Below are 288358 nucleotides of genomic sequence, written 5' to 3'. Positions count from 1 at the left end.
CACCAGGTACTGTGGTTTCTAGGGAGATATAAGCGTTTGAAGAGTAAAAGTGGGTAACTAAAAAAGGATGATAAATGGTATTAAAAGGTTTAACTAACAGCTGCATCCTGCAGTATTTGGTAGTCTTTATGTTTAAAATTCTATTGCAAAGCTGAAGTAAACATGAAAATTACAGTGCATATTATAAAAAGCATGGACGGCACAATGGTAAAGTACAAAAATAACACATAGCATAGCTGGAATGAAAACTGTCACAAAAATCTGACTCTGTGCAAATCTTGCCCAGGAGGAAATAAGGAAACTGAAATCACTGTTACTATGCAGAGTGTTGCCTTATCACATACAGCAGTAGGTAGCATTGACTGTTGTGATTTTGCATATCTTCATATCTTGTTTCCAATTGACTTTGGTCACTCAGACCAGACAGCATTAAATGGCAGCTTAGTTTTCTACTGGGTGAGGATTTGCCTCCCTGAGCATTAGTTTACACTTACAACTTCCACAGAAAGTAAAACGAAAGGGGATATATCAAGAGTTGACTTACTTTCTAAGAATAAGAGTGAAATATCCACAGATCTGGTCATAATACCAGGGCAGGAAAGTAAGTGAAAGAGCTGTAAATCTTTTGGCACTCATGTCTTCACTGTGTAATTACTGTGACTTGCTGTATATTCAGCATATTTAGAGGAAATGGATAAGGTGGCAAGTGTTGGGGGTTAGGTATTTAAGTATTAGCCAAGGAGAGCTTTGATCTTTCCTTGAAAAAGAGTTCTTTTGGACTACACTGGCAGCTGTAGAAAGATTTATGGTGAATCCTCTGAGTGAAAGCTAAATACACATGCATGATGTAGACGTTTACCTTGACCACTTCTTAATCCTTTCATTAATTAAATGATACAATATCGTAGTACCTGGCTGGTAGCGGTGCATTTAACATGGCAGTCAGATAGGATTCCAGCAATGGCAAGAAGCTAATCAGGCACGTCAAAATACTGCTTAATGGATATCAGCAGGATGACTTATCCACTGGGATTTTGTCTCCTATCTTTTGCACCTCCATAGCTTTCTGCATATAAGTGTAAAAACTCTTCAGGGAAAAGATGTGGACATTTTTATAGAACAATATGCTATTCGCTTTTGAAACAAGCATAGATGACTCTACAAGGTACAGCCACGCCTTGCTTGATCAACCCAGTAATATGATTGATTACTGAAGCTGATGTCATTATACTGGTGTACATGGGAGAATTACCAGTTTTTAAAGTAATACTAGAAATGAGTGTCACTGGATTAAAGTCTAATTTGGGAGCTAAAACATTGATAACTTGCGGTAAAACTATTGAGAGAACTACAGAACTGGTTTTCTGTGAAGGGTTTTATGATGTGTTATCTTGACTAAAATATGAACAATTCTATTTACTAGAAAGATTTATTTTTTTTTTTATCCCAGGGTGGAATAATTTAAAAGCTTTAATATAATTGGGAATAGGGGAAAATTCCTCTATCTAACAGCAAAACTTCATAGCAAAGGAGTTTCCTTGATTTTAATTTTGGCAAGTGAGGTGTGTCTCATTTACTCAAAGCCCTTTCTTTTGCTGACTGTTCTTGTATATACATTAAATCCTGAAGATCATTAAACATTGGAGATATTGGAGATTATTCTTGATGCCTGTTGAAGCTGTTTAAACTATTCCACATATCTAGGTGCTACAAGTAGGATCCCATTTGTTCTAAACTGTATATGACACTTAATTCTTCCAGTAAGGTTTAATTATAAAACCAAAACTGATGGAAGTGACCTGCACAAATTGGTTCTCTTTTCCTAGGCCACTTTTTTTTTTTAGTTCAGAGGAGAGGAAGCTTTTTTGTGGGTCATATTCTGGGATGAATTCTAATAATAAACACATATATTAAGGAAATGTAAATTCTGAGTATACTATATATAAATAGATGTACGGCTTGATGTCAAGTTCTGATCAAGCTTCACTGTGGCCAAGAGGGACCATAAAATACTCTAACTAGACACTTGTAATGTCTTTCTCTCCACAACCCTCTTTCACCTAATGCTATGCAAGTTCAGGAGAAGGCGTAAGAACAGAGAAAGGAAAAGCAGAGTTTTGAAAGTGAGATGGAGCAGGAAGCATTGCTGGAATTTTGCTTTACCTTGATAAGAGTCAGATTTGGCAGTGCAAAGGAGTCCTGAAAATGCTCCAGTTTGAAGGGAAACAGTTGTTTATCTGTGCAAGCTTAATGTCAAAATGTGGTCCCATATGGCGCATGCAAATCAGAAGTTGACCTCTGATGAGGCTTGTGTCTTGATTTATCTCTGACTGGCAACTCAGCCCCACACAGCCACTCACTCACTCCCCCTGTGTTGGGATGGGGGAGAGAATTGGAAGGTTAAAAGTGAGAAAACTCTTGGGTTGAAATAAAGACAGTTTAATAGGTAAAGCAAAAGCTGTGCATGCAAGCAAAGCAAAAGAAGGAAGTCGTTCACCGCTTCCCATGGGCAGGCAGGTGTTCAGCCATCCCCAGGACAGCAGGGCTCCATAATGTATAACAGTGACTTGGGAAGACAAATGCCATAACGACAGATGTCCCTCCCTTCCTTCTTTTTCCCCCACTTTATACACTAAGCATGACATCACGTGTTACGGGATATCCCTTTGGTCAGCTGGGGCCAGCTATCCCAGCTGTGTCTCCTCCCAGCTCCCTGTGCCTTCCAGCCTCATGGCTGGGGCGGGGAGCAGAAAAGGCCTTGGGTCTGTGTAAGCACTGCTCAGCAGTAAGGAAAAAATCTCTGCATTATCAAGGCTGCTTTCAGTACAATTCCAAAACATATCCACATACTAGACACTAGGAAGAAAATTAACTCTATCCCAGCCAAAACCAACACAGCTTGTGTGTCTAGCCTCAGGCTAACTTCAAGTGACTGTCCAATTTTTATTTGTTATGAAGTGCTCAAAATTAACTCCCCCTCCTCCCCATTCTGTAGCTGTGTCATACTCAAAGTCTGAAAAAGTCTTAACTCCTCTGGCGTGGAAGAGCTATTTCAGTGCTTTGTTCTGTTTACTGTAGTTTGAAAGGATGCTGTAAAAGGGGTGCTACCCAGTACTTTGAGGCAGGAAAGAAGCGTAAACCATGTAGTGGATGTTTTCTTACCACATGAGTAGGCAGTACCAAGTAGTACAACCCCAGTTCTAACTATGGCCTTGTGCTTTCAGAACTTAGATTCATCAGAATTTACCTGTTAGCAGTGTCATGTTTACAACTAATTTCTACTTGCCCTTTAACAGCAATAGAGAAGTGCTAACACTTTGCCTCATGTTAGATTTGGCCCCAAGACACTTGTGTAAGATGTGAGAATCTATTGCAGATTTTGCTCTTGGTTGGTTTTGCTGTAGTGGCATAAGCAGACCTCTGTTCAGGAAAGTACTTATACATTGTGCACAGCTCTAAGTGTGCAGCTGGGAAGTGTTAATGAAGATACTTAAAAACATGTCTGAACTACTTTCCTGAAAGAAGATGCTAAACAACCCTGTTTAGGGTGTAAAAAGTATATACAGGGAACAGTAATATAGGTAGCTCTGTACCCATTTACTTCTAAGGGATATTAGAGTGAATTATTCCAGTACTGTTTTAGTGATATAGTCAGTTCTGATGTCCAAACTTACATTACAGCACTGAAGCAAAAGGTAATATGATCTACATACACATTTACAAACATTAAGTACAGAGCTAAACCAAACAGATACATACTTGTCACAGCATACTTGGGTTTTTTCTTAACAGGCATAGATATATTTTTAAGTACTAGCTGAACACTATGTGCAACTATTGCAATGATACTTCATCCTTAAAAGCAATAACAAAGCGAGGGGATAAACTAAGTGAAGTCACAGCATACAAATTAATTTTGTGCATTTCTTTCAAAGAATAATTGAATTTTAAGAAAGTAATAAGGTTTACTTACTGAATAGTCTTAGAGGACAGCCAGCCAAAAATCAAAGTATCAGCTGTTCTGACGTTTTTGCTGGAACAAAATCCCAATTAATTAGATAGTGTTACAGCTGTGACTCAGTAGTGTTCCCTTAAAGGAAATTGATTTTATTAAGACAGTTGAGATTTCATTTTTGCAATGGTATACCTAAGTGGAGATCCATGAACTTGAGAGTTTACTAAAGAGATGTATTAGTAGAGCTTTCCATTTGTTCAGGGCCTTGGAACAGAAATACAGTGAGTTTTTGCATTGTTCACTATATGTCAGATTAGCTGACTAACTTCAAAAATACCGCAACAAAATAAATGTGGCTGAGCAATTTCACGTGCTTTGAATTTCACTTGTATTACCAATTCCTGACTCTGACAAATGGCAACAAATTTGAATTACATTCCACCCCCTCAAAAAAAAAATAATTGTTTTTTGAATGTTAGTTTCTTGTCTCTGTTCAAAAAAAAATGGAGTGGTGGGTATTGAACATGCTTGAAATGACTGAATGAATAGCCATTACCAGGTTTTTCAGACTTCTGGATCTCCCATTAAGACATTAGTGTGTTGTACTGCTTCAGAGGAGCCTTACATGACAGTGAATCTGTCCCACAAGGGTAGGAGAACATCTCCCTTGAGTTCTGTCAGAGCCCCAGTCAAGCATTTCCACCATATTTTTCAGTAACCTGCAGCCTGACACTCATATAGACACTGTGAAAATGAAGCTGTATTGTCTCTAGTTGATAAGTATATAGCTGAAAGGCACAAAAGTGACTTTTCAGGCCATTTTTGATTCCTATGATCCTGAACAGAGCTGATCTGCAGTGACCCTTTGTCACTGATCCCAGGCTGCTTTGAGCTATGCACCATTGTCTGAAGCACAAAAAAGTGATCACAGATAATTAAGGCATAAAGTTATGCTGCCTACATCACCTGCAGCAATAATGTCTTTGAAAGACTATTCTGTGCCAGTTTACGTGGTTTTAGAGCAGTGTCTCTAACTTGTCTATTCTCCCTCTGTGCTCATTCTTAGTTTTGTTGTAGTATGGATTAAGCTGTAGTGGTACAGGAGAATTATTTTGAGTTAATTTGTAAGGAGATGTGTGGTTTTGTCCTTAAACCATTTATGCAGCACACAAGTTGTTGTCACAGATCACTTTCACTGCATTTCCTGAAACAGGTATCATTAAGAGTCAGGTCTTGATGGCTGCTTTCTGTCAAGACACAAAAGCATATTCAAGTCTGCACCAGCTTTGTTCTGACCTGCCTGAAGATCTGCAACAATTTGGTCTTTTTATGTGCTGCATACCTTTGGTCAGGCCCATAACTAAATATACAGTGGCTAAGCTTGGAAGCTGTTAAGAGAAAAGGGCTGCAAAAGCCAAACTCCCCAGCATCCCCCTTGGAAATTAATCTTGAAACAATGTTGCTCCACCATCTGCCAAAGTCCTGGATGGAGATTTAATATCTTCCCTAAGGGATACAAATTTAACATAGCTGAACCACCCACTACCTTTGAAAACATCAACTACTTTTCCAGGAATTATGCGGTTCCTCAATCATGCAAAACAAGTACAACAGATATTCCTTTTCCTATCCTGCTCCTCCAATTCAGCTTGAATTGTAGCACTGTGTATCCACAGTATGAGAATCCAACTACAAGGAAATAGTCCTCTATCTGTATTAAGGGCTTTTGGCCAGACATTGGCGGATTATCTTGGGATCTGTGACATGTTTTGATCAGCAGTTTACTAAAACATAAATGATGAATTTACCCACTTCAATAAGTGTTTGTAGCATAGCATATTGAAACAATTATTCTTATCTAGGAGTGGGCAACGGTAGTTTTGCAGGATTAGCAGGGGATTCTTGAGCAGCGAGAGTACAGCTGCCTAGCATAGTCTTTCATTATGGTGTGAAGTCCAGAGTATCCTTTTAAGTGATAAGGATTTCCATAGTAGTGTAATAAACCAAAAACCTTCATTTCTGGGGACAACAGAGCTCTTGAGTGCCAATTCAAAAACTGTGTGATCAGTTTGGAAAATCTGTTTATTGTTATAGATTAATCAAATGGAATCAGACTTTCTCCTGAAATGTTCCTCATTATAACTCTTACAGAATTAGACTCTCTGGCAGTCTGGGAGGATTCCTACCTGGAAGTGCTTAACATTCTTAACATTACTAAAAATCTGGCTACTAAACCAAATAAGATACTTTCTCACTAGTGACAGCAGAATTTATCAGTTATCAATTGCATGGCACAAAAGCCACAGATTTGGCTTTGGGGCTTTTCTTTTGCATCTTTTTTTGTGAATCCTTGTCCAGTGAATGAACTTTAAAGTTTGTGTTATTTCAAATTTCCAAATCCAGCTGGCAGTATTTACAGTAACACAGTAAGAAAGAAAATACCACTATTAATCATTCCTGTAAAAACGGAGCTTTCTGAATGTTTGGTCCATTTCTTGTCTAAAAGTCAGAGTTGCTCTTGCTAATAGCAAATTAGTTTTGTCATTCTTAGTTTTTATTTTTTGTTTGTCTTGGTTTATAAGGTTAATTAGAGAACTGATTCTCTTATCTATATGGATTACTTTGGTCTGCTAGATTGTTCTAGCTCATGCTGTGAGTAATACTTACACTCTCTTTCTTCTAGAGCTAGAGCATGACCTTGGGAGTGTTCAAATGTTCTGGTTTTACCAAAATTCTGAAGGAAGAGGATAGAGTTGCATGTTTTTTTGAAACCCTGTCTGCCTGGAAAACTAGTGGACTAGCAAGTTGCAATAATTAATGTTGTAAAATTGGAATGTTTTCTCATTTAGATGGTTTCCAACTGGGACCACCTGGCAGTAATTCAACTGCGTACATCCCATCAGAGCATGTGGCAGAGATCCTTTGGCCAAGATGACAGGTTTCTGCTGTACCTCTTAAGTCCTCTGGAAACGACCACTTTTATAGCTGCCCCCAAGCACATCTTCCTCCATGTACTGAGAACTGTAATTGAATTGTGAGTGTGTTTGGTATTCAATTGATATATGCCCTTAGAATTCCTTAAGTAATAACTAAGATGCTTAAACTTCTATTCTTCCTGCTGAATAAAGATCTTGGAAACTTGCTATTTTATTAATAAATTCAGCTTTCACCTATTTCTGCACTATAATAAGTAGCCTGGGTAGAAATAAATATTCTTCATTTGAACTCTCATTGAGTAATTTACTGTTTGAAAATGACAGAGATCTGCCACATAACTCCAAAATCTGGGGTTTTGCTAATTATTAGCCAAAAATCTCTTAAAGGGAAAATGCCTGCTAACAAATTGGCCAGCATTAGTGTCTGCTCAAACTGTGCATACAGCATATTCTGAAATGCTGTTGCCTCATGGGAGCTGTAACAATGTTCCTATTGTGTTCTGCTCAAATATAAAATTTCTTTCCATTCCCAGGCTCTGTGCTGAAGAGCTGAGCAGGAAAGGTCGTGCAGCTGTGGAAGGGACAGCAGCCAAACTTCATACTATGCCTGTGCTTGAGCTGATTAAACTGATACTGCCTTCAGAGTACTTGCCCCCTGGCTCAGAGACCTATTTGTTCAAGTGATGGGTTTTGGAGACCTTTTAAAGGCCTTTTAGTTGTGTGAATGGAAAAGAAGTATTAGGAAAGTAATGTATCAGAACAACTGGAAGCTAACCAGCTAAAGTAAGCCTCCTTTGGCCCTGCCAGTTCTCCACAAAACCACAGCAAAGTAAAAAGCTGCTCTTTGGTAATCTCTGATATAGGCCAGCGATAGAGTAAAAAAAAGGAAAAATGGCAACTAAACTTGTATTTCTTTTCAGATTCCTCATGTCTCTGGAATTTGACAAGGAAGCCAATACAAATCTTGATCTACTGAGATCATGTGCCCAGCTTGGTAGTAGCTTCTTCCACATGCAAATACCTTTCTCCATTTTTACTAAACATCAAGGAGTCTCTTTAACTGGCCTGCAGATTATAGCATGTTACTGTTCAGTTCTAGATTATAGCTGTTACAGTCCAACTATAGTTGTTATAATTCAACATTTTTCCAAAGCGGAAACTTTGGGAGAGAGATAAACAAGAAAAGAACTGACTTCTATATCTTTTCATTAGAAGCACCTTGAAGAATCTTTCTCTTCTGATAGTGCATAAAATCTTTTTGCCTGAACTTCCTGAAAGTGGTTCAGTGAGGGACATAGTCTTACAGAAATTATTAAATGCAGGCATGATGCAAAATTTAGATTCAGTACTAAGAAAGGCTATGGTCCCACCATTTTCCATGGAGAGAATCAGTTTTGTATACACATTGTTAAATGCAGACTTGCTGACAGGCAGGTGGGGACAGCAGTTGACAGAGCAAAATCTTTTTTTCCTTGTTGTCTTAACAGCTGGTAACTTTGGCTGAGTTATCAAGCAGATTGGAAACTGGGCAACTAACCTTTAGAGACCTTAAAAAGAAACATCTTAGCATGGTGTTTCAACTAGCAAATTTTTCCTTAGCAACTGATAAATTCAGTTGTCTCTGTACTACTTGTATTCTTCTCTAAAAGTTGTTTTCATTTAATTCCAGACCCTTGTTCACAACTGTTATGGTTGTTCATATAACATATCCCAGTGCACACAGTACAGCAAGGCTGGATAATCATCTGCATGAGAGAGCCAAGGTTTCTCTACTCCAAGGGCTGGAGTAGACTGTCTTGGAAATAATCCTGAACAACGGTGCATGGTAAAAGACCTGCATATAGTAAAATGAACCATATATATAAGTCGTCTTTACATGCCTGCTTGGTTTGTCTTCATGATCCTTTAAAATCATGCCTTTAATTCAACTTGCAATCAGGAAGAAATTTTTTCCCAGATTGAAGTTGGAGGGTCTCTCCTATAAAGATGCAAGGACGCTAACTTGCTGGAAAGATATGGACTTTCTTATGTAGACTTTGCTCTGTGTAGTGTCCAACCTTGGCCTCTCCTGCTCTCTCCTTGTGGTAGAAACTTGGTACTCTACTGAAGACTGGCTGGATGTATTGAATACCTACACTGAAGACAAAGACAGGAATGCATGGAGGAAACTGAATGACCTGTGCTTCAGCAGGCAGTTAGATTTATTGGCTCATGTTGACCTGAAAACCTATGAAACTATCACATGTGTCTTTGACTAAAAACTCTGCATGAAAATGTTATCTGACACTGTCTTCTCAGTTGTGTTCATTTATGACTTCCAGAGTCAAGCTGCCTCTCAATGAAGGCAAAAAAATTAATCTTTTGTTATCATTAGGCTGTATCTGCTGCTACTACCTTTTCTGGAGGAGCAGGAGTACCTTCCAGAGTACCATTAATTATCATCTTTCCTTAGGAACTGTTCAATCCTAGCTATGCAAAAGAGAAATTAGAAATTGAAGTTTAAATTTTATGATATGTAAGCTTCTGACTCAGACAACAGAGCAGCATGTATTTTTAAGTAAAAGTTATTTCCCAAATGTACCACATCCCTGTTGACTTCTGTCAGTTTTAAAGAGAGATTGGCAAGAAACAATAAAACAGCGCTAACTTTTCTGAAGTCTCTGTTGTAAGGTTTCAAAAACAGAGAACTCAGGGCTGCTGCATATTGTGACTTCTGTCAACTTGATTATGAACATGATGCCAAGAACGGCCCTTCTTGTTCCCTGGTGGCATCTGGGAGTTTGGCAGGTACAGAAAAACAGCCTGAACCACAAGGACCAAGTTTAGCGAAGTGACTTTACTCCATTATGGCTGCTTTGGGAAGCCACCAGAGGGTTTTACAGAGAGAGGTGGCAGTCTAGAAAATGACCTGGTGAAGTAGCATCAGGTTCCACAACTATCTTGCTGTGTTCTTCCATGCAGTTCAGCCCTGCTGGAAAACCTTTCTCTGTACAAAAAGCTGAGCTGTCATAAAGGTTCTAGCTATCCTTTAAATAATGAAAAAGCAGCTTATAGTGTAGATCTGGGCTGGCATGAGGTAGAGAGAATGAACGTTATGTGCTGATTACTGCTTGGCTCAAAAGTGTATAGCACATTTCTTTGAAGAAGACTGCAGATAAACAGCTAAGCTTGCATGAGTTTCTTCTGCACATCAAGTGTATGAAAATTAGCTCATTAAAATAGATTGAAGTTCAGGTAGGATATGAAGCTGTATATAAACTTAGATAATTCTCTCAATGCTGAGCTTTTTTCCTTTAGAGAAGATGAATACCCTAAAAGTAGGGAAGGAAAAACCTGGTACTGTGTGCTTTGTGGAAGGGGAACTGAGGCAGAAACCTAGGGATAAACTTACACCATGACTGGGATCAAATCTCAGTGGTGCAAGAGACTGGCTTATGTAGGGTCGTCTTAAGCATGCTGAATGTGTCTGTGGTGGCAGTTCTTAGGCAGCAGACCTTGTAAAGCCTCTGCTGATATGAGACACACAATTGCAAGTGCAATTGAAAGTTGATTTGGCCCATGTAAACAAAGCTGTGCATGCAGTCTGCAATCAAGTGAGCACATGTGCACAGCTGTGTTTATCTGACACTTTGCAAATCAGGATTTTATTTCTAAATACCATGCTGACAAGAACAAGGTCATGGAAATCTTCCTATTAGCACTTAGAAGGAAATATGTATTTTTAGAATGTCACCTTAAAAGCTTGGAAATTAGGATTCTGATTTCTCACAAAGGACTGGCTTTTTTCAATGTTTAAAACTTCACTTAGTTGTATCCAACTACAGGACCACAAAGAATATAGCTAGAAAAAGCCTTATTTAGATAATGAATTGACTTTTAGTGAATAAAATCTTGCCTAACACTCACCTTAGACTTTCAAACAAAGCATAACCAGCAAAATAAATGGGCTTGTTTATGACATGTCCAATTCATTGCAGAGGGCTTCTATTTCCCAGTGACTTCACTGGAATTGAAAGGATACAGTCCCTATTGAAGTTGAAAACTTTGAACACTGAATTTCATTCATGGCAGTAGTGGGTATGTATGAGTGTCTTGAGGGTTCTGTTGTGAAGCTAGTCCTTAATTAAATGTTCTGAATCACCTTTGGAATGAAAGATGGGCCATGGACTTTCAGTAGTTGGTTTAAAAAAATGCACTCAATGACAACATATCAGCAATACAGCCACTGGGTGACAAGTATAAGGGCTGCTGACAACGTGAAAGATTTTTAGAAGCTTATTCACGATACTACTCATAGAAGGCTAGAGCATCATTGAATCATAGAATACCAGGTTGGAAGAGACCTCAGGGAACATCTGCTCCAACCTTTCTTGGCAAAAATATGGTCTATGCAAGATGGCCCAGCACCCTGCCCAGCTGAATCTTAAAAGTGTCTAATGTTGGGGAGATTATTCTGATGGCTGATTGTTCTCATTGTGAACAATTTTCCTTTTGTGTCCAGTCAGAATCTCCCCAGGAGTAACTTGTACCCATTATGTGGGTGTGTTGCATCCATGTGACTCCTTGTAAAAGAGGGAGTTCTCACCTTTGTAGCCATCCTTTAATACTAGTACATGGTAAAAAGGTCTCCCCTAAGCTTCCCAGTCCTTTGATCATCTTTGTGGCCCTTTTCTGGACCCTCTCCAGCCCGTCCACATCTTTTTTGCATAGCAGGGACCAAAACTGAACACAGTATTTCAGCTGTGGCCTGACAAGCATTGAGTAGAGTGGGATAATGACTTCTTTATCTCTGCTGGTGATGCCCTTGTTGATGCAACTCAGCATCCTGCTAGCTGTTTCTGCCACAGCAACAGCACACTGTTCACTCATACCGAGCTTGTTGTCCACCAGCACCCCGAGGTTCCTTTCCACAGAGCTGCTCCCTAGCTGGGTAGATCCCAGCCTTTGCTGCAGTACAGGGTTATGTTTTCCCAGGTGCAAGACCTTAACACTTGTCCTTGCTGAACTTCATAAGTTTCTAGTTAACCTGCTCTTCCAGCCTATCCAAGTCTTCCCTGCAAGGTGGCTCTCCCTTCCAAAGTATCTGCTTCCCCACTCAGTTTGGTATCATCATCAAACTTCACCAGGGTACACTTGATCCCATCATCCAGATGGGATCATATCTGAGTCACATTTTAGATACAACTTGGGGTGCCTTATGAAACTGGAGACAGCCAAAAGTCAGAACAATTGGGAAGCAATTTACATAAAGTGGATTTCATCTGCTGTGGTATCCATCTCTCTGGATGAGTCTCTAATAGATTTTTATGGATGGGAAAATCACTGCTTAGAATCAGGCAAAGTTTATAACCCTAAAATAATCTTATTTGGATAGTATTACCTACTACTATTGTCTGTGCCTTGCAGAGGAATTCTTCTGTATGGAAGGAAGATTACGCTGCCTGTGTAATCCTGAGTTGCTACAGTGGTACTGCTTCTTTAGTATTGCTACTGAGGTTAAGGGTTCACAGCATGGCAAATGCAGACAAGCATAGATTTTTCACCTCTGTTCAGTGTAGCTTCTGGGAATGCAGAAAATAATCTGATCAAGTAATGGAAAAGCTGAGGAAGAGCCGCAGGCTGTTGTGTTTGGGTTTTTTATTCCCTGGTGTTGTGCTATTAAGTAGCCAGCAGCCCTGATTTATGGTATGGCTGGTATGGTATGCAAATTTGCCTCCGTAACTGCTACACATAGGGCACACTCATCAATAATCAGGAAAATTTGGAAAAGCTGTGCTGACATATAACACACTTAAATGCTTTTCAGAAGTATTATAGGATTATACTACCTGAAAAAGTTGTTTGTAAAGCAGCTAGGAAAAGTGTAAATATTTATTATGAACTCATGGTTTTGGAAAATGTGGCTGGGGAGACCACCCAGACAGAATGAGAACCAGGAGGGCTCGCAAGGGGCTCTTCTGATCAGACCACACCCAAGACACTGGATAATCATAACTGCCTTATATGGAATGTAAAAGAAACAAATCTGGACTTTTAAAATAAAACAAATGGTCTGTATGGCTCAATAAATTCTTCTGCCTCCCTTACACATACTGGTTATGTGATGTCTTCATACCTGTGCTATAAAAAGTTCTAGTTCAGCTCATTTAGGTGTTCACGTAACAGGGCAGAGAAGGTCCTTTAGACTGAAGAAGGAGATGAAAACCATATGGAATGGCTGGTTGCCACTTCACTACATAGTACAATTCCCAAAAGACAGGAAGATTACCCAAGCTCTTCTACTTGCAGAGAAGTGGGTTACCAAGCAGAAAAAAAGAAGGCGGTGTTAGTGAGCAAACATAACCTGTGCATAAATACTCTATTCTTGAAATGGGATACCATTTGCCTAGAGGTATTGAAAATTATGCATTATGTACAGATTCTGACATAATAAACAAATGTTTGCATCCACCTCTCCTGGGAAACTAACTATGAAGAAGACTTTTTTTTTTTTTTTTTTTTTTTTATCAAGTAGAGAATCTTCGGTAGAGAACTATCCCAGGTAATTCTATGCAATGAAATAACTAAATTTGCTGTCCACCTGTGCTTGAGAAAAGGGAAGAGTGAACATTTGTTTCCTATTTCAACCTACTGTTGTGCTACAGATTAATTTTCCAGTCACTTCCTTTCCCCAGAATTTCTTGCTGAATTAGAATTAAAAAAAAAAAAAAAAAGACTCAAGAAAAGGTATTTAATTTATTTTTTGTCACAATTTTAAGTCTCCAAGCTGGGAAACAGCACATTTAGTACATTCCTAGTATATTAGAGGTCACATTGTTCAAGAGGGCTGTGCCTACCTTCTTGTGCTGGAAAAGACTGTGCTGAAATTGAGGTTCTGTTCTTTCTCCTGATTCTTTCCCCAGCCAGTGGAACCTAATGTAGTTTCAAAGGGTGATTTACTGAGCCAAGTCCAGGGAACTAGCCTTGGAAGTTACAGCTGGTCTTGGGTGAGAAAGCGTTAACCAAGGTACTAAATTTACATATGTAACCCCTCAAAGAAAACTTAATCTTTCAAGGTTCCATACTTTAGAAGCAGTGATTTCATGCATGCTCCCAGTGATTCTATTCAGTGTAAGGCATTTGCTAGTAATCTAGGATTTTAGAAAACTTGAGAACAATCTGCAAAACATCCTGGGTTGAACTTATATTACATTCCTCACATGAAATGAAATGCATGTACAGACTTCTTAGGGCACTTCTTCAGACCATGTTTCCCTTTGCATCTGTAATGGAATGCTGATGTAGGTTGGATCCTGAGATGGTGTAACTTATCCCACTTTAGTATGATGAGTTTAGGTTCATCTGTGCTAGGCTTACAGGAAGAAAAAGTAAATTAACTTCAGGACTAGAAATATTAATGATGGCATTTGCCCTTCTAAAGTAGCTATTTTAGATCGCTTTCTAAAAGTTCAGTTTCTCATTTTTTTCAGGTTGAGCACAGTGTAGTACGTCATGCTGAGGAACTGTGAATCTTCCCACGTTTTGATATTGAAGTATCTAGCCCTGCAGGTTACGAACTACTGGCAATTAAATTGGATTTTAAAATATCTGTCCCACATGCATATTTTCAGCTTGATTAAATACTTGAAGTTTGTTGCATTTAAAATAGCAGTACTCTCAGTAACTGCTGGAGAGGGCTGCTCACTGTTTCAGACTGGATTCCAGCAAGTAAAGTTGACCCTGCAATGTCAGTGATGTGAAATGGAAAAGTGAAATTCCTGACTTGGAGAACATGCTGAGCTGTTTGTGTGAAGCAAAGTGATATTCTTTAATACACTGTAGAATTTTTCTGGAAGGTAGAAGGCCAGTGTGGGTCCTCTAGCTATAAGCCTGAGAAAACTCTTGTGACCTTTGTTTGTATCTCTTAGTTCCATATCCTTGGCCAAAGTTCCTTTATTCTGATCCAGCTTCTCTGCTCTTTCTCTTTTCTGCACTTTTTGCAGTTGTGATGGTGGAGGCCAGCCACACAAGAGACCCCTGCAAAGGAGCAGTGGCTCACCCTTGCTCTTCAGATGATTTATAAACTTCCACCTCCCTCACAGCAAGTTTTCAGTCATGTAGACAACAGCATGTCGGTTTTCTGCTGCCACAGTTTTGTGGCTTAATCCCTCTGAGTAGGACTACGACCAAGGATGAACAGGCCTACTCACCCCAGCTCCATGCACTGCTGACCTTAGGAGAGGGTCATGCATGTACGGATGGATTTGTGACGTCTGCCTTGAATGGTCCCTGGATAAGAGTTTAACAATTTCAAAAGAAAACCCCCAAAACTATGAAGGAGGCCCTTCAGACTGCAGGGTCTATGCAAAAGGCATGTATTTACATTTATGAGCATGGGAGAATTCTCTTTGGTTCAGAGCCCCTGCTCTAAGACAGAGATCTATGCCTTTCTTGGGGTAGAATAGTTAAGTATTTAATACTAGAGACAGTACCAGCTTGGTCTTGAAAAACAGCTCAACCCAATTTTAAAAATAATTCAGGTCTAGCAGATTAGCAAAAAACCCCAACACCCAACAACCAAACTAGAGAGGGGAAAAATAACTAGCTAGAAAACTTCAGCTATACTGTTTAAAGTCTAGCTAAATTTTATAAGGAAGAGAATAGCTCTGCAGTGCAAAGGTTTGAGCAAATTATTCTAAGTGTCTGTTCTATAATTGAGAAATCCCCACTGTGTCACCTGGAAACTTAAAATGCTGTTATTGGTATCTTCCCTACTTTGCAGCTGTGCAACAGACCTGTCGGTAAAGAATCAGCACTCTAATTGCACTTACGTAAAAGTCTTAATGTTTGAGCTACAAGGTTTATTACCACTTTTGCAGGTTAATACACAAAAGCAGAAAGCAAAGTAATTTTTGCAACAGATTGGGCAGAAATTTAATGGCATGCTGAATATACAGGCAGAGAGAACCTTAGACTGTTATAGAGTGTATGTTGGTTATAGGAGCAGGGAGAAATGTTTTTGTATAGGCCATACATTCCTTTAAACTAGCTGTGTCAAGCTGGATGAATGCAGTAAGGATAGAATAACTGCCCTGTCCCTGCTTTGACTGTGAATTCATGCAATTTTCATACCTGTTTAATGAAGTTTGTTCCTCCTTGCCTGACCCTATATTGTCAAGTGTATGAGAAATGCCAGAGTGAACTTTGAAGGTACATAGTTAATAGAAAAAAGGATTTATGTAGTCCACAAAGACGTCTTTAACATATACTGTAAAAACACAGTAAATATCACAAGTTACCCTTATTTAATGTTTTTTTAAAAAATAGATTCAAAGCTTTAATGTTTTGAATAGCCTACTCTGTTCTCTTGTAGCTGATTAACAGCATTGAATTTTAGTAAATCAATAATGTTTGGCAAACATGTAGAAGTACAGGTCAAATACAGGCTAAAATATCAGCCATAAGAAAAAAATGAAATGTTCTTAAAATACCATTTTCCCCTTACTTATTCTGCAACTGTGGCTTTATTTAGTAGTAATCCAGCACATCTTGCATATGGTGAATGATATTTTGATCCAATTTCTTTCCAATTTAGAGACCAATGGGCCATTCCTGTATCCCCCATTCTGATGCTTCCCAACACCTGAATTACAGATATTGTTTTATGGTAAAGTAATTAACCTGTAAAATTAGAAACTCTAGAATCTGCATTTCTTATGAAGAGCAGCAAGTAGAAAAATATGCCTGGTGCTTTACTAAGAGCTTCATTTTCATGCCTTTCCAAGTTTGTTATGAGAATCAAAATCAGTAAACTCAAGGGAGCTGAATTACAGATAAGCCACAAACCAAACCCTTCTGCTGCTTCAGAAACCACAGAAGGCTCTCCCACAACTTCATACTGCAACTCAACCCAAAATATTATACAAAGAAACTTAAGCATCTTTTAATGCATGTATCCTTGAAGCAGAGATTTTTATAAACAATGCCCAGGAAATTAGGCATAACTGACTCAATGAAGTAAATGTAACTACTTTCTTCAGTGTTTATTCTCCTGTATACCTTAGGAGGCTGAACTCGTTATGAGAAAAAAATCTGGTGATATATAAAAAAAATGGAGAGAAGGACAATTCAGGAGATGTAAAAGGAGGAGCCTGGAAGTTTGGGAAGATACATGTGTGCTCTGTAGTTGCTGTATGAAAGAACAGAAAGGCAAATATCAGAACATCTTTAGTGGAGACCCCCTAAAAAGGGTAGAGGGTCACAAATGATTGGTGCCATGGCTTCAAGAAGGAGAGCAGGAGTTCAAGTAAATAGAGGTTCATAAAGTCAAAAGAATCTTCTGGAGAAAGTACTTAAACATTGTCTTCAAATACAGTTCCCGAGTTACTTTCAAAAAAGTGTCTCACATTCTAAAGAAAATTTAAATCATATTTAACTAACTGACACAGTACATATTTTCATAGTTTCATGGAAGTAACTGAATCATCATTCACAACACTTGGATTGATGGAGAGCTTTTTAAAGGTGTTTCAATTCAGTTTTTCAGTCCTTTCAGTTCAGCTCACCTGGGGCTTCCTCTGCCCTAGAGAGCACAATAAAATCTTGGTGACCAGAAAAATCCTGTAATGTTTTCCAGGCTGCTTGTGCAATTAAAAGTAAAGTAAAATGATAAAAATTAAATCACTTATTGTTGAGGCAGATGTCAAAACTATGTTACAGATGTTTCCAAACAAACCAACCCTGCTTCCCTTCATTTTGGTGGGACTGCCCATAGGAACTGGATTAATATGCACATTTGTGTAGGGCTGAAGCTGAATGAAAAAGCAAAATGGCTACATTGATCGGTATTTGGCAGTTTAGCCCAGAGAGAACAGTAGATGAGGAATTCAGTTCAGCAAGTGTCCAAAAGGGGTTAAAGCATGCAGAGTGCTACACACAAAAAACGCTGTGAAAAATGCCAAATTTTCTTATCTGTAAATCCCAGAATTTAATAAAAAGTGACTCTGACATGAATTAAAATCAAAAATCTCCATGAAAATAAGGCAGGCAGGAAAGGAAAGATTATGCCAAACTGTCAGTCATGTGGCACTGAAAGATGTCTGGTACCAGTAGTAATATTTACTGTCTAATCCTTAACTCCATATTCTCTTAAAAACCATGAAGGTGGTTTATTACAATACAGAACTGTATATGCTGCCACAAACTGAAGAAGTTGCTGAGAATACTGATAAGCAAAACCTATCAAGAAGCAATAAATTAAACTTTAGTCCAACTTTCTTGTGTAATATTAACTTTCCTGGTACCAGGGCCTTGTTAAAAATGGGGGAAAGTTTTTTTGAGAAAGCTTTGGTGGAGAAGAATAGTGAAGAGAAGGAATTATGTAGGAGTTGGGCACCTGAATGCTTCTTCCCAAAGCCTCAGGTGGCACAGGTAGGTAGCAAGTTATCACAAATAATCTGTGTTTGTGTGTCTTGTGCTACAGGATTCACTGTTTGCCAGTACCTGCCTGACTGTATGTTTTCATCTTGCAGTCAATGCAAAGTAATCTCCTATTAAAATGTGTATGTAAGGATAGTTAAGTACTAGGGTGGATTTATAGATTCTTTTTCCTGATTGAGAACCTAGATATTTAAAAATTAAGGCAGTTTCTTAGCTACTGATGTGGTTTTCTACAAACACATTCCTTGTACTTTTCCTTATAGGACACAACAGTTGTTAAACCTACCACTCTTCTAAGCAATGCGGGAAAACATCTCAGAACAACATTTTTCTTAATAACAATATCCCAGAATGGACAGAGTATTTTAGTTCACTTCTCCCCACTGTGAACAGAATAATTATGCTCTCTGCCTTTTATGATTTATTATGTTATTATTGCTTAGAAATGTTGCCTTCTATTGTAATTTGCGGTTTAAGCAAAAAGGGTACCTTTAGGGTCCATTCTAGGCATCATCCCTTAATACGTATCTAGTGTACGAATTTCTCAAATAACTGGTTAAAAATGCATTTGTTTGACTGCTGAAGTCTGAATGATACTGCATATTGCTTTTTGCTGAAAACTTCTAGTTCAGCAAGCTGTCAGCAATTTCTATAACCTACTTGCCTGAGAAAATGGCCTGAACTGCTTGTTTTCTTGGTTACTGTTAAAGAACATAAGGAAGGTTTCCAGTTAGAAGTCCACCTGTTTAAGGGGAAGTGTTTCATATGTTTCTGGCCTAAAGAAACAAGGTGTCATGGTTTAACCCCAGCCAGTGACTAAGCACCATGCAGCCGCTCACTCACTCTCCCCCACAGTGGGATGGGGGAGAGGATCGGAAGACTAAAAGTGAGAAAACTCATGAATTGAGATAGATAGTTTAACAGGTAGAGCAAAATGCATATGCAAAGAAAGCAAAATAAGAAATTAATTTATTACTTTCCATTGACAGGCAGGTGTTCAGCCATCCCCAGGATAGCAGGGCTTCATCACACGTAACACTTACTTGGGAAGACAAACGCCATAATGCTGAATGTCCCTCCCTTCCTTCCTTCTTGTTCCCCTAGCTTACATACTCACCATGACATCATATGGTATGGAATGCCTCTTTAGCTAGTTCAGATCAGCTGTCCTGGCTGTGTCCCTTCACAATTTCCCATGTCATTCCAGTCCACTGGCTGGCAGGGCCCAAGAAACTGAACAGTCCTTGACTTGGTTTAAACGTTACCCAGCAACAACCAAAACCATTGGTGTGCTATCAACATTGTTCTCACACCAAATCCAAGACACAGCACTGTACCAGCTACTAAGAAAAGAATTAACTCTATCCCAGCTGAACCCAGGAAACAAGGCATGCCAAAAAGAATTATTTCAGCAGAAATTATGTTTCTTACCAAGGGGGAAAGGGAAAAACAACATTGTTGATTAACATTAAACACTTTTCTGACCATAAATAGTCCTGTCTTTTTTCCTGCCCCTCCTTTGGCCTGTCATCTGTTCTTTGTCTGATCAGTGGAAGTGCCAAAACCCAGCAGTGATTTGTGAACTGTGAAATGGCTTTAAAAGCCTGATCATGAAGGAAGATACCTGTTGGAGTCTGTTTCCATAATCAGTACCCATGTCAGTGCTGTCCTGTACTGATTCTTTCCATTATATATAAATTCTATTTCCTAATAAGAAAGTTAATGAGAGCAATGCAAGTTGTTGGTTTTTTTAAAACCATTTGTTCAGTACCATTCTTCAGCAAGTTATAGATACTGTTTGCTTTAGAGCAAATATACCAGGACTGTTCTCCAGCCAGCCAAAGATTCTTGTGATGGAAGTATGTTTTATCTAATACAATCTCATTAGGCAGTATGCTGCTGCTAAATGGGAAAATTAAACATTACACAGTACTGCAGTAGTATAGCAGCAGGCTACCCTTCCCCTTGCAGTGGCAAATTTTAGCAGTGAGATAGGCAAGCGGTCTCTAAATCACGATTTAGCTGTATTGTCAAAGTACTGTTTCTGCCAGATATAGTCTGTCTCCACTGGGGGCGTTGCCATTGTAATCCTACCAGACTTTCCTCAGATATGCCGTTTGCTTTTTCTCAGGGAAAGCACCCAGACAGACCTCTAACTTTCTAGTAGCAAGGACTCCATGCAGTAGGTAATGGTGATCAGACGCTGGGAAGCAGTGGTTCTTTTGTTTTCCTCCTGTAGCAGTTTCTGCCCCTGCATACTGGCCAATGGAAAGTGAATTTCATGTAATAATGTTGTCTTACTTGGCCGAATGCTGGTATTGCCTCATGAGTACAAGGATGTCAACAAAGTCAGTGTTAGTAAGTTAAGGAATACAAGGACTTCATCATGTCTGCCTAGAAAGCTGGAATTGCCTCTCATAACTTTCCTGGACCTATGTGTGATTAGGGAGGAACATGCAGACAGTGTGTGAATTTGACCACTGAATTGCTATTCATGTATGGGATAGGGGTTGTTTACATACAGTGTCACAGCATGTGTCTTGCAGTGGTTTGTGTGAGCACATCTGTTTTGAATTTTCTTGGAGCTAAACTGTTTCTAGCATAGTATGGTTCTGGAAGCCACTTCCATAGTACAAAATATGTTTTGGGGCATGGATGTAGCTGAATCAGTCAGTGGCAACCTGCAAGAAAGATCAGCCCACAGATGGAAAGTCCCAACCTGTGTAACTGGTGCTAGGCACTGTAGATGTTCTCCATTTCCACAGTCACTGTGTTGGTAAAAAGAAGGGTCCTGACCCTGGGTTTGCTGAAACAAAATCAGCTTCACTCACATGTAACATCGCAGCAGAATTGGGTAGGTTAAGGAATCACAAGTCACAGTACCCCTCAAATGCAGACTTCAGAAATGTGCTAGTTTTGCGTGGAGGGCTTCTTATGCCTTAGTTCTGTTTTAACATTAGCAAGACCAAACTATGACCTAACACCTTAACAGAAGGAGCTGCTTTCAGTGAGCTTTATTCTTTGCAAGAACTATGGTAGTAGAAAAACCCACCCTGCAGTACTTCTCTTGTCAAAATTTCCTCTGAAATATGGTAAACAATCACTGTTCCAGGAACTTACAGGGAGGATCTGTGTACTAGTGGTATGATTAAGTGGAATATTTTAGATGGGTGGAGTTTGTTAACAGGGCCAACATGTCAAACTTTAAATCCATTAATAGCATTCATTTTATCTTTGTATTTCTACCAAATGGCAGATAGAATCCAATTTATCTGCTTTTATGTCACTTTCTTTTCTTCATAAAAACTGGAGTGCTGCCATCATTCATAAACAATGCTGGAAAAATCAGAACAAACTGCCGAATGCCATCAGATGCTTGGTTCCAATTCATTTTGGCGAATACGAAACTCCAAGTCATCTGCCAGTACTGACTAAAATTGTGCTTTGTTTTTAGCTGAAAATATGAAGTAGGTCCATCTAAACTAATTTCTAAAACCATTGCAGCTTCTAGTCTATACATAACTGTTAACAGATAAGCCTGTGTCATTTCATTTTGTTCTGAGGAGAACTGATAGCAAAACTCCATTAGTTTAGCAAATTTTCCTGTTTTCAATTCTTATCCTCTAGTGGCTGCATTGTACCACTGTTTCCAACTAATAGGGGAAAAATGTTAGTGCTTGGAGATATTGTACTGAGGAAACTTAACAGTACTAGTAAAGAGACAATTGTTATGCATTTCCAGACCTGGAAATTTATTGTAGGTCATAAGGTATCAATGTCTGTGTAGCCTTGGGCTTCTTTTCTCACTTCAGTCCCAATCACTGCTACAGGTTTTGCATGCTTAAGAAGTACATTTTAGCAACAGATGACAAATGGCATCAGCATCAAGATTCTAAACGTGAGTTGTTAGATGGTAGCCAAATTAAAAGATACTACAGTGATCACAGAATGGTTTGATATCTGAGTTGTGCCTGCACTGCCTTGTGTGATCGTACCTCCCTGCCTTGCTCAGAAGCTGTAAAAGTGGTCTGCACTGGCAGTGTTATGGGACACAGCAGGGTTAGAAATTTTAACCCCCTTCCTGCTGGTGGCATTCATCTTTCCAGCCCAATTCAAGTGCAAAACTGCTGTTTGTGAAGTCAGTGCAAATCTTATAGTGCTGCTGGGGTTTTCTCAGGTTACAGAAACCTGTTCTTATAGGAGAATATGGGAAAAGGTAGGGGGTCAATATTCCCTTTCCATCATAAGGTCACATCTGCAAGGAACAGCTTCTGTATCACATGGACAACCAGAAAGCTGGCATTGGACAAACTTTCTCTTTTCCCAAGAAAGAATCCTAAAGTATTAAATAAAGTCATTGTTTCAGAATACTATGATCTGGGGGGGATGGGGTGGATGGTGTTAAGTGGTTTTGGTCCTTATTTTACTTTGGGATAATAAATAATACTATCTTGACTGGATTCTTTGGAGGTTTTGCATTTATCTTATCTTGTTTCCCTTCTTTTGCCCTAGGCATTTCCATTCAGGATGGCATTTCATTGCACTTCACTCAAACAAGCAGCAGAAGCATTTTGATGTGAAGTTAGTAGTTTAGCTATTTAGGAATAAATCACTTATGAAATGAGATACTATTAGGGTAAGCAAATTCAGAACGGTTCTTTAGGTCACGATCTACACAGTGCTGAGACTCAGTTCTCCTATAAATGCATTAATCTGACTTCTTTTCATAAATATGAAGATGCTTGATAACCCTATTTGATAACATTGTAGTTTGGGTTCTGGGGATAGACAAATCATCACTCAGGAGTAAGGCTTTCCTGCCCAAGAACTTCAGAAAATTTTGTCTTTTATTTCTCCTTATTATTGGTCAACAAGACTGAAGTTAGGGACCAAGAGACTGTTGTGGTTATGCCTTCCAGAACCTGAGGTATGGTTTGTGGGATAGGGATGGAATGAAAGGTGTCACATCTTGTTTGATTTAATGGTGGCCAGCACTGAAATCTGACTTTATACCCTGGAACACAGTGCAAACTTAAAAATGTGAAGATGATTTTATTGCAGCTGTACTGAATGTGTAGCCTTTAAATAAAATTTCAGTAAACTAATAAAGATTAAATGGTTTGATTAGTTACATCTTGCCAGAATGCACAGGTCTTTCTCCTCGTCAGACACTTCAACTAAGTTCTGATGTTACTAAATATTTTCATGGGGTTTATCACAATGGTATTAGACTGCTTGTGCACTTGCTTGAATATACATACAATTTTGGGTAGGGTTTTTCTTTTCAAGTTCAATCAGCTTTGTAATTTTTTTTAAATACAATGCTGGAGAGAATAATTGCTGTCTACATGCATGTTGCACTACCATGACTTGACATGTGATTCCATATGCAAGCAATACTCAGCTGAGGTGTCATGTCAACACTGCATGCAAGGTAAAATATGCTAAGCAAATAAAAATGTCATTAAAGAATAAGCTTCTCCAAAGAATAAACTAGCTGCATATTGAAGTTAAGTGTTTAGGAGTTCCTTAGTGTAGTGCTATTAATGTACCTAGATTGGGGGTGGGAAGGGGGAGAAGGCTCTCTGATAACCCACAGGCAGTATTGTAACATCACTTGTGTGTTTAATTATATCCTGTTAACCATCAAGCTGTTTTCATTTCTGATTCTACAAAGTGCCTCCAGCATTCCTAAAACAGCTTTGAAGATTTCTCCCTGTCCAATAATCCATCAGTTTAATTAGTACACAAGATAGCTGATGAGATGATCAAATACCTTCCCAAATAACTGATGTGCCAGTTTTGCAGCAATAAAATCCTCATAGTCATCCTTCTCCCCACTATTTACTGTAAATCAGAAAAATCTGAAATTTGTTTCTCAATCTAAAGGAGTAGGAAAAAGCAAACAAAACCAATAACTGTTCTACTACAAGACTCTTTCAGGACATAAATGAAATAATGAAATCAAATATAGTCATTTAGAACTTGATGGAAAGTTGGTCTTGATTATATATGACCAGTTCATTGCCTGAATAGCTTCAGAAACTCTGGCCTCGGTTCAGTCTGGACATTTGCAATGTCTTAGACTTGCATCAACTGTATTTTCTTTTCCTTTCATTGAAATATAATCTTGCATATACACACAACTGATTACAACTTAGTTGTCTGGCTTTCAGCATCACTCTTGCCAACCAACTGCACAGTAATTAAATCATTTTGCAAACTGCACACATATTACTTTTGCCTTTGGTAAAATTTCAAGATGTCTTTCACGCCTAGAGGACAGTTCAACAGCAACATCTGAAGTATGTAAACAAAGCAAGATAGCTAAGTAGAATTGAACAGTGTACATGATTCTCCAGGTATTTGGTCTGCCTTTTAGAAAAAAGCTCTTGGCAATAAACTTTGGGCTTTTAGGACACCTCATTCTCATATTAAGATTGTTTTTTTTTCACTTTGTGTTCTGTTACACGTAGTTTGTGTCTCAGAATTTATCTCAGCTATGTGCAATATTCCACATCTCTTGGTAACCAACCTACTTGTGAACTGAAGATCAGACTAAGCACATGGGACACATATCATCTTCATCAAAAATGTCTATAATGCCACCTTCTGAATTGAAGTCAATGATAGTATTGAAAAGATCAGATTAATATTATGGTGAGGTAAACTTAATTCCTAGCTCTTGATTTGTGAACACTTTTATATTTTAATCGGGAATATCTAATGGCTTCTTTCGGTTTAAGTACTACAATATTTGTTGGCATAAATTAGATGTTGAAACGTTGTGCTTGTGTAGACCTGGAAAAACCACAGGTAAACATGTTCCTCTATGCCATTCTTCATTGTTTGTCAGTGCTTCTCACACCTGCACTTCGCAGGCTTTCTGGCTTTACCCATTTTCATGTGTGAAACAGCAAAATTTTGGCTTGTAGGAAATAACTTTTCTAGGGTAAAAGTGATAGCTTAAGGAATTAATGCAAAATTATTTAAAAAAAAAAAATGGTTGCAATTATGTCCCAGCCTAAGTTACTATAGAACTGCATTTCAGGATGCTCATGACCATGTCCAACTACCCCTTTCTTGATGTATCCTACCACTAATGTAGGAGCTGGTTTTTATCATAGTTTTTTTCTGTTTCTGTAGTATAAAAATGGAATATCATTATAAAATAATGTCAATAACATTTTCAACCACTCCTGAAATTGTTTCATAAGGCAGAAATCCCTTGCCCACTGTTTTATGTCTTCAATCATTGCTCAGTTTCTTACGAATTTGCAGAGATTTTTGTCATAGAGGATCCTGCTTCAGGTGCCTGGAGTAGATAATCTGATTCTGATACCTGAACCATTATAACATCTTGCAGTACTCCATCAGGCTGAAAGAGATTGCCACAGAATCCCACTTATTGCTCTGTTGTCCTTCTATCAGCCCTCTGCTCACTGCTTCCTCACCTCCCTCCCAATCCACCAAAATGTTTGGATAGTTGGAAGGTGAAGTTCACTTGCTGTTTCTTTGGATGGGATGAGAACTCTACAGAAGTGTCCAAAAAAGTTTTGTGACACAGTAATAAGAAAAGGGAACAGCACGCAATGGTGTTGCTTGCAACTCCATAGACAGAAAACAAAATTGATGAATTCTCAAGGGCACTAGCCAGTTTTTTTTCCCCCCCTCAATCTGTCAGGAACAAGTGCAACAGTATTAGACCTGTCAAGGAATGGCCAGGCAAACAAGGAGATCACTCATCAGTGTCAGTGACAAGATTCTGAATTTGACAGCAAAGCAACAAGAGAAATAAGGATGACTTGATAATGGAACTGCATAAGTAGCACTTCAGGTGATCAGAAAAGCACATGGGAATGAGAATGAGCTGCTGTCACTGTATCTCCTTCATGGTGATGAGAGGGAGGGAGTGAAACTTGGAGTTTCATAATGACAAGCTTGAGAAAGTGTTCCAGGCAATAAGCTGCAGAGAGTCAAATCCCCTGGAATTACAAACACCATGAAATCACTTAGATGGTACCTGCATGCTAAAAAATATCTGGAATAGTTTCTGGAAGAAGAAAAAATGCATGGATCACAGGGCACCACATCAGCAGCAGTGGGGGCTTTCAAGGTACAACTAATCTTTTAAATTCCAGGAGCAAATTCACCAACTTTTACAGACCCTGTCTTTAATATTAATCTTACCTGGCCAACAAATGTATAAGTGTAATAAACTCATTTTAGCATCAGAGAATTTTCTTAAAATGAAGACACATCAATTTAAAGATCTACAGTTCAGTGCAACACATTCAGCTAAATAAGTTCAACAGAAGTGCTGCTGTCCCATCAAAATGAAAACCCACTTCACAGAATATTTTTAAAAGAAATCATGATAGTATTGTAATGATCTGAAGAGACTATCTGGTATATAGAAAATGCAGATTTCAGAGCTTCTTTAGCTGACCTAGCCACAACCTGATAGACAACAAACTCCAGTCCAGAGCAGGGACTCAAATTTTTTTATATTATTTTTTTTTCTTTCTCATTTTTTCCTTTTTTCCCTCCTTTTTTCCTGACTTTCCTCTCCTTTTTTCTCCCCTTTCCCTCTTCCATTTTCTTCCTCTTTTCCTCTTTTTTCCTTTTTTTTTTCTTTTTTTTTTTGCTATAGAGAATGCTGCTTCCCACAAAACTATACTTGCATATACCTAAGCCATACCACAACATCAACAACAAGATTCACATTTGAATATGCAAGATCAGACCACTCAGAATGAACAAGTTCATTACAACCCCGAAGTCTATAGGGAAAAAGTGATTTACTGCAGGATTATGAATAATTACTGTCAACACATTTTTCATCAGTCTGTGGAAATCATTTTGGAACATAAGGCCACACCCAGTATATAAATCTTTCCATAGGCTCAACACTTCTATAACTTCTTTATTTTGTAACTGCAGACTGATGGAGGCATGCCTCAATGTTAACTTTATTAAGATTTTTATATCTCTTGCAGTGACCACATCTTAATACCATTTAATTGCAAATAATATAACTTTATATGCAATTACATTTTTGGCAATGTTTCCATCCAATGTCCTAGATATAAGTGCCAGAATTTGTGATTTTAGTCTTAGAGCTACATGTGTAATTCTGGAGATAACCTTCTGTTATAGCTGAGTCTTGTGGCAAAGCATTTCTGCAAGCAGACTCTCAACCAAATATCCCTGAAAGGTGAGTGACAGGAGGAGCCGATGCTGCCAGGAAATGCGCAAGTGGGAATGTTGACAAAAACTAACACTAATCATTGCATTTCATTCTAAGATCAAGTGAATTTGTTTAACTTCTGGGTAGTTGTGTTATGTAGTCTTGAATGTTGAATCTGATGTTGAACAGTGCAGACATTTGCATACCAATACAATGTATAAAAAAAGAAGTTGCAATTAAGAGCAAGACTGATGTTGCATTAATAAGCCCAGTCCTGGCAGATTACCCAGCTAATGCTATACTGCTGACAATGAGGCTTGGTCACAAGAATGTTTATGGCTGAAAAATTAATTTGTTCTATGAATTGCATATTTTTGCAAGCAATTACAAAGCAGAATTACCCTAAGGATCATGTTATCTTATTACCCTTACAAACTGTAAATTGGCATTAAAGGTTGCAAGGCTTTTGGATATGGATGAGCATCTTGGCTTTTTGCATCCAAGTTCTGGAACTTTTTTATCATAGTTAAATTGATGACTCATTTGTGCTATAGTCCTCAGAGTCACTGCTGATATTTGCCACAATTTGAAATCCATATGGTTCAGGATTGTTTTACCCTATGAAGCAATGACTGAGAGGACTGGCTTTACCTTTTTTTCATCTAAGGTAATGTACAGGCACCATGCCTGTCTACAGGGAAAAAAACGTTATCTCATAATGAGTCAGTTACAGCCTTTTTGTTCCATCTCTTTTAGAATGAGTCATGATGCTTGGATCCCTCCAGTGTGTGTGTGTCAGTTTGCCTGGCACTCTGAGAAAATTTTAAGGGAAGAGTGGAAAGTCTTCTGTTGAAATTGATGGCAGGAGAGAGCATGGCTCTGTAGTCAGAAAACAAGAGAAAATGTACAGTTTTACCTGTGAATGATAAAGGACCTTAGATAATTCCCTGTTAATCTGTGTCCATATTCCCATCTATAAAATGAGAATAACAGCATATTTTTTAACCATGTTAAATCAGATTAAGAAATACATAAAGTTCTATCTCAATAATTCCTCCCCAATTCTAGCAGCAACTCTTGGAAATCTGCAAAATGTAGCCCAGAGAGTACCTGTCCTTTACAGCTGTATGGAGTTACAACTCCTGTTTATCCTTTTGATTTCTTTTAAGTTGGGGCATTTGAAAAAAGCGACAGGTAAAGAAGCCAGAAAGTGGGGCATGTCTCACATAAACTCTGCCTTTGGTCTTAACCATGTTCCTCTCCAGTGACTTGAATGTCCTGGGTGGTTCTCTGTATTACACTAGAAATAGGTAGATTGCATCTATCCCTTGTGGATTAATAATGTGACTTCTAGTTGCAGGTGGCTTCCTGCAGTGACAGTGAAGACTTTGAGATGCTGATACTGAGAGTGGTATCTTAAAAGATCAGAATGAAGAACTGAATCAGATTTCATATAGGCTGCTGGAAAGGAAGGAGGAATTGTCATAATCTTTTCAGGGTGCCATAAATGTCCAAGTTTGCGGTGTGTTTTCACTAGGACTGAGCCTGACTGTTTAATGAAAAAGCTGGTATGCTTCTAACATGGACTCTATAGGAAGGGAGGAAGTGACGAGGGATTGGAATTAACTGTGTGGATAATGCAGTGCAAAAGCAAAGTGAGTGAGCTCAAAGAAAAACTGCCATACTGTCTTCCCACTCCCTTTTCTCTTAATGTACTTGTAAAACACCTACAGTGTTTTCTCATGGCTAAAAGGAAAATGTCATTTATCATATTCAAGTTCTGTGTGCATTACTAGTCTGTCTTGTTTCTGCCTATGCTCCCCTTGGAAACTACTTAAGCATCTGTAGTAACAGCTACAAGAGAGCTTTACTGGTAACAACCTGTGCGTGCGTGCGTGTGTGTGTCTGTGTGTGTGTGCGCGCATGCACGTGTGTGTAATAGGAGATCCATTGCAGATACCTGATGCATGTCTATCTACCTCCCACAGCTCCCTAGATCTTGGCTGGCTAAATCAGTTGCTGTTTTGAAGATGAGATCATGTTTTGTGTTTCCCAGTTTCCGGTTCCTTGCTGATTCTTCAGTTAAGCTCTCTCTTAGCAGTCAATGCCTTGCAGTACTTCCAAAGTTTTGTTTCATTTTCTGGGTCTTTTGTCTTCTGTTTTCTAAAGTGGAAATTAAGAGAGCTGTGTATTTTTTTTATTGCAAGTAACTCATTAAACTCTTGAAAAATATAGACGTCGGCATATGAAGTTGAAAAATGGTGTGATGGGAGGTGTAAAGGAAGGTCAACTATCTTATTCTATGATTATTTCATAAATTGCCTAGAAATATTCCTATTGTGGATGGCTCTGAATAGCAGCTATTCTAGCTATGACGGAGTCCCACACAGGAAATGCGGGCTGCATCCATTCCACAGGTAATAAAGCTATGCTGTCACAGCAGGCAGCAAAGATACCTTGATGAGAGGGTTCTTTTTTGACAAAGGTCTTCTGTTGACACCTGGAATTTTGCTAAACACTGCAATGTCAGCTAGAGGTATGTGTAATTTTCATGTTAGGCCACCACTGTTAGACTGGCAAAACTTTATAGTATTGACTTATTGCAGTGCAGTGATGCTATTGTCATGGGTCATTAGTTGCCACTGTAGTATTGCCTTTTTCCTAAACTAGGACATTTGGGAAGTTAGTGAAGCTGGGAACCCTCTGGCCACTTCTAAACTTCTCTTCTGTGTAAATATTTCAGGTATAGTTATTACAAAGTACCATGGCTTGCCTCTGCTTGGAAAAGAAAGTTTCTGACAGCAAGTAAATGAACAGCATATAAACTTAAATATAACCCATTTTTCCACCATAGCTTTGTTTCAGAAAGCACATTAAGTCACTTCCAAGGGTATAACACACAGAGAACCATTGTTATTTAGTTAGTTAGATTAATTCCATTTTAATATTTCCATTAGCCATTTTAAACTTGGCACTGCAAAGTAATAAAATCCTCCAAATATTGACAGATAGAAAAGTAAATGCCACCCAGCCCCGACAAGCTGTTTTTCAGCCAACCTCCTAGAGATAGAAAGGCTGCTATCATAATTTATTTATATATTAATAAGGCACATATTTTTATTGCTAGTTATTCCCTTCTAGCAATTAAGGCAAAGCTGATAAAATCTTCACTAAGTCAACAATTTTGTTTGTTAACTTTTGAAAATTCGTAGCTAAAAATCTTTCTGGCCTGCACACTGGGAAGACATGGATAAAGCTTCTTTTGTAGAGTGTAACACTGAGTCAGACAGGAATGGAAGAAAAGGGCAGGGTCAGCAGGATGTATAGGCACCAGAACTGGCACTGGTGGGTTACTGGAAGTGCACAGTTGATGGCATGCTGAGCTGTCCTTCTACCTATGGTCAGCGGTACCACTGGAGCATCAGCGGTGAATATCTGAATTAATTACATAGTGAAACAGTTTGGTCTTTCCTTTTAATTGGGTTTTATATCTTTAACGTAAGCTTGACAGCTAACCTATTCAGGACTTGAGAATCTAGTTCAGTCCATGTGCAGGAGGAGGGCCAAAAGGCTGGATGAAACCTGAGAGATTTAATGCACTCAGGTAGTGATCTTACATGTTCTGCTCAGTAACTTCTAGCCACAGAAAAAAATTGACTTTTGCATATGCCAATGTCAAGGGCAAATTACCACTTACCTTGCACTGAAAGACAAAATCCTTCATTTTTCAAGACAAGGTCCTTACAGTTATTAATTATGGACCCCACCCTTGGCCGCTTGACTTGAAGTAGACTTAGAATATTTAAATAATGAATATTCATGAAGTTTATACACACTAAGGTAATATTTTCTGAATTGTAAATATTTGAAAGGTAGAACACATCTGTATAAAGGCATTTCGTGTTTTTCCAGATTTGTCTCTCTCTGGATTCAAGGCTAGAACTTCAGCTGATGACAACACAGTTCCACAGAGTCTTTATCAGATGAGAAATTGCTCTCTTTGGTTGTAGTGTTTGCCTGAGAATCATAATAATTACCATTTACTGTAAAGTATCAATGCTTTCTACTTTATGATTGCATAAGGAGTCAACTAACCCTTGGGGAGGGCACACTTGGAGAAAGGGTCTGTATAGCATACATGGGGAGAACACAGTTCCTGGCCTTTGGACAGTGACATTCATTCCTTCAGCAACACTAGGGAAGTAGCTAATAATTCCAATTTTGAGTAGTGTGTACAGTGTTTTGCCACATGTCCAGTGTGCTCTAAGAAAACATGTCATTCTGGTTAATATGATTACCTAGACACAAACATAGCAGTATCTGTGTATTAGAAAAATGTTTTAGCAAATATTTTTTTTTAAACTTTCTTGTTACTTGAAATAAATAAACCCATATACTGCAGTGTCTCCCAAGATGTACCTTTGTCACTTGACAACAAAACTGGTGACTAAAATAAGGTGAAGATTCTAAACATAATTGGAAATTCCGGGATAAATCTTGCAATATATTACACACTTTTCAGCTGAGCAAACCCCCTAGTAGCAGCTAACACTGGTTGCGTGTGAAATGCCTATGGATGCAAAAAGAACACCTTCTTTAAGTGCTTCTTCACTGCTAGGCTGTGAGTTTCATAGTAGAACTGAGATACTACTAAAACAGAAGTTGGTCTAGCTGTGGAGAGTTCTATGGTTGTTGGTGGTTTTAATCAGTTAATACAGCCTTTAAAGCATTGTGACTAGTAAAAAAATGTGCCAAATACATTTTTAACATATTTAGCACTATTATAACTCCTAATTATAATTATTGTTCCTAATTATACTTTTCCCAAATTTTGCATTTGATTCTATTCACTGTATTTTTAGGTTTTAATCAATATTAAGGTAAGCTATAAAGGATCCAATGGTTTCATGTACAAAGGGAAGGAAAGGCATAAAAGTGCCATGTCACTGCTCCAGAAACAACTTCAGAAATCTGTTCTCTACCCATTGAATCCTTAAATTATCTCAACAGGCCCTGCTGAGTTCATACACTGAATTAATGAAACTCTGTTTAACCTGCAAATCTTATAGCTAGCAAATCCGAGTTGTATTTTCTTAGCCAAAATAGAACTTTGCAAAACTACTGTTTTGTAATTTACTCCTAAGCCGCAGTAGCTCAAGTCACTGTAGAACTGTAAAATATGGTATGGCTTAGGTTCAATAAAATGAAGTGAATGAAGTGTTAATTTGATAATTCTGTGGTTCATCCGAGTACTAAAACACAATAGGGCATGCCTTATTCCATCATAATAGGCTACCTCAGGGGTGTTATGATGGTCTCATGCCTTCAACCACCCAAGAAGCACAGTAATGTGCAATAAACTGTGCCCAAAGGGCTTTGCTGCAACTGTAATGTAGGTTTCTGTCAGAGCTGTTTTCATTTGAAGAGATGGACTGTTTTGTTTTAACCATGCTTTGAAAAATATTTTCAGTAGACACAAATTTTATTTAATATAGCTATATATAGGGACAGAGTATGTATGAGGGAAGTAGAAACTACACTTGGTTTTTGTTAACTGCCTTTTCTAAAGGTTCTGACCTTCTTCAGTTATTTAAAAAAAAATAATGAAAAGAGAGGTTCAGGAATAAAGCCTTTATTAACTGAATTATTAATAATCATAAAAAGGTAACTGCATTAATTGTCATAAGAAGAAGACAGTAGAGACTTTTCATTAGTTTTACAGAAAAGGCCCATACGCCAGGAGTTCAGTCAAATACTGAAGTTTTGGTACTACATTTAAGAATGGTGGTAGCACAAGAGTGTTATTTCCATAGTCTTAAAATCTTGATTTTTCAGTGTTAAATGAGCAGCACCTGTCAAATGGCTGAATACACTGATACCTTTGGGACTTTGTATAAAACACATATCAGGTTTGTAGCCCAAGAGTCATTGATTTAGATAGTACTTCCCTGCTGCAAACTATTGAAAGTGTGTCCTGATGATCTAAATGTGTAAGTAATCTTTTTTGCTCTTCTTGCCCATCTTCAATCTGCTTTTATCATTCTTTGGTTTTGCTCTTTAGAATTTACTGTTCTTTCCACATTCCTACAAAAGCCTCTTTCTGTTTACCACTACTACAATCATCTGTCGGACCAAAGTCTTAGTTTCTGCCTGCAGAGGCAACCTAGCACCCTTCATTTCTGTTCCTATGAATAGGTAAGTTGGTAGCAGGGAGCTGTGACAACATCCCTCTGCTCGCAACAGTTCTGAGGATCATGTCTTGCTTCATGATGCCATTCACAAAAGTGGAAAGCTGGGGCCCAGCACTTTGTCTCTTGAAAAGACTCTAAGACATAAGACAGTTGGAACTGATAGATACTAAAAGACTGAATGGTGGGTCTCTTGTCTGAAGACCTGTATATTCTTTAAAGAAACATTTTATTTTATTGCATTTTAGGATTGCATCCTTGGGAAGTCTTTTGGGCAACTTCCCTAGCACAAGAAAACTGCTTGAAATCCTTAACTGGAAGCCACAGAATATTTTCTGCAGTGAATCAGGGAAAGGGTAGATGCTGTTAGGGATGATAATATTTCTTTCTCCTTATGTTAGTGTCCTCTTTAGGATTAGAAAGGATATTCCATGTCTAATGTTATCACATGACACCTTTCTTGTATGGTGTTATAGAGACTGAGAAAGTTGTACCAGACAGTATCTTCAACTGTTTGGAATGCAACCTTACATAGCTCCTGCTGTAAATGAGTCATTGGCCTCAAAACCAAATTGGAGTCTGAAACGTAGCACTGCTGCTACTAGCTGACCAAAACCAAATTTTAATTACAGTACTAAATTTGAAGCTTGGCCTATTACATTCTATGATTACTAAACCATAATTGCATGACTTACTCACCATCAGCCTGACCTGTTGCTCAGTGTATGAAATGGGATCTTCTAATTGAATAACATGGCACAACAAGGCAAAGTATGTGCTGGCAAACTATAAAAGCTATGATCTCATGGCTGCTATGACGCCAAGATGAATATTCTTTGAGGTTGTCTTGATGTTGTTGTTAAAAGGTATCACCATGAGGAGTCTGGCAAGAGGAATTTAGTTTATGCTGTTAAGCAATGAAGTCAACATTCAACTTAATATTTTAGACTCTTGAACAAGTTTTTTCCTGTCAATATTTCATGGAGGCTGCTAGTGTCTCTTTTGTAAGGCAAATAACTTGTTCTAAGGTTCCCATCTCTGGAGAGCTGCTTCAAAAGTTCAGAAGAATAGCTCAGTTTTCAGAAGACTGTTAATCCCAGTATGTGATGTCTTCACTGCACTTTTGACAAAATTAGCATCTGATTCTGCAACTGCTTTTATACTAATGGATCTCTACTATTCATGAAACCCCATCAACTGTATAATTTATTTTACTGTTATATCTAGGATCTTGACTGTGGACAAGTTTATTGTGTCAAGCACTCTGCAAACAAAAGGATTGTTTGTGTTCACATGATTCACATTGGCCCTTGGGAAACAGCAACTTGATTTACTGTTATTGCAATGGGAATTTCTCCAGTCACAGGCCAGTTCCATACAGACATAAGGAAATAATTTCCTGTTATCTCTTTACACAGATAAAAAGAGGCAACATACAAGGAGGGGCAGCTCAAGATACTTAGCCCCTTTTATGATGCTGTTTACCTGTGCCATCCTCTTGCTTTCTTTCTCATTCTTCTCTTTGTATTAGCAAACCACCATTCCTTTTGCCATGCCCAGCCTTGCCAGCTTCCTGTGTTCACACTGGTTTCATACTCAGCTCATTGCAGCTTCTTAATACAAATGCTAACTCAGATTCGTAATTCCATAGAGACTAGGCTGCTTCTGTTCCTCACTGGAAGTGAAACCAAAACAGCATAGATCACAACACCTTGTGATGGACCATGAAAAATTACAAAAAAAACTTGCTAGCAGGCAAATTTGCATTCAGGTTGTTGAAGTTTGACCCTTACTTCTGAAAACAGGTGATGAAAAGGTCCTACCACCGTATTGTCCACTGGAATTGCTCTTGTTGCATCTCACTCTCTGGTATAACATAAGGCCTTAACTATTCTAGGGTATGAATGTGTGCAACCCAAATGACTTTGTACTCCCTAATACTGCAGAAGGCAAGTGTCTATTCTGGCATGAAGAAAAAATGCTGGTCAAAGTGAGACTGGTATAGTAGGCAGGGAAATGTCAAAAGAGGGGTTTAACTGTGGAAAATCTTCCTCCAGAAAGAAAGGATAAGGTCTTTGTCCATACCATAAGCTCTGGAATTAATCATCATCAAGCACAAGGTGAGAAGCAGTTCATTTAACAGACATGTGACTGGCATAACTAGTTGATTTTTCACTGAGATAAAATCTGAGATAAGTCATCCATTGCTTTACCTATCAGTGGAAATCTGGCTTTTTCCATATCCTGACAGACAGCTACAGAAACAATGTATTTGACCACCCTGAAATGCTCTACCAAGGAATTTGCTAAAAACACATTGCATCAGCTAACCACAAGCTTAAACCATATGCTAGATTCTCCCTTTTCCTCCTTTTTGAAAGAGAAAAGAACCAAATGGAAAGGTCCACAGATATAACTCTCTGTGGCCATTTTAAACTACTGAACTAGTTTAATGTTTCATTGCTGCAAAGGGCCTTTCTTGGCTGTGAAAAGATCAAGAAGACCTAGGGTGAATAGTGTATCTGAACTAGAAAGAATTGTTATTGCACACCCAACACGTCAGGGAAGGCAGTGATAATACAAATACTGTGTGTAGTTTCCAGTATTTATGGGAGGCTGTGCAGCCACACTGAATGACTGTTTCCTTGCTGATGAGATCCTTGCAAGCCAAATGCAACTTACATGCTACTGTATTAAAATGACTGGCATGAAACTGTATTTTCAGAGTAATGAAGTGATTCGCTTGTCATATACCCATGTCTTCAACTAGAGATTTACATTCATACTGAAATACCCTAGGGATGTAACTGTCACCAGGAATTCTAGTTGCAAATAATTTTGGCAACAAGTGTTCAAGATTTAAACTCCCAAGTGGCAACAAAACCTATGGTTTTGTCATCAGAACTTCTACCAGTCACTGAAGTACCAACAACATCTGTTTCCTGATATATAGCATTGTATCCATGGTCACTAGCTAATGCCTGTAAATTTCCTATGCCTCTAATAAAGATTGTGTCAAAATCAGTCTAATGCAATGACTTAAAGGAAGGTGGGGTGGGGTGAAGCACCAGTTTGACTTTAAAAGGAAATGATCTGGTTCTTTTAAGGTGCTGGAAAAAAGAGACACCTAGATGAAATAGAAATTATTTCCAGGTCATCTGCAAAACAAGCAAACTCTTTCCACTCCCACCAGTCTGTCCTCAGCATTAACCTTGAAGAAGGTATTCTTTCCAGTTACATCATTTATAGGACCCTAGCACAGTGAGGCAGAGATGGCAGTCATAATGTACCATTTCTAGCAAGCAGTGTGTCTGCTAAAGTTTATGGCTATTCCAGGTAGGTATGAGTTAAACTCATGTTCTAGGCAAACAATGGTAATGAGTAGAAAATACCTGAACTTTTTTATTAGTGCTGGAAGCGTGTTTCTGATATTTCTTACTGGCTGGCACACATTGGTATCAGACATAATTAAGAAATAGTTTTGAGTAGCATTTTGGAATATGTGCACATAAACATTGATCTATTGAACCTTTCAAAAAGGGGAGGAAGTTGCATTTAAATTGTACATCAAAGACATGAAAAATAAAAGGAATTAGTTGGATGTTGGCCAACCTATTTCCTCTTACCAACATCCACTTTTCATTCTCCTGCAAGAAGCAAGGAGAGAGGCACAAAGCACTCCTATTTTCCTCCTTTAAGGCAGCTCTTCTCAGGCTTTGCCAACAAGCAAGGTCAGTTTTCTCGGGCTGCAGCCTCTTTCACATCTGAATTATGTTGGCAGATAGCCCTGGACAGAATCATTTGTAACAGAGCTCCTCAAATTATAAGGCCTTTGTCCAAAGTGTATTAAAGAAAGTGTGAAAGTTTTCACTAAGTCTATGGATTTGGTGTTGGGGTCTCAATGGGGAGTTTTTCCTTAAATGCATGGTTTTTTAGATGCTTAAACCAGGATGAAGCCCATGGCACTAGCGCAACACTTGAATTTTTAAGTCAGCTAAAAATTACTTGACATTTAAATTTAAAAGTGGAGCAAAACTATTAGTTCTCTAATTGCTTTGTTAACATTGGAAGTTTGATCTAAAGCTTATTGACATTAGTGTGACTTTATGTCAAATAATGAGTTTCTGATTGGGAGTTAGAAGTATTTAAGCACAACTAAAATGGAAGTAAAAGACAAAAGAATGGCAGGAAAGATTTAGATGCTCATGCTTTATCGTTTACAGCAGCTTGGAGGGTGAGGTGGTGGTGGTGTTTAAGAAAAATCAGCATAGCTAGTGAGAACAGGAATATATATTCAGCCAAAACCAGATTATGAAATTATTCCTTTTTGTCATTTGTTTTTTATACGTTGGTAAGAAAACTGTTCTGTAGATTCCAGGTATAAGGAACAAAAAGGATGCTAGGGAGGTAGGATATTACTACTAGTATTGCAAGCTTGCACCAGATTTTATAAATAACTTGTGAAACTGGTTTCTAAATGTGTTGTGAATTTGAAGGCAGACAGCAGAGGCAGCATGTAATTTGTCACTCTCTTTGTGGTCAATGGGAGTTGCAGCAGAATAAGAGCACAGTGGTCTGGAAAGTAATTCACACCCTTTGATACTTTCGTTAATATGCCTCTCCTTTTCCAAAACAGATTGAGGTGTAATTGCTTTAAGAAGAATCATTAGTTTTATACAGCCTTTTAGAATTACTAGATTCAGTATTTCATTAGAAAATCTGAGTGGTACTTCCTTGCAGTTTCCCTTCTTTTCCAGGATTCAATGGCAATAAACCAATAATTTTGATTCAGATAGAAATACAGGAAAGAAACTGTTGCATGGAAGTAATATGTAGTTGCATACCTGGCTTTACTGCCACCTAGGCTGTAAAAGAGTATGTCAATGAATAGTCCCATTGCATCGAACAACTCAGTTTCTGCTGTAATGTATCACTATGTCATTAACTTTTTAACATCTTACAAGAAAACATTTTTGAAGGCAATCAAAGTAGGTGCATCTTGGATTCTAAGTCACATCAGATGTTACAGTTATTTCTTCTACTTGGAATTGGTGGTGCTGATTCACACAATACCATTTCTGTCTCATTTTATTTCTGTATTGTTTCAGGTACTTTTCTTGGCTCTTCCTGTGTGCAAAGAGTCTAATATTCATTCTAATGCCTAGGCAAGCCAAATGGAAAATTGTGAGAACCAGCACTCCAATTCAGTGCACAAGTTGTTTGTTGAACGGAGCATTGATATATGTAGCCTTAAGCTGGTGCAAGGTACTAATTCATAATTATATGTTCTACTTTGGGTTTTTTGTACGAAGTGCTGCTTGTAATGAATTGCAGCTAGAGGCAAACGTTGAATAATCTCAACTATTTGTAAAAGCATTAGTTTTCAAACCGTTTTACTCTGCTATTGTATTAGATTCCCAAGACAACACTTGCTCTAGACTGTACAATTTGAGATCCAAATATTTAACAGGACAGCCTGAAAATGCATTTGCATTAAATTTTCTGCATATGTAGAGATCCAGCTGTACCACTTCAGGAATGTGCGCTGTGTTGCTTGCTTTCCTGTTCGTCATGCTTAACAGTACAATAACTTATCCTTTCAACTTTGTGTTAGTATTTGGATGAAATAACTGTATGAAATAATGCAAGTGTCATTTCCTTGTGAAAGGAGAGCATGTCAACTTTATACATGTAGTAAGTGGAGACAAAATTCAACTTCCAACACTGACATGCAGCTGGCATATATCCCATTCTAGCTTATTGTGGAAAAGCATTTGCTGTTCTTTTATACTTCATGTGTCATCTCCCCTCACACAAACCTGAGAAATGCCTGGCTACCTAAACATCTAAAACTATCTCACCATGCCAGTGGAGATACTTCAGAGCTTCTGTTGCAGAGCAAACTTCACATTAGCCTTTCCTTACCACACCATGAGACCCAGGCCTTCTAAAAACTGCATGCAGTATTAGAAGAATGGAAGTCCATCCATTCCTCAGTCTTCAACACGGCCAGCTTTTAGGATGCTGTACTTGTAAGAATCAGTAAAAAATAAAAATTTTGTAATGAACCTGGATGAAATTAAATAGTTTTTCCTCATTTTATAACTTTTTAAACATTATACCAGTTGGAACTTATCAGTGAATTGGTTATAGTATTTAAATAAAGTGAGAAATAAGTCAGAGTGATCTCTACTCAAATCATGAAAATAATCTTTACAGCATACAATATGACATCTCACAATAATATTTCAAGACCTTGTTTTAGGGCTGAGTGACCAGATTGCTGAGTAAAAGATTTTGAAAAGACAACACAGGCAGGCAAGACTTTTAATTCATGCAGAAGACTGAATTACTGTCATGTCAGAAAAATAAATGTAAATACTTTGAGATACGTAAATTTACTTTTAATTAGCATTGCAAACTGCTGATATGACAAAATGTAGAATAGATGGTCAAGTGAGTGATAGGTCTACAATGCAATTGTTGTGGTGAGAGCTGAGATTCCAGATGTACAGTAGGGCTATGGAATGTAGTGCTTGAAAGCACTTTGAATCAGGTGTTTTTACAGTAGAAAGAGCTGAAACAAGTATAATTTTTATGTATATGTTGACTGCAGAAACATTATTGACAAAGCCCTAGTGTTTTCAAAAGGCTACCCTTCACCTAAGTCTTGCATTTCTTGGAAATCTCTTGCAAAAATTCTGAGATTGTTTTAAAAGTTCAGGATTCCAAATGGGGGATTTATTTGCTTGACTTTTAAATTATACTGCATGCAAACAATTTCAAGCTTTTCTCCAAAACTACAAATGCTAGAAATGTATATAATTTAAAATGGAATCTGATTATGCCCCAGCTCTTGGCATCAAGGAATATCTCCCAAATATTTCAAGAATCAGTATAGAACTGGGAGGTTACAGTGCTAATCTAATTCTTTTTCCCATCTCTATAAGCATAAAAAGCCTAGGTGCAGTGAAGGTTCTGGAAGTGTGTAATGTAGACAACGGAAGGAGTGTTTAAGGACTCATGCTTTTGTTGCCCATGCTCCTGAATGTCAGACATGGGTTTGTGATGTATGGACAGCTCAGGGGTGATTTTGAATAACATGTTTTTTCTCTGTGATGATAAAAGATAAAGATGCAATCAAAACAATTTTGAACTAGTTATTTGCTAAATTGTGAAATAGATGTAAACTATTTCTTGTCAGAGTTCAGGCTGATCATGAATCCATTGTTCTGGGTCACTTAATAGGAAGAAGAGAGTACACTGGAGGCTGTGCATGTTGAAGTGTGAATGCCTACACAAAATAATGGGAGACACTGGTAAGTTAAAAATTTAATTTGAACCACATACAGTAGGTATTGTGTTTTCCTCTTAATAGTTGCATATCATCCTATGAAACTCAAACTATTGTATGCAGGAAAAGAATAGTAGTTCTAAAGAGCAAGCCTGGAAAGAGCTTCTAGAAACTAAAACTTGAGTATAGATCAAGGTCTTTGCAGAAACGCAAAAGGTAAAATCTTGTGACCTAGTCCTAAGAGCACTTAGCATGAGTATAATTCAGCCCTTCTGTGTAATCCCTTTGAATGTCACTCTGAAATTGCTGAACGGGAATACAGCTTTTTAGGCTACTAAATACCCCTTTTCAAGAGAATTAGAACTTGCATGTGTTCTAGGTTGGTAACTCCAGTTTTCAGGCAGGTATCCTTCATGTTTTGATTGCATGGCTACTAAATGTGCTAGATAATTTTCCGTTGTAAATATGTTGTTGCATTTACTATAAGTAAAGCTCTCCTGTTAACTATCTTGTAGGTATTTTTAAGTTTCCTGTCAATGATTTTCAGAATACATCAAGAATAAATTTTCAGAAAGAAACACATCAATGTGACAATCCCTTGGACAAAGGAATTTATATAAACTAGGTTAGGAAAATGAATTTAACATCTTGACAATTTGTGGAAGTGATTAAAGAAAACAAAGCACACCCGTTAAGAAGTAATAAGCTAGATCACATGAACTAAGAGCTGTTAAAGTTAAGAGTTAAAGAGTTAAAACATGCTATGGGAAATTGTAAGCCACTTCTGCAGAATGGTTTGCAGTTCTTGTCCTTGTACCATTCACAATAATGCTCTCCTGGGTAAGGAGCACAAGTTTAATTATATGTGTACACACACTCCTCAGTGGATGTTTTACTACAAGATAAGTTTGTGCTTTTTTTATAAAGAACAGTTTTGTGTTTCTGTCCACATTCCTGTTATCTCTAAGTTTCCAGCCATTACTGTGTCTTGTTTTCTCAGTCTTACTCTGTCCAATTACCACGATCCTACCACTCCAGTAACATTCAGTCCCTTTAGGGCTGTGGTGAGTGGCCTGCTGGAGTACATGAAACAACAAATCCTCTTTTGTGTTAGCAGAGGTAGAAACACAGTACACACCACCCAGCCTCAGTGTGGAGTTCCTGTTGATGAAACCTCTCTCAAATAGACTGACAGAAAAAGCTTTATCTTCCCTTTCACAAGAACCTTTAAACCCCTCTTTTAAATAAAAGATTATCTGCTAATTGGCTTGACCCCTGATTTGCCTGTTCATTAAAGGAGTTCATCACTTTGCCCAGTCTGATGGCTAAAAAGTCATGGTAACTCTCACCTGGGAGTGTGAATGAGGTTCTTTATTCCTGGGCAACACGCTGTTACATTTACTGTGAAACCCCTACAATACCATTAGTAAAGAGATTTTTAATCCTCATAAATCAAACACTGCCTGTATTTGTTATTTAAGGGCAAGTCAAGGATATTAAAGTATCACTGAAGATAGAAATGAAAAAAGAAAAGCAGCTGTGCTAGATAATCCATTTAAAGATTTGCAGAAAGGATTGATAATTATCCTGGCATTATAATAGCTTGGTTTCTACAGGTTTTGCATTTCTTAACTTTATATTGCTTTTGCATCTATGATTTTAGAGGTATTATTTTTAGGTTAATTTTTTACAAGATTTCAGTGTCTCATGCTTGATGACAAGTCTCTGCAAGTCTAAATGGGGTTGCAGTTCCCAAGGGGAGACTTGTTAGAAAAGAATTTGTGATACTATCTTAACTAGAATATTCACCTCATCTGCATCTTGCAGAAAACTCTAGAGGCTGTCATGCATGAGCCTCACTCTTATCAGTTCATGAGAATGATGCATTACAGAATTAACCCTTTGATGTTGGATCTTCTCAAAAGAAGACAATTTATGCTGGCTATGATGGCAGATCAACAAAGAGAGTAAACCTGCAAAAGCAGACCTTGGATACAATCAAAGGTCAGTGTCTTGCAACACTGGATTGTGACAGTTGGATAAAGAGACAGTCTGTATGCGTGTGTGTGAGGGTGTGTAGGCTCACAAAATGGAATCAAAATGAAAAATGGGTTAAGTGGCCTGGAAACAAAATAAACCAAACTTTTTTTTCATTTCCCATTGTCCTGTAGAAGTCCAGCTCTGTAGAGAAAGTATATAGTATTTCGTGCAGGGATAAGTAGTGTTTTTCACCTATATCTTACCCAAGTCAGAACTGGAGACCAACACAGCTGGAGATATATTTGTGTGTAATCAGAAAAAAACCAGCCTGCAATATCAAAGTTTTGACAAGTCTGGAGGAAATCAGTAGAGATTCAGATGGTGGGATGGATAGTTTTGCACAGCTTTTCAGAGTAATGTTCATGTTGTTTGACCATTGCTAAAGCTACTCAAGGTAGCTTCTCAATGCCTCAGCTACTGTTCATTAGTCAGAGCTTTCCAGCCACTCTGAAGTATATTTGGCCTCTTACTTAAAGTTGGTCCCAATTCTTTACCCTGTATTACATCTATGGGCAATGGTCAGTGTAGAAGGACGATAAATGAAGCAAGATCTTCCACGGTAATTCTTCAGATTATTCCTGAAAAGTCTTGCCCATTAATTAAAAATCTTGCCTTAGTCAATCCTAGCAGTTAAACCATGTTGGGAACCTACAGTGAAAGGTGATACAGAAACACAGAGTAGGGCCGGCCCTCCAGAGTAGTACAGAAAAACTTACTTCTTCATCTGTTACGTTAAATAGTAAATGAACATATTCATTTACATAGCTCTAAGTCCAGCTATCGGAGCAGTAAGAGCTCATGCTAATGGCAGATACCATGCTCTGTAACGCATGGCATAAACTCACAACGCTGTGTAAGGAAGTACAATTACTAATTTAACAGCAGCAATGTTCCAGATCCTAATGTCATTTATATCCTTTGTGGTGTCTTTCCATTATGTCAACTGCTGCCAAAGCTGATGTAAGAAAAGCACATTTCCCATAAACATAATTATTCAGGAGCTTGGAGGCAACCAGTCAGGTAAAATGCACCTCCCTAGTTCTTCCATACTTGTGTCTTCATTTTTGTGCTTTTGGAATGAAAGGATTTGTTCCCCTGGTTCTCCAAGCACCTACTGAACCCCAAAGCAGGTGGAAGGCTGGACAAGTGACCCTTCCTGGCCTTGTAGCTAGAAACACAATGGGCACGAGCCCACTCCATGTCAGGGTGTGGATGAGAGCTGCAGACACAGCGGCCCTGTGCGTCCTCCGACAGTGAGGGCGGCTCAGAAGCATGCGCTTTGGGGTGGCAGGCATTATGGGTTGCTGAGCAGCTACAGCGAGGAAGAAGTGATTCAACTACCTTGTCAGAGCAGGACGGTGAATGGTTTCCCCAAGCAAAAAATAAAAGGACTAGAAATGTGCTGAGGAGCCAAACCAGGGGAACGCGGGCAAGTCCCAGCGTTAGGGGGGCGCCCTGAAGCTGTCCCTGCAGCACGGGCCGTGCGGGTGGAGCTCGCTGCAGCGCTGAGATGACTTCCGTGCAGCGTGGCTGTTGTAGCGTTGAAGGAGCTACTTTTTGTCTAATTGCCTGCACTGTTCTGGCATGCTCCAAGGCTTTTTGCTTCCGGAAGGAGCCTGCTAGTCCTGGTTGTTCCTATACTTCGTCTCTTGCCGGATAAAAAAAAATCAGGGAAGAGCCTTGGGATCCTTCCAGAGGTCAACGCTGATGCCTTTAAAGCCCGTTGCTGAGGCGAGGCTTTTTTCAGATCCTTTTAAGATCGTTTCCCCTGTTGGCTTTACATTCAGGAGGCACCGAGACCTTCGCAGCGCGACCCCAGAGCGAGGCGGGGCTGGCGCGGGGCTGGCGCGGGGCTCTGCGGGGCTCAGCGGGGCTCAGCGGGGCTCAGCGGGGTGCGGAGCGGCTCCCGGCCGCGCGCTCTGCTGCCACCTCTCGGCCCGCCGCGGCACCCGCCGCCCGCCCTGCCCTGGCCGGTGGCACTGGGCTGGCACCGAAATGTGAGTCTTGAGAATCCTAGGAGAGAACTGGAACGAGGATACTGAATTTCTGCTGACCTTACTTAAGAGGCAATAACCAACAAAGCTGTTTTAATGTACCTGAACCAAAAAGGGAACTTAGGCTGTTCTCCAGTATCCCCTCAAGTTACCCTGCTGGAAGTGTAATTTCCACCCGTCCCTGCAGCTATAGCTACACATGACAGCACAAGGAGATGGTAAAGTAAGAGAAATTGTCACATTTCCACTGCCTGGAGTCCGACCTGCTGGTTTTTGCCACAGGCTAAGGGACTTCGGTCCATGCTAGCAGCAAGACCTCAGTGGAGCACACACGAGATAAGCATATTGAAAGAGGTATCGCTACCAGTATATTCACTGGAGCATGTAAGGAAACAGAAACAGGACTGTTCCAAGAATACTACAAGAATATAGCAGGGTTATGCAAACATACAATACAAATATTTTGTTACCAGATCACCCAATAATATCAGGGGTGTAACTCTAAATTGTGTTTATGTACACTTGCATACTGACCCAGCGTCAGAGGTTTACAGCATTACTATAGGTACTGAAGAAGGTTATTGTTTCCTGTGTTGTTGGGAAAGAAGCCAGAATCACTTCCCTCCCTCATCCCCTCAGTGTAGAGTTCCTAGAGATTTGAGTCCTCTGTATTGCTAACATTGACCAAATTGGTTGTATTCAGGGAAGGTTTTTGTGTTCCAGCCTTAGGAGAAAACTTTTTTACCATCAAACTACTTTGCAAAGCAGAGGTAGGCAGCTGAAGAGAAGTGGAAAACAGAAAAGCAACAGCAAAAGACTGCTGTGAGAAAGAGTTTAACAGCAAGGAATGAGGAATGTCAAACAGCATGAGAACCATGAAGTAAAATGAGTGTGGGAGTGTGGGCGTCCAGCAGCAGTGCAACAAGAAACAGTTACAGACAGAGAGAGTAGGTAGGAGAAAAGATCGGGTAGTCTACCTGAAAAGATAAGTTTGCCCTTGAATCCCTCTCTCTTCACTGAGGGTGGATGAAGGATTAGGATGACTTTCAGTCTGTTAAAAGAAGCTACAGTTCTTGTTCCATGGCTGAGTCTTATCTTTAAAATAGGCATTAGTTGGCTAAAATGGAGTGAGCAGAGCTAATACAAAGGACCTATGACAGCAATATTTATCCTTTTAGCATGGCATATAGGATATATTTATCAGTATAGGCAACCTTTAGTCACCTATCTTCGGTTAGGTATTTGGGAGTCCTATCCTATCCTAGCTGAGCTGTGAGGAGTTCATTGTACCCATTAGAAGCATACTTGTGAGCTTTACTGTACTCAAACACATGTTTTGTTTTCTGTGTGCAATTATTTTGTGACTTTTGTCACTGAAAGCATTCTGGGCATAAGCATGATTTGGTAAGCATAACTAAATGTGCTTTGTAAGTTTGGTCATGTGTTTTGTGACATGATGGTTTCAAATCTTATTCATAGTGGATAATTGTACAAAAGTACTCCGTCTAAAGTCCTTCTGTTATGATTTATGCTCTTAGTGCTAAACATGGGGCAGAAATCATAGGAGCTGAAATAACTTCAGTGTAGTAGAGGAATACAAAAACAATCAGGGAAGTAGCAAATGGACTTTTGGGAATTAAAAACATATTTCTTGCATGTTCCTCTGGTAACAGAGGAGAATAGACAAACTGAAATAGCAGAAGATCTCCCCAGAATGTTGGTTCTTCATGTACTTTTGTAAATCAGAAGTCTGTTTAACCATAGGCACATGGTTAGATTTGTTCAACAGTATAGCCCTTGTCCAGCGCAGGAGTCAGCATTGACCCTGTTGTTGGCAGATCTCCAGCATGGAAACTGCTAATGGATGGCATGTCTGGACCTTGCTAAGGATGCTTGCATCCTAAATTAATCAGTAAACAAAATGGTAACTCAGTCCAAACTAGTAAATAAAGGTAATGAATGACTGAGACCCTGTGAAAGATGATACAATCTGGAGTGTCTGTTGTGTATGTTAGTAACGTGAAACCTATCAAACCTAATGACTTGCATTTCTGGTGTAAAGGCCTGAGCTTTTTGAAAACTCAATTATCAGCATCCTAGAAATGGTTTTCTTATGGTGTAAAATTGTTGAAGATCATCAAATCTATTCTAGTGAAGGGTCTAGAGAACCAATCCTATGAGGAGCAGCCAAGGAAACTAGGGGTGTTTAGCTTTGACAAAAGGAGGCTCAGGGGAGACCTTATCGCTCTCTACAACTGCCTGACAGGAGGTTCTAGGGAGGTGGGGGGTCAGTCTCTTCTCCCAAGTAACAAGCAAGAAAGGACAAGAGGAAATGGCTGAAAGTTGTGCCAGGGGAGGTTTAGATCGGGTATTAGGAAAAAGTTCTTCACCAAAAGGGTTGTCAAGCATTGGAACAGGCTGCCCAGGGAGGTGGTGGAGTCACCATCCCTGGAGGTATTTAAACGACGTGTAGGTGTGGCACTCCAGGACATGGTTTAGTGGTGAACTTGGCAGTGTTAGATTTATGGTTGGGCTTGACAATCTTAATGGTCCTTTCCAACCTAAATGATTCTATGATTCTATTCAACAGCAGTTGAAGAGTTTTAAGCAAGTAAAGTTACTCTGAAATTTTCAGAATATGTGTCTGGGAGAGACTCAGCTAACCTTAATGGTGTATGGGTTACAAAGGAATACCCTGGTCGTAGTTTGAGATTACTTTCAGGTTCCTCAAAATTGTCATGTTTTGGCAAGGCAAGAAGAAAGAAAAGTCAGGACCATTAGAATTTAATAGGATTAATATTTACTGTATTTTTCTCTTGCTGTACCTGATTGCTGAGGGCAGAGTTTGGCTTTTTGATGGCATATGGGAATCTACCTTTGCATCTGAAGTTGAAGCAAATTTTGCCCAGCTGGTAATCAAATTTAAAACTAAGATCTGTAGGCATATGATCTGGAGGTGCAATTAGAAACTGTTATATCAGAAAATCTTCAAAATATTATAATATTTTCTTACTCAGGAAAGCTTGCAGTGCTAACTGGATCATATTCCTGTCAGATTTAAGCAATTGCATTTTGTTTGTGCTTTCTGATCATTGCCATTGGAGGTTTTAGTTACGAAGATAGGCTAGACAATCTGGTTTATTCAAGCACTGAGTTTGGGAGTTTGGTAGTCAGTAGATTATAATGATTCAACCCTAGGAGGAGATACCATCCATAAAATGTGCCATTCCAGTGTGCTGCACTGCCTCACAGAATCTTAAATAAAGATGTGATTAGCACGATAAGGTTTGCTGATGATAGGGTTTGATGATCAAGTCCTGCTAGTTGCATTCACCCTCCTCTGACCTTCTTCCTCAATCTTTGGGATATTGGCTTTGAATTTAAAGTATTATTTGTAGCAAAACATAGCCTGTATATGGAAAACACAACAATTTTTCCTCAGTCAGCTGTAATTTTCTCTCCTCTTTTACTTTCTCTTTCCTCCCATTTCTTTTTGTTGCCTTTCCTTTCTTGTTGGCACGTAAAATTCCTCCAGTTACTTAATGAAGGGATGCCATTTCACTAGGGCAACCAAACACCTCTGCCAGGACACCACTAACGGGCATGCTGTAAGTCAGCCAGCCTTTCAAGCTCTAGGCAGATGCTTTCAAAATCAAGTGAAAATTTGTTCCAAAAAAGAGGCACAGAGGCACAGTGTTAGTAGAAATGCAGCATTAAGTACAATGTAATATCTCAGACCTTTAGCTCAGCCGAGAGTTGGTCGCTGCAGTAATGGACTTAGAACTGGAAATGAGATTCATGATGATTTAGTGATTGAAGAAGTGAAATAAAAGGAAGGCTGGGCTGGCAAGAGCCTCAGGAAATACTCCGATGTGAAGTATAAAATGGGCACAATTAGAAGCATATTTTCATTGTCTTGGGAAAAAAAAAAAAAGCCTCCTCTGACGTGTTCAGCCACTCTTTACTGGGAGCAAATAAAAAGTTTTACCAGGAGGCATCGTGCCACCTGATTTCAGTAAAGTTGTGTTTTTTGCGGTTTTCATCCCTTACTGTATCTCTTCATTCTCAGTATGAGGAGTGCACTTCAAGTTGGGCACAAACCTTCAGTCAGAATATTTCCAGTTTACCAGAAAGTGTTGCACAAATTATTAAGGTAAATTATCACCTTGCTGAAAAAAGTTTCTGCTCAGTTTGCCTTAGCCTAGCAAGAAGCACAGTTAGGCTTCACCCCTGGTCCTACTTGTCCAAGCTGGCACCTGTATTTGTTATTAGCCTGAGAGTGCCTTGCCTTCAGATCAGCATCCTTTTATAAATTTCTGGTTTTCCATTTTCCTCACTTTAGCAGGGGTGTAATCTGGTGATGCTACTCTTGTTGGAATACCAATTAAACTTGCTACATTTTTCATTAGAGCACAGAGGTGAAAGGGTTAGTGTAGCAGCTGAGGCTGTAGCTACCTCTAGGGAACAGCACTTGCTAGTCCCTGGGAAGGGAGAGCTTTCCTCACCTGGAAGCTAACCAGGGCAGCAAAGCCGTTCAGCTCTGACTGAGGGAGGACAGCAAGCTGGGCAGGACTTAGGGCCAAGCAATCCTGCTTTTCCCAAAGTTTCCCCTCCACCCCCCCCAAACAGGGCTGTCAGGAAATGATTGACTGGTGTGATGGCCATCAGCTACTTCAGAGTTGCTGGCAACAGGGTTCCACCTCCTTTTTTGACACTTTGTAATTCCAGTGAGGGTAAAAATGCCTGTCAAGGCCAGAACGCAGGATGGGCAGAATATACATGTCTTGGTCTTTATTCTGGGCCTTTAGTACCATCTTCTTAAAATGACAGAAAGTCTGTTACCTCAGCAGAGGATTTTGTCAACTCAGCACAGAATGGTTTAGAGCCTGAACTGAGTAAGGGGGAAACTGAGGCAGAAGCAATGGCAGGCTGCATTGCTGGAGAAAGAAATCAAGGACAGCTGTTTTTCTTTCCACAAAACTTACTTTTTCCACTCCTGAAGAAAGAAAATGGACCACTGAAAACTAGTCCTTTTGGAGCAGCATAGCTCGAAGTCCCTTTCTTTTTCTCCATTCTGTTAAATTAACACTTGAGGAAATGCTGGCAGTGACTTTCTGCCTCCCTTCTCTCAAGCAGTAAGATTGCAGGAAACTCCTCTCTTACTGAGGCACAGGTAAAAGCAGAAATGCCAAGCAGGATTGTGAACCTATATAGAAAAACAGTAAGGAAGAGATAAAGAAAGGTATATGAAAGCTCCGAATAATAAAAAAAAACCCACAACTTCTTCCCCACCTTGCAGGTTCCACTGCAGTGTTCTCATCTCTGCATCCAACAGTCAGTGTCGCTGATGTTTTGTGAAGCTGTTGTAGTGTTTATTTTGCTTTGCTCTCCCAAGGTTTCCAGCATACCCTGCCCCACAACCAATACAGCATCTCCCTCAGAAGAGCTCTCCAGACTTGCTGTGAAATCTTGCTCTACTGTGATGAATGGAACAGGATGTTTCCCCAAGTATTTTACAGACCTCAGACTTTTCCAGACTCTTAAATACTTGGTTTGGAATGCATTTCCCCCACATCCTTATGGAAATTCAGCATACCCCTGTGACGGCATGAAAGACCTGCTTATTTCTCTGCTGAGTACCGTGCTAAAGTGCATAATAACAGTAGAACTTATGGCAATGTGTCAGAAACAGCAAGAGCTGAGATGTTGCTTTCACTGAGCAAGAAAAGAGCCTTAACACAGCCTCTTTGCTGTCTGCCACTGTACTGTGCTACAACCTCCCTTTTCCATTTTGAAGGGATTTGATTGGAATACTTGTCCCCAGCTTTGATTACCTGACAAGTTTAGATTCACGTAGGTGGTGCAGAGAGCCATGCAGGTGGAGGAAGAGATAATATAAAACTACAAGTCAAGCTTGTTAACGAGAATCTATTTATCATGAATACGGCATCACAGTAAAGATGCCTTTCTGTTTCTTTCTTGCTTACCTCAGGTCATTCCTTTTCTCCTTTATTTTCTTTTTCCATCTGGTCTCAATGAAGCAATAAGAAGGGTGAGTGCAGGCCCCAGCGTCCTTAGTGGACTGATGAAGTAAGCATCTCTAAACTAAAGGGATTGCTTCTTTGAAGTAGTGCAACAGCAATAGTTTCAGCAAAGCTACACTGACACACATGAGGAAATAATTCATCTCAGTCATTTCCCTAGTAGGCAGGGAAGAAGGAAATACGAAGTAGTTCAGTTTCCCTTTACTGCACAGACCTTATTGTACCAGGTATGAAGACTAGGTTGGCTCTTACTATACATACTGTCATATGGATTTACTATTAATGTACTTCTTCACTCTCCTCAGTAGTGGGCTAAGATATTTGCAAGCATGCAAGCATGGCATGCTGAGTTAATAGGAATCCTTTGGAATTACTTTAAAGAAAAAATTTCTTTCTCTTGTAAAATTAAAAGTCCCCTCTAAGGTCACTTCTATGAGTGGATGGCATCAATTCCTAACAAATTCAGCTGCTGGGTTACAGACAGGTCAAGGCAAAAGTGGATGGTGCGCTCATGTTATTTGTACTGCGGATGAGGCTGCCAGTGGTTTCAAATTACAGCAATTTCTAAATTTACTGTGAAATACACTAAAAGCCATCATCTCTAAGAGGTTTTTTATTGCTAATTGCAACATTTCCCTGTGCAAGGTCTCCTTCAGCCTCTGAGACTTGGGATTGTAAGCCAGGGAGTGAGGCTGGGCTGAGAACTCCTTCGTGGTCTGTGTTGGGAGTTAGAGTCCCACAGAGAAGGTGGTGGATGCTTTTTAGCTTTTGACCACTAAAGCCATTAGCCTGGATGAAGGGTTTGTTTTTGTTGTTTAGCTGCCAAATGTGGTAGCCAAGAGAAGTCAAAGGACGCCAAGTTTGGGAATATCTTTAACCACACATCCATCACTGGTCTTTTAAATTGGATTATTGTTTTTTCATAGAAAAACCTCTCGTAAATCACCTACCCCTTCCATTCAGTAGCAGTTTTACTTTTGCATTGCAGCAGCATGAGGCTGAATGGCTGGCAGAAACACTACTCTTTGTAGAGATAGAAAGGATGATTTTGCATAGGAAAAATGTGTGGGGCATGATGTGGTCATTTCATTGCTGCTAAATTTGCTGGCTGCAAAGATTCTGCCTGCAGTGGAAGGATTTTCTGTAAGCAGATCTCGTATATTCATTGCCATGGCGGAGGGACCTGTCCTGTACTTTCAGTCATTTGAAAATGGGAGGGCTATATTGCAAGTGCAGAGGGTACTTTTCAGCACCGCCTCTTCCAATTTGGTATTCCTTGGGCTGCACAACATCCAAGAGTGTTGTAGTATTTTCATATCCATCCTCTCTCAAGATATTGCAAAGAATATGCAGTAGGTGAGAGATCGGGCCGGCTGCTCCTATTCAGTGTGTGGCATCACAGAGAAGAGACCACCACGGTGAGCTGCATGTGTCTGTGCTGAATGAGATTTGACAAGTTGTGGTGGAATGCACATGCATATTTGAGGTTTTGCAAGTGTCTGTCTCGAGCATCTCATTTGCTAGTCTGAGGCTACAGTCAGAAGTGTCAGGAGAAGTTTGAGATACTGGAGAAGTCCAGAAGAACTTGAGAGTAGCTCTGATTATGTTCTCAGAGCAAAATGTAGGCATCAAAAGTTGTGTGATGCTCTTCCTTTTCACCACCGGGAGGAGCTGATAGAATAGGCTCCCCAAATGCCCCAGGTGCCTTGACTCCAGATATTTTTTGATCCAGTAGAAACAGAGATGCCTGTGAAATGCGCTGGGGTGGCTGTGTGTTCAGGATAAAGAGCAGTTCCCTGCATGTATATTTCCCACTCACACTGCTCTCGGTACAGAGAGGGCAGAAACTCCTTTCAGCTCAAGGTCATACATTTAAATAGCGCACTGCACTGGACTAGGTGCAGCAGAACAGCCAGAAACCAATCTACACGGAGCAATTTGTAAATATCAGAGACATGTCAAAGCCATCCAAAAGCAAAATTCTGCCTTCAGCCAAGAGGGAAATGTATGAACAGGCCTCCAGGCTGTTCAGATGCTTCAGGCAGTCTCCCTGCTTCAGCTAGCAGGCCCCATCACTCACTCTGTACAGCAGTACTTGTCTGAGTGGTCAAGAGTGCTGGGGAGAAGGAAGCCAGAATTTTTAGACCTTTTCCAAAATGCCATGGTCCAGTTGTCCCATGTTTCTCAGCTAAGATGAGGGTAGTGAAGAGTTTCTGAGAATATGAATTTACAAAGCAAAGATGATGTTGGAAGAGTGATAAATGTGCACTCTTCCCTCAAGACAGTAACTGACAATAACAGTGGGCTTGTCTGTGACAGTATTAAATCAGTTCAGTGATTCTTTCTAGCTTATTTCTTTGTAAGTAAGCAGAATTATTTTCTCTGCAATATAAATGAAGTAGTGCCTTTGATCTTTGGCTCAGAGCACAGGTGGCAAACATTGTGTGAACCCTCACAAGGTCACTTTGGGGAAGTCAAGTCTTTTAAAAGCTGCTTGAGGATGGGGTGGTCTAGGCGGCTGTACCACACACCAGTGCGGTATCGTGAAACAGGCGAAGGAACGTGGATACCTTGAGCTGTGGGAAGGGGAATGGAAGAGTTCCAAGTGCATCCATTATGATATTATAGCATCTTTTGGGTACTTTCAATAACCACAAATGGTCACAGTGCTTCAGAGCAGGGAGAGAGCACAGGGCCATTACTGAACAAAGAAAGGGAGAGTTTCCTACCAAAATTCCGGTACCGCTTCCTGAAGGCTTCATCAGGCTCTTGAGCACTTTGCTGTTGCCCACAGCCATTTGCCCTCAAGATGTGCAGACTGCACAGAGTAGCTACTCTCCAGGTAACAGCTATAGCAAGCAGATTTATTCAAGTTTTATTAACCTATGCTATAACTTTAAAAAGACTAGAACAGTTTATGAACTTCCATCTCTATGTAGATACTGAGAGAATATTTGCAGAAGTCGATTTAAAGAGACCACATAAGCCACACAGTCTGGCAGTTACCAGGACATTTCAAACATACTGTGTCATGTATGGTCAGCTTATTGAGTGATATGGTTTGGTGAGCACCACTCGGGCTCAACAGCAAATACAAGAGCTATTTGAGTAGTGAAAGAGCATGCAAGCAATTTGAATGTTTTCCCTCCTAGATGCTGGATTTGGGACTTCTAGCTAATCATTTACACTGCAGAGCATCCAAACTCCCTGACAGTCTTTAAGATAAGGAGGGGTGGAAGAACAGGTAGCTATGAAACATTTATTTTCTTGGCTCCTCAGACATTGCCTGCCGCCAATTTTCACTGCTCTGCACACACAAAGCTATTTGTTTCTTAATGCTAAATCCCATATTGGGAGTTACAAATGCTTCTTCCATGTGTCTGTAGGGATCAGGCAGATGTACAGAATTGCCATCAAAGAAGTTATGTGCTTTGGAGGGAGAGAGAATAGGACCAAATGCTTGGTGTTGGTATTCCATGTTCAGCTATGGAAGGTAATCCCGGTATTAGGACAGAAGTAGATCTGCATATATAAGCTGCAGTTCAGTGTTATGCCTACCCCAGAAAACCTCAGAACTCAGCAGTGAGGCAATCTCATGGATGAAAATAGCTTAAAAGCCCAGATTGTCCCTGTGAGAAAGCAAGTACTGCTCCATAGAAGCTGTCTGGAGGTTCAAGGCTGCAGAACTAGGCCAAGAACATTTATTCTATATACTTATCTAACTTTTGCAATCTGGTAACTTATAACAGCCCTTTGAGGTAAAGTTCATACCACATCTCACAAAACTGAACCCTTTGGCAGACCAAAGGCATTTTCCCAAGGGTAATGTAAGCAAAGTTTCAAACATCATCCAGGAATTCCTCAGCACCTGTAATCCTACAGTTTACTGACCCCATGAGGATTTGGGACAGTGACTTTCGGTTCTATTTGCACTAGCTGCTATGTTTTCTATTTGGGTTTTGTTGTTAATTGCTTTTTCAATAATGAAGTTGTATATTTCTCTGCTGCACACATGAAATTTGAACATGTAATATAGATTAACAATCAGCAGCCAAGACTTACTTGAATGTTCACAAAGTGAAAGGAGATGTACATAAACCAAAATGAGCCTTAGCTGCTGATATATTGAGAAATTCTTTGTAAGTGGTTCACATCCAAATTCCTCTCTAAGGATTGTTAGTAAATAAAACTTAAGAAGCAAGCTAGATTTAGCAAAATTGCAAGACACATCTCACACACACCCCCAAATATTTGCAAGTAGAGACATCAGTTATTGAAACTCATGCCTCCCTTTGTTCTTCCACATGTTTACAAAAATATTACCACTTCTGTATTCTGCTACTCCTTTTACATCTCCCATAAATATCCAAAGGAGTAATGATATTCTTGTTTCAACCTGAAACAGAAAATATTTAATAATGATGATGTGCAAAAGCACACCAGTACATCAGAGCATCACAAGTTCCTTATGTTCAATGAAGTCTTTACTGCAGAGGTTGTAGTTACTGTTAAGCCTCTCAAGCCCCTCTAGAAGTGGTTGAAGGTATACAGCAGCAAACTTAGCACGCTAAAATATTTAATATGTTCACCTCAGGCTATATTTTCAGTTCTGGTTAAAATCCTTTCAACAAACGCCACCTCTTACATTCTGGAAACCAGGATGAGAAAAGTATAGTATGACCAAGGGATATACCTCAAATATAATGTGACACCATTCTAAGAGGTGAGCCAAAAGGAAAAAATATTTAAGCTTAGAAATAATTAAAGCTTGAGTTTACATATAAATAGCATTTTTAAAAGTATCCCAGAAGTGGTTTTATTCCGTTTTGGCTTTTGCCATTTCAGTGACACTTTTGCAAAAAGTGAAGTCTGGAAGAGCACTAGAGCTACACTGTAAAGCAGCAGGACTTGCACGACAATTATCCAAATTTGAAAAACAGTGCCTGCCTGCCTGAGCTCCCCTTATAGAAATAAGATAGCAACAGTCTTCTGTTTTGCCCCTATGCTTTTATGTCTAAATATTCACAATCACCACCCAAATAAGAGTGTCTTGCAACTGGGGGACAAACTGTATGACAGAGGAAGAATGCTTCCATGTAAGTTTAAAATCATTCAAGCAAACTGTTATTAGGAAGGAATGTGTCCTCTGTTGCCTTTAAATTTGGACAACCTAAGAGGCCAAGAGAAGTTTTTCATGCCAATGTTCTGTGTCAGCATTTTCTGATTGTATTGTGTTGATTAGGCGTTTAGGTTACTTAGACACTTTAGATCTAGGTCTAGGTTAGAAGAGGACAAGCAGGTTTCGTGTGTCTACTTTCTGTTCTGTGTTTGGTGGAAGGAGCAATGAAATGTCTTTGTTTCATTGGAGAATACTTTATTTATTGAACACACATTGCAGTACTACCATTACCCTTAAGCAGCAACCCATTATGTGACTGTTTTCTTTCAGTCAAAATAGCTTCCATTTTTCTCCATGATCAGTGGAAAATTTAAATCTTCAAATTTAAATCTTAAATCTTTAAATCTTAAATCTAATCCAACTAGATCAGAAAAATGTTAATGTTTCCTGTTTCTTCTTTTTTCCACTGTGCTCCTTCTCCCTCATTTTCTGTGAGCTTACCATCCTAAGTTATTTGCAACAGCCAGGAATGCTGCTTTTACTTGGCCATGTTCTTTCCCTTTTTTTCAGGGCTGCATGCCCTGCAAAAATTGAAGAAGCATTGGTCCAAAGAATATTTGCCCATAGTGCAAGTAGTGCCAGTATACTCAAAGTACTCGTTAAGCATATTTTTAATTCAATGCTGTCTCACTTTTCTTCCACATAAGAAAAGCGATGATAAAGAAAACTGCTTGTAGTGGTCACAAGTGATTCTCGGTAGTGATCAAGAATGTGGTTTGGAGATATTTTTTTCAGAAAAACAAAGTTAAAAGGAAAAAAATACAGTGGCATACATAGGGAGATGATCTAGAAAGTCTAAACTGGTAGCTTTAGGGATACATTACACAGAAGCAGAATGAATAAATGCTAGTCAAAAGGGGTAAAGGGAATAAGGACCCTTGTCTATAATCACAAGCTAATACTTAGTCTTGAGAATTGTTCAAGCTTGCTAAGTGGCAGTTATGTAAGTATATCACTCGCAAAACCTAGGAACATAGAAGAAACAACCAAGGGCATCAAAAATCTAAGCTTCCCATGTAACAAACGTTTCTTAATACAGATAGGAAGAAAGGTCTTTCGTCACAGCATAAGCAGTGGTACATAAAGCTCAAACAAAATGGTAATTAAAAAGTATTTTTATTCAAAAAAAATCTTATATTGCCAAATGTGAAATCTGAGAACTCTCTTCCTTCATTGCATAGGTGAATATGTGACATGGAGGTGATACCCTGATTTACTGTAGTTGAGCATGTGAGTCCAGCTTTTTGAGGGAATCAGTTTAAAGTATTAGCTATGCAAAAAGTACCAGCTTTTCATTACATGTGAGAGTTATTCGTATTAACTTACGGAGAAAATACAGGGTAAAAACCTGATCCGTGACAAGGGCAGAGAGCTGATGTAATGGGTAGCTTCTAGTTGCTCCTTCATGTAGCAGCCTAAGGATTTTGGATGTCTAAGGATCTCAGTTGTACCAGTATAACAACCTGAGTTCTTCAGGTTAAAGGAAATATTAGTGCCAGATATCCAGGTAACGGCACATAGCATTTATGGCCCAGTGATAGGGAGCAGCTGCAACATCATCTTCTAACAGACTCGTTTGTCTGGATTCGTGTCTGGTTTGAGCCCATAACAGCTGAATAAACCAGCTATGATACATGTGTATCTATAGCATGCTTTTTGACATTAGACTGCTTCTTTTTGCCTCTGTTGGCTTCCTTGCAATTTCAATTAACTTTTATAGATGAGTGGTATTTCCAAAGACATGAAGTTCCTACAAGTTTTGTGACAAATCTTTAGCTGTATATAGGAAAGAGACAAGCTACCACAAGAAAGCTAGGTAGGCTGAATTCTACCATTCTGATATATGCAGATTCTTAAATAGAATATTAAATATTCTGATACATACAGTTATATAGAGATACACACACACATATTCTTATCTATTCTGAAATATATAGTAGTTAGAGTTGATGAGTCATCCCTGGTATAGCTTGAATGTTGTATAACTGCAGACGGAGGATGTGAGGGAGGCAGTTAACATTGGAAGCATGGTAAAAACGTAGGAGTTATGTGGAGCAGGGGGTGAATTCAGGAACATAGTGTACAAATTTGTACATAGGCTTTGTTAGTTTTTCTGTTCACAGACCAAAAAAGTGTTATTTGTCCAGAGAAACTGTTGACATAGCGTAGGTGTACATACAAACTGTGAGTGGAATAGCACTAAGCATTAGTTCCTGGTGATAAAATTTAAAAGCAAATCATTTTTTTAGTCTTCATCATTACTAGACACTTTTTCAGATCAGGCAGTTATTGTGAATCCATGGCAACTTTTCCATTAGACTGTTAGGTTAGTATTTAGGCAAGCGATTAAAGGGACAAATGAGACTGCATTAAGCAGTACAGGTTCAACAAGATTGCACAAAGGTCAGATATAATAAGGGAGTATTTTCTTAAGCCGTGCCTAGGTTTTTCTTATTCTTTTGTAAGGCAACTAAAGATGGCAAAGGTTTTCATGCTTGAGAAATAGAATGAATAAAGACTTTTATTTTCACAGTTCATAGTTGAATCATCGGTGATAACTTACAGTCTTGTTCCCTGCTTTTGCAAGTCAGTGGCAAGATTATAGTCAAATTCATTCATGCCACATCAAGTTAACTGGCCAAGAAGAAAAAACAGAAAAAAGAAAACCTTTCATACAGATTCCCTCCTAATCGTTTTCTAATCAGTTTAGGTTCCATTTGTAATCAGCCAAATCAATATTCAGCTATGCAAATGTGCTATGGAGGCAATGTTTCCTGATGCCAAATATGAAAATAATGCCAACTTGCAGTGTTGTGACCTTTCAAATCTCACTATATTAACAATGCTGAATCTTCAATTTCATGATTGCCTGGTTGTCACAGCACCCCTCACTGTGAGGATGTTTTACTATACACTGACAGTACCTTAACCTACCTCAACAACTGTGATAAAATTTCTTCTTGATAATGCTTGCAGCATGTTTTTGAAGGGAGCTATTCCTATTTTACCAATAGGAAAACTAAGAAGGGAGAGAGGTTAAATTACTTGCTCAAGGCAGAAATGTAGCCAAGTTGCAGAATTCCTATGCCTTTGCCGTACAAAGAATTACAAGTATGCACCTCTTTTTTTATTACATTAATTTATTGATTATTTCAAGGACAGTGGGAATATTTTCCCCACAAATACTTTTCTATAATTCTGCTCATCTGAATAAAAGCACTTAGAAATCTTTGTCAGTTATTTTTTAATAGTATTTACATCTTTAATAACATGTCCAAAATCAAAATACTAATACTAAGATATTTGGTATTTCTTTAAGACTTGCAATGTATTAAAACATCCAGATCCTCTCAAGTTTTCCTAGTAATCCAAATAATAATAAAATCTGTCTGGCATCCCAGAACTGATGAGCTGCAGGTGCAAAACTCTCCATTCTTTATTTGCATTTTTTATTTAACAAATCTCTGTGATATATTTTTAGGTCCAGAAGATGTATTGTTTCAAGCATTTTTTTAGCAGCAGTGCAATATTGGTAATTGCTAAACTCACAAACCTACACCAAGTAGAACTTACATGGGACACATTTACAACTAATAGTATGGAGTATGGATAGTTTTGGTTTGTGGGTTAAACTTCCATCTTATGTTGTTGAATAGATACTAATTCTCTAATATCAAAAACATTCAGAGAAAGAAAGTATGACCCTCTGAATTTATAGCCTTAGATGGATTTGGCATGCTAACCTCATCTTGTATTCTTCTAGTGTTTAAAACATATTGGAAACATTTTCCTGTAGTACTCCAAGTGTGAGGGGCCTCGGATTTAGTGAGATCACTGACCTCTGCCTGTCCTGAAGGCAGAACATTACATCTGGGTTCCTGATCTGGATTCATGACTTGCATGCTGCTAGATGGCTGAGTCATAATCTGTGGTAATAGTAAAGAGAGTTTTTTCCTGTGGCCCTTGCACTTGGATGTCATTTATCTCATACTTTGCTCAAGCATATTCATTTTCATCTTCTGAGGTAGCTGTTGACCTGGAGTGTCATTTATAAGGAAGCTAAGGCCAATGATTTTAAGAAGCATCCTTGCAAAGTTCTCACTGTAAGAAAGAAATTCTTACAGGTCATACTCAAGAGGTAACAGATGGCCAACGTTATTGGTGCTCTTTTACCAATGCTGTTGACGTTATTGATACTCTTAACAACTGCTAATCAGGGCCTGGGCCACGAAGCCCACAAATCCATAGAAGATATTCAGCACAGGAGGCTGACCATTGTAAACAACTGCATGAGTCTACACAGCCATTGAGAAATTTAGTTGTTGGGGTTTTTTTACCTAGACCCTTGAGGCTAGATTTGTTTACTCTTCAGGCAGCAAAACCTGAGGTATGACCAATGAACAGTGGTGTGCTAGGGGCCTCTAGGACCCAGGGTCGCTGAAGGTACTCAGTAATTCAGCTAGGAGCTCACCTAGGAACCAGATTGTGACAGTCAAGAATGATGGCCAGACAAGGCTGAGTGGACTGTGCATCAGAAATAAATCACTCACATGATTGTTCCCAGACAACCCCTTAATGGTAATATAAACACAGGCGTTAGTTGCACAGTATGTTTTGAGAGTTATTTTCTTATGGACTAATATTGCATGAAGCCTTTGCATAGTGCTTCAAGACATGGAGTCCCATATCCATTTTCATAGCGGCTGCAGTTTCCTAAGAGAAGAGATACATTCTAATTCTGATGGAAAGTAAAATAACAGCAAAGTTAATTTGGAACCTTTGAATGAGAACACCACAAACATTTTGCACTGAGGACTCTGGATATTATTTCACAATTTTTTCTGGATAGTGGATGTTTGGTAGCATCATGTAATCTGTCAACAAGACATCTTCTGTCGTGCTATGCACATGCACAATTAAAAATATTAGTAAGGTTGAGAAGTCAAACACTTCAGTGTTAGAAACTGCACAAATCATCGCTTGACCTAGTCCTTTAGGTAATAACTAAATGTACATTCCACTCTTTCTAGGCAGGTAACAGATTTTGAGGCCTAATTAAAGAACTGTTGTTAAGCCTTGACGATTGTACTATTATTACTAGCAAAGATATTTGTAATGCATAAATGATCCTAAATATAGGTCATTGTTGTAACAAATTGGACATTTAATATTAGGTGATGTGGTTTTACCTTAACCTGGATGTTTCTGAGATCCTTTCTGTAATGTTAAGTAATATCCCCAGTCATCTCAGATGGACATGCAAAGCTATATTTTGTTCATGTATAGAAATGCTTTTATTATTTAAAAATAAGAAATAGCAGAAATTTCAAAGTGCATTTTTATTTTTCTCTTCAGCTCGAAATGGGAGCAATGTTCAGTAAATAAGTTCCTTCACCATAACAATGAGGATAAAAACTATTAGAGATTTAGAGATATTTGTTCCATAGGCATTGTCCGTTCCGTGTACTGGATAAAATGTGGTTCTGTGGTAGAAAGTGTGTGTGTAATGATGTAATTCAATATTGTATCCTTCATAGCAAAAAAGGGCCAAGCTGAGATTACACAAGCAACCTTTACTTCTGGTGTTTTTGAAGTTTCAGATGTTTGACTTTGTAAACATAAGATTCTTTTCTTTTTTAAACACCATTTTAAATGGGGAAATTACTGGATTTACAAAATAGTAAAGTGACCCCTTGTCCTGTCCTTCCTCAAATTCCATTATCTGAGTGTTGACATAATCAACAAGCACCATCCAAAAGTTTATCACTTGAGCTAGTACTTTACGGTAGCATTCCCTACGTAGCCAGACAGTATAGGAGAGGAAGGGGTTTTGTCTTACCTCTAGAAATTTTTGCTTTCAGAAAAGAAATGACAGTTTAAGAAAATACCAGGTTTTGTTCCAGACTCTGGAATTGTGTGTCTGCTTTCATGAGCACAGACACCTCCTAAGCTGCAGCAACTTCTTCGTCTTCTCAAACTGGTTGTTGTCATCCAGTTTCCAGTCTGTCTCAGTCACTGTTGTCACTAGGCATCAAGCTTGTGCTGCTCTGCTGCCTTGCCCCTCAGCCTGTCTTTTTCTGAGAGGATGGCCCTTGAGTCAGATCAGTACACGGAGCTGAGACTGGTTTGAGCATGATCAGGGAAGAAGGAATCATCAAGAACTGTATCTGCTAAAATCTGACTCTCCACTGACACCTGTGTGTTGTGACTTTCACTCATTTCTGTGTTTTCTTTCATTCTCCAACAAGAACGTGGTAATTTTAGGGGACAGGCAAGTGGATTATTCTCCATAAACTAGCGAGCATAAGTATGTAGTGGTCACAATTAAGAACTGACCTTTGCTAAATTGTCATGCCTTTGAATAAGGGTAGTTAGCACAGGGGTAGAGGCGCTTTTCTAAAGAGATTTACAAAGCCACAATCAAGTGTAAACTCTGATAAATCAAAAGGTAACCTAGCTTTTAAGCTTCCCTCTTGCTACAAAGGTCTAGTTAAAAGTCAAAAGTATTTCCTTCTTAACTGAAGGGGTTTACATGTACTAGGAAAGACACTTCCTAAAACTCCAGGGCACTCTTATTCAAAATTCATTAAATGATCATGATAAAAATAGTGTATTTTTCCCTGCACCACAGCAAACTACTCATATGTAAAGAATGCTCTACTTGCCTTCTTTCTTGTCTTCCACCAAAATTCCAGTTCCATTTTTTTAAATTATCTTCCAGTGTTAGCACTCAGTAGGATAACTCCAAATCCCAAGTGCTAAAATGCAGTGTAGCAAACCACAATGCTGTGAGCTGGTCCAAATTAATGCAAACATACCAGCTGTTGCCAAACAGTTAGCTTGGCACTGGAGCCCAGTTAAGTATTTATGCCCATGTAAAACACTTCCCAGAGCTCTGGCTTATATGTACAAAAAAGCCTTTGATTTAAACCAAAAATAAGCTTGTGAGGCAGGGGTGGGGGTGAGGAAGAAACCTTGCATGTAAACGGTGGTTTAAGGAAATTCTATGCTTTTAAAGCTGCCATTAAATCAACAAAACTCCCATGAATGAAGAATTTTACCACCTTCTTTACAGCAACAATATTTAATATTAAAGCCCGTGCCAGGTATGAAGGAGATGTTTCTGCCTCAGAAGAAAAGGTTCTGTGTTGTGATTTTCATTTTTCAGCAGGCATGTCTTCTGGGAATAGGAAACAGGAAAAGTTACCGGAGAAAGTAGGAAGGAACCAAAAATTTGATGGCAACAGCAGGGTATCCTTACTAGGAGGAGCACATCTCTGTGCCTTGGTTCCTCAGTTAGAGAGTACAACTAGAATTTGCTTTGTGCTTTTTTTCCAGAAAGTCCGCAAGCACACTGTGCCAATACCTATCCCTAGGTATCCATCTGCTGCATAGCACGCTGCAGCACCACTCTAAGGCTTTTCCTCTAAATGATACTGTTATGGTAACACTAAGCGGGGAAGACTGATATAAAACATATTCAAGAGCAGTTTTAGGAATAGGGTGAGTTAGAGGAGGAGAAGAATAGAAGAAGGGAATCACAACAGATGAAATTAGTGTGGATTTATCAAGAGAAGTGTTTCAGTGTTGTGGACTACTCTTCAGGGGTCAGAGGCAGCCCATAGAAGTGGGGCACTACAGCCAAAGAGTATGTTGCTGTGCATTAACTGTTTCATCTGTGGAAATGTAATAAAAAGGAACAACAAAAATTTTATTTTACTTATTACTTAAGAAGATCATGGCCATGCCTTTAAGTATCTTGTGTTTCCTGAAGGGCCTTTGCCATGTTCCATGTAAGGGGGCTTGGGTTATAGGTGTGCTTCAGGTTATGTCAGGTAAAATTTTAAACTGATGGTGTTATAAATGTAGTCTGTAATGTATGGGGCAAAGGTGGAGTATTTTTCTCATCTGCTTTAGGCTATTGAAGTATCTCAGCGGCAGCTCACAGCATCTACGTCCAGACACCTAAGTTTATTATATAGTCAGACTCCAGAGGCTGATGCAGCATGCCTAAACTGGATAACTAGAGAGACTAAATCTCTCCCACTCCAGTATATTTTAGTTGAAAACACTTCTAAAAGACAGGCAATTAAGAAAAAAAATATACCTGTCTTCATGGTGGGTTTATATTATTTTAACAATAGAACCATATCATTTAGGCTGGAAGGGATCTCTGGATGTCATCCACTTCAACGTCCTGCCCAAAGCAGGGCCAACCTCCATTAGGTCTGTTTGTTTAAGGTCAGTCCAGTCAAGTTTTGAGTACCACCAAGGATGGAGATTCCACAACCATTAGCCTATTCTAGTATTTCCCCACACTCTTTTCCATTTTTGATATTATTATTCATATATTATTATATATTTATAATATAATTGGATTTCCCGTGTTGCAACTTTCTTTCATCAGTAGATATGCCTCAGCTTCACTCATAGCTGTCGTGCTACAGTATACCTGCAGTATAGATATATCAGAGTTTGCTTTAAATGAGCTGGTTTTGATATCAGAGCAGCTGGTTACAGCAGTGTGGAGCTATGAAGAGCCTGTAAAATCCACCTGAGAACCATGGAGTGAACAGGCAAGGAAAAAGCTGCATAATGTCTTTATCAAGAGGTCATAATGGGACTAAGCGGACACAATTCAATAATAGGAAGCAGTAGAACAATATCAGGTATTTCAAACACTGTGTTAATACACTATGTTAAGTCACAGCTAATTTGCATTTTATTGCCAAGTTTTCAGCATCTCAAACTGCTGCAGCCTAAACTGCATTGTGCAAAATGCAAGTCATACTCCATTCATCAAAACACTGCTAAAAGGCGAGCGAGCCTCAAACCGATTCCCTTTCAAAGTGAGCAAGGAACAACTGAGGCTGAACTAAAGCAGCCAGATGCAAGAACGGAGGGAATACAACATGGAGGAGGATGGAGCTTGGTAAATTGACAATATCCAAGCAAGGCTGAATTATCTGGGTATTGTAACCATAAAGAACTGGAATCGAAACAATCACTCGCAGATACAGCAAGTCTGTGCAGAGGGGAGGGATGTACAAGTCATATATTCATGGTGAAAAGTACTGTTTGATTAGCAAAAGCTCAAAAAAACTGGTGGCATTGGGAAAAGGAGGAGTTTCCATTACTGAGAGGAGACACAATGCTCAGCAGGGCCATGACTTTTCAAAGCTGGGAATACTGAAGAGCGGGAAGGAAGTACCTGTGTGTGAATGAATGCAAGCAGCCAGTGACGTTAGGTATACAGATTTAACTAAGTGAATGTGCTGGTATTGCGGAGCCCCTTCAAATACTGCGTGCCCTTTTGCTTTGGTGATGACCATATGTTCCCAAAGAGGTTGACAGAAAATCTTAAATGCTCACAGGGTTAGAGCCCTGGGAAATGGATTTCTGAAGCTGCTTGCGAGTACCAGAGCACCAGCTAGGCAGCTGGTTCCTGCTTCTGTGAAGGTAAGGGAAAGAGTTGTGCCCAGGATGCTCAACAGAGTGTTTAAAGAAGAAGCTAGTGACACAACCTTAGCAACTGAGGAACAGCATAAGGGCCCAGGGATCCAATGTGATGAGTCCATGACACAAGTAGCTTGCTAAGTGTTCACCTTTCCCAATGATACATAATATTTTGAAACAATGAAGTCGATACTTACAGTATCAGCAGGGCATCTTTATTTGAGGTCTGTGGCAGGAGCACTTATAATTTTAATGAAATTCAAAATGCATTAACAATAGGCAACACATAAAAACTCGCTATCAGTGATTTAGACCACTCTCTAAAGTCAGATGAGCTGCTAAGAAAATACTAAGAATTTTCAGATAGAATATTAATTGATTCATAATCTCAGCTTAATATATCAGCAGGATGCACTGTTAGAAATGAGTAGTGATACAAAACTCCAGATAACAAAAAAGAACTCTGTTCTTTTAAGAGATAGAATTGAAGAGAATTTAAAACAAGATCAAAAGATGATGATGTTTTAAGGAGTGAAGCATATGCTACTTATAAAGCAAGAATAATAAAAAATAAATCTCCTAAAACTGTATGATTGCCAAGCTGCTTAACAGAAACATGTTTGTTTCATTTTTTTTCAGTGAGTTACATTAGTTGCCAACTCAAAAGATGGGATGAGCTCAAATTTGAGTGGACTGGATAGTCTGATGGTTTTTTACTACAGTAACAGCTTTGGGTTTTTAGTGGTCGTTGTTTGCAGGGAAACAATGAATACTAACTAACCTTTCGTTTATTCTCTCCCAAGACAGTCTTTGTAAGAAGACAAAAGTAAATTTGAGTAAAATGTGGTCAAAACTGGATATTCAAGTGTCTAAAGCTAAGCCATGTCTGCGTATACATGTCTGCATTTTCCATCCACACAGCTGCAATAGCGTAGGGAGCAAGGGCTTGTGCTTTGTGTAGGACTAGGGCAAGACGGCACTAATTCTGGGACAGTTGTTTGGTCTAAACATTATAGGTAAAGATCATGCCTCATGGCCTGAAGTTCATAAAATTTACCCTGAGTTAGTAAACTCAAGATCACAAGGTCTAGTGATTATCAAACATGCCACCGTGTGAAAAAGGGAGTCATACAGGATATGGCAGTACACTATGATATGGCTTTAGTTCAAATATTTTTCTGAATGTGATACTTTCTCAAAGCTTCCCTGTCTGTTACTGTGATTATCATTCTTTAGCCAAGGTCATAAGCCACTGATAATAGATTTCAGTTCTCAGGAGCTGGAAGAGGAAAAAAACAACTTGTTTTTCTAAACCTATTTCAGAAAAAAGGTGTTCTGATCACTTATCAGTGGTTGCACACTCTCATATCAATGCATTTAAAGTGTTCCTATATGCATGTTACACAAGTTGCAGTATTTAAAAAGCATAGTATGAAGTTTACTGCTGAGAATTGTTAGTATGTGGATCTACAGCAAGATCTTTTTATGGTTTAATGTGTAGCTATCTGCCTCAGAAGTATTGTGAGAAGGGAAATGTGTTGCAGAGCATCAATATCCTCATCTTGGTCTGCAGACAGAATGGCACAGAACAGGCACGAGTTCTTCTCATGGAGGCTAGTGTCCAGGACCAAGATCCTGTTTCTTCCTCTCCACAGATTATCTGAAATGAGAGGAAGGTGCTTGTTTTCCTTCCCACCTCTTTTCTCCAGCATGCCACAAAAGTTGGGTCTGAAATTCTTTTTCCCTAGAGACAAATGACCGTACTTTTTAGGCTTGTCTTTGGGGGCTATAATTCTTTGGGGGTGGCTTGCCTAGGGAGATATCTGGTAATTTCTACTCTCAGCTTACCCACATTATCTTTTCTGCAGAGGTTCCTGCTCCACCCCAGTGCAGGAAGGCTCAGTTATTTGAAGAGCTCTCAAACCGTTGCAAATTATAGCCGACATAATAGAGAAAGTTAAAATCAATGCCCGTTTACCATTCTGTAAGTTATTACAATCAGCTCATACCTCTTAAAAAATCTAAAGGAACAGTGAGGCATACGGAGACCATAACAGCTATTCAGACTGGTCAGTTATGTGTGTTTCTCGCACCAGACCCTTTCCCTGAATGGCAGTCATTTCCAGAAAATAGTCTTGAGGGACCTAATAGGGGAGATAATGAAAGAATATTTTGCTTTTCATATTTTGACCTTCTCTGCCACAGCATAGTGCAGTTCAGCAGTGCACAGAAAATAGTACATCTTCCTTTTGTGTCTACTGCCAGAGAACGTTGCTGGTCAATATGCACATATGCTGCCCTCTGACTACTGCTGGGCCAATCTTGTCTGAGAACTAGCTTTCCACAGCTGTTTTCATTACAACTGCTATAAAATCTGCTCTGAGCATTGCTGTCAAGCCAGAGACACTCACCTGCTCAGGTTCCCACTGTGCCTGCACGAATGCTAGTAAAGGTAGAATTTTTGTGGTATAACCAATATTGTTAGCAAACAGACCACATCCATTTTGTTGATATCCAGTTGCTGTTGTTGGTCTGTTACTAGAATACGTGTACCTTTAGCTACATTTTGTAGAGCTGAGCATCTTTGTCAGAGGTTCTATTGGCAAAAGACATCAGGCATTGTCAGTCCAGGGCTTACAGCTGCTGACATGGCTGTGCTGCTGGAGCGCATCCACTTTGGCACTTCATTGGTAACTGTGTGTCAACTGTGACCTTGCATGCTTCATGCAGGTGATGGAAGGCTGGACTGTACCAAGTTACTTCACTGATTTTTTTTGCCTGACTGCATAAAAAGCTGTGGTAACAAAACACCACAGACTTTTCATTCTCTGCTGATCAGAATTTGTTATATATCCAAACCAAAGTGGTCTGCTGACCAGCTTGATGCATATCCATTTCTCGTATGGTTTCTAAAATTTCACGTATGGAATTGTTGACTCTCTTGAACTTATCTAAAGGAATTCTCGCCAGTTCAGTGACAACACACATTATACAGAGGCTTGACCTTATCAGCAGGCAATTGTTTGCTCCTTGAAGCTATGAAGAGTAAAGTGCTAACCACAATTTGCTCAAGTTTCTGCAAAACCAGCACAAAACTTTCTCCAGGAATGATGTGGAATTTTTTCTAGTATGTTTTCCTGGATTATTATCTGAAGAACAATAATGAAGTACTTACAACCTATTTCAGTTTCTGCTTCACTGAGGACATTCAGATTCTTTTCATAGGTGGCAGCAGCAGTTATCAGCAAGATTCATGTATTCCTCCAGGGGATGCCGTGGACAAGTGCACTTGTACTACCTTGTTAGAGCTTTTGCTTCAATACATTTTTCCAGTATCCAATTCTCTATCATGGACAAAGTTTAAACACCTTCCTTCCTATACCTTCTTCCTTCAAGAAAAAGTCCACTGTTAACCTGGCAAGCCAGCAGCAGGACAGGGGAAGCTCTGAATTACAATGCTCCAATACATTACCTTTACCCAACTTGGCTTTTGCTTTTCGACAGCCCTAATTTTGCCTGTTGTTTTGCATTTCAATGTTCAATAATGCAAATATCCAGTCAACTGTCAGTCTCTTTTCTGAACTGATGCAATGGTTTAACAATGATACAAAGCTCCAGACTCTGGGCTATACTCCTTAAAACAGAAGATGTGTCACTCATAAAGTGGTTCTCCCTCAAAATAAAGCACTTCTATAATCGCTTCCACAAGCTAACAGCATGTCTGCTGGGTAGTAAATGACCACAGCAAGAATTGCAGAAGAGTTCTCTGTAAGGACACTGCTCTAGAAAAATAGCTTGGGGAGGAGGGGAGGCTTATACCAAAACAACCAACTGTGCATTTGAAGCAAACTGATTATTCCAAAATAAATAATTTTTATTATAGAAGAGTGTCCACACTGGGACCTATTATAATACATTTCACTATACTGCAAAGCAAAAACTAGAAAGAATAATACTTTCATTTTAAACAATATCCAGCCTCTGTGAACTCATTTCATTTCAGGCTATTTCCATTGTAAGAATAGTATTAGCTTGTTTCTGTTCAGAGATTGTTATCTCTCTGTTCTCAAAAGCTGTTTTCCAAGAGGTTACCAAAATGACAGATATGTGGAAAACTTTAATACTCTGGCTGAAAAGAGAAATTTTTCTTCCATTTCTTAGCATACCTCTCCCTTAAGTTTGTTTGGTCCACAACAGAATCTTATGTACTGTTAGGAAGTGTTCAAACCCTATCTTGTCCAGTTCCTATGGAAAACACAGCTGTGTTTCTGATAAATAGCTACTTTTATCTGTTTCAACCATTGTCAGAGAAAATGATCTCTCGCCTCTGGCTTCAGTAGCCTTTTCATGAAAATTCTCATTGAATCTAGGAAACTAAGTTTGAAACAGTCATTGTTCTTTAAAACAATGTTCCATGTTTCCATAAATTCAGCCCTTTCCATTTTTACCTAAGAATATTCCTGTAATGCTTTTCCAAACCAGAAGAAAGCACTTCTTTTCACTACAAATTAATACTCTTTTAATTAAGGATAGCAACATTAGAGCTAAGTTTTCATCACAGAGCACAGTATATGCACATCAGCTCCACCTGAGAAAATGGCAGGGACAAGCATCTTGCATTATTACAGCAGCATGCAGAAGCCCGTATCATCTGTATGGGCCCATTGTACTGCCTGTAACAAAGCCTTGGCAAGGTACCTTCTGTTGCAAATGTTTTAGTCCTCCCTGCAGAGTAAGGAAGTTAATCAGTGATAAACAGAACTTTACCAACTTGGAGGAAAAAAGAAGAGACTAACTAAAAAGGCTAACTAAAAGAAAAGGCCTTAGTCATATTAAAACTCCAATTGTTTTAATAACTATACAATAAATATATCAGAGCGAGAGATTAAAATTCATTAAATTAGCAGAAAGTTGTTATCTATGCATTCACTCTTTCCTTGTCTCTGATATATATTTGACTGGAAATAGGTTGTTGGACTTTCTCTGTGTTTTTCTTTAAAACATGCACAAATTGGCAGAACTGGCTGGTCTTGCTTAGGTCCCATTTTACTGTCAGTGATGAGGAAGTGTTGGAATTTCTCCTGTTTCCATCCAGCATCATCCAGCAGTTAGAAAGTGTACAATAAAGAAGGTAGCACTGCTTCCTGTCAGGGAATGTTGTGGAATTCTCTCTGGTTCTGGCTGCAAACAGTTGTGACCGTAAACTTTCTTCCTCCTGATAAAGGAGAATGAGGCAGTAATTTTTTATTTTTGTTTTTATTGCAGCAAGCATTTTTTAAATGGAGATACAGAGCTGGATTAATTGTAGTGACAGAGGGAGGAATGAGTTAACTGTAATTGTCAGTGTCTAGGAGTCAAATTTAGGAAAAGATTCAGCATAAGTGTAAGTGTTGCTTTTTTTGCCCATACAGAGTCTCATGCTTACCTAGTTTGTGAGACTCAGTGAAAGGATAGTTGGGACTTCTGTGTTTCCACTAAAATTAAATGATACATTTCTATGTTTTATAGTTTAATTCTCTATTTCTGCTATGTATAGACTAGCAGGCTCAAATTTATTTTGTTCTTTCTCTTATTGTTCTTATGATCCTTGAACCCAACCAACAGTAATACCAGTGTACCGCATTTGTATGTATCAAGTTTATTTCTGGGACTGTATGTAAAAATTGAAGAGGCAGAAAACTCTGTGCCACCAGCTATCACTGATGCTCAGTGTACAAATAAAAAAAAAAAAAAGAATTAAGAGACTGATATACTATGGATAATGCCTTAAGTAGATCAAGCTCAAAATACATAAGCCCTCATTTCAGAGACTGTGCTGGGTCTACAGTTATTTCCCCTATGTGCCTGTATCAGGCTTAACTGATGATCCCTCTGGAGCTGGTCACTCCTTCAGCTAATGCAATTTTAAGTGGCCACTATCAGGTACATCACTGCTTTTATCTCTCTGGTAAGTTACCCTGCAGCAAGGTTCATAAAGGGATTGGAGTGCCACCTAGGAATGAAGAGCCCAGAAAAATGAACTCGAAATTCAGTCCAGGGTAGCAGTCTCACACTACAGCCCTAGCACTCTACGTGGGCCCCACTGTTTTCATTCGAACCAAGAACTTGTTTGCCTGATGGCATTTCAGTCTTTTCTCCCAGTTTTCTTGTTGCTGTGGCCTAAAAATGCTTGACACACAAGAGCTCCTTTTACAGTAGCTTTTCTTTAATTGTAAATGTTTTGGACACAATTTTGGTCTTCTAATCTTAATGAAATTTCTCTTCCTTATGCTCTCAAGTGTTGACTTGGTATCCTTTGTAAGGACTGTTTTGATAAGATGCTGACAATCAGTCTTTGTGATAAAACCAACTGTGGAAAATCTCTTTGGTTTGCAGCATCAACAGGTCTGGGAGTGCCTGGATCCACAGCTGAGCGCACTGCTGTATGTGGGGCACCCGCCCTGCCCCGTGCCTGCGCAGCAGTGCGGGAAAGCCCTTCATCTCCTGGTTCTCGGACATGCAGCTCCTACTACACAGAGGCAGCTGGAATGCAAACTTCTTCCCATTTCCTTTACCACTGACCTAATTTTATGGTGCGCCAAATATTGTGAAGTGGAACGGGGAGTTATTTCTGCACTTTTTTTCACATTAGGGGATTTTTAAACCAGCCACTTGTATTTGTTCAGAAAGTATTCAGACTTTTGTGGGCCAAGTCTACAGCTCTTATGCTACATTGCTTGTAGAAGCAGCATAATTGAAAGAGCTGATCCTGTGAATGCAAGACAGAGGCTGTGATTATCCACAGCTTGGCTTTGCCAGTCAATTTCTTTTTTTTTTTTTTTTAATCCATTAAGCAGTACACTTCAAATTCCTCACACTTTTCAGGTGGTTGGCTTCTGTCTAAAAGCCTTCAAACAACTGAATTGCGCACATTTCCAGTTTAACTGCACATCTCTAAGCGTATGATTGCTATATAGCCAGTTTATAGCTTTCAGTTTATTCACTTCATTACATAACTTCTTAATTTCGGGCCTAAAGGGGAAATTGATTAGTTACTTTTGTGTGCTTATCTCGGTTCACACAAACTTTAGCATTCGTGTGTTGTCTGTTCACCATTTGTTACAACATCAGCAAGGAAGGATGAATGCCTGTTCTAATTAGTTCTTTTCCTGGAGGATGACCCAGAGATCTCAAGTCAAAATCCCATAAGCACATTTGCTTTAGAATGTAATTTCTAAACTGAGTTGTCAGTTTTTTGATCAACATCAAGAAAACATTAAGAAACAGTGAATGCGTTAAGAGGACGTTTATATGTTTATGTAAGTCCCAATGGCAAAGAGACAAGGATCTTCTTCATGCATTGTAGTGTTTCCTGAAAAGCGTAAAAATAAAACAAAATCATATTTCCAATAATATTTAGATTAATATGTATGATACAAAAAATCCATGCCAGCACACCTGGCCATAAGCCAATCTTAAGCTTCAGGTCACTGCAGAAAGTTACTATGCTGTTCATCCAGAAATTATTCCAGCACCATTTTCTGACTGTCTAGATATCTGCTATGGGTGTCAATAGTCAACATGCAGAAACTCTGGGGGTTGCACTGACTTCCTTCCACAATGAGACCACCCTACCAACAGCCCTGTGTTTGTGTCCCGTTTGTGTTCTGAGGAGTTTTACAGAGCAAGGCTGAAAGGGTTACACTTGTTCCCTGCTAACAGGCATGTCACAGTGGACAGCTGCTGCATAAGAGAGTCAGGGGGAAGTAAAATCTTGTAGAACCCAAGCTCCCCTTACGTTTATTTAATCCCCATGAACGAATGGGTAATAATGCTAATAATATGCCACCAACAAATAGGCCTGTCCTTTCCATCAAGCCCGGACAGCATCATCTTGCAGCTGCTGCAGTGCAAGTAGGAAAAAAAGAACTTGAATAAGGAGCAGCTGGCACCTTGTGCCTTCTCCTGTGGATGTACAGACTCCTGCCTTACATGGATTAATACCTTGGAGACTGTATCTGCTTCAGCTGCAGTCCCAACTCCCTGCTTAAACTTTTAAGCATTTATATATTTTGAGAGATCAGCTAAGGTCTTTCCAATGTTTCAAGATCCTGACAGACATTCGGGCCTGCCATCTGCCGTTATTATACAGCAGCATGTACACGTGGCTTTGGTAAGTTCAACTTTTGCTTCTGTCTGGCCACGGGAGGTCTCAAAGCAGTGAGCTGCCAATGGAGGCTCGAGGGGTGGATCTACTTCAACGATCTTCCCTTTGCAGAAGAGAAAAGATTATCGTTAGGTAACTAGCTCTGTCTTACCAGTCATATGCTGATCTCCTGCCATGATACAGCTGTTCAGATCCACAGCATCCACGTGAGAAGAGGGAATGGATAATATCACAACCACGTGGTCTGTGAAGGTAGTTTCAAAACTCAGATTTGGTCTCTGTAGCTGCTGAAGTTAGGCTTTACTTTGTTTAGGACTGCTGTTAGTGGCTTCACTGTTTTGATTCCTGCCAAGGTTTTTAAGACTGACTTTGGTACCTTTCCAACAGCAGACCTTTCTCGTGGCCCTAAAAAAGTAGCGCAAGAGCCTGAAATCAGAACTGGACTGATGGGTTTGATAGATTTTATCAGCATTCAGCACCTTCTTCCCTATCTGAAAGGGAACTGTGCTGTACTTGAGGAACAGTGGTCACATTGCTGGCTGTAAGAGCTCTCTGGTGGTGTGGCTATCCTACAGCATTAGTACTGAAGCCATAGCGTCTTTACACCAGTGCTTCCAAATTGCTATGGGTCTCCAACTAGAAGTACAGTTACTGTAGGAAAACAGTGTGTGAGTGCTGCCACTCTGTGCAAATGTGTATGGCTGAGAGCTGCTACTGATGCTGCAACAGCAGTGGATAAGCAAAATAAGTTTAGAAACCCCTGTTCTAAGCTTTGCTGTAGGCCTGAGCATTGATATTACAGGCCAATGGCTAAATACTATGATTTGTGACCCCTCACCATTCACTTGGTATGTGGTACACACACATGTCACCAAAGCAAATGAGAGTATTACGTCCCCACTCTTCCTAAGGGAGCAGGAAAAAAAAAACAACCTAGATTGGAATGAACAAGGTAAGTGGTTTGTTTCGACCTATTTGGGGTAACAGGGGGCTTATCCTTGGGAAACACAGTATATACACTCTTTTTTCTTTCTGGTGAGTGGTAGAACTTTTTTTAAGGTGCCTTTATTGAGATATTTTTTGGGGGTTGCAAGTGTTTAAAGAGGATTTTTTTACTGCTTTGCTTACCTAAGTTATACTAGTTCACAGCAAACTAGTTTAACTTCTGTGCTGAGAAGCCTTTAGGCTCCCCTTGCCTAATAAAGCTACTATTTATTTATTAGGTTTTGAGGTAAGTGTTTCATTGAGGTTTTGGTGGCAGAGGTAGTATGTGGTTTACATGTTTCCTACTGCTGTTTTCGCACAAGAGGCTTTCTATAATAAGCTGTACTCTCACTATATCTGAGTTTGTCCTCACTTCAGTATTAACTCAGATGTTGCTGTTCATCTGATTTCTAACTGCAAATACATAAACCTTGAGCTCATGTGTGTGTTAGTAATTTACATGCAAGCCCTGTTTGGGACCCATCCCATCACGCAGGTCTAAGAGCTAAGCCCAAGTGCTGCTTGCTCTCACTGTTGGTAACTGTGTGGATGCAAGCTAAAGTATCTGAAGGCTTAGTCCTAGTGCCTGCATTCTGCAATTACTTGGAAATTAATTGGAAATTAATTACTTGGAGTCTGGAAGGGACAGGCTGCCCTTCTGGGAAGCAAAGTGAGGCCCTCAGAAGTCCCAGGTGAACACAGAGTTCTTGCAGCTTTTGGTATGATTTTAAAATGGTTACCCAAACTGCTTGTGATGAGTAACTATGTCGTTGAGGTAACCTCCTTTGTGCTGGACATGAAGGTGCTATGAATTCGGAGGTTGAGTATCGCTATCTGAGGCTTGGTTGTGGAACAAGGGAGGCCTGGCAGGCTGCAGTATGAGAGTTTCCATGTGATGTACTGGGGCTTGTACAAACAGGGCAGAGATGGCGGATCCCAGCACACACTTGAATGACTGCAAGTTAAGCCATTAGGCAACTGAGGGCAGGCTTTATGCCAGGAAGGGACTGCAAATTTCATTTTTCCAAACTGGGATGCAAAGCACAGACACCAAAGTGTCAACAAACTTTTTCAGTGGGCTAAGGGGGATCTTTTCTTTGCATTTGCCCAGAAGAATGCAGAGAGGAAATCTGAAACCTATCTCCCCTAGTCCACAGGTTAGAGATAAAAATACAATTTATTTTTTTCTCTCTAAGATGCTTTCATTCTACACAAACATGTAGTTTTTAGGCATCCCAGTGATAGCAGTTTGTCACTGCCTCACAGGAAAGAGAAGAGTTCTGCTCCTAGCCTTAGTCCTCCTGTGAGGAACCCCAGACGAGGTGTAGGAAAGCCTAGGGAGAGGCTGGCTTAAGAGTTGAAGATTCAGCTTGCAAGGATGGTTAATGGCTAAATGCACGGTCCAGATGAGGTCAGAGAATAAACAGGCAGTAACAGGAGGTAACAGGAGGTAGCAGTAACAACTTGCATTTTTTGGATTTGTCACCTCTTTCTACTGTTATTTTCAATGCAAGAGCCAGGGAAAGTGTAGATCTTGCTATTTGAACTCCACTCACTCTTCTCTGATGCAAGAAACATGCTGATCTAAACTAGCTCTGATGCAGCACTTGATGTTTAACTCCCCATGCAGCAAAGAAATACTCTACCATTGTCTTCCGTGGAATTTTATGCTGAGTATAAATAGGGATTGATTTAAGTATTTGCTTAAGTGATCATCTCAGGTGAGTCATACCTGTAAGCACCTTTGAAATACAAGCATTTCAGAGCAGCATATAGAATTTCCAGGGAAGGATTCCACAGTTTCAGTAAAAATAAAAGCGTTGATCCCAGAGCTTTGGTTTTGCAGTGTCTCCAAGGCAGGATGTTGTGTACTTGTGTGGGTGGGTGCAGGTCGGAAGGGCACACGCCTTCCCTACTTCCACCATGTTTGCTGACCCCCACTTCTAGACGGAGGGTGCTGCACTAACGAAAACAGCACATTTTTAGCTATAACTCTGTATTTTCCTTTGTGGTCTGTTTACCTTTCATGGATCATATTTTACTATGTTCTTCCACAAACTAACAGGCTCTATACTTACCACAAATATAAATCAGTAATGAAATTCACTGGAGTATCTCCATGTAACTGAAGAAAAAGGCCAAAATATATCTTACAATTAAAACAATTAATTAACTATAAATAGCTCATGTAACTAGAATTAACTTAATGGTTGATTTCTTCATAGGTCTGTCATTTCTAAATATTTATACTTTTATAACTGCAGGCACACACACTGCAATCCTTAAATCTGCCCTGTGTTTTTTATGCTGCAGTGTATAGTCCAACCACATATGTAAACCTCACATATATGCCTGTATTTTACAGACCGTAATACCGATTTCAAAACTTCAAATTGGGTTTATACTATGCTTCTGGATGTAGCTGAACTTTGTGTATAAGAATGACATCATTGTTTCTGGAGTAACCAGCCTACACGAAAAGAGGAAAATCAGAAGCAGACTTTTAAAAGAAAAATTTCAAACAAAATAAATGGTTTGAACACAACATATGATGCTTTTGGGTGCTATAAAGATTTTATTGTTACTTGTTTGGGAAGAACTGCATAACTCACTGGGGCTCCACAACTTGTGAATAATGCAGCCATCTCAAAATCTAGCAGATTTATCAGTCACGGTGTTTGAATGAAAATCTGGGATCTCATTTCCTCCTAAGCCCTTATAAATTTGACCCAGTGTTTAACAATGGCTTATCTGCATGCATTCCCTTATACTTGCGTAAAACACAACTTGGATTAAAAAGTGTAGTCTGAGGGGAATATTTTAGTGCTGGATCACTGAAATCTAGTCATAACTTCTATTTGAAAGAGCACCAGAAACTGAAGAAAACTGTCACCAATAGCAATACTTGCAGGAGACATGGTATTTCAGTTAGAGATTTTTGACTAGAAATTAACAATTGTTCATATTATTAATTCTGCATAGACGGTAATTCATGTCTATCGGAAGCGCCAGCATGACTGCCGTTACCCTGCACCTTGCTGTGCTTTCTGACACGGGGCCATGTTTCATTGCCCATTTACATGCACCAGACGGTGATGTTCTGGGGTTGCCGCGTCGCCCCGTGGCAGTGAACCCCACCGGCCTCCCGGCACCGGCGAAGGACCCGCGCCAGGACCCTTCCTGCACCTGCCGGAAAGGCCTCTGCTCCGGGAAGGTGATGAAGCCCAGCCTTAAGCTCAGCGGCCAGCCTCTGTAGGTCCTTACCGTACTGTTCCTGGATCTCGACCTGCTAACTACTGCCCTACAGAGGACATCGGTGTAAGCCAGCGACGGACCCGGCAGCTCCTGGGTCTTCCAATGTTTTGCTTTACTTGCCAGACCACTCTATAGCAAATGAATTCTGCAGCAGCACCGCTGCCGGGTGGAAGGCTGCCTGGCACACCAGCAGAGCGCTTTTCGCTGGCAAAGTTTTCTGTAAATAACACCTCTGTTGATCTTTGCCTCAACTTCACCTATTATTATTCTCAAATTACATGGCTGCTGGTGGGCACAGGCCATCCATCCTGCTCGCAGCCATCCTCCTCCTCTGTGTGACCAGAGCATTCTCCTGTTGCATCCAGTTGCGACACTGCAACTACAGGCTTGTGGTGTCCCATGTGGCGGCCGCGGCGGGAGCAGACATGTGAGAAGACCTACTGCTATTTCCATGCAAATTTTCTCATTCCTAATAATTGTCGTTTCAAACAGGGAGTAGAAACCTAGCCCCCGAGGAGCACCGGGGCTCGCCTTACGGCACGAATTTTACAGTGGCAGGGAACGCCTGCCCCAAAAGCGGGGGAAGCCTCGGGGCGCCGCAGCCACCTCGCAGCCCACCCGGCTCCGCGGCGCGAGTGATCCCAGCGGCCGCCCCGCGGGTGGCCGGGGCGCCGGGGTCTGAGGCCCCAAGCGGCTGCGGGCTGCGCCGCCAGCCCGAGCCGGGCGCAGCGCGGGCCCGCTGTGTGCCCGCAGCCGGGCGTGCCGGGGCGGCTGCAGCCGGAGCCGCAGCCCGAGCCGGGGCCCGGTGCGTGCCCGCAGCCGGTGCCGCAGCCCGATCTGGGGGCCCGGTGTGTACCCGCAGCTAGGCGGGCCGGGGCGGCTGCAGGCGGAACCGCAGCCCCAGCCGGGGCCCGGTGTGTGACCCCAGCCGGGCAGGCCGGGAGCAGGCAGAGCCGCCGGCCCGAGCCGGGGCGCGGTGCGTGCCCGCAGCCGGGCGGGCCGGGGCGGCGCGGCGGCGCTGTGCATGCCGGGCGCGGGGCGGCGCGGGCAGGAAGCGTTCGCTCCCGGCCGAGCCGAGTCCGTGTGCAGCCGGCGGCGGGGGCGGGCGCTGCCGCGCCGGTGCCGCTGGGGCTGGGGCACGGCGGAGCGCCGCGGCGGAGGCAGCGGCGGGATGGGGTTGGCTTCCTGAAGCGGGGGGAGGGCGGGAGGGGGCTGGTGTTGCATTTCGGTCCCTCTCCGCCCCCCTCCTGCTCCGCTCTTCCAAGTTCGCCGCGCTGCCGCGGCCCCTCCGGAGCGGCTGGCTGCGGGCTGCCCCTGCCCCGCTCCCGGCGCTGCCCGCGGCGGGGCGGGCGGGGACAGCGGGGAGCCGAGACGAGCCGGGGAGCGGCCCGCCGCCCCCGGGGAAAGCTCTGCTCCGGGGAGCAGCGGGGGGAGGCGGCTGGCACAGGCGCCGGGCTCTGCCGCCCGCCCCCCGACACCGCCGCCGTCTGCCCAGCGCTGGCAGCCCCGGGAGATGGTGACACATGAAGCGTGCGGGAAGGACCATGGTTGAGAGGACCAGCAAGTTCTTGCTGATCGTGGCCGTCTCGGTGTGCTTCATGCTTATCCTGTACCAGTACGTGGGGCCGGGGCTCAGCCTAGGTTCCCCCAGCGGCCGCTCCTACTCGGAGGAGCTGGACCTCTTTCCCACACCGGACCCGCACTACGTGAAGAAGTACTACTTCCCCGTGCGGGAGCTGGAGCGGGAGCTCGCCTTCGACATGAAGGGCGAGGACGTGATCGTCTTCCTGCACATCCAGAAGACCGGCGGCACCACCTTCGGCCGCCACCTGGTGCAGAACGTGCGGCTGGAGGTGCCCTGCGACTGCCGGCCCGGGCAGAAGAAGTGCACCTGCTACCGCCCCAACCGCCGGGAGACCTGGCTCTTCTCCCGCTTCTCCACGGGCTGGAGCTGCGGGCTGCACGCCGACTGGACCGAGCTCACCAACTGCGTGCCCGGAGTGCTGGACCGCCGGGAGAGCGCCACCGCCAAGACGCCCAGGTACCGGCCCGCCGCCGGCTGCCCCTTCCCCGCTGCCCCCCGGGCCGCCCGCCCCCCGCCTGCCACCCCGGCGGAGCCCCCCGCCCTGTGCGGCGCAGCGTGCTGCTAACGCGCTGTGTCCCAGCCTGCCCTGAGCCCTTCCTCCGCCGCTTCACCTGTTCTCCCCTCCCGTCCTCCAGGCTGTGCCCTGCACCGTCCCTCCGCATTCCCAGGCAAATACACCGCTCTGTCCCTCCCACGTACCCAGCGTACTGCACCCTCAGCCCCTGCTCTCCTGCTCCGGCAGCCTCTGTGGATCCTCTAGCAAGCCTATGTATTTGTGCCACTTGCTCTCTTCTGGAAACGTTTGGTCTTTTATCTCGGACCTCGCTTGCCAGCTTTTAGTATCCATTACACCATACTTTAGCCTCAAGCATCCCTTTGTAAATCGGCTTTGCCCTAACCTGTGCACCCCTTTTGCTCCAGCTCAAATTGTTCTCCAGCGCAACTGAGGAGAGGCACAGCAGCCTGCCAGGCTTCATGCTCACCTCCTGGTTTTACTCCCCTAGTCTGCCTGATAGTTCTTTTGCACGTTGCAGAAAACATTCCTTAAACACCCTTTCATATGTTCCTTGCGGTTTACCTTGATGGGAGACCTGAGGTGAAATCTTTTGGGAAAGGAGCTATCTTGTTCCTTGTTCCATGCATCTCCCTTGCCTGTGCACCAGGAGAGGGAGAGCCATCCTAAAGCACCTCTTGGTGCATCCCGGTTGAACACCCTGTGTATTTCTGCCCTCTTATGCCATGATTTCTCTGCCTTGGTCTCTTTATAAATTATAAGCTTCAGAGCAATTTTCTGTTTGAAGTACTCTGGTAAAGGCTTGTATTAAGATCTCACAGATCATGTTCTTCTAGCTCAGCACAGGGGTTTTTTTGGTTAGTTGCTATTTTTTTAAACATCATGCACGCCTTCCTTGACATACCAGTGTTTTTATTACGAACTTTGTAATCTCTTTGCCTTAAAAGTTTCATTCTTAAAGGTGTTCAAGACCTTATGGTAACTTCTGCTTATGCCATATGCTTTATTTATATGCGTACTGTTAATACTATACATAATCCCGTTTGTGAAAGTGGCCTTTTAAGAAAGTATATTTTAGCATCATAGTTCTTTTTTTTTTCTCTGTGTTTTTTAAAAGCGATTTTTAATAATTTTTCTTTCATTAGAGCTGTGTGCAATTGCCAGGGTTCTTTATTGTCTCTGTCATGATTGCTGCTGTTTTCAGCCTGTTTCAGTGTTAGTCATCCAAGTACTATGCTCAGATTGCTGTCATGCTGCCTGACCCAGGAGCAGCAACCTCAAGTGCGTATCTAAAGGGCTGAGTATTCAGGCTTTCCTGTGGTCTCTTATTAATAAGGTGCTTGAAACACCTAAAAGTAAAACATCCTCAGCTTCTGGTTGTTGAGATTTTAGTGAAGTGTTGTTAAAGAAAAATGCATAAAGTTCAAATTTGATTTAAAAAAAAATACCCGTTTTGTGAACCTTGGCACTTGGCTAGCAAACCATTAACCTTATATAAAGACTTGTGTGGTTTTGTGAATTGTCTCAGAGCCTTGTGAGCTTCTGTTGGTAATTTTGCATTAAAATCTGCTATGTGTTCAGTATTTATCTATCTCATCCTGTTTAGCAGTTGGTTTTTTGTATAGGTACCTGAGAGCAGGGCACTTCAGCTGAGAAGTAGCAGTGAAATTCCTTACTGCAACTCATAGGAAGTTGAGAACCAGAAGCCTATTGCCTCATCTCAGGTGCTTGTAAATGAGAATTTCTTTGCCATTTGTTTTGGGACATCAGGAACTATATGCTTCTATATGCTACTTCACTATCTTGAATTTTGGATATGTAGGAAAAATAATTAATCCTGTCCCACTCCCTCATGTCTGTGCATATCCAGAGATAGTTCAGCTTAATGTGGTCTCAGTACTTTCCATTAAATCTAAATCAGAACTTTGTGTTCAGCAGTGTAAGAGAAATGATGTGTAATTTTAGATAATATAAGGTTTACCATCTTGGTCTGTTTAACAAAAAACAGAGTTCACTGTTGATTGTATCCTGGGGATGGTTTTGGTGCAATGAAGATCTGCTGGTTATTTTAGTAATACTGTCCTAGGATCCTGCTCTGTTGTACTGCAGTCCAGTTTAGTACGCACCGTCGCCAAACTGTTATTTCATGGCTAAGAAAATTGGGAATAAGAGACAAGCCATGCTTGTTTAAAATAAAAATATGATGTATTTTCTTTGTTAGAAAAAGGATAGTCTTGTTATGTCCATTACAATAAGAGCAATATAACTTTATTTCACCATTGTGAATGTTGGATTTCTTATGTTGAAACAGAACATGGTTTTACATAAGGCATATGCTAGAGAGGCTACTGTTTTATAATGCAGCTGAACTATGAAAACTTACCTCCTTTTGGAAAAGAAAAAAAAAATAAGAAAAAGGAGTGGCAAACAACTATTGCAACAGGGTTAACTCAGAGTCTAATAGTATCTACTCAGGGTTTTGGAGTGTGGTCTTCAAATTCAGCTTTTAAACCTAATGTACTGGCCTCTGCATTTGCCACTTAATGCGAAGTTTAAATCGTTGTGCTTCCAACTATATGTTTATCCTCCAAAACAAAACAGCTATCTTGTGATTACAGATAAATCTGCCTTCTAGTGAATGTTGGAAAGCATGAAGGTCATTCGGTATTGCCCACATGTACAAATCATGAGCTTAAAGCTGTTAACTTTGTAAGGAATGCAGTTTTGTCACTGCACAGTGCCCTATTGCACTACATTCCATAACCTGTGCATGGTACATAAATTTACAATGCGATTGCTCTTTTTATTGTTCTGCTGTTCTGTGTTAGACTTAATGATTAGGAGCCCTACATTGCCCAAGACTGCAATTTTTTTTTCTTCTTTCTTTTGCATTGTTGTAGTAAGCAGTTAGAGATGGGTGTTTTAGCTGTAATGGGTCAGCACTCTACCAAAAAAAAAAAAAAATCAAATTACTGTTTCTCATCCCCCTCCTGCCCCCCCAACTAGTGACTTTCTCTGTTTTGTATTCAGAAGACTTCTGGACAGGCACTTCTTGAAGCAAATGTTATGTTTTATACACAGCCAGTAAAAGAAAGAGATTGATTTGTTTGGGGGCTGTAAAACTTGGGACTCCAAGGAACTCTGAAGCTGGCTATGTTTATCAGTTAAAGTGCTTGGCTGCAGTTTTCTTCATGGCTGTAGTAGAGGGTGGATTCCAAGATTTTGGGATTGGAGGCCTATTTATTCCTTGTACTGTTAGGCATAAATAACCACTGCAAAATACTTTAAAAGCAGTAATACTAGGATGCGTGCTTTGAGTCATCATGATGGTATTTCAGAAAGCAGTTTCTGTGAACTGCTCCCTTAAATTTGTCTCACCTAAAACTGCAGGAGAACTAATCTCTTAAGTTGATTCTGAAAAAAAGCCAAACTCAATTCTTTAATTTGACTTCCAGAATTAGAAAAATCTGTGCAGTGCTCCACTAGTAACTTGTCTGTCACCTCTGTTAAAGGATTGAATGAGAGCCCTTGGAAGTGTTGGAAAGGTTCCCTTGTTAGCCTCTGGAGGAAATGTGATTCAGTGCCCTTCTGGCTGCATCCTTCTTCCATGCTCCTAACATAAGAGCAGAGCTAGATGTTCTGAAGTTGTCCTTGTAGGACACTTCATGCATGAGCTTAACTCTGATGTAATATGCTGCAGAAACAATAAAACAAATAAATCACACTGAAGGAATCAGACGTGTTTCCTCTCAAAAAAAACCAACCAACCCACCAACAAAACCAACAACTCAAACCCAAACAACCCAGGCTTTGTTGTTATCCTACTGGTTTCTTCTGCCTCATGAAAACAAGAGCATTTAAGAAGGCATTTTCCTGAAGATACATAATTCATGTGCGAAGGATTTTAAGGCTCCTTTAAAACTACATTTTGTGCAAGCTCCCTGTTGCTGTGGAGAACCCATGTACTTGGTGGAGTGCTGGAAGGGCATTGCTGGCTCTGTGCTCCCGCCGCTCACATGCGTGCTCTGCATTCTGTTATGCTGTTTCAAGCACTGGGTAGATTTTTATTTTTTTTAATTTTTTTTTAATGCAGCACCTCAAGACACTGGCTTAATCTTGGCTTTGTGTATGTGTTTCGATGCTAGTCTGTCATAGAAGTTTGGTTTCTGAGTTCATCTATGGACAAAAAAAGTGACAGTAGTATTTCTTGGTGATTGTGAAAGTATGTGTATGCTTCCAATTTCAATACTCTTTTTTTTTGTTTTTTGTTTTTTTCCTTTTTTCCCTCTCAAGATTTCATATGCTTTAGAAATAAAAAAATCGATACTTTTATGTAAGAAATCTATGGCAGGTTAGTAAAACCTGCCGTTAAACAGATCAGCCCAAGTTTTAGAATCTTTCTGGTAAGCTATTTAAAGCTTATGTTTTGGGTTAGGTTTGTTTTTTGGTTTTGGGTTTTTTTTTAAGAAACCATTAACAGGGCTCAGCAGTTTGTTAGTTTGATTTTTTTGAAGTGTGAACTTTCACAGCTTCCAACCACATATCTGTCCCTTTGCAGGGATCTGTTCTTGATGAGGATTTTATTATATGTGTGCTTAGGAGCTGCAGAGACACATTGTCAAGAGACCAACTGTTTGAGAATGAAAGGCTTTACCAAATCATTTTTATAATATTAGGACTTTTTAAAAGCTTAGGCTTATCATTCTTTGTGGATCTGTGTGTATGCTGGGGGTTGTGAAATACCTGTCTGCAGAGCAAGGGGCATTTTATCCACTCACTAGTTCGACTCAGACTTATTTCCCCACTAATCTTTAAGAGAAACATCAATATATAAGGCTATTTTCGGTAGCCTGAGTCTTCTCTCAAATCCTTAGCATGTGGAGTATTTTAAAGCCTACTCTCTGACATGAGACCTTTTGCATCTGGTTGTGCTCACCCATAAAGCCAGGTTGGTCTTTCAGAGCCAAACAATTCTGAAGGGCCCGATAGTTTTGTAGTGACAATCTTCGAATGTGACATAAGTGACTCAAAGTCACTCAAAGTTGGAACTCTTCAAGTAGCTGCTTTAAGTTTAAGGTACTGTATGTCTCTGAGCTTAAGAGTTTTGGCTAGTATACTAGGTTTAATTACTCTGCCAACAAAAGTAAAAAATAGGAAAAGCGAAAGGATGTGTCCTTAGATATGTTCCTGCTTGAGTGTATTCTTACACTAACCTGGCTTTGCAAACGATGCATTTGGCTGTTTTTCATTAATCTTTAAACAAAAGTTGCATCATAACATAGTAATTTTGGTTTTTCTGCTTAGAAGTTTGCAAACACTCTTTAGATAGACCTCAGAATTTGCCTTTTTGCCCTTATCATATCCCACTCTACAAACAAAAATGTATGCTATTCTGAGTAAAACCTGTGCTATCACTTTTTTAAAAAAAAACAAACAACAATTCAGAAATAATTATTTTAAAAGAGAAGTTTTGAATTTTATTAATAGCTGAACTGGGTGCTTTCATATATACTCCCAGTATAATGACAGTTTTTAAGAAACAATCCTCTGCAGATGCACAGCTGATGTATTCCACCACACTAGTGCATGCCAATTTTTTGGGGTTAATTACTTGGAGATTACAGTTTGTAATATTTTATGTGAAACGTCTTGGCCAAAGCAATGCCATGCTCTGTTTTCAGGGCTCTGCTGAATGGTCCTATTTTGTCAGTTTGAAATGGCAAATAGAGGGCCTGTATCACTCACTGAATAATTTTTGTGTGTATGTGTGCATCTCTTCCAAACTAATGTGACCCTGAGCAATTTCACCTTGTGAACTTTGTGTTGCATCTTGAAAGAAATCTGTGATTTAAGAAAATTGATGTGATTTAAGAAAATTGGAGTTTATTAGTACTGTAGGGGCTTTAGGTGAAAAATAACCTGTGATGTGCAAGTGTGTGAATTTGATGTTGTCTGATAGAATAGCTGCAGATTTACCTGGTGTGACTGAGTAGGGCATGCCTGAGTGTGTGTGCTGAGGCCTCTTCCCTGCAGAAAACTGAAGATCTGTAGTTGGATATTAGGATGTGAACTCGAAGAGGTCATACTGCCTCTTAAGAAAGCATTGCTAGAGGAGATTATGTTATAACTTGGAGCTTATTACAATACTACCATCCCTCTGGGCCATCTGTTCCTTCTAGGAAGGAGGAAGAGATTAGCCTCCTCTTGTGGCCTCTTCCTTCATTGATTTGCAGGGTTAGATTTAATGGGTGTTTTCAGCAGTCAGCAGAAGCTTTTGGCAGCCTGTTGTAGAAATTGGAGGAGCGTAACCTGGGACCCGTTTTCTAGAAAGTAATTCAGGATATGCGAGCCCAGAGTTATTTAAGAAAACTTCATTTCATAGGTTAAATTGATGTGCCTTACCTGAGTCATATTTGGATGCAATGCTCATCAGAGTCCTGCATGACTCCTTGCCAACATGTTCCTGACCCAAATGTTAGTCACAACAGTGACAAGCAAAGCCACAGAAGAATCATGACAGACATTAGTCAAAGGGGTTGTGGCTGTGGTATTCTTGTTACTGTGACCTGGAAGCAAAGAGTAACTGTACGGAGAGAACACGCTGATTTAAAATTCATTTAGGCATATCTGGCTTATTGAATGTATCACACGCATTCTGAGTCTCCCTACTGTACACTGTGCTGTCTTTTACAGTTTATGTCTTTTGTACATCTCAAAAAGTGGGAAAGCAGCATGGGCAGTTGCCTTCAGTCATTCATGGAACCAAGGTCACTGATTCATGTCTCTTTATTTTAAACTTCCAGTTATTTGGCAGCAGCTTTACCAAATTGTGGTAGTAATGCTTTAAATAGGTAACATTTTGTCAGTGAATACTTGGGCTCATGCATGCTTTAGAAAGGCAAAGTGACATAGTCTTAACTCCACAAAGCTCATCTTTGTATTTCCAGAAAGTATTAAAGCAGGGAGAAGTTTTCCATTATTGGCTGAAACTGTGCTTTGTCAAGCAAAGCTGAAGCATGGTCTTTAATTCCTAATAATCACAAATGTGATAGCTGCCAAGTCAAGATTTTTTGATGGAGTCGTGCTTGATGTGAATGGAAGGGAAGGATGCTTAAATATTGGAAGCAAATGTCATCCTAAACAAAGATGTTAGTGTGTTTAAAGAGTATATGAAGTACAGGAGGAACACAGAGCTGAAGTCATCCATTACAAATTCTCTTGTTTCTGAAATAGTGGTTTACCTTAAAAATAAAAAAACAATTTCTACTTTAGAAAAAGTAATTAAAATAGAATTGATGAGGAAAAAACCACTAGCGTAGATTCAAGGCGACACAGTTTCTGTAATCACTATTTGGTGTATTTTTGTTCACCCTTCTATTTCCGTAACAGAGCACTCTGCTAAGAATCCAATCTTTAGAATCTCTCTGAAGAGTCCTTTGGAGATTATTGCCACAAAGACACAAAGTGTGTTAAACACCTTTGTACTGTAGCACGTCAAGCTTCAGATCTGAAGAGGATGCTTCAGGCAGTCTTGTATGTTACTGCCAAAGGAGGAGCTATTTACCGATGCAAGGCTATTGGAGCCTGAGATGTCTCGTGACTGGAAAAAGTGTTTTCAGGAAAGGTGCATGCAGAGAGACGTCAGATGAAAAGCAAATAATATGCTTAATGGGATTTAGTTGTTTCTAGTTGTATTAAATAGCACACATCCATTCATTTCTGTGTTTAGCCTCAGAAGTATGATGTACTATACTGAATGCTGCCTCATCCACAAACTGCTCAGTAGACCTAAGGATATGAAATATTCTTGGGCATCTCTGTTCTGATGACGCATCCAGAGAGGATTAAGAATCTCCTGTTGTCCACCTCTAACTGTAACCGGAACTTCTTAGCAGTACTAATTCTATAGCTCTTTCCCCTGTATAACTCAAAGCCTCTTACAAAGTATACGGTAAATAGCACCCGGTGTTCCATACATTCACAACCTAAAACAACTCTTACTGATCAGTCTTAGAGCTGGCTTTGACCGTAAATCTCAGAATTTTATATTAATGTACAGACTTTTCCTGTCCAGTGACTTTGTCTCTTTCAGAAGCAACTGGTTTCTTAGCATGTTATTACTACTTTGCTCTGTACTTCCTTCCACCTTATTAATGGTAAATTCTACATAATAGCTCACCTATGTTTTTATAGAGGAAATATTTCACAATTTCCTGCCAATTTAAACAAGAAAACAGCGATTTGCAATTAACTTTTTATGGCCTGACTCTGTGTTTTGCTTCATAACTAATCTCCAGCCTATTAAGCAGAGATTCTTTGATTACACCTCACTGTAGACTGAAATATTATCATTTCTTTTATGGAGCTCTTCTATGCGAGTGGGGAGACCTCTGAGCTTCCTGAGCTGCCTTTGCATTTTTGTTTTTAAATTATACCAAATTTCCTTTTTGGATAACATTACTCTTGAAGTACTAACAAGATGATTTAAGATTTTCTGGCCAAATAAGCACTGCTTAGAGTTTCAAAATGCCTGGTGACTTTTCATTGTCTGATTTCAGATACCTTGAAAGGGGCCTGGTTTCTGGACAAGTGTTAGAGAAGTAGAAGTGCTGCCTTTTAAAAACTCCTTCCATGTATTGGAGTTACCCTATTTTAGCTTTGGTTCTTGAGTTAATTAGTTGTACACATGTATAAGATACCTGATTACAGAGAAATAGTGACTTTTGAAGGAAGAATTTGTGAAGTGCATGCATTGTTCTTTCCTTTCTATTTTAAACAGCTAAAAGAAAAAAGTCTTTTTTGTATTTTTTCCTCTCAGGTCTCTCAGAAAGTTTAAATGTCCAAATAAATACTGTAAAAATAGAATTGACTTTTTTGTTTAAACTAACAGCTCTTGCTGCCGTGACCCCCTTGCTCTCAGTAAAGATTTTAGTTAGGATACCTGTGACCCTGTATCAAAGCGTTGGGGAAAAAATCAATGCCTCATAGCTAAGACAAACAGCAGCAGCATGCTGACTCACCAGTTTCCTGACAGGTTTTGCTTTCCTAGTGGAGATGGAAAAGAACAAGGAGCATAAGAATTGCAGAGTATAATCATAATCAGCCAACCATCCCTTCTGTTAACATGCCTTAAATCATAAAAGACAGGATTACCTTCTGTTCTTTGCCTCTTTCTTTTCTTTTTCTTGCCACCTGTACCTTTTTTTAGGTCTTTGAAAGAGAAAATACATATGTGACTTGGGTAGTTTTGCAAGGAGGAAGTCTGAACGGTTTTGTCCTGGCTGTTGACGCAAGTACAGTAGGGGTCATTTAGATTAAAACCCCCATTAAGGGAAATATTCATCCATTGTGTACTGTACATGACAGCTGGTACATATGCATGGGAGCTCTTTAAGATAAGGAAGTGCCTTAGCATCTTTTCTAGGGAACAAAACTGGAACTTCTTGTCCCAAGCATCTGAGTGGAGTTTCCATCACTGACTATAGTGTTGTGGTTGCTGTCATTATTTGCAACACATCCAATATAAATAACCTTGAGCCTTTTTTTGATCCGAAGTTTTCCTTTGATTGATTTGACCAGATTTTCATATATGTTTAAAATAGCATCTTTCAAGTGTATACATAGCCTGACTCCAGTAGAGCCTTAGACCTGGGCAAAGACTTCACCACTATTTTCACCATTATTGTGGTAAGGGCATGTATTTTTAACAGACATAATGTGTTATTGTATCAGAATTCCTACTGTTGCTACTGGTAGCTTTGATTTTGAAATGTAATATTGTGCTGAAGACTAATGACTCAGTATTGCCCTTTTTAATTCAAACCATTATTCAGGCACAGCATTTAATCCTGCTCTTTCTCCTGTACTTTGCAAACAGGCTTTGTCTGAGCAGTGTGTTATTTCTTCATAATATCTGAACAGCCTTTATTTTCTGTTCTGTGAACTGACACTTCCCTCCAGGCTGGCATCTTCTGGCGTCTTGATGACTTCAATACTACCTTCCTGAACCTGATAACTGAAATCTTGCTCTTTCACTTTAGAGATTTTTTTGCTGCCTAACCCTTCTCACTCTCACAATTTACTAGAAGTAGGACTTGAACTCTGAATCAGCCGTTAGTCCCCTCTTCCATCACATCTTGAATTTTCAGGCAGGTAGTCACACTTTTGAATATGCCCAATGTGTTTATCAAGGGAGAGGTCTCCTGTCTTGAAATGCAGTTCCTTGGTGGTTGCTCATGACTGAGAGCTCATGAACCTGTACTATTCTACACACGATGAATGCTATTACCAATTAAAAAGGTTAGCATTGGTATTTTGATTAGACAGCCTCAGAAATGTTTGGTGCTGAAGCAGGAGCTGAAATGCTAGGGTGATTTTCCATCGTATGCTTAGTTTACCTGAAGGCTGTGTCATCTTTGCTTAGATGCCCATGACTTGACTCTTCATTCTGTGGTGTACCAGCCATGGTCAAAGTAGTCCTCTATGCCTAGAAAGTCCTTCAATGTGCTGCAAACCCTCTGGTCGCTTTTTGGGTGCTTCTAAACTAATCACTTAATAAAGAAGCTAAATCTGCTATATTTTTGTAGGGAAAATGTGTTTAGTAGGATGTATTACTCTCTGAATGCTTTATACTCTTGCAAGACATCAGGTGCTTTGTTGAATTAGGGTCAGTCAGAAGAGGGTGAAATAATTTACTTAAACCTCATGCTTGGTTTTTAGCGTGCTTTTTTTTTTAACCAAAATTTCATCTCATAACTGTGTGTGATCACCTTCATCCACCTTTCTTAGTCATGATGTGAATGTTGTCCATTTACCATTTGCATGCATTTAAGAGTTTCTGACACTGAGTAGACTAGCAGCTTGAGGCCTAACATGGCGGGAAGTAGCTACAAAAATGTCCTGTGTTTTTTTTTTCTATACTTAATTTGCAGACTTCTGACAGAGAAGATGGTCGTACTCCAGCACTGTGAACCCTGCACATTCCAGAATATGAAAAGAAAATCCATGTATCTGTTTTCAAATGCTGGTTGTGTCCTGAGTTTTTTGCTTGGAGTTTCTTTTTGTTCCAATTCTTGAATAGCCCCTTTTGTAATAGGTCAGAAAGTTTTAGGTTTACAAAACATAACTATGCCAACATCAGAAACAACTGGTAATCTCAACAGTCAAATTTAATACAGTCAATAAACTTAAATCTTTTGAGTGAGGTATTACCATCTTAGGATGAGCTTCTTAACACTACTCAGAAAGGGCTGTTTTCATGACATCTACTAAATTGGATGAAGCTGACACCTGTTTATGCAGCCAGTCATACATAGCAAACACATGTAGTACAGAAGCTCAAAAATAGCCAATTACTATTTTCAGCAGTTACACTTTAATAGCCAGTTACCAATTTTCAACCAAAGTGTTCAGAAGTCAGTGAGGCTCCAAGCAGACAAGTGCACTAGCAGTTGATATCAGAGCATCTTTTTTTTTTTTTTAAAGAAAATGCCAGCTCCAAACATTGAAATGATAAAACAAAATTCACTAAATGATACGCAAGTTTTGAAAAAAACTTTTTTAAAACCAACCCTGTTGTTGACTGTTTCTAGTAAGAGAGGGCTAGCTGTAGTTCATCTCTTACTTGTGACACGGGGGTGCTAATAACAGACTGAAAACCAGCTGCCAGATTTCTAGTAGTATGAACTTGGATTTGGTAAAATGTCATGAGGACTGATGCGCCCCCTGCCAAAAACGGAATATTAGGAAGTTGGTTGATGGTGGGAAGAGTTTACTTAACTTCTGGTTGTAAAAGGAGCATCTGAGGTTTGGGACATAATTAAAATGAAATAACCGGTCCATAACTGGGGGTGAGGAAGAAAGAAGAAGCCCTAGGCACCTTGTGTTGACTAGGATTTTCAGCTATTAGATGGCTTGTTAGTTACAATAAAGCTTTTTGTTAAATAACCATAAATTCTTTGAACTTAGTGAAGATGTAGTTTGAATTTCTTGCCTTTCTTCCCACCAAATTGCTTTACCTTGGGAGTTCGGTAGGATTTGATGCTGAAACTGTGTAATTCTTTAAAGGAATAATACTGGACTATGACGTGCAAGAAAAATACTTGAAAAGTCTTGTCTGAATAAAATCAGTATGTAAGACAACTAGCTTAGTAAATTTTAAAGGCATTTGTCCCTGACTTCTAAAACATATTTAGATGTTTAACTGGCAACTTCTGAGAATATATTTTTATAATTTGGGTAATTCCTTGGAAAAATAAATTGGCAAGTTCTGTGTAACTTTTTAACTTTTTTCTCAGTTGTTAGCTGCCTTGAGACAACTGAGAAGGTCATGGATTTGCCTTCAGCTAGCCTGAAGGTTTTCCATGCTGTAACATGCTGCTTATAGCAGCTTCTGTGATGTGGTGATGCAGTGAAGAAGGTGTCTCTCCCTGAAACCCTAATCAAAGCTCAAGGGAGGTCTCAAAAATCAGTATTAGTGCTTTGAAATGGATTAACTTGTGGTGGCTGTGATACAGAGGTTTTACACTGTCCTTTCAGTTTTCTCAGTTTGGGGTACAGGTTCCTGTGGGATAAGGTAGTGGTGTGGTAAATGAGTGGTTTGGTGTGGCCGAACAGGGTGTTGCATGAGGGAAAGGTATTGTGTGTCCGTGCTGCCTGGAGGTGGCTGACATTGCGTGTCCTGGAGTATCCTGCTTGCTCAAGCAGGGGTGAAGCAGTATCGCTTTCAGGGCCTGCTAGTCAGTTGTATCTGTCAGGTCTTCCTTGAACTTTCTCTTGTCAGAAACATTACTGAAGATTTCTCTGGATTCTGCTCATGCCAGCAGTTCTCACCTAGGTGTTAACCTGCTTCTGACAGCAGTTCCTGGGAAGAAACATTCCTGTAGTTAGCTGAAATGTTTCCACTGTGCTTGTAACCATAGCTGTCAGCAGGAGAAATACGCTTGTTTTGTCTAAACCTTTGAAATTGGTCGATGAAAACAGTTTTGTTTACCCCAATAGGATTTCACCAACTGGAAAGCAGTAGGAAACTGTCCATCCCATTTCCATCCCAGCAAAAGGCCCAGCCAGGGCTGTGGAAGTTGTGTATTACAAAAGCTGGATTGTCGCCCATATTATTAGGTACTTCAGGGAAACTAGTAGAAATTGTTCTTATCCTGGCTGCCTGTCCCAGCTTGCTCAGGCAAGTTTTCATGTTTGTTTGACAATGCTAAGGCTGGGTTATGCACACTATTTGCACAGCCAGCTTTCATGTTGCTAAACTGTAAGGTGATATGTGCATGCGTGTGTGTGTGTGTACTGGATTTTGCAACTGTTCCACACAGGTTTTATATTCCTCCCAGACAGTTGAGCGCTCAAGTGCAAGGGTTGCTTCTCTCATGATGTCTGGGGGAACCAGGCATTATTCCCCACCCCGTCACCAAAGTTGTTAAGAGAGCTTTTGCTTTGTGACTGGCCCAGCACAGCAGCATGTGAAGGAAGCAGCACCAGCAGCAAACTCTCTTGGTGCACAAAAAGGGAAGATTCTTGCTAATACTGGGATGTCAGTTTGTATTTTTGACTAGCCCAGGCATCATCCGTAGAAGGCAGCAGAGAACTTTGCCTATTTTTCATATCCAGGGCAAGTACTGCTTTCTACCTGACCTGAAGTATTTTAACAGTAGTTATCTTTTATTGTATTATCTGTTGTATGTTGTACCATGGAGCTCTTTTGAAATAGGTTACCTGCACAAAAATGAAAAAATGTATCTCATTAGTTTCCCAGTCTTGAAACCACCGATGACGAAGCTGTTACCTATCAAAGGTATAAAGGGCTGCTGTTCTTGAAGAGCATATACACGGGATGTGCATGTGTGCATATATCTCTTCAAATTCCTCTGCAGTATAACTGTTAATTCCTGTGCCATGCTAGGCTGGGATATTATGTGTTCTTTTTATAAATGCAGAGAGAGGTGAAGGTTAAACCACTCGCCATGGGATACAGCAAGGCACCAGATCTAGAATTACAGTATGTGCATGTTGAGGGCTCATTCATGTGCTTACTGTAGTAGGTTATGCCTCACCATGAGGAGGGTTGTATGGTCTTCCCTGTCTCAGGATCTGTGGAAGGAGTGAGCTTGGACTGGACTGCGTAGCAAGGTAGCTGTGAGAGATCCTGTCACACAATCAGATGCTATAAGTAAAGATCTTCTAAATCATTTTTCTAAATATCCTGAAACAAATGAAGAAGTGAATCTTCTTGCAGGCTGTCCATAGCATGACTGCTTCCATTTGGAAAGAGCTTTCCCCTGAGGCTTTCTCTTGAAAGGCCTTCTTGATGAAAGCATTTTCTTCCTTGTGCTCTAACTAATGTTGGAGGGGGAGGACTTGATGCTTGAGGTGTAGTTGGACTGTAATGACAATATAAATTACAATAGGAAGGGTGCAACTGCAATTTCTGAAACTTGCTGGATGATAAATAGTTTCTCTTACATGCTACATAGATAGTGGTTAGCTATGATAAAGCACTGGTTATATGTGTAACACCCAGCTGGAAATCTTGCAGAAATTGAAGGATGGATTCTTTGAACATTTGGGAGATGTGGGCTGCTTGGTCTGCCAGATACTTCAGGCAGGATGAGTCCACCGCTTTCCTAACTGCTGTATTTCCTGACTTCTGAAGTTATTTGGGGGCCGTCATGAAAAGTCTGTTTTCTGGATTGAAGCCTGACCAATCCTAAATCTGGAAATAACTGCTCATGAGAACAAAAAGAACAGTTATATTTGTCAACTATAGTATTGTGGGTAAGTGAGATTTAGAGACGCTTGCCTGATGCGGAAAGGATCTTATTTCTCTTAAGGAAATCAGTAGAATTAATTACATACAGAGGAATTCATATGGCTCTTTACCCCTTCTTTTCATGGGAATGTACATTTGTGTTGAGATGTTTGTGAAAGTTTAAACCAAGTTAAAATAGATGCATTAAACTCAAGCAGGATGCTATATCTGTCTGAACCATGACATCTTGAATTATTCTGAAAATAATTTTGGAATCAGTGCAATAAAAACCCCTAGTATAGATGAGAACCAGAGCTAGTGAATTCCAAAGGTGTCAGCTATTAAGTTCTTGGATACTTCAGGATTTACTGTATAGTGCATACTGCTATAATATCCCCGTCTCAAAAAGAAAAACTGTTTTATGTGAATTGGTGTCTGGGGTCAGTGAGGAGAGAATACAGGGGGGAAATGACTGGGCGTTAGCAACTTCCCACAGGATAAAATAGAAACAGTCCTCCCTCCAAACAAATCCAGTTACTGGGTTTGTACAGAGCATGATACGAAGCAGGAACTCTGAATCTTAGTGGATTTCTGCAATTAAGAATATGGGTCTCATGTTCCAGAAAATAATTAAGCAAGTGTTTAATATTGGCAAGGGAATTTGGAGTAGGAGCTGGTTATACCAATTTATTCTGGTTATTGGGCCTTTCTTCCCCCTTCCTATTTATAACTAATTTAAACGTGACTAATAGCTAAAGCTAGAACTACACTACATGTCACATAATCTTTTTTTTCCCCCACCCTGTTTGATGATGCCAGTTGAAACAAAAGCCTAGTTGTTTAAGCTCCCTTTAGACTCTATAAAAGTTTACATGCTTCTAAGCCATGTTTTTAAATCATGCTTCCGAGCCTCTATGCAAAACCTACAGGTAGGTTTTGAGAAATTCATTCTTTATTCTCTCAGCACACAGCTGATGGTGTCACAGAAGAACAAGGAGCGTAAGCATGAGAATGGTGCTTGTAAGTGCTCTACTTGGTTAAGATGGAGGCGGGACCAGTGCCTTGATGTCATGTAAGGAGATATCTGGAGCTTTTTGCCCCAGGTCACTAGATCAATGGAGAGCATGCTTAATGTGCTAAAAGCTCATATCCATCTGGTGGGTACTTTCAATGCTCTTAGGTGACAGATGTCCTCTCTACAAATGCCACTCTCTATATGGCACTAAATAGACCCTTATTTCGTTGAATGGCCAAGTCATTCATGATGTCTAAGGCTTCCTCTGATGACTTCTGATTTCATCAGCTAGCCTTTCATGCCAGAGTGCTCTTTTGCTCTTTGTAAATAAAAGTGTTGGTAGAATGGGACACAGGTACAGAGTATGTCAGTGCTGTTGGAGCACATCTAGAGTAGCATCAGAACTGCAAACCTGACCTTCATGAATCGTCTCTCTTTAGTTCTGTAATACGAGGAGTATCCAAACTTGTATCCAACTGGACGCCAGGACCAAAAATGTTTAACTTCAACTTAGGTTAGAAAAGTTGCCTCAGAGGCACATAAAATGGGGAGTAAGAGAAACCCAGCCTTTGAAATGAGACATTTGGATATAGTCACAGAGAGAGTCAATTCAGTAGCTTGGGCAGGTACTGGATGCTCTTATTTTTCCTTTCCTATGGAACAGCATCATATTGATCTGAAGAAGTTTTAATAAATGTAGTGAATTGTAAGCTAGCCCAGGAGACAGGAGCAGATTTCTGATACCAGTTTGCAGGGAGACAGAAAGAGACACTGCATTAACACCAGAAATAAACATGGATCTCGGCTTTAAATATTGAGTTCAGCTTTCTCAACATTCATGTAGTTTTGGTTCCTGTTTGTATCTAGAGTTCTCCTTGTTTGGGAGAAGGGAGGTGTCTGACGTACAGGCTGTCAGGGGTATGACTCCACTAACAAGTCGGTGCAAGGTGAGGGTATGGATTGCTGGCAGGTCATTGTTCTGCTCAGCCTGCCGGGTGCTTGCTCTCCTCCCATGGTAAGGCGCAGTTTTTCAGCGTCAGCGGAAACAAGTAAGCTGCTTCATGCCTGCTGTGCAACAGAAACATGCCCACAGGTTTCATGGCGTAAGTGGCACGCTATACATTTAGATGATAAAATACCTTCAAATTCTACGATGTAAAACTTTCTGTGTTTGGATTGAGAGGAACTATAGTGCTACAGCTGGTTGCCTGTAGAGGGGAAGGTTAGTGAACATCTCTGACACATTCTTGAGTCAAAAGTATTTGCTGTTTCTTTTGCTTGCTACAGCAGTCTTTACCAGAGGTAGGAATTGTGCCATCACAGTGTCAGGAAGAGGGTACAAATGTTGTACATACCCTCCATGCATTAACTCTGGTTTTCACATGCTGGAGCAAACATCCTTTTACAATTTTTTAAATTTTATTTTAACCTTTTGGTGTCACTTCCCCTTCCCTCTTCATCTCTATTCCTCTATATCAGCCAAAAAAGAATTGCAAATGCAGGCACTCAGCTAACTCTCAACCTGAGAAAGATGGAATTGGTTTATTTGGTGGGAAGCCACAGAACTAAGTGAATCTGTCATAGGATTCTTAGCCACTTAGGAAAAAAGTCTGGGTTTAGTTTCAACAATTTAGTCATGAAATTCAGGCATGGATCACAGTTGTGGTTGATGGCCTCAGGAGAGGTACACTAAAGGACTTCGTTTCCAGCTCTCTCCTCGGAGCTCTTGCGGCAGTGGGAGAGCTCAGAGCAGGGCTGTGGCGCATCCAGCTGTCAGCAGATCAGGTGTCATGCTGAAGTGCTGTAGTATAGATCTTATGTGGAGTGCATGAAAGAGGACTCACGTCCCTGACAGAAAAAAGGTTTGGCTGTCATGCAAACTTGTAGCTCAGAGCAAGCAGTGGGTTTCACCAACAAGACAGAGACTCTGGTGCAATTAATCTTTGTTTGGCCTTGTCTGGTAGCACTGCTTGGGTTTAGGTGCCGCATCTGACTGCATCCTGGTAGGAAAGGAAGGCAGTAAGAAGACACTAGAAGGTACCCTGGTTCACTGGCCAAGAATCTCTGTTTGCTTTCAGGCTTTTTCTGGCGCCTTTTTTTTTTTTTTTTTTTTTTTTTTTGCATGGCTTCAGTGAAGTTGCATTGCTTAAATTTGTAGGATGCAGTCTCTAACAGGCTGTTTGGTTGTTTCCTGGGTTGTCCTGGGTCTTAGTTCACATCCACCTTCCTCTTTCCATGGGCAGAGAGCTGTGGGAGGTTTAGATTGTGGGAAGCTTTCACAGGCGCCATGCACGTGTCAGAGGTTCAATGGCCTTGAGGAAAAACCTTCTTATCACTGGTTGATCTTCATGAGAATTGCTGTACATGAGCAGACTGCTGCCCAACTTCTAAGCTTTTTAGCCCTGTTATTTTATGGTATATAGGCATAAAGTTTATCATGATCAGGTTCAGTAGCTCTGATACCAACTTAGCTGTGCAACCAATCCTCGGCAAGAAACAACAAAGGTGTCCTTCAGACGTTTGGAGGATGGTTTTCTGTTCATTGGTTTTTTGAGTAAAGGAAGAGATAGTGATGCTCTAAGCAGTGAGAAGGATTCCTGCTTTTTTCATTTGAGAAATTTGAAGGGGTTAAGTAAAAGAGCATGCTTTATTCTTTTGTTTCATTTTCCTCTCCTTCAGAGAACAGATGTTGGAGTTATGTTTATGTCATTCCAGTGCTAAACACTTGCCTTGACTTAAGCAGCGGCATTGCTACAAAAAGAGGAATAGAATGAGAAGTTTTATGCCATGCCACAAAGCACGTAGGAATTACTGCAGAATGTTGACTTGCATTTCTAAGTTTTGGCAGGAAATGCTTTATTAGAAGCCTTGTCCAAAGAATCTGTAATGGCACAATTTAATTATCTTGGCAAGGGACTCTGGAAGTGTGCTCGAGCTTCCGTCAAGCGGTGACAGTGTATCTCTAAGTTTTGCCAATTGTTGCCTCTTGCCCCACACACTGACATTTCAAGAGAACAGTCAGTGTTTGCTGAATGGGAGCATGGAGGTGGAAACAAAATAGAGCAATGTTTTCAACTCCAGCACAGTCTACTTTGGCATGCGGCGCACTGCCTTTTCCACAGGGATTTGTGTGTTCTGTGGAGTGTACTGGACTGGATTGAAATTAAGCATTTGCAACATTAATTGTAGTGTCCACTGTATGAGTCTGTTTATCTGTATAGATATGCGTGTAATGACTCATATTGTTCTGAAGCTTTTCTGCATGCTCTCGCCTATCCACAGTTCAAACTATGCACAGAAAGCATCACCAGTGCTGTGATAACAGTCACATTCTTCTGCTGAACTCTCTTCTGGTGTCAGTCGTCCTTTCAGAACCCAAGGGCCCAAACTGTTTCAAAGGTACCTCAAATTAAATTGGCAGGAATCATAAATTTCAGTCTGGTCCCTGACTGCTCCTCAGTTATAAACATTTATCTCTGTTGATGCTATGCTGTTAACAAGAAATGCAGACCTGGGGTTCAGTTTGAGTAAATGCCATTTGAACCTTACATATAAACAGCACAAACAGACCTACCAGGGTAAACAGAAATCAGACATGTGATTCCTTCTGAGGTGTCCTGATGCCTTGATATCTTTTCTGCAGGTAACCTGCCAGTCAAGAGTTAAGAGTTGTTGCTCCCTGTTTCTCTTGAGGGTTGTTTCTCTCCTTAAGCTGTATTACACGATTTCAATTTTCAGTAGCAGCAATGCTACTCTCCTACTTTCAAATGTTTCTCTTGCTACTGGTTGTAACTTCACCCACAAAAAGGGATCATTCTGCATGAGACTTGAGGGACATCACTGTAGACCAGACCTGATCTCTGTGCTGCTTTTCCCATTTGACATGAGTTAAGGTCCTCAGAGCTCATCTAAACCAGTCATGGTCTAGAGATGGAGACTTGGTCAGGCTGTTAAGGATAGGTATCTAACAGTGAATTACAAGTTTCCAGATCTTTCTTTTGCCCTATAGTAACTTGACACAACCCAGCCCAAGTCTGTCATGTTCAGCTCTTGCCACCCTTCACAACAGGGTGACTGCATGCAGACTGGCTGTCAGCGGTGGTTGCAGGCCCCTGCTCATTCCTGAGCTAAGCCCTAAATTAGTTTGTGAGATCATTGACTGGCTTGGACCAAAACCGTACCAAGGACCAGCAATTTACAATGCAATAGAAGAATGTTCTTCAGGTGGCATAATCTTGTGTTGTTTTTTTCACCTCTTCTTCCTCCCTGCTTTATAGTGTCTGTTATCTGCGGTGCCTAAATCTAAGGGATTTAGGAGGGAAGTGCTCTATTATCTTCTCTGTATCCCACACTGCTGTGTGACTATCCTGTACCTAACCGAGAATCTGCAAAGACGCTAGTCAACGAAGGAAGCAACCATCTGTTGGAAACTGGAGACAAGTAACTGAAGTGGAAGCTGGGATTGTATTACTTCTCTTTTTATGGCTCTGCCTTTCCTCAGAAGGAAAAAAAAAATGTAGCAATTCTAGAAAACTCTGATAGTGGGGTTTGGGGTTTGATTGTATAGGAAGCAAATGCTGCACAAAGGGGCAAAGTTAGTGTTAGCTCTTGCAGTCCAGCGCCATTTCTGAGGTTGGGAATGAATTTATTTTCCCTGACTTTGAATGACTCCTTGCTACCCTTCCTTATCCCTGTAAAGGAGGGGCAGACACCGGGCCTTCTCTGTGTCCAAAGCACAAACAAATTGAGCAGTCTTGATTTTTTTGGAATACAGCACAGTGATACAGTCTCCAAGTGAAATGATGATAGGGTGTGAGAACTCAGGATAATGACAGAGTTGCTTGATCACTTCTTCCCTCTTAACTTTCCAGCAGGCATGCCCACTTCTTCCTTTTCTGAAATGTCTCTGATTTTGGAACAAAGGAAGAGGAACTGGAAGTTGTTTGCAACACTCAAGAATAGGAAACTGGCCTGTGGTTTCCTTAGTTGTTGTTTATTTTCTCATCTTAAGGAGGAACATTTTATGTCCTGCTCTGTATGGCGGGTACACAAGAGTCCACAGTGGAGATCAGACCCCGAAGGCACTGCGCACGCCCAGAGGAGCCCTGTACCACCTGCAGGGCAGCCTGCCCCTTCCTGCTCCGTCCTTTGGCCTCCTGGGAGGCACAAACAAACATCATGTCGTCATCCCAGAATGGGAGCTCTAGCACGAGGAAGGATAATGTTACCCCTACCTTTTTCTCACTATTTTAATACACGTATGTTGATATTCTGGGGGGAAGTAACATTTCATGCAGGCCTGCCCAAGCAGCATTGATGCATCAGTAACTGAAGAGCCACGTCTCTCACAAGCGTTTTCATGAGATACAGCACAGCATGTTTGTGAGGGTTGCAAACCGTTTGGCATGAGTTCTGTGTCTGCTTGGACTTCTTTGGGACACTAGTATTTAGAGTTGGTTTGATTCAACCTCACCTTCAACTGGCCCAAACTGGGTATGTTTTAACTGAAGCCTGTGACGTTAACTTTGCTGCAAATAAGGAAAGAATATAAAAGGAGTTAATTTTTCTGGGACGCTTGATTATACTAAATTCTAGCATGATCTAGTTCCAGTGTCAGTTTCATGGACTTCAATTCTGCAGCCGTCCTTTTTTGCTCCTCTAGTTTAAGAGGCAATAAGGAGCATGACTGCCTGGCACCATGGAGCTGCACAGCTGGCATCTGCCTAGTTATTGATTTTCCCAAAGTGTGCCTAACAAAATATTTTATGACATCCAATGATCAGTGCAAGTACACAGTAAAAATCCACTACATTTATTTTTATTTCCAAGTCATAAAACAAAAAATATTGCATTATTTTCTATGCACATATATAATATATATCAAATTGTGTTTAAATGGGAACGAGCAGCTTTCATCTTCTTCTGTAGTGTATTATGGTTGTTCACTCTTCACTTGCAAAAGACTGAAGGTCCTGAAACAAGTGAGGAGGGGGCAGGAGGAAAAGCTTTCCTAATAGAAGCAGCAGCGTCTGGTGCCTTGCAGCCATGTCTGTTTTACAATACAATCTACTCATTTGTTGTCACTGGAACAAAATTATCATATCACCCTTGGCTAATACTTCAATAACCAAATGAGTGAATATATGCAGGCAATGAAATGAGCTAAGACATCTACAAGTTGCCTCCTGGAGAGAACAGAAGCAAGAAGCCTAACTGAAAGTCTTGAACAGACTATGCAGGAGCTGACCCAAACCATGAGCGCTTTGATGGGATTCACCTGAGAGTGGTAAGCTGCATCTGTAAGGCAGAACTAAATCTTCTCCCGTGGATGTTGTCACCTTCTGTGTGGTCTACTGGGGAGTTTTTCATAGTATTTGTAGGCAGAAGCTGCCGTCTGTCTGGGGGCAAGTATTTTCCAAGACTGTGTCAGGTTTAAACCGTTAGTGGCTCCATTTTAAACAGTGTCTTTGCTTCAGTTTATTAAAAATTTGGTGCTTCCTTTCTCATCTATCAAAACAAGGTGGTAGTGATCAAAATGAAAGTAATTGTGTATTTCCTACCTAATTTTGAAAGTCTGAGTCAAGAATTGTTGCTCTCAAAGTGATCCGAGACTACATGCTGGGTCCCGGTCTGTAGCTCCGTGCTGCAGAGCTCCATTTGTCTGCTCTCACAAGTGGCAAAGCAAGGCTCCTGGGGGCTTGAGTGTTCATTTTGTGATATTGCAAGGAATGCTATTTTGTTCCTGAAGATTAATAAAAAGCATTCTGCCTATCAGAAATGGAAGTGATGTCTCAAAGATTTTATGACAATATTTAGATTGTTAAATGAGGTCAAAATAATCTTTCTGTTGTATGATACGACAAACGGTATCATGGAGAATAGTACTGACAGAGGCTCAGGCTGATCTTTAATCTTAAAGAAATGAAGTCTGGGCCTATTTCACTTTTTTTAAGCTTTGCATAAAGTATTAAAAATTAATGTGTTTCATCTTCGTTTCTTAAAAAGTACACAAGTCTAATGTAGAAAAATAAATCGGTAGTGTTAAGAAGTACTATTTTGTAATGGCAATGAAGTGACAATTTCTTGGAAAGAGGCATAAGAGGGATGATTGCTTAGTGGGAAGGTTTTCAGGTTAATAACTGGGCACAGTGGGTTAAAATTCTTCTAAACTTCTATCCTTATTGTTCTGTGGCATCCTGGAGGATTTTCAGTTTGGAAACATACATTTGCAGTGAATTGCAAGGAGTAATTTAATTTGTTTCTTTACTACATTTTTCCTTCCTATTCATAGAATATCATAAAATATGTGGTTTAACTTGGTGATATGTATTTAGGCAGAATTATTACTGAGAATAGGCTTGGACTTACGCCACTGAAATCACAGTAAGCTTATGTTTTTTCTTGTCTTGGAAGACTGCTGAATGACTCACAGGGCCTTAATAATTGAAAATCCTGGATGCATAGGTCAATTTTTTTTTTTTCTTGCTTTAATTTCCTTTTCCTTTTTGCTATCTGAAGTTGCCACTTCTTATTGCCTGTTCTATCTTTTGTCAATCAAATTTACATATGAAGGTGGAAAATAGCACTTTTTTTTTGACGTGGAATACTCAAAAGGGAACAGGACCAATGTCTTCCCTATTCCAATAAAGCCCTGGGTTAACCCTTTAGGTTTTTCACAGGTGCGCTCTAAGTAGTGGGAAATGCTAATAGGAGCTCTTGTATGAAAGGACAGGATAGGTAACTCACAGGTGATTCTTATTTGCTTGCTGCATCTTCCCTACAGGCCTTTGTTCTTAAGACATTTGATTTTCTAGAGCTAAAAGATCAAGGACAAAGGTGTTTTCTAGATTTTCATTGGAGTTCCCAAGCTGCTGTGGGGAAGATGGGGAGAAAAGGTAGGCGTTATTTCCTCTTTTTAATTAGGTCACTGATTCCACTATCTTTGTACAAAAAGTGTTTTGTACTGTAGCTGAGTCAGGGATTTTTAAAGGCACCTTTGTTTTATTTTGCTTAAGTTTGCTGGCTGGACAGATGCATTAGCTGCTAGGAGACAGAAAAATTAAAGTTCTTTAAAATTAAGTTTGATTTCTGTGCAGTTTGGTGATCTTGGCCCTCTATGTCCTAAGAAAACCTTTGTGCTTGGTAGTGTTGAATGGTCCTGTGAAGATTTGTGTTATGCGTTGATGCTTACAGTTTAGCAACGGTCACTGTAAGGCAGTTGAGTACAGATTGTCAACTGTGAATGTGGTCCTTTTGAAATAAGAGTTTCAAGAATTAAATATGGAATGGGTTGACGTAAGAAATCGGAGGAAGTAAAGAGAAAAAGGCAGGCAGAGAAAGCAGAATAATTGAAAGTGGATACCTTGCGGTTCATAACCAAAAGCTGCCTGTCTTCATCTGTCAATGGCAGCTGCTTCTGTCTGATATCCCCTCTACCAGTAGTGACTGGGGAGCTATTTGTTATGAGGAGAAATCACCCAGAAACTCTAAAGCAAATTGTTTTGAAGAAATGGATGACGTGTATGTGTGTGTGCATGTATGGGGTGTGTGTGTGCGGGATGTGCATGGACATCTAGTCAAAACACTTTGATTCCTGGTTATTTCTGAGGATGTTGGGGAGGAACAGTAAAGTGAGAGAGGTAAAGAAAGCATTTATGAGGGATGTTCTTTATTCCTCACTGATTCACTACCTAAAAAGACCTGCAAAATGTGAGTGTGCCATACAGCTGCATTAAGAAAGCCTCAGTGATTCATTTTGTTTGTTTTAATTGAACAGTAGTAGGGGAAACAACTTATTATCTTAATAAGCTAGTTCAATGTTGTATAGTAAACCCTTTACAAATACCATTATGTTTCCTCACACAGAGTTACAAAACCTGATTTTTATATTGGTGGAACATTGGCAGGCACTGGTTTGAAGATTGTCAGGTTGATATATGAAAAATCAGAAGCATTTAACAATTCTTTTAAGTATGTTTTTAATAATATATTGGAAATGTCATGTCTGAAGTTTTGGTTGGGTTGCATTAGCAATTGTATGTCATACAGCCACACTGACATGACTGGTGTCACCTCTCAGATGTGCAGGGAGAAGGCATAGAAGCAGGACATGCTGAGGTCTTTAGAGGTCTGTTTTATTTCATCAGGGCTTTTTTCACAAGCAGAAGGTAGTCAGAGCATGTTATTTTGTTGACCATGGCCTTTTCTAGGCTGAAACCATGTGCAAAGGAAGTGGAAATTTCATGTTGGTTTTTCAGTACTTGGCTGTTGTCAGCTTCCTTTAAAAGCTGTTGTTTGCATGGGAAACTGTGTGATACAGCCGCCAGTTTGTGTGGTTGTTTTAAAGGGAATCTACTGCAGGTTGTGCTTCGCTGTTGTGTGTTTCATGTTGTTAAATATGTTATACTTTTAAAGTGATTTTAAAAAAGAAATAATGGACTTCCAAGTCATTGCTTTTAAGATCGATGAGCAGAAGTAAGTGACCAGATGTTTGGGATTGGAACTAAGGGATAGAGCCTTGTTTTGCTCTGTATTAGGTGTGGTTGCTCTAATGAGAAAGGCGGTCTAAAATCACCTAACGAAAAATACATAGTTAAAATGATTTACTGATAGTTGAAAAAGACACCATAACCTTCTCTTTCTGGCAGTTTTTCTGAAATGAAATGTAAGACATGGCATGATTTAGTGGCAAGTCAATATAGAAAACAGTTGTTATTGCAATTATCAGTACCTTTTCAAAGATGCTGGTGTTTGTCAAAAATCCTGCCTGTGAAGGGCTGGGGTTTTGGTAGTGGTATTAGACTGTCGTGAGGTCTGTTACAACAGCATGTTCAGAGTAACCTTCAGTTACTCTTGCATTCAGAGACATTCTATATGAAGGTTTCAGATTAAAAGTAGTAGGGAAAAAACAGAAATATAGCTATAGAAATATACTGTGCTTCTGTTACTACAGAAAAAAAACTATAGTGGAGACTCATAAATCAAAAGAAAATGAAGTATGCCTTGTGTATGTTAAATCAGTTATATGGCCTGAGCTTGTCTGTCAAACGTAATGAAATACATATTTCTGCTGAAACTACTGTATTTTGCTTCTGGAAGGAACACAGACGATTTCACAAGTTCATGAAATACCATGAGCTGTAAATACATGGGAATTCTGTGACTGCAAAAAAAAATATTACTAAGGCAGTACAAGCTAAAGTTCATCATATTCTTTTAATATGGGGAATAGCATCATGGAACTTGGCAGACACTTATTTACTATGGCGTTTTCCTAACATTTGATGTGCCACCAATGGTAATCCAGATGTAGGAGAGAAAAACAATGGTCAGGGGAAGAGGTGGCATGTCATAATGATAGTAAAGGATTGTTGTCAATTTTGGTTTTGAACCAAAAAACATGTGGAAGAAAGGGAAAATTCTTTGTAGTGTCATTGTCATCTTGGAGGCGGGGGGAATGAAAAAACTGGGTGGGATGATAGGTTGATGAAGCACGGTAGAAATGGCTGAGATTTCTTACTAAGAAAACATCTCTTTGCAAAGTTATTAATACTGACAGCCACTTTACTGAAGAAAGGAAGACTTCTGTGATTCGGGAGATTATGCAAGAAAAGATAACTTTGTTTTAGCCCCATAAGTGTGTTGGGTTTTCTGTTAACTGCAGTGCATGGTATTAAGCCAGTTCTTAGACATGAGCTGGTAGACATGTCTGAACAAGAAAGTTTGCATTGTTTTTGTGTTATTCAGCATTGCAGAAGTTTCCCAAGACTCAGTTGAATATATATGAATTTTTCATGCATGGTAATTTATTTTTGACTGTCCAAAAATGGGTGCACTTGGTATACAGAAGCGTCTATAGCCTTGCAAATATTTATAACAAATGTTGGCACTAAACATACAAGAGCTAATGCACTTATTCTGGACCCACAAGTTACCTGCGTAGAAAATGCACTTTGCTTTGGGGGAGCTGCATCAGTTAACTTCCTGCGTGGGAACACAGGCATTTTCCAGCGGTGCAATAACAGGTGTACACTCAGGGAGCTTGGAAATAGCAACCAGCCAGTAGCAAGTTTACCACATTCTTTTACCCTCCCAGGAACTATGGTTCATCTTTAAAAACCACAGAGCTGCAAAAGACTTGAGGGAGTGGGCAGAAAAGACAGGAATCCAAGCACCCATTTGGCCTAACGTTTTCTGCACAGTACGTATTTCCTAAATGTAATAAAAACTGAGCAGCTGCTGAAGAAACTGAAATCTCCACTGTCCAACCTGCTTTTTTGCTCTGTTCCTATATGTGTGTCAGAGCAAACTAAAATGAGTCCTGACTAAGTTTTGGGTTGCATTAGAATGTTGCAATGAAACTGAATAAGATGTGCCCAAGTTTATAACTGCCTTCTTTTTTAACAACCAGTTTCATTAACAAAGAAATGTCTTATTTCAGAGACTTCTTGCAAAATGCTTTAGTTTTGAAGAGAAGTTCAGCAGGTTTGCCAGTAAAAGCCTATAGAAAGTGTGTGTGCATGACTGTGGAGGCAACTGTCTTTTGACTTGAATTCTCCAGCTGCTGTAACCTAATATAGCTTTAACCTGCTCCTGTGACTGTTTTTTTCTTGTTTATGAGCACTGGAAGATAAGCGAGAGACAAGAATGTTTAGTCATGGATTTGCAGAACGTAGCATAGCACCGACCATTTGTAACACTGCTTTAAATATGAGGCTGGAGTCTATTGATGCATTCAGAGCTGAGGTTTTGTTTACAGTGTTAGAAGTTGTAAGTTCCACAGCTGAAGTGTCCCTTTCAACAAATGGTCTCAACAGCTCTGCTGGACCCAACTAACCCTAAGAGGGAAGAGATGCTGGCTGAGCAGTGGGCTGGTTTTTCCAGAGGAAAAGTCAGGCTCCTGCCTAGGTCAAAAAAGAAATGGGGGCAGAAATGCATATGCCATAGACAACTGAGGTGCTGGTCCTGTTCGTGACACCTAGGCTGTCTGTTACATAATATTAATATTATTTTTCATGCAGAACCTGCCTGTTGTTACTGGGTTCTTCTCCTTCGCAAATGTCAAGGGACCTCATTTCCATTAAACTGGAATTTCTCTTCTTCTACCCCTGTGGTATTAAGTAACTGTGTGTGACCAGTGAGTTACTTCTCTGTCCGACGTGAACTGCCAGTGTGACCGGGAGGCAGTCTTTTCAAAAGTACCTAGCAGCTGCTTTGTCAGGCAAAATCCATGATTGTTTTCAGCTTGGTTGAAACTCTCTGGCAGTTTCAGAGTGCTTATTCTCTCAGCTCTGTCGTATGGTGGAAATGCAGGGAGAGGATGAGTAGGAGCCCTCTTAGCGCAATGGTATGTACCTTTTTGAAATGAGCGTTGGACCTGTAGACCTGTCGTTTGCAGGGTTTTGTCTGAAGTTGGAGGAAGGGCAAAAAATAACCAGCCTAAGTAGAAATGCAAACAAACCGTCATACTTTAATCTCAGAGGCAGTGTGGGAATCGTAAATCAGGTAGACAGCTAACAGGGCGGTTATGGGAAGCACGGCTGAGTAGGAAAGGTGAGACTTTTCTTTAAAGATACTCTAGCTGCTCGCTGACCCTGCATCCGCTAAATCTTTGTGTAGTGAGTATGACAAATAGAAAACAAAATTAATCAGAAAGAAATCAGCATTATGTAGATTTTCTCATGCACCCTTTTAACTGCATTTTCTATACTCTGAAATACATATGCAGCTGTTAACTACACACAGCAGCAAAACATTACCGCGCTCTGATTGCATGTACAATATACGTGCACACAGGGTGCTCCTCTGTTCCTTTCCTCGTGTTTCTTTACCTTGCTGCCTCTCAGGATTGAAGAAAGGTTGTAATATGATGGAGTTCTTTTTCCAGAAAAGAAACCAATGAAGTTTGAAGACAGAAGAACATCATAAAGTAGCTTTTATGTTCATGTAGATACAGTTGAGATACCTCTTCATTTCTTACTTGGGCAAGCAAGGACAAAACTGGAAAGCTCATGGTTGTATTTCTAGATGTATTGCTTTAGGCACAGTTTTGAGCTTGGAACCACAGCAATGAGAATTTAATAGTCAGGAAATGTATCACAAAAATGTTTGTATTTCAGAGATCTTATATGCTCACTAACTTAATATTTTTCTGCGCTCTATCAGCTATTTTAATCATAGATATTTAATTTCTTTAAAAATGTATTTCCTACTTTCGCTTTGATGACACTTTCTTAAGACTTATAATAATCTTTACCTTTCCTTATTGTAAAGTAATCCAAAATTGACCTGCTACTATAATAGCACCTCAGGATTAAGGATTTCTAGGACCTATTTTCTGATCTATTTTAGTTTTGTGAAGCCTTGAGCTTCTGGCACAAGCCTTATATCTTCAAAAGCATGCTTATTTTTAATATAGCTATAATATAGGGCCCAGACTGAGACACCTTTGGCCTGATTTTGAGAAGTTCCCAAGCTTCCAGCAGATGCTTTGCAAGCGATGCCTGTCCAGAGATTTCAGGTTTTCAGTTTCATCATATTGAACTTGCTAAATGTTTTCCTTAAAAGTTTCTCTTTCTCACTTTCCAGTTTTGCAAATGGTATCAGTAATACCACTGCTGTCCTGCACTTCAAGGTTCTCATCATAAGCTTTCTGAGCTTTTTTTGTAACTACACAATGATAGTAGCACTGTATTTGTTATGCTTTTGATGTGCAAGAATATTCTACTTGTGTACCTATTTGTAATTTTCTCCAGATCAGGCAGTCTCATTTCTCAGCTTTTAATCTTGTAACACCCCAAAGTTTGAGGGATTTTTCCAGTTAGAGAGAGAATGCAAAGCTCCTTGAACTCTGCATAATGTGCCTTGGGCAACCAAAGGTTCTGGACAGTGCAAGCTGCAGGCCCTCACCCTGTGTACCAAGTCTGTGTGTCACCTCCTTGGTCCAGCACAGCTGAGAAGTTGAGGGAGGGAAGCATGCAAGAGGGATCTGTTGCGGTCATGCATGCAGAAACAGTGTAAGAGAGGGCTTTGATAGATGTAAGTAAGTGTTATGGACTTAAATCTGCCCTGCAGGGCAAGAGTGGGCAGTAGGGTCGGTGCAAGTCCACTGAGAGCTGAAGTTATTTGCACCAGGTAAAGACAGAATTTACTGAGAATATCAGAGAATTAGATTTCAGTCCTGAAAACCTTAATACATCTTTGTTTTCACAATCTGACTTGACCTGTGATACACGGTTGCTTGCCTGCACACTCAGGATTTAACTTTTTGGGGGGCAAACCGATACTGTGGAATCGTGTTGATTAGCAGTTGCAGCAGGAGAATTATACTCTGGTGAGAGCCCAGTTGCTGTTGCAAAGTTCCTTCAGTCTTCTTACTGTGTTTGCTGGGTTAACGGTCTGTAAGTGATAATTGGGTGAAGGGTTTGTTCTCTTATTTTCTTTAAAACTCTTTGATTTGCTTTATTTCTAGTTTCAGGGCTCTACCTTATTGCTGGTGGGTGACCAGTTAATATTCTGGAAACTGGAGGGATTTTTTTAAAAAGGATTGATGCCTTCAACATTAAAAAAAATAATTCCTTTGCATTAGTCCATTTTAACAGCCAAGGCAATTTTCCGCATGGTGGCTTTATGGAAATGGGTTGCAGCTCTTGCCAACCATGACCAGAACATTACAGGAAATGTATTTTCATGGAAGATTTGCTGCAATTGCCAACTGGAGAAAGGGAGGGGGACAGGGGTTTGTTCTGTTAATGGACAACTGCGTGCCATGATGTGAATCCCTTCTGTTAATTTAAATTGGTTTGCACTTTCCACTATTGCTTGTTCCATGCTGAAAGAAATAGTCACTGATATGCCATTTCCCTCTGTGAGGACTGAAGTGTTTTGGCATAGCATGACACCTTACGTTGAAATGGGGTGAACCACAAATGCTTTTAGGTGTCTGACAGAGATAATTTAAACGGTACAAACAATTGGAATATTTCTGTGGAGTGGCTTGGTCAGAACCAGAACTAATATAAATTGGCTTTGCAGCATCAGTGCTTATAGGTGGTAGTCTCTTACATGATTTACAGCAGTACTGAATGAGTTTTTACATCTGCAGATATTTGTGCACAAGCATGACTTTAAGCATGTGAAAAGTCTCTTTAACTTAAAAACTTTAGCCTGAAAGCCTGAAGGTTTCGGTGGGTTTTGGTGCACTGCGTGTGTATTTTATTATTTTTTTTTCATAGCTGCTACAGCTGAAAGTGTGATACTTTCCAAGTACAAGCAGCAATGATATGTGGCCTTATTTATACGCGAAAATGTTATCTATGCTGGGAATATATGATTGCTTGCAGGAAAAAGCACTGCATGACTGATTCCGCTATGGTAAATATTTGAATTCCAGTAGGTCAATTATCAATTCCATATGAATATTTTCCGGTTCTTACTGCATACATAGGAGATGAGAACAAAAGAGAAACAGAAAAGAACAGAGGATGAGCAGAGAACATAGATGCTATCCTCTAAGCTAAACTCCTTGTTCCTGTCAAAGTAGATTGGAACTGCAGGGCAGGGATACCTCTTACACACTCCTGTGGGGTCTGGCCAGCGTTTTCTTAGTCTTTCTGCAGCTTGATTTCAGCCTTCTCTTGCAAGAAGTTTAAAGTTGAGCTCTGTAAGTTTGTATTGACCCTGACACTGGATAGGCAACTTAGTTGAAACAGAGTTTAATAGACATTTTACTTGAAATTGGCAAATGTCATTCTAAAAAAACGGATGAGGTAGGATTTTCTTTTAAGAGTAGAGTTAATGCCGAACTGGGGTGGGGGTGGTAAGCCCATCCAGATGGTAGAAATACTGTTTGTAAGAACAGTTTTGGAGGGGTTGAGGTTTTTGTAGTCATGTATGGAATTTATAGAATTTTCAATGGTTGTGTTGGTTTTGCTTTGAATTTACTCTAATGTCTACTGTGTCATGTTTGTAATTATATGAGTAGGGAAAGAGGAAATGGTGAAGTAAGACTAATTTGATAAAATTACCCTGAACATACAATAGATGTATTATTTCTTGACAAGTTGCCAATCTGTGTGTTAGAAAAAAAACATTGTTAGTCCTTTAATTTCCCATTCCCAACAAGGATGAATTGGTTTAGCTATGTTTGCTTGCTGAGCAGAAAAAATTTGACTGATCAATTGAAGCTCACCCTTTTGAGGAGGTACCAGTTTATAGTAAGAGCATGTATTGGATTAATATAGTTGATATAGTTTGTGGCATATGATAAATTTAAAGTCTGTTTTTAATTTTGATCTTGTCAGCGCATCATAATAATGTTGCACAGTTTATTCTGCTATACCTGTCATGTTTTCACATTAAGTGTGTGTTACGCAGAGAGAAGTACTGCAGTAAGCTGGAAGAAATCGGGAAGAGTGAGCATGGTGGAGAGGTAGGACCTTGGAAGAGATGACACTGTCTTGCTTCCTCTTTGTGAGTACTCTGAGGGAGTACGAGATACAGTGCTTATGTCCTTGTAGAGCTTGGTGACAGTAGTGAGAGAGTACAAAGGGTGAATGGTTTCCAAAGATTTCTGTAGTACCTTGAATGTGAGACTTTGAAAAACATGCATAAAACTCTTGACACTGGAAAAGGAATTTTATTCAGAGGTGAGGTGGGGGAATCAGTCATACAGTGCCTTATCCTGCAAGGGGACAAGGCAACCTTTCTGTACTGGCCTTATTTACTGCTTGTCTTCTGGACAAAGGTATATGCAATGAACAGCCTTCACTAAATGTGGTACTTTGAAACAGTGAGGAAGGGAAAAGGGGGGAGGGAGGAGAGTAAAAATAAAACCTTAAGTCCTGTCTGTACAGTTATATACAAACAGGGAGCGAAGCCTATGCATGCACTGCATGACTCCTGCTTTCTCTTTGCCTTTTATTGATCGGTAGCCATTCTTCTTAGTGTAGATAATTGAAGTCTGGGCTACTTGGTGGAAGACTTGAAGTTCAATAAAGCAGTCAAATGAGGCACAGTGCAATAGTGCAGTCATTTTGCAAATCCACATTCCTATCAATGCCTGTTTCCACCTGACTGAAGTGGCTTCTGTGGTAGATTGGATATGACATGCCATCTTGTATCCCAAAGACAGAGTTATTAAACCAATGTACCATGCGTGACTTCTGAACATAGTATCACCACAGGATTGTTAAACATTCACTAGGACAGGAAGAAATTCAGGCTTTATGAAGAAAATCAAACTTTCCTGTGCCAACTGATTATTAAAAACTTGATGAAAAATTACAGTTCAGGATGATTGTGCCACACTGTGCACTTGGAGAGCTATACATAGCTTGTTTCCTTTCTGAGTCCTGTCAGCAAGGCAGCTTCTGAAAGAGAAAAGGACGCAGCGTAACTGAATGAAACAATGGATTTTTTTTGCCTATTGGTAGATGGATATGGTGCTTGGAAGAAAAGTAGCTTTAATCGTTCGTGTGATCAGTGCTCAGCTTGGAATAACTCTGAGACAAATGAGCCACATGCACCTGGTGCTTGGTGCAGAGCAGTAGAAGCTTCCAGTCAGTCAACAGGTTATTTAGCTGATGGATGCTAGTAGATACGTGTTGGCATGGATGAATGTAGTAATGATTTTTGGGGAAGAAACAGTATATTTACAATGCCTGTTTCAGGAATAAACATTAGATACTTGAACTAGAAGTGACATTAAAAGCTTGATATCAACTCATAAAAGTTGAGAAATGCAGAGTTAAAGCTTAAGAGTCCTTAAGGTCTTGTTTGCCTTGGCCATTACAGCATCTAAAAAGACAATATTTTGATTCTGTGTCTCTTACAAACATGTAAGAGACGGATACGTCTCTCATGTCTGAGGAGCCATACAAGTTGGAGTAAATGACAGAGGGTCCATCTCTGATTTCTTTATTCATTGCAGTACTTCAAAGGATGGAGCAGTCTGTCAGTTTGCTTATGCAGGAAGTTTTCTTTTCAGCATCTGATTATCCTACTGACCTTTTTGTTTGGAATTGATTTTTTTTTTTCCTTTTCTTTTTGGTCATGATAAAGAGTAGTGATGATCTCAGTGTCTTGAAATTTTCTGTGTTTTGTTTTTTGCCCTGGTTGGGTATCTGGCTCCAAGCACTGAATTAACATATTTTGGTAATCCACTTGCTGCTGTAGTTCTGCAGTGAATCTTCCTCACTGGACTGGGAATGGCTTTATCTAGGAAGTGAAAAAACAATAGGCTGAAGGCAAAGTTTTAGAAAGTTTTTTTTATAATTGCTTTACGAATAGACTCAAGCTCATACGAGACCTGCAGTGATTCAGAAAAATCCCAGCTGGCTCCTTGCCACACAAATTATAAGAAACAGTTTAACAGGCAGATGTTTTAGTTATGAAACAGCCCGCCCTTATGATCAGTAGCTGTTCTGAAAGGAATCATATCCTCAAACACACCTGAAGTGGCTGCTGGGAGGAGCAATGGTACTTGTGACTTGAACGCAGAGTCTGCGTGTCATTATTAACAGATGTGGCTGGTTTATCTTGAGCATATCCTTTTGGTCGTGTTATGCAATTCCATTCATTGATAAGGTGTCCTGCTAAGCACCCAGTGAAGGGTGTCTCAAGAGGAGAAAATTTGTATGGTGATCTTTGAAACCGCAATCCACAAAAGCCTATTGTTTGTATTACTGCTGTTCATTCTTTTTACAGGTTAGAGAATACCTGAAAAGAAGCAAAGTTGATTATTTTTTTGCAGTCTAAACCAAATACTTCCCCTCTCTTGAATATAGAGAAAGGTCCTCTGCTGCTAGAGGTTATGGTTGGGGGACACTGTAGAAATGTATAGTCAGCCTCATCACAAAATGGAACTGAAGACACAGAAGAATTTACACCGTTCATTCCTGTCTGATTAATTGCTTCATCACAGATTGTCCTATCTGTTGTTAATGTAAAGAGAGAAGTTGGCTTTTCTGAGACAGCTGAGTGTCTTTGGAAGTTGGGCTTAAACTGGCTGTTTTACAGGTCAGTTGGTTTTCCGCTTTCTCTTAAACACTTTGCTGGCTGGGTGTTTGTATTTGCAGCTGAATAGCTGATGCTTCAAAAGAGAAAAGGATAAGAAAAGAAAAATTGCTATTTTTTCAGTTGCTATGAATTGATGTCAGTATCCCATCATCAACCAGTTACTCTGTCTTACTGCTGAGCTGCAGACTTGCAGCTGAAGTCTGAGCTTTCCTATAGCAAAGGTCGAGTGCTCCCCTGCCACATGCCCAGTGCCAGCATGCTGCTGTGTTGCATGAAAGCGGATTTGGCACAGTTTAGCTGGCAGTGGTGATAATTTGTTTGCCTAGTATTGTTAGTGAAAGGGTGAGCAGTGAGGCTCACTGAGTCTTGTATCCTGTAAGTTAATAGGAAGTAGTAACACTGCAGTGCATGGGATCTGAGGCTCTCCTGTGTTTCGTTTTTTGTTTTGTTGCGGTTTTTTTTTTTAAGAAAGAAGAAGTAAGAAGCTTTCATCGTTATCTAACAAAATATTGTGTAACTTTACTGCTTTTTGACTGCTGTATGCTAATAAAAATAAAATAGTGAGAGAGTGCTTCTTGCAGCTGCATTTCTCGCGTGAAGCAAGCAAGTATTACAAGTCCATGATGCAGTGTTGGTACTTGATATCCCAGAGCCAGGGTCTTACCAGATTGGGGGGAAAAAAAAAATAAAAAATCCCAGCTTCTATTTCAGTACATAATTAGTGCACTTAGCCTCCAGCAACTAGAAAGACAGAGGTCCGGTGCTAAGAAGAGCTGTGGAGGTGCTGATGAAGGGAAAGACAGATTCACCATTTTGAGCTATTTCCTTTGCCCTTAACATCACTGTTAAGCTCTGGATTTCTGATCAAAGATACCTTTTCTACCCAGGGCAATGCTGAGACCATTAAAATCAAAACTTGACAGTAAGATTTGGTATTTGGGGTTATAAACTAACTCCATTGAAAAATGCTTTCAATATCACTGGAGCAAGGCAGCGTGCAGCCTGGAAAATGTGGAGGAGGCTTCTGTGTTACATGGGTAAGATCTGGGGCAATAATGTCTGCAATAAAAAGAGGAATTTCATGGATGTTCTACCAGAGCTGGGTACCTTTCTTAAATGGAGTAGGAAGACGCAAATGGATCATTCATCCTTTCTGCAAACAGCAAATGAAATAAAAAGCTTCATTGGGTTTTGTTTTCCTTCCTTCAGGCAGCAGCTGAATTGCAATTATACTTTGATTTTTTTTTTTTTCCCCACATTATTAGAAGGAGAAAAAAAGCTATTTCTTATTACAGCATTACCAATTCAGGGATGAAAGTGAAAATGTTTATTTACTTCTGTTACGGAGGTTGCATGCATCATTCCACTTGCATTGCCATTGGTGGCAAAGCTCTTACTGTATTCAATGAGAATTGGGTTGTCCTCTTGCTGGGAACAGGAGATGCTGTGATCAGCTTGATTAGTGACAATGAAGAGAGTGTTCGGAGCAAAGGGATTGAAAAACAACTCACAAAAATGTGGAAAAATGTCTTACAAAAACATCCAGCTATCATATCTGTGGGCCTCATAATAATTTTAGGGAAATTAAACAATGCCAGTGGACTCTGAAAACATGAGGTGATCAGTAAAAAATACCCGATTGTTGGAAAGTTCTTCCCTGAGGGAAGAAGTCTCTCTTTGGAAAATAATTCTTTCAAAACCGATACAGCAAAGATGTTAAAATTAACGTTTCCAAAGCATAACATGAGAGGCGTGTGGCTTTGGTGTGGTTTCGTTTGTCTCTAGGCAGCCTCTGTGGGTGCCCCAGCTTGGCAAGGCTCGATACCTGCACGCGCACGAGGGGGGCCAGGGGCGTCCCTGCAGCGCTCTCCAGATGTGGAGGAGGCCCAGGTACTGGGTTCCCAGTCTACGCAACCGACCTATGCTGCTCTGTGCTCAGGGCTTTTAAATGGGGTTAGTTATCTGAAGACTTGCTTGTGCAGAGTAGGAGATGGAGAGTAGCTAGTGTATTTTAAATTTGTGCTTCTCGTGCTGGCAGGCATGGAGCAGAGCTAATTCTGTTGGAGTTTTACAGTGTCTGAGCCAAAGTTTATGTAGTCCGTGTCTCTTCTGTTTGGTGAATGATCCTCAAACAGAAAGTAATCAGTCTGTCTTTTTTGTTAAAGACCAAAAAAAAGCACCCTTGAAATTGAAGACAGGAGAACGTGTGTTCAGAAAGGAACACAAATGACTTTTTAAAATTGTTAATGCCTTGCTCCAAGTAGAAAGGTTTTAAATTTAAACAACAGTTTTAAAGTGATGAAAAATGACTTAAATATGTCCTTTGTTCTAAATCTTTTGATGCATTTGCTTTCTCTTGAGAATAAACTTGAGCAGAGCAGCGATAATTCTCTAATGGTGCTAACTTTTAATTCTTTACTGGCATTTATATTTAGAAACCCAAACCTTCAGTACTTATTCAGGACTGGGTTAATGCAACCCTGGGTTTGTTCTGCCACTACCTGAGCACACGGAGGGAACGGGTTCTGGCCAGGCTTTGCACAGGCACATACCTGAAGCACCAGCTGCCATAGCTCTTGGGAGAGCTCCTTGCACCCAGGAGGAGCTTAATGGTCCCACAGGCCAATTACCGTTTCAGCGGGCTGAAGCCACCCTGGGACTTTGCTTGCCTTAGATCTGAAAACTTTCTACTCTTCCAAGAAGAATAGAGAGGGGGAAACAACTCTGTTAGACACACACGAGTTACTGGGCTGTGAACTGGGAGTTGGTGGTTCTTGGAGAGCTGAGAGGAAACTAATTGATGGAAGTCCCAGCTCCACACCCTTGTTTTACTGCAAGAGTCAGTATCCCCTGGCTTCAGCAGCTGCTCTTCCTTTTCCTTGGGTGCAGCCAGGATTCATGTTACTCCTTATTATAAGAAGCTTGATACTTCGTAGTTCAGTCTGTCTTCTCCATGCTCATCCTATGCAGGTGGGAATGCAGTTACTCCCTGCTTCTTGGGTGTTCGGAGGTGATGGAAAAAAGCATGAAGCAGATGTTGGTAAAAATGGGCAGATTAATTGGTTTGGGTTGGATTCGTGGGGTTTGTTTTTTTTTAGTTTTGGTGGGGTTTTTTGTTTTGTTTTGTTGGGTTTGGTTTTTTTCAGCACTGCTTTTTCTGAAGAATAGCATTTCACAGAGGGGGTATGTCATTATTGCAGATTTCAGACTGGGTAGCTTAATTGATCGCTACCCAAATGGCACATCCTTGTCTTTAATAATTATTTATCCTGCTAGATTAAACACCATGCATTTTAACTGGTTTTGGGGAGGAGGGGAGAGAGAGGAGGAATTGTCAGCAAACACTGAAATGACTATTCCTGATCCTCCTTATATCTCCAGTTGCTGCAGGAATTCTAATGCTGCAATTTCAGATTCTTTCTCAGCTTCTTGGTCTTGGAAGTTTAAGCAGGCGTGTACAGTGGTAGGCAGCCTGCAGGATTGGGCTTTTTGGGTTTTAAAGATTTGCTGCTTATACTGTGCTTCCTATTTTCAAATCAATTAATGAACTTCTGGTGACTGAACTTCCCTTTCAATGTTTGTGAGGGTGATCCCAGGCTTAAGAGCACCTTCTATTTTATCAACTCTTTTTTTTTTTTTTTTTAATATAGTTTTGGTTGTAGTTCTGTCTGTCTCGCTTTGAAGTGCTGTTGTTGGCAAGTTTTGATTCTTTCCATGGCCACTTTTCCCCTCTACAGAGGAAGGTGTGTCTGTAAGACAGAAATGTGTATCATCCTATGAAACCTCAGTCTCAATGAAAAAGAGTAGTGCCAGAAGATGAGGCAATGACATTCTGACCAGCTGAAAAACTTTGCACCTCTGTAATGCATCATCGTGGGCTTTCCCCACCCTTGGCCAAATTTCCGCAGGCCTTGCCCTAGATGAGGGATGACCGTGGCTACGAAGACTACAGAGCTCTCAGACTGAGAAGTCGTTCACAGTAAAACATACCAGTTTCCACGGTAAGGTGTACCAAACCTGGGCTGATAATATTTTTTTTTTTTCCCTTTTGCCCATTATCAGCTTGTAAATTTGTGGTATGGTTCTAGAAATCTGTGTCTCTTCGGGAGAAAATCTGATTTGAGGAATTTGGAAGCAAACCCTGTTTGGCACGGAGTTTCTTTAGGAAGGCTTTTGTCTTGCAGCCCTGTTGTTTCCCAATTGATTGAAATGGTTTGGAGAGGAGGAGGAGCATGAACACTATGGTCTTTACTTTCAGCTTAGAAAACAAGTATTTGCATTACTTAAATTTTCTTTTCACTGGATTTTTCTCAAAAAACTCAGATCTATAAAGACCTCTCAGTGTTTCTGAGACATCGGAAAAAAGTCATCCAGGCATGACATCTTTAATTGAGTTTACAAAGCTGGGGAGATTTCAGGCCCCATGCCCCTCCGTTTAGCACTGGGGTAGTTTTTAAAAAATGTGCATTGCTCACTTTACTCCACTGAATCTATGGCACTACCTGGGATGAATGTTGGATTCTTTTCTTCATTCATTTACTTTCTCTTTCTGATTATGTGTTTTCACATTGCTTTCAGTTAGAGTAAGTATCAGGGTGTGTTAGTCTTTAGCATGTGAACAATAACCAATTTCTACCATCAAAGGTGAGGCAGTAAAAGCTGCAAAATATGCAGGTTCTGGACTGGCATTCAGTATTCCTTCTCCTTTTCTGGACTCTTTCCACCGACAGCCCTTCAGGTGAGTGGGGTGAGGTGAATTGCTCTGGTCAGAGACACAGGCTGTGGGTACCTCAGTGCTGTAGCCACCATGAGCACAGCTGCTCCATCCAAAGCTGTGCTGCCTCTATGTAATACCTGATTTTTGGCGCTGGTAGTACCTCATGTTGCCTGGTACAAAGTACCTGCATATTGTCTAGTAGTCTGGATAGATTTTACAGCTCACACTGAAGTCTCTGCAGTCAGAATTATGCTGTTATCAATAACCTCTACTTTCCAGTTCACAGTTTGCTTTAACTACAGACCAAGTGATGTTACGTATATTCTTTGGTTGACTTATGTAGTTTCTTCTTGATTGTACTTGTGCAACTGTTTGGGGGCCAGACTTCAAAACAATATTCCTGAAAGAAGCTGATTTAAATAGATTTTTCTCTAATCCACATCACTTTGACTTACACAAGGTTCCACAAATGTCTGCCTCAACACAGCTGAGAGAAGGACCAAAGCATGATGTTAAAGCATGGATGAAATCTTGATTTAGTTTTTCCTCATCCTATGTCCAGTGTTTTCAGTTGCTGTAGCATTATATCCCAAGACCACTAACACTGCTGTTACTCAAAAACAGTGTTAACAGGAGTTAGTGCAATGCAGCAGGAACATTAAGTTCTGCAATGCTGCTACAGTGTGCACAAGCCAAACAACCTGTGGGGCTCCCTGGATGTGGTCTTTGCACTGTTACCAGCCTGCACAGGAAATTTAAAGTTTGCTTTGCCTATTTCACCTGCACACAGCCACTTACCATAGCAAAACAAGCCCAGTGATGATGCCTGTAAGGCTCTTGACTTTGTCAACGTGTATTTTTGTTACCTTTCCTGCCTCTGTTTAATCTACTTTTATGATGGTAGGCAGTGCTGTGGTAGATGGCTGTCATTCCTGTAAGTGCTGCCCTTTTTTGCCTTATTCCTTTGCCCATGCAATTTGAAATGTATACACCCTCTGGCCGTTGTGTCGTTCCCCTCACCTGCAGTGTACCCAGAGCCTCCCAAGCTGGCCTGCCGCTGCACGCAGTATTGTCGTTAGTGCAGCAGGTAAAACTGGAGGGTTATTTCTAGGCATGCGTTAATGTAAAGGAGCTGATGAATGTCATCACAAGCCTGTGGTGTACCTTAAGGAGTTCTAACCTTCAGGATTGCTGAAGGATGCTTGTTCACAGTGTAGGCAGATTTTTATCTACAGTTCAGATTTCTAGTCTAAACGCCTGTGAATGCTTTCTTATTTCTTACTGTTGCATTTGAAAAATTTCTTCTCAGTCATAGTTGTTGAAACCTTATTTCCTTGTGTGTGGATAGTTTTTATATAGTTGGTTTTATTTTATATATAAAGCACTGAAAGAATAATGATCATTGTATTCCACAGTTGATATTCTGCAGTTTTAAGTGATAAATTGTCTAAAAAAGTTTTTTGAAAGAAGGAGGGTTTTTTCTGCTGACTCTGTAATCTTTTTGGTTTTCCACAGATTCTGTAGCATGAGCGCCATTTGTTTGTAGTTTAGTATTTAAAATCCTGCAGATTTGGGCATGTGGAATTGTTCTTTAGGTGCTTTAATTATATTTTTTTTATTATTATTTCCCAGATTATCTTTGTTGGTAATCTATATATAAATAGTCTATTATAATGCCTAATCCTTTGTTAAAGGACCTGGAAGGATCAATGGTTCTGTAAAAGAATAATTAGCTGCTTTTTCCCCGTTACACTGAATTGAATTTTCAGTCTGCATTGTATTGACTTTTAACAGTTTATTGAAAATGAGATTTGAGAAAGTCTGACTCTCACCTGACAGGCTAATCAGTCAATTGCTAATAGACCTGTGATGCTCCACAGCCACTAGCTAATAGATTTTCTATTGTTCCATCCTTGCTGATCAGATAATCTGTTTCAGTAGTTGAGCTAAGGTATGCCCAAATGGCACTTCTCAGAGCATGAAGACCCTAAAATTTCCTTATACAAAGTTTCCATTGATTCCACTTTGTAATTTGCACGCTTCTTACCTGCTTTTCTCCCCTTCCTCTTCCAACTCTGCTGTTTATTTAGTCTAGAGATCCTGAAAGGTAGGAGACTCATGGTTCTGCAAACTTCATTCTCTTAACATCCATGCAGCAGCTAGCACATAGAAGGCAGGAGCACGCTTCCTTACCCTTGGTGTAGCTGTGGTGAGTGGTGGCTGCTCTGTCAGCACTACCCTCCGTGGCTGTGGCTGCATTCACGAGACTTCTGGGTGTCATGGCTGCTCCTTTCTGGTTGGGACACACAGATGCAGAGTAGTGTCACGTGCTGCAGCTTCACTTGTCAGAATGCAAGTAATGTCAGAGTGTGGGTAAAACTTTTCTCTGTAAGGAAGCTAAAGTTTAGAGAGCTCCCTAAAAGCCTGTAATCTGCCGTGAAATTTATGAGGATAAAAATGGACCATCACAGATGGACATTATTAACAAATGAGTTAATGCCAATGAAGCATGAAAGGGAAGTGAAAACGTAGTGGATGATATTGTTTCTCTGTAAGAATTAGACTCTAAAAATAAGCCTTTGAGTTCATCTTGTGTACTGCTGCACAGTGTGGATTCATCCAGGAAAGCATGTCTCCTTGCCTCTGCTAGGACTACTCTTGAAATTAAACCAGTGTGAAAGATACTGCCAAAATACTACATGGAAAAAAGAAGTCTGACTGTGAGGAGCATGTCTGGGCTCTGTAGGTCTAAATATGAGCAAGCGAAGGTGCTTGGAGTTCTGTCAGTAACTCTGCAGTGAGCAGCCACCTCTGTTTCTGCACAGAAACAGACAACTGGTTTTAACCAGGATCAGAAGTTAGCAGCTCCTCCTTTTTTATCTATAAGCTTAATAGGACAATCCATTAAATTATTTATCTTCAGGGGAGGGGAAGAACAGTAAATAGGCAAAAAATTCTATTTGAGTCTCTGCATTGTTTTGTGTACTGCACATCCCCACCCATCTCCTGGTCCTGACAGTTTTCATTTTCAGAAATTTTAGCTTAATGAATGTTGGGATGTGGGAACGGATGGATGGACGCACCCACACACCCACACCACACCCCTTTCATAATAATTTATTGATGTGTGGACAAATCACTTATTCCTAAAAATAACAAGAAATGGTTTTAAGGGTAGTTCCCAAGCAATGTATTTAAAAGAAGAAAACTACCACCTTTATGATCAATTTCCACTTCTTTACTAGAACTGTAAAAATAATCTTCAAAGAAAGTATTCCATGTGTTAGACATGGAAGTGTTGATGCAGCGATACATCCAGCTTTGAATACAGAAATTATTTATGGAAAGATGGTTGTGCCATGAACCTGAGTTTTAAAAACTCAGAATGTTTTAGAGACTCCAAATGTAGTTTCATGTTGTTGTTGTTGCTGTGTTTATGTGACTTTGAGCCCTGGAAATCAGGGCTTGTTAGACCTCTTAGGCTTTGGTCTAGTTTCGCAGTCTTTGCTGTCTAGCCTGCACTGCAGTAATGGTAACTTTTTTACGCTGCCCTTGATTTGAGTGGTGAGCTTTTAAAGTCAAATGAAAATGGTACTGATTTGCTTAAACTGTTTCTATTTAATATCAATGCCTGAAGCGCGATGGCTCATTCGCAGCTCTGAGTTGTGAGTTTGAGCCACATGGTGCTGTCAGGTGTGAGGTGAGAGCTACTCCATAGCCAGTGTCTTGAATCGAAAGGGAGAGAAAAGAAACTTATACCAGTAGGTTTGCCTGGAGGGTGGTTGATAAATTAAAAGTAAGTAGCAAATACTTCTAGGGATATAGGGGGGGGAGGAAAGAGTTTTCTGGTTAAGTGATACTTTAAATAAGGTCACAAATGCATTTCTTTTCTTGAAGTTCGCCGTTGCTGCTGGCTTAAGCGCTAAGTGCATAATGAGACAGAGATCTTTAGCTGATAATGTTGTTCATCAGACTCTGTGAAGCAGCCAGCCAAAATATTTAAATTGTTTTGAAAGATGAAGGACTGGACAACAGAAACCAGAAACTGCCCTGAGGGAATGACCCTGATTTCACAATTCCTTTTTTAACTCATTATCCTGTTTTAAAGTCACAATTTTCATGATACGGACTTTTAGAAGAGCTCTTGGGCCTAACCTTTTCTTGAGTTTTGATCATTATTTTGGTACTTTGCTGGGAGATTTAACCCTTTGAGACCCTGCCCAGATATATTCCATGGGTGTAAGGTAGGATCCTTAACTTCTTTAGATGGCAGTGTTCCCCGAGTAATGCTTAAAGCGGTTACAGACCTTTTGGGAAAACACATTTCATTTTTTTGTTCAAATATTGTCAACATCTTTCTTGAGAATAGACACTGTTTTACACGAATGGGGAAATGATCTAATTCTACTCATGCTGGCAGTGATTTTTTCCCAGGTAAACAACTCTAGTGCTGTCCCTGTGTTCCCTGCTATGCACCGGGAGTGCGGTGCCTGCCCTTCTAATTGCTGACAGTTAGCTATTTTTCCACGTAGAGACTCCAAGGAGCTGGCACAATCCATGATCTTTTGAGTCATCGTATCTAAGGATCCTGGTGCTAACACAGGCTGTGCCATGTAGTTTTAGGTCCTAGCTGCAGAGAGCCATTTGCAAGTGTAGAGCCAAAGTAACTCCAAGAGCCAAAGTAATTCCAAGACAGTAGCACCTTGAGAACCTGAAAACCTCTGATTTGAGCTTGCAGTAGCTCTGTCCCTGCCCAAGCCCGCTAGCTTGGCTGTGCTCCATATTATATTTCAAAATGTCATGTTATTGGACAAATACAGACATACACCTTTGTATATGTGCATAAATAAAAGAAATTGGTGTGGAGAGAGAAATTCAAATCAAATACAGTGGAAAAGATTCCAAAAGCTAGAAAGCAGTGCAATTCATTACCATTTCTTTTCACAGATTTTGTGGTTTACATCATTCATCATAATTTTCTTGAGAATTTTCTGCCAGAAAATTTATTGGATAAGTTTGAGTTTAGATCTAGTGTTAAGTACTATTTCAGTCTGTAGAAGAGCCCCAGACAGCAATGGAGATGCCTTCTAAGATCTCAGGCAGGAATGAGTTTGGATCCTTGATACTATGGTGTCAGCTGCTAAAGACAGGAGATTTCATCATTCTTTACCACAGCCAGGAATTACTTGATGCTGAGTTTTATATTTTTTTAAATGTCTAAGATTCTATTTGAAGTTAAAGAGAAAAAAAGAGAAAAGGAGTGGGTTTGGGAAGGAAGGGGAAAAAGGGGGGGGGGGGGGGGGGAAGAGAAAGCATTGGAACAGGAGCACTGGAGCATCACATTGTCTGTGGAAGGGCCTGAAAGATATTTTTGTCTTGAGGAGCACACTCTCAGCATCCCTAGACATGGGAAACAGCACACCAACTTTTTCACTCCTTTCAGTGATTCTTTACCTCCTTCCCTTCCAGAGGTCAGCCAGCCTCGTTGGTTTGCTTACTCACAGGATAACCAAGTGAGAATAAGCATGCCCTGTTTCAAAGAGCAAAAAAGGCAGCAGTGGAGGTAGGAGTTTGGTGAGTGCATCTAAGCCTCCAGCTGAGGATTTGGGCCAGAGATGTCTCATGAAAGGGAGCAGTTAACCCCCAGGGCCCTTCAGCACACCCCTCTTGGTAGCCACCATGAGCTGAGCCCGTCCCTCTGCCTCTCTGAGGAACTCCAGCACTTGTACTTGGTAGTGATTTAAAGAAAAATCAAACCCCTGATTGGATAGCAATTATTTGAACTGTGTCCTGGTGGGAAAGTGTATGTATGTGTGAAATAAAAAGGATTAGTGGCAACACTCTGCAGAAAAAGATCATGGACCTAAACCAGGCAGGCTGTGTGTGACCTGCTCGAAGGCAGGAAGACGAACTCCCCTTCCCCTTTGAGGGGGGCAGGTGCAATCTGCCCTTCTGTGGTTTGAGTTGGTAACAGTTGGCAATTTGTAATAGTCGGGTTTTTTGAGAGGATAATCCCAGGTTAAAAACAAACAAAAGCTGGAAGGAGGCCTGTATTTTGTGACAGCTTTCCCAGCAGAGAGCAACTTTGTAAAAGAGGAACTGCATATGCTATCCTCTTATATTTTAAATGGTTTTTTTTTCAGGCACTTGTCTTACCTTTACCTGATTTGGTGATTTCTGAGCACCTTTGAATGCTGGAATGGTTTAATTCTTAATTCATTTTGAAAACTAGATCAAAGTGTGTTTTGTAGAACAGTATGGATTCTGACAACATTGAGTGCCCTTTCTAATTAAAGAATATTGAAACTTAGTAAGGGATTCTCAAAAGACAGTGTATGTTTTCAATCTGGAAGTTGCCCTGATGACAAGCCAAGTGATGGGACAAGAGGAAACAGCCTCAAGTTGTGCCAGAGGAGGTTTAGGTTGGGTATTAGGACACATTTCATCACTGAAAGGGTGGTCAGGCATTGCACAGGCTGTGCAGAGAAATGGTGGAGTCACCATCCCTGGAGGTGTTAAAGACATGTAGATGTGGCACGTAGGGACATGGTTTAGTGGTGGACTTGGCAGTGCTGGCTTGACAGTTGGACTTGTTCTTAAAGGTCTTTTCCATCCTAAACGATTCTATGTCATATGGATACTTCCAAAAATGCCCAGTTGCCATTTTTCTCTCATTTTTCCTAGCCAGTGTCTTAGCACCCACCTGACTTTTTCTCTATACAAAAAGCTAGATATTGCAAGGCTGACTGGAATTCCTGGCTTACTCTTTGGGAGCTTGATATTTCAGAAACCATTATGAATTTCTAAGGAATTCTTTGTCAAAATCTGTCCATGGTAAGCTTCCACAAGATACAGTACCGCTGAGGTAAACTGCAGAGGAAATATTCTTTGGATCTCTTTGGAGGTCTCCAAATATGAGAGTGAAATGGGAAAGATTTACGTTCTCTGGACCACACATAAGCAGCTTCAGATGAAATCATGGCTCTTCCTAACAGGCATTTAAAAGAAGAGGTCAGTGCAGCTGTGCGTGGCGCTCAGGAGCGCGGGGCTCCGTGGGCTGGGTGCGCTTGGAGTGCAGCTCCTCCGGGGAGCTGAGAAAGAGGTACCTCTTGGAAGGCCGCCGTTTAGGTTTCATCTCTCAGGCTGGGAAACCAGGAAACTATTATGTCATTAATCATCTATCCAAATATGCCTGCATATTATATAGACTCCATTGTTTATAAAAGGAAATTATCCATTTAATGAGTAATAGCAAAAGAAGGGGAGAGGGGAGAGAAACCCACTCCTGTATCCATTAAGACAAATTTCCTTGCAGGGAAAAGCCTTCTGTTTCCCATAATGAATTCCTCTGCAAATAGAAACATAAACTAAGCGCTCCTGCTATGCTAGTGATAGAAGACAGGGCATATGTATACTTTATGTATATTAAAATAATTGTGCAATAGGTGTAGAATAGAATTAGATGCCACTGTGACATAAATGCGTAGGCTTTGTAAAAATGTGGGGCAAGTTTAGCATGGCATACGTTAGCTTGAATTTCTTGAACTCTGTTAATTGTTAAATATTTTTTATTAACATTTAACAATAAATGTTAAAATGTTAATTAAAAAAAGATGCCTAAGGAGTCCCTTTGTTCCTGTGACATTCTTCCTTCTGTTCCTGCTACCCATTTCTTTAATGTAATTATTTCTGAAATATGTTAATACAAAGCTAGCTATGAACACCCTAGACCTTTAACAGTGTAAGGTACCAAGATATGAAAAAGCAAATCATGTAAAGGGCTGTGTTATCTTCCAAGGGGGAGAGGATGTCAGGCTGTTGGTGAAAGTAGTGTTTGCTTGTGACAGCAGCAGGTTTGTTGATTACTGTAATAGGAAAGGACAACAGCGCTAAATGGATAGGCAAAAAGAAATTTTAGACCAGAATACAGACTTCAGCTCTCATAGACAAATTAGCTGCAGAAAAGGGAGACCACCTTTCTTAGACACAAGGTCACTGATTCAAACGGTAGACTGGAGCCATTGCATTGACTCCTACACATGCTTTGAAAATGTAAAGCTGAAGCAATCAATTAACACATCTGACTGTTGTTGATCAGGAAAATATACTGTTTGCTGGCTGGCTGTATCTGTTACAGTTCCTTTGAAAAGTCACTAACAGCAGGATCCAAAATCCTCGTTGGAGAAAGATGGAGTGGAAAGATAAAAGATCTAAGTAAGAAAAACTGGAAAGGTAGAACTGGTGTGAACAACAGCTGCACTTATATCTGTGTATGATTTGTCATCTTTCTAAAATTATTTCATTGCATTTGCCTGTTTGCAGGGTACCAACTGTTTTCTTCCGAAGCCTCAGTGTTGCAGAAGCCAAGTATTGTCAGTAAGATCTCTCGAAATTTGATGTGGCCTATTGAAGCTAGATGGCATGTTCACATGGGGTTAAAAAAGAAACAGAGAATAAATTTATGTTGTATCATCCTAATGTATCATTTGGTGGCCCTGTGAGCTCCACAGCTGTATTAGTATGAAAATAAAGAGACTTTGCCATGGTTGTGGAATACATTTTCAGGTTATTTAACCCAATTCCCAACTTTTGCACTTTAGAATATAGTTCCTTCACTCCTAAATGACAGAGACTTTGGGAAACTTCATTTTCAGTAAGAGTTTCATTTTCAGTCAGAATTTCTAAGCTAAAATTTAGTGGAAGGACAAGATAAACTTAGTAATTCCAATTGCCGCCTTGAATTTGTGTTAAAATGTAGCACTCTGGTTTTTTCACATTATTTTTTTTTTTGTGCTGTTACACTGTGCTCTAGTAATGGAGGGTAGAATGAGTAGCTTTACAGGAGGAGGAGGAGACATCTGCGCTTTCACAGGCGCTTAGTCACTTGTGCTTTTTAGAATTGCCATATAGCCCTGGTCCAGGGAGAGAATGACCTGAGGAGCATCAGTGTGCAGCAGCTGGGTTGTTAATTGCCTCCCCTACACGCTGACTGAGATGCGAAAGGCTTTTGGTGTAAACAAGGTACCTAGTGTGTTCGCAGAACTTACAAGCCATTCACCTGCATGGACAACCCATCTTGGTTAAGATTAAATGACACATCGTAACTTTTGCTGTTTCTTTCCATTTCTACAAAAGGTATTACATAAAAGTTTAGATGTATTTAGGGGAGATATAAAAGAGAGTGATGACATTTGTATGTGAAACTAAAAGAGTTAACTTTTTTTTTTAACTTAATTTGGTCTAGCAAAAGAGAAGATGGCATTTTGATTACAAACATCACAATGGGAATGATCTAACAAGCATTTTTATGCCGACTTTACCCTTTTCTATGCATTTATTGCAGTTGATTTCTTTGCACTCAGATCAGTGTTTGCTGTCATTACCACACGTGCACTGCAACTTAACCTTGCACTTCATTACTGACCAAAAACAATCACTACAAGTACAACCCAAACATTCTAACTTGAAAATAAAAATATGATGGTTTTTATAACCCATAAATATACTTTTTGAGTAATAGGATAGCATCTGTAAATCAGCATTCATTTCCCTTAAGTCAAGGAATTCTTCTGAGCCTAAATTGACTGAAGTTTGAAACAAAATGTAGTAGTACCCAAATGATGAAATGCCACAGAAATCTACGACAATTGATCTGTGGTTTATTAAAAGTATTAAAATTTTCTTTAAAGCAATATAAACTTGTTCAGGGGAACTTTTTCTACTGTATCCCGAAGGCTGTCACTAGGACTTCAGTTAAGATTGTTTAAAATGACAACATAAGTTTACAGTGTGGCACGTAACATCTTATTCCAGCTCTCCTCTCCTGACTTGTCTCGTGGCGCTGGGTAAGCCACTTCACCCTCGTCCCATGTTTTTCTCACTAGCATGCATGTTCTCACTTACCTTCTGTTTCTTTTGTTTTTTAGTAAGTATTGTAGGTGCCTTGGGCCAGGAACAGTGTTTCTGCTTTGTGTATGTCCTAGCATGGTAGAATGACCGATCTTGCTTCAAAACCTCTGGGTTCTACTGTAATAGTAAATAAAATCATAAATAGTAAATAACAACCCCATAAGCACTTTCTAGTTTACCACAAACAGCTTTTGTTCATAATATATACCTTGCCTATTTTTTAAAAAAATAATTAAACCATGTGAAGTCAAGATAAAAATCCCAGAGTACTCGGATACAATTAAAATATAAATTGGCTCTCGGGAAGAAACACTGTGCACTTGAGTCACTTGAAAGGAAAAAAGAAAGTGGGTAGAAATGCTGTATTGCTGTCTAGATGGAAAACATGTCAAATATGCATGAAACTCTCGGCCCAGGGGGTGGGGAGGTTGAGAAATGGAATGCGAGGGTTTTTTTTATCAGCTAAAAGAGACCATTTGCTTTCAGCCTCACCTCTAATCCTGATAAAAGAGTTTATTGAACTCAGATGGTTTTCAAAGAGAATTGAAGGGCACGCTCTAATTTTATTTCTCAGAGAAAGTTGAAATGACGATGTTGCCTTCATGTTCTCAGTGCTTCTTCAGAGCTGGAAAAAAAGCAGGAACAAAGCAGAAAAAAACCCACCCTGTCTGCTCCCTCTTCCCGGGCCTGGTGACAGGGTGTTTTTATTAACTTTGCTTGTACTTCCATGCCCTCTAGTAAAGCAACATGGAATCCGGCACAGGGCTGTAGCACAAGCTGGGGGACAGCCCGTGCTGCTCGCTCTGTAGCTTTCACAGAACCCGGGAGTCAAAAGCCTGGAAGGACGGAACCGGGAGGGGGGACTCGGCAGTTTCCCATTGCATCTCCTAGGATGAATCTCTTTGAAAATATCACCACAACTGCTGTTTCAAGTCCCCTTTGCTTTGCCAAATCCTGTTGTATACCCTGGCCTGCTTCAGAGGGGTCTATGAAAGATACAGAAAAGTGAGGTTAAATATGCTGTGCTTGCATATAGTTTAAAAAAATAGTCCAAATGTCCATTAGCAATTGCTTAAGCAAGCAACAATTGCACAGACTGGAAAAAGTGAAATACCACAGCTGTTTCTTTACATAAGTTTTGTAGAAACAGTCCCTGGAAAATGCTGGTGGACAAGCTGAAGACACTGACTGTACTTTGGGAAAGATGTGGGATGCTGTAACGGTTGCTTTGAAGCAATATTGAAGGACATCAGGTTGCATTCATGCAGCGAAGAGTCTTATGCACATATTTTAATCATGTGGGGATTTTTGCGGTTGTGAATCTTTTTCTCTCTTCCTTTTGGACGTCTACAGACAATTATTGGATGAAAGGAGCTGGGTAGCTGAAGGAGCTTCTCATTTTTGTAGAGGAGGAGTAGGGTTTTCTTCTCTGTTTCTCTGTTTGTGACTGCCAAAGAAAGTTGTCATACCTTCACTTTTTTTTTTTTTTTTATAGGCTGCCTTTATAGTTGGTCTGTAATACACACTCCTACTTCTGAAATACCTTGTTCTGTTTGAAATTTATGATTTTCTTATTTGCTGAGGTTAAAAAAGGTATCTTGCTTGGCTACCTTTTCGTTACAAGCCTGGAATTATGCGAGCGGCTCTTTGAATGCCTTGATAAAGACCATGGGAATGAGCAAATGGCCACTGAAAGCTCAGGAAGATGAAAGGATGGTATGAAGACATTTCTTCTGGTTTTTTGGCAGTCAGTGGATCAGGTCCTGCATCATTCTTTACTCAGAGGTCATGAACAATGCCTGCTGATTTGATCTTTTCTGCTTAGTATGTAATATTGAAGAGTCGAGGGTTCTTCCACTGTATAAATTACTTCTGATTATTTTTTAGTTTCTCCTAATCTACTTGTAATTAAGAGAGGATAGAACTTTTTAATCAACTGCTAGTGGGGAAAGGTTAATTTAATAAGCTTGATCATTTATCAGCTAATAAATTGTAATAGGAAATGTCATTACTCTGTTACAGTGTATGCTGACCTGTTCTGCCATTTGTTTCTTACCCAGTGTTCGCAACTTGTGAGCCATCTTTTTTTGTTTCTAACGGGGTTTCTGTCTCTTAGTGCAGTTTGCCAGTGTGGTAAATTCGTCCTTTCGTATGGCTAGCCCCGTCCTTGTATTATGCATGAATCTTCTTTGTTTTCAAGGCCGCCAGGTCTCCAGATCCATAAATATTCCATGAATAGAAAGGCCCTTATGCTTGCCTTCTGGACTGGAAGTGGTTGAGAAAGAAGAGAGGTTACAGAAGTAAGGGGATGGGGCAAATGCTAAGCAATTCTTCAGTTAATTCTTAAAAAAAAAAATAGAAAAATGGAAAAATCTTTGTGAATTTCTCCTGCCTTCCCCCTCCATTTACAGCACGTTTGAGCTGCTTTTTACACTGGAGTGGTACAAGAAACTATTTTGTTATTTAGTTCCTGACATTTCTAATGTCCTTGGAACATTTTTAGTGTCGAATACCAGAGAATGGGAGGAGGAGGGTTAACAATGGTTTGAAGTCATCTTGTTGTTAATCGAATGTTATTTGTGTAATTACCTAGTGAAGATGTAATGATATGGCACGGAATGTGACTGTGGCTTGCAGCATCTATAATAATAGGGGTGAAATATTTACAGTTTTCTTCTCCAGGTAACAGTTTTACTTGTTCATTTTATGCATCCGTATAATGTTTTTTTGTCTTTGTGTGATTCAGTTGTTTTTATGTTGTTTTTTTAACTTTTAGCTTCCCTTCCTATTGCCAGAGTAGCACCTGCTGGCTAGAATTGATACAATTGCCATCTTTAGCAAATAATTTATCTCCTTTATTTCAGATTTATTCAGGACATTGCCTTATCTGTTTCTTTGCTTAGAGTGGTGCCAATTGCCGGAGAAATCGCCAGCAGTACCTTAAAGAAGGGTCTAATTTTTATTCAGGAAGTATGAAACAGGATGCAGTGCTGTGGTTAAAAGTACATTTGTGCTCTCTTTTCCCTGATATATAAGCTTTTGCTCCTAGACATATTTCAGATCCTGTCAAAGTTCTCATGCCAAGCCAGAGTATCTTGAGCTTCATCTCTGTTCCTTAATATATGTGAGCTAACTTTAAAAATGACCACGTGATCTGATGGTTGGATCTGTTCAGTAGATGCCATTAGCTGGAAGAACAGTGATGGAGATACTGGAATGAAAAGCAATGGCTAGGTCTGCATGGGGATTTTTTGTCCTTGTTGAAATGCAGTCAGTATTGTGTTATCAGGGAAATGCTGCTGCAAACTCCTGAATTACACGCTGAGAGGAGCCTGACAGTGAGGGGTATGCTTCCCCTACAATTCCCACACTGCACCTCAACAAAAAAAGAAAGTGAGGTACCTGTGCACTTTAAGTTACATTGTGGACTTCTGAGAAAATTAGTTTTATCTATCAAAGTTATAAATGTGTGCAGAATGAAATGGTGTAGTGCTAGTCAACATCCAGCTGGGATTGACCTGAGGCACCACATGGACATTTTGTGAAAAAAACAAACAAACAAACGAACTGGATTTAGCCTGTCTGTGGACACTTAAAATGTTGAGAAAAGCTGTCCTTGGAAAGTGGTGCCGTCTGGTACATGACAAAGAGGGAACAAGTGTCTAAGAAACTTCTTATGAGTCTAAGTACAAGGTTTGTCTTTACCGAGTACAAGTGTGACTTCGTAGTACCCACAGAAAGGGAGAACGGGAGGGGAGACCTCTGTTAGAGACTGGGAGCTGTCTCGTCTGGCTGTGGGCCAGGGAGCAGAATCTTAATGGGAGAAAACCATGAGTTGCCCAGGAGTCCTCCAGCACTTACCTCCCTTGGGCTCACCCAGCTGGCTCAGCAGTTGCAGTATTTCAAGATCTTCGTTGTATTATGTGCTGAATTTTTGAGGCATTTATTTCTTAGGTTGGTAGGGAGTTACAAGTGACCATGGGATCTTGTACTATATAAATGGTGAGCTGTGGCCCAAGCCCTACAGACTTTCCAAATTACACAGAGACATAACATGGTTTGAATAGTGCGATGGTGGAAGTTAGTGGCAGTCAAAGACGCAGTTTGGATCTGTGTTTCTCTGCTAGCCTATGCTGTCTGTTTAAATAATACTGTAAACAGTCATGGCGACAAATAAATGATAATTACATCTAAAAGCTAAATGTTTGCAAGTGTAAGCGCTGCACATAGTCTTCATTGTGATGTCTTCTGTAGAACTGCATAAAATAGGAACTTGTTCTGAAAAGAGAATCTTTACATTTAGAAACTCAAACTTTTCACCTTGCAGTTCACCACTGTGCATCCCCTGGGCTTCAGCTAGCTGTAGGTAACCGCTTCCTGTTTTTTTCCTTAGTTTGAAACCTCAAATCTTAAAAGTATTTTAACTTTGCATGTCTCGGAAGCCTGCACATCTCAATGCAACCACCTGCTACTCTCTGCACTAGACATGAATTTGCCATTTTGTAGCAGTTTGGTGAATACTGCGTTGAACTATTTAAAAATCTGAAATAAAAGCAAAGAAAGTGAATAGATAATTTATTATGCTGCTTCACAGTGAGAAAAAAAGAAGCTCACTAAAGAGGTAAAACCTTCCTCTTACATGCACTTAATGTATTTTCTGTTGGTTTGCTTGCGTATGAGTTGTTTTAACTATCAGTATAGTCTGTGAACTTGGTTGCCCAGTGCTTACACTCCCTGTGTTTTTTCACCTTGTGTTCTTGCTCCCAAGAGGAGACAAGAGTGTAGGAAAGGCCAGACTGGATTTTTGCAGAGCACAGCTTGCAGTTCTCATCACTGTTCAATTTCTAATTATTCTGTTATCTCTGCTCCTGAAATACAGAGGATTTTCAGGGTGAGTGCTGGGAGCTGGAAGGAGGAAGGGAAGGAGTATTTTTAGCCAGGAATGTGGGGTTAGACCATTTTCTTCCCCGCTTTGCCTGGTGCTGCCCTGACCTCTGATAAACTCGAGGGGAGTTAGGACTGGTGTGGAATTTACTCACACTGAAAGCTTAGTGGTTTGAGCTGAGAATAATTTACTGAGCCACTTTCTGCCTGCTGATGAATGACTAAGATGGTGAAATTTAAAGGGGGAAAAGGAGTTGCAGAGAGGATGAATGGGGGAGAATTTTAAAACAGTCTGGCAGCTCCATTTACTTGGAAAATCCTGTGTCCAGCAGCCATGTAGACACCCTGGTGCTGATGTGTTTCTCGTGAACAGAATTTAACAACCTGGCCTGGGTAACTAAACTGTTAATTAAGCTGTCACAGGGGGAATGTGAGTGAAAGCCCTGGCACTACAGGAGTGTTTTTAGTATAATCCTTAGTTGTTCTTTGAGCAGTTGCCCTAATAGGCTTCAATTCGTGGAAACACTTGAGCATGCATGTGAGATTTCAGCTCTTTATTTGTATACATCCCAGTTTTCACCACAACGGTGCCTGCACCCTCGCAGCCTGCAGCCAGAGCAGAGGAGTGCCAGCCCTGCCTGCTCCGACCTGGGCAGCTCAGCTGCGCTGCTTGCGGGACAGTTACTTGAAATTCCTTAAGTCTGCACAACAGTAAGTACAAAAAAAGCTGCATTTTTGAGATCCTGATCTCTGGCCATTCCAAGACAGGGACCCACTCCTCATACCAAAGGATCATCATGGTCTGCTTTGGGGAGAGGTGAGCAGGAGCACATGGTTATTCTCCAGAGCACCGGGGAACTCTGAGATGTGCTTGAATGTTGTGTGGCTGGAGCAATCAGTCAGTGTTCACCCCTTTCTTCCAAGATGTTTGGCAAAGATGTTTTTACATAGATCCTGGAAAGGTGCAGCTCTACCAGCAGCACAGCGTATTCTTCTGGCTTTGGGAATGGAGAAGTAGGAAGTGACAGTAAGGATTTCACAATGTCTTAAAACATTTGGCATGTGGCTTTTTGGCAGAAGAAGATGACAAAGAAAAGTCTAAAGGCAATAATACATCATGAGTTAGAGCCAAAGAGGTTAAGCTTTTGTTTGTAAAGGAGTGGGTTACTTTACAGTGCACCCTGAATGAGGTAAACACACTTCCAAGAAAAAACTTGAACAAAAAAACCAAAGCCCACGTGAACCAGAAAGGCTTTTCATTGACATATTTGGTTTTAAATGCCTTATTTCATGATCTTTTTACTAGTGCTTTTTTTCTTCAGGTTTTATTGTGTGTTTATTCCAAAATGAGCACTTGGTTATTTTTATTTTTTTTTGTACCTAGTTCCGAGTCTTGTGACTTTATAGATCTTGGTATCCCTCTACTTTGGAATAAGGTCAGTTGATTTCACAAACCTCTGCAATTCCTCAGCTCACTTTTTAGGTGAGACTAAACACAGAAACTTTTATGATGACTAGGGGATTTTTCAGGCAGACGTAAGTGATCAGAACCTGGAGTTCATAGCATTAACTATAGTATTTTCTCTGAGAGTTCAAGACCCTGCAGGTGGTGTTGAAGTAAACAACAAAACTGTCAGCTAGTGCTTACATTGTAGCATGGTTATCCAGGGAAGGGGTTTGAGCCAAGCTAGGTAAGCGCGGGTTAACCAAGCGCTTTCTGTGACCTGCCATATTCTTCCCGACCAGGCTCTGATCAGATTCTGCCAGTTGTGCCAAAAGGTGGTGTGATTTTGCAGCAACCAAGGAGCAGGATAGGACTTGCCAAATACTTGCATGCTTGCAACTGACGCCAGAGCTGAAGAAAAAAAAACAACAAACCAGCGGCTCTGGCAGCCTTATTGAAAATGTCGCTTTGTATTTTTTCTTCCTTTTCATCTTGCTTTCTAGCAATGGTCGCACAGTTGCAGTGGCAGCATCTAGCTGTCCAAATATCTACAAGCGTTTTTGTTTTGTGGCTTATAGCCAGGGTGTGTGTGTGTAAGGAAATGTGCAGAAATTCAGTAGTTTCACCACCCCCGTTCCCTCTTTCAGGAAGGGCAAGCCAGGTAGAAGATTTGGCACTCTTAAGATCTTTAATTTTTAAGTTGAGGGTGGAAGGGACGTGATTAAATTAGTCCATTGGTCTCCTCTTTCTTTACCCTCTTTCTATTCCTGGTTTTCATTCGTCCCTTCCCCTTGGATTCCTGTCAACTGGTTTCTGTACTGTTTCATTGCCGACAGCCAGCAGCCGGCTCCCAACCCGGGGCTGAGAACAGCCATAAATCACGCCCAGCACTGTGTGCTGGGAAGAAGGATGCTTTCAGTGAGCTCGGGGCTTGTAATGCACATCAGCGTGTCAGCCTCTCCGGAATGCCGGGGTGAGCAGCGAGAGGGAGGGAGCAGGCAGAGCCCTGCGCCATTCAGGGGCTGTCTGGCTGTTTGTAACTGGCCTTTGTTGAGTCCCAGTCAGGTCCCCCTCAGGTCACACATTTGCACTTGTTTTGAATAAGGTAGAAGAGCCCTTGAGAGCCTGCATTGCCAAAGAGGGCCAGGGGAGAGCAGGGAGTGCGTTTGGGGCTTGGGAAAGCAAAGGGAGGGCGAGCTAAAGCTCCTCAAGTGTCGCGGATGAAGGTCAGAGGTCTCCTGTGCCCTTGCGCTGCCTTCGTGACCTTTTTAAGGCTGTTGACTGTGACGATTTCCCTGCCTGAGGGATCACTGGCATCTGCAGGCATTCCAGCAGCGGTTAAACACCTGTGCATCTGCTGCTGACATTTCATTAGCACGAGTAATGAGGCTGGATATTAACTATCTACCTTTCTGACTGGTCAGGAGAGAAAACCAGGGAGGGAAGCTGCAGGACATCTTGGGGCTTGTGAAATCTTCGTAGGAAAAGAAAAGCACCATCCCCTCAGCCCTGCTGCTGAGAGCAGAGCGTGTAGAGCCCTCAGCATTGCCCCAGCCTGGCCCTGCTGCACTGCGGCCATGAGCTTAAAGCTGTTTGCCCATTTTTACAACCACGACATAACTCCCTTGTGTCAGTCCTGTGTTCTTTCTAGAAAGATAAAAATTCAATAAAGGTTCCCTGGGATAAATGCCCACAGCTGGGCAAAAGTTTATTTTGTAGCCTCCAGTTCCAATTAATTCTCCTCTGTGCTGGGATCCAAAGCTCTGCCTTACCAGATCATGCCCCCCAGTAGCATACGGGGTGGTGTGAAGGAATGCCTGCACCAGCCTGGGCTGGGAGAAACGGTGCTCCGCTCTGACAGCGGGCCAGGGCTGCTCGCAGCCAGCAACCTGGAGGGGCTGGGAAGCAAGGTCAGGACATGGAGCTTCTTAAATTCGGCAAATGAAATCCGTGGGGATGAACTACCTCTCTGCTCATTTCAGTTATCAAAGAATTGTATGTGTTTTGAAGGTTCTTAGACAACTGGTACACAAACCCGTACTTTTTCAAACCTGCTAAGTGTCAGGCTACAATTGGCAAAACAAACAAAACCCCAAGAGTGGGTTTATGAAAATTTCTTCTTTGGAGAAAGGTGTCTCTACCTACAGTCTGATCTAGCAACAAATTGCACCTCCAAATCTAAATCCTTTTATGCTTGTATAGGGGAGAGTGGACTTATCCTGAAGGAATCTGAAACGACTGGATTGCTGAGAAGGAAATGGGTGTTCGTGCACACCTCTAATGTGCCTCAAACCGATACAAAATCTTCCGATCAGAGTGCTTTTTCACAACAAAGGCAGCTTTCATTTTGCTGCTGCTTTGAGCTCTGCTGAAATATGATCTAGTGACTTGCACCGATGTTCAGAAAAATTGATCTCTTTGTTTACACAGTAGCATAAAGATGTGCTACTCTTTACAGACAGTTGGCAGGCTTGCGTACTGAGCAGCTGAGCTTCAGATGTTTTAGATGTGCTGGTGGAGAAGCTTTCCTAAATTTTAGGAGGTGCTAAAATTATACTCCTTTTCAACAGGCAAGGACGGCCTTCCACAACCGCTCCTGTCTTCTGATAAAAACTGGTTGAAATAAGTGGAGTAGTGATAGTCTTTTTAACTCAGCTGAGATATAGATGCAGACCTTCAAATATCCTATTTGTCGCTGTTGGCTGAAGGACAAGATCAATGTCCCTCAAGTTTGTATTGAGTTTAATTGGAGGCATGTTATGCTTCACTCTATCAATATGGAGTGTTGGAAATGAGTTTACCACAGTATAGAGAACAGTTAGCTGAGGTTTTTTTTCCAGCCCTAGGGAAATTATTGCAAGATTGTTTTATTCCTTTTGTTGCTGATGCACAGGACAATATTTTCATGGGCAACATTTTCATTTCTGACAGTAGCTGGCCTATAAATCACTTTGGTATAAAATTATTGTTTGGAATCTGAAGATTGCACGTATCTTACATAACTGTGCTCCTGCCACCCAGTCAGGAGCACATGCAGGGAAAGTCTGAGGGCTGCTTAGACAGTTTTATATACACATGAAAGAAACTAATTAATTTTTTTTCTTGTTCCCAGGTGTCCATGTGTTAGTTTTATGTGTCTGTTTTCTTGCCTTCACACTACCACCAGCATTGGTGTCCTTGCAGATTATTCGTGAAGGGCTGCAGGTTTGTGTGTTCCCTGTTTCACCATAGCGGTGCCTTATCCTGCTGGGGCCTCAGCTGGCAGCTCAGCCCCACACAGCTGCTTGCTCACTCCCCCTCGGTGGGATCGGGGAGAGAATTGGAAGGGTAAAAGTGAGAAAACTCATGGGTTGAGATAAAGACAGTGTAGTAGGTGAAGCAGATGCACACAAGCGAAGCAAAACAAGGAATTCGTTCACCGCTTCCCATGGGCAGGCAGGTGTTCAGCCATCCCCAGGACAGCGGGGCTCCATCACATCTAACAGTGACTTGGGAAGACAAACGCCATCACTCCAAATATCCCCCCCTTCCTTCTTCTTCCCCCAGCTTTATTTGCTGAGCAGACATCTCATGGTATGGAGTATCCCCGTGGTCAGTGGGGCCAGCTGTCCTGGCTGTGTCCCCTCCCAGCTCCCTGTGCCCCCCCATGTCCCCGCCGGTGGGGTGGGGTGGGGTGAGGAGCAGAAGAGCCCTTGGCTCTGTGTGAGCGCTGCTCAGCAGTGAGGAAAACATCCCCTTGTTACCAACGCTGTTCCCAGCACAAACCCAAGACATAGTCCCATACTATGGGACCTATACTACTGTGGAAAAAATTAACTTTATTTCAGCCAAAACCAACACAGGCCGTTCATGTTTTCATCTCTGTGTGGCATTTCTGTCCCTGCTCACTGCCCTTCTTCCTTACCAAAGCTGATATACACACTTAATTGGTTCAGGGTTATGCTCAGCCTGAATAGAAGACTTCCTTGGAGACTACAGTTCAGTCGTTTTTACAGACCACCACTACGGGCCATTAGATACTGACTTTGAGCTGTTCCTTCCTTCAGCGTGTCATGAACATCACTGGTCCCCAAAGCTTCCACTTTTCTCCTGGTTCCACCAGCAGTGATGTCGCCTGTGCTGCCTGCGAGTTGAGTGACCCCCAAGAGGATTTTGGCTTTTAACTCCCTTCCTCCTCTCCTCTCCTGTCATAAAAAACTGTCTTGAGTGAAACAACCGTGCTTGTAGCAGTGAAGATTTGTGATGGTGTTGTAGATACGAGAAGTGAGCTGCTTTCGCATATTGTGTCTTGGGATGTTATAATTGGCCACTGGGCCCTTCCCTGCTGCATGATCAAGTGACCAGGACAATAACGTCACAGCAGTCCCGTGCCTGGTTTTTTCTTTACTGTGACAGTGTGTGGTGGGCAGAGACCTCTCATGTCATGGCTTGAGCAGTTCATTCAGGGAAGTGACGGAAAGAAAAAGGGGAGGAATGTTTCTATTTGATTTTTCAATGTGAATGATAACATTCATGGTTCTTAATGTCAGAGGATCTGCAACTATCTTGTATTTCTCTAATTCCTAAATAAGAGTGTGAGTGAGACTCAGGTGGACTTGAGGAAGTTCTGTACTGGCAATGTTGGAACCTCCCTCTCTCTGAGCTTTAGAGCTGGATGCAAGTGTCATGACATGGAAGACACCCTGTTTAGATGTTCATACCTACTGGTCAATAAACATTTTACACTACTTTATCTCTGACTGTCTGTCTGACTAGAGGTTACATCAACAAAAGGCTTCGTAGAATGAAGGCTGAGCAGAGGGGAGGAAAACTCGGGCAGACCTTTTGAAGGACTCCAGAAATGTTTCTGTAACCACAGAATCCACAGAAGAAATACTTCTTAGGGTCTGACACCCTTTGTTAATTAAGACTTTGCTTTCCTTTGGAGTTAACAAGCATTAAAAAGAAAAGCTTTATTTTAATGCAGTTAAATTTTATAATTTTATTTTTATAGAGCTGGGGGAGAAACTAGGCTGGTGTCCAAGCTGCCTTGCAAGCAGAAGGCAAGTGAGGGCTGTAAACATGGACAAGCCATGAGTGGGGGAATCACATTCTCAGCATTAATTTCTTTGTCCTGACAGTTGTCCTAAGCCATTATGTATGTGTACCCTGTGTGTGTAAGTCATTTTAAAGCCATTAGTACCGCGGTGGAGGGAAGAGCAAGTGGACTTGAGATCATCTTTTCTTTAGGTGGTTGGTTGGGCTTTTCCCCGTATGGATTCTGTCCCGCAGCAGGTTTTGTTTCTGTTCTTCATCAGCAAGTCTGGCACCAAAGTTTGGAAGTGGCACAGACAGCTAAGAGGGAAGGGCGTTTGGTTGGCACTGGGCACACTGACCCTTTAAACTGGTGGTGACAGGCAGTGAGATGGTCTTCTGAGCCTTTAATGAGAGCTGAGCTTCACCCATTCAACTCATCAGCAACAGCATTTTGAAACCAGAGAAGAGCCTGGATAAGACAGTTTACTTGCCTTTGAAGCAAGATTAGGATTTAACGGGCAGTGACAAATCTCTGCAGTAAGGCAGCTCCTTGGCTACTGAAGGGCTTGTTGGCTCCAGCTGTACTGGATGGAGCGAGGCTGCTGCTGTAGCCACAGAGATTCTGAGAAATACTGAGGAAATCTGCAAAACTATGGTAATTTGGTGGAACAAAGTTGCATAAATGTGGGTGCTTTTTTTTTTTTCTGCTGAGCATTGTATAAGCTCATGGTAACAGGCAGTTCCTGCTTTCAGATGCCTGCAGTCACAGAGAGGAGGTAAATAGGTGCAGGAAGGAGAAATGCTGCTGCTGGGGCTGTGCAACAGGGCGAGGGTCCCTTGTGCTCTGTGATCCACCACGCTCTCAGCTAGACACTGCTGCATTTGCCTCTCAGTACCACTTCATTTTCATTCAAAACAAACCTTTTGGTCCCTCTTTCTCCTAACAAAACTATTTTCTTAATCCTAAGAAAAACACTTTAGAAGAAAAGCTGGTAAAAAAAGTGCTAAACATTTTTGCTTTTGTAAACACTGTGCAGTGAAGTAACTCTCCCAGGCATGCTCTGCCCCGCTTCTCAAGAGCAAGCTGCACTGAACACGGGGTGGGTTTCTAAAAAGTTCAGGATATTGACCTAATTCTACAGTCACTGAAGTCACCAGTGACGGCAGGTTTATGTCCATGCTTGCTTTGAGGAAAACAAAGAAAATTTCAGTCCCCCAAAACTGCCTGTTTAGTCCCAACTAAATGGAATGGCCAGTGTATCGGAGTCATGGTGGATCTGTAGATTTTATTCTCTGTTCCGAAAGATACTTTTTATTGTTTAGTAAAACAAATATTCCAATATTACACTTAAAAGCAATTCCATGGAAAAAAAAGGGTATTGCTTCTATTGCCTGAAAAGCTAACATTTTTGGAGACATCTGATTACTATTTTTCAGTTTACTAAATACGGTAACTCCCAAAATGGAATACTGAATGCTTTTAAAATGTGTCTAGGGGAAAAACCTGTAATTTCATCAATGTCCAATATAAAATCAGCCCAGTTCATACAGTAACAGAAAATGAAAAATCTTTAGTGACAATTTAAAAAGAATCAGTGTAGTTTCATTCCACACAAACCTTTTTATGAGTAATCTGAAAAAAACCCAACATTTACCATATGGTTTTGTTTCAATGAAATGTTAGCTTATTCTAGAAGCAGTGAAAGTCATCAAGGCTTTTGAAAAATGTGTTTTTAGTGGAACTGGTTTTCATCTTCTTTTCAGATTGCACAAGGGTTGTTGGGATAAGGTCTCGGCAGGTCCCTCTGCCAGCTGGCCTTGCACTGATTTCTGCATCTGCATCTGATGCTGTGTGAGATCTTGCCCAGATCATATCATATTCTGCTTTATTCATCCCTGCCCATAGAAGGGAGGCAATATTGCTCTGCAAGTCTTTTGAGATTGAGGGGACAGTTTGCATAAATGCCAAGTTGATGATATCATTTCAGTCTGAGCTATGGAATTATTTGAGCTGTATTCCTCTGTCACTCCATGCCCAAGACTAAAACCCTTCTTAAGAGCTGAAACAAGGAACTCTACTGTCTTGTCAAGGCCCAGGTTTGCAGAAAAGGTTGCATTTCTGTTTCTTTTCCATAGGATATTCCTTGCGGTGGAGAACACAAACTGGGTTTTTGCTCCTGTATAGTGTAGTTGGCTGATTATCTGATCTTGGTGTGGGGGCTTGGTAGTCCTCAGACAGTGGGAAATAGACTTCTGAAAATGCAAAAAGGGAAGATTTTAAATGGAATATTGTATTGTGTTAGTTTTATTTTATGCTGTAATTGCTAAAGTCAGAACCTAAGATGGGGAAAAGTTCACACTGTAGATGTTTAATTTTGTTGTCTCTTCCTCTTACCACTTGCTTTGTCTCCTTTGTGTTTTCTCGCTGCTCCTGTTGCATCTGTCAACCTTGGAGAGCTTGCATGATTTCCTTGGCAATGCCACGTACCTCTAATCTTAATTCCTATTACCGTCTGGCTCTGGCTTTGTATGTAGGTTTCTTTAATATGCTGCGGAAGGTGGCCAGCAACAATCTTTCTTCTTTATACCTCTGCAGCTCTAATCCCGCAGAAGTACTCGCTTGTAAAGATAAAGGTACATTTATCCTCTTTAATGAGGCAGCAGGTCTGGAACTGTGAATCGGTACTGGGTGCTGTCAGCAGAACCACACAGTGACTAAAATATTACTGCTGGTAGAGACCGAGTGGTACCGAAGGAGCACCTGCACTTTACGTAGCTCTATCCTGCCCTGAAAAGTTGGTCATGTTCATTTGTAAATTGTGGTAAGATTAAGGAAAAAAAGCAAAGAAAATGCTGCTTTTGCCAGAACAGAATGACACAGGGTATTATGTGGGCTGGTGGTGAGGGGAGGGAAGTCCTTCAGACTGGGGAGAAGGGCATCGTTTGCTTGGTTGGTTTCAAACCTCCGGCCTCAGAGAACATAGTCCCAGTTACGCAAAAGGGCATACTGGGAAGCACGTGCTCCTCCCTGGGCAGCGCTCAGGGTCTGTGAGGTGCAGCACTGGTGTTGTGATGCTGTCCTTGTCATCCAGGCAGTGTGAACCTCATCCCCATCTGTGGCTCCTGGCTTGTGTTTGTGGTTGCATAAAGGAAGCTTCGTACTTTGGGTTCTGGATTATCTTTTGGTTCAAAATTCAAACATTCATGATTAAGCCAAACATGCGGGGGGTGGGGGGGTGTTGGATTATTATTTTTTTTTTTTAACTTTTTCTAATTAATCATGGACTAAGAGGAGCTGTTCTTCCTTCCTCCTTAATCTTTTTTTTTTTTTCTTTTTCTTTTCCTAACACCTTTTGTCCTTAGGAGCACCTGCCCTGATTTTTAGCTACAGCCTTCCTGGAGAAAAACCAGACTTTTGAATACTAGGATATAGCTATCCTGGGTCAGATTAAAAGCCCATCTTAACACAACGACTCCAATGCTTGTCATAGAGAGATCTCTACAGATAACTAACACAAGGCAAGGGTGTATGCTACTTCCCCTGAGTAAACTCGCATAGTCTCCAGCTATTTCAGCTCAGGAGATTTCCTGAACTAGATGCACTTTCTACTGTTATTTAGTCATTCTCAGTGGATTTTTCTTCTCTGGATTTTCCTGGTCTGCCATTAGTATGACTGTCCTTCAGCAGTGCTTTCTGTAGGTGCTTATGTTTCTATATTCCCCACAGCATGAAGGATTTACTTCCTGTTGTTTATTTTGAATTTGGCTCTTGCTCTCTTAATCTGCTGCCCCAGTTCTGGAAATGGATGGGCAAGATGGAGAACAGCTGGTTCTGCTCTGTTCACTGGAGGTCTGTATGAGTGTGATGGGAGCTGGTGACCATTTTTTAACGAGGAGGATTTAATTTGTTTGAGCTAACAGAGAGGTTACAAGAAAGTTTTGTGTAAGAGCAACAGCAAGACAAGATAAAATCATAGTAGGCTTCGCAGGAATAAGAAGATTAAAATGAAAGACTATGGAAGGGGAGATGTTGAGGAGCAATGATGCGGTCATCTTGTTGTTGGAAATGTCCATCCTTGATTTAGGGAAAGAAAGCAGAAAGGTAGAGTTGACTGAAGTGAAAATGTGTGTAATTGAGGTAAATAAAACACATCCTTTTTACAGTTGATGTCGGTTGCAGTAGAAATGTAGGTTATTGTGAGTTCCTACAGCTAGTGGAACTGAGTGCCGGCTGTTCCCCTACAACAGCATTGTTAAGAATTAAGATTTCTGTCATGCAGTGGGATGGAAGAATAAGGTTATATTCTATTAAATGTCATTGTAACAGGAGCCTCAATAAGAAAAAAAACAGTGCCAAATAAAGATATTTTGAAGATAACCCATTTTCCTGTCTTTTTTCCTTTCATTCTAAAGCATTTTTTCCTCCCGATGATTATCTGCTCTTGAAATTTGCTCCAGGCTTAGCACAGCTAAGAATTAATGGGCTCAATAGGAATCAAGGTCCTCAAACTGCTTAGCCAAAGTCAATGAGATCTGACGGCGAAGTCAGGCCTTCGTGTGCCTGAGCCACCCGTGTTGAGTCTGTGCAGAAGCAGTATTAGGTGGGCAGCTTCTGTGAGCCTTGCAGGTGGTGTGCTAAAGGTCTGTCTTTATTTCTCTGCTTTTTGTATCAAGTCATCTGCATGCATCATGCTGCTACTAAACCAAAAGATAGCAAAAAGGCAGCACTTAAGTAGAATTCATTTGTTAAACTTTGCTTACTTGAGTAAAGGTTGGGTCTGATTTTGTTGAGGTGCTCTTAGCTCCTGTTATCAATCTAACTGGAATGCCCTACCTCTGAACTAATTTATTCCCACACACCCCTCCTTTTTTTTTCTTCTGTTTTTCGCATGTTTCCTTGATGTCTTCTGACCTGAACCTGTTTCACCATTTGATGCGGTTTAGGTAAGTGTATATGCTCTAAAGGAGTGTTGTTTTGTTGTGGGATTTTTTTTCCTTCCCATCCTCTCCCCTTTTGTGCATCACACAGTGTTTTCTGACTGTTTCTCCCGTGGTGAGGAAGCAGGTTTTGCCATCTGTCACATTTGTTTCATGGGCTGAGCTGCAATGCTACACCCTCCAGGTCCCTTCAGCTCCAGGTTTGGAAAGGGAGATGACGTTGTAGGCTGTTGATGAGAATTCCATCATTAGCCCTCCAGCCTCAGCGAGGGTAACAGCTCCCTGTGGATTACACTTGGAGTAATACGGAACTGATACCACACAGGGTTAGCACACTTACAGCTGACAAGAAAAGCTTTATGATGTTACTTAAGTGCTCACTGTGTAAAAGCCACCTTCTCTTAGCTGGAATTCCAGGTTTGTCATTTGTTTTCCACTTTTTTATGCCTAGGAATCATTAGTATGAGACCTTCACATGTCTTGCAGCCTACATAGGAGCTGGGGATATTTTTTTTTTAATTCTCAAAAAACTTAAGCCTTAAAAATAAATAGGGGTTCATAAAGCCATCCTTGAAGGGCTGCTTGAAATTCTCACCCTTTTTGGAAATGTATTCATATACTTTTGAAGAGATAAACCCATATCACCATAAATTCAGACAGAAATAACTTTGTTATTGAGCAGTAGGGCTGCCATCTGATAATGTCTCTAAAACATTGCTGTATTATTTTTTTTTAATTCAAAATTAAGTGGTTTTCTATGTTTTAAACATATCTAGACATAGAGAATATGCTGGCACCTATTCAGAATGTTAATATAGCCGTGTGGCTGAGACGAGTGAAGCATGTGGTATGGTTGGGGAGGTGACTTAGGTATTTGTAATCTATTGGTAATAGCAGCTTTAACTGTGATCAGTGCCCAACTGTTTATTAATGGAACGTTTTTGTAAGAAAAATACAGAACGTAGAGATACTGACATACTAGGGCAGAGTTTTACTCTTACGTGATGTAATAGCGTAGTTATCGCCTTCACTGAACCACAGTGGATTTCCACAGATAAAAAATGAGGTGTAATTTGAATTGCAGAATGAGGATGCATGAACTGTCTTTCCTTCATGAGTATTTATGTGTGAGAAATACCACTTTACATGCAGTTATGGGAAGCCTGCATGCGTAATGTAGGATCCCATATGCTTGACAAAAGAGAAAGTATAGAGGACAGCCTACCTGTTAGATTTCTTCTGTAGGAAACGGACACCTTATAGATTTAATATTGAGATCTTCTGTGCATAGCAAAGCCAGCTAGTAGTTATGCTCCTAACTTCTGTGAGGCTGCGATTTGAGAAAAAAAGTGAAAAGGAAAATACTCCCTGGGGACCAGGTTCCTGACTGTAAGCATCGTCTTTGTGGGCAAACCAGGACAGACCAGTTTGGAGTTCACGTTCCAGAAATCCCAACCTATCAGCAGAGTGACAGCTCACAGAAACATGGCAAGGCTGCCAGAGCCTGTGCGGTGCTTCACGCACTGACTGCCATCTCCCTGCACGCCGGTGTGGGCGCAGGGCTGAGGCAGCTGGCAAAGGGAGAGGAGGGCAGCTCGGCTCCAGAGGCAGATGTGCAGTTGCCCATGCCCTCTTGCAAGGGGCAAATGGGATACTCTGCCTCTCTGTACAGGTTCAACTGGGAAACCGAACATGAGCTGACTGCTAGCTGCCCACAGAGAAACAAATGAGTCTTTCAGCAGCTCTGTGAGCATTGCTGTGGTTCCTTGCAGAGATAGTTGTTCCCACTAAAAAAGTGTTCTCTGCAGAAGGTGTAGCACTAACCAAATCTGTCTCGCTGTGCTCAAAGGAACAGCAAAAGCAGAAGGGCTTTGTCTTCATCGCAGAAAAGTTTGCCACTTGGGCCCCAACACATCACACTGACACATGGAGAAATGTGTCACCAACCACGCGCGTTTACACGGTCCTTCTGTGGGGACTGTACTTGCTTCAGCGAAGCTAAATGCTGTCACACCATCATGCCATTTTCTACCCAAGCAGTAGCAGCAGATTCTGCTCAATTCTCTCGGCTGTCCAACTCCCACAGTCCCGCGTTACCCAGCCAAGGTAACATAGCTTGTTGAATTTCTGTCCCCACGTGTTCTTGCAGCATTAAATGAACAGTATTGAATTACCTGGACTTTCTTGACAGCTCCAACTTACTACCCATTGTTGTATGGTCTTTCAGAACGCCTCTTGGGAGTCCATCTCGCAGAAGCTGCCTTACAGGGAAGGATTTTGGGTGACTGTGGGTTGGCTGCTTGTGAGTATATGGAGAGAAGAGGAGACTCAGCACAGGCACCTTCTGTAATTTGAAGCACCCTGATCTGTGGCAGCTGATTTGAATATCTATGGTGTATCAACAGCTCTAGAAGTCATTGTTGTGAAGAAAGGAAAAAGATCTGTAGCTCCTATTAACAGGGTCATTAGGAAGAGTAAGAAGCTACTCTAGGTTATTAAAGAAAAGATATTCCCTTTTCAAATAACGGAACCATCCTATTGTTGCCTGTCCCATGTGTGGAGCAGTTATGAGGAGCTGAGCACCAGTTTGGCAAGTGACCAGGACAAAGAGGTCATCAGCCACGCTGTCTGGTGTCAGAGTGGTGTGCCTAAACCCATCCTGGGGTCTCATAACTCTGCTCACGGGGTATGTGTGGCAGAGACAATGAGAAGGAGCATGCGGGCAGGAGACCACTCTGCAGGGGGCTATGCATTATTTATGCTATAGTAGTGCTGAAAAGACTTGGTGATTTTAGCTCCTGTGTTGTGCTAGGTTCACAACAAACCATGTAATTAATGACCACCTCAGCTTAAACTTGTCATCTCGTTCAAGGATGAGACAAACAGGCAAGGGCTGGGACAAAGGAGGAGAGGTAATGTGCAGATCATCCACAGGCGACAGCAGCAGCTGCTTTCAGCTCAATCATTGCAGCGTTTGCTGGTGTTGTGAGAGGTTAGCGTTGCATGTTCTATTACTTGGGAAACAAGACCTGAGCATTAACAGTCTTCAATTTCAGCTGAAGAGCTTGTGCTGATGCTAGAGAAAGCGGTGAGCTTAGGCAGAAACTGGAAAAGGTTTCTTGAGGGGTGTGTGGGAGGAATTTGCTCAGTTTAGGGACTGGCTGGGCAAATGTTCCGTCAGAAAAGTTTTAGGTAGAGTTGAGTCTGTTTTGTTAGCAGGGTCTCTTCAGGGTCTTTAAGCACTCTGTGCTCTCTACCTGGCCTCTTTCCTAAGTCTTTTTCTGCAGCCACTTCTGCTTGTGCAAAGAGACAAAACACAGTCCTGAGAGATGGAACAGCCTCTCTCTACATGGTCTGATCTCCCCAGCTTTGAAGTTAAAGCAGAGTCCTCTGCTGGCTTGGTCAGTTCTGTTGAATTTTATCAGTTGTGACCTGAATCCATCTTCTTCTTTGGTTTTTTTTTTTTTTTTTTTTCCTTTTCTTTTCTTTTCGTCTTTTTTTTTTTTCCCCACCAGGGCGGGGAAAATGTCAAACATTTGCTTAGCATAAAACACGTTTCCAGAGGCTCCAAGACTCTAGATTACTTGACAGAATAGAAGCAGGATTATGTTCTTACTGTGTGTTACCTCTTCTTTAAAACCCTCTCATTGAATTTCCCCTCTGTTGCCGAATTCCTTCTGTGGATTACCATAACTCTTCACCAGGTTGTTAAGTGGAGCAAAGAAGAGCAAGATTTGAGGACATGTATGTCATTTCAAGTGCCACATACTTAGTGTGATATACATTTTGCTTTGCAATTAGGCAGCCTGCTTATGGACTCTAATCTGCAGCAATTTTTGCTCTATTAATAACCTATTAGTAGCCTGCAGCGTGTTCTCTATACATCACCACTTCACAAATTATTGCACTTCCTCTCACAAGTTCACATGAACTGAAACAAATTGTGTTAAAAAGGGTGAAAAGGATTGCTTTTTTTAGGAAAGGTGAAATCTGACCTCAAGATCACAATGACTCTTGAATAATGCTTGCTGAATATGTCCTGTTTCAGGCCTTGGTAGTCGCCGTGTGCCTGCGCAGCCATGCAGAGTGCAGTCCAGCTTGCTTCGCTTGCCTGGTGCCCGCAACAGTCAAGTAAATCGCAGCCTCAGGTGACATCGCTTGTCATTCCAGCTGCACTGCAGATCTCATGGCCCCTGGAGCCCACATGCTATTAAATACCTTGCCCTGGCTTTTATAAATGGTGTGCAGGAAAAAGGCAGAGATTATGATACCTCTGCCGCTGATTGCGCTGTCACTGTGGGCCATTAGTCTCCTGGCTTTGAGCCTTCCACTCTGCCACTGCTCTGCACCTGCCACAGCTGGAGCTGCATCGCTGCATCTGCAGGACCGAGGCCTGGCTTTGTGAACCCCAGGAGCAGGGGAACGCAGGGCTTCTGGCAGTCGTGGCAAGAACGGAGTCCACAAATAGGTCTGTCGGCCTGTGGATATTTAGCTGCCTGGTAATTGTCCAAAGCGACCGGTTTCCACAGAGTGACTTACCATGATGAGCTGCTGTGGTTTTCAGCCGGGGCAATCATGACTTTTTTTTGTGTGTGTTATGAGAGAGACTCTCATGCTGGCAGTCTAGGGCTCGCATGTTGAGCCTCGTGTCTGGTCTAGATACAAGGACCATCTCCTTTACTTCAAGTTGTGTTGTTACATCAGCTCTGCCTAAGATGCCGATAGGCAGCAGCTTGGTCCTAACAGCCAGTACCTATGGGCCAGGTGGCTCCTGGGACTCCGCTGCTGATGGACTCCATGGAATGGGTTATTCCATAATCTGGGAGGCAGCCAGGGGCATCTTGTAGAGCTGACACAGACTCTGTTAGCTGATGGCATTGCTTGCTGTCAGTCTGTAGGCTGTTCATTGGGCTTTCTGGCCATTGAGATTTTTGGCAATGACACTGCACAGGTTTCTGCAGAACACATTATCTGATCACTGAAGGAGCGCAGGCTTTCCCTCCAGTCTCCATTTTGAGAAAGTCACAGAGGCAAGTTGCCGTGGTTCCCAGAACAGCCCTTCCTCTGGGACACTTTGGAAGGTCTCGAGAGCCCTGCAGACTCTCCCACGAGACACGTCTGCACCAGGAAGCGTGGCACGATGCTCACAGGATGGTCTGCCTGCGGTGGCTGAGCTCGGGATTCACATGTGAAACAAGTAGGGCAGGGCTGGTGAAAAGGCAGTTACTGTGGGTGCAAAGAGTTGATCAAAGGAAGGTAGGTTGTTGGAACAGATTCCACTGAAAATTTGAGCCAGCATCCTTTGTCAGTAGCTCTTTCTGCGTTTCAGTATTTCTACTTTCTCCTAGTTCTGTATATTTTACTTTTTATTACTTTTTTCCTGTTTTTAGAGAAACAACTCATTTATTTTGAAGAGATGAAATAGCATTTGTTCAGTTTCTGCTACTTTTAGCACCAGATTTGTCCTTCCTACACTCCCACATAATCTTTTTTTTTCCTGTAGAGACTGCCTGAGTGTTTGAGCCAGGTCCAAATGCAAAATCAATAAAAGCTCATTGCCGTACATGTCATCATATTAGAGCTCAGCAAGTGAGACTGGTAGGAAGGAGCTTGCTTCTCGCCCGTTAATCAGCCAGCCACGATGCACCTTGGCTTTGGGGCCAGCACCCCACAACACAAAATGAAAAGTGATGTTCTGCTGGTGCTAAGCAGCAGTGGAATTAACATTGCTTTATAATTTAGCTCTTCTACTATCAAGTCACAGTAATAATCTTTCTCCTTTCCCTTCGAAAATCAGACAGACTAGAAGTCTTTTCTGCAGGGATTTTACTCATTGACAGTGAGACAAGATATCTTGTTCAGATTGTTCATTAATTGTTATTATTAATGCACATGTATGATGCCTCTTGACAGTTCTTCAGTACTGACTGCTTGTGTCTTGGAGTTTTTTTCTCCTTCAGCCTTCCAGTTTCTTTCAGAAAAGTAATGTAAAAGAGAGACTTGCTTGTGCTTAGATGTTATTTATTTATTTATTTATTCCTTAATTCTGCAGACTTTATTTTTGAGTCATCTGTCTCTCCTAAGAGATGAATTTTGAAGGTTGTGAACTTTGCTGCTTACTGGGAAATCCTCTACTGTAGCCAACAGAGTCAGGATTTATTATCTTTTCTGCAGTTCTTTCTGGAAGGAGAAAATAAATACATTTGGTGGGGAAATTGGTTCTGGGCAATGAGAATAGGAAGCTTAAAAAATTAAAACAGACATAGAAGGCACTGTAGCACCAAGGCTTTATTTTAGATGAAATAGTTTCTGTCTTTTATTTCATTTCTAATTCCCCAAATGCAAATAGGTTTTTTTTACATTTTCAGGGAGGCTTTTGCATTTGGAGTCTGAGTTTTCATGTTTGGGGCATTCTTCCCAAGAAATAGGCCAGGAACACCAGTTTCTAATGGATGCAGTGCCTGAGGCATTCCCCATGACCAGCATTTCAGATACTCACTGCCCTAGCTTGAGATCTGTGGGGATAACATGTTGCCTAGAAAATGGTGCATAAAGAATGAATGTCGATAACACGACAGAAGTTGAATAAATAGGGTAGGGGGAGGTGGACTTTTATGACACCATCTGCTTCTGTGATCTGGAGCCTCCATGAAAAATCATGTCTCAAGCTCTACACGGTAGGTTAACAAAAGCCTTTAAATAGAAATAGGGTAGCTAATGGGTGAAACGTATCTTCACTTGTAAGGTTAAGACCCACAAGACATCGTTTGTAAGAAAGTAGGGGGTGGATTGGTCACTGGAGAGGAAAGACATTAAATTAAATGTGGTGAAGCAGCCACATGAGACCCCTTAATAGTTTCTGAGTATTATTTTTTCTTAATGAAATGCAGCTTAATGCAATCCCACCCTCCTGGCCTGACAAACGTTGACTCTGGCCTTTTGAAGGTTGTCATGTCACGACTGCCTTTTAAATGATTCTGTGCACCCTCTGCTTTCTGCTGCTTTCTTGTCACTTACAGCCCCTGGTTTTTGACGTAAATAAGGGAGCATGTCAGTGGGAAGCTGGGACTGTCAGGCCTTTCAATTTTGCTTCTCACCTCGTTGCTTTCTTACAACAAAAAATAAGACATATTTAAAGCGGGGGCTGTACAGAGACCCAGTGGTGCGTTAAAAGCAGGTAGCAAAAGTGGGGGGAAAAAACATCTGTGGAATATGAAATATGAATAGGGATCTGGATCTCTGGAGGTCATGCTTGAATAGGCAGCGTTGTACACGGTGGATCCAAGCGAGCCTCAACCCTGGGTTCATCTTCTGGTCAGGACTTGGAGCAAGTACTGCTTTTTTGGGAGTAGCGAGTAGAAGTGGGTCAAGTGCAGGCCGCCTGATTGATTTTTAAGAGCCACTTTAGGAAGGCTGAAACAACTTGGATCTTAAACATGTCTTCTTAGCAAGGCCAAAGGCTACAAACCACCCTAATAATTTTTACAAGAGTGTGTTTAAACATGGCCAAAGCAACACCGCTACTGACCATTACTCATCAACAGCAGCACCTCGCAGATGAGATGCTGCACTTTCTCCTCTTAAGAGCTCACTCCTGGTTTCCGTTAGGAAGGGGGGGGTAGCAGTGTATTTCTTTAACCTCTCCCAGAAGAGTTTGTCCTTCACATCTTGTAGCTTTCTGTGCAGGAACTGTCATTTTCCCTGCTTTGTCTTTGGTGGGGAAGGAGTGATCCTCATTCTTCTCCTTCTTTTCAGACCTAGAGATAAATTGGACCAGAGGCTTCTTCACACAGCTCATCCCAGAACTGCCCACCATTCGGGGAACATGGTTTTAATGCTTTAGGGTCTCGCAGCCATTCAACTGACTACAAAGTATTTTCCTGCAAGTTGGCTCTTTCTGGAGGCAGCCTTCAGTACCTATTGACTCTGTATTTGGTGACTGTTCCCTTCTGTTGCCTGGACCAATTGCTAAAAGATCCAAATACGTACATCTCTGTCTTTTATGACTTTGCACCCGTGAAGCACGTATGCTCCTGGAGTCTCGCCACTATCTCTGGTCTCAAAGGCAGTGTTAGATGGAGCCATTGCTCTGCTTCATGAGTATGCACATAGCTGGCAGAGGAATTCCTGCGTTCTTTGGGCAAGAGCAGTCTGCTGTGGATAGCACACAGCAAGCACCATGTTTAATAACTGAACAGGTGAGGAGTTGGGGAGAGGGTGCGTTCCAGCCATGGTTTCCCTCTTGTAACTGAGGCACAGAATTTAAATGGCTTCTCACATGTCTGCAGCATTGAGGTGGTTGGGATTTTTTCCTTTTGCTATTTTCAGTCTTTTCTTTCAATAAATGATTACTGTTCAGAGGTAAAATGCTTCTGGTTCTGGCTGTGAAATGAAAAGCTTTTGGCTTCCTCTGAGAAGTATTTGGGGAGTAAACAGCATTTAATAGTGTTACTGAGACAGGAGCTGGGCTCAGTAGGAACATGAGGGAAGCTGGTTGGAACAGAGAAGCGACAGGAAGAGTAGTGGTGGCAACATAGTCTGAAAGATTTCTCATTATCATGTAAGTATGTGTGGAAGGAAGTAAAAAGATCTGTCACTTCAGACTAAATGTGTCTGAAAGTGAGCGTGTATCTGATGTGTCCTACTACATCAGTATCTATAGTGCCCCTCACGCTATCTTTTCCCTGATTTACTTTGATATTATATTAATTGTGGGTATGCAAAATGAATGTATTTACCTAGGCGAGTCCCTTACTCACTGTAAGTTAATGCTTGTTAGCACTGATGAGGATAGTCCAACAAAGGCTGAGTTCTCTAACAGTAAAAGTAGAGCGCACTTACAAACCTATGGGAGTTGACTGCAAGGTTTGAAACGACTCTCCTACACTGCTGTGTGGTTCAGCTACTGCCAAGCTTTAATTCTTGAGAGAACTGCTCCAAGTCCTCTCTTCCTTAAGGGCTGTGCTAATCAACATAATCTGCTTTATGCAACAGGACTGGTAGTCTAATTGATGTGTCCATGTAAAAGAAAACTCTTGATAGTGGAAGAGAATTTCATACCCTAGTTGGCATCTCAGCAAAGAGGCATGAGACTGACTGGGCGTGAAATCAGAATTACCTTTATACTCTGTGATGGTGGTTCTCTCGGGGCATGGCATGCAGCAGCAGGGCATGCTCCCAGTTGCAAACTTACTGCTTCTGGAGGCAGAAAAGCTGTCGAAGCTGGCCTTGTTTCAATATAAAATTTGTCTGTGGAGACACAGCAAATGGTGTAGTCCGGCAGAATTCTTTTGAATACTTATCAGAAAGTTAAATGCCACTTGTTGAAAGGTCTTGGCATCTACCGCGGTGAAAAAATGCGTTCAGTAAGTGAGCAGTTGCAGCCCGGTGCACCTATGTAGCAAATAAGGTTTTCACATGGAGCAGAGTCAACGTGCTGAGTGCCTGCACCCAGAGCCCAGCCAGCGAGAGGGAGAGCTGGTTCAGGGCTTTTTGTGAAGGTGGCTCCCAAGGGGCAGCTGCCTCTTGTGCTGCTGCTAATAAGGCTTTTGTCCCTTCTCCCACCTGCAAGAGTCATTGGAACAGCTGCAGAATGTGGATTTCCATATCCCACCAGCAGACTCAGCTGTGTCCTGGGAAGATCCATCTCTGTATTTCTCCTTCAGGGAAGCCGATTCTTTGATTGCATGTGCTGTCCCACCAGGGGCTGTCTCTTGCTAGGGACAGTTAATAATAAATAGGTGTCCCTGGAGAGGCCGTTAAAGCTAGGGGCCCTCTGTTTGGTCCTGTTGTGGTAACGTAAAGGTGAAAGGCCAGGGAGTTCATCCATTTAATGGTTCTCTTAGGAGAAAGATTATGCCGTGTAATTAAATAACTGTGCCCATAAGGTTTTCAGGGTAACAAGCAGTGCTCAAAGCAGACACTTCAATAAAAATTATATGCAGGTATGCTGCACTCATACTGTAACCTGCTTAAGGCAGGTGAAAGTTTAATGCAGGTGAAAGTCCTTGAGGTTATGGTGCGGGACTGATACTGTAGTTTTGGCCTCTTTTCTTTCTTAGTATAGGTGGAACTCATAGGCCCAAGTGCGGTCATAACTGGGTACGTGTACAAACCCCATCTTAAACCTCTGAGCTTGTTTTAAAGCTAATCCATTTGTGCTTAATTTACAAACAGCTGGTTGATTTAAAGGGATTTTCATAGTGGAGTAAACAAGAAGAACATTTACACAGGGAGTAAACTAACCTGCTGTAAATTCTCTTTGCAATTGTTGTAGCTATTTGTTTGTATTAGATCTTAACTTCCTCAGTGCAACGCTAATCCGTCTTGATCCTATAGTGAAGTCATGATCCTGTGTTTGATGTCACCATCTGTTGCCATAGAAGCAACTGTGATGTTGCAAATTAAACTTTATGACTTCATGGCAAGATAAAAGCACATCTTCAGCTGCTTGCAAAAGTGAGGAATATTTCCATGAAGTATATGAAAAATGTGCCAGTTTAGATTTTGTCTAAATACAGTTCTTGGAAAGTTTATGAACAGAGAGGAGTTGGAATAACATACTGTATGAAAGGGGGGGGAAAAGAATCCCAAGGCTTGTATCAAATTTGAGCATTAAAAAAATAATCCCCTGGCAAGTAATTCATACTTGGCAGGAGCCTTGCCTGTTAAAAGGTTAGCATGGTTACAAACAGGATTGAAATAGAAACAGTTTAAAACTGAAGAAGCACTGTGCAGATATCTCCTCTTCTGACTATGGGCAAAAGCTCTCATGATCTCACCTGACAATGTGCAGCAGCTGTTGATAATGACCATTTAAGTCATTGTCACATAAATATCCAGGCAAGGATTACAAAAGCTTGAACTAGAATATGATCTTATTTTTTTTTTCCTGAAGCATTTAAATCGCTTAGGAAATTAAGTCTTGATCACACTTTTAGGTGTCTGACCCACTTTGAGAAAAATCTTCTTTTTCGTAAATTAGAAGAATGTTTTATGCCTACATGGCAGGGGAAGGAAAGGCATGAGTAAGTTCAGTGGTGCAGGAGGAGAGCGACAGTGATAAGAGATGCACCCGCGCAAGCGAGCAGAGGGCTGTGCGCTCCTGGTAGCCCTCGCTCGACTTTTCTGCCAGTGGGAACAGGCTGCAGAGAATGTGGGGTAAAATGCAGGAGAAGTTTTTGTTTTCCTTTTTACTGTACAGAACAGGAGGAGATAGAAAGGGTATATATTTTTTTCTCTACTAGCAGAGAAGAGAGCTGCTGAGCCCTAAATTAGGAACATTTTGTTTTTAATTTGCCCTCGTTCCTGCCATCAGTCACTTCCTTAAGATTTCCTAGCTATTTCCCTCTTAAAAATGGATATCGAGTTTCAATTATCTTCTAATTCTGTATCTTTGAGTGACAGAGACTAAGTCTTACCAGAGCAATCCAGAGTAATACAGGGATGTCAAAAATAACTTGACAGACTGTTGATGATGCATAGTGCAATCTCACGGGGAAGGTGAAAGCTTCCCAGTGCAGTTCCAGGAGCGCTCTGTACCTATGTGCACCTGTTGGAGAAGCACAGTCTTGGTTCTGCTTGTCTGTCCTTAAACAGGTATGCTGTACATGTCAAGTACTCCATGTGCTCATCTTCACCCGCTTGCCCCTGTCTGTATTTGAGGATGGTGGCTCAAAGTGGATGGTTTCCAGACGTTGTTGAAAGTTAAAAAGAAGAGGGAGTTTGTACTGCTTACAATGACGGCGCAGAATCTAGTATGTGAGGTTTGTTTGCCTTTCTCTTGGAAGACTGAGCATCCTGGGGAGCAACGTTGTATTGTCCATCCTGTCCAACTGCTGCAGGGCTGTTCCCGCTGATGTGTTGGTGGTTACATTACTTAGATCACTGAGTTCACGGCTCTGATAAGTGAATTAAAGGATTACTTGAATAATTTCCTTAAGAGAAGGCGCTAATTCTGGATTCTCTTGCCATGTCTCTCCCCATCTCTGGATATCTCCGAGGGAAATGAAAGTGAAAAATAACATCCAGGGACCCCCAGCAGAATTAGGTTCACTTTGAACATGACACATGCTCTATATCCCTGGGGCAGGCACTTAATTTTGTAGTGTTTCAGACTTTTATGACATGATGATTGATTTTGTAGAGGTGGAGTTGCTTTAGTCATTAGTTAAAAAGCCTGATAAAGCTGCACAAAGATATTAAGTTGTTATCAATCATCAGTGTCTTTTTGTTCTCCCCCAACCTTTACTCCACATTTCAAAGGGAAGGAGAGACAGGCAGGAGGCTGTCTCACTTTCAGCCTGTCAGGGTTTTATTAGATCCTGGCTGTCTTGTCAGGCCCACTGCTGAAGCCCAGTTTGCACCAGATGATTAATGGGGAGCAGCGTGCTCTGGCTGATGGGGTCACCCCAGGCTCCTGCTCTCCAGCCAGCAGCCTCTGCGCGTGCTTACACGCACGCTGTGCCCATGCCCTGCTCCCTCGCTGCACCTCCTTTGCAGGTGTGTGGTAGCCTGCAGTTGAAAACTGCGGAAGTTTCAAAGTATTGGTTTCCTCTCTCTTTTTCTGCTCCTCTCCCTCTGGTAGGGTTTAATTTGTTCTTAGAAATCTCCTCAGCATATGAACGGCGACTGGAATCATCTTGTGAATTGAGACGCTGCCCAGTGCGCACACAGTTGATTCTGGCCTTGATTGCACGGGGTTCTCCGTTTTTTTTTTTAACTGTGTCTCTTCTCTGAATCACAAAGGTATTTTTCCTGATTTCTAGTCATTTCTACCATCAGTGTCCTAGGGGTTGGCTTTTTCATTCAGAATTTCCTTTTTATCATTGCCATATTGCCATTGGCGCTTACAGACTGTGGGAAATCCTCTCTGTGCAAGCTGCTAGGCTGACTGTGGTGGGAAGTATTGTTCAGGTTATTGCAGGAAGAATAGAAATATGATTTGTGGATAGGATTTTCCAGCCAGAATAAGCTTGAATCCTTATGACATGGCTAAGGAAGGGATAGTGGAAGGTATGGGTGGATAATAACTTACGGAAGGTGATCATCGGGTCACACAGTTGAGCACAGTAGAACTGTGCTTCATCTCTCCTGTGTATAAGGGGGGGGGGGGGGCGGGGGGGAAGATTCCTGACTTCTCAGCCAGCCAACCAAAGCTGCTAGGTGCTTTAGACAGCTTACTATAGCAATACAATTGTAATAGACTTAGTTGGGTGGGTTTATGTATATTTTTATTTTTCTCCAGGTTTACAGTTTTATTTCACTTTTTATGATGTCAGAGCGTTTTTCTCATTCTGAAAGTAAGACCCTTTCTGTATCCAAGTGCAACAAAACAATCTATAAATGTGTTGAAAGGACCTGTCGTACTTACGTTTTTCTTTCTAGAGGCCTTTCAATACAGGAACTGCACTGAAGGGTTCTTGAGTGGTACACAGATAATGTACTAAAAGGCAACTTAAATCTGTTTTGACTATGTTCTATCTCTTTTGTTTTTTTAAAGAATGACGTATCATGTCAAACTGAAAATGTCCACCTAGCCCCCTGCATCCAACAGCAACTAGACTGAAAGCTTGGAAAATAGCACCAGAACAGGGCAAGAATATATTTATCTTAGTGGTGTTCCAAACTCAAAGACTTCCTTGGGCCAAAGGTGACATCTTCAGATATTATTTCCGTTAATTTTTCCAATTGCTTTTTGAAACTGTACTCCTCTTAGCATTTACAGCGTTCCGTGAGCATGAATTACGCAGTCTAACTAGCTATTGTGTGAAGAACCACTTCCTCTGGTTGTGAATTTGCCACCTGCAAGTTTCATTTGATGCACCCAGTTCTTTCTCTAGAAGGTACAGCGGACAACTGATCTCCCGTATCTTCTCAGTGTCGCTTAATGTTCAATAGCCCTTGTCTATGTACTACTTAGTCATTTCTGCTTCAGGCTGACAGTATTTTCTAGTTCAGTTGCATCCTATTTCAGACAGTAAGAAAACTCAATCTTATTCTGTATATAAATCCATCATAGTTACTATTCCATGTTCGCTTTTCTATTCTTAATTCCTGTCACTCTCTTTGGGTTTTTTGACAGTTAGGGAGCACTGAGCTGGCATTTTTATTCAGCAGTCTCATTAACTCCCAAGGTTGGGTTCTGAAGTGACCAATTTGTAGTCCATCACTGCATATATAAAGTTAGGATTACATTCTCCTATGTGCATGTTTTAACATTTTTCTACCTAAGTTTCATCTGCCCTTTTATTCCTCGCACGCTTAGTGAGGTCTTTCTGCAACTCTTTGAAATTCTGTCTTTCCTGTCTTGATGTGTTGGTACCAGCGAACTTCGTGTCCTTAGTCACCTATTTTTATATCAACTGGGATTGTGTTGCTGGGAGAGACCCCAACACAGATCCTTGTGCAGTTTTCTGTATGCCTTTGTGCTCTTAGAAAATATGACTATTCTTATCTTTTGTTACCTGTGTTTAAAGCAGTTATCCTTCCTCCCCCTCACCCACTGAAGCTTCTTTTCTGAGGCAGAATTTCTTCTGAATCTGCACTTCCCGTTTTGAAAACACTGAGGTGCCCAGTGACACAGGTGAGAGATAATCTACAAAATTAAAGAATGGTTTGGGTTGGAAGGGACCTTAATGATCGTCCATTCCCGGCCCCCCTGCCACAGGCAGGGACACCCCCCACCAGCCCAGGCTGCTCCCAGCCCCGTCCAGCCTGGCCTTGGGCGCTGCCAGGGATGGGGCACCCACAGCTGCTCTGGGCAGCCTGGGCCAGCGCCTCGCCGCCCTCACGGGGGAGAATTTCTTCCTCATATGTAAATGTAAACGTGCCCTCCTTCAGAATTCGTTGTAAGATCTACTTTCCAAATGTGCAGGCAGAGCAAGGATCAACTTTATTGCTCAAATGCTAAGCTAAAGAAGCTTTTCAAATAAGGAAGCCTTTGTTTATCAAGCATGAAAACAAACTTGAAGAAGAGGTGAAAAGCATGTTTCTCCTACTGATGTTTTACAGGTTGCCTATACTTTATCTGCTGTCTATACATCACATAAACGCGTTTGCCATATAAGTAGATTGGAGAATGCCAACTTCTTGTATCAAAATAGACTACTAAATTGAATTTTAACTCCCTAAGACGGATATTGTTCACTAAAAGTGCAGTAGAAAAGGAAATATAGCTGAAAGTGTCAAGATTTTCTCAAGGAGTTCATGATCCTCTTGCTTTCGTCACCAGTATCCACAGCATACTGGCTGGTTGTGTAGAGCTGTTCAGAAGTAACGCTGACCAGTGGCCTGGCTAAAAAGTAATGCCAGTGTTCGCTGCGGGCTGAACTGTTCTGCAAGCCATTTTGCTCCTTCCAATTTCAGCAAACATGACATTAATGCACAGACTAGTTTGGATAAACAGTTATTTAGAAATAGCTCATTTGAATTCTTTTCTCTTTGGAATTGGTAGTGAGTGAGTGGTCTTACAAGTTAGGTGGTGTTGTCTCTGTTCTGATTGCATGATTTAAATTTCTAAAGGGAAGAAATGAACAACTGAGAATAATGAACATCAAGGTAATAATGGGGATTCTTGTTCTTGCACAAACACCCTTTCAGCTCTGGAGAAAGCAGCCATTTCCCTAACGTCTGTGGAAACAAAAAAATGGTTCAGCTGAAGGTTCATGAATAATAATAAGGCATGAATATTATCTGTAACAGCTGTTTGGTGAGAGCTAACATGTAAAGCACTGTTTTGAAGAGTTCACCTCTTTGTTTAAGAGCATGAAGTTTTTTGAAAAAATACAACCATTAAAATCATAAAGCCCTGCCTCCAACGGCAAAGGCAAAAAACTCAGTGTTTGAGGGGTTTGATATTTACTTAATTTAAGTGCTCTCTCCAGTAACCCCTGGGAGCATGCACGCACGCGCACATCCACGGCTGATTTCAGTCGTCTGTAGCCCTTCTTTCAGTGAAGTTCTTAAAGCATGGAGGAGGCTTTGTGAAGTATTTGCAATTTCTGGCTGATGGGTTAAAGAGAGACCAACTGCCATCTCTCTGCACAGCAGAGTAAAGGCTGTGTGTGCATGAGGGAGAGCAGTAGCTGACTCAGGCTGCAGCAGTGGTAAAGCCTAAGGGTCAAGAAATGTTTAAGCAGCCCTGGATGGGATTTAAGGAATGATATGAATCTGTGAATCATCAGTGGGATTTTCATTATTGGATTTGGGTTTAGTTTCGTACTGGAGCAAGTGAGCACCATTTCAAAGGAGTCACATGTGTAGGAAGGGGTGAACAAATGGGACTTAGAAATGCCAGTTTCATTTAAGAGCTCCTGGAATATTGAAAGATGTGGGTGAGTAATCGGTTTGATTGCATGTCCATTTCAATGACCGTCTGCTCCCTTTAAATACTGTTTCCTGGACGGCCAAAGTGAGAGCCCAGAGGATGCTGCAGTGCAGCCGCTCTACAGCCTCCTCGTTATCAGCGAGTGTGGCAGAACGTGCAGGCCCCTGGGCACAGTGTTCTACCTGGGACAGAGCAATTCCTGGGCTCACACAGCAAACCTGCTCTCTGGTAGCTATCAGGTGCGTAGATCAGGCTGGTGGTGTAGAGCTGAGAGAAGCTGAGAACTTGCAAATTGTTTTTTCTGGGCAAAAGACTTTACCTCTTACAGCTGCCACCTTATTTTCAGAGTTAGACTGCAGTGATAATGTGTAGGGGTAACTTCTCTTGCTGGAAGATTTATTCAAAAGGTTAGTCACAAGCAAATCGTTTGGGGAGTACAAAGGGAGGCTGATTTGTCCCCTCCACCCCGCCATTCATTACGTGGTGCGGTTCAAGCTTATTACCTCCCCGTGTAATCTGCTCGTTTTCCCTTGTCAGGAGGCGCTCGCAGCACTGTATTTACAGCAAGGGGATTAGGCTGGCAGCTCTCCAGTGATGCTGCAGACAGCCTCAGTGAGCCCCGTTTCAGCTGAGGTTGTCAGCGCTGATTGATTTTCATGGTTGACAGCATTTGAAATGCTTTCAGATTGTGATTTCTCACTGGGCCTGATGTGGGGGAGGTATTTTTATTATCATTATTAATAGTAGATATAGTATTATCTGGATACTTATGCAGATAGAGATTGTGGGCACAGACTGGCAAGAGCAGTTGGTGTCAAGCTCCATGTTAGCAAGGAATAATCTCATCAAGACTTGCATTCCAGAATGTAGCTAGTTCATGGTCTAGTTCCAGGGTAAATGAAAACTCACCATAAATTTTCATGGATTTTACTATTTTTTGTTATTGTTCCTTAATAATAAAAATAGTGAAATTTGGGTTCTCCTGTGGGACAAGCCACTGTAACTTTTAAAATTGTGTGGATGTTAATTTGATGGAACAAAATTTGTGTCAGTTTCAAAGGTGAGTGTTTTAGTGAGGTTTTTGCCAGAACTGATTTTGAGCTCCCTCAGCTGAACAAAGGATCTGCAAGCTAATGAATTGTGGGGTGACTGGTTTGGGAAGGTATAAGATATGCTTGCTCATCTTCTGCCCATGAGCATGAATCTTTGTGTTTGTCACTACTTTATTGACTTCTTTGGGAAAAACTGCGAATCCAGGTCAGGATGACCTTTTTGCCATTATTATCCATGCTGGAGCATGGGATGGCACAAGATTTCTAAAACCCATTTGGTTGTCTCTCCTTAACACTTCATTAATTGCTGCGTGGAAAAGTGGTGTCCTGGGTCTTAGGTTTCTTGTGCTGCCTAGAGATATATTTGGGAAAGGAATTCCTTTTGAGTCTTTTTTTTGTGCATTTCCAAGCTAATGTACTTTGCTCACTGCATCACCTGGCATGGCAGGAAAGTGTGTTCCAGCTGGACACATGTTCTCATGATTGGATGCAAGCCATGCTTTTCCTTACATCATCCAGCACCTCAGCTTCTTTTAAGTGTCTGGCCTACAGCTGGTGTGAGGAAGCTGCTGGCTTCCATCTCCTGCAGATGTGATCCGTGAGCACCAGGTGGTCTCACTTCATGGAGCAATGGTGCTGGCCCGTACCCATGTGGAGCAGATCGTGTGCCATCCTGGGGAAGGGCTGCACAGGGCAGCTGAGCTTGAGCTCCAGAAGTGTTACTGGAGCTATGCGGTGCTCGTCTTGCAGTGCTAATGTGACAACCCCAAGCAGTACCTCATTCAAACACTTCTAGCTTTGATGTTCTGCGTGTAGCTTGGTGGTGGTTGCTCCCCCATGGCCGCTCAGGGTGCCATAAAGGCCAAAGCACGGCCTAACCTGTCGCTTTGAATCTCGCTCATCACCAATCATACCTTAAGACGTGGAGATGCAGGGGTTTTATTTGCCTGGGTTTTGCTCAGTCTTCAGAGCAAGCAGGTATTTTTTACTCTTAAGTCACTTTGGGATGTCACTTCATACGACACACGTCTGTCCAGCTCCTTTTTCAGGTTCTTGCTGATACACTGCACTCTGAGCAGCCCCAACTCAAGAGCGTAGCTAGATGAACGTTTTACAGACTGCAGAAGAGAAGCAACAACTACCTTCTGAATGCTCTAGACCTGCACCTCGACCCTGGGTTTTCCCATGCCTTGTTAGGAAAAGTACTTGTCCCAGTTTAATTTCTGTGTAAGTAATGTCATTTCCAAAAATATGGAAGGAGAAAAAAGAAGGGAAAACGTACGAAGGGCAGCACAAGAATACATTAAGGTTTATTTTTAATATGTGGAACATCTGTCAGTTTTGTGCTATGAAGATAACATATCCTAATGCTTTGAAATTAGCCCTGTTACTGTTAAGGATAGCAATGAAAAGCGCACACACAAAAAAACCCCAAAGGATGTCTGTTAATAGCGTTGCTCTGAAAAACAGTCTGATCTTTGTGGGAAAAACATGACTTACGGAAATAGGAAATCACAGTGGCTAATGAGAGGAAGTTTCAGAGTTGGATCAATCTGCTGATCTTTGTTTGAAGGGATCCCCCCGTAGCCAGGGAAAAAGGTCTTCTGAAGTTCAAGGCTGAAGTATGTTACTGTTCATGCAATATTTTTTTTCCTACACTATCAACATTAAGGAAAAATAATTCCTTATGAACATTCTAGTTTCGGGCTACTGCCTTGATGACTTACTGGTAACACGTGCCCTGTATCACCCCAGAGGCTCGCTGGTGATAGATCCGTGACCTTACTGCACTTCAGTAAACGTTTCCCGTAGTGCCTGTGGACCAAGAATCCTTTCTGTAAGCCATTGTATAAATATGTACCGAAAAGCAGCTACCCCTTCCTCCAGGCTTTTATTAGCCTCTGGGTACTGACCGAAGCAGGAAGATCCTACCCATGGCTCTCAGTAGTGCTGGTGGTGGCTGAAAAATCCTTGACAGGACCTTGACAACTACTGAGTCCTATTAAATCTGGGTGAAGATGAGCTTTGGCCTGGAATGTCTTGGGTTTTTTCATGCTGTCATGAAGCATATTTAGTAATCCTTTGGCTACATTTATGCAGCCAGTGTTGCTGTTGACATCACAGTGCATTTACAGACTTTCTTGATTGTAGAGGATCACATTTTGGCTGCAGGTAGTTTCTTAATTTATAGATCTATAAATCTGAGACATATAAATGTCTAGTGAAGTATTCCATTTCCCTGCAAGTGATGGTTTTGCATGGCAATCCAGTTGCAGAGCAAGGTGCTACTGGTATCAGTGGTTGCCTGTCAGGGACCCAGTAATAGCTACTCTCTCAATACTATGTATTTCTTTAAAAAAGAAAACTAGTTGTGTATAGCATGACATATGGTTAGCATCTGGCCACTTCTTCCAAATGTCTGTGATAACCTTTAGGCAGTTTAAACATACAGATTCTCATCTCGCACAGATTCTGGTCCACGTTCCTCATTTAAGAAGGAGCAGCAGAGCTGAGCTTTATAGCCCTACTGGGCATATCGATGCGGTGGGTAGATTGCCAGAGTGAAAACACGCACTGTTTGCTGTCTTTGAGAGCCACAGATGATTGCTTGCAGGTAAGTAGGTTGTCTTGGGGTTTTTTAAGGATATATCAAGGGACTCTCATCACTTGTTCTTTATTGGATTTCACCAGCTCCCTGCCGGGGAAATCTGTTGCGGGCTTTAGTCAAGGCATCCTTGAACTCTTGCACTTGTGCAGTCAGTCCCTGTTCTGTCAAACAAGGTGGACCAGGTCCTGCTTTTTCACACTGAGGGACTTCCCTGTATCACACATAACACTTGGTAAAAATATTGTTTTGACAAGTTATGGTCACATCTGAGATTTTGTGAATGCAACATACATATACAAACCTGTGATTGTACATAGTGGTTCATTTCACCTGAAAGTTCAGAGAAGTCTGTCCTGGCTTTGGTCACTTCTGTGACCTAGATTTTCCTTCTTTGTAGAAGTGATACTGCTTAATTAGTCAGATGCCTCTTCTATCATTTTATACTGAGACAGTACCAAATAAATGTTTAATTAAAAAAAAAAAAATGGTGTTTAGTACCTATTTTTTGTAACAACTCCACATATGGAATTTATCCTTTTCACCCTGCCTGTGCAATGGAGAAGAGACAGGGTGTGGGTGTGGTAAACTCTTATTCTTGGTTTTTGCTGTGACATTTCATGTAGCTTTCCCTAAACTGTAGGATCGTACATGAAAAAGGCATAGCCTGCTCTCCTTTATTGCTGTAGAACCTGTTCAGCTCCAGTATGGCTTACATAATCATATACTGTATTATTGACTGCATTTGTTCATATAGGTTTCAGATCTTCAATAAAATCAGTTTTGTCTTTCTCATTGAGCTTTTCTAGGTGTTTTTTGGTTTGTAGATGATAAGATCCCATCAGACAGCAGCAGTCATGAGGAGGACATGCCACTGACTGACCCAGTGTAGCATTTTCAATTTCATTGCTAGCAACTGTAGTTGTGCTCACGATGTCTCTGCAAACCGAGCAGAGTGCTGCCCATCACAACATCCAGATCTTGTTTCTGGAAGGCTAATACATCACAGCGTAAGCCAAGAGTCACAGATCTTTGCGGGCTTTTTGATGCTTGTCTACTAGTAATGTGTTTTTCAAGACATGACTTTGTTAGGAGTTGGATTAGCTAGGTCTTTTCCTGCAGCTCCCCTTTTTTAATTTTTTTTTTATTTTTCCTCACTTGGGAGGCTTTCTAAAGCAGTTGGTCATAAGTAAAGGTGTGCTGCCGTATTCCCCCTCGCTCCCAAATCTTCGAATGCCAGGCAGAATGCTACCAAGCTGGGTAGGAATTTTGTCACTTACCTAGAAGAATGCAGGGGTTGAGCCCACTCCCCTTCCTGTGCTGTGGAAAGTTCATGGAAGAGTTTTTCTCTCCTGTTTATGTCAGCCATGGCTTAGTTTGTGACAGCATCTTCTCGTTCTTAGTTCTGTGTTATTTTAATGGCCTCTTAGCGGGAACTTCATGAAACTTTCATTGAAAATGTAGATAAATTGTATCTGCTTGTGCTTATTTATCTGCCATACAGTTAATACTGTTAGAAGTGAAATATTGTGGTATTAAACCCAAAGAGTATGTATGAACTGCAGCTATAAAATAGCGGCAGATTATGATGTACACACTTATATTGGCTTACTATCTAAAAACTGTCACAACAGGTTGGTTGTAAGACTTTACCACAGAGATACTCAGTACTCACTGGTTGTGAGCATCACAGGAACCAGGGAGCAGGAAACCAAAGAGATAATTTTATCTTTAGACTCTACTTAAACTCCATCGTGAATATGCAAGTGTCAAGGTCGGTTGAACCAACACGAAGAATAGTGCTTAAAGTACAGGGCTTAAAATTAAAACCAAATGAAATTCAGCCTAATTTGTCCTTATGTGGGTGGCTAATAAAGCATGTGTATGCATTTCTTCATATAAGATAAAGTTGGGTTTCAGATGCCTCCAAAGAATAGTTTTGGCAGCAATTATGTCTATCAAGAACCATTTATTTTTCCTTGCTTGCTCAAGGGATATACTTAAAGAGGAATGGAGAGAAATTAGCTCCTGTAGTCATCTCCGCTGTCATAGCAATTCATGTAATAGTGGCAATCCCATACCTTATGCAGGAGTGCTGCTCTTCCATGGCTGTATCTAATCCAAAGTACACGTAGGTGGGGTTCTAGTGCTTGCTGTGACTGAAGGTCTGTGCAGCAGATGTTGTGTTTTAGCCGGTTTTGTTTTAGACCTGCTATCTACCTGACTTCTGTAGGTCTTTGTCTTGTAATGTCTTTTATCGTTTTAGTGAGCTCTACGTTGTGCAAAGACTCCTGTCTCACAAATCAATCATCCTTTACTGGTTGTCACAGGGCAGGTTGTGATAATGGTGCTCAAATGTTCTTTCAGGTAAGGAGTAGCTACCCTGTAGTGGAGTCTAATTTAACTATTGCATTTAACAAATAAAAGAATACTGCAGCTGCATGGCGAGGGATGTTGTAGAATTATTTGTGCAGGTTACGGTATCTCTGCAGGCTTTGGCTTCAGTTAGTCACCTTACATGAAGGATATATTTTTTGGTTTGGCTTGGTTTGAGGAAGCTGGAAGACAGCACTGCTGTGTTTTTGAGGAAAAGAACACATAAAGGTGAATGTGGTGCATGTACTGCCAGCACTTCGGTCCTAATGAGCTGCACAACCACAAACAGTCAACAGCCAGAGTTTATGTAGAGTAACTCTTGCCAGAGAAATCCTATTGTTTCATTTGCTAATTTACAAAATTAGTGGCTGAGAGGAATGCAGTTTCAAGGAAAACGTGAGATACGCAAAGAGGAGAGTGATTTATAGAGCTAGAACAGGAGATCAAGGAAAAGGGAAGCTTGAGAGGCTGTTGGGAAGAAGAAATGGAAACAGCCTGACAATGAAATCAATTAATTTTTGAATAGTTCTCCCCATGGATGCATAAAGCTCAACTGATACAAATAATACTTATTATACCGTAGAGAACAGATTTGTAATGGGAGCGACACAAACAGTATAAACTGATTTAGCCTGTTTAATGTGTAATGGTTGTTTTGCACACGGTTGTGTTTGTGGGGTTTTTTTCCCCAAAAAAATTTTTGCTGGAAATTAACTTGTGAAAGCCCGGTTACTGATGAAAATACAGAAGCTGTTTTCCTTTTTGTTGATCACAGCCTGTTTCATCTGTCCTGCCAAAACAAGCACCCACTTTACTTGATGGGGTGACAATTTTCACATATTACATGCTGCATTACTCCCTTTATCCAATGTGCAGAGTAAAATGAAAGACTCAGGATGGTTACACAAAGTGGTAAGCACATTTTTAATCCAAGATGATGCTGTGGTCATGGCCAGAGCATATATCAGTCTTGAAGAAATCTTAGAAGGAATTGCTACAAGTCTTACAGAAGGAACAAAAACCAGCAGCTGCCTGGCCTAGCTTTGAACTTAGCAAGTCCAAACCTCACATTCTCAGCAAACTTCAGCCAGGTGCGTTGCTAAAATGCCTCGGGGTGCTCTCTGTTACAACATGAGAATATGGCTGCAAGGGCTACACTGAAAAGTGAGTCCATATTTCTTTCATCCTATGGCAAGCCCTTGGAGTGACGCGTTTGTGTTACTGGTTAGGCAATACGGATATTATTTTTTTCTGGTAGCCTGTAGTATTTAACTAGCTGAACACCTAACCCTTAAGATACTGTTGATGTTGTATTTGAAAAATCTGGGTGAAGCTTTCTAATATATCTTTCTCTTTTGAAAATGCATATCTTAAATTTCTAAGTAGGTAAATACAGTTAAACACACTTTCACTGCCACGCTGCTTTGTTGGGGTTTTTTTGTTGTTTTTCTTTAGAAATAGAAACTTTCCAAAATTGCAAGCTTTGTTATATTAGGTTTTGTTACTTACTTTCCTCAAGATAATGTATTTCATTTAATGTCACCTATAACAGTAAATGCATGTTTGTGTCCATATCTAAATCATGTCTATATCAAACACAAGAGATGAATGAACTTCACATAAATTGTCATACTTACCTTAGGGCAAATGTCCATTTTTTTTATGTGAGGGAGAGGACAAAGAACAAGATCAGAAGCAGCATACATTGACACAACACAGATTTAGTTACGAAAACAAAATCTCAACTTTCAGAAAAGTCAAAGAGCTTTTTGGGTACTGACTTGTTTTGAAAACCTAATCTGGATGGGTTTGGTTTGGTATTAAAAAAGTAATGTAATCACCCATTTTTTACATTGTAAGCAGTTAAGTGTTACCTCTTTTCTGCGAATTAAATGAACTTGCACTGTATTTGCCAGGAGCTTAGAGCATGCACTCTGCCAGTTACTGCTCTTCAGCTGGGGCAGAACAAATAGTCAAGCGGCAGACCTGGTGACTCAACTTTTAAGCTACTGTTGCAATGATTATTTATTTTTTTTACAACTGACATATGATACATGAGATTAGTCTGCATTCATTAGAATGCCTCATTTTTATTTTTATTTTTTTTTTTAGGCAACTGGAAGACAATATATTGAAATAGCAGCAGTCTTGCAGTGATGAAAGTCTAAGGGTATATGAGTTTCAAAGACAGATGGTATCTTTTGTTACCCTAACTGATATGCATGGGAAAGCAGGACAAGCTTTTGATGACAGTTATTTAATCGGCTGAAATATCAAAGCACATTCTCTTATCAGTACAGTGTGGAGATCGTATTTTCTAAGAGTTTCATGATGATTCAGTAGGTCTTCAAATACTACTGTTAGTGTGTTTAAATCAGCCAGTGGGTATGAAGAATTACAGTTTTTGCCACAAGAGGAAGGTGAGTGTTAAGAACAGGCTCACTAAGTGTGCTTGGGAGATGTCTGGAAGTTTTCTTCCGTGTGTGTGTTTGGAGTATTAGTAGAGAAACTAGTTGAAATTCAGCAATCCTGCGTGTGCTGGAGTACTGCAGTGATGTGCTCATTTCACATGGATGAATGGACTCGATGAGAGCAGTGTAACGGTGGTATCGTGTGTGGGGGAAAGAAATTGCTCACTCTGGGAAGAGCTCTCCTGCCTGCCCTCGGATGTTTGGCCTTTCTTTAATGACAAGCTGTATGAGTCAGCTGCCAAATGCATTTCCCCAGCGTGGCAACAGGATGTATAGTGTATTCGCAGCTAGGGAATTCGCTGGGGCTGTATTTCTGCACTATTACGAGAGCTCCCCACTGTCAGATCTATGGTAGCAAAGAGGCAGTGCCTCTCTGGCAGGGATGGTTAGCATTTGGTAAAATGATGGCATGATTTGCAGCACTTTGTGATGTGCTTTTTCTTCTTTTCAAATTCAGTTACTCTTAGGAGCAACATTGAATGTTTGAGAACGCTGAAGTATGTATTTAAATATACAATTTTTAAGCAGTCCTATATTTCACTGCATACATTCCTTTTTCTTCTGGTTTCTATGTTTGGATGGCATATAAATACTGGATCCCAGAAGGTCCTGCTTAAGCTAGAAAATTGAGTTGACTTATTATCACTGAGATGAGAATTACAGTAGGAAGAACGTTATTAGCTTGGAGTAGGACGGTCTAACCTCACTCAAATCCCAAAGCTCCGTATTCTTCACACCACTATTTTTAAAGGAACATCAGCCGCTTGGAACCAGTCTGTCTGAAGTCTCTTGTAGAGCTTCTCTTTGTTAGTGTTTATGGGTTTGTACTTGTTTCCCTGTCTTAAAACCTTTTTCCCTGGTGCGTAAGTACAAACAGCAAAACTGACAGCCTGTAAAACCCAGAGGCTGTTTGATGCACAGTACCCAGAATTAACAGGTGTGTAATGAGTCAATCCTTTGATGGTCTCTACCTGGTGCTGCAGTGAGGCTTCACTGGGGTCTTTGTCCTCTGCTGGGATTGCTATGCATTTTTACTTTTAAAAGATATTCAGCAAGTAGGGGAAAAATACATGAGTTTTGTCCCTGATCTTTCATTTATAATAATCCAAGGGAGCTACTATAACTTCTTTAATAAATAAAAAGACCATGATACTATCCAGATTAACATGTGGTTTCATCTACTTGCCGTTTCACCATGTGGCTGCATTGTTGTGGCACCCCTTTGCCCTTTCTCATGACTTATTTTATATTCTCCCACCCCCAAAAAATGTAGGATCTCTGTCCATCACTGCTTGCTTGCATATGGTGGAGGTAGAATGGAGGGAGCCAAGCTTGCTTGCCAGCCTGAGCCCATGAAACAGCCTGTATGGAAAAGAGGGGTTGGTGGGAACTGCTGACCTGTTCCTGTTCTGTGGCAGTAGTGATGGTCGAAGGTAAGGTCCATCGCACTCCTGGCAAACAAAACTGAAAACGCTCTAGTGAATGCTTTTTTTTTTTTTTTAACCTCACTCACGCAAAAGTCACTTTGGCCTGGTGAAGTGGATTTTTGCCAAAGGGTTTTAAGACCTTTCTCTCGTGCTTCTGGCAGTTGAGGCCTTGGAGGGGATTTTATTTAAAGCTTTTGGCTTTGAGACTGGGCTAAAAGTCACGGGATCTCTTCTAGCATCTCCGTGCACATCAGAGAGCTCTGAAACAGGGACTCTTGGGGGATGTCAGGCAAAATATCAGTAAATCTCATCTAGACAAAGTTGTGTTTTCTAAATCAAACCAGCGTATGTCACATGGATCGCATCAAAGTCCTTGAGTTAGGATGTCTGAGCCAGACTTACCATTAGCTGATGTAGTGTGATTTCCTGAGCAGAATCCATCTTCTGCAGCCTGGTGTCACAGTAGTTCTTTCCTCCTTCCTCAATTCCATTAAATCTTGCACAAGGAGGCTTTTACTGTCTCCCTCAAAGTAGGCTTGTTCAGTTATATTGCCTCATTTGATTCTTGGTGTGCTGGTCAGGAAGCTTACTGCAAATACCATTCATTTCTGAAGTCTCCCAACCTGGAGTTTCAGAAAGCTGGGAAGAATAAGGCACATAAAGGGATCATTAAAAAAGATAAATCAAATATTCTCTGTATTTGCTATCAGCATTAACCATGCTTAAAGACTTTTTTTCTAATATTGTCCCAGCAGGCAGAACTTAGGTAATCAGGTTTCTGCCATACGAGTGGTAGGAAAGTAGCTCAGTGCCGGGTGAGAGAACCAGAAACAACTCTTTGCAGTGACCCTTGTGATCCAGTACAGCATCCTTCTGTCCATACAGTGTCTGGTTCAGTCCAGCTAGCTGAGGTCCATCCAAGCTAACTGGAGTTCTCTGTCTTGGCTGTTCTTCTTAAGAGGTATTCACTGTAGCCATTGTGAATATAGCCTGCAGAAACAGAATGACACTTTGCAGACCATGCTTCAGACTGTAAGCATCAAGCAAGCTTCCAAGTTAGGCATCTCTGGTGAATGTCTTAAAAGTTGAGTGGGACAATCCTGGGCTCTTTTCTCTCCCCTAGGAGAAATGCTCATTTATATCTTTTGTTGTTGTTGTTTGTTTGTTTGCTCATAGAGGGATATAATTACATACTTTGCTTTCTTTTCAGTAAAAAAATGTAGAAAACGGAAGCGTTAGAAGGGCAGAGTTCAGATTTAAACTGTGCTTTTAGATTGCAAAACTGTCCCAGATTCTTTTCTATTTTCAAAAAGCAGACTTAAGAATCCACAGAACAACTTCCCCTTCTGCCTTCCCCCTCCCTTTCTCTTCCAGTTGCTCAGTACCTTCCTTGAATAAGAGTAATGATTTTGATGTCGGCAACAATTATGTTCTGTTTCCCTTTTAAATACTGCACGTGACCCTATCTTTCACATTCACAGTTTCTCTGAAAGCGAATATAGGGTTGGAACCAGTTTTGGTTATAGAGTGAAGAGAGAGATTTTTCCCTTGGGCATCTTCTATGTGTTTTCTAAATTAAATTTAATCTTACCAAATTAATTAAGGACAGTTTCTCTTAAACCTGATCTGATCCAGCTGCTTAATGGAAAGACAAGTTAGTTCTGTTAGACTAAAGGAAAGCTTTAAAGGAACTATTCCTTTCCTCTTTCTCCGTGACTTTCTGCCATGTTGTAGAGATGGGGAGAAGGGTGACACTGGACCTTCTGTATACAGTGCTCAAAAAAGAAATCTATGAGATTTTTGTAGATTTTAGATGTTCAGAACAATGAACAAGGTAGGCCAGCCTGCTGGATATTGCCATGTGTTGCCATTTATTTCCAGGTACAGTTGCCTGTAGGGGACAGTAACTGAGAGCAGCTGTCCATGTGGTGGCCAGTTAAGCGAGAGGTGAGCTCTCACAAGCCTTACTCAAAGAAGGATCTCCACATCATGAAGTTCATCATGGCACTTGGGGGCAGACAGACCTTTGTGAGCATTAAATATAGTCAGGTTTGAAGATTGCTTTGTTAAGTAGTGATAGCCAACCGCTGCAAAATGGAAGCCCTGATTTAGGGCGCTGCAATTCAGTGCATAGATTTTGACGCTTCTGTGCTGTGGCAATATATACCCCCTTACTTATAAGTAAGGGGAAAAACCAGGAGTGGGACAACTGTCAGATTGTATTACGAAAACAACCTTTAACCTCATGACTATTAGCCCTTGAGATTTAAAAGGAAGTCGTATCTGTTAGACTATAGGCAGGATTTTACATGGCTTCATCCGTGCCTCTGAAATACGCTCCTGCCCAGGCCTGACAAAAAAGGCAGCTCTGTTTTCAGGGCTATCTGAAGCCTGCCTGTAGTCCCCCTTGACTGCACAGAGAGCTTATCACGCTGACCTGTTAATGATTCCCCCAACACTGTCTGTAAGTTTCCAAGCAAACAAGGTTTATGTGAGCACACTGTATTTCTCTTGAATCCTCCACCAAAGTATCTGGAGTAGAGAAGTCTGGCAAATTCCAGCCAAAGAATAGTAGTCATCTTTAAGAGAGGAAGATCTAAACATTTTGATGAAAGCAGGCAACAATGTAGAGGACAGAGGGGCAATAATCTCACAGGGGTGATGGCTATAGCTTCTTATAGTACCTCAGAGAATCAACACTAGCTCATAAAACTGATACTCAAACATATTGAAAACCAGGTTCGTTGGTCTGTTACCCGCAGAAGGATTTTCCCAAAGTGTAGGCAGGCATGGCGGTTTGCAGCTGGAGATTATACGTAGTGTAGATGTTAAGCTCTGAGAAGCAGGTACTGTCTCCCTGCTGTCTGCAATGCCCAACAGTACAGGAGTCCAGCCATCGTGCCCCTCTTGAGTACATCATACAGGTACAGGTGACGTTATTCTCAGCAGATATGCCAGCTGAACTGGAAGTAAATGCGGAGATGGAGGTGGCGTTTCTTAGTGGTAGCCTCAGACAGCCACCTGTGAAGCATGATGTTATGAGATTGTGAAAGATCTCACGTTACCCTTATGAAAGCTATCACACAGCTGAGCGAAGAGCTGTGTCTTCAGGGTCGCCCGTTTGATGCTTTTTAACCACCACATTGCATTTACGGTTTTAAACGATGGTTTCTGTAATAATTTTGAGTTAGGAGGAGGCTCGCTTTTTTGGAGCTGTTCCAATTTTGTTCTTCCACAGAAGAAACCTCTAACTGTAGAGTTCCTTGGTTTGTGTCAATACCAGTAAAAGAATATTAATCTGAAGCTTGACAGTTCTCTCCAGCTTGGCCAGGGCTTTGTGTATTCTGGTGATAATCTGCCCAACTCAGGCGTGAGTTCAGCTGGTTTATGTCCTATTGTGAATGGGAGATGCATCCTCCAACCTGGTTTTGTGCTCAGGTACCTGGCTCCAAAGCTACTGCAAAAGGTTGTGTCATGTTTATTAGCGTAATTGTTACAATTACTGCCTGAAGATGGGGCTATGCATGAAAGGGCTATACAAGGAGGCAGGTGAAGATGTCTGGGTGAGAAATATGCCTAGAAGTTGAAACTGTCCACAAAAGCCCTTTCCTTTTGTTTTAATTTTCAGCTTTCTACACTCTTGCATACACTATTAATCAAATAAATGCCCTATTTCAAAGTCTACACTTAACAGCACTGAGGTTTAGCTGAAGTGACAGACATAGGTTAACATCCAGCCATAAGGGAACGGCTGTAGAAAAGTCTGAAATACAATTGATGTATTTTTAATAGGTATTTTACAGTTTTCTATAGAGGGGTAACTGCAGGTTCTTTGCATCATATGTTTAAGGAAAAAAATGCAAAATAGTTGAAATGCATGAATTCTCTCAGTAAGAAAAATTACCTGCAGTCTTTTTGCATGTCCCATTCCCTACTAGCCTTACCATTGGACTTGATGGTAAATCACACACAAAGTTTTGTCCTAGGCTGTTGTGGTTGGCACTTACTTAATTCACCATTCTCTGTTTTATTCAGTGTTTATTATCTGTTCTGTAGTATAGAGGAGGTGGAAGATTGCTATGGGCGCTCTCAACATTGAAATGTACATGTTGCCAGGTGTTGCTTGCTTGGGGTGGATGGGTGGGGTTTTGTGGCGTTTTTGTTTTTATGGGGTTTATTGGTGGTGGTGGTGTTTTTTTACAACTATTCTCAGCTCTAGAAGCAGTATCTGAATTAGCCGTCTCTTTAAAATCAATGTCAATGATTTTAAAATAGATGTGGGGTACTTGCTGGAGAGGGGAGAAAGGAAGACACTGGCATCTGCTGCCTGTTAAGTCCATTAATTGAAAAGAAAATACTGCTGGTGCCAGAATGTACAACCCTGCTCCTAATTAAGCCTAGGGAAGCAATGGGCTGGTTTTAATTGAGAACAGCATCTCCCTTAATGGTGCCAGCAGCTAAAAAACGCAAGTAGATTCAAAGCATGAAGCACATGCAAGACAGTAGTGACTCTTTATTTGTGGGGTCAGTCATTGTGCCATACTTGGAAACCTGTATCCCAGCACAAGACCGGAAGAATAATTGGGTCCCACTTAGCAGGCAGAGTCATCTATACTCTTCTAGGACTGAGAACTGGGTGTTTACAATACAAATTAGCAGTAGTCATTAGTCGCGTATCCTTTCAGAAACAGTTAAGGAAGAAAGTATTTCCCGGTAACTTTGGTGGCAGGAGGAAGCGCTGCCATGCCTTACTGTGCTTATGGCAGTGTGGTTCCAATTAGCATTGCCTTCATACTTGAGATGCTTTCTGCCCAGGTCACCCACAAGTTCAGGCATCGGGTGCGTGCACCACATTTCAATCCCGCATCCCTTAATTATTGCTACTTATCATAACACTGTAAAAAAAAGAATAAAAATCTTCATTCTGCAATGATCAGCCATTAGGAGGTCTGTGCTGGAAAAGCTCCTAAGCCACTTTTAGCCTGGTTCCTTAAGGGAATGAGACGTATGTGATTGTATCATCTGTTTTCATGCTTGTCACTCCTGTTCTAAAAGCTTTGAGTCCACTAGGCAATTTCAGGCGAAAAGTTCAGTGATAATAGGTGGCCAGGCAAAGCAAAGAGACACAAATTAATTCCCCCCTCGAGGGGAGGTTAGGGGTAAGCTCAGCTACATTATTAGACATTAATGAATCCACATGGGACACATGCCTCTGCTTCAGGAGAAGCTCCAAGTAGAGCTTGTGCTTTTGTTAGACATGGGATAATCAAACCTCAAGCCCTGGGAAATCACTCTTTCCAAGGCCCACTGCTCGCTTCCTTTCTTTGATAGATAAAGGTTTGCCTGGTCCACTCTGGAAAATATCTCTTCATTTCTCCTGAGTGGGAGGCTTGTCCTTTGCCCAGCCATCTGTTCCTGTCCCATGTTGTCCATCCATCCCAGTCCTGTCCGTGCCTCCTGCTCCTCCCTACCCCTTCCAAAAAACTGTAATATTGAGGCTTATCCACAATTTTGAAGCAGCTTTTTGATCCGTATTCGCAGCCTTCCAGCAGAGATGCCAGTATCCTTTGCCTAGCCAGTGAATGTATTACATGTACCCTGTGTCCCTTTTAGGGGATGGGAGCTTTTTTTTTACAGAGCCTGGCTCTTCAGCTCCAGCTATATACAAAACCAAGGCTCACTGCTCCAGGAGCAGCTGCTTCAGTCCATTTTATCAGCTAAAATGTCTACCATCACACCAAACTGCAGACATTTAACCAAAGCCAGGGTTTGGAACACAGAAATATCTCAGGTCCATCTGTTGTCTTGCAGTTGCTGAGTTAATTAGCATATTGAGTAACACTTAAAAATCAGAGCTGCTTCTGGAACTACAGATTCAATGAGAGTATGTAGCTTGAGTGATGGGTGGCACGTAAATCTGTGTGAAGGAAAAACACTGGCCTCCCAGTCTTCCTGGGACAGGCAGTAGCTCAGGGTGCAGACTGCTTATGCCCGAATGCCTAAAACCAGCCTCTTCATCTAACAGTTCTCAGCCAACATCAAAGTACCTTTCAACAGGAGGGTTTTTAAATAGGGCTTCAACTACACTGTAGTAGTTTCAAAAATAGAGTTTGGAGGGGGGCTGAATTCTGTCTACCTCTGCTGGAAGGTAGGAAGATGTCAATAGTGAATTCCCTATTGATCCGGGATTTTTGTCTTAATACTCCTGCAGCTTAAAGACTGATTTTGTTGTGGCTTTAGTCTGGGTTGTTTAGTAGCCTGGCTCATCTCACTTGGGACATAATGACCCGGCTACATTTTTAGGCTGCTGCTGTGAGCCTAATTGTGGATTTAGACGTGGCTTATGTTTTCATGGTAGTGGTCAGTAAGTCCTGTCTGCATGTTGTAAACCTTTTGTCACAGTACCAGCTGGGGTTTTCCCTTGATTGTATTGCTCAAATTGTTTCTTGAACTTTTTTCCTGCAGAAAACCAGCCTGTGGTTTATTTTGAGGTGTGTTTTCTCACTTTGGCATCCGTAGTGAGCTTCTACTTTCAAGTTGTTCATATGCAGATGGCAGCAAAATACTCAGTGAACAGTAAATTGGCCAAGAAATATGATTAAGGGTGGGAGGAACTCATATTATTTACAAACTCTGTTTACATTTGGCAAACAGTTTCAGCAAAAAAAATATTTTTTTTCTATGTAAGTGGAGTGAAGGTCTAAGATCCAGAAAACAAAATTATTTTGGTATGAGCAAAAATGAAACTTCTATGTGGGTTTGGTCACTGACTTCCAAAAAAATTCTTTTGTGTAGCTCAAAGTTTAAGTTTTATTTGAGTTCCACCTATGCTTTGCCAACTTAAGGATGTTGTCCGGAGCTGAGACCTAGGATGCCTTGAGGTTTCTGTATTTCTCAAAGCCCAGGCTGCAATGCTCGCTAACGCTTTGACTTTTCCAGCTACGTCTCCTGAGATATTGTGGTTTATGCGGGGTTGTGCTGTTGCAATTTGTGCTTGGGCAATGATCTCGAAGCACAGTTCCAGCTCTTGAAGTAACATCTTCGACCTTCCAGGCAGAGCAACAGATTGAACTTTGCAAACCGACCCATGTTCATGACTCAGTAATTCTTATTTCTCCTGGGACCATGTCCTAGGAGGCTGGCATCTAGCCTGGGGACCGCTGACCTGTGGCACTGTTTCTGAAGACAGTAAAGAGACAGACTGTTTGGCATAAAATAAGCCTCGTTTGCATGTGCCAGAGGTTATAGCTCCCAAATCTAAACTCCTGCAGAGCCTCTCAAGATGGTACCAGCTCTGCTTGATGCCAGCCAGGTACGTGAGAGGCAGGCACGTGTCCACTGCTGGCTGGGAGCATGGAGCCAGGCGTACGAGATCACCGCCTTTCTTGCAAGCAAGCTGCTGCCAGCAGTCGCCGATGTGTCTGCCTCTGACAGAGGGCAGCTCCGAACTCCCATTGAAGTGGACTTTGCAGGAGTGCCGCCACTCACAGACACAATTTGCCTCTGTGCAAGAGGAAAAATGAAAGCAGCGTACTTTGTATTTTTTTCCTGCACAAAATGGAAGCTGTCTGGCATGTGACACTTGATGGGCTGCTGACCCCCGAGCCTAGTGTTTAGACACTGAAGCTGAGGTCAAGAGATCTAGGGGGTTTCACAAGTTTCGCCCCTGGCCTGCTTTTGAGCCCTTGGGCTGCCTGCTTTACCCTGTGGCTCTGTCTGCCATTCATCCTTTGTTTCAGACATGAAATTATAAGCTTTCAAAGACACTGCCTTTCTCACTGTGTCAGGATGTGGTACCTGCCCGTACCAAGCACTGTTTGTGGTCTGGCTGCTGCTGTTACACAGAGAGTGACAGTCTGGAACTGATGAATATCTTTTGTTCCCCTTGACTTCAGTGAGGTTTGGCCCCATCCCACATGCCGGAGACCCCAGCGCCGTTCCTGGCTGCGGGCAGTTGCTCTATTTCAGGATCCTGTGCTCTGTGATTCCAAGTGAAAGAACAAGGTGGTGGTTTGAAGGCTTATTCTTGAATAAAAACTGCACAAATAATTTTATTTTTTTTAACTGCTGTGGAGGACAGGAGCATTATTACCAAAGTGGTTGGGAGGTTGTAATGAAATTGGTCTGTTGTCAAAAACAAAATGAGAAAAAAACCACCAAACAGGTTTCCATAAAAAGTGGGAGTAATTGGTTAAATAGCTAAGCAAATAAAAATTAAATTCTTACCTCCAGTATTATTGTGACTTTTCATTGTCACAGTTGTTCCCTAAACGCACACGTTTAGACAGTCTTCCAAGAAAGAAAACGAGTGTGGCCAGCAGTTGGTAGAGAAACTTTTCCATGATACTGTTTCTTTATAGGTAAAAAAATTGAAAGTAGGTGAGCTACTGGGCAGCACTGAGGTGTGTCTATGAGCTGCTTTCCAACCTCACTGTCGAGCTGGTTTCTGATTTGGTGCTTTCTCCCTCCTGCTTCCATCCTGCCAGCTTTTCCTTGTCCTTTGGGAGAGCCCTCACCTTTGCTGCAGGATGCCGGGAGGCAGCACAGTGGTTTGGGGGAGCTTTTCGCTTCTGCTGAAAGAGAGTTTCTAAGATGCTGTTTAAAAACATGGCCTGCATTTGTTTGAGGTTGTGATTGGTGGTCTGGAAAACAAACACGGGTCACAGCTTTTCTGTGTTTGATAAGTTAGATGGGACAACATCATCCCTTTCAATTGCTTTCTAGTTATTTCTGGCTGACCTCAAGTGGTGCTCTCTTTTAAGACAGGCCATGATGCCGAATTGAAAATCTGCTGCCTTACAATCACTGGGTGTATGGCAGCGAGAGCAAGGCGGCACCTTGGTCATCTGTTCTCATTTTGCTTCCCTCGCCCAGGGCAGGAGCACACCTCTGCTCCTCGGCCTTTCCCCCTCCCCTCCCCAGTGAGTACACCTGAGCCGTTCGTTCAGAAACTCCCCGTCTGAAATTACTGTTAGCCCATTAGCACAAATGCCAGATCTGCCAGCCCTCCAGTGTGATTTTTAATGGAGCCCTCTGAAAGTGAATGCTTTATTTGGGGGGCTTTGCTAGACAATAGGCTCTCTGGATTCTCCTCCAGGGGACAAGCTTGTCAATCAAATTGTCACAGACAATAATTACCCCCTGCTTTATTCGCTCTGTCTGTCTTCAGAACAGTCAATTAGAGCTATTGATACAGACAAGCTATTCTCACCGAGTTAGTTTTCAGCCTAATTAAAAGGAACCTGTCAGTGCCTTTCCCCGTAACCCTCAGGCTTCTAATGGCTTGGCTTTGTGTACGGCGCAGGCCTTGGAGACAGAGGGCTCAGTTAAAGTGCAGACTTTCATCTCCGCGTTTTCCTCAGCCATGGCGAGAGGGTGGGGTGGGGGGAGGGAGAGGAGGATTTTCTAGAAAAGACAGAGTCCTGTCTGCCTGGTTTTGTCCCATGTTTTTAAAATTCATCATGTGGAAAGGAGAGAAATCCTCTGAAGTTCAGACTCCTTGAAAGTACTCTGATGGCAACCAAGTGTTAATTCTCTGTGAGCACAGAGACCTTTAAACAGACAAACAAGGGCCCTCTTCAGGGATAAAAACAGTGTTTTTTCCTGCCAAAGTGTTTTGTTCTGCTCTTTTTCTTAAAATGACTGGAACACAGAAAAAGTTATGCCAAAAATCTCATCATCTTGAGGATACTGTTGATCCAAAGTGTGTTCAGGAAAGTAAATACTTCGACCAGGCTTTCATTGTGATAGAAGAAAACCTGCCACACTCCACAGTTTAAGCTCATTTCAACAAACTGTGTCCTCGGACATAAAATAAACTCACTGTCCAGACTTTGAGGTGGGGGGATTCTGCCGTCACTTTACACCTTCTGAGATCCAGTGCGTGGGATGTAGTTTCTGAAGAGGCAGTGGGAAAGGCCTCCAGGCCTTCTGCTCCTACAGGACCAAGTTGTATGTGTAATAGAAATCTGCTGCTATAACTGTTCCTTTTCTGAACTAATGGAATACTTTTTCTTTTCTCTTCCATGTTTTTGCTGCTCTTGGATCTTGTTTTCTTCTTCTCTTCATTCATGAACTTGAAACATGCAGGTAAGCTGAAAAACTTCTTTTACAAATATCCATTATCAATATTTCTTCTTTGTTTTTCCCTCAATTGTCAGCTTTATTGCAAGTGACTTTTGAGGAGTATGTTGCACGGAGAGAGAAACAGTGAGAAAGACATGGTATGATCCCCAGTGCTCTATAAATACATGTTCCCAAACAACGAGACATTTCACAAAAAGATAAGAACATCCAAAAGCAAGTTTCCCATTTCACCCAGAAACAGTATAAAGTGAGACAACCCAAATCTCTTTCCAATGAAATTGCTACACACATACACCCGACTTTGTGCTAATGTTGTAATGAAAAGAATTGGAAATCAGAACTCCGTATGAAGAAACTCTTTACTTTCTTCCAGTGAGGTAAACAGACCTCCATAGGAAGTCATGAAATAATTTCCAGGTGTAATTCAAAATGGAAGTGGGATTTTAAATGTCAGAAAACCTACTTGTACATTTAATCAGTATAGCTTTGAGCTCAAAACTCTTTGCGCACTTCCACAAAGTGTTTGCTGATGAATTTGCTGTAATATGTGTCTGTTGTGATTCAAAACCCTGTCTCAAATCCTTTGCCCTAAACCACCTCTAATTACCAAGTATATAAAGGGGAATAAGAAATATTTAATTTCTGGAGTCTTGGAAAGCTTTTCTGCCGCCTTTGAAGATGTGTGGAGAGCCAAAAGGGTCTGTGAGATCTAAAAGCGGAGCTTTCAGAGAGGCGTTTGAAGCCTGGGCTGTTGCACGTGGGTTCAGGAGCACAGGATATGTCCTGAGCTTCTCCCATTGTCTGTGCGACCTGAGCTACGGTTTTCTCAAAGATCTTTATAATTTACTCTGGAGCTCCCTAGTGATGGACTGCATCATTTGGAAGGTGTTGCAGGTATCTCCCGTGCTACTGCTTTTGCTAGCACTGAATTTATTTTTGTAGGTAACTGCTGAAAATTCAGTTTTGTTCTCAACCCTGTGTTTTTTGCATCCTTCCTTCCCTAGGTATCTGTAACTCTGATGATATTACAAAGGCAGAGAAGCTGTATTTGCTCTGCTACTCACTCACCAGTCATAATTTCGTCTAAGATGGATTAAATTTTGTTTTAAATGTGTTTACTTTCAAACATTTGGTTAATATAGTACTGCAAAATGATAAAACAGCCAAAACGCTTAGAAATTCCCATTGTTTGAGAAGTTGCTTTGCCACGTAAGTGAGCTACTAGCAAAGGATAATTACAAGTAGAAAAGCACTCATGTGAACTGCATGTTTTAAAAGCTGTGTGCATATTACAGTTTTAAATTTTGAAATGTAACAAAGTACCATCAATATTGCATGTACCACGTATGGAGCATACAAATCTGAGCTGTAGATCTAAACTGTGTCGTAAAAGCAGAGTTTGAAACAATCCAGTGCTGTAAGCTCATGTGCACGCATGTGTGCGTCATCTTGATATGCTTGCACAAGTATATATTGATCTTCAGTTGTGTTCATGTAGGGTGTTACCCTTTTCGGAAGAAAAAGAGTTAAGAGCAGCTGTACTGGTGCAGGAGAAAAATGCATTGAGCCCAATAGCCTGAGGAAGATAAAACAAGGCAAGCATATGTGATACTTCCCCCTAATAGTTTTCCAGCTTCCAATTATTTTCAGTTTAATGACTTCCTAAGCATCACAGAAGTAGGACATTCAGAGTAAAAATTAAACTTGCCAGACAAATATCGGACAGAATATGGAGTTTCTGACCTAAGGATTTAAACACCGTTTACAGCAACATACTACTTTCTTCCCCAAGTCCCCAGTTCCGTAAGGTTTACGGCGCTGCACCCCCTGTCACCCACCAATGTTATCTATCTCCCAAAGGGCAAATAAATAACGTGCACTAGTTTACAGGTTCCTTTGGTGTAGCACTCTTAAAATTATTTCCGTGTAAGTGATAGTTAACAAATGGAATTGTAGTTGCTGCTGGAAAATGCAAAGCAGTTGTTCTGTATCTGGGAAAGAGGAAGGCTCTTCTCTTGTTCATGTCAAAGGCACTACACAGGGCTGGGTGAGAGGTCGTCACTTCCCTTCTCTGTGGTTTTTATGTGCTGTCTTCCAGTCTTGCCGTTAATGAACACTCCATCTGGGTTGGTTTGGTTACATGGAACAGCTGGGATATGTGGCTGTGCCTGCACTGGGTCTGGCCGAGCCCCACCGCGGCCCTCAGGGTGCTGTGCGTGTGCCGGTAGCCGGCGCAGCGGTGGTGACACACCAGCGGCTGGGTGCTGCCGAGAGCGCTGGCACAGCGTCAGGGCTGCCTCTGCAACCCCCCCCACCAGCAGGCTGGGGGTGGGCAGGGTCTGGGGGTGGGGGGACACTGCCGGGACAGCTGGCCCAAAGTGACCAGAGGGATATTCTGTACCATTTGACGTCTGCTCAGATGTAAAACGGAAGAGAAAGGAGGCGCACGGGGGGCATTTGTTATTTATGACATTTGCCATCCGGAGCAGCCGCTACCCGTACTGCAGCCCTGCTTCCCGGGAAGCGGCCGAACATCACCTGCCGATGGGAAGTAGAGAATAACACCTTTTGGTTTCCTTTGCTTCCACGCACGTGACTTTTGCTATTCTTCACTAAACTACCTCTATCTTGACCCACAAGTTCTTTTCCGTCTTACCTTCTCCCACCCCACCCACCCCGTTTTGCTGAGGAGGGGAGTGACAGAGCAGCTGGGTGGGCACCTGGTGCCCAGCCGAGGTCAACCCACCACAGTGCCGAAGTCTTTGTGACTGTGGGTGACTTATGTAGCATTAGAGTCCCTACCTGCTGTCCTTTCCAGCACACAAGGGATACTGTGAGCCCTAGTTTAATTTTCCAGTGACAGAGATGCTCTCAAGTCCATAGCCAGCACAAATAGCTGGCCTTTACTTTCCTTGCAGAAAAACAATAATTGGTTGTCATTGTGAAATGACTTATTTCAGAAATAATTTGTTGTCCTTTAGAGAGAATGTTCACTTTGGTTACAAAATGTGGTATTTTGAAATGTAGCTAAAGGCAAGTGACAGGCACGCATTGGAGGCGTGGAGCTGGGTGTGCTTATGGTATTAAAGAAGAACAGGGAAATGGAATCACTGGATTTGCACTCTCCTAAAGGCGACCTCTGTCATGTGCAGCTTGCCTGTTGTGTACCGAGGCACAGTGGCAGTTTGTGGGCTTACACGGTAGACTTTTTGTTGCTGTTTTTCAAATTCTTCTTGAAAATGAAAGACCAGGCTTTCCAATACAGTTGAGGGGTGTATTCTTGAAAAGTAATGCTCAGTAAAGGCTTCTTCAGAGAAACAATAAAGGTAATGTAGGTGCAGGAAAGATCAAGTAGCAGTATTACTAACAGTGCCATTATTCTTCTTGCAAAATGTGCATGTATTTGTATGCACAGAAATTTGGGAAGGTAACACATTTGAAAAGAACAGAGCTCTAGTTTAGTTTTGGTTAATGTCAGAATAAGAATTCATTGCTGGGGGTTGAATGGGATGTGAACTGTACATGTGGAAAATTTCCAGCAATTTTGCCTGCCATTTTTGGCAAACTGTGCCCTTGGGGTGTTGTCAGCTGTGATTGGGAGGGTTAAATACATAAAAGTCCTGTTCAGAAGGAGCAGTCCCTATTTATAACAAACTTTTCCATAAAAAAATCAAACCGGATTCTATTTTTGCCTCACTAGAAATCCACTGACTCTCAGATAGTTTAATGACCTTGAGATTTTCCCTGTCCTCCTTTTCTTCAGTTCCTGAACGCTCTTCAGTCTCTGGTGTTTTAACACACTTTATATTGAAGCATATCAAACTGAAGCCAACTTTTCCCGACTTAGGAATCAGTAAGGAGCTGCAGATCCTGAGATAAACAGAAATTACAGCAGGGTGAGGGCAGCATGCATGAATCCTGCAGATCTGAGTGAAATTTAGCATAAAAGAGAGAAAAGGTATCAAAGGTATTTTGTAGTTCAAATATTTATTTAACTCTTCATTTCTTTTGTTATAAGCAATTACAGTTTTTTCAATCTAGTATCTGACATCACTGAGCCTTAGCCTGCATTGCCTACAGTGATAGAGTAGCACAATGTCAGCCGTCTTGGTTTAAAGCTGTATCAAAGGTACTAACACTTCTTTGAAGTGAAATATTAGTCTTGCTGGTTCAGACACTAAACTTTGATATACATATGTAATTGTGTGTATGAGGGCTTACATAAATGTTAAATAGTTTTGCAGAGCTACCTCACAGCCTTTTATGGGAAAATTCAACCAGAATTTCTGGTTTACTAAGCCTGCATATGTCTGAAAGTTCAGCTGAACGTTGCATATATTCTCAAGTGAACTAAGTGTAGTTGGCTTAAATTTCTGGAATTGATAGGAGGAGTAAAGAGAAAGAAAGCATATATCAATTACAGAATACCCTGGATTTTCTTTTGTTTTATTTACTTCAAGTGACATATGATCGCTGCCTGCATTGCAACTATGATATGGTTGAATCAGTAGCAAGTCCTCTTGTTGGAAGTTGCTTAGCGGTTCTGCTATTTTCCTTTCTTCTGTTGCTTGTAGCATTCTGGAAATGTAATCTCTCAGGCTAAAGTATTCCTGCTGGAAGCTGGCTTGTGTGGGAGGGAGGACTGCCATGGTTCATCAGTTTGGGTGCAAGTCTGTAGTGGAAGGGAATTGACATTCTGTTATGAAAACTGGAAAACAATTCCTGCAATTTCTTGTGATATATTATCGTGCTGTTCAGCCAAGTAATACACATGCATCATGTCCAACAGAAGATATGTTCTAATAGGTATTTGAGAAATGCAAGCATATAATTAAATATTGTATCATAACACACACTCAAGTGGGAATGCAGTTAACATCATTCCTTAGCATATATATTTTTCTTCTTTGGAACATTAATTATGCAACAGTAACACTTTCTTAATATGTTTTGATTTATAGCCTTGCACTCAAAATATGAACATTACTGAAAAAAATTACTTCTGTAAATTGAATTGCTTTATCTTTTACATTAAATTGTTCAAAAATTTATTGGCAGAGTTACTCCTGGTTTTCTTAGTTTCTCATGGCATTGTTGCCAACCGATACAGAGCTATGATTTTGATTGTGGTAAGAATGGGTAAACTGGCTTCATGCTGTTGTATCACCTTGGTATTTTCTGTTCCCTGCATTTATTCTGGCATTTAACTTGGCTGCAAACTGCAGAAATAAAAGAACAAAAGAACTCTCGGGACAAAGAAGCATAGGGGCTTTTAAAGCTTGTGATGATACAGGGTGAAGGGAAAAAGAAACGGTTTGCTGAAAAGCTGCCTAAAAGACAGAGCAGGCTTTCTTACCCAGCTCCTACCCTGAAACCCAGGTGGCTCAGTGTGAGGTCCGGTGTGCGAGTAGCCTTGCCTATGCAGCCTGTAGGGCAAGGGGGTTTGTTACCAGTTTGTTTTGGTCCTTTTACGCTGATGATGGATATTGTGGTGAGAGGGAGAGAAGTTGAAAAAAACTCTTTAGTCTGCGTACTTGCATGTGTATCTGACAGATGATGTGGTGGACAAATAGCCCGTGTTGCGGGATTATTTCATTTTTGCTGTACTGTTACGTGATGGTAAAAGTGCTTTATTAGCTTAAAGAAGAAAATTATAATGCTTGAGCAAAAGCTACTGCTATAAGTCCAGTTGTTCTTTCAGAAGCTGCCGTTTCAGAGGCTGGCTGCGGTCTCTGCAAAAAGCTGCGCTTAAATGCCAGTGCCACTCGCTGGGAGAGCGGCCGGTGCCCACCAGTCACACGAAGGGGAGAGCCTCTCGCCTTCTCCAAGCAAGGCTGCTTTGTTTCCACAAACCTCCTTATAGAAAGCTTTGAACCTAGAGAAGGTCCAAGTGGAGAAACGCTGCCAAGCTACAGGTTAGCAATGTTGGTCTTCCACTGCCCCCCCTGCCCTCGCCCTGCCCGCTTCCCCTGCACTTCCCTCAGAAAGGAGCATCATGCACAGCTTGCAAAGTTCAGCCACAGCACATTTTTTCACTCCAGGGATCCAGCTGAAGGCAAATTGCTGCCCCGTCAGGAAACAGACAAGACACCCACATGTCACAGTTGCTTCATTTCTAGGTATTTACTTAGACGAGTGGGCAGCCGGAAAGCCAGATTAGGTCTCAGTGAAGCTGAGCCTGATGATGAACAGTTTTGCCATATCTTATCACATTGTTTCTCAGTTCTTAAAGATACTCTGCTGAATTAAACATAGGTAGAGATATGGTTTCACCTTTTTCTTTCCTTGCCATTTTTGCCAAGACTCCAAGATTATTTCTTTTTTTATTAATTTTTGGAGAGACTTGAGCTGGCCATGGATCTGGAAGGACAGAAGATTTTAAGAGAAAGGAAAATGAGAACTCTTCAGACTTGCATCAATGAATGAGCCAGAGATATTGGTTTGCATTTGTGTGTCTCGCAGAAATGTGCAATGTAATTTTTTCCTTATCCTGTGGGTTTTGTGGTCCTGAAGATAATGACTGAGATTGGGAAGTGCCTGGCAATACACTGGCTAAAACAAAGCATTCACATCTGGCTTTGCTTAGATTTCCTACATCGCTCTAGAATGCATTTTTGCAAGTCGCTATTTCCCAGGCAAAACCATGGCAATCATTCTGATTAAAAAAAAAAATAATTAATGAACCAGATTCAGGAAAGTATTTATGACTTTCCCTTCCAAATATCAATGGCTGGCAGCATCATATTGAGAACTGGCTAAACCAATTCAGCTAGGTCCCAAAGCAAAATTATTACATGAAAATGTACAGTTTATTAATAGCAATGCATGTCCTCCTGCAATATCAGCAGATGGTTCAGTCAGACAAGCAGAGAAGTGATCCACCTCTCTCCAAAGAAAAAAGAAAGGGAAGGGAACAACAACCCAAAATCTAGAGTTTCTTATTCGATGCTTTGGGAGTTCAAATGTCCAGAGAGAACAAATGAGCAATGTAAGCTATCAGAATAAAACAGTGGTCTCAGCATCTTACCCTTTTTCACCAGGATAACTCCCTCGACATCAGCTGAGATAAACTATACTAACTCATAGAAAATCACACCCATTACTTACAATTCTCAAAGGCTTAAATTATTCTGATATTGCATCTCTAGCTGTTGTATTCTTCCCCTGGAGAGTGTGTTTCTGAGCAGATGCCAAACAAGTCAGCAGATGAAAGACCTTTCTGGCTCTGGTGTATTATAAGGGGGGAGGGGGGGGGGGCTGTCAAAAGGCATGAGAATCACCACACCAAGCCCTGACCTGGTCTCAAACTTGATGCACAGATCTGTACCAACATACCTCTTTTTAATCATTTCATTTCCCAGTTCCCTGAAAAATCTCTTTTTTTTTTTCCTGTTACAACCATCATTATTAGCAAAATAGTACCAAGCTGCACTGCTGCAGTTTTCCCAGGCTCTTATAGCAAGAAGTTGACAGGAATGTGACCCGGTTTGTCTTGCTCCAGCCCCAGATATATTTTTCTCTCATTTTCCTGCTACTACTGTATAGTCTGTTACAAGTATTTTCCTGCCTTGGGGTGTTGTTTCATCTTTCTAACCTAATATAAATAAGTAATTTAATGTAGAAAGGAACTTGATTATCAAATATAAACTGGCAAATATTTATGTGTTTAAGGATGATGAAACAGATCTCACAAGGGTTCTTAGAAGCACATGTGGCTGGCGGTGCAGTTGAGTCTATTACTCAGTTTAGCTCAGTTCTACAATATTTGAATCTATATATACAAGACTGGAAGTTAAAATAAGAGTAAAACCACCTGGTGAGTTACCTTGTTGAATTGTACTGTATTGTTGTCCTGTAAAGACTGATAATTACAAGTTTCTCAAGATGAAAGAAGTAAAGCTTCAGAATGTCTGGAGGCTGCAGAAATCTTTCCTCTTCACATAATGGTTTACTGGTACAACTGACGAACATGGAAATTAATTGTTGGACTTCCCCTGCTTTTCAGTTTCATTTTTTTTTCTGAAGAGTAGCTTGACGAGTAAAAAATGTGGGAGGTGGGTTAATTTTTTTTTTTACAGTCTTTAGGTAGGGTGGAATTTGGTGGCGCTGACAGTCAGTTCTGTTTTGGAGGGAGGTTTTTTTTGCCCAGAAATTTGACTGGTTTGAATGTGGGCGCAGAAGCCTTTGCCTAAACCTGTTAGACCTGTCCTTTTCTTGTGGTTTCGCTAAACCTTTGACCTTCCTGATAAGGTCAAATAGTTTCTTGTGTAGGGCCAATTCAGTTTTTAAAGGGAACTCCTGACTTAAGCCTATTACAGAAATGATCTGACCAAGTATAAGCCTCATCTGTTCCTCAGCAGTTACCTGCTGGCGGGTAATAACAAAGGCAGCTCATAGAATATTTAGTTGGGGTTTTGTTGCAGAGGCTAAATAAAATTACCTTCATGAAATATCTGCAGCAGAATTGTATTTAATTCAGGTCACTTTTAGGAAGATTGTGACATGCCTGCTGACAGCAGGAGAAAATCCCCTCTAAGGCTCTAAATCAGTATGTCCGAAATATTTATCCAGAAATACAAAGGAGAAAGTGTGTTACAAAATCAAATCCTGATGGCAAATAGCGCAAGACATTCTCCATTGTTTGTAGCGTAAGGTTGCTGCCAGGAATTATCTGTAGCTGTTAAAGCTGAGTATGACGCCAGTTTAATTTCGGATTACATTATCTGGGCATTTAAAATACTGGTCACGATGCATCAGCACTCCAGAGTCTCTGTTGCCATTAGTAGAGGCCAGAAACTGGTCATCAGTTCCATGTATAGCATGAAAATCCAAGTTTTTAGGTTTCAGCTAAAGGTCTGAAAAGTCACTTAGGCAGGAATACAGTGGACTTGAGGGTAAGTATTTCACTTTGGGGTTCTGCAGCTGTACCCTTAGGCTGGGCTTTGAACTGACACGGGCCACAATCCCCCTGCCCACTCCTCAAACAGCTGGCAGGCTCAGCGTTCCCTGGGCATCCTGCTCTCTAAAGCCAGTGAGGAAATGTTTGGAGCGGAGCGAGCGTTATGAGACAACACAACTTAATGTTGCTGCTCAGAGTTTCCAGGTTTTAATCTGTGGCTAACGAAACCCTCCTCACCAGGCCCAGGGGCGTCCCTAGATGTTCTCCATCAAAATACGTAAACTGCAGTGACTGGTTTCATGCTGCAAGTGAGAAGATTAGAAACCGCTACTTAGTTGTACGTCAAAATACTGTTCGTTTGTCACAGACCCTGACCCAGGCCTTGGTCAGTCAGGCGGGTTTTGACCCCAGTGGTGACCAGCCAGCCTTTCGGTGCTGTGCGTGATTTCAGTGCATCGGGGTCTGACCCACAGTACCGAACCGAAGTGGGCACACAGTGGTGTAGCTATGGGAGATTGTGAGCCTCTGTTTGCAGCACTGTCATCTACTCTGAGCAGTCGCTCTGGCTGTGGGATGTACCTCCGTGCGCAGGAAGGGTCTTCGGGGCTTTATTCCGTGGAGTCCATATTTGCTGCTGGGGCCAAAAAGATTGACAAACTGGGGTTTGAAAATACCACAGTGCTGCTGCTGTGTCCATCTTGAGTGAGCTGGCAACCTTGTTTTTAAGAATGTGTACTTGGACAGGGAAAAGTATATGGAATTGCTTCTGGTTCCTTGATTTATATTTTTTTTCCGCAATCATATTGGCTTGATAGCCTTATCTCAGCAACTGTTTCTGAGATGGGCTTTTTGCCAGTTTTGCAGCCTTGTCAACTGCATCAATCACACAGCTCATCTCAGGTCACAGCAGTCAGCGACTCAGCCAGCATTAAAATCAAGAACTTACCTCAATAAGCACATTCACCTTTTTGTAAGAACAGATGGCAGGGCTAATCCAGCGTTCGTTCCTAACAGTGAATGTGCTGTGTCACCTTAGCAGGCTTTGTGCGGCTCTGGTGCCTGCCTCAGTTGACTTCTGCCACTGCTGCAGTGCAGTTAAAGTTACCCTTGTCCCTGCTGCAGTGCAGTTAAAGTTACCCTTGTCCCTGGTGGGCCCGCTCCAGCCTGCAGGAGAAATAGGCTCATAGGTGCTTAAAAGAGGAAAACAGAAAATGACAATTAGGAACTCACTGTATCTCTTCATTGACATGAGTATTGGAGGTATGGTACCAATTAATAAGTTGGAGGTATGATACCAATAATTGGTAACCAATTAACCAATTAATGAGTGATTTTCATCAAGCAGATTCTTGAACTTTTTTCCCTATTTTCCCTGACTCTGTGACATGTAACTGAAGCCAAACAGTGCATCGGAGGCAATGGATAAGCAGCATCAGTACTCTGACAGGAGGAAAGATGGGGTATTGATCTGCTTGTAAACTGCTCAACAAAGTTTCACAGGTAGTAGTATTCGTAATAGCCTATAGTAGCAGCTACCTGGAAGGGAGCAAAAATATACACTACGAAGGGCCTCATTTCAGAGCTGTAGCTTTAGATGGTTTTGGGGGCATAGCCCAAAACTGTTCTGATTGTAGTGGACCCACTGATCTTGGAAACTAAACTGTCTTGGGCTTGTCCAGTACAGGGATGAGAGACTGCTTGGCATTCTCAGGTACTGGCAAAAAGTGAAGAGTCCAGACTGAAGAGCTGTTGCATGTTAAAAACTAGAAATCAGATGAATTTGAATAATTAACTCACCCCTATCACCACAGCTGAGCTGCAAGTTGTGCAGAAGAAGGTATCTCAAAGTCCTTTGTCCTGTTACTTTGAGAATTGTTTTAGTAACTTTCCATTTGGCAGCTGGTACATATATTACTAGCTAAGGGAGATGACTGAATTTTGCTCCATAATCCTACACGTTCTGTGTCATGCTCCTAGTGTTACACGACGGCTAACAGTAACAGCTGCAGTCCAGACAAGAGGTGGTCCTGGTGGTTGGGTGCACTAGGAGATTCTCTGCAGAACCAGCCTCCAGTGCAAACCAATGGAGAAGCAGACCAGAGGCAGGAGGAGAAATAAAGAGCTGGAGGGTCTGAGGGAGTGTGCTTTGCACGTAGCAGGTCAGTAAAGGGTTTGGGAAGATCAGGTCTTCTGACTCCAGCTTCCAGGAAGGTAATAAACCATTAGAGCCTGCTGTTATAGCTCCTGACAGGCTGCTAGGACTTTAATCATACATCTTCATTTCAGGTTCAGCAGGCAGATAGCTGGCTTTTTTACAGCAGTTGAAGCAGAGGAGACTGCTGAAACATGCAATTATTTGCTTAAGGTGACAGGCATGCCTGGGTCCTGGAGGACAGTAGTAGTTGAAAACTGGCAGCTGCAGACCTGTTTGTATTACGTAGAGGCATCTGATGCTGATACCAGGAAAAACTGTGTGAGGGTTTGGAACAGTGCCGGTCCCCTCTGCCAGCCCGTCTCTCCATGATGCTGCTGATATGGCACCTTGTGGCTGTTCCAAATGGGAATGCTAGCTGGTTGTCTTGCAACTTGACTGCATGAAATGGTGAAGGCAGGTGTGTCCTTAGGTCTTTGCTCTAGCAGTTAAAAACACTTAGGACAGGGCTGCTGAATTTTTACCCGTATCTGCTCAGGCAAAAGTTCAGCATAGTCTCTAGGTCACTTTGGCCAGTGACATCTTTGCAGCTGGCTTCTGAGAGAGCTTTTCTCTTTGCAGTATGTTTTCTCTCGAAATTACAAATGCTGTGAAATACGGAGTATGCTGCAGGAGCACGGGGGATACCATATATCACAGACCGGTTTGGGTTGGAAGGGACCCTAAAGCCCACCCAGTCCCACCCCCCTGCCACGGGCAGGGACACCCCCCACCAGCCCAGGCTGCTCCCAGCCCCGTCCAGCCTGGCCTTGGGCACTGCCAGGGATGGGGCACCCACAGCTGCTCTGGGCAGCCTGGGCCAGCGCCTCGCCGCCCTCACGGGGGAGAATTTCTTCCTCATATGTAATCTAAACGTGCCCTCTTTCAGCTGATATATGGGGGAACTACTGCATTTCTGGTAACCTTGTAGTCTGGTTTGAGAGCTCGGTTTGCTTTTAGATAAAGTCTGATTCAGGGATACTGACGAGTCTAGTTTTTCCCAGAAGTTTTTTGTATCTTTACTAGCTACACCATCTAATCTTTTTCTTGTACAAGTTCGAGTTATCACAGAGCTGCAGCTTCCCTTTTGTTTTTCTTTTTCTCTGTCCCCAAACAGGCTGCTCTGTGGCCCTTTGTAAACTACCTAAGCATGGATAAATATCTAAAATGTAAGAGTGCTCACTGTTTTTTGAAGTGTTGGAAGCCCAAGTATGCCCCCCCTCCTTCCTCTTCTACCCCATCTCTCTGTTTTTTACTATGCTTCACCTATTGTTTAGTCTTTTCGGTTTTGATTGTCAGGTGGTAAATTCACCATGAAGAGTGTCTGGGATATACAGAATACGTCCCTCTTTGCATGGCAGGGATCTCTGTTAGGGAAAGGGAGGCAATGAGTCAGCCTCCCCATCACCCTCTTCCAGCATCCTTCAGACAGCTGTCAGTCAGGGTGAGCAGTGTGGCGGAACGGATGGTAATTATGCACACTTAAACTCCAGCATCTTCTCCTGTAGAAGATGGGAGTCCTTGATGTGCTTAGGGAAGTTAGGTGTGTTCTGCCAGGACTCCTGGCAAAATATTTACCTTTCTTCTTGTTACAAAGATGCTTATTTCTAAACAAACACTATAGTCAGGGTTCCCCTGTTCAGCGCATCCTACTCCTGCCCTGGCATTGGGTCCTTGGGTGAATGCAGGTCGGGGGAGTGATGCTGAATGAAGGAGCAGCTCCATGTGGCAGATAGAGTATGGGCTTTTCAGACCTGTGTTGACCAGTTCTGAATAAATGCCTCTTGTTACTAGTGTTTTGTGAAAATGAGAAGAAAAATACAGGGAAACATGCATGTGGTTTGGATTGTAAATGATTTGGCTATAACTCTAAGTCCTTAGAACAGTCTGTTAGAACAAGATTAAGGAGCTACCAGAGGCTTATAAAGTCTTGCCTGATGCATTGCCACTTTGAAATGTTGCATGCCATCTCACAAGGTACCTTTTCTGTGGCTATAGCCGTGGAGTGGGCCCATGCAAAGATTCTGAAGTCATACACTTTTAATACACATGTGCTTTCCCAAGTGTCATTTATTTGGGGTACTGTGTAAAACATTTCGATTTATCTTGATTTCACCTGATTTTCTTGGATTGTGAAGAGCTGTTAGTTCCTCATTTAGGCTGCCACATAGCATTTAAACTCATTAATTGACAATTATCTAACAAGCAACAGGGATAGATCTCTTGCTGGGCTGAAGGCTGAAAAGCCCATTTGAACCTTTACAAATGTTAGCACATTTAATGAGCTAACAATGAATCTGAGTTTCTGCATGTTCAGTGGGAACTCCTCCTAATTGATGGCCAATTGCATTTTTCTCTTCAATCTCAGAGAGGTAATGAGACTGGGACAGTGTTTAGAGTAGTCCACCGAGAGCCTGCTTTAGAAGCTGTTCCTTTCTCCATCGTGAGGCTGGACTGAAGAGTGCCTCCCATTTCAAAGGGTTAGTATCTGAAATACATTCTTTAGAGTTCCTGTCATTTTATTTATGCATTAGTATGCAATTGGGGGTTTAGACAGCAAAATATTACATTTCAGTGTCAACTTGAATCTGTTCTCTGGCCTAAAACCCCCCAAAAGTGCTTGCTGCCAGGGTGGGGAAGTGGAAGTATGATTATAGTTAGCTCTGAGCAAGGCAGCACAGCAGTCCAATTCAGTGCTTGCCCAGACGTTCTCCTGGAAAGTAGGCTTGATGTATTGACAGCAGTCCTTCTTTTCCCATAACTACATTTTATGCCTCATTTATTTGCCTTTGGTACCTCTGTGATACAGATACTCACTCATGGGTTTATGGTTTTAGTTTGTCACTATGTGTGTCTGAACATTGAGTACTAATTACATCATGTAACTGCTGACTATCAGCCAGCAACTTAACTGTGTCAGATACAGAGCTCTACCTGAAGGCAAAATTGGTTGAGGTGGTTTTTTTTAAAGGAGTTTTTCTTACTTTCCAAATTCAGGTTCCGAGTCCTGGGTGAAAGCTGGAGTCAATACCAGGGTTAACCTAAGAATTGCTAGGAAAGCTACACTAAAATTGCTTTTACAGGGGAAAAACCACCATACTGACAAAGTGCTCTTGCTATGGAATCAGCTGTACTGGCAAAGCTGTTCTTTGTACTGTTTTAGTAACACTTCTCCTTGGAGTGCGCACACATGAAATAAGCTTTCCAACCAAAAGCATGTGCTGCCAGTATAAACATGTCTGCACAGAGGGGCTTCTGCTGGCACAGCGCTGTCCCGCAAAGACCCACCTCTTCTCGCCCTTCCCAGAGCACTGTGCCAGCAGAAGCCTATGGTATATTCATGGCTTCGTTTTAGCTGAGCTTGTTTATTCATCCACTTTTGTAAAAGTCCTTGTGATGTAGAGTATAGTGTGGCACAGTGCTGTTCGTGAGCCCCAGACTCTCAATGTCAGTCTATTAATCCTTGCTAAACCTATTAAACCCTGCTTCTTAATACACTTCCCACCTGCTTCCCTCTGCCGTACATGTTGTTAGGGACAATGCGAGAGTATATAGCTCGGCAGATGAAATTTTTACAAGTGTCTGAGTGAACTCAGTGACTTAGGCTCTGGAAAGTCTTACTTTATGTAGCTCTTGGCCTCATTTAAGACCTACAGCCTTGTATTTGTATTGACTGATCACTTGTGCGGGTAGGTAATACTCCTTACATTGTTTGCAGACAGAGTGAGCCAAATCATCGCTGATATGAATCAACATCACCCCATAAATTTCAGTGAAACGAGCTCATTTACACCACAGTGAGGATTTGGTGCTTTATGAGTGAGGTCATCAGGGAAAATGTTTGTATGGAGCATTTGAACCCCTAAACTCTGTTCAGAGACTCTGTCACACAGCTACGCCTCAGAAACTGCAGCCTCCGATGGCTTCCCCTCTTGTAGCCTATGTCATATGATACACGCGATACGAAATACACCACATGAGTCACACAGAGCAGCCTGGCTTCAGGTGTGTTCCAGGCAGCCATAACACCGCTTGTGATTTGGTATTGGGAGTTACTTGATTTTCAGTCAGCTCAGAAATGGGGGAAAGAAAACAGATTGCTGTTATTGCGTGTTCTGACAGTGAGCGTACAGCCTGTCACACAGGTTCCCTCTTCCACCTCACTAACAGCACAAAATAAATTTTCCCAATTCTCTCAAAGCAGTTATGGATCTTTCCACGTTTTGTTAGTCGTTCTGTGTGCAAGAAATGTTATAAACGGCTTTATTTTCAGAAGAATATCCTTTTGCTCGTATCTGTCCTGAATACAGAGAGGTCTTAGGAGTTAAGCATCAGGTCTATGAGCAAATCCGGTGCGTTTCCAGCAGGATTTCTTCCATGCATCAAACAGCATCGTCAGTCCATCTGGAGAAAGCTGGACTGTTCCATGCCGGTACAGAATCATTCTCTCTTCTCTGAGTATCACGTTTTGCATTTGTGTAGAGAAATGTACTGTGCTGGGGTTTCTGCAAATGTGTCTTGCCGGTGTCATGGGAAGTTTGTCAAAACCGTAGTGCTGAGGAAGTAGAGAAATCCAACCTGGGATTTCCCTTGGATTTCCCTTGGACTTGTTGGAGTCACCAGTGGTTTGTATCAGTGTTGGGCAGCAGGAGGGAGGGAGACAAATGGCTCAGTTTCTTTTCCTTCTTGGAGTGACTTGTTAGCTAAGGCAAATCCGAAGAATAGGTTTTGAGTGCTGCTCCTGCTCCACTGTGCTCCCCAACTTGGGAATGGACCCTGCGATGTTTAATTAGGAAAGCTACTCCTCTCTTTATTTCCATGGCAGGTTCGGTTCAAGGCTGCTGTCGCTTACGAGGGTGTGAAGCCAGAGGCCTGCCTCCATGTCGGGGAGGGAAGATGGGAGGTGGTGGTCAGATCTTGGCGGCAGTTGGCTCTCCAGCTCTCAGAATTAAGTGGAGCTGCCATCTGTGTAACAACTGAAAGGATTTCATGCCTCAGAGAAAGGCCCTTTCCTTCACAGATTTCTAGTGCTTCAAGAAATAAGGCTTTTTCACATGTAGTGGAGCTTTTGCCTTTGAAGGGTCTGATGCCTTTGTGCTGGAGCCCTCCCAGCCTCCCTCCATGGAAACTGAAGTCATCCTGGTGGGAGAGGAAATCCTCAAAAACTGGGCTGGGGCTTTCATTCCCTGCCCTGCCCCTGGTCTGCCATGGTCTGTCAGCAAGGCACCTCAGGGCCTGACGCTGCCCGTTCCCTTCCTGCGCTCTGCCTGCTCTCTCTGTTCAGAAACCTACGGCTGGAAACCATCTCTCCAGCTGTAGGTGCAGGCAGTCATACACCAAATATTTACTAGGGAAGAGTCTGTAAAACATCTGCTTCAGATGTACACGTATCCGTGGGCTGCCAGACGCTTTCCAGTTCCCTGCGGAACAAAACCTGAAACTGTGGGCATCGCTTTTTATTTAGGTCCTTGAACAAGTGGAGGTTTGCCCACTAAACCCTCGGTGGCTGTAAGAGGGGACTGTGCCCCTGCTCGAAAGAGGGGCGGAACAAAGGAGAAAGCCTGGTCCATCGGAGTCGTGGTGAAAGCTTTGCCCTGCCCCCATCAGGGACCAGTGGGGTGGGCATTTTATATTCTGTTTGTGGCAGGGCTTGTGTCTGTCTTGGTGCTGTCCTACTACAAATAAATATTAATAGGTGCAGAGAAAGGTAAGTTGGGATTTTTTTTCATGCCAGACTTGTATCTGCCTTTCAGAGGCGCTGAGCCCAGGCAGAACCTCCTGGTAAATTAATGTGTTCTGTGATTTTAAAAATTATCAGGCCTTCAATGTTCTCCAACTAGCACTGTGGAAAAAAAAAACCAAAAACAACCCAAACCACAAAAACCCAAAACCTAAAATAAGTGAATAATTCTTAGAGAAGATGCACTTTTCATCTTTATTACCTGATCCTTCAGCCTTCTGTACAGCATGAAGTGAGGGAATAAAGGCAGGAGAATTGAATCAAATGCATTGAAGATTTTAACATGGCGGTTTTGTTAGTATCAAGATGCTGTCCCAAGGCAGCCAGCCACGCTGATGGCTCGGTATGAAATGCAAGGGAGAGCTTTTAAATAATTAATAGGTAGAAAGAGCTCCTTCAGCCCAGTTTATATTCAGCAGGAGGATGGATGAGAAGGAGAGGGGGGAGGCCCCATTTCTGAGCTTAAGCAGTGGTGAAAATACACTCATTCAAATGTGAAGAATTTTTAATTGGGGGAGAGGGAGGCTGAGAGCAGGAGGGACTGGAGCAGGGGAGAGAGCAAGGAGGGGGCAGAGCAAGGGAGCGATGGAATGACAATTCTTAAAGATGCATTAAACTGCAGGGAGCCTAAAGTAGGCTTAGAGATGAGCCTAAGTAACTGGGACAAAGTCTGCTCAGAAGCCACAGATGGGCCTTGGCTTTCACTATTATCTGCTTGAACTCACAAAGAGGAGGAGAGGGAGGGAAGGGGGCGAGGGGAAGGTGCTTCCTCGCCTCCCTCTGCCTTGCATTTGCATGGAGAGAAAACTATTGTCTGCTTCCACGGGCAGGAGGGACGGAGGGTGGGAGAGAGCTGCAGCTCCCAGTAGCGAAGGGGATCAGACAGCCCTGGATTCTTCCATCCTGCTTCTGCCAGGCAGGGTGTTAATGTGGCGTGAAAGCAGTTTAAAGCCCTGGGCCTCTCTCTCAGTCAGCAGGGTGTCCCGTGGAGGCCAAGGTCCCCAGTGGGTGGCTGTCAGTGGCAGTTCGGTCGGTTAGGCAGAAATTTATTAGTATTATATTTTCCCCCATTTTTTTGTTAGAGCAGCGGGGAGAAAGTGACAGCTGTATTAGGGGCTGAAATGCCTCCAAAGGGATCAGAAGACATCTGCAGAGAGGGCTTCTGACAAAAACCCCTTTCAGTATGCCCTAGCAGCAGCTTCCAAAGATATCACGGAAAAGAAAAGGGAAGGTTTACTGCTTCTGGAGGGCTCAGGCTGCTGCCTTTCTATTTCTCTGTTTATTTCTCTGTTTCTTTATTCCTTTCCAGGCTTTCATAACACAGGCATCCTTCCCATCAGCGCCCCAGTGCCTGAGAGAAGAATAACCGCTCTGCTCCCTCCACTAGCTCGCTCCTCTCTTGCTCTTTGTCTGATTTCCAAATAACCAAAAGTGGAGGCTTTGAGGAAAAAGGTTGTCTCAGAGTCACGTCCGAAGGCAAGTCCTCCCTCAAGGCAGTGCTGAGTTCCTCTGCCACCGGCGCTATCAGGCTTGCCAGAAATATTTTAAGCAGTCAGAATGGCTTTGTACTTTTTAATCTCTGTGTCCCTAACCATCCTTCCTGCTCTCACATGCCATCGTGTTCAGCTGTGGAGCTGGGAGCTGGGGAGGGGAAGAAGGAAAAAAATCAGCAATCACTTTTACCATTAACCCATTCAGCTGCAAATCCCCCTCCCCACTGAAAATTCGCACACAGAATTGCGTATGCAATCAGCTGTATTCTTTATTTCTATAGCGCCTTTCTTATTAACCGCATCTCTCAAAGGAACTCTTCAGGAAATAAAACTGGTTAGAGATTAAATACAAGAAGTCAACCTTCCATGTTAAAGTACTGCAGTTTTTGTGAGGGAGGCAACATTAGCCAGCCTTACCGCTAACACTGCTCGTTTGCACATCTGCTGCCCCATTGAGATGGGGCGTTGAACGCAGCAGACCCGGTTCTGTGCCAAGTAGCAGTGGGCAGCCTCTGTGTATTAGTGATCTTAATCCTTCATTACCTTAACAGGTTTTACTGTCTGGGATTCTGGTTATTTTGTTTCAGGCTTTGAAGCACTGTAGAGACTAAAATACAACCCTGGTTTTTTGATTAATGTTTCAGAAGGTTTCATTCACACCTGCCCAGCCTCTGTTTATTTCAGTTTTTTTCACCTTTCATGCCAGCGGACAGAGCCGTGGCTGGAAGAGTGGTACCTGCTGGGGGTCAGGAACCTGCGGCAGGTACGGGGGCTGCCAGGCTTGGCAGCTCTCCTGGCACTTCCATCCCCCCAGCTTTGGCTGGAGAGCTTCTTGCAGTGACTGCTGGCAGTAGAAAAGTGACTTTTGGGTGGATTTTTTTCCCACTGGAAAGAATATAAAAGCCTTTTGAGAAATAAGGGCTTAAATAGAAGGAATAGTATTTGGAAATAAAAGAATAAAGATTAATATGACACTTTTTTCTGTGTGTGAAAGATACAGATATAATACATAAAGGAAGATGTAACATCACATACAGCATCTTTCTGGTTGCAAAGATGCGGTTGGTGAGCATCAAAAGGAATTGAGCCAGAGGGGCATTTTCATGTTGATTAATTCTGTATGTCATTGTTCTGGGTATGTTTCTTCATTTTCTGAGATTCTGTTTTAAATCTGTGATTGTTAAACTCAGCATTTGAAGCTGTAAGTGAAAATTTGTAATATAGGAATTCACAGCTGGAGGCTCATGTGTCAGTTACAGTTGGACCAACGCTGTGTGCTTTACTGAGTACAAGCACAAAGACCAATTTTCCCATAAAGAGTCGGGAAAGTGGAAGAAATTACTTTTCAGATTCTATCATCTGTAAGCAGTAGTACCAAATACTGTCATTTGGTTAAAAAAAACCAAGCAGGTAATTTTGAGTAGTCTCATTTACTGTAAGAAGGATAAGAAATTCCAAAGTGCTTGCCGGGGGGGTTACTGAAAAACATCGGTATTGTTAAATAATTTCTCATTCAAACTCCAAAACAAAACTCAAATGGATGTCATTTTGTGCATAACCAGTATCCAGAGAGATCTCATTCCTTCATGATAGTTTGTTTTCTGTTAACTGTGATGACAGGAAGAAATTTTGCACTAGCATTTGTTCACTCTCATCTATAAAAGGAGACTAGATCCACATTATAGTAACAGCAGTGCTCCCCAAGGCAAATTGTTCACACTCCAGAAGGTGCCGGGGTTTTATTGTGAGTATCGCGTGCCTGTTTCTGTGGACTTCAGTTATGGTTTAATAATTGAAAACTCATAAGACCGTGAAAGTTTTTGGAAAATTTACAAGTGCGAGGTAAAGCAACATTAAAGATGGATGGAAAGAGACACTGAGAGCTGGTCTACTCGGCATTTGGCCAGTTTCCTTTTAATCACACATAACGCACCTGGTCTTTGTAATCCCTATCTAAGAATAAACTGACTCTACAGCTGGAGTCAGCAAGGGAGGTGTCACCACCTCGTTTCTGCTGTTTACAATGAAACTTAAATAGTTCGTGGTTTCGAGTTACTTAATGTAAGTATCAGACTGGAAATGTAGCTGTAAGATAAAAGCAGGTGCCTGCCTGTATCAAGACTGACGAAACTTGAAACATCACTTGTTTTAAGTATTTTAAAGGGTATTATTTGCATATTAATTTAATGTGGAAAATTGTAACAATTCTATTTGAATTGAAATAGTATAGTGAAAGTTGAATCATGAGGGATATATAGATAGCACAGCTTGGTTTGCCTAAATGCATTGATGCTTTAGATGTCCTTAAAATCCCTCACTAACCCTTCTCACAGAGGCTTCTTGGGTTGCCCTTTGGCTGGTCAGGGTCTTGCTTGTATAGTGCATGCGTTGGTTTTGTGTTGCCCTGAGCTTGTGATGCTGTTTGTGAAGGCTTTTAAGGTCCCTGAAGATGCTTGGAAGCAGGGGTAAGGGGGACAGCACTCACCTAGGGCAGAGCGATTAGGAGAAACAGCTGGTGTCTGAAAGATGTTTAGACACAGCTGCTTTTGTTGGAATACTAGAAGTGGAGCTGCACCCAGCAAACTGAAAGCTTAGCAACCTGTGTGTGTCAGCAGAATCTTTGTTCAGAAGTGTAAATTCCTGGGAACAAAAATAATGAGTATTCTGTTTCCACTATTTTCTCTCCCAGCAATTGAATAACCCGTGCCTAAGGGTCAGAACCACAAGAATGGTGTCCCTGCCCTGGTTTTCTCTTTGTTATCCTCAAATGCAGGCAGTCCTGGCCCAGAAATTCAAACCCCATACAGAGAATATGACTGCAAGGAAGAATCTTTGATTGTGAAAACAGGAGAATAAAAAGAGGAAACCCAGAGAATCTCACTGCACATGTACAGCCTTACTCCTGGATGAGGCGTTGCTCATTAAAAAGACAGTGATCAAGACGTGCTCCATTTTGTAACAAATGTGGGAATTGCATGCAACTCCCCTGCCACCTGCCACTCTCACAACTGCCACTCTCTTTCAGAGATCAAGGAGCGAACAAATAGAGAACACAAACCACCTTCCCTTGATGAGACGCAATCTCTTAATGTTGCAGCATCAATCGTTAACAGGGATAATGTTATGGCCATAATGATCAAAAGGTTTAAGAGAAAAAAGGTTTGTAGGGGTAGTAAGTATGTTTTGTTGAACTGACTAATATAGCTGGAAAAAATGGCCAGGCTTTCATGAGCTCAAGTAAAGTCGAGGAGACGATACTGTGCTGCTGGGGCCTTTGCTGTACCTGTTCCCACACAATATAGGAGCACAGATTTTGCAGCTGTCAAGCAGGGACTTTGAATGAGCTCCTCAAAAACCTCTGCCTTAAAACTCACGTGAAAGCACACACACAAGAGGCTGTGTACTTGCATGTATCCTCCCTGGGGTGTGATAAGCAGCCTTGTGGCTGGTTCTGCTCCAGGAAGGATATCATCAAAAGAGGAGAGGGGGACAAAATCAAGAAAAATCATATGCATATGAACTGATTTCACACTAGTAAAACCTGAAAGTCACTATTTTAGTACTTTTTCTTTGGTCCTTCTGTGTAATACGTATCATTTCTTAAAATTAGGAAACACAAGCTTCACCCTTGTTCTAATACCATCCAAGAGAGATAATCATTGTGATTGTTGAAAAGGGGTAGGAAGGGGGAGAAGCAGGGAATTGCCATGAGGATTGCTATAAATAGAACTTTGCTGTAGCAATGCTTTTAGTGGAGAGTGTTCTCACAGACAGGCTTGCAACGAAGAGGGAGCAGATTTATTGTGCAGGACTGTCAGCCTTTCTCTGAAAGATTTGTTGATGCTGTGCCAGTATGTTCAGTTTAATTCTCTTGTGCTTCTGCCTAAGAATCCCCCCTTTATGCTTTTTGCCTAAGATTTTCTGTATTCGTAAATTGTTCTTTCCATTGCAGTACAAGGAAGAGCACTGTTTATTTGGGAAGGATTCTGCAGTTTAATTTAGGAGAATGGTTCACCTACCTTACAGGGATGCTTTCTTGCTTTGAACTGTTGAAGCTAATCTGAACTAGCCTTGGCATACTCTGTGCTACCATGTGCTTTGCGGAAGCGGAGATGGAGGAACCTTCTTCTGTAGCCTGAATAGGGACAAAGAAACAAAGAAAATATTCTATTTCTTTCTTAAAAAAAAAAGAGTTTTGATCTTACCATTTAGCATAGCCAAGGCTGAAACAATAACAAGTCTTGCATTATTGTCTGTAATTTCAGACTATCACGTGAGAGCTTTCTTTTCCTCCTCCTTCCCCCACAAACAATCATTTTTAATTTCTAAGGATGTTTTTTCACAAGGAGGTGGGCAGGCCCTGCTCCTTGCTGCTGGAGTCAGCAGAAAGGTTCAACCAAGTCAGTCTAAGTTGGCTTTGGGCACTCATTCAAAAGCAGGTGTCACACAGAAGCACAGAACTTTGCTTTATTGTATTGGTTTTGTTCTTTCCTAATTGTATCTACATCAGTCCCTGAATCTTTCTGAATTTAATAAGCCTATTTTAATGTTCTTTTCTCAGAAAGAACTTAAGACTAGGCATACTTGTGCTGCTGTTTCTTTTTTCCAGCTGAAAGAGGAGGCTGAAAGTCAGCACTAGACAATGCAAAGTGGGCAGAATCTGCACACACTCCCTGTTAGCCTCATCCCAGAGGTCAGAGCTGAGCAGAGTTAAGAGGCAGCATCTCACCCGTCTCCTTGGCATGTCGTGCACCCAGCAAATCATCCCTGAGGAGCAACTCTTTTGGCCATCCTAACCATAAAATTACTCATTACGGTGTCCAGTATGTTAGTGGCAATCGGTGAGGCTGTTTGTGTTCAAAACAGTTGTTTTTGAACATAGGCTGTCTTTAGTCACGAGGCATATCAAGATGATTGCATTTAGAAATTGGGATAGATGGGAGCTCCTCAAATATTCCTATGGAAAAAAAAGATACATTGTAAAACTATACAGCTCAATTATAGATCTCACAAACATCCTAGGCCCCCTGTGTTACAGAGACAAAAATAACTTGCACTTGCTGACTAAAACTTAATAATTAACTGTTGCTGCCTTTCCTCTTCTGGAAAAAATACCTGATGTAATGGGAAGGTTTACTGGTGGTGGTGATAATTCCATGAATGGGCTCTTGTGGGTTGCAGGGTGTCACCGCAAGGTGCCCTCTGATGGCAGCACCAAGACCTGTGTGAAAAGTGACAGATGAGAGTGTCAAATTCAGAGATGCCCATAAGCAGGAAAAGGGATGCATTGGGCGCTACCCATTTTAGCAAAGTATTTTTAAAGGTTCAGGAATAGAAAACTTCATTTTCTTAATTATTTTTTTTTCTTGCTCTAGCCTTTTTCTAAATGCCAAAAATCTGGCAATGTGAGTGCCTCTAATGCTTGCCCCATTAGGCTGGTTGTCATGGGGGAAGACAGCTGTGTGCTATCTCAGTCTATAGGGGAGGAAATCAAAAGTTCACCTCAGACCAGACACTCCTGTCAGTCATAACGCATCGTTGAGCAAGATGAACCTTCCCTCCTCCCTCCTGCTGGCAAACACCATGGAGGGGCCCATTGTTACAAAACCTGTTATCAGAACAGACATGCTACAGTGGCGTATTTAATCCACAGGAAGCTTTAGCAACACTGTATGTATTGATCACGGCAGCTTAATCGAAGAATAGCTGATGAATGAACATATGGGTAATGCTTAAAAGGAAGCTGCTAGTTGGAGCTGGGAGCATTGTGTTTTAATCATATTTGTAGGTTTGTGCTCATTACAGTTTCTCAGGCCTATGATAAAATGTCACAAATATAATTGTAGTTGACATATCATCAAAAAGGAGAGAGGCCGCTCTTTACCCTAATGTTGACTCGCCTTGACAATCCAGTGGCCCATAACATTTGACCCGTAATCTCAACACAGTTACAACAGTAAGTGGGATCAAGTCCAGTCAGACCTTCACAAGGGTGCTCCAGGAATGCATGAGTGTCTCGAGAGGGGAGGGTCTGCCTGGCCTTGGGATGCTGTTGCACAGAGATGCTGACAACAGCACTGCATGGGACTCTGCAATTAGAAGCTCCTCCTGCTCGAGCCGTGTCTCAGCTCTAAGCACTTCTGTCTTTGAAAGACACTGGCAAAGGGTTTCTACTGTAGTCTGTCAAAAACAAAGAGTGGGGGTGTATCGAGGTAGAAATCACGGCTGTAACAGAATTCCTAGCAGCCTATCGGTGATGTATCAGGAGGCTTTTCTAATAAAATCATCTCTTGCTGGACAGAAGGAGAGATGCGATGCCTGAGACCAGCGATGCAGCATGGCTGCCTTTTTTGCAGTTTGTGTTGCATTTGAGGGGGATGGCGCTCCTTTTTTTCTCAGTGGTTTCGATGCTCTGCAAGAGCCAGTGTTAGAGCTGCCATGTACACTGCAGCAGGTCGATTATCACGGCTATATTTCCCCTCCCTTGTCTTTTTTTAGGAATACCATCTGTTTAGTCATTAGCCCCATCAGCTCTCATTAATTGAGTCATGTCTCATTTAGGCTGCTGTATTAGCTTCTCATTGTTCCCTAGATAAGGAATTGCAGGCTTTTTTCCAGATGCCTTGCTTCCTGTTGAGCTCTGTCCAAAGTCAGGTGTCAGCTGGAGAGCAAGGATGGGATCCAAACCCAGGCTGTCTCTCAAAGCCTCATGCCAAACTGCCAGCCTGTTCCTTCAGGGCACCAAGTGCCAACTTGTCTGAGCTGGCCCAGCTTTGGAGAGTCACGGGGAATATGGAACAGCCTTGCCTAAAGAGAGAAAGCCTTCTGTCTCCTTCCCCTTTGATTTCTCTGCTTTTCATCATCTCTGCTACAGCTAATAGGGTTTTTTCCTCCCTCCCAATGGCACAGTGGGTGCATCTAAGTATCAAAACCCTGATGCAGAGCAGATATTAAGAACAAATCACCTAGAAGGAAATGATGGGTTGCATTTCAATTAGCACACTTTGGTTACACAGAATTAGTCCTGTCATAGAACTTTATCGAGAAAGTCTTCAGAAAAGCAAGGAGAAAAAAGGAGCCCTCCTGTGTAGTTGAATTTCAGCACTGGAGGGCTGAGGGTTTGTTATAAAATCTTCTGTTTAACTCAGTTGTTCCAGGCTTATGGTTTTTTACCATTAGTTTTATTGAGCTTGCTGAGTTGATTTTTATTGTTTGAAGGGTAGAAGGATTAGTTACAGCACAGCTCTTTGATTTGATTCCTTATCCTTAAAAGAGCCCAATTTGAGTGGGAGAATGTGTTAGAAGCTAACCAGCTCACTGCAGAATGGATCATTGTTAAGACTACAAAATGTAGGTGTGAGTTTGCGAAAGCTGCCTGAGAGCAGGATTAGGAAGGTGTTGAAGTAATCAAGGTTCCTCAGAGTGATGTACAAAGAAATGAATTAATTAGAGCAAATTGTGAGTTCACAGTTTTCTTGAATGACCTGCCTGGCTTGTATGCTCCGAGGCCTTCAGACAATGTATGGTGCCTAAACATTTTAAGCGCTTGCCAATAGAGCAAGAACAAAATGTGGAGCTGCTGAAAGAGTAGTGTTTCTTTTTGCATACATTTAGCTGAAGACCTGTTATGTCTGTGTGGTTTTCCCAACTTGCTTTGCCGTCAAATAATTAAACATTAACAATAAATTCTTCTGCTCCTGTTGTACCCACATACCTCCGCTTTCATTTTCATTTTGCTGCAGTGAACTGCCTACTGTTACTTCCTAGGGCTTCTCTGGACGTGTGTCAAATGGAGGACGTAGCTTCCAAACTGCGGAACCAAAGTTGTGGTTCCGTGTAGATGTCACATTTGCCAAATCTCCTAGAAACAGTGGCCAGTGTAGCGATGACCTTCACAAGTGGGAAAAAAACCTAGAAAATTCCTGAATCTAGAATGAAACAGCACATAGACTCTAAATCCAGTGTTAGATAGAGGTGACGGTGAGCAATCAGATTACTTTCCATGGAAGGCCTGGGCTATCTGTGCCTTTCAGCTCCACCTTCCCTCCCAGAAATGCAGACTAAGGCTTAAGAGGACACAACTTCTTGGCCGTCTGTCCTACATTGTGCAGCCTTTCTGGGGCTGGGCAAGTTATTTCTTCTCCCTGCAGGACTACTTGTGGTTTCCACTGCTGCCGCCTTTATATCACTGCTCTAATTAACCTCTTATAAATGTGAAGCAGCCATAGACTATTACAGGCTGTTTGTGTTGCGTATATCTTATTGCCTGTCCTGTCTTCCTCCAGCCTCTTTTGATTTCAGGAGAGCATAAAATACTGAAAAGCAATTTTCTTCAGTCAGAAATTGTGTGTGTTATCTACCTAGGAAAAAAATCCTAGTATTTTAGCTCCAGTTCCTGTGATATCTTTGAGGCTTGTATTATAAATACATAAAGGTTCATCATTCAAATGGTTTACAGTCTAAGTAAGAAAAACAAACATAAAATTTGTAGGATAAAGCACAATTTTTAGAGAACTGCTTCAAAATAGCAAACTTAAGAAAGAAAAAAAATCGCACCAAATTCTTTCGCAAATGCTGTGACCATGATGTTTCATGCCTTTATTTGGTGCTTTTCTTATCCTTGCAAAGACTTTACAAAATACCTATTCTAAACTAAGGTGTGGCAGGATGAAGCTTCAAAGGTATTGATTTCTTTATAGGGAAGGCTTTAGCTGGCTTCCTAACAAGCCATGTAGCTTCAGACTTAATTGTAAATGGATTCTGGTTCACCAAGGGGCCAAGATGTCCATAATGTCTCCATATCTACTTGTCATTTTGCAAATCAAAAGAATGCATTAATAGTGATGCAAACACTGAAGTCAAGTTGAACAGCACCTGTGATTGTACTGTCTGGGAGAAGAAAAGAGCTCAGGCATTACCAGACCTTGTATCTCCGCTAACTGTATGGTGCCTGTGGAAGCCTGACATGCTCTGTGGATGTGACTGAGCTCAGGATTTGCCTATGTAACCCGCCTGCGTTAACCCTTCTGTAGACGGCCTGCCTTGTTCTTTCCCAGGCTGCTAGGCTAAAGCAGAGGGGTGAGCAGGGTTATCCCTACAGCCAACGAGCTTGTGCTCCTTAGGAGGTTTAAAATCAGCTTGTCACAGTGAGCCAAATACAGACATTTTTCTGATTATCATCTGAGGAAGAGAATGAGTGGGGATAGTTGTTTGCCTGTAAGTATCGTTTCTGGGAGCTGAGAGGCTTAGCGGATTAATCTTCCTTCTGGGATGTGGATCAGGCTGAAGTGCAGGGCAGGATGATTATTAAGACTGAAATTCTCTGTCAATTTGTTGGCAGAGATAGTTTCTCTGCATCAAGACGATGGTGGCAGAAGCGTCTCATCTCGGAAGCAGCACAGGGAAAGGGCATATCTGAGATGAGACTAAGAGCAGCAGGCTGCTTTCAGGGGAAGGGGGGGAGGCTGGTTGTGCAACGCTGCATTTCTTTAAGTCTTCCTGCTGTAAGAATTACTTCCTTTTTTCCTGCAGAGTTTTTCATGAGGACTGCAAGCTTTGCAGAGAGCAGCGCTGATCAATGCCCTGTTTCTGCTGTCCTTTCGAGGGCTGGAACAGTCCTTTTTCTGTCCCTTCAAGGCTGGAGGTGCTGCTTTGGCTTTCCCTCAAAGACCAGAAGGTCTTTCTTTGGCATATTCCGAGTTGGACTGGTGGTTGCACTCAAGCTATGCTAAATGCTGCCTTGGTGCCAAACAGTTACCCAGCAAGGAATGCTGCTTTTGAGGCTTCCTTCTTCCTCAGCCTTTGCTAGTCCTTGCCTGCAACTCCTCCTTCCCCTTGAGGAATAATCATCTGGCCTGGAGCATTCATTGCAGGTTCCTAACACCACAAATGCATAGATCATATTATGTTATATATATTTCTGCTGTACTCGTATTGCACTGGGAGAGGTTCTGCGTCAGGAAGACACTGAGACACGTGCTTACATGAGCTGCATTGCATTGATGTTGGCTTTAGTCCAGCTTCACGTTCACAGCACAGCACTGCACGGGAGCCCACGTAGCAGAACAAGGCTCTTACTGTGCTGGGTGCTGGACAGACACAGCAGAAAGGCATCCTGTATTTTTGGCCCTGCAGGGTTTCTAATTTAAGTGTAAAATCTGCAATTACAGATGGAGGCTGGTGTGGAAGGACACAAGGAGCCAGTAATGGTCATTGTGATATTCTTGCAGTAATTTTTTTAATTTGAGGGCTGTTAAAAATAGAAGACAGGTAAACCCGGGACCCCTTTGTTCTGTAAGATTTAAACAGTGCCCTTTTGATTTAGTTTATTTTGTATTGAAGGGTACATTAACTCACTTTTGAGGTATGTGGTATGTTAGGTTCTCACTTAGGAGCTTGTCTCTTTAAAGCAAGGTGAATTTGCACTGGACGGTACAATAGAAAGAGCGGCAGGTTTGGGCTTTGATGGTCACAGGAGTTTGTAGACAGGTGTGTTTGCATCCTGAGGCAGAAAATATCTTTGTGAGTGTAAGGTTTTGCCCTCCTATTTGGTTTAAATGCAGCCCCAGGAACTAGTTTCTGGAAAGGCCTTCTCCAAACGCGGCCTGTCTTGGCACGCTTGTCATCTCTGAGAGCTGGGTTTTGTGCGCGGGCCTCTCCTTCAGGCTAGACTCAGTTTAGATACTGAAGCACATTTTCAAATAATTCCTGATGCTCTAGAGACATTTTTATCCTGCTTGCATGTTTTATTATAATTTTGGCACAGGTTTGATTATTTTTTTCTAGTGTGCAGGCTGGGCAGATGGCAGGGTAAAAATGCGTGTGAGGTATTTTGGTTACTCCCGGGGAACAACCCAACCCTGTCGTTTAACCGATGGTACAGTTTGCTCCGTGCCTTCAGTTCTCTGCAGGGGCAGGAGCTGGGGTGTGCAGCTGTGCCTCACGGCTTCCCACAGCTTCAGCTGCCTTGTAAAAGGTGCTTTTTGAAAACTCTCTGGTGACCATATGGAACTGAAGGGGTCAAGTCAGGGCCTTGCCTGCAGCTCCAGGGCATCCCACTCAGGCTATGTTTTGTATCTCTATTTGAACTGATGGGTTTTAATCTTAGTCTACTTCTGTTTTAATGTTGTATGGAGACATGTGCAGATTCACCTAAAGGAGAAGTCCTAGAAACCCTAGGAACGCCAGGAGCCCCAGCTTTTGGTGTGCCCTCTTCCCCATCGCCCCTCTGCCGCCTCATCCCCAGCCCACACGCTCCCAGCACAAGGAGACCCACGAGAATGCACACGCTGCTTGAGCACTAACTCATCCCTGCCACATCAGCTGCAAGCAGATTAGTAAGTACACCTTAATAGGGAGTGCTGGGAATGGGAGCAAGTTCACAAACAACAGCTTGGCCAGGTGTATTAACTGTTTCCATGCAAAAAAAGCCAACTAGAAGCCAGAGAAGATGATGCAGATCAAGGTGAAAGATTCATGCCTGCTTATGCCCTCATACAGAATGTACTGCCCCACTATAAATTTTGATGAAGCCTTCCTGAGGCAACGAGTTGTTGCAACATACATCAGTATGTTGTAACCTGGCAAACCCTGGAGGGCAAAGCATTGTACCTGAAGCAGAGAATGATTAAAATATTAGGCTGACACATATGTGATATTTGAAAAGTTTTCTGCCACAGCCATTAAGCCCCTTAACACTGTGCTTTGGAATGTGGCCACGAGTCATAAAAATGTCTGAACAGGCAAGAGGGTTGGTAGTGTCATAAATAATAACGGCACTGCTCGCCTAACGTGCATGAGCACAGAGAGAAAAGGAGAAATAAGGAGCAGAACGGGATGACATGGGGAGATTTATTAACCTTAGCAGATGTAAGATTTAAGATTGGAATTTTCCTGACAAAAAAAAAACCAAAATACTGTAAGGTCTCCTAAAATAAAAAAGGGAAGGCTCTGATTAGTGCTTGGTGTGTCACTGGCTGACATTTATTTTTAGTTGCAGCTATAGTAAAAGATCCAAAAAGAATTGAGCTGTGTTAGTTTAGTTTGACACACCATATTGTCACTCTGCTTAATCTATAACGCGTGCTAGGCAAAGGAAATTCAGATTCCAGGAACAGTGACTTCAGCTGAAGGTAATATTTTTTCCTGTTATGTGAAGAAAATGCAATGAAAGACTGACATTTTCAGCAGGAGCTGCCAGTGGTACCGTTAGAGGATGTTATGTGAGTAAAAAGTTTTGTCCCAGGCTATGTGCTTTTGCACAGAAGTCACTTTGTGAGCAGCAGAACTGATGAACCCTGTTTTTTTAAAGAGTTAGAATCATAGAATTGTTTAGGTTGGAAAAGACTTTTTAAGATCATCGAGTCCAGCTGTTAAACCAGCACTGCCAAGTCCACCACTAACCATGACCCTGAGCACCACATCTCCACATCTTTTAAATACCTCCAGGGATGGTGACCCCACCACTTCCCCTGGGCAGCCTGTCCCGATGCGTTGTGTCTTTTTTTGCTGTGATGTTGCTGCCCATGAACCTGTTTTGACCAAGCAGTTCTCATTGATGCCCCATTTTCTTCCAACTGCTGAATAAGTTACTCCAGAGCCCTGGCTGGATTCAGTGCTGTAAGGGAGAACCAGCGATGTCAGCACATCTCACCTGCAGCACCGTTCAAAGACAGGTTTGGGGGACGTGCTGAAATAGAAACGAAACATCCTGCTGTGGACCTTAAGAGAAATTGTGAGGATGGTGTCTCTAGCAGTCTCAAGGCAGCGCTAGGATGAGCTGTATATGCAGGGACACCTGATCATCCCCACCAGCCAAGATGAAATCATCACCTTGCCTCCTTTGGGCACTCTCTGTGTTGCACTTGGGGCTGTGCCTGACTTTTCAAGTATCAGGTGGTTCTTACGTGGCTGCTTCAATTTGCAGTGTTGTAAATAGACGTTCGCAGACAAAGAGAGGTTTGTGGACTTTGTGCTTGTTCTTGTTTATTCCATGTGACCCTAATCTCTCTGGATCTTCCTGTGCTCTGTTACACATATGGATGCAGCTTGCAGACTAACATCTCATTGATGGAGTCAGCTTGCACTAATTTAATCCATTTATATAAAACAACGTGACAGGACAGTCAATGAAATCCCTTGCCCCAGTACTGTTATTTACATACTTGAAAATACTCTTGACAGCCCTGAATGATATGAAAAATAATGTTGGCATTTAGTAATAAGTAGTATTTTCAGCTACAGACCAGGTCTTCTGCACACAGGGATGGACAGACCCAGACCCATCCTGCAGAGCAAGGAAGGCCAGTACAAAAGCCAGGGGTCTGTAATAATGCCATCAGAGCTTGTAGACCCTTTTAGTAGGGTTTTGGGTGCTTTATAAGGAAGTTAAGTTTTACACTTACAATTTAGAAATTGAAGGTTTTAGGAGTAGGTCAGAGAGTTGGAAATGGTTACAGCTGAGAAGCTTTAGAAATGGTGAATTCGGCACCTGCAAAGACACTAGTTTAGCCCCAGGACACAGGGTCAGGCAGGTTAAGTTCCCCACAGAATCCCAACATCAGGCTAAAGATAGGTCTGATCCACCTGACGACAAGGTGGTAAAGTTAGGAATGTCCCTTTATTGTACTTTGTGCAGATGTACCTTAGTGTTTAGGTGGTGAGAGAGGATGCTTCTCTGACACACAAATCTTTTTGCGTGAGGCAATTCCCAGCTCCACCTGTAATGAGACCCTTGCTACCTAAGCAATTTATTTACTTAAACCTAGGTTACAATTTTTTGTAACAGGCCAGCCCATCCATTAATATTCCTTACAGTCTGAGAACTTCAACATTTTTGGTGTTAAGATTCCTTCCCTTCTGCAAAGTTTATGAATACAGTGCTGCTTACATTAGTTGATGCAAAATTAGTAATACATTATTCGTTTGCTGTATTTTTTCTGTATTTTCTGCAAAGATCATTTTGACTTGCTTTGAAGTACTTGCTTTCACTGTAGCTGGATCCTTGGACTCTCGTAGCCTCCGGCTCAGGTCAAGGTACAGCTGAGGAGGTTAAATAACGGGACTTTTTGCTAATGCAGAGCGTGAGATCCCGGTAGGTCACTGGAATGCATTGCAGCCCCCATTTAAAGTGCGTATTGGAAACCATTTTGAAATTTGTAGATTTGATCTAGCAGTGGACAAAGGCCAAGTTACAAAGAAAAGTAACGCTGGACTTTGGAGAGATTATGGACTTTTTTGCATTGCAGCATTGATAAAAGCTGCCTCCCTGCATCCCCTTTTCTGAGCTATAGCATACAAAGCTGAGCTTTTTAGCTCTGTCTCTAGAATAGAAATGGACATCAGAAGCCGCATGTAAAATAACCAAACCAATATACAATTGCAAACTCAGATAATCTCTTTAGCCTGGTTTCCTCCAGTAAGCGTCGGTGTTCTGAATCACTATTGAGAGACTTAGAAAGCACCCCCGGAGCTGTGCTGCGGGAAACTCGCTTTTCCTGACTTCCAGGCTGCATTTCTTTTTTTGTTTTTATTCTTTTCTCCCCACGCCTCCCGTCTTTGCCTCTTTCTCTATTTTTGTCCATGCAAACATTATAAAAGGCCTAAAAGTGGATAAGTGTCTGCTTCTAGTGTATTTAAGAGGGAGTACCATGCAGAGAATCCCCCAAGACAGCTGCTTTGGTTCCAGGCCAAGCCGGCATTAGTGCTAGAGGGAATTAATTATAATATATTAATATATAAACATAGAGTATATGGTGCATTTATCTCTTGAAATGGACTTGTTCATTGACTTTGTTTATAATTATTATGCTTAGCATTTGAATACTTTCACCTGAGCATCAGCCTTTAGGTACGTGTGAAATCCTGTGTGAGGATGGGGACCTTCAGGAAGCCTCTGCTGCATTTTCATTCCTTGGGAACATACTGCTTGGTGTATGCATACAGCGTACAGCTGTGAGCAGGGGACAGAGGTCTAGGGTGTTGAGTTACACTGCTGCGTGAGAACGGCAGCAAAAGCACCAGTGGGATGCAAAAGCAGCATCTATTAATTTCAGAATGCAAGAAGAGATAGAAGAGATACTAAGCTGCCGAATTAGAAAGACAGTTTATGGAATGTCCTAGTTCTTAATTGCAGATTTCCTTTTGGTTTTATTACATTATCTAGCATGTACTCAGACAGTTCCTGTCTCTCTCTGTTTTCTCTTTTTTGTTATCCAGTTATGGAAATTGATTTTAATACAATAAATAGACATGAAGTCTATTTAGTGAACGCAAGTCACAGGGACAGTTTCTCATTCTCCAGTACAAACAAGTGGGGATGGGCCAGTTCTCTGAGCTGCAAGGAGCTATAAGAAGCACAGTTTGCCTGGTTTTCTGTTGAGAATTTCCTGCACTTTATTCCATGCAATTGGCGGTGGTAGAGACCTCACCCAGCCCAAGGGTGTATTAAAGGCCCATGAATCTCCCAGATGTTCACAGATGGCAAATGCTCTGCCGTCACCTTCCCTGTGGCAACACGCCGCTCATTCCCTGTGCTGTCAGCAGCCTCTCCAAAGTGCTGCCCTAAAGCTGCGAGGGGTAGGAAGGGAAAGGCTCCCTCGAGCACTCCCTTCTCCCTCATTTACTGTTCCTTTGCTGCACCATTTCCACATCCTCTCATAGATCTATCAGTAAGGGTGTTCAGGAAAAACTGAATTTCACAACAGCAGGGTCAAAGACAAATTAATTTCTTGGGACTATGTGTGAATGAGATGGGCTGCTCCCCACCCTGCATCCCACTCAGCAGAGCTAGCCACCTCCCTCTTCTTTGGGGGAAGGAGATTTTTAGCAGCCAGGTTTCACCAAGCGCAGTGAATTCACCAAGGTCTGGCTGCAGCAGCAGCCAGAAAAGGCAAGGGTTGCGAACACCATCATCTCCCGACTTCTTCCGCATGCTGACCCTGGTCAGGGGTGCAAGCTTAGCAGCAGGCTGGTCTGCTCTGGGCAGCAGCGTGTCTCCTGGCTGTCCCCCCGCTGTGCCGGCAGGCTGGGGGAGCAGGGGACCGCACAGCCCTGCATGTGCATCAGCTGGGCTGGGTGGCTGCCCATGGCGGCTGCTCCTGGCAGCTACGTGCTGTGCAGGCGCTTGATGCCAGCCTGGATCACTTTATGCATGTAAATTCTCATCTGCAGCCACTGGGACTAAATTTATGGCAAAGTTTTGGATGAGGCTGCTGTGGTGGGTGAGCTGGTTGGGAACTGATCACTAAAGTTACAGTGCAGTGCTCTTTCGTATGAAGGAAGTATATCCAAACCCTGCCCCCTCCCCATCCCACCACCTTTCACTGCTTGGGGTGCATTTAAAGAGAGTCTGAGCTGCAGTGGCAAGGAACGGCTGCCAAAGGGGCAGGCACTGGCTCCCCTTCTCCAGCCCCGGCATGCCTTTTCCTTTGCACTGGCTTTGGGGCGTGATTGGCATCTTAGCGAGTGGATTTGCCTCACTAAATTTGCAAAAAAAAAAGCAAGATTGAAAGAAGAAGCCGAGGTGCAAATTGCGTGCTGACTTGATGTGCTTTTACAGGTAAAAGTTTGATATGCTGGCTTGGCTCAGGGGGGCATCAGATGAGTGCCAGGGCAGGGCCAAAGGAGATGGCAAGACCCTGCGTCCCAAAACGGTGAGGGGAGAGCAGCATGGCTCCTGCTGGCAGCAGTGGGCTGTTAATGCGGCTCAGCTCCTCTCACCGGACCATGTTTGCAGGGTCCATGCTGCCATCCAGTGCTGCTGGGGAAAAACGTAGTTAATCCCAGGCTCCGTGGACAGGAGTTTCGTGTCCCCTAGTCATTAATAACGGCCGTGATACCATCGCTGGGACTGCGCACTCTTGTGTTCATACCTGGGGATCTATGAATGCTCAGTACTCATCTCAGCCACCGTCAGGCCATTATTTAGGATTTCTATGGGCTTTCAGCAATAGGTGACCCTTCTCAAATTTTCTTACAGGTCAAAAGTGTGTTTGCAGTCAGCCATGCTTATATCTGAGCAAGACTGACTTATCTGAAGTTCGTGGTGTTTGTGAAATCCAGCTTCAGTGTAAGGGCCATTCCATCTCTTGAATGCTGTATTTTTTTGTAGTATTAGGAAAACAAAAGCCAAAGTAGTTGAAAATTCAGCACTGTGTTTTTCCCAGCTCCCACTAACTGTGTGAGGAGAACAGTTGTCCACACAGTATCTTCTAGGGGGTCATGGTTGCAAATGGATGGCATTATTATGGGAATCTTTTCATTAAAAGCCAAAAGGACGGGATCTCTCTCCATCACCACCCTGAAGCCCTGCTTCCCCTAAAGAAAGAAAACCCAAGACCCCAGGCAAGTCAATTAAGCATTGTATGGACCTGTCAGACAGATAAGAAAGGGACTCTGGCCACAGTGAGGCCAAAAGAGGGGAATGAATCCCAGAAAGTCTCTTGAGCAGATAATAAATAGCCTTTATCTGGGAGGTGTGTCTGTGTGTGTTTTTTGAGGAGGTGTGATGTCAACCTCCCAGACTTGCCTTCTTTGTTGGGCAGACATTCGCTTTAATTAAAAACCTCCAAGGGAATGTTAATTGGCCTGGGGGGTAGGGGGGAAATCATTACTTCATCTTCTCTCTCCCTCCAAATCCATGCACACACATATGCACAAATACACATGCTTTCTTTTACAGCAGAGCAGAGCAGTGACAGCTAGTTTTCTGGCGGAGCCTCCTGTCCCCCGTGTGCCTGTTTGCATGTCCCAGTTCGGCAAAGGAACAACAAATAAATGTGGTGCTTTGTTTCCTTCTTGCTGAGGAGAAGCAAGGGGAGGATCTGCCAGCTCCTTCCAAGGGTTCCACTCCGCGTGCACCTCGTGGGCCGGAGGAGAGCCCCGCGCAGTGCAGCTCCGCAGTGCAGAGCAGCAGCAACGCCAGGAGCGAGCTCCCCCAGCGGGATATGGCTTGATAATAAAGCAGGGGGGAGCCGCTTGGCTAACGAGCATCCTTTGGCTTTGTTCCTTTGGGCATTGTTTGCCATTAGTTTATTTTTTTGAATTAGGTGGTTTTATCCCATGTTTCAGAGTGGGAAGCAGCAACTGAGCTTGCAGAGAGATGCAAGAGGGTTCTCTAGTCCAGGAAACCTTTGCTTATTTGTCCTTTCAGCTAGTCCAAGATGAGTGAAAACAACTTTACCTAGCTTATATGCTGAATCTCTACCTTATCATGATGTAAACTGACATCCCCCCATCATTGGGTTTTTTCTTCATGGTCGTCACTGGGAGCAGTGGTGTCTCAGTGGGTCTCAGCGGTGCCCTGCTGGAAGCGATGGTGGTTAATTGTCCTACCGTGTGCAGTCTAGTCCTAATGGGAAATGGAGTTTCAAAGTCCTGTGCTTTTTTCTTCCTAAGTTGTGACCTGGTTAGGTACCTGTCATCCTTGTGACGACAGCTTTTCCTAGAGCTCTGTAGTTTCAAAATACTGTGATTTTTTCCTCTAGTGTAACCGATTACAGAAGCAAACTCCAAAATACAGTTAATAGCTGAAACAAAAAACTCCTGTGCCTCCCAACCTCACTGTCATCTCCCTCTTACAAAAGTTGTGTTTCTTTTCTTCCCTTGCCATAAGTGTAGAGCAGAGGAGTTGAAGTGCACAGCAAACTTCTACGTGAACTGCTGTTCTTAATAGTTTAATGATATTAGCACGCCGAGTAAAGAGGAGTTTGGGGAAGAGGATTTAAGCAATAATAAAAGTATGTATTTTCTGCCAAGGCTGGGATCTGGATGGGAAGGAGAGGGGGAACTCCACAAGCCACCCCTGCTGGCTGCCAACTGTTAGTAACACCACTGACATTTTGTTAAGGAAGAAACCAAAAACGTAAAAGCAAATGCAAAGCCAAATTTAAAAAGAAATGTATGGCATCCAGCTCTGGAGCTGAGTAAGTAGGTAGAGGTTCCAGCAAGCTGCCAAGCAGAGCGAGTGGCGGAGGCGTGTGAGCCCTGAGCTGCTCCAGCCAAGCAGCACAGGGTCTGGAGCAATGAGCTGATCCCTGGCTGCCCGGCTCCTTGCCCTCGCTGTGCCTTGGGAAGTCCCAGCCGGCACCTTCGGCTACACTCAGGAACAAACAAAATAGTGAAAACTTTCTAACACACACACACAGGCTACACATGTGTGTGTATATATATATATATATATATGAACATAAGGCATAAGAACATACAATTTGTAAATAATTTATCTAGCATTTTCCACAATGTCTTTGGTTTTGAAGTTGCTTAAGCACAGAGATGTATAATCATACTAATTCACTCTTAATCGGGGCTAATATGCGACTTTAGACCGTCACAGCTAGAATAAGAGCACTGTGTCTGACTTCAAGCTTTTTATATTGTATAACAGAGAGAGGAGCTTCTGTTTCTCATCCTTTGTGTCACCATCCAGGGGAGTCTTTCTCTGCTTTGACTGGCTAGGAAGGCTGTAGTCCCAATGCAGGCAATTAGAATAAATGTCAAACCTTGGATGCTGTGCGTGCCGTAAAGCAGGAGTACCTGCGTACCAAGAGCTAAGTACTACGTGCAGGTCTCTGCAAAGCTGAGGAGAAAAATGAGGCCTGTTCATTTCCCCACAATTATATTTAAAAGGAGTGCAAACATGCTAGGCTCTTGTGGGAGGTAGTACAGCTGCCCCATATTGCATTCTGGAATGTCTTTTAAAAATGACCTTTTCAAAGGATGTTCTTGTGCTCGAGGCTTGTACCCATTTTTGCTCCTAGGTATTCGAGCATGAGTGTGATCCTACTTGATAATTGAAAGAGTAGAGCTATTGAATTGCTAACAAGGACATCTCTCCTGAAAAATGCTCGTTAACTCTTTGAATTTTAAAGAAAATATTAGAGCTTTTAAGCAGCCTAAATTGAAAGGTCTTCTCAGTTACACAGCTTTCATTCTCTTGATTGTCATGCTGTCATAATTTTTGGCATTAGCAAGGACTTTCAGAGTCGGCAAGACATAAATCTGTATTATCCATAAGAAGCAGGGAAGAAAACTTAGTAAAACAAAAAAGAAAAGCTCAGAAACCCCTATCATTTAAGCTTGGTTTATTCATCCTACAAAGTACAAGCCCCACATGGGTTCTTTGCACCTTCTCAAGGTCAGCAAGGGAACACCTTTGTAATTCACGCCAGATTCCTTCGTGCTCAGTGTTATTGACTGATCTTATAAAAAGTACATGGATGACAAGACTAGAAGCCTCCTCAGTCTCTAGAAGAGCTGCAGGGTTGAGTCTACAGCGGCGCAACAAATGGCACAGAATGGTCCTTGGCCAGTTCCTGCACTTGGCATTGCTGCCAAATCTCCTCTTCACAGACCACATTTTATCCCACACCTTAAAGACCCGAACAAATTTTAGTCACGTATCACTATGACACAAATTATAAAACAAGGGGGAAAGGTTACCATATAGTTAATTTTCACAAAACAGTGGATTTCAGCAGCCTCATGTCTATGGCTAACATTAGTCTTGATGGACGCATTTTGTCTCACCCAGATTTTTAGCCAGTTCTCTTTTAGTGCCTGGACAAGCTCCGATAAGCAGTGCATTTTTAATGCATCATAGATAGATGGGCAAACTCTAGAGGAGTTAACATCTTAAAATGCCATGTAACTTGTTTGCAGTAGAATTGTAAAACTTGTTCCAGTGGACATACCAAAAATTGAGATTCTTGTACAAAATTCTGAAAAAAATAAAGGAAACCTACAAGTAGGCATTACAACAATTTTGGCCATTTTTCAGGCAGACAGACAGATTAATGGGAAGGGGAAATGATGTAAGCAACTAGGCTTGGGCCAACTTTTCTGGAATAAGCAGTGACCCCAGTCTCACACACAGACCCACATGTGCTGAAGTCAAGCAGACATCTCACCTACCAAAATCAGCTTTCACAGGATCGGGCCCTTTGAGTTCTGGGTATTTCTCAGGTTCCGTTGTCACTATTCTAGCGCAGAAGCAGTGCTGAAGGCAAGCTGCAGGACTTTTTAAAGTATGAGATAAAGCAGGTGCGCATAAATGTAATTTTGAAAACTAATTACCTTTAAAACCACAAATTACTGCATTGTCTACTCTGGGCATATTCTTTGTTTTGTAGAACCATCTTAGAGATTGCTGGTTTTCTTCTTTATTGGACTACAAGGTCAACCTAAGCATTTCTGTCCACAAACCCTGCAAATCAAATAACTTCAGTCAATCAGCAAATTGGGTCTGCTGATACACAGTTAATCAAATGCATTAGGGTACTAATCTCTTGCCCAATAAAAACCTGAAATTAAATCCTAGCTTGTAAATCAAATTGGCTGGAGTGACTGTAGTTCTTTCCTAGAAGCGTACCAAAACCACGCTGGGTTTGGGACAGGCAGCAGCATCCAAACAAGGGATGTCTGGGAGGGAGATAGCAGCGGCTCCAGGGTCAGAAGAGCAGGGAAGGGCTGATGCTGGCTTTGGAGATAGGTTGGCAGATGCTGCATGAGGAAGATTTGCTGGCACCCTAATGAATGGTGTCTTGCTGTCAGGATAGCTCGTCCATCATCTTGAATAAAGTCAGCCCACTTACATTATTTAAAAGAAAAAAGGAGCTAGCTTAGCGGTCTGTAATAGCTGGTTTGCTATTGTAGAAGAGTTGTTGAGTGTTCACGTGTCGGGTCAAAACAAAATGGTCTGTAAAATGAATCTTTCGGCCTATGGTATGTGTCAGCGTGAATAAGGAGGAACACTTGCAAAGTGCAGGCAGTTTGCCTGGAAGCGTGCTTACTGAGAGTGGAAACGGCTGGGAATCATGCTAGGTGATAGTTAGGCAATTTGTCATCTATTTATGCTTTTAAAAGTATATTTTTGTAAAATACAGGAGTTAACAGAAGATGATCCTAATAACTCAAATCTGCCATTTTCTCCCTTCCATTCCTTTTAAGAGAGCCCATCAAACACCAATAATTCTAATCTTATACAAGTACCTAATGGCTCCCAGCCAAGAAAGGTTTTAAGAAATAAATAGGAGCTCTTAATGCAGTGAATTTCAGTTTTGCCTAATCTGTGCAAATTGATGAATTAAATCCCTTTGCATCTCAAACCCACTTTGGTGATTTGCATGGTGATTATTTCAGTTTTCATAAATTTTCCCCAGTCATTTCCTGTCATGTCGTGAGAACAGACGTCTAATCTCTGCAGAAATGTGTGTGTGTAATAGCTATAGAGTGTTTAAAACTTGTCTATACATATTCAGCTATTCCACAGTCATAGATAATGTATGTAGATGCACACGGGACACCAGGTATCTCAGCTGGCCCTGATGCATGTGCCTGCAATATTTTGCAGAAGCACGTTTTGAGGTATAACAAACGTGATTCAACAAGCAGCGATTAGGTACAGCTGCCCTGCATTTTGTAAAAACCTAAGTGGAGGCTGGTTGTTATGTTTGAATCCTATATTGTGTACACTTACCTGTAAAATCTGTTTTAGTAACCTACATTTTAGATGTAAGATGCCAGACCATATATTATAGTTCAGCTGCGGGCACGGGAGCCCGTTGAAGTGAGAGCTGAACAGATAAACCCAGAAGGATTTTCCTGTGTTCTCTTTCTGTTCTGTGCTGTGGTTTCGTGAAGTTTAAATCACCACTCTGCCCAGGCATTACCTGAAACGTCACTGCTGAAGTGCAGCCTTCTGGGGCCTTCACACTGAAGTTTTGTCCTGTAAGTCTGACCCTCTCCTGGGGCTTCTGTCAGAGCGGCATGAGCTGGAGAACATCCCTTCTTCATCATAGAGCTTGTGTGGTGCTCAGCCTGGCACGTGCTGGCACAACGGGGAGACATTACTGATACATGTGATGTTTTGGAATATGATGGTTACGGCATACCGTGGCAGTCAGTTATTTGTTCTGGCCTCAGGAGTTGTAATCGCTCGTTTGTATTGTAAGAAAAATGTGGCTAGTCTAACACATAGGCTTTCTCAGCTCTAAAAAAACAGCCATGAGCAGCAGTTTTGGAATTACTCTTGTGGTATCTTCAGCCTTAATGCTTTTCTTTTCCATTTTCATTCTCATCTCCTGTTTTCGTGGTTATCTGGAATGTGTCTTGTTTATAGAAGCAGCATATGTATGTTTTATAGATAAACGGTTATAGATAAAAATATAGCTAGAGATATACATCATGTGTGTATGTGTGTATGTGCACTCTGCGTGTTCATATGACTTAGGAAGTGCTTTAATCCCAGTTTTACGGCAAGTAGAGCAGTCTGAGAAGCTAATGGTAATTGCAAGGATGAATGAAAAGTCATTGTCAGAGGAAGGATTGGAATGAAGCTTCTGCTCACTCTGCTTTCATCAGAATTGCAGAAGATCAACCTAGAAAGGACAAGATGTCATCTACTCCATCCCACTGTCCCCAGGCGGGATCGAATTGAACTAAACTTCTCCTGACATATTTATCTAACTTCTTCTTCCAACCTTTAACAATGGAGATTCCCAAGGTCCTGTGGGTGGTCAGTTTGGCCGCTGCCTGGGTATTTGCCCACACCAGACTCTCCTATCACTGGGTGTTGCTTTGGTCTGCACAGGATTTTATAGCAAACCTCAGAAATACAGGGCAAGGTGGGACTGTGGGCTGGGAGGGTGTCTGTAGTGTAGCCTTGGAGGTGTAACAGCCTCTCTCTGCGTTGAGATGGACTGTGATACCCTGCACTGCGATACTTCTGAGTCTTCTCTACTTGACAGAGTCTCTTGGGTACCTCTTTAACAATTCAGAGCTTGGTTTTGTAATCTAGAAAAGGGAACATAATACTATAGCAAGTTGATAGTGGAGTTTGCCTGAAGTTCTGCATCTTCTTGCTAAATGTTTATAATGTGTTTGTTCCATGAGTTTGGTTGGACCCATGAGAAACACCTGTATAGGGGTAGTACAACTGAACTGCGAGGAGAAGGACACAGTTCTTCTGACTGGGAAAAACCCACAACAGTGTAAAAAGGAGTAGGCTGGAGTCATATGATGTTTTTGGAGTTTTCTTTTGGTTAGTAAGTTGGAGCTACACAAGGTGAATCTGATTTGATCGTTCCCTGTTTGGACCCCTGCTGGAGCAGAAGCCTGCCTGTCCCGGACCCCATGGCACTGCACGCCACGGGAGCGCCGCTGGGCTGTGGAGGCAGATTCACAGCCCCCATACAGCACATCAGAGGCTGGAGAAGCCCCTATGGACAGGTGATCTGTTCGACCTTCAGGCAGGTAGCGAGCAGCTGGCAGGGGCTGCCTTTTGCCAAAGGGGCAATGTGGAGAAGGGTCAGAGATGCCCAGGGACGCCGAGGCCCTGTGGAGTGGGGCCGGGGACTGCAGCATCCTGTCCCTGATCCCAGCTCAATCCTGGGGGCAGCCCTGCCAAAGATGTTCTCCATGTCTAGGCCTGAGGATCAGCTGTTCAGTCTCTTCCCTCCTGCGCCATCTCTCCCTCCTCCGGGACCCTTGGCACATTTGGGTGTTTATAGGTACTCAACATGCGCCCCGTCAGCTCCCAGCTCTCGCAGGCAGGGCACTGGGATATTTCACTAACTCATTCTTTTCTTAATACATAAAATGAGGCAAAAAATAGTGCAATTAAATGAGGTTGGGGAATGTGAGGATCAAATTGGAGCGTGGTTTGGAAATCTGATTATTGGTGGCTTCGCTGGCTGACGGTTCCTTTGCTGTCCCCTCCTTTCTCCTGTGCTTCCTGCAGCTGCTGGCTGTGGGGCTGCATGCTGGCCTGGACCAGGGAAGCAGTCAGGGCTCCTTTCTTGGCTCAGTTATTTTTAACTTGGTTCGGTTGCTTGATCAAGTCCAGCATTCAGCCCCATGAAGCAGTTGTTCGGCCACTGCTGAAATGAGTGCCTTGGGGGTGGGAGAGAGCCATGCAGGAGTCGACCTTGCTCCCAGAAGAAGTGTAGATCATTCTCCCACCTAAACGCAGCACAGCTGGGAAGTGCTGCCTTGAAAACACGGGTGCACAGGCACCATTTAGACTCATTACGGAGAGAAGAGGGATAGTTTTCCCTGCAGTCCCCAAGCAGAGCATTTCCTCTTTGGCATGAAGAAACCCTTTTAAGAACATTAGCTGAGCCATTACAATGATGAGGATGCATGTAGGTCAAAGTGGTCATTAATTTGCGTGTCCTGATTCCTTTGCATCTCTCCTGGCCTTGCCGGTTACTGTCCACCAAGTTGTGTAAGGGCTTGTTTTTTAATATAGATATCTGTTGCCTAGGGACTGCATTAGGAGTGCCCCAGTTCATGTCAAGCACCGATCAGTCTCTAGGTAGAAACATCTATCAAGGCTGGACATGAGGCTGTGACCTTGGAAGGAGAGCCTGGCTGTTCATTATCTTTCCTGAAGCCGAGTCTCCCTCCCCATGTGTGTAATCCTAGAGTCTGCGTATTTTCCATAGAAGAGATTCCAGCTGGCCTTTGAAGTTACCTCGAAAATATTTATAGAGGACAAGTCAACTCTTTTATACAGTAAGTGTTACATGTACTCAGAATCAAAGTGTAAATTATATCTCTCTAAATGCGTGCCCCTACTCTTGAGTATCAGAGCTGCTCTTAAAATACATACTGCTCGTGAAGCTTTTTATTAACATTATGAAGGAATTAAATGTCAATGTAGAGTAAGATCTTTTTAAGCCTTATATATTAGGAGGCTTTTTCCACCTGTGATGTCCTTGCCAATGTTTATAATACCACAGTATCCAGCAATTATACTGAAAGATTGGAGTCTACTCGTAATTAATTTGCAGTGCCAAGTACTGTTACACCCGTCGGTAGAGATATCTTGAATATTACAAAGGAGGAGAATATTACATACGGGGGCGTTTTGAGCTGGATTTCTCAATTTGCAAGAAAGAAATGCAAGTTAATGATACCTTCCCGCTGCAAATCTTTGCAATATTTTAAAGCTCCCACTTTCCCATGGTTGCTATCCAGCAGTCCAAGACAAAGAGGAAAGAGGTTACAGAAATGTGACTTTTGCAGTCTCGGAAAAGGATGTTACATGTCTGTAATATACGTATATATCAGGGTGGTGTTATGCAGCATAGTCCCAGCAATGCATGAAACTTGTAGCCTGAATATGAGGAGTATTGCATATTTCTAAGGCTGTTATGTAAAGATGGTTCTTGAGCTGGGCCTTTTATTGGGACAGCTTGTATTTCCACTCTCTGTTTTGGTGATGAGAGCAGCACCCCGAAACGGTGATGTGACAAGGCATGAGTCAGGAGCGAGCGTGCCAGCAGAGAAGCCCTGGCCCCGGCGCTGGAGCCGGGAACCAGGCTGTTCGAATGCAGCCCGTGTGCCTGCAGAGCTGCGAGAGGAGCTCTGTGCGGGATAAACGCACGTTAGGACTTGTAAGGAACAGGTTCTCATGCTTCCTTTCAGGATTATTATCCAGATTCATAATTAGCCTAGTGCAGCTTTTAACTCGCTATAGGGTGGATTTTCTCGTGGTTGAAACAGTGGTCTGTCCTTCTGTCAGCACATCTGACGGCGAGCTAGTGCTTAGTTTCATTTGAGAGATTTTCTGGGTTTAGCTGCTTAAAAGCATTACTGGGGGAGGCTGCAGGATTTCACAAAGCCGTTTGTCTGGCGTTTCTCAAACAGTTTGCTTCCTGTTGATAGTAAACCAACGTAAAAATGCCAGAGTTGTAATAAACTATGGCCACTCGTACACTGCAGATCTGCCTAAGATTTGCCTAAAAGTCACTGGGACCGCGCGCCAACAACATTTTTTTTCTTGCTTATTATTTTATACAGCAAAGGGCAAAGCCAGACTGGAGGTCAGTTTATTTCTTCCCGCAAAAAGGTGGCCTGTCATTTTTGCATTTGCCAGTGTTTAGTTAGGGGATAAACAGACAAGAGAACCAGTTTGCCATAGGCTGCTGTGGCGCTGACCCAAAGGCATTCAGATCCTGCAAAACTGCGCATGAGAAGCGGGCAAGCGGGGACTGAAGCAGACAGCACGCTCAGCCTGCTAGCATTTGCTTAGGACATAAACATGGGGGGTAATAAAATTGTCACAGAAGTCTATCTGTAAGTGCCTAATACTGGCAAATACAAAAGTGATAGACACAAGCACAGGTTAGACCTGTTTCTGACTTTAGCGAAATGGCTTTGTAAGGCTGGCAGGACAACTGCATGAAAAATTGGCCTGAGAGAACAGACGGCGCAGCCGTTCGTGTTGCTGCGCCTGCAGCTGGTCCCGAAGGTGAGCAGGGAAGTGATGCTCCTTGTGTACAAGTTTGTCTCCACCCTTAAGGGTTTACTTTGAACTTCACAGAGAGCAAAGCAAATGAGAAGGAGAATATAGAATTGAAAGTGTTGTATTGACAGTGTATAATAATAGGTCACCCAACCAATCTTTCCCTAGAGGAGATGAACAGGATGAAATCCCAACAGTAAATGTACAGGTGAATAACCAGACCCTACGGTAAATCTTTGGGCACTAGGATGGCGTAGCTTAAGTGTACACAGAGGATGTGAAGCAGAAGCCACCCATAAAATAAGAAGCAAAATGAGCCCACAAATGGCAGCTTCCTGGAGGTAGAGCCTATATCATCGGGGTTGGGGCCTCAGGCAGAAGTTTTTCTGACATCTTCAGAAGAGACTTTGCTGTGCTGCGCTCTGTGGTAAGGTGAGTTCTCCAAGCCAGGGACCACCTTCGCTGTGTGTTGTCATTGTGTGTCTCAGCTGAAGCACCTGAGCGTTGAAGAAGGCATGCAGGACTTGAAAAGAATAAAAATGCTCCAGAAGGAGGTGGTTACACCACTGGGTTCTCTTTTTCCTGGGAGAAGAAATACATCGCGGTGGTGGAAGATAAAAATAGCCATTAGTCAGAGACCTGACAACTATCTGTCTATGTAGTAAGCATTCTACAGTGAGACTAGATAGCAAAGCCATTTAATGCTCCTTTCTTGGTAACAATTTAATAAGCGAAGGCCCTGCCAAGGGTGCAGTCTGGCAAGGAAGGCCAGGGCCAGAGCTTAAGTCCCAAGTGAGTTCCATGGATATTGCTTAGAAGGGCAGGGCCACTAAGTTAACGAGTTCTCAGCTTCTCTTTAGCTCCTTTTGTGAAGGAAACCATGAAGGGAAGGGAGAAAGAAAACAAGTTTGATTGTGAAGGATGCTCAGGCAGGGCTTCCCGAGAGAGAGCGCTGGTGAAAGGGCGAGTTCTGGAAAAGGCAGAGGGCAGCCACACCGGGTCAAGCCTAATCCACCTTTTCCCGGTAGTGGTTGGATGTGGTGCTGAGGGATGGCCAGGGATATGTCAGACATGTAGGATACCTGCCCCTGACACCCTCCCATCCTCAAAGAGTAGCTTTATTTTTTATTTTTTTCTCCTTGTGTGTTCTGAAAGGAAAAAAAAACAAAGAAAAAAAGAAGACTTTTTGTAGATTCTTGTGCATTCTTACTTATTTACAAAGAAATATTGGAGCCATATCAATTTTTCATGGAAACAAGTCAAGAAGGCTTTGAATTTTGCATACTGTTTGGGATAAAAGGGCAACAATATGATGCATTCTAATACATGCGTTTTGAGTTTCTTCTAATGAAAAATATCAAGTAAGCAAGTTAAAAGAGTGCCAGGGCTACTTCTGAAGCTTGCAAAATAGATAAAAGCCAAGAATTTAAAACATTTCATTAAAAATGAACCCAGACATTTTTTGAAGCTCAACATTTTGTTCTGCAAGCTCAGCGATATTCATTAACCTCCCACTGAAGATTGCTGAACAGCTGGATCCAATTTCTGAAAAGATAATCATAAAGAAATTAGATTAATAGTCTTCAAGTGGAGCAGTTGAGGATCAGTTGTGGCAAGCTCTTTTCTATGTAGCATGTTAGCTATTTTCCATGTGAAGATGGTTACCGCAGCCCCAAGAGGAATGAGGCCATAGCTCAATGATACAGGTATCAGTTCTCCTGGACTGTGAACACAGCAAAGCACAGATAAGCAAGATTGCTGCCGGCTCCCTTTTCTCTTTCTTTCCTAGCTCCTTATTCTGAACACATCACCTCCGTGACATATATGCATATTTGCTGCAAGGAAATTGCTGCCCTTTCAGTATCAAAGACAGCACGTTTCTGACATACCAATCAGTGCTAAAAAGCTCCTGCTGGCCCAAGTGAAGATTAAGTGCCTTTGTGTGGTGCTTTATTGTAACAGAGAGAGGTAAATGTAAAGGATGACCTGTCCCTCCTAAGGCACAGCCACGAGTAAAGTAATGTTCAGTACTGGCTTCACTCTCACTGCATTAACTGATAAAACCCCACCGAGGTCGGCAGCAGCTGAACCGGCCAGGGCAGAGCGCTTCTGGATCCCGTGGCAGTGGCCTGCCCCGTTTTCATTTTCACTCGCTTCAAGCAAGTCTTACAAGAAGAACTGCGAATTTTCTCATGTTTGCAAGTCAGCGCCGGCCACCTCAGTGGAAAACCAAACCCCTCTCTTGCCTGGGCTCCCACAGCACAGCCATCAACAGACAGCTCCTGCAGGGAGATGCATTGCCCTCCACAGCCCGATGGCACTGCTTCTCTTCACATCCCTCTACTCAGTCTAAACAAGTGTAAGACAGGTGTGCCTCACGCTCTCAGTCTTTCCCTGGCAGCCTCTGAATGCTGCATCCCCGCTGGAAAGTGTCCTGGTTTTACTTGCATGCGGCAACTAGATTCCAAGGGAGCAAATACTGTTCTGAATGCAGGTGCAGGGCCCGTATCAGTGATTTCCCCTTCATGTTCTGGTATCTCTCTCAGGTGTGAGACAAGCCAAGAAAACTGTAAATGTAGGGCAGGAGTTAAAGCACGTTCATTTTTGCACAGGGGAGCATCCTTACGGTGCGTGGATCCGCACACCTTCCAGCACCCTGGTTGCTCTCTGCTTCGCTTCTTAGGTCACTCATTCTCCAAACTGTAAGTTTATTCCCATTCATACAAATAGAAGCAGAATAACTTGGCAAACCTTGGGGCTTTGATTTTCCTGACCAGGAACAGCTTGTTGTTGTTTGTAGTGTGGTTCACGGGCAGTTTACCAGCAATCTTTTAAAAAAAAAGTCTGGCATCACCAGCTTTCACTCATTTTTCTCTGTTCTACAATTAGCAAAATGATACGCTAGTTCTTACCTACCTACATTCAGTCATTCCCAGGGCAAACATATATCCTTACACAACCGTAAAAGTTTTAGGGATAAACTACTGCGTTACATCTTTAGGTGACATCCTGTCGATGTCTTGGCTGCCAGATGCTCCCAGGTCTCAGCTAAATGACATAGTGTGTCCCCTGCTGGTCCCATACCAGAAGACCCCTCATTTGGAGGGAAATGTGGCAGCAGAATAGGCCATGCCTGACTTTTGACAGTGCTGGAAGCCAGCCAGATCTCTAAAAGTGTTAGTCTTTTTTTTTTTTTTTTTTTTTTCTGCAGCCTGAAAGGAGTATCTGAATAAAGTGACAGAGCTAGGTAAAGAGGCAGAAGAGTTGTTTATTTTCCTTTTTACTCAGACTTTCAGTACAGGCTTAAAATGCGACACTATTGTCTGGTATTTTCAGTTTAGACAGAACGTGGTTGTTTCTTGGGTTGGAAAATTGAATTCCAGAAGGAAATAATGCTTCTGACAAAGCAGACTGCATTCCAGGGCGTGATTTCATCTGGTAACTAGTCCAAGAGAGTCAATATTGGCTAATATGACCATGACTGCATGTATTTCTCATTAATTTTCATCAAAACTTGCCAGAAAAGTCATGTTTTGGTGCCAGCAGATCACTCTTCCTTTCTATATATTTTGTAGTGTCATCATTCACTAACCCCAAAAGTCTCTCTAAGGAAAAGAAAAAGCTGTAATGCAGCGTGCTCATCTCCCCTTGTTGCCCACTGCAGAGTTACAGAAGGAGGTGGATAGAAGGCCTTCAGCAAAGACTTGGGAAGTTCTTCAGGAAAGAGGTTTTGAGAGCCCCTTGCAGGGGTGCATAAGAAAGCATGATTCTAAATGAGGGTAGGAAGCACAAGGCAGCTTTGACCATCTCTCGGCTTTCTCTTCCTGCTTGAGCTCAGAACAGAGCCTGATGCATATCTGATCTTTTATGTACGTTTGGCCCGAATTCCCTCAATATATCTTTAGAGAATCCTCAGGACATTCTCGCTCTCCTGTTGTGACGTGTGTTGGCCACTTCTGCTGCACTGCATTCCCCAGCAGTGGATTAAACATGCAGATTTTGGGGCTTGCTTACTCTCTCACAATAAATGGAAGAACGGGAACTCTCAGTGCCTCTTCTACCTGCAGGAGTCCTGGCTTTGAAACATGAGATGCGTAATATGCCCATAATTTGTCAGAGATGGAAGAATGCAGTTGCAGATCCTGGAACGATCCATGAAAACAGATCCCAGCTCCTGAATTCTCCTGCTGGTCAAGTGCATTTCAGCATCCCATCAAGCAGCTAAATGTGTCCTCTTTCCCTAGAGATGATTTAATTATATCTTTCTGCAGGGGGCAGTTAAGGATGAAACTGCCAAAAAATGGACCCACAAGGTGTTATCTGAAATTCCAGCTGAGCAGTCTGTCTCTGTCAGTTATCATTCCTAAGCGTGTTGTCAGGACACATCCCAAGCTTTGCTTTGTTGCCTCCAGCAGGCCAGTCTTCTCCCTGCCTTTTGGTTATATCTGGAAATTGGAAAGTCAAACTGTCCTATCCCAGAGAATCTCAAAATGGGTCCCAAGGTTTCTTTTACAGTGCTGTCAGCTGGCTGGCAAGCCGTTCTCTCTGAATGTCAGAGTGCTTTCCTTGGGGAGACAGACGGCATCTCCCGCCCGCCTCAGGAACACGCCGAGCCGCGATCTGGGCAGCAGAGACATGCAGCAGGCTCCTGACCTTTGTTAAACACCATGTGCTATATACGGCAGCCAGGTCAGATCCCCGTTTGGAAGAGCCATGCTTCAGTCAGTCTGACTGACAAAGCTGGTATTTCTCTTTCCCACTCTCCAAAGAGGAAATTTCTTCTTGTAAAGTACTGCATGCCAGAGTCTGCATCCCTGGGTACTGCAGGTTAAATACCTCTTTGGAGTCGGTTCAGCAGAGGTAGACCTGGTGACCCAGATGCCTTTCCTCTCTCTCTGAAGCCCTCAGCAACAGAGATTTTTAATTCTGAAAAAACTTCTCCTGCATTTTTATGGGAAGAAGAGGCCCTAGGAGCGCAGGCTGAGGCTGGTCTTGAGCTTTGGAGGTGAGGGTTTCAGCATTTGCCGCTGAATGGACTAACGAACCAACTCTGAGAAACTGCTACTGCAAGTTACAGCTCAGCTTGACAAACAGCGTATCCTGCCAGTGTCTTTCTTTTCTCTGCTTTCTTCTTTTGTGAAGGAAACAGCTGTGAGTGATCCATAAAATAAAATTACATTCACGAGGACTTTACAAATGCGGGATGGGAGATAAATATATATATATATATATTTGTTTAATTATTCACTGCACTTGAGTCCAGCCATAAGAAGTAGTGCTCATATTGCTATATATTGTACACAGAGGGGGGTTCATGTTGAACTTCATTAAACTGAGATGGAATAGTTGAAATTATGCACAAGAATCAGGAGCTAGTGTGTCTGTTTATAACAGTATTGCTAATTGGAGGCTTTTAAAGCAGTACCGCTGTAGTGTTTTTCCTTATATCTCAGCTGCTGAAATTACATTATCACCTTTGACTCCTCCTGTAGGGAGAAAGGAACAGTTTTAAAATTCAGGACTTACTATTTAATAAAAGCTCTGTGTCCGTGCATGTCTGTAGGTGGAAGGTCCTAACGCATTCCGGTTTTCCGTGTTTGGCCAGGCACTGTTGTACATGGGTGTGCAAAGAGGAGATGGCGGGGGGGGGGGGGGGGTGTAATCTGCCTCAATTCTCATTGAAATCTATATGGTAGAGTAATAGGACAGGAAAAAAAATCCAGTCACCACTCATGCACCACTCTCCCCAGTGGTGTGCAGCAGGCCCATTATCCAGCTGATCAGATTTTATCTCTTCCCTGCTCTGTAAAATTATGAGGTTTTGAGAGCTAAGTGACAAAGCTCCTTAATACCAAATTATTATCATCAGCATTACTGTCATCACCTGTACTGCCAGCTCAGCTTTGCCGGCAGCCCTCTTGGAGGCCAACAGGCAGTGGAGGCAGGGGTGGCAGGGGGCAGGCAGCGTTTGGGGGGATGCTCTTCTGCTTCTTTCCCCCCCAGCTTCACACTTTGCTCTGGCTTTGGGTAGGTTTCACTCCTCTAACTAGGATTTCAGAGGCGGGGACACAGAAGGCGGCTAATGCATTTGTGAAGCATGGAACTGGCTGCAAGCGCTGAAGAAAGATTCCCTAAAGGGACAGGAGGGAAGAAAACAGTTTCAGCAACCCGTAAGAGTAAGCTACATGCCGTCCTGCAGACCCAGGCAATTTTTGAATGGTGTTAAAAAAAGCCAGCCCTCTTTCCCCACATTTTTTCTCTGACATTTCCATTTAGCAACAGAAGACAAAGTTTTACGTCAAATGAAGTGATTGTTTTGATATATATGGTACCCTGGATGGACTAGGTACTTAACAAGACATGTAGCACTATTCCAGCTTCCAGCTGCTTGCAGCCTAACGAGATGCATGAGATGTGACAAGCTCTGCTGGCCCAGAGGACGGACTGCAGGGACGTTCCAGGTGGGGAAAGAGGCATAGCTGGAAAGCAGTTCAGCGCTGTCAAGGATTCCTGTCTGCCAGAAATGAATCCCTCGAGTGGTGGCTCATTGCAACTGTCTGCAGCAGCCTAAGCCTGCAGGTGGGAAAAGTAAAAGTAGGTGAAAGCCAACTTCTTTTTCTCTCACTTGGATTTGATGCAGTGTGTGGTTTGGCCTGGCTCTCGGTGATGATGCTGAACCCAGAACAGAGCACTACGTGGCTCTCAACTCCCTGTTGATTTTTTTCAAAATACAGTTTCTTATTCTGCTCCACGTGGGCAAAGCCACATCAATCACACCATGCTGGCTCCAGCCCCGAATTGCTGTTAGTGCTTTCCTACTTATTTATTTTAGCTTTTCTCAAAATCGTGTTGTACGGCAGATCTTCTCATGATGCTAGCTTTTGTCAGAGTTACTGTAATCGAAGGTCAGACATTATGATAGGTTAGGTTTGCACTTTGACCTTTGCTGTTCTAGTGTTGCCTTTGGGCTGAAACCTGCAGTTTCCTTAAAAAACAGTGTGTTTCTTTCTGTTTCTATTTCTCAAAATATAAGGGGGTTGTAGGATCAACATTGCTCTTTGTAGCTTGGTTCAACATCCATTTGGCTGTATAATTATGGGCTTTACTGAAATACCAAAATTAGATGAGATCTCAAGGGAGCGGTCCATCACATCTCAGGAAGGTGCCCAAGCGTGTGCAGAAGACCCGCTGGAATCGGTGCACACGACGCACAGGCTCCAACTTACGCATTAGCCCTTTTGGCTCCGTATCCCTGGTTGTACCTTTTTTCCCCCCATTTATTTGCCAGCATTCTGCAACTAATTTGGAAGGTAATGATTAAATACTGTCAGAAAGCACAGAGAAGAGGAGGAAAGGCCTCCCTAATTGTGTTTTGACATTTTTTGACATCAGCAATTCTTTTGAAGGAAAGAGAAAAAAGAAACAAAACAAAACCTGTTCAATCAAGATTTCCTGCTTTTTCTTCTCTTTGGCTGAGAAAAATCAGGTTGCAGAGGAACTAGTGCTGCAGAACCAAAGCTTGCCACCCAAGCAGAAGTTTCCACCTACTCCACTTCCATCTAAAGGCAGTTTTACAGAGACTTGCACTCCTGTAAAGCATTTTCTTTGTAAGTGATACAGCACTTCAGCTTTCACAGGACCTCAGCACTTTGCACTGTCTCCGTGACTTCAGGGACATGATACTAAGATTTGCTTAATACATGGGTCTGTCTAAACACTGAGGGTGTCAGCTCTTGTGCCCGGGTTTTGCATCACTAGGTAAATAACTTAGCAAATGGAATAGCAAGTCTGTGTTTTGTAAGATTAAAACTCAGGCTGAAAGAGGCTGTTGTGTCAGCTCCTGAGGGAAGCTATAGCAAAACTGATACAGGAGCTTCACTGTGGAAGGCTTTCTGCAGAGTTATTTCTCTTATTAACATTTAAGGTTGGTTCCAAAGATGTTTTCTAAATATCAAACCCAAACTGTAACAATAAGATCCCTAAGGGATGACAGAATTACCAGTTAGCATGTAGTCTTCCATGCTTTGAAACCGTCCCCCCCAAGTTTACCAGTGACTTTACATGGAAGACGAGTAAGGCCAATAGCAGGTCTAACACCTAAAGCAGGATTAATTTTTAAATCCCACTTTGTTGGGCTTTTTGTTGCTTCTTTTTTAATTTTGAAAAGAAAATAGAGCATTTCCAACCTTTTCTTACATTTACCTACCAAACCTTAGGACTGAGATTGTATTCCTGCCCTTGTAACAGGGGAAGTCCTGGTTTGGTAGCATGAGACACTGCAAAAAGTATCAGGAACAGTTAAATCCAAAATATTTGTGAGGAGTACAGTTTGCTCTCCCTCCTGCTGCCGTGTTGGAATTGGTGGTCCGGTGTAGGTGGCTTTAGGGAAGGATCCAAAGCCAGTCTCCCCTCCCTCCGTATCAGTGGATAGCTCTGAGCTCAGTACAGGGAGACCTTGCAGAAGCCCCTGAGTCAGCCACAGGGATGTCATGATAGATGCCACCACAAAGCAGGTTCTTCTCATCCCCCTCCAGCGTGCCTAAGGCCTCGCAGCACGGAATTCTTTCCTGTACCTGTTAAGGATATTATTTTTTTTTTCAGCCTGCTAAGCTTTGATACTACTTCTTTCTTGAGTTTGGCAGGTAAATGAGAGCAGAAGCCCAGAAGCCTCCAAATTTTTTGAATGAATTACATTCAAAAGCCTACATTTCCAAATGACTAACAAAACCTGAAATCTCCCAGGAGACCTAGGGCTTTTCCCTAGGATTGGCCCCAAATGGAAAGACCATTACTGTTTGAATTATTTCCAAAGTATATTCTAGATATCTTTGAAATTTTTGACTGAAAGTTAATTGTACAAGTTATTTTGAAGGGCTTTTTTGTTTAGTTATCAAGAGAGTGAGTTGAAAGGAATGAGTGACTGAATTTGAGCAGACCTGAATTCTGGTAGGATTTCCCACATGTGGGATCTGAAAGAAACCTGAACTCTTCCTCACATGGTACTTGCGGGACGTGGTTTTGGAAGGGGCTCACAAAATTATGTATGTCCAGACCACACAGCTTCTGCATGGCAAACATTTTAGAGTCAAGCATCGTTTCAGTGATGAAATGAGAATGAAAGGAGAATGAGAAGAAAAATCACAGGTTTTGCTAATAAGCTGTGAGTAGTTTTCTGAACCCCAGGAACTACAATCACACCCTATTTCCCCCCATGTCTATCTCAAGGCACCCCAATCCTGCCAGTCAAAATGAATGAGAATATTTTGCATGTTAACTTGTTAGTGACACAAGTCATGTGAATTAAGTTATTCAGCCCCATGGCTGTTTACAGAGCGCTGTCTGTGTCGTGTACATTTGAGTTTCCAAATGTCCACAGATTCAAATGTCCACAAATTGATGTCCATAAAGGATTTAAGTGGCTTGAATTTGTGTCCAAAATGTATTCCCACAGTTAAGAATCTACCATCTGAAAAACTGGGTTAATACGTAACATGATGCAGTTTCTTTATAATTTTGCAGTTCCTTAAAAAAAGTGGCATGAAGTGCAGATGATAATCTCTCCACTCGTTGCTTTGCTCTGATTAAGGCAGAACTTTAAAGCCGTATCCTATCTTACTGTCATGAAATGTAGTGACAGCTTTGTCACTCACTAGAAATCTTCCTTCTGAAGTTTGAATATCTGTGACATTTGTTTTTTGGAGGTTGCTTTGTTGTTGTTTTTTAATGGTAGTCTTTTCATTTCTTTTATGCTGATGGATGTGCACATCCCTGGTGCTTTGCTGATGATCCCTCCAGCCTGTGAGGAGCTCACTTCAGCGATGAGTAGCTTTCTCCTTGCTGAATGCAAGCGAACAGTACTGTGCAAACAGTCTTCAGTGCACTGATGGTGGAGGGGTATTCCAGGAGAAGGGGCTGGGGCAGGCTTCTTGTCTGGTAAATGAGCAGGCAGTTTCCCTTGCTTTACTTTCTGTTCAGCCCTTAAGAACAATTTGCCATTTGTAAGATTCCAGAAATTACTGTCCATGGAGAGACAAAACTCTCACTTGTTCGGCTGGCCTGCCAGGGCACATTTAAGCACTTTTCTCCTGCAGGCGCATTCTTGAGCGTTCTCCTCTCCCTGCCCAAAGCTAGCAGAGGATGCCACCCTGCTGGAGTGTCCAAGGCCACTCTTTCATGCTTCCGACTGCAGCCCTGAATGAGACATTGCGTGCAGCAATCCAGCCTTTCCAAGCTGGCACGCGGAAGCTTAGGAAGTAGTTCAGTTCTGCTTGCGTGCGTCTCTTCACAAAATTAGGGATTGCAAAAGGCGTTGTGATTCAGAGCTGTATTAACAGCCAGATGTAAGAACTTTAAAGAAAGGCATTCTGCAGATTGATCACAGCAATGCTATTACCATCAGTGGTGTGTAAAGTGTCAACTGCAGCTGTGTTGAATTATTCATTATTTCATAAATACAGTGAGGTTTCCAAGGGCAAGGTTTTTAAGATCCATTTGAAAAGTGAAATGAAAGGCCCTGTAATTAAAAATCATTATTAAACTTCATTTATTTAACTTCATTTCAACTTTTCTGTATGTGATTATTATTAAAGTTATTATATTTATTGATTTTTTTACTCCCTTCCCTTTCTCTGCCAGCTAATGAGAAAAAAGTGGTTTTAAATTAAGCAAATAATCTTACTCTCCCTAGGCAGTTGTTCTGTGCTCTCATGTTGACCCCTGGAAAGAGATTTACTGGGTGATGCTCTTATATTTGCTGGTAGGAGACACTATGCCCATCAGTATAGGGTAAAAGGAAATAAATTAAAAGGAAATCTGAGTTTTGATGTGCTTGCATCTTAGACCCTTAAAACTGTCTTTAGGCTTGGAATGACTGGAATCTGCCCTGGGCTCAGCGGGAACGAAGTGCAGCAGACAGAGAGCAGTGCTTTCTTGTTTAAAAGCAAGCGCTGAAGACAGAGTGCATGTCCAATTCCATACATACAACTTTATCTTCAGTTCATCTCTAGTAACAGAACATATTTCCATCAGTACTGTGCCATTCAAGATTAAAAAAAAAAAGTTAAGAAGTCCCTTTGATACCTCAGCCATCTTTATGGTCATGCTACAGTCCTCTCAAGATCAAGGCTGCGGTATAAATACCTGCGCTGGCTTGTGTGGCAGGACCAGTAACGCAGTGGTGATGCTTAAAATAGCCGGAACTGAACTCCGTCACGGCGAGGGCCACCCGTTCCCTCCATCTCTGTTACAGCTTGTAGGGGGGTTCCGGAACAGCAGCAGGACCCGGCTCCCCAGCCTCTTCTGGCATCTTCCAGCCATCATCACAAGGGTGGCAGCAGCCGGAGGAATCTGTACGCGGTGGGGACACAGGCAGCAGGAGCGGTGACAGCAGCAGGTCTCAGCTGCCACCGTGTGTTATCCTTCCCTCCATCCAGAGCCCCCCACCGCAGCCTGGCTGCCCCCTCCCTGCGCAGCACGTGGCACCCGACCGGGCACCGGGAGCCTGGCAGAGGCCAGGGCTGGGGCGAGGGGCGTTGCTGCGGACGGTATAGCTGTACGACACCCCCCTCCTCTGTATCGTTGATTATGGCTGCCTTACACTTCACTTTCCCTGCCTGCCTATGGGAATTACTGCTCTTTGCCAGTTTCTGAAGGGCGCTGCAGGGCTGAAGTTACTGACTGCAAGACTCCTTTTTCCCCGGCAGTAGGAGGTGATTTTAAGTTATTACATATATTGTTACCTTTATAAACAAATATGTTCGCGCAGCTCATCTAGCATTTGGCACAGGAGTAAAGACTAGTCCTTCCATTTTGTCTTTAATCTTCCAGTAGTGCGGTATTGCCCACAACTGAAAGCCAAACTGGTAAGATGCAAAGCATCTTATTCACTGAGAAACGGGTATCTTTTCCTGGAGTAAGTTGTGTATGACTCTTTTCTTCTGCTGATTGTGTAGTGCAGCCTTAATATTGCGCCTCTGGGCATCAGTGTGTCTGAGAAATACAGAGAGTAAATTTCCTTGATTTTTGTGCAGTGTTCCAGTCCCCTGCAGCAGCAGGACATGTGCTTTATAGTTCATTCCAGTTCTCCATGGGGAAATGGAGCTACAGGGCCCTGCTGAGACAGAAGAAAAGATAAATAATCTTATAGAAGTGCTTGCAAACCCCCCTGTTGCTTTCCGAGGACCAGCTGAACCAGCAGCTCCCCCCCTCCACCAACCCAGAGACAAGGGATCTCCTGGGGGCAGATCTCTGTGGGAGGGAAGAGCCCTCAGACCAACTCTCTGCCCAAACTCCAGATCCTTTGGGTCCTCCTGCCTTACAGAGCTCGCTCTTCCACTTGCCATGGTTTTTTGAACCATTTTCCTCCCTTCTCACTGCTTTCTTTATCAGAAGTTAAACTCACCGAGTGAATTCAAGACACTGATGAGTGCCAGGGCACTAACAGGCAGCCTGCAAAGGTTTTGGGGTGAAAGTCAGAGACAGTTCGTGTACCGACTTAATTTTGTGACCATAGGAACCCAGTGAAACATATCTCTCATCACATGTGCGCTTGCTTATGTCTCGTTCACCGTTGCTCAGTAATTACTGGGGAGTGAGATCATAACTGGCACTTGTTTAGAGCAATGGTCTCTCCACCCTGTTGGATTGTGCTGGTTTTGTCTGGGGTAGAGTTAACTTTCTTGATAGTAGCTGGTGTGGGCCTGTGTTTTGGATTTGTGCTGGAAGCAGCGTTGATAATGCAGAGATGTTTTCATTGTTGCTGAGCAGCGCTCACACAGAGCCAAGGGCTCTTCTGCTCCTCACCCCACCCCACCCCACCGGCGGGGACATGGGGGGGCACAGGGAGCTGGGAGGGGACACAGCCGGGACAGCTGGCCCCACTGACCATGGGGATACTCCATACCATGAGATGTCTGCTCAGCATATAACACTGGGGGGAAAAGAAGGAATGGGGGGAACGTTTGGAGTGATGGCGTTTGTCTTCCCAAGTCACCGTTAGATGTGATGGAGCCCTGCTATCCTGGGGATGGCTGAGCACCTGCCTGCCCGTGGGAGGCCGTGAATGAATGCCTTGGTTTGCTTTGCTTGTGTGCATGGCTTTTGCTTTACCTATTAAACTGTCTTCATTCCAACCCACTTTTACCCTTCTGCTTCTCTCACCCTTCCCAGCGCAGGGGAAAAGCGAGCGGCTGCGTGGGGCTGCGCTGCCGGCTGGGCTTAAACCACCACATGCCTCCTTCAGCAGAGTGACTTTATCCACCGTTTAATTTCCTCCCTGTCTTTTTGCATAAACAAAAAAAAAAAGGTGGATGGAAGACTAGGCTGGCCGAAGCGCTTTGGCAGGCGGCCGTTATTCTCGCCATAGCCCCGCGGTGGGTGAGAGCGAGCATCGTGGCTGGCACATGCCTGCTGCCTGTCCCCAGGCGCTGTGTGGCTGGAGGGCCAGCTCCTCAGCACCCAGCTCCGGCCTCGGGGAGTAGGGGAGTTGCACAGCTCCTTGTTAGCACAGAGTATTTCTAGCCTGTGAAGTGGGGCCAGCGCAGAGATGGCCAGGCAGCAGCGTGTTGCCATCAGTAGGGCTAATTAGCTCAGAGGCAGCAGTGAGCAATCAGAGCCCCAGCTGGACCAGGTGGCTAGTTAACGTATTCCTGCAAGGTTGCGATGAACAGCGAGTGCGTATCCACCACGGTAGACACGTTTGCTGTACTACCTAGCACATTGCAATTGCTTTCTGCGTCTGTCTGCAGTCTTTTTTTTTTTTTTCTTAGTTATGGTCTTAATTTCTCTGGAAGAACATCTCTTTATACTTGCGCCATTTAGGGTCAAGCGCTGGAGCTCAAGTAGAAAAAATAGAACTATCTTACGACACCGTTTTGTTGAAGTTTTTCATATAAATGTAGACTTGATTTTGCAACTCCTGGAAAAGGTTCTTCTTAATATTTAAAAAGAATAAAATCATGATTGTGATTTTATCGTCAGTGAAATGGAAATTTCCCATTTGCTTGGGTTTTTTCCTTGATTCACAGACACTTATGTCAAACCTTTTACCACAGTGGCAGAGCACTAATGAAGAGACAATTAAAGGACTTGAGCCTCCTGCTCGCTTCCTTCAGTAGCACTAGAAATCTTTCAGTCTCTGATAAATTCCCCAGGAAACTTGCAGAATTTCTGTCTTTAGAACAGTCTTTGTTTCTTTTCATGCAAGTAATTATTCCCCTCCCCTTTTTATCCCTTCGTTGCACCGAACTTCTGTTGTTGTATGGATTTTTGTTTTAGCTGTAGCAGGTCTCTGAAGCATTTTCCTTGGTTGAGCGCCGGAAGGATACTGCTAATACAGAGAAAAGTGACTGGATATTAAAACTGCGCCTGGGGTTTTGAGATAACGTGGCAAATGCAGTGGGCTGGGCTGGTACCACCGAGAACTGGAGTTTTGCCAAGGGATTAATATTGTTAAGTGCGTGCAGACAGATATATTGATACATACCCTACCTTTTCGCTATATCTGCATTCATTACTTACACTTAGTGTTCAAAAGTGGAATGGTACGTGTCTGCGTTAAATTTCATAGTACATAAAAGATCTTCCTGGTACTCCTTTGAAGACAGCAAATGGGTGTCACAGAGGAATGCTGGTGAAAAATTATTTGCATAGATCTTTGAAATCTTCATCCACAGACAAAATCGCTTTGTGTCCCTCTGTTCCATTTGCTCCATTGTTTTTACTTTATCATTTGCTTGGAGAAAGAAACTAAATTAAATTAAAACATCAAGAGGTTTTTTTTCCTGTTTGGCTAGCATGCTCATACTGAAATACAAATCTAACTGTGTTCTCTTTTTCTCTCTCTCTCTTTTCCTTCCTGTATTTGACCTGGATTTGTCTTCTGGTGGCTTTAATATCCCTGTGTGATCCTGTCTACATCACTAATTTAAAGGTAAGATTATTATTTCCTCAGTCAGCTTTATACATGTATCAGAGGTACAGAAATGCAACTTGAAAGCTGTTTGGGGAAGAGGGTAGTAAGGAGGCAAAATAATTAGTGGCCATTTGGAGTGCAAGAAGTCTTCTTTAGTATATTTTATATTTTGTCTTCACTAACCATTGGCTGCAAGTAGAGGTGGCTGGGGTTCTCCTGGGCAGCCTGCTGACGATGTCTTGTACTCAGTGCCACTGTGCCACACTGGGCTTTGTCTCCCTCCTGCTGCTTCCCAGCTCTGCCAGCACTTCCCTGAATGCTACCGGGAAGCAAGTGAAAGGTTGGAGGGGGCATCGGAGCAGCCTTGGAGCAGCAAATCTGCCCAGGATTGCAAGGAGCAAGACAAGGTCACTTGGTGTTTCACTTTGCAGGGAAGTTCCAGAGAATTGTGGCTGTTGAGATGAGGCTCGGTAATTTAAATGTACATGTATACGGGCTTGTTTAAATTACAATAGAGAGACGGGATGCCAATCAAGATCAGAGTATATAGTGATAGGTGTACAAAGACAGGCAGGGACATTGTCTCTTCCCTGAAAGCTTGCAGTGTTTTCTTTCTATCACTGCTTTACAAGTATGTCTTTAGTTTACACAGCATTTTTCTGCTGCTCTCGGGAGTCTGCCAAGTCTGAGGTGAAATATCTCCAAACCACTCCTTCCCAGCGCTTGCTGCCTTTTCATGCCTTTTCAGGACCTTCTGTTCCTCAGGAACCGGGACGCTCAGGGAAGAGAACCTTTTGCAGGAGGAATTGAGAAACATGCAGATGTTGGGAGGCAGGGCTGTATATTTTCTGACAATTGCCAAGCACAGACTTTTGCTGCAGACAAGCAACAGCAACTAAAGTCAGAAATTTTGTTTTAATGAGCACTTTTATATGTAACCAGCAAGTGGCAAATAGGGAAGCCCTGATGCTTCCCAGCTTGCACAGAGACGGTCCTGGTCTCTGACAGAGCTGAAAGATAATATTATTTTTCCAGCCTTTATACTTTCCCCCCGCCTCAGAGGTCCAGAAATACATGCAGTAGTGTCTGGGCCATCTCCACAGCCCTGCAAAGGCCTGGCTGTGTTCCAGAGAGTGACTGACAGAGAGGGTTGGACCCGGTAGCCTTGTGCCTCTCTCAACAATGGTAGGTTGCCTCCATTTACATAGTGACAGTGGAGTCACCGAAGACTCAATGAATTTAATTAGCAGGAAGGAAAAATGTGTGTACTCATTATGTAAAACATGTAAATTTAACCCTTGAAATGGAATTGTCAGTGACTCACCACTGTGGCTGGATGCCAGCGCCAGAGGCAAAATTACAGAAACTGCAAGTGTGTCAGAAGAAATTAAATCAACTACATTAAGGTTCCTGGGGGTTGTTGAGGAGGTGGTTCTCCATGCCCATTATAGACTAAAAACTTGTTAGGAATATTGGGTTTTCTCCATTAAAAAAGGGCTTTGAAGCGGGATATGTGTCTATAAGAAAGTTAATGGATAGAAACCCAGAAAAACATGGAAGGAGTAGGAGGACTCATACACTGGATCTCTACCAGAGTGTGTGCACAGAGTAAAAGGCCACAGTAAACATTACACAATGTGTGGCCACCGTAGGAATACTCGAGGCTTTGATGGACGTTGCAGTGCCAAAAAAATGGCTGCGAGGAAAGTTTTTGACTACCCAGTCGCTGCAAACGTTAATTCAGAGACCCTCAGGCAAGTTACATGAGGCTGGATTATCGCTGTGGGATGCCCTGGGGTCTCATTCGGCCTCATTGCAGAGGATATGGAACAAAGAGTTTCATGGTGAGCTTTAGACTATTGTTTTCAATAAGAAGGGAAGGGACTTAACCCTCGGGCTGTTGCTGACACTTCTGGATCCCATCCAGGAGCGGGTGTGTATAGTTACAGCTCTTAGGACAGTGCACAAAAAAAAGAATTTTTAAGGGTCTTTTTGAACCACTGCCACTGTTGAAAAGCGAAAGAAAGGTCTCTTCATGTCTGTGAATATTACACCTGTCACGCGATAAATGAACCTCAAAGGCTCTAATTTTTCCATCCTCTCCCAGCGGTTGACATAGCGCTGTGCTGTGATCAGCATGAGACTGAAGCGGGACTGGGCGCCCCAAGGGGTCCCAGCACCTCGCCCTCTGAGGGGCCGCAGCCTGGGGGGTGGCATGTGTCTGCTCTGGCTTCGCTCCCCAGTTCTGCAGATCTCTGTCTGACAGCCAGGCAGATACTAACCCAGGCTGGCAGGGCTGGGAGCAGCTATCACAGGGCTAATCCGCTGCAGTGGCGTTTTAAAGAGGAAGAAGCGCTGCGGCACTGAAAGGCAGGGCGCTCCGGGAAGCATGGCCACCACCGATGGGAGAGACGGGAAATACGTTGTCATGAATTTTTTCCATCCTTGAGCGTGGCCTCAGTTTATTTACTCATTTACTCCACATTTCTTCGGGTTTTATTATTTATTTAAGAACTGCTGCTCTTAAGCTTTCGTGTGCTCTCGAGGGATGGTTTGATGTGTAACATAGCTCTGCTTGGAGGCTCTTGCTTATCCTGCAGTTCTCTCCACAAACACGCTGGCAGCATGCTGCTGCCAGAACGGGCTGCATGCTCCCAGACCTGCAGATAACAGCTTTTCCTGACCCCATTTCCAAATGTCACCGTCCAGGGATTTCCTGGATGTGCATACTCCAGAAAAATTCATCTAAATTCTTCTCGGCAACAGGCAGTGAAGGATGTAAAGCCTGGTGGGCCCAAGACAAAGAGGCTGACTCCAGCCATCAGTAAAGCCCACCTCACTGAGCAGTGGAGCACACATTACAGGGCAGACGTAATGGGCTGAAACAAAAGTGCTGAGAGCGTTGGAAGGGTAATTGGTTTCATTCCGAGACAAACTGCAGCCTGAATTGTCCGTTCCTGCCTGGACATCGATACCGCCAGCTCTCCCTACCTGCCTGCATGACCTGGCAGCTCAAGGTGAGCAGGTTCTTAGCCAGGAATGACACGAGTCAGATTTTTTTTGTATTGTGATGCGGCTTTATTTTCCCGGTTTTGCAGTCTGAAAGCCCGAGGCAGTTATTAGACAAGGATGTTTAACTAGATCAGAGTCCAAGATTATTCCGGTCTTGGGTCACCGTGTCAAGTGCTGCTGTTCACAACAGTAGTTTGAAGGATTTAACTTCTTAATATCTCCAGTTACCTGGAGATTGAGTTGGACTTGCACTGGAGAAATGCTTGCTCACGCAGAACTGCATGTAATTTCATCTCTGTGATTTACACCATGCCTCAGAAGGAGTGGGGAAGGTCATCCAGGGAAGTTTAGCTAAGGAGTATAGAGGAACGGTTATGAGAAGATTCTTAGCACATTTTTAATATCTAGAAAAAGTTCTGCTCTGCTTCCCGAGCCTGTCCCAGCGCTCCAGCAGAGTTCCAGGGGCTGCCTACGCTCTCCCTCCGGTCGCCATTCTCTGCTGCAAATTCTGCAACGCGGCTCACCACAGGCTTCCTGCCGGGGCTCCTCTCCCTGTAAATTTTCCTGACTCTCTTTCTCCTGGTTTATCATTGCTGCCAACAGTGAGCCATGGCAGCGCAGTGAAATGCACGGTCCCCTCCTCCATGCGCCCCGCCGCAGCGGGCGTCTGCGGGAGCTGGGGGAGTAGGGCAGCCAGCCTTCTGTCTGCAAACCAAGCAAGGCTTTTCCGTAGCAGCAGGTTGGTGCTGGGGTGCAAGGATTTAAGGATTTAAGGTGACTGGATGTCATTCTGAGGCCAAGGAGCCTGCCTCAGCCAAGATGACACGTTTGATAGTGAATCTCAAACTGTGTGAAAAGTGCCAGAACTGACAGCAGTGGAGATCAGGGACAAGCAAAATCATTTCATCAACGTTTTAGCTGACTCGAACACTGTAGGTCTGACAGTTGTCATCTTGAATGTTACTGGCCTTGGGCTTTACATAGGAAAGGAAAAATAGCCAAAGAGGAAAACGTGTTTGGGAAAAAAAAGGTGAAACCCTCTCAGACAGTTGAACAGTGAGGGCAGAGCACACAGAGGGAGAGGGAAGGGAACTTGTGCTGTTCACAGCACCATCCAAGCAGTCCAAACTTTTGGAGGGAGAGCGGGCACCCTCCTCATTTGTATTACAGATCTTTAAAAAGACATTTGCTTATGGAATGAAAGTCCTCTCTAAAAGTGAGAATACAACTATCTTTATGAGACTGCACTGACCTCCCCTCCTCCCAGCCAGCCAAATGAAAATCATCAAAGCTGATGGCTGCAAAACCCTGAAACGCCTGTGGACTTCTGGACTTCCCAGCTTGGGGCAGCACCAGCAGCTGTGCCACAGGAGGTGCCCCTGCTGTGCCTCTCCACTGGCTCCAGTGTGGGTAATTGGGGCATATCTACCCCCCTGACTGCTTTTGGTGAAACTGCTGCTTGTGGCAGTCAGCCTGGACTGAAGTGGTAAATAACGTACACACAGGCTACTAAACATTAACTCCTTCCCATTACTGTTTTTCCCGTCTGGTTACAAGCATGTGACCTAGAAGTAAAGTCACTGCCCCTCACTTGCCATCCTGCCAGTCATTTCATACCCCAGGATTACTTGGTTTCAGAATTTTGACTCACTTTTCCAGACCTTCTTACAAAGACAGCTCTCACCAAAACAGGAGCTGCCGCTGTCAGTCAGCAAAGTCCTGTATTCATCTAGTTACTGATACTCATTTGTGGCCGCTAGATGATAATGAGGTTTTGTTCATTACCCTCCTCCATCTGATATGAACTCCTGATCCAGAAACCAACTGCTCTACGTCTCCTTTTCAGTCCTGAGAAGTTTCAGGTCCGTGTTTCTCAGTGTAACAGAATGTGAAATTTGTCCAGAATACCCGTCAGCATTTTCATCTGTACGGTTACTTCATGTATACTCTTTTTGTGAAAGTCAGTCTGTTCGCTGAGATGGGATCAGTTTCTGAATGCTGTTTATATCCCAAACAGAGCAGCATGAGGCTCATCCCGACAACATCTGAAGTGGGCCAGGGGATGTTAGTGGGGTGTGCTGCCGGCATCCTCCCGTGCCAGCTGTACTATAGGTACACAGCAGGTATCCACCCAGGAGCTGTGACGGCATCTCCTGCTGCTTTGCACGTAGCATTCACTTTCCTCAGTTCTGGTGCCCATAGTTGGAGAAGGTGGAAAATAAATAGGGGAGGATTCATTGAAAAACTACATGAAAGAAAAAGACTGGAAACCAGGCCTGAAGGGGAACCGTGCAGAGCACAGTCTGTTGGGTTCAAGCTTAAGTCTAAAGGGCCATTGATTTCCAGGCCATGAGAGGAACAGCACACTGGCAGTAGAGTAGACAAAAGAAAGATGAAGCTAGACAAACTCAGACTAAAGATTGTAGAAAATTCACTGGGTTGTACTGGGTTGAGCATTGCTGGCAACTGTTAAATTGCAATAAGATTATTTCAAGAATACATACTGAATTCAAGGAAGAATTAAGTCACAGAAGCCCAGTGGCCCCTGTAAATCGGAAGTCAAAATTGCAATAGTCTTTTGTGGGTTTACTTTCTATGAATGACAGTGAGATGAATTAAGTTCCTGGTTTCGCTGAGACTTGGTCAGGAAATGAAAAGGAGTTTGTATCCTGTCACTCGATACTTCAGCGTTGACTTGGAAGAGGTATCTCCCCTTGTTTTCCCTGGCAGAAGGACCTTCCCCTTTGCCTTGTGAGGCTCCTTTCCTGCCACACACACAGTATGAAAATACAGAAAGGAAGCTTTTCATTAACAGCTATGTCCGAGCTGCTGGTGTTTGCTTGTTATAGTGGTCAGGAGGCTGTGAGAGTTTGGAGGTACATTTAGTTATTTAATGTCACATGCTCTCACAAGAGAAAAGTAAACTAGTTGACATAGTAAACAGTACTATTGAAACCTAAGTAGACTAGTTAACGTAAGAAAAATGGTCTAAATCTTGATAACTTCTCATCTACCTGACAAAAAAAGTGATGACACAGCTGATAAACTCAGCAGAGCAGATCTCAACAAGGAAAGCAAGAAGACATGCACAAGTCTATGGGCTGGATGGGATCCATGAGAGGGTACTGAGGGAGCTGGCGGAGGAGCTCGCCTAGCTGCTCTCCGTCATTTATCAGCAGTCCTGGCTAACTGGAGTCCCAGTTGACTGGATGTCAGCCAGTGTGACAGTCATCTACAAGAAGGTCCAGAAGGAGGATCCGGGACACTACGGGCCTGCCAGCCTGCCCTGGGTGCTGGGGAAGGTGCCGGAGCAGACGGTGCTGAGCGCCATCACCCAGCACGTGCAGGACAGCTGGGGGGTCAGGCCCGTCCAGCGCGGGGTTATGGCAGGCAGGGCCTGCCTGGCTGCCCTGATCTCCTTGTGGGACAAGGTGACCCCCCTGACGGGTGAGGGACAGGCTGCGGGTGGTGGCTGCCCGGGCTGGAGCGAAGCCTTTGGCACCGTCCCCACAGCATCTCCTGCAGCCACCGGCTGCTCCCGGCCGGGCCGGGGGGGCTCTGCGCGGGGTCAGGAGCTGGGGGGCGGCCGGGCCAGGGAGCGGTGGGGCATGGAGTCACATCCCGCTGGCGCCGGGCACACGGGGGGTTCCCCAGGGCTCAGCGCCGGGGCCCGTCCTGCTGCGTGTCTGCACCGCCGGGCTGGGCGAGGGGAGCGAGTGCCCCCTCAGTCAGGGCAGGGGGCACCCAGCTGGGGGGGGCTGAGCTGCTGGGGGGCAGGGGGCTCTGCGGGGGGGCTGGGCAGGCCGGGCCGAGGGGCCGAGGCCAGAGGGTGAGGGTCAGCAGGGCTCAGCGCCGGGCCCTGCCCGTGGGGCACAGCAGCCCCCGGCAGCGCTACAGGCTGGGGCAGGGGGCTGGGAAGGGCCCGGCGGGACAGGGCCTGGGGGGGCTGGCTGGGCCGGCTGGGCGGGAGCCCCCCGTGTGCCCAGGTGGCCAAGGCGGCCAGCAGCGGCCTGGCTCGTGTCCCAGGCCGTGTGGCCAGCAGGGCCGGGGCAGTGCCCGTCCCCCTGCGCTCGGCACCGGTGCGGCCGCCCCTGACTCCTGGGCTCAGGGTTGGGCCCCTCACGGCCAGAGGGACATGGAGGGGCTGGAGCGTGTCCAGAGACGGGAACGGGGCTGGGGAAGGGTCCAGAGCACAAGTGCTGTGAGGGGCGGCTGAGGGAGCTGGGGGGGTTCGGCCTGGGGAGGGGGAGGCTCAGGGGGCCCGTATGGCTCCCTACGGCTGCCTGACAGGGGCTGCAGGCGGGGGGGGTCGGGCTCTGCTCCCAGGGGACAAGTGGACAGGACAAGAGGAAACAGCCTCAGGTTGTGCCAGGGGAGGTTTAGACTGGATATTAGGCAAAAAATTTTCACAGAAAACATGGTCAGGCGTTGGGACAGGCTGCTCAGGGAGGTGGTGGGGTCACCATCCCTGGAGGTGTTTAGAAAACATGTAGATGTGGTGCTGAGCACCATGGTTTAGTGATGGACTTGGCAGTGCTGGGTTAACAGTTGGACTCAATGATCTCAAAGGTCTTTTCCAACCTAAATGGTTCTATGATTCCAAGATGAAAGGGCAAGCCAAAAGCAGGCTGCCTTGCTGCATTGCCCAGTTGGGTTGGGCTGCTCTGGAACCCAGAGGCACATGAACTTCAGCAAAGGTTTGAGTCACCATGATTCACCACGACTGCTGGTGTTCACTGTTGCAACCAGGAAAAAGTCCTTCCGGAGTCCCAGCGTGAAAGTGAAGGGCACAGTCAGGAAAGGGAAGAAGCAAAAAATACGGATTACTTAGTGGCTGCATTTTCAAAAGCAGCCAGGTGATTTGGGAGCCGAAGTTCCCATGAAGAGCATTGAGAATCATCTTTCTCATAGATGATTTTAAAGTGTTGCCATCCTGCTGTTCAAAAAATTGGCTTTTGTTCAACATGGGTGCCCTCAGGAAGCCCACTGTAACATCCACCTCCTTCAGCTGAAAAATCTGGCAGAAAAAGAGGGCCTACAGTGTTTTGAAATGCAAGTAGGCTTCCAGTTTATCAATATAAAAGCTGGGAGTTACTGCTGCGTTATCTGAGCCAAAAAATACTCAGTGGAGTGTTACACCAGTAATCTCAGGCTGTACTTAATGTGCACCATAGCAAGGGTTAAATGAACTGGAAAGCTCATAGAAAAATGCTCATACAGTGCAGTTTTTGTTTATGCTGAAATGTTCCCATATGTTTCAGTTAATGCAGAACATAATTGGGTCTGCCTTGGGATGGAGATATTTTTCTTACACGATTTATCCATTAATCGGGTGGGGGGGGAGTCCACTTCACCAGAAATGGCTTCCTTTCCGTTTTAGCCAAAAACCCACAGTGCAACATCTCCACCCTTCTCTCTTCCCCTTAGCGCGTTCATTCTCCTCTCCAAAATATTCCGCCTTTCTGCAGTGAAATAACCTGGTGGAACACTTTCAAACATGAGGTAAAATAGTTCTGCTCTAAATTAGCTTCCAGTTAATGTATTTCCTGGCTCAATTTGCTCAGCAGCTCACATTGCACATGGATGTTCCTAAATTGGAAAATGGTATGTGTAAAAGTTTTCTTGTGTTTTTGTGTGTATGTTGCTTCAAAGTCAGGATTTCTGGTTTTGATTTTAGTACCTCAAAGTAACAGGAATGAATTGTGCTTGACATTAATTACATCCTTCTGCCTGCTTTATTATTATTAGAATAAACAAGCTACTGATTTGAGGGAGAGAAAAGTCCACAAGGTGTTTGAGGTCTTTATTTCCTTTTCCTTTGGTAAACTTCCAGTAATTTAGCTTGTCTAATTTGCTGCTGGAAACCTGCTGCTGGGAGTGCTCATACCTGAGAGAGAATAAAATTAGTGAGCTGCAAGGAAAATTTCCGTAATGAGATGAGAAGCAGGGAAAAATTGGCTTTGTCTGTTTGCTTCTTGTGTGTGAATGTGCACAAAAAGCAGAAGGAATATTGATGGCCTGAAAGCAAGACAGTGAGCTACGCTTGAAACTGGATGCTCAGTGATGTTTGGTGGTATAATCAGTCTGTTAGACATTATGCCATGTCTCGGCACCAGGTGAACTATGCTGCATATACCTTCCGCTGCCCCTCCCCGCAGAGACAGAAGTCTTGTGGTGCTAACTGGTCTACACTGGTGTGAGGCTGGGCACTTACAGCAGTGCGGTTGATGACTGAATTATCATCGCAGCAGAGGGGAACCCTGTTGCATCCTGGAGTCTTTATTGTGGCTCCCCAGTGTTACTTTAAAGGAACTGGAGTGGGTTTCTCCACATGCTACCACTGATCCCCTGGTGCTTTATTGGCCCACAGGAGCCCCTGCCAGCCCGTAAACTTAAGCCAACTTTTGTACTATTGCCATTTACTACTAGGCATAACGCAAATTTGGGATCAGTGGCATTTGGCAGCTACCTCTGGCCCTTTCTTGACCTGTACTATGCATTTCTTGGTTGTAGCCACAGATGTGCCGTAGTGCTTGGAGGCAGAGGAGGTCGGTGATTGGTCGTGTTTCACAGTGTACAAATGCTTTATACCAAATGACAGTCCCAGGAGCAATTATGTTGCTTGACTTTTTGAACCAGTGTGTTTCGAGTGTATCAAGACTGGTGCCACTTGTGAGAAAAAGCCCCCGTTCGATTTGAGAGAGATTCGTTTGTTTCACTAGAGTCCACCCTGAGAAGCAGCTGCCTTGGAAGAGGCTGTCTGAGTTCCTCCTTGTGCGTGCACAGTCGCACCCCTGCAAGCAGGTACACAGATATTTTAGTGCAAGGTTGAGCTATTCATATGGGAAGAGTTCAGTAACTTCACTTGACATTTAGAGACAATGTAGTCTAATTAGTCCACTGGTTTTAGAAAGCTTCCTTTGTTCCTGTACAAACTCCCTTTCCAGATGTCTATTCTTAGTTCCACATCTTATTTGTAGTTAGCATTTGCTTACATTTAAAAATACCTATAAATAAGATTAGCAGACATGTGGGTCCACTGAGATTGCAGGTAGAATCCTATGTTAGCCCAGCAAATGCAGCCTGGTACTTGATCATCAAGCCACACCAACTTAAGCATCATTCCTTATTGCACTGGTTCTGTAAGCCAGAATATTTCCCTTCATATTTGCAAACTCTCTACATGCACTGTTTTCACCTTTGCACCATCACGTAGCTAACAAAGTGCCATTAGGGACAGAACATGGTTATCAAGCTTAATTAGCAATAGTTCTATTTATGAGACACAAGACAAAGTTGAGTTCAACTGACATGCTTGTAATTATGGTGACTGTAGTGCAAACAGTTGTAAAAATGTACTAATAATACCTGAAGTCAGCAGATGTGACACTGAATACACCAGAGAGTGAATCAATCTCTTGCTGAATTGCTGCATTTCGTAGCCCTGTGTGGGGGAGATCACAAGGAGCTTCTCTGCTGCCAGGGTGCTCCTGCTTGAGGAGCTTCGCATTTTGTCTCTGGCTATTTACTGTTCCTTTTTCTTTTAATTAGCACGATTCCCTCTTGCCCGGCAGTCCCAATTGCTTAAATCTTTCCCTGTCTCTTTGTAGTCTGGTCCACTGCACCCATGTGCTTACAGCCCCTTAGGGTCATCCAAAATTTATATCATAGGAGAGAAATTGCCAGCTGAGAGAGAGAAGTGTAACTGTGCAGGAGGCTGAGTGATAAATGAGATTCTAGAAGGAGGGAGGGAGAGGATACTCGTTTTTAACAGCTTCTAGATATCCTAAAATAGACCAGAACTGGGCCACAGCGACCAGGAATCATGACTGCTCACTGATGAACAGAGGCATCACTGCTGTGAAAGAAGGAGGTTTGGCAGAGGACACCTCCTGCAGCTTTCGTGTAGTTACTAGAGCGAATGACTTGGAGCTGGAAGGGTCCTGGGTTCTGCTGCCAGAGCACTTGGAGTTAAGCAGAATGAGGTCAGCTTAATGTGGCGGAATTTTTCAGCTGGTCCGGTGGTTTTCCAGGGACCTGAGTCAAATTTTCTGAATGCATGAATCTGGCAATTCATAAATCTTTTGGCTTTTATAACCATCAGCCTCAAACAGTATAAAACCCACTTTGCATGTGCATGTGGACAGGAGGGAATGTAGGGTCAGTAGATGCCACATGAATGGACAGAGAGACTCTGGTGTTTTCATGGCAGAGCGCTGACTGAACCAAGTAAAAAGGCCTCACCTTTCTACTTAGGCTTTTATTTTCTGCCTTTTAGCTTCTTAGTGAATTAGCAGGGGAGAAGTGTTTAGTTTTCCTGGCTGCTGTTGAACAGTGGGGAGTCCCCAGTGCTTCTGCTGAAGGCAATGACATCAGCAGAGTCCCAGCTGACAAACCGGGCACGGACAGTTGAAATTGTGATAATGGCAAATAAGACGTAATTCTGGGGAGAAAACAGTATCTGGCTCCCTAAACAAGGCTTGACAATCACTTCTTTCACAAATTGTCCTTCCAAAGGATGTGTGTCACTCTGCTGAAGTGTAAGGTATGGGATATGTTGTTTTGTGGCAATCCCTTACAGCCTGATCCCTCCGTCATGCTAACAGGACACCTGCCTGGAGCATCCCACAGCTCTCCTCCTGCCCATCAAAACCACAGCCCAGGGTGGCTGGGGCACCCCTGGAGGTCAGAACTAACTGGTTATCCCACCTGGATAAGAGCTCCTGGATCTGACGGTATAGACATAGCCTAAGAGAACTGGTGAGGGCATAGAAAGAAAGCAAAGTAGCCCAAGCTGGTATTTTTCAAAAGCTCTTTCTTTGAACTTGAATTGGGAGGGGTCTGCATGTCCTCAATAAAACACACCTTCCCTTTTTTCAGGAAGGTGATACCGCCACCGGGGTCCTCGTTGTCCCTTTCTGAGAAAGGCCCAGCATTGAAACAACCTGGAGATAAAAGTTCCTACTTTACCTAGAGATTATTCTTCTAAATTAGGGTTTGGGCAGAAATGGCAGTATCACGTGTGATCGTTGTATTGTGTAATGGTGTAATTGGTTCTGTCTGCCCCTCTTCTGTGGTTCTTAACTGGTTTTCTTTTCTGCTCTGCTCTTCTCACTGTTGCTGCTCCAGCGTGGGTCGTCAGCAGGGTCAGCGTGTCCCTGCCCTGGCGTGAGTCCTCTGTGGGCCACAGTCCCTCAGGGATGTCCCTCCTTCGAAGAGTGTGTCTCCAGCCCCATGTGCCCTCAGCAGTCTGTCCCTCCCTGTGTCTCCTCGGGCTTTTCTCCTTGTTTCCCCACATGTCCTCCCCTAGCAGTTGTCACTCTTTCATAAGAGAGCTCATATGCAGCGTTTTCTTTTGTCTTCAAGGAAGGCATTTGGCAGGCAGGCAGGTGAGGTGTGATCCAAAATCCCTAGGAGCCAGTGCAAATCTTTCCTTTGAGTTCAGCGAGCTTTGGATCGTGCCATTATGGAACGAAGATTTGGCAGAAGAATGCATGGAGTAGTTGTGACTAAGAGTAAGGCAGAAAGATTTCAGCACACCAACAGTGGCTGGAACAGCTTAAGATGAGTGCGACAGGCCAGGCACGGGAAGGCAGACAGAATGGGAAACGTCAGCACTGGTGCCCAGAAAAACATCTGTAACGACAGCAGTTCTCCAGCCGAGTACAGGCATATTCGGTCTATTAAAAGTGACAGTTGACCTCTGAGGTGTTCAGCTTTCAGCCGGCAACAAGGCCAGGTATGTTTGTAATTCATCCGTATTAGTGGTAATCATTGGAAAAGTTCTTGTTTCCCACTTTGGAATTAAAGCAGATTTTTCAGTAAGACCTGCAAAAATCTTATCCACAGAAAGAAAAAGGAAAGGTAGGATCATAGTAGATGCAAGTCTAAAAATAAAACTTTTGGATGGTAACATACACAGCTAACTTCACCCCAGATACTCACCGAAAAGAGAATTAATCGTGTAATTTATAGCCAGAACACCCCCTCCTGCACAAGCTGGTTATAAAAGAGAAAATGTCTAATATTTTTAATTTTACCTCTTCAAAAGGGAAGCCTTTTGTTCTAAAACCAGATTGACCTGATGGTGAACTCAAGGCTGATACGTTTGATACTCTAATTTTGCAAGTTTAATGTAGCAAATTTAATCAGATTTAAACTTAACAAATTTAATCACAAGTCATTTCAAGCTCCTCTTTTCCTGCCTTCCTTCCTTGTCCTCCCTATCCTGACATCTGGATTATTCTGAGTTTTTCTCCCAGAATATTTTGCTACTCCTCAAGGCTTATACAGATGAGAATCAGTGTTTAGAGAAAATCTGTGTATTGACCAGGGATGAATAAAACTGCAGATGGAGCTATCTGTTGTCAGGGATAACCAGGAACTTTCTGATGAAGGGGAAGGGTAGTAAAATGTACTGCAGCTTCTTTGGGTTAAAAAATTGGAATGTGATTCATAAGTCTGCCATCCACCATCTTCAGTATCCAGTCTCAACTCACTTCAGCTTTTACAGGCTCTCAGATGATGAGAACGACACAAGGCACGTCTCTTTGTAAGGGACTTTTGGCATCCGATTTCTGTAAGTGGCATCAGAAGCCTCATCCAGAGTTTTGTGTGTTTGAGGTATTAACGGGCATTTTGCTCTTAGATGCAAATAATTTCCCTTTTCTCTGAGACTGAGTACTCTATAAGGAAAAAAAACCCCACCATTTCTTTTAAATTCCTCACAAAATATAATCCCATAATTTTCCAGGTCACATGCACAACACAGGTATTGCGTGAAGTATGTTTGGGTTTTGCTATAAGTAACTTCAGCTCAGGCTGAATTCCAGGTTCCATTCAGGAAAGCGATCTCATATTGTAAGGGACTTAAGCATGTACTTTTCTGTTTTCTGGAGCGGTATTAAGGATTGGCCCAAAAATATGTCAATGAGGGGAATCTTCTTCCTATGTATTTGAAACACAATATAATATGTATGATACATGTTCCCATATAACAAGAAAAAATGTAGTTGCTATTCATCAGAATGAGGATCTGAGACTGCATTTCATTCTGATTTAGGAACATGTCCAGAATCGTGTCTAGAGTTGGGTTACTAGCGAACAGCTTTAGAATTGGAAGTTGGCGTTGAGTGTTTTCAGACCAGTGCAATTTCCTGTCCTCTTCCCTGTTTTTCCCTCTATTTTCTTCTTGCTTTTGGTTACAGTTACAATTTTTCTGACTAATCCTGTCACTGTGTTCTTGTTCACCGGAGGGATGACTGATGAGTCATGGAAGTCTTTCTGCAGCCCCTGCAGGAGCTCGCACCTCCCTACCCTCAGCTGTGAGGTGTTGCCAAGCTAGTGCTCACACAAGGAACATCCTGAAGCGGTGGGGTTGATATCTGAATTATTCTGGGCTTTCATGCTTTTGTCAAGGGGAGTCAGCTGCCTCACATTGGCTTCTAAAGCAAAATAAAACTGATGTCTCCGGTCCTTCAGTGACAAAGGAAAAATAAAGTTGACTGGGACATTTCACTGCCGGTGGAGCCGCACCTCCGCTGACTTCATTGGAATGAAGAGACACAGACAGCAGGAGCCTGCTCCTGCTCCTGCTCCTGCTCCTGCTCCTGCGTGTATCATCAGGGCCTCCTCGGCAGTGTGGGAGGGTGCCGGGCACCGCAGTTACATTTGCAGAGAGCCAGGAGCTAACGTTCATGTGGCACAAGTAGCTGGAGTCTAAATCTGCTGGTTTCAAGCTGAATTACAGCTCTTCAGGGATGGTGCAGCTTCCCAGCGGCACGGAGGGAGAACAGGCGCTTCCATAATGCAGAGCACTCTGCCATAGATCGTAACCAGCTCACAAGAGTAAAATCCTGAAAGGGGTCCTGAAAACGTTTGCCTGACAGTCCAGACACAAGCATAGCTGTCTGTCTGAAAGACCAGTGCTGTCCTTTGATGTTTCTTGTGCTTGATTACGGGGGACTGTGCAGGAAAGGCAGGAAAGTCTCCATCTGTCAGAATTATTAAAAATATCTCTTTGAGAAGGAAGATCTTTACCCAGAGGAGGTGAACTTTGTCTTGCAGGATGGAGGAGACCAAAACCAGGCCTAACATACAGAAAGAGAAGGACTTCAGGAGGACAGATACGTGTCAGATCCAACAATAAACAGAAAATCCCAGTTATCTTTAATTAAGTCTCTTCCTGTCCAGTCTACAGGAAGTAGGTCCCATGGCAATTACAGAAAGGAAGTAAGCCAGTGCCTCCACTGTTAATTTAGTGTCCTTCTGGGACAGATGGAGAGTGCTGTTGTGCATCTGCCCTGCTATCAGGCTTTATCCCACAGGCAGGTTCTGGCTCTTCTCAGCACCTCCGAATGTGCCCTGAAGCCTTGTCCTGCAGCCAGGGGCACTGGAGCATCCCCCCCCCCCCCCCCTGCAGAGAGACACAGGAGGCTGAGGCAGAGCAGGGACCCTGCCTGGAAGATGGGAACTGGGAGAAGTGCCTGCTCAGCCCCAGCTGGTGCCTGCTACCAAACAGCTGTCAAGCAGCAATGGAAAAACCATGCAGCGTCTGTTTTCCAGAGGAGAGTCGTGCTCGTGAGCCACGGTGCGCAAGGGCTAAAATCTCTTGGTTCAGACATATGTTGCAAGAAATGAGCAAAGCTAAAGTAAACTGTTTACACAGAGGTGAGCATCTGCTGATGGCTGATATACACAGGCAAAATGAGTCTCTGTTTGAAAATGGCCTCGTTTTGCCCTCGCCTGCCTTGTTTTTATATAGTGGAATAACTGACTCTTCAGCAAGGCAGAAGGCTCCGCTACTTAGGCTTCCACAGTGCATTTTCTCTTCCAAACAATGTTTGCTGCCCCAAGAGCCTAATTATCACCTAAGAGATGTTAACAGACAGATCATTGAAACTTCCAAAAGGTTTTGATCAAATACAAGCAAGATGTAGTTTGTATTTTGCTGCCCTGTATTCCAGGAGCAGCTGGTCTCCTGAGGTAGTAAAGTGTGGACTAAGTTAATGAATTTAAATATGCTTCTGTTAGATCTTTTAATCATGAATGTAATTGCATCTGGTAGTCTTTTTAATTTTTAAATATAGAGTATGTGATTGGATTTCTTTTTTTTTCTTTCTTTCTTTTTCTTTTTCAAATCTATTGCTACTGTTCCTCCCTTCAGGGAATTCTCCAGAAGGAAGACCTTGTCTTCCCGGAGTGAGCATTGTGAATCTTTACTGTACTGATTCTTTCAAAATTAATTTTCTGTATTAGCAATCCCTTTTTGTCCCTTCCTACAACTGCTTCTGCCTTTGTTATGTCTGGCATAAGGAGGATACACATGTAGTAACAGGTACACCAAGCCCAAGTGTGGAGTGGGAGGAATTTACCTTTGGTTTTCTCTGTCTCTGATACATGCCTTTCATTACAGCTCTGGCACTGGGCTCTAGGCTGACTGGAATAACAGGATGCACAACAAGCATCAGCCCCGCTTCTCAGAAAGACTAACACGGGGAATTTGAACCCCAATACCTGTGTCCCACAGCCTTCCCACAACCAGCTGAGAGATGTCGCTTTTCTGTGTTTGAGCTAATTGGTAATAAAAAACATCATCAGGCTAAACGGAGCAAACAAAGGAAGCGGTGCTGGCAGTTCCTGTGATGCTGAAAGCTTTCCAGATCTCTTGCTTTTGCACACACCCTTTCTTTGGGATGAAAAAATTAACTATGCCAAGCTGAGATCCCACAAAGTATCCAAAGAAACAGATAGCAATGACCCTGCTACCCTCCAGCTCCCATTGGCAAAATTCTCAAAGAAAAGATAGATTCTTATGTGAAGAGGCAGTCGGGGGATTGAGCAGCCCAGGGCTGTGGGATATGGAGCCTCATATCACAAGAGCACCAGCCCTCATCCATCCCAGGTTGGTAGTGACAGAAAGCCTCCCAAAGCTCAGCGGTTTGCTCAAGTACCTGCAAGACCTAGCGGGCTCAGCCAAGCAGATCCGGTTGGGCAGAGACTTACACAGCATGCTCTAGGGGTGTAGATTGCTACATTCTTACTGCAAAATTTACCTAACACAAGAAACTTTTTTCTCTGCGGTAATTGTTTTGACAGAGAGACTAAGCACATGCCTGCATTCAAAATGTGGTTATTTCAGTAGAGCCGTGCTGATAAACCCCTTTTGGAAGAGAATTCACACGGGCAAGCATTCCTCTGTCTCTATAACTTAACCCATTTCCCTGGACAGAGTAAGTTATACCCACGACTGTATATATAGCTACCCACAACTTTTTGCTGGCATTGCTATTTGGCTGACAAGGTTCTTTTATTATTTACTTCTCGCAGTACAGCTCTGCCAGCAAAACTTTTCCATGTAACCTAAGCCTGTGAGGGAGAAAACTCCTGAGGTGACTACAAAACGTCACCTCCGAAAAATTTTCTCTTTGTTTTGGGGCCGTTTTGGGGCGTTTCCAGTTTTTTCCCGGGTTTTGGTGGATTTTTTATTTTTTTTGAACACCTTCGTAGTCAAGCCTGAGGCAGAGACTTAAGCAAAAGGCTCTATACGTACAGAATTGTAATCTCACAATACAAGCCCCAGTGTGCAACATCCCCTGCAGGCCAGGGGGCACTTTGTGTGCAGAGTCTGTGCAAGCAGTGAATACGCACCGTTAAACTGGAAATGCCAATACCAGTGGCAAGTACTGGAAGTCCCTCTGGAAAGAAAGTGGAGCGTGCAGGGAACTGCCTTGGGAGGATGCACTTGTGTCAACCCTTGTACTTGGTTATGCCACCCCATCGGAGGCTGCAGCTGGCACCCAGGTGGGGTGACTTCAGTGCAGCATGGGGGGCTGGCGGGTGGCACCTTGGCATCACCGCCGCCAGCCCCAGTACGGAAAGGGAAATATTCACTATTAATGATTCCTGTCGTCGTCCTCCCCCACCAACCCAATTAAATGAAATTATACTTGTGGCCTGAGTGTGTAAGACATAACAGATCCTACAGGAAGAAAACTATTGCCATGCGGAGAGCTGTCCCTCCCTGGGGGCAGCGTGTCCCCTGCCAGTGGCACTCAGCAGCAGGCTGGGACCATCCAGCCCCACAGCCAGGCTGGCTCTCAGGGAGAGCTGCGTTTTCCCGTTGTGCTGAGATGCTGGGGTGTTCCCAGGCCGCAGTGGCAGCAGGAGGAATAGTCCTGCTGTGCACTGTCTTTGGAGAGATGCAGAGGGGGTTTTGGAGTTGAAAGGAGTGCTTTAGGGAACATGTGCACTTTTAAGCACATAATTAGACTTATCTTCAGTAGAGCTGCAGAAAAGCTTGGTTGCCTTTCAGCTGGCTAGGCCACCTCCAGAGTCCCTCAGATGGAAGGCAAGGCACTAACACTGGCCTGTATTTTAAAAAAAAAAAAAAAAAAAAAAGTCTCTCAAGGATTTATTAATAAAAAAACTGCTTTTCAAAATCACATTCAACACATTGCCGCTTTTCTGGTAGTCCTAAGTGCTTCTGCTGGGCACAGAGCAAGGGATCTCCTTTAACACCCTTGGAAGCAGCAGAACCATGGTTTGTTAGGGTGTGATATCCCTTCTACGCAGTCCAGGGGTCCTGTCCCAGCAAAATACCCACTTGATATTTCATTGGACTTTACATTCACTTGGATTTGCTAACTCTTTCACCCTCATAATGTACTGCTCTGAGGGATCACCCAGCATCTGAAGTTCTGAATACTCAGATGTCCCTCCAAAGACCCAAACCATGAGTCTGATTTGTGGATTCCTGTAATGAAAAATAGCTTTGCTATTCCTTGCACCTCTCTGGCAGCGCCTGGGCCAGGTCACTGTCAGAGGCAGGGTGCTGGCTGGCCTAGGCGGATCAGGGACAGATTTGGAGCAGACCTTTCCAGCACTGCTCAGCTAATGAACTTTGCAGTCTTTGTTAGCTTCCTCCGTATGGTGATTCCCTTAGGAGAGGGATTGTTTCTGTGGCCTAGCCCATCACTTTGACAGTTCCTGCTGGGTATTTCTGTACGTCAGCTTTAAATGAACTGTGGCTGCTGAGGCTGGCAGAGAGTACTAGTGCTGCTGGTATAAAATACCTGCACCTTGTACTGTGCATATTGTGCATTTTCCTTTTCTTTTAAGAAACACCATGACCACAAGTGTTAATTGCAGGTCAGCTCATACTGTGTTGCTTTCAGGCTCAAGCAAAAGAAGTGGAAACCAAGAATTCACCTTCTGTTTTCAGATCAGTAATAGGTGAACAAAGTGAGTAGTGGTGCCCATGAAGTCTCCAGTTGTGCTGCCAGGAAGGGCTGGTATGGGTCACAGTGACAGCATAACGAGTAGCACCTTCTTCAGCAGGCTGCAGCCCATCCCACCTGCCTCAGCACAGCTTCTGGGGTGCTCCTAAGAGCAAACTGGGAGCGTGTCCTTAGGTCTAACCCTGGAAGCTGTACCACCTGCAGAATGCACTGCAGCACTGGTTTCTTGATGCTGGCGTGGCCTCTGTGAGATCAGCTGCTTTTTGCTACATACCCTTTGATGGATTCGTTGCGTATGGCTTTTAGTAATGTCTTGATTTCTCAGGAAATGAAGTGTTTTAGACAAGAAGCCAGGCATCTTGTTACTCCTGCCAACTGGAGCGTGTGTATATGCATATAGCTATTTGGTGTTTAATAATTGAACCTGGATGTATCAAGGTTGGCAGCACGTCTTTCAGCTTTGAAGACAGGGCATTGTTATAGGAAACTGGGATGTTTTCCTGTGCTGAAGACAGATTTTTCTTCCCCAACTAATCCTGGTGTCTGCAGCTGCTGTCTAGATATCACCTCCTAAAAGGCAGGGAATGAACTTCTGAACATCTGTAACAGCTACGTTAAGTGGCGTGGTTTATTGTAGAATTATGGATGATGATGGCTGGATTACTAAATTGTAAATCAATCAAAGGCATTCTGATGATATTCTAAACCATGAGAGAGAGGCTCATGCAGGAAGAGACAGTGATTTATTGCACCAACTGGTAACACATTCATCCCCAGTCATTTTTATTTATCATTATTTTGAAAAGATTTCAACCCTTCATAAAAGTGAATAAAAAAAGAATCTGTAATGATGATAAATTTTTGCTGTAATGAAAATTGACACTCCTGCACTGTGATTTCTGATGCTAGGAAAGTGGAGAATAAGGAACTTAAGACACACAAACTTCACAAAAAAATTAGTTGAACAATTGCCTTTGTTTAACTGCCTTTTACGAGCACATGAAGGAAGCTTTTTCCTTTTTATTTTTAAATCTACTGCTATGAAAGTCTCTCACACTAGCTGTAGTTTTAAACCATTGGTACCCAGGATTTTGAATGCTTAGCAAGTCATCCATTTCCAAGGCATTAGCAACACAGACAGGATTTATTTCAATCTCTGCAGTTGATTCTTTGATCCCAGGCTTGCTTAAGTGCATTCCAGTGCAATTAATTAGAAAAACAGTATAAGGCAGTGGCAACTCCAAGTGATCTTAAATGTAAAAGTGACTGATTAGTAGCTCTGCTTTCTTGAGGATTATCTATTTGTTGCTTGACAGCATCTGCTATTCCTGAGCGAGGGAGAGTCAGTTAATTGAGAAGAGGGAGCTTTGGTACTCTTTGTTAAGTCACTAATATGACTATTCACGAGAAAAGCGGCAGTGTGGGAACCTCTCCCAGCACTAATTTTAAGAAGAAACTGGGTAAATGGAAGTAGGGCGTATCTCGTGCCGTTAGGTATATGGCAGTATGTAGTTCACACTGGTTTGCTTTGCTGGGCAGTAGTTGGTCCCTTTCACTAGAAGCCCTGCGTGGCTCACTGGGGGGCTCTTCAGGAACCAGTCCCTGCAACAGCTTGCGCTGTGGCTGCCTCCAGGAATGGGTTGTGCTGCTCTTTGTGGTTTTCTTCCTTGGGATGTCTTGTTTCTTGATGTGCCCGGGCCAGTTGAAAGCTATAATGTTTACTTATATGCCTAGGACATGTCAATCTAGTTTCAAAATTCTGTGAATCTCAGTTCTGTTTCCTGAGCCTTCCCCCTCCGATCAATAAAAGTAGCCATCCATCAATTTTTGATTGGAACAAGATTGATCCACGAGCAACTCACGGGTGTCTGTATGGCAGCTGCAGCTGCCTGACACAAATATTGCAACCCTTTTGGCTGAGGCAGGCAGTTGCCAAGGAATTCAATTGTCCTGCATAAGCGATCAATATCTGCTCCTCTGACTACTCTTGCTCCCTTAATCTTTCTGTATGGTTTCTTTATAATTTAATCTTCTTCAAGGAGACATACTTCCCATCTGTCATGCTGTTACACTTTTCTTGAATCTTTCTTGAATCTCATTGCCAGTGGAGCTCCTGTGATTCACAAGACAAGCTGGCTTACCATTCAAAAGAAAATGCAAATTCCAGCCTATCTGCTTTGTTTGCAGCTCATTTGGATAAATATCTTTGCATATTGCATAGTTAGTTCTGCTTTGTCTTTGCGCTATTTCAACTTGCTTCTGATTTTCTTTTTTCTGTGTCGCAATATCCCCGTTCTTTCTTCTGCATCCTGAAGTGAGCAGGAATCAGATGCAGAAATCCTGCTTTATTAGGTAAAATATGCACTCATTTTATTCATTGTATGCATCTTGACCCCTGGAGAGGCTGAATCCCTGGCATTCTCTCTCTTCCCAGGGCAAAGACAGTACAAAGCTGTGCAGATTTCCGTGCAGAACCAGTACATCTCAGTCCTGATGATGAGGGGGAGACTTGAAAGTTCGGGCTCCCTGATAACATGGCAGCCTGCACTGGCAGTTTATTAAGGGACAGCACTTATCCCCTGGAGCTAGAATGACACCCCAAATGTTTTCCACTTGAACTGTCTAGTTCTGGGGTGAAAACGGCTGTCTTACATTACCTATCTAATGCAAATTGGTCTCTGACACAGAGATGAAAAGTTCAGTGTCTCATTGCAAATGTCTTGGTACTCTTCAGGGGTTGATTTGTTTCTTGCTTGACTCTAATGCAGCTAACATACAGGGAGAAACTGAAAAAAAAAATAGGGGCTACAGTACTCTTCCAGCAAATATTGTATAGTAAATATGGCTGTAATGTGTTACAAAAGTCTGTGTTTTGTGTAATGCTAAAATCAGTAAAAATGAAGGTCTCTGTGATAGAGCAAATAAGTGAGGGGAGTGAAAATTTTTCTTATGGAGAACAGCAGGTTTTTTACATCCTGAAATTTCCAACCTTGGTGACAGCAGGGGCAATAATAAAAGCAAAAGAATGCAAAGAATAGGCATGCGTTGCAGTCCACATTTCTACCGTCTGTCCTCTGCCAGCACTGATGTAATCCTTCTGGCAGTGAAACTTTCCATTGCAGTCTGTCAGCATTCAGATGTGCTATTGATTAGTCGGTTTACTAAGGTCACTTAGGAATCACAACAAACCTCCTGGAACCTGGGAAAGGTAATAAATCAAAGGTACTTGATTTGTAACTTGCCGTCATTTTTGGTGCCTTGCTTCAGTAGAAGACAGCAGTCAACACTTCCTAAAGCGCTTGATATAAGGAAGGTTATGATGGCAAAAGAAAGCACTTGTTTATAAATGGTGTGAGTAACATAAGCTTTTAATGGGTCCTAGAGGAGTCCAAGGCTCCAGAGGGCTCTGGAATGCCTTCTTCTCCACCCCCAACTGCTCCCCTCTCCCTGACCCCCACTTTTTTTTCCCAGCCCTTTGGCCAATTTTCATCACATCTGTCATTTTGAAAAATGAACTGGTGGCTCACTCCTAAGGTTCGTAACATGTTGTGTATCTTTTTTTAGACTAACTTGTTTGCAAGAGACAATGCAACAGGAAATTCTTGTGCTTACACAGCAGCTCAATTCTCTTGAAAAGCAGAGATGTTAAAACTCATAGTCTGTGTGTATTCTGCTAATTGGGTATAAAACAGTCATGAGACACAAGGGTGACAGGAGCATAGTTGTTGCCTGGGTAAAAGCCCGTTAGTAGTGTATTGCTAACAAATCTGAACTGGGGCGGAGTGTGTAACAGCCTATGATGAGCACAGCAAGTATCAGTACTGCACAACACAGACACAAGGTAAAAGGATACCCTCATTTCATCTATGGAGATAATGATCCTGAAAGTGTCCATTTCTGATGGTTTCAGAGGAATTAATAACCAACCATACCCATCTCGATGCTGTATTTGATTCCAAAGATGAAATGCTCCCTTGCGTTACCATGTATGGCTCCTCCACATGGAACAGTCTGTAGCATCCCACCACTCCCAAGCTGGGTGTCAAGGCTGCACGTGTCCTCCCAACTTTTTAAGAAACCACAGTTTCACCCATCTGCCCTGCGGGCTGACGTGCATCCTTTGTACCTCCACTCCATCTCTGCAGCCTTTGCCAGTATAATGCCGAAGGAGTATCTATGTAAAAAGGAATATCTACGTAATAGTATTCCAACTATTGCTTTGTAGACCTACCTTTCTTTGTAGGTCAACTTTAAATAGAGACATCTCACACCGTGCTGTTCCTGCACTGCAGCCGCTGTGTGTGCAGGGGCACGTGCAGACATTGTCACTCCTGCAAATTCCAGAATCAAGGCTGGATTGCTGCAGGGTGTCCGGATCGAGCACACAGATTGATCTTTTCCTTGGTGTCATGTCTGCAGGATTCTTCACCACCAGGCTGGAGAAGGCCTTTGCAACTGTGTTTGATTCTGTCCGGTGTTTTTAAAGCTGTGACTTGGAGCCCATGCATGTCTTGGAAACACCAAAAGGGGAGCTTTTGTTTCAAGTTGTGCTGAGTGGCCGGCAGGGTGGTTGATCTTCGTGTGAAATGCCTGAGCTGATGCTTGCTCTTTTGTGTCCTTCTTCATTGTCTGCTTCTGTTACCTCTTCTACTGCCTTGGCAAGACAGGTGTGTTGTGTTTGGTACACGCAGGTACACACACGCACAAGCTTCACACTCCCTGGCAGGCACTGCAATGCTGACAGCACTGACCAGTCATTGTGTGATGAAAGGCTGCATCACCAGGATTGTGAAGAATTCAAAATCCTCCACATTTTTTGAAATACACAGGGAGAAAAGAGAGATGTGACTCTTCATGCATGCCTACTCACAGTTAAATTAGGGTTTCTTTTTAACTCAGGGTTAAATAGTCCTAGTATTTTTAAGTGTATCTTTAATGAATATAACACATTTTAATTCCTACTAGAAGACAGAAATATGTAATAGATTCTGACTCTACATCTATTTAAATCCAAAAGATCAGACCTAAGTAATCTCAGGTTCATTTACACTCTGAAATCTGGTACAGACCTACTTACGACTTCAGCCGGTGTTGTAGCTGCTGGAATTAGAGTTGACTCTGTTTTTCCATTTTTAATCTGTTCTTCCCCAAGAGGTTTTTAGACTAGAATAGTTCAGGTGGAAGGGACCTGCAGCGATCATCTAGTCCAGCTGCAGTTCTCCTGGGCAGGAACTGTGAACTGGAAGGGCAGCAGATAAGGCTGCAGCCCTAAAGCTATATAAGTGTTGCCAGCTCTAGAAATGTGCTTTACTCAGGGGCTGCTGGTGCTCACACCCCATCCTGTGTTTCAGAGGAGTTAGACAAGTCGTGTCCGCAAGGATACACAGCTCCGAGCACCCAGCAGGCACTCAGGCACTGGGCTGCTAGGCCAGGGTCTTCCACAGACTCCAGAATACACTTGGAAACCCCCTTCTTGGGAATGGAGGAATACATTTTGTGTTAAACTGCATTTATGCTCCCCTGGGAGAGCGGCCCTTTTCACTCCCCCGTTGCCCCACGGAGGGGCTGGGGGTGCAGATCAGGTTTCTGTGGTTTCTGGGAGCTGGTGTGACATGTGAGACTCCGCATGGCATATGCCCGAGGTTAGGGTAAGCAGGCGCGTGGTTTCTGGAGCACCCCCACACTGCCTGGCATTCATACAGCAGTTTTTTGTTCAAACTCTCAAAAACAGAGCCAGGTTGTGAAAGGGAGTCGCCCCCCCACACCTCTGCTCCGTAGCTGGACTGAAACACTGGGTTTTCCCTGCTGAAACCCACCCTTGTGTATGTAGAAACCTCCCCACTGGATTGCATCCTGCCAAGAGAGCCTGAGAGTTTAATTTGTCCATTTGGAAGGAAAGCACGTCCATTTGTCCGTAGTACCAGAGTCTTACCGCTGCATCGGGAGCTGGCCCATGGGGAAATCAGACCCTAGGCAGGGTCCCTGAGCGGTGGTCTGGAGGGTGAGCAGAGCCCGTGTAAAGGTGGGTTCTTAACATTTCAGAACATCATATCTTTTCATGCAGGAGAGTCCCAAGAGCAGAGACCATCAGGCCAAATGAACACAACTGCAAAACAAACGCAGTTACCAAAGCAAACACGGGCTTGTTGTAGACACCCCCCACCCCCCCTTGTTTACTGGAACAGAAAAACCTTGTATGTGTTTACGCAGTCCGAGTCCTGGCGGCTTGGCTTTGCTGTTCAGTTTCTTGGCTTTTGGTGTTTTCTGTGGCAACCTTTATTTAAACATAGGGAACAGAAGAGGTTTGTTTATTTTTATTTGGGTTTTTTTGTTTGGGGTTTTCTTTTTCTCTGACTTTTAAAAGGCTGAAGAGTTTATTGTGTGTGAAATGCAGGAAGAGTCTAAATGAACACCAGATGAGAGGAAATAGACTGAGGAGAATTAGGGCTATTTGCTACCAAAGGAAGTAATCATTGTACATATATTAAATTCCGATCTCTAACTGAGGGTTTGTTTTGTTATGCAAGAAATGTGACGGTGGAGGAAAAGGGAAATCTGTGGAGCCTTCCCAAGGCCGGGCTTTACAAGCGGGAAGCAGGTTTGGTGTGGCGGTGGCGAGCGAGGCAGGAGGCAGCTCCCACTGAAGCGAGCGGTGGGGTGAGCTGGAGAGCGTTCTGCACCCCAGAGGTCCCCACCACCGCAGAAGGTCATTTTGTGGCTTTGTACAGAAGGGTAGAACAGTTTTTCATACACCTCTTATTTGTAGGTAACATTCAGTATGACTTTCTAATGAGGATATAAATTCCTGATAAACTTCCACCTGCCACGCTCTCAGCTCATCCATCACTGGAGACACCTGACTCACCTTTACACGTACCTGTAAGTCACTGCAGGAACAGCTCCGTCAGGATACGCTGGCCGTCTGCAGTGGGGATAACCGTTACCTAATAATCCCCCTTAACTGCCTCTAGGAGGGGAGGGTCACAGTATGGGTGCTGGCTGCTCCGGTGCTTCCCGGGGTCCCTGCGGGCTGACGGCAGGGTGGGTGCACGTTTCCATGTCGCTGGTGGGAGGCAAAGCGCTGGGCGTTTTGGTGATAAACTCTGTAAGGTGAGAGCCAGGATGAATCGGATAAGGACCCTCACCAATGATCTGAGGAGTGCGTAATACATGGGTTTGGCTTACAAAGATGCCTTAACACAGCCACCGGTTTGCATTACTACTTCTCTTAAACAAAACAGTGTTTCTCATTCCTACAAGCTGGCAGACACCCTGTTCAGTTCAGTTAATTCAGCAAGGACATAGATTTTTTTTATTATTTTTTTCTTCAGCTGTAGAAAAATTGTAGCCTGGGGGCATGTTGCTTTGACAGATTGGGGTTATACGGTTGAAGCTGACCTATGCAGCTTCCTTCCCCTTCCCCCTCCTGGCAGGTGGGATGAAGCATTTCTGTTTGGAAGTGGCTATCCTTATTTTGCTCTTTATCTGATGGAAGGCCACCACCACCACAGTAGTCAAGACGGACTTGTTATAGATTTTGCTTTTCCTGTGAGGGATGCTTGAAAGCTCGGTGAAGAACCTGTAGAAATAAAAAATAACGTATTTTGGCCGTGTGGGAGGGAAGCATTTAATCACAGCGAAGAATAGGGGATTGCACAGTCAAATAAGCAGTTCTTGGCAGATTTTAGAGACCAGCAGTGGGAAGTAAGAAGGGTATATCAAATAGGAGTGTAGGAAAGCATAAATGGAAATGAACTGAAGAGAGATAATAGAATCATATTTAGAATCTGTCACTTTCTCAGAATTATGTTGACTGGTTATTAGCAAAAGAGAAGGAATTGTTTTTTTAGAGGAAGAGGGGTTTCATTTCCCCTTCATTAGCTGAGGAACCTGCTGACAGGAATTAAGGCAGAATATTACTAAATGGGGGCTTCAGCCACTCCCTCACGTCTGCAAGAAAGGGGTTTTTTTAACCCAGATCTCCTCAGTGACTGCATTTGCAGCATGGCCCTGAAAAAAAAAAAAAAAAAAAGAAAAGAAAAGAAAAAAAAATAAACAAAAAACCCTCTCTGCTGGCAAAACTAAGGCTGCTTTGTGCTGCTATGTGAGAATGGGAAGGAGAGGGCTGGGATGGGAGTCCTGTAGGGCAACAGTGCCCCTGATGCCTGTGTCATGAAAATATGCCTCAAGTTAACTATTGTCCTCTGACCTCAATCCATGCTGAAACAGGGGCTTTGCATAATCATTGAAGGAGACAGTTCCTGCTCCAAAAGATGTTATGTTTTGAATTGCCAAAATAGACAAAGGAGACATTGTCAGCCCTTCACACATGGGAAAGGGAGGCAGAGAGAGAGAGATTTGTCTGGGGCACGCAGGCTAATTTTGACAGAAGGGGGACTTTCACTGAAGTTTCCTGAATTCATTTGTGTACCGCAGCCACAAGCTTGCCCTACCTTTCTAATACTGGATTTTGTTCTCTGAAACTTCAGTTCCAATACAGGGTTGTTTATCAAAAACATGATTTCACTGTGCTCTGTTTAATAAATATGCTAGCAGTTCTTTCCTCAGACAGAACCTGCAGCTTGCATGCAGATCCAAGTTGCAGCACTGAAGTTGCAAATGCCCCAGGAGGCTTCAGGTGGATTGGGTCTGCCAGGGACAGTAACGCAGGGCAAGGCAGAGGTGTGACTTCAGCTTCTGCTTTTCTTTGTCCTCTTGGGGATCACAACCCCATGGATATGTGGAAGGGGAGTCTGCAGGAGTAGTAATGCTGTTCTTCCCAGCTTCACATGGGAAGAAAAAGAAAAGAAATGCCTTACTAACTAGAATGTCCATTTTTCTTGCTCAAGCTTGTTAACTCCAGGAAGGCCAGTGAGACTTGGCATTGCATGACCAAACCGGGGCTATTTGGGTTTTTTATGAGGAAGCATTGAGTGGAACCATCTGGGCTAGGAGAAGACCACGCTTCTGAAATGAGCCTTTAGGAATACTTAAGTTAAGTAGCTGTCTGGGGCACCATGCTGAAAGGAAGGGCACTCACAGCTGCATGTATTTTATGGGTTTATTTTATCTCTGATGACAAAGGAGAACTTACTAGTCATGCAGTTCCTCATAAATTTCAAGCCACTGCTGACAAGTGGCACCGCCTGTGTTCTCAACCACACTGGCGCAAAGTTCCCCCAACCTCTCGGCTCACAGTGTTAATACCAATGATGCTAATGGATGATGCTTTCCAGAGAGATCTAACTTTCCTCTGAACATAAAGGCAATCCCCAAGTCACAGTTTGAGAATGGAAACTTCAGTATCTTAAGTACCTTGGGTGAATACTTCCATGGTCATTCATCTAATATCAAAGTGGCTCATCTCTCTGGTTCCTGGAGCCCCCGTCTTCCTAAAGGTGTGCTGTTCACTCCGCTGAGAGCCGAGGGAATCTGCACCTCTGAAGCTAATATCCTTCCAGAAAGCTAAATACAGGTTTGGGAGCATACCTTTCTGTATGCCAGCAATGCATCTCAGCTTGGGTGGTTTAAACTACCCTTTTGCACTGCAGTCTCTGGTTGGTTGGTTGTTGGTTTGTTTGGTTTTTTTTATTTATGCTTCCATTGGGGCAGCTTCCTAAAGTACCTCCAGGGGCCTTTATTCCAGCTTCCAAAGGTACATCTTTTTTCAGTGTTAGGAGGCAAGCTCCTTTCCTTCAAGTGCTTTTCTTTGTGACAGACCCAGAAGGTGGCACATCAAATCCAGTACAATTTCAAAAAATGTGCCCTGCTTTCCTGTGGTTTCTATTCATTGAGATGAATCTTGGCGAGAGATTGCTCGTGGTAGAATACTGACCACTGTATGGCCTCAACTAAGATAACAGCTCTTATAGTCCAGGTGTGAAGAAAGAAACACTTGCTCCTTATCCCTTTTTCAGTCCTTGTCCTTTTCAAGTTGTCTTCGTTTCAATGGACCCTAGAAGCTTTGCATGATGGTGGCAGGGGGTGAGGAGAGACTGCACTCAGGCTTACAGGAATCAGATTCCTGCAAACTCTGCCACAGACACCCATGTGACTTTATGCACATCACTTAGTATAATTTTATATTCCCCTATCTACAAAATACAAATGCTAATTCTTCTTATTTTCCTTATGCATACTTGTACAGACTGCAGGTTTGGACAGGAATCAGCTCCTCCTGTGTCTTTGGATACCTCACAAATGAGTCCCTGATCTTAGGTGAAACTTCTAGTTGCTTCTGTATGCCACATAATAATAATTGACTTCAACCTGCTTCAGCAAAAAATGCAACCTTTGGGTTACATTGGTGTAAATAAAAAGTCCACTACAGTTCACAAGTCAAAAAATGCTGCTAGTGTTTAGCATCAATGTCTGTCACTTGAACATCTGGCATTCATCATTGCTTTCCTTTTCCTTCCACTGTCATATTTTATCCCCATCTGTTAGAGGTTTCTTAGCACTGTCTGTATAAATCATAGCTACATCTCAGTCTGGGTAGTTGAATCTTTACAGGCTGCAATGTAAATGAAGGAAAAAGAGGTAAATATAAGGGAAGTGTTTCTCATATGCACTCTGCTCCACTTCCTTCACCCCTCTCCCTCTACACGGTACTAGACAGTACTACTAGACAGTGTGATACCTTTGCTATGAAGAGAGATGGAAAGGTTTCCAAAAATAGCAAATGGTTTTACCAGCCCTAGTTCTGAAGGCAGAAGGCACGAGAGGAGCTGGAGTGGACACCCATTGCCATTGTTGGAAAGACCAAAATTTACCGCTTTGGAAGAACCTTTAGCAAGTTAGCAATAAATTGGGAAAGCAAATATTCCTTAAAATCAGACTGCCCAGGCAATGTCTTTGATATATTTTCTTAAAACTAAATTACTCTTATTGCAGTAATATAGGTTACTGCTAGGAAGAATAATATTGAAGGTGCTAGGAAAATATGGGGGTGTTAATATTAGCCAAAGCAGAATTTTTTTCACTTTTTTTTTTTTCCTCAACAAACTGTGCTGTGCCCTCGCAATGACCGGCACATTCAGCTCTCCCAAGCCGTGCTGGCAGGGCAGCAAGCCATAGCAGCATTCCAAAGATCCATTTCTGGTGGGGAAATGAATCCGCCGCTACCCCTATGTGAAACATTTCCAGTAGCGTGTGTGTGTTACCCTGCCAAAGCCAGGTGCTCCTGTTTGGACACAGTGTCACACAGCGCCGTGCAGCGGGAGCACGTGTGGATTTAATTCCTTGCCAGCTTTAGCAGCTAGAGAAGATACTTCTTTGTTCTAGAAGCACTCAGAGACAGCATAGTCCCAAACTACTGGAAGTTAGGGAAAAAATGCCTATCCTTTGTCTGGAGAGGGTTGTTGCAGACCACCATCGCTATCAATCCCAGAACTTTATCCAGGCTCGGGGTGGGTCTCTTTGTACCAGACAGCTGTCATATTTTCAGTTCAAGGGACAGCTTGTATTGTTGGGGACTTCATTATACTTGGAACAGCAAGAACACCCCATGTCACTTTGTGTGTTCCTCCTGATTGTCTCGCTTTTTCCTCCTGTTGGGTCTCATGTGTCAGAAGTGTGTCTTAAGTTTTTTTGAGTTGATAGCAGATTAGCTGAAATAAGAATAAATTATTGTTACCATTGCTGGTTGTCAACTCATGCCTTCTCTAGCATATTGCATTCCTGCTTTCCCGTTATTTTTCACTTATGCTCCTGTGGTGTTACCATGCTACTCACTGCAGACTCCCACTTTTCAGCTTGGCAGCCAGATCAATCAAGCAGTAGGTGTCCTGGCCAGCATCTGCATGAAGTGAAAATGATGGGTGCAGGTCCTGAGCAGCCCGGTGGCTGGGCTGTCCGGTAGAGCGGGGCCGGGTTGGTCTGCAGGGCGCGTGAAAGGCCAGGTGGCCCCGGAGGTCAGAGCTGCTCTCTCAAGTCGGTAGATGGGTTGACTCCTGATGATTTGTTCTGACATTGCAGTCTGTTGCTGGAAATGGATGTCCTGGTGAAAGTGTTACTGCTTGGCAAGGCTACAATGGTGGCAATGAGAAAGAGGAACATGGGGCTAACGATGCACAAAGTACTTCCCATGAGATGCTGCAAGAAGAAAATAAACCCAGAGTACAGTGGGATGTGTTGTTGATTTACTTTTGTCTTTTTGATACCTGCACTAGACCTCAGCTTGCCAAGCATCTTTCTTGTTACTAGCAGAGTATTTATTTTCTTTTCTCTTCTTCTCATAGAAAATTTTACTACATCACACTGCTGAGAGACCCCGTATCTCGTTACCTCAGCGAATGGCGTCACGTCCAACGAGGAGCTACTTGGAAGACCTCCTTGCACATGTGTGATGGCAGGACACCAACTCCTGAAGAGCTGCCGTCGTGCTATGAAGGCACGGACTGGTCAGGCTGCACGCTGCAGGAGTTCATGGATTGCCCATATAATCTGGCCAACAACCGCCAAGTGAGGATGTTGGCTGACTTGAGCTTAGTGGGCTGCTACAACATGTCTTTCATCCCAGAGAACAAGCGAGCGCAGATCCTGCTGGAGAGTGCAAAAAAGAACCTCAAAGACATGGCCTTCTTCGGCCTGACAGAGTTCCAGAGAAAGACTCAGTACCTGTTTGAGAGAACTTTTAATCTGAAATTCATCCGGCCCTTTATGCAGTACAACAGCACCAGGGCAGGAGGGGTGGAAGTGGATAACGACACCATCAGGAGGATTGAGGAGCTCAATGACTTGGACATGCAGCTCTATGACTATGCAAAGGACCTCTTCCAGCAGCGCTACCAGTACAAACGGCAGCTCGAGAGGATGGAGCAGAGGATAAAGAATCGGGAAGAGAGGCTTCTTCACCGGTCCAATGAAGCACTTCCCAAGGAAGAGACCGAAGAGCAAGGACGCTTGCCCACTGAGGACTACATCAGCCATATTATAGAGAAGTGGTAGCCTAGGCAGACTTTTATATCGATGATATTCTAGGATTTCCATATAAAAGATCATGGAAGTAAAATTACAAAAACAACAAAAAATATTTTATTTAAAAGCAAGTCTGTAAAACAGAAGATAGATTGCTTCCTTAAGCATAGGGTCTTTTTACTGTTTCTTACAAGACCGATGAGATTCTTAAAAAAAATAAATAAATACATAAAAAAAGGGTCAACATGTTAATGCAGAGGTAAAAAATGCACAAATTCAGTTACCCACTCTTAAGGCCAAATACAAAAGAATGTTTCTTATCCTCACAATTCAAACACAAATGGCAGGAGTAGGATTTTTTAGGCCTGTTTATCCCCTAAGCATAATGATATAAAGATACATTAATGAAAAACAAGGAAACAGAGGTTTTCTTTTGCGGGTGTTCTTGGAGGTGGGATGGGAATTGCATTGTTTGTAAGTAAATGATAATGGTGACTGAGCTGAGGATGTGCTGTCCTGTCAGGCAGTGATCAGAGCACAAGGGCAGCCACCTCGTTTCAGCTGGCAGCCACTGCCAAAAAGTAGAGTACCATAAAAATAAAAGAAGAAAAACATCAGAGGATGAGAAACATTAAAGCAAATTGACTATGGCCTAGGATATGTACTTAGCACAGCGGTTTTGATACATTGCACTGGTATCACATATACATACGCAACTTCATCACAAAAATCGTAGGGAATTCATGCACAGAGCTCCCAGGCTGGTTTCACAGGCAGGTCCCAAAACAAGTTAAAAGCCGATCAAATTCCACATAGGCTCAAACGTGCACTCACATGCCATCCTGTCACCCTACACAACTGCCGCTCATGCTCTCATCAGTATTATGTGTTAACAGCACATGAAAACCCTATCCTACATACTAAAAGAAAAAGGAAGAAGAATTTAAATAGCAATACTCCCTCATAAATCTGAACAAGTTTCAGGGAAGACCCTGCAAATAATCAGTCATTAATGGGAACATGATGAGGGGGTGATTTTGTTTTGTTTGTTGCTCTGTGAAACACTGAACTAGAACAAGCGTACAGATGTACCCGTATCTCTAGGGTTTTTTCAGTTATTTTTACTTGCTTTTACCAAGGGATAATGGGCATCAGCCTGCTTTCAGTGAAGTCACTAGAACCAATTTAAGTGGGAACAGGATGAGGCTCTCTTCCAGAGCTGTGAAAATTTCTGACTATGGGTCTGAATTAATTATGAGACGGTGCACATTATCTTTTGGCAGAGTGCCTGTTCTGCAGCTCATACTTTAAATGAACAAGCTGTGTTCATAAAACTGGAAAGGGGAATCATGGATAATGTTTTTTTAGTCTCAGACCCCTTTCAAAGCAGAACTCTCTCTCTTGCACTGCTGTTTTTTAGGGATTCGTGTAAGTTTAATCCTCCAGTGTGGTGACAGTCTAACCAGGTTCAGCTTACTGACTTTTGAGTCATAGAACAACAATGACATCTCTTAATTCCTCTTCCCACTCACCAAATTAAAATATGGCTTATTTTCTTGCTGTTGCAAGCACTTCTTTGTTTGGCTGGAAGCATGGAAATGAAGCAGTTTTTGCCTGTTTCATGTCTCACCCCGTTGTTACTCAGCCTGTAAGACCCGAACCAACTATTGTTTGGTAAAGTATGAACCACATGCAATATGATTTGATTTTCAAAGGCCACGTTAATTGCAGATCAAATATGGCATTGAAGTCACCAGAGGAGAGGCAGAGAGCTGATGCATTCAACTTGAGCGTGTCATTTTTACGGTGTCCCTTTCCCATCACACAAATCCACTGAAGTGCTGCTTGGTTTGTATTTGAAATCTCTCTCTGCCTCTCTATGCTGTTTCCAACAGTTTCAAATTCAGCCTGAGTTTTGCAAAGGAGGGGCTGCCTTAAGCAGAGGGGCTGCCTTAAGCAGAGGAGCTGCCTTGTTTCTTCTGTGTACACCTGGGGGGATACACCTTGCTTGTGGAGATGTTCTTCTGCAGAAGAGTTAAAATGACTAAAAATTGAAGAACAGAAAATACAATCAGCACTTTGGGCTCCAATGCAACCCTGTGACAGCCCTGATCCAAAGTCCACCAAAGTCAAAGGATGTCTTTCCTATTGATTTCAGATGGATTTTGATCAGGTCTGCATCCTGGTGCTGCAGAGCACACAAGCACACGCTCATCCATCGGCAAGCCCCATGGGATGCTGTTACCCGTGCATTCGGCTGGTACCAATATTTGCTCGTGGTGTTGCTGTCTGTAAGGTTCTGGCCGTGCTTCTGCCACAAAATGGCCCTTGTTCCCAGCGGTGTGTAGCCTGGCCGTAAACATTTCCGCCTCACTGAGAAGTGGGAAGCAAAATGAAGCAATTTTCGGTTGTTGGCTTGGGGGCAGAAGGTATTACAAATCCATTTGCTCATCTCTGAATTCCAAGACTGGGAGGAGCTACACCTGCTAGTTCCCAGCGCTTTTATGTGTTGCTGTAACTAGAGAAAACATTGATATTTTTAAAACGCAATTTTATGGGCTGATTACCCACAAAACCAATACACAAGATAAAAAAAGCAACCGTTTTATATGCACAGTTTGCAGCTTCCCCCAAAGGCTTTTCACTGTGCATCCTGCATTATGGATCCATAACGCACAGGTGGTTCCTGCAGCTAATCCATGTCCGAGGTGCCGGTCACCGCAGCTCCGGCAGGGCTCCCCAGGCAGCTCTGCCTGTGCCGGCACCGCTTCTGAGCGCCGCGCTGTACTGACGGCCAGACTCTGCTCTCATCTACCAAAGGGGGACGGTAAACGGGACTGGGGGTGATTAGGAATGGTAACATAATTTGGCCCAGGTTGCCTGAGTTGTTTCTGTGTGAATGGGCTCTGAGTAACCAGCTGGATTTTAATGGATCTGTCTGCAGGGTTCCCTAAATCAGAGGCAGCCTCTGACCTTAGAAGCATGTCAGTAGAAGACCTTGTTCCAACATTTTCTTTGTAATATATTACAGTAACAAGCAAAAGAAATGAAACTATCTTGAAAACTGTCTTGTCAACAGTTCGCTTCAACCCACAAAAGGAGGGCTGGCCTCAGCTTAGCACTGAGGCAGAAATTCCTGCAAATCCTGCACCAGCAGATGCTGCAGTTTGTCCACCTGCACATTGGAAATTACAAATTTACACGCTCTAAAGAGGTACTCCAAGGTATGAGTAGTATCGGGCACTTTGAAACAGATTCTAAGTGTGGGAAATGAAGAGCATGACCCCAAAGCCATCCCTCAGCCTGGCTGCTCTGCTGGGCTGTGTGCAGCTGTGGGCCATGCATTAATTTATTGTTAGTGCTGTGTGCCAGAGCGTGGGTTGCAGGACATACCTGGCACTGTCTTCTTCCTTTAGTGGGTTTAAGGGAACTTTTTTAACATAATGTGAATGTAGTTTTTTGTGATTTATATGTACTACAGTTTGAAGTGGTACAATTTCTTTTATTTTTAGGACTGATTATTTGATGCTACAATAACATGAAAAATGTGTGTGTAGTTTTAAAATGACTGGAGAACAACGTCTTTAAGGCACTCGGGCAGAAGTAGAGGCCAGATAGTACGTTCTTGTTCAATATCTGCCCCTTCCTTCCAAAATGTTTTTCCTGTGACTTCCAGACACACTGAGACCTTCTTTACTACATGAAGTGTTTCTTGAGGGGGCCTGTCAATGCATCATGATCCAGGTCAGGATGGGTGAGTGCTGGGTACAGTGAGGGCAGGTGCAAGGCCACGACCTGGCACTTACTGGAGGTGGTGAGGCAGTTCCCCTCGAATTCAGATTTTACCTAGTCAGACACTTGTCCATCCCACAGCGTTTCTGCCCTGCTTCTGGGGATACTCCACGAAGAGTCTTTACAAATGATGGGGCTGTGTGAGGTATAGCTAAGGGTTTACACAGTCAGCAGTGTTAGTGTGAGGGAGCATTTTGGACAGGCAGTTATTTGGTGCCAGACCCAAGATGATGGCTTTCAGCCTCTGCCGTCTTACAGTGCTGAACCCTGCATGCCGGCAGACGAGGGTGATGCTCTGCGGGGGGGTTCCCCGCAGACTCCATTCCTGCCCTGGGATGGAGGAGAGGCTGAGGCACACTGCAGTGCTAAGGAGGAGGAGATCTTTTTTGCCTTTAGTCACCTGAACAGTGTTAACGTCACTGCTTGGTGGGTGTCGTTGCTGAAGAAAAGTTTTTATTGCTTATTTGTCTCATCACAGCTAGCTCTGTTGAAGGAGTTTTCCTCCTCCAAAGTTTCCCAGGCAGTCAGATGCCACCTTGTGTACCCTACCCAGATCACAGAATGCAGGATTGACTCATAAGGTTGCAGACCCAGGCTGTCACGGGGTTCAAAGTCATCCAAAAATCCCACCCCAACTTTCAACAAACGATCAGTGGGAATTTCTGGCTTGCCTGAAATTCTCCCTTCATGCCCAACATTCTGCAAGAAGTGGGGAGCACTTCAGGCTGCTACTTTTGCATCCCGTCGTCCCTTACTTGCTTACAAAACTGAGGTGGCAATGGAAGCAGCATAAGCAAGATCCCAACAAGCTTTTGAATCCCCTCTCCCAGGGCTGTCCTGTAGGAGCAGGAAGGGCAGCGCAGTTGCTGAGAGTACGAGCGAGACAGAAGGCCCGCCGCAGTGGCACTACGGACACATGGCACTGAGCAAGGTTCCACTCCGAGCCCACCAAATCACTTCCCAGAGGCCACTGAGCAGCTAAGGAGGTAACGACAGCATCACAGAGCAGGCCCTGACCAAGACTTATATCCTGGAGTTAAAAGCATCTCTAGCTTCTTACTGGCATTCAGTCACTCAGCCCCCCTCCTGTCCCGTAGAATTTTCCATGTGTCACAGAAATGGGTAGCGCTATCGGAACTTGCAACACAGACTATGCTAAACATTGTATTTCCAGGGCTATCGCTTGGAATGCAACTCACACTATCTGCTGGATTCAAATCACAGGGCTGTCTGCATTATCTTTTTGTTCTTGTTTTCACTAATATTAGCAGATCATGTTCCAGTGGCAGAAGTGAATGCAGGATTTGCTTCCCGATCAGCAGTTGAGCCAAGCCTTTAAAGCACAGGTCAGTTAGCAGCAGTTTGGGTAAACCAGCGAGCAGCGGAGCTCGTGTCTGCGCACACGATCTGAGCTATCTGCAGCTGTTTGTTTTGCCCCATCTACAGCAGTTCTGCCAAGGAGAACACAGTCCTGATAAGCACGTGGGTATTAAAGCCTGTATCATCCCAGCTGCAGGTGATTCTCTCTGTAAGTTTTAGCCACGCAAGCTGAAAAACCCCGAGATTTGCAAATGAGTCTGTCTCGTTCCTCAAAGCCCTGCAGTTCCCCCTCCCTGTTTTCCCCCAGGTGTCAATTCTGCAGACTGGATTGAGAGAGTTGTACTATAATGAATAATTTTATATTCAAATCGTTTACTGAGCGTGATTTGTTTTGTACATATTGGAATATGATTTAACTTATTTTTATTGCCCCTTTTCATCTTTTTTTCATAAGGAGAAGACAAAAATCCCCACCCTCTCTCAAAGTGAAGTTCCTCTGTGTTTGTGTGTAGTCTGCCAGGCAAACACACAACAGCCACAGGATTTCTCACCATCCCTACTGATATCTGATTTTATTTTTCATTGTCATTTATTTTTGTCTGAGGTGTTGCTCATACTGTCTCTTCTTTCTGCTGCACACTCTGCACAGGGAAGGGAAAGGGCGATGCAGGCAGGACTTTCTTTTTCTTCCTCTCCTCTTTCTCGTGTGCATTACCTACCAAGGAGCTCAGTTCTTGTCTTCTAGGAGTTGTGTGACTGAGGGTAAAAAAATACAGCTGTCCCTCCGCCTCCCATCCTCCATATTGTAGATCAAACAGATTCAGCTTCTCTGAAAGTGATTGTGGCTGGAGTCATTCCATTGGGCTGAATGTGTGTGGTTTGCACTTTTCTTTGGTTTTTTCCCATTTCAGGAACTTAAAAACAACAAAAATAAAAGACAACTGTTTAACTTGAGCCAAGTAACACTTAAAGCTTTATATATTTATTTATAGCATCTTACAAAAAGTGTTAAAAGGTTTTTCTTTTCTTCCACAAGAAAAAATGGATTAAAAAAATCATCTAACTGTTTTTGTCTAGATCAGGAATGAATGTTAGCAGATGAAATAAACCCAAAAACTGAGCATCTGTCACGTGTGTTGTCCTTGCATTGGTCTTTGGATGCTGTTTCAGTGTAATACGTCTGCCTTCCTGTATTACAGAGATAAAGCTGCCGGTGGAGTTGATGGAAGATATTTGTTTTCTACTAAAAACCCAAACTCCTAACACAGAAATAATCAAGCAGAAACTGGGGTATGTTTATTCCTATTGTTACACTGGAGCCAACATTACAAAAAGTGCCCAAACCTCCTAAAACCTATCATCTTTCTAAAATTAACAACCTTCAATGCTATACAGCCCTCTGTTTCCTTTTTCACAGGCATTGGAATGAGCAGATTTGCAGGCAAAAAAGGAAAACAGCTATCAAATGGTAGCTGTTATACCAAACATTACAGAATAATTAACAGAATGTTTATCGTTTCATGTTCAGAAGCTCTTTCACCAAATGTGACCTGTGAAAATGTTCTCCAGTTACAGAACTGAAATAAGCTGTGCACCAGGTTTTGGTACAGTGAAAGTTAGTACGTTAGCGTGTAAGAAAGTGACGATACAAGCGTGTTACCATATCGTAAGAGAGAATAGTTAGATGCTTACGCAAGTGTAGTGAGTAATACCACTGTGATTTTACACAAGCATCATTACACTTCACACTTTCCCCATATATGCTGACGGAGCTGAAGGCAGTGCATGAACCTTCCCAGCCAGGCTGCTGGGGTGTTTTTGCCCTTCCACCCGTAGAAGTAACCCCACTCGAGTGACTGGAGGCCCAGCCAAGACAGATGTACAGACTAGCAGGCACAGAGCATGGCACCGCCTTACACCGTGAGGGGTTACTCGCTGGGCACACCTCACACTGCACAGGGGTTACGCGCTGGGCACACCTCACACCGTGAGGGGTTACGCGCTGGGCACACCTCACACTGCACAGGGGTTACGCGCTGGGCACACCTCACACTGCACAGCGGTTACGCGCTGGGCAGTGCAGGCTCTGGCAGAAGGCCCAGATGAGCGTTGGTGTGAGGTAACATTACCGAACTGGAGGTGAAGTGAATGCACCACAAACTGGCAGCCATGGGCTCCTGGCCATGCCCCAAGCCTGCTGCTGAAGGTGCCCGCACCGCCCTCAGCCATAAGGGCGAGGCAGCGGGTCCTCCACGGCACCGCCAAGCTGACCTCCCGCAGACACCCCCGTAACCACCAGCTCTGCTGAAACAGGAGCCACACTCCACAGGAGCCCACCTTTCCTTAATCTCCTCATTTTATTTACTTGAGAACAGCAGGGGCCGCCCCCCCTCGACGCTGGTGGCGGTCGAGCCGCGCGCCGCCCCCTCACGCCCGCAGAAGCTTCCCGAAGCGCCGCCGCCCCGCCCCCGGCGCTGCCCCTCAGCCCGAAAATGGCGGCGGCGCCCCCGGCACCGCGGTGCTGCCCCGCCGGTAAGCCTAGGCCGCCCCCCCCCCTCCTCCCTCCCGCTCCCGTCAGCTGCCCTCGGGGCGGGAGCAGGGAGAAGGGCCCGGCGTCCCCTCGGGGGCTGCGGAGCGGGGTCTCCCCGCGGCCGTGCCCTGCAGGCCTCGCTGGGGCTTGTGCATGTGGCTGCTCCGCGGGGGCTCGGGGCGGGCCCGCCGCCGTGCGGCCCCTCCGGGGGGACTTTGCGCGGCAGCCGAGCCCCCTCCCGCAGTTTCCAGGCAGCGGGGCAGGCAGCGAGGCGCTGTGGGCCGGAGCTGCGGGGAGCTGCCGGCTGCCGTGCCCACAGCGGTGGGGCTGGTGGCCTGCGGGCCGGCCCGAGTGTCCGGAGGCTGCGGCACCGTAGGTACAGACACAGCTCGACGTGCTACACGGAGCCCTGTACTGGCCTTGTCTTTCTTTTCCTCCTCCTTTACCTTCTTCTCCCGAAAGCTGAAAGGCTACTCTGTCGCAAGAGGGCTCTAAAAATGCTTTTTGCACGTGGTCTTTCTGCACTGTGTTTAATATTGTTCGACTGTTGTGTTCAGTGCTGGAAGCCTTCAGGAAAAGAAGGGAGGATGGCTAGCAAGCGGGTGAAAGGAAGGCTTCCTTCCCTTGGGAGAACTGGTGTCGGAAGGGGAAAGGAGCAGAAAGGGTGCTGGAGGAGGGTTAAAAGGAGCAGGGAAATCGGTGATGGGAGAGCCAGCCTCTAGAGTGTGGAGGTTTTTTCCTGGTCACACTGATGATTGTTCAGGTTTCATTATGCTTGAGTTCAGGATGTTCCTGCTCCTGTTACATTTGGTGGTTTTACACCTTCCAGCACTGCCTCTGGGGGATGTGCTGCCTCAGGTTAATTGGAGAGTGCCCTCCTTTACATTCTGCTGTTACCCTAACAATGAGCAGCCCCTGCCTGCTCTGCTGCCCCAGGTGACAGCCTCCTCTTGCTGAGTGGAAAAGCTGAACCTGATGGTATCAGAGGAGGTGGTGCTGAGCTCTTATCAGAGGCTTGTGTTCTGTTTCTCTGGCTGGAGTACTCACAGAGTCACTTTAACTGTCTAACATCTTTCTTCCCACTGTCTACAGAAGGAGGAAAAGCAAAGCAAGGCTGTTTCAACACTGTAATGCCAAAGGTTTTCTACATTGATTGATCTTTGTGTAGTGCAGGTTCTTTTTGAACTTCTTGGGTCCACGTAATGCTGAACAGCCTCTTTGTCAAAGAGCAGAAAGAGGAATGGAGATTCTTGCATAATGAAATGTGTATCTAGCAATGGCTGCATGTTTCTATGGATTTTGTAAAAGTGGGCAGACTTCAGGAGAGCCCCATGCATTGTAGTTCCTAACACTTTATGATGCTGTTGCTTCAGTGGCACTTGGATAATTTACATACAGATAAAATTCTGGGCTTTTTGTAGCAGGAAATGTTCGTGACTGATACGGGCTCATCAGCTCAGACCCTCTCAGCTGGAGGGGGAAACTAAGACGTGTTCATACATACACTCAAACAAAAAAATATTGTCGGCTTAACGGTAAAGTAGTTTGAGCTTTGCTATGGTTATTATTTCATAAACTTCAAATTAAAAGGGGTAGTCAATGAAATATTCATGAATTGAACAGTATTTAATAGACCATTGCTGTGTTTCTGTTAAAGCAGTCAGAAGTTGCGAGTGAGGAAGGTTTCACTAGCATGCTTTAATCGATCTGGGAAGTAAGTGGCTTGGAGAAGAAACCATACACGTTCATATCTTGCAAGCATTATCTAAAAGGCTACAATGAAAAAAATTAGCAGTCTCTATTAATATTAATCAGACTGTACTGTAGCATGCATATTCAGGCGCTTTAGTATGCGATACTGTTTCTTGGGTCTTAGAAGTTCTTTGTCTGACGTGATTTTGTGATTTTACTAATTTCTGTCTTTGGTGATGCTCTTCTCAAAAGCTTCTTTTACTCTCAGTGCTTTCATGTCCCTGCCTTGCTCTTGCCTGCTCCCTAGTCCTGCCACACAGAAGGTTTGTTGCCAGTCATGGAGGACGTGCAGAATCTCGAGCAGGGATCTTGTGCCCTTTGCACAGGGAGCTGCAGAACTGAGATACCAAAACTTTTTAATCAATATCCAGCCAGCAGCACAAGGGAAAAGTAAATACCTGTCCTCCAGGAGCTGGGAATGGATGAGTGATAGCAGTGCTTGCGGACATTTAACAAACTAGATGTTATTTATGTATTTATTTTGCTCACCCCACTAATAATATCAATCTATCAGGCTATGGCTATGGAATCCAGATGTTTGTGTGATAAATGAGTAATAGGGATAAATAATAAACATTTCAGGTGGCTTTAATATATTCTAGCTCTTACTGGATTCTATTTAAGAGCTCCTTTTTATTGACTTAAACCAAATGTTATACTCGGTTGTGCTGTAAATAGTAAAGAAATTCTGTGTGGCCTAATCTAGTTATTTCAGGATCAGGTATCCAGCCTGAATTAAGTATGTGGTAATCAGTCATCAATTTTCTGGCATAGGCAGTGACAACATGTATAAATCATATTGCCTTTTTGAGAGAGTAAATAACTTCCCTGTAGAGCCCTTTCTTTGGGATCGTATTATTATTGCCAGACATTGTTTTCTGAACAAGAGCTTGCAGCCAAATTAGTGGGTGCTCAGATGTGCATACTACAACAGCCCCCATCAGTACATGTTTCTACTGATCATGTGTTCTTTTGTTTCCTTAATCTCAAATATTTTGATGCTGGATGAGAATTTATAAATGGATGCCAATTAGCCACAACTTCTTGTAGGTTATTAAATTTTACCAGGTTAATGCATGATCAAACATTTTGTTTTACTGAAAATCCTAAAGCCATGCTGCTTAATACTGGGTTCTGGGGTAGTTAATGGAGGCTTTGCTCCCAGGTTGGACAATTTGGGTCCTGGAGAAAAGTGCCATTGAGAGGTGTACGACCTTCTGGGCAGAGACATCTGCTGCGAGTCTGTTAAAGATTCTTAGGTTTTGGTCAAGATCAAGTGGAAAGTAATTGCAAAGAATTCAAGAGTATGCAGTCATCTGTTTTGAGGGCAGTCTGTCCTCCAGAAGCAGCTAAAAAGGACTGACATGCAGTTATGTTGGGGATGGGAGTGGAGGCACAAGTCCTGTTTGAGGAGAACTCTTCTTGATAGGAATCTGCCTGATGTTAACACAGGAGCCTTTATCACAACTGTTTTGCATAGTTTTTAATATGTTTAGTTTTGAATACTGTTCTGAGGCAAATGATTTCTGTCCTCTGCTTGGAAAGCTTGTCAAAGGAAAGTATGTGAAATTGGAGCCAAAATGCTGGCTGAAGACCTGGCCCTGCTGGGCATGGCCTCATCTCCAGCCTTCCGTGGTCACCCTTAGACGAAGGAGTCTATAACCTTTTGCAACAGTGTTCAATCTGAGCAAATAGTCAGGCTTTTGTTTCTTCTTTGCGATGTCTTAATAACTTAGAGGTCATTTTAACTGTCCATCTACCTATGTTCTGGTGACCACCACATGCCACAGCTGGCAAGGCAGAGAAGGGCACTAGCATGGCTGCCTCCTCCACTGCAGGACTAAACCCCGGGTGAGCACTCTCAGGAGAGCTCCCTAAGGCAGGGGCACGCCTTGGTGGGCAAACCCCCCCAGGTTGGGAGAGCCCTAAACACCAGCGAAACTGAGCAGTTGTGGCGTGGATTATTTGTGGTACAGTGATGTCCTGTAGCCTGGCAACTAAGTTTTGCAGATGTTCATGTGATTCCCTGATAAGTCTGGAGAGGATTCTCCCAGCCCTTAGAAGTATTTTATTTTTCTGGAATATTTGGCTTTATTTTGTACTCCCATCAGTTCTCTGTTGTTGTAAAAGTAAACAACGCCTGTGAATTAATAGTTCATTCTAGGTGCATATGAGACCTATGCATGAAGCTTTTGCTTGGACTTTATTTCACTGGTATTTTTAAGAAATGCTTTTAGTTCTTTGAGACCATAAGCTTTGACTTTATATATATATATATGCATTTAAGGACTTCCACAAGAAAATTAAATCATACATCTGCAGGGACGGTGTTGGGAGGAACAATTACAGCAGTAAATAAAGCTTTCTGCTTGCACGCCGGCATAACGGGCTTTGCTGTCTCCTCGGCCAGTGCTCTGCCATTTGTTAGCAGTTACTTGTTAGGGTCTTTCTCCTCTAGGCCCATTCTTGGGCTTGTGTGTATTTTAGTTATCTTGACAAAGGAAAAGAACTCTTATTAAGTAGAAGCACTTGAAATTCACAATGCCTGTAACATCTGTTTCAAGGCTAGAATTACAAACCACATCAGCATATTTCACTTTTTTGTTTTCTCTCTCTTTGGGAATCTCATTAGCTGTCTTAGATTTTTGTTTGTGGGTTGTTGGTTGTGTTGCTCCCCCCCCCCCCCCCCTCCTTCTCCCGTGGCTTCTTTGTGAAACAAATTGCTTTGTCTTTCTTCCTCATTCTTTGTGAAGGTAGCCTGCAGGCCTGGGTTAGCCAAAACCCACAGGAGCTGGCAACAAGAGGTCATGAGGCAGTAGATACCTCTTCTGACCTTCTTGGTTGGGGAGGTGGGATGGGAAGAGGGGAGGTGGGAAGTGTATGTTCTTGCAGCAACCCTTGCCTCTATCACTCACTCCTTAGGTAGTCCAGAGCTGCATTTTTTGTGTTGAAAGTGCTTAGGCTGGTTTTTTTTCCCCTTTCCAAAACCTGTTTTCAAGTTGTGTGTAGTGTTTCCCTCTTAGCCCCTCTTCTCATAGTGGTGCTATGTTTGGGTTTTATTGAGCGTAGGTGCCTTACAGGAAGAACTAGTAGCCTTGCCTGTGTCTGCACTTCCGTATGGTCGCTCATATACTAGCTTCAATAGTTAAAGCAGAAGTTTCTTCGACTGAAATGATGCTGGCGCGTTTGGAAAGCTGGAGTATGGAGACTGGAGAGGATGAGCGTAAGGGGATAAGGGTGGACGTGCTGGTGGCCACCAAACCATGTCAGCCTTTTTAAGAGTAAGATGGAACCCAAAGATCTCCCACTCTTTTGTACTGGCAGCAAAGACACCATCACTGAGATCCTGTGTGATGTGCTGCCGCTTCCTCGCCCTGTTATGAGACAACTTATGGGGCAAAGTTCCCTGTGTCAGAGGCAGTGCGGGAGGTCTGTGGCAGAACTTGACTTCAGGCACCTTGTTGCAACTGGGGCTGTTATGCCACGGCTTTAATAACTGTAGCAAGATTGTTGACCTTAGTTTCCTTCATGCCCTTAAAGAAGTGTACCTAGATCCTTCCATCCTGTGAACCACATCCAAAATCAGCTGCCGCCTCTGGAGAGTGAGGCTGGGGTAGGCGTCGATTCTTCCTCGCTCCTGCCAAGTACGCTGACGTGTCTGTTTATTTCCTTCACTTTGTACAAGGAGCAGGGTGACAAAGGCAGCACACTATCCAGCCGTTGTTACAAAGGAACATTTCTTACATATTTATCCTTTACTTTTCTTCTGCGGGTTACATGGGAATAACACAGTGCAGGTTTCAGTGTGGAAAAGAGCAGAAGCCAGGAGGTGTCCATAGCTTCTGTGCCCTGGGCGCTGTGCAGTGCTGTTTATGAAATAGGTAATGCAGAGAAAGTGTCTATCTACAGTTAATTGGAAACATGCCAAAGCAGGCTGATACACAGACTGCTGGCAGAGATGATGCTCTGTGATAAAATAAATGGAAAGGTTGTCTTGATTAATTACGCACCTCTTCTCTCCCTTACTCTGCCTTGATCTCCCTGCTCTCTTGATAGCTGCAGACACGTCTAACTCATCAGCCGTGTCAGGTGGCTTCC

At 42.5% G+C, this 288358-nt stretch overlaps 1 protein-coding gene and 1 long non-coding RNA gene across 2 annotated transcripts; one reads left to right on the top strand and one right to left on the bottom strand.

Moving 5' to 3' along the window:
• The first annotated feature begins 79171 nt into the window (after positions 1 to 79171).
• Positions 79172 to 281099, top strand: HS6ST1 (heparan sulfate 6-O-sulfotransferase 1). The gene is made up of 2 exons (XM_055817566.1): positions 79172 to 80120; positions 274188 to 281099. Exons 1-2 carry the CDS (start codon positions 79603 to 79605, stop codon positions 274894 to 274896), a joined length of 1227 nt encoding a protein of 408 aa, XP_055673541.1. The 5' UTR covers positions 79172 to 79602; the 3' UTR covers positions 274897 to 281099.
• On the bottom strand, positions 106697 to 123377 carry LOC129785412 (uncharacterized). The gene is made up of 3 exons (XR_008749477.1): positions 121730 to 123377; positions 113955 to 114164; positions 106697 to 113317 (listed from the first exon to the last, which is right to left on the bottom strand). It is a non-coding gene; the product is annotated as an uncharacterized LOC129785412 (long non-coding RNA).
• Positions 281100 to 288358: the final 7259 nt, after the last annotated feature.

This window comes from Falco peregrinus, chromosome 12 (assembly GCF_023634155.1).
Source record: "Falco peregrinus isolate bFalPer1 chromosome 12, bFalPer1.pri, whole genome shotgun sequence".
NCBI classification, from domain to species: domain Eukaryota; kingdom Metazoa; phylum Chordata; class Aves; order Falconiformes; family Falconidae; genus Falco; species Falco peregrinus.
Note: the sequence above shows the minus strand (reverse complement) of the source record. Positions and strands in the feature narration are given on the sequence as shown.

Coding starts and splice junctions, on each gene's coding strand:
- HS6ST1 (XM_055817566.1), top strand. CDS start 79,603: ATGAAGCGTGCGGGAAGGACCATGGTTGAGAGGACCAGCAAGTTCTTG. Junction 80,121..274,187: donor GCCACCGCCAAGACGCCCAG/GTACCGGCCCGC, acceptor TTCTTCTCATAG/AAAATTTTACTACATCACAC.